This window comes from Furipterus horrens, unplaced genomic scaffold, assembly GCF_987537825.1.
Source record: "Furipterus horrens unplaced genomic scaffold, mFurHor1.1.pri manual_scaffold_3, whole genome shotgun sequence".
Classification (NCBI taxonomy): Eukaryota; Metazoa; Chordata; class Mammalia; order Chiroptera; family Furipteridae; genus Furipterus; species Furipterus horrens.
The window spans coordinates 23,393,630-23,676,235 of NW_028327173.1; the positions used below are offsets into that span (position 1 = coordinate 23,393,630).

Consider the following 282,606-nt stretch of genomic DNA (forward strand, 5'->3'; position numbering starts at 1 on the left):
GCCTGATGTGAATCTCAGGACACTTTCCATTGACAGAAGTGGAGGCTGTGTTTGTGGATCAGCCGGGTCTGGAATCCCGATCTTTCGCGGGACACTGTGTGGCAGGAGGCTCTGGGAGGATCGCAAGTAGCCCCCCAAAGTCGTATGCCCGGGATGGCTGCCCTGGGGCAGACAGGGCAGTGCGGTCGGGCGCGCGCGTACACGACACGTCCTCGGGGCACTGCCCCCTCCGGCGCGCGCCCGCCCAGCCCTATCTCCGCTCCCTGCCCCTCTCAGGGCTTGGTGGACCGGGCCTCCAGGACAGCGCACGCCCCCTTCGGGAGCCGGGACCCGGGACGCGCACACTCCTCGCCCTGTCCCCGCCCGCCGGGCGCGCGCGCTGGCTCCCGCTCCCGTTCCAGCTGGCAGCGGCGGCGGCAGCGGCAGCGGGGATTGTTTTTGTTGTCGCTGAGGCCGGAAGAGCCGCGGGAGTCGGGTCCCTGTCCCCGGGCCAGGCGCCGCCGCCGCCCCCTGCCCAGCGCCCAGGTCTCCGCGGTGCTCCCCGCCCATCGCCAATATTCCGGAGATCAAGCGTTACGCAGCAGCAGCGGCGGCGGCGGCGGCGGGGCCCGGAGCAGGAGGTGCCGGGGACCGGGGCGAGGCGGCCCCCGCCGCCGCCGCCGCCATGGAGGCGCTGGGACCAGGTGAGGAGAGCGCTCGGCTGGAATGGGGCCCCGGGATGGGTTGGTGGGCGGGCGGGACTGTCGCTCTCGGTCGCCCCCATCGGCTTGTGCGTACCCGGGTTCGGGCCGTCAGGCCCTGGGGAATGGGACCCGTGCCCCACTGCACAAGGCGGAGGGAGCTGACCCGGGCCTCCGGGGGCGGGGACCGCGCCCCAGCTTGGAGAGATGAGCCGGATCTGGAGGTCTAAGGGAGGGAGGCCCAGGAAGGTGACGTGCACCTCCAGGTAGAGGGGAGACCTGACCCAACCTAAGGGAGGTGGTTGAGATGAGGCCAATTTGGGCCTCTGAAGGGACGATCTGTGGCTGGTGTGCTGCCGAGGCCTGGCGTGGGCTGGACTGGACTGGGAAGGTCCCCACCTACTGCCAGGGGTATTCTTGGTTTTGGGCTGCAGCTCTATTTTTCTTTGCACTGGCAGACGTACAGAGCCCACAGATAAGGAATGCCCCTTGCCCTCAAGGCCAAGGGGCAAAGGTACTCACCTTTTCTTGAAGGCCCTGATGGCTTGGGGAATATGTGTCTACCTGTCAGTCTGTGTGGCAGTCCCAAAGTTGTCTGGACTTACACCCTAGTGACAGGAGAGTTAGCAGCCAGCCGGCTCCAGCACAGGCTTTAATGCCCTGAGTTCTCTTCTAACTGGGTTATGAGTGGTTGCGAGGACCAAATGAAGAAGAAAGTGCTTTGGAAACTGTAATTTACTATCATTATGAGTGGCCTCTGGTTATCTCCCCAACTCTGCCCCCTAATCAAGGGAACCATTCCAGGTTGTAACAAGTGCCCCGCGATTTGGAGCCTGGTGCTCCCACCTCCAACCCCAACAGGTTTCTAATGCTTTCGCTAAGTAGGGCAGGGTTTAGGGGCTGTGATAGCATTAACTTTACTGTCAAACCTTATCTACATAGTGGACTTAGTTGTAGAGCATTTCATTTTTTTAGTGCATAGAAAATTCGCTTTACCATTTGAATTCGGAAACTTTCCATGTTTGTTTACTTAGTACTTGTTCACAGCACAGAATGACATAATCCCACCTTAATTTCCTGATTAAACTTTTTTTTTCAAAAGGAGCTCGTAATAAAATATCATATGCCTTTTAAAAAATAAATTGCTTTTGTCATGATAATATTATTTGATAAACCTCACTGTGAGTATTATGCTGGGTTACTTCAGCTATAGCCCCCAGCTAAAGGCATGATCAAGTCTTTAGGAATGTAACAGACTTCTCTTCAAATCCAATCTAGTAATTTAATAGTTGTATAACCTTGGGCAAATTGCTTAATTCCTTTGAACTTTCATTTCCTCATCTATAAAATGAAGTAATAATAATTACTGCTGTGAGATTGTTGTGAGAATGAAATGAGATAATATAGTGAGAGGTCTTGTAGAGACCAATGCAGTAGAGATAATAACAAATGTTCCTTCCCTCCCTCCCCTGTTAGTAACTCATAATTGAAGCAACTGTTGCATTTTATGAACTGGTATTGAAAAAGACTATGTAGCTGTGTGTGCAAACTGATTTTCATGGAAAAGATCAACCTGATGGTGGTAGGAATGTCGCAGGAATTTTTTGTTGTTGTTTGATTTTAGCTTTTTCAGATTTGAGGACTTAACCAGTTCACGTAGGATTGTGGAAAATTAATTCTCACTAACCACATTTATAAGATATTAATGAATAAGCCAAAATGTCACGTAAATCTTTTTTGTTGACTGGAATATTTTCCTGTCTGCTCTCTGGCAAACTCCTCTTTTGGTGTCACAGTACCTTGGAAACCCAATTAATAACAAGAAGCTGCATGCCAAGCATAGAATCAGGGCAAAGGGAGTTGATAGCCTTGTGGGATATTTTGTCCAGATTGTTTTGGAACCTAGAGAAGCTTTCCTGCTTCTTTGTTAAAGCACACTGATGTAGAGCTTTGGGCCCTCTTCACTTGAACAATTATTGATACATTCTTAGTCTTCCTCTGCTCTTCCTCACCTCATTTCAGTTTCTGACAACAGTAACTGGGAAATATATTTAATTAGGTACCACTAATTTTGGTTATAGTAGTGTTAACTTTTATTGTTACAGAGCTTCACAGTTTGGAAAGTGACTTCGTAGCTGTTAGCTTATTTGATTCTCTGTGAGGTAGGCAAAGCAGGCATTATCTCCATTTTACAGATGAGAGAAGAGATGTAGAGAGTTTAATTAACTTGGTCAGGTCTCAAGGGTGAGTGCTAAAGTGAGAATGAGTCTGGGTCATCTGTCCTGGTCTAATGCCCTCCTTTTCATTTAAGGCTATCTTCCTCTGATTAGTGTTATTGTATTTGTTTCCTTTTTGGAAGAAGTAATTTTCTGACTTTGTCACCAAATTTTTGTGATGCCCCCAATATAAAGCCCAGGGACCTTCAAGCACTGTAATATTTTGCAAGTATAATCTACACACTAACATTTATTGAGCACTTTATTACAAGGCACTGTGTTAAGCCATTTATATACGTTATTTCATGGGATCTTCACAGTACCTTAAGAGATAGATGCTATTATTACCACATATTCCCTATTTTATAGATAAGAGAACTGAGGCACAGAGAGGCTAAAAAACTAGACCAAGGTCATGCAATTGGGGAGCGGTAAACCAGGATTGAAACCCAGGCAGTTTGGTGCCAGAGCTTTAGCCGCTGTGCTTTTTCTTCCTAAGTAGTTTGCTAAAGTCAAAGAAACCAGCCTTTGGAATGGAAAATTTTAGAATATAGTTTTCTAAATAAATCTTCTAAACTTATTAAAAGAAATGATCATTCACCTTCTGACTTTTCTTTCTTGCCAATGAAAATAAACACACTATTTGCTTTTCTCTACTGCTTAATCCCTTTTCTTTTCTTTCATTTCCTTTGCCTCTGTCCCTTTGGTATCAAGTAGTTTAGAGAGATAGAGATACCATAGGATTGTGAAGTATATTAAGGAAGAAAAATCATTGGACTGGAAGTTAGAAGACCTGAATTCTAGTCACAATTTAAAATCAAAGTCTTCAGGCTAAGCACAAAATAAGAAAAAATAAGAAAGAAAGAAAAAAGTCATATGTTCTTGAGTAGGTCATTTGACCCGAATTTATCATTCCAAATTTCTATGATCCAGCTGGATTTCATTCAACTTTATGAACAATGATTGCTTAAGTGTTATGTTGGGATATGCAGGGCTGACTTACCTGTATGATTTAATACAGTGTGCTGATCACCTCTGATATTATTTATTATTTACCTCTTACCTTGTTTGTAAATATCTTATCACACCCAAAGCAGATCCCCTTTCACACCAGAAGTGGAATTTATCTCCAAGCAATAATAATTTTTTAAAATATAATTTATAGACTTTTGCTTTAATGAAAAGTAATTGTCAATTCTTGGATTTGTAAATTAGTTTCTATTTGGAACTGCTACAAGGATTATTGGTTTTGATCAGTTGAACATTTATTGAATTTCTACAATGTACTGGTCATTGAATTGCGTCTTAAAGAAATAACAATGAACTGGAGGTCCATTTCTTCTAAGTTTGTGGTCTAGTAGAAGAAACAAAGTAATTTAACAGGTTGTTTCTTTATACTTGTACTAAGTGCTCCATTATGCAGAGGGTCTTGGGAACACAGAGGATGCATCCTCCAGTCTGGGAGATTCTGGAAAGGCTTTCCAAGGAGGTCACACCTGACCTGAGTTTTGAAGGGTGAACAGAACTTAAGGGATGAATGAACAATAAATTTAATATGTGAAAAGATTCAGTACTTAAAGAATCTGTATATGGTGATCTGTCAACACAAATTTCATTAAAGTGTTTGCTTTGATGTTCCTAAGTGATGTTGGACAAGACAGCATCTTGCATCAAAGTTTTCTTTCCTCAGTGAATTGCCTTTGTTCTTGGTGAAATGCCATTGCAGTAAAAGAACCTGTTGTAACTTTCCATTGTACTCATAGCCCGCTTTACTGAACACCTTTTCATAGCAGAAAATATGTATGTTTTTTAGGCCAGTGTCCATTTAACATTATCATCAGAAAGGAGTAAGGCTTTTTGTAGACAAATATTTTCCAGACTGTGTTTCCCCAAACCCACTACATGGCAGTAGCATCCCCAAGTGTGGCAACTAAAAATATCTCCAGACATTTGCCTGTTTCCTGGGGGACAAAATTTCCCCTGGGTCAAGAATGACTGCAAGTTCTTGAAGGCAGAAGCTATCTCTTTCCTGAGTCCATAGTTCAGATTAGACATGTAATAGGTGAATAAATGTTTGTTAAATAAATAAACCAGACATTATGATTGGGAAATATCAGATTGTCCAGATTCTAAAAATATCAGGTCATAAACAAGAAAGTTTAGCATTATTGAAATTGTTTCACTATCTAAATTAGCAAGTAAATTGATACATATAGCTGCTGTTTAACCTCCTCCTGTCTATACAAACTGTACTAATACAGGCTGCTTTGTGGAAGATTAATGGATCCTTTCCAGCCTGAACATGATGATGGCACCCAGAGTCTAGAGATTTTTATTTAAAAATACATATAATTTTGTAAGCCTATCTGTAGACATACTGATGCTCTTAAAAGTGTTTTTACAGTAGTCAACATCTGAGAGGAGTTTGTCATACTATCTAATTTTGATGTTCTTCATATTCAAAATAATAACAACATGGTAAAATATTGGAAATCTAGAGAAACTTAGTGAAAAGACACCCCAAACTCTTATTATCTTAGTATGTTTAGTGAATAATAAGATCTCAGTAATTGTAGCTATCATCATCATGACGAAGGGAATATAATCCTCATGACCAAATAGCACATCAAATGTCTTTCAATCTCTTCAGGACCTCCAACGAGCCTGTTCCAGCCACCTCGTCGTCCTGGCCTTGGAACTGTTGGAAAGCCAATTCGACTGTTAGCCAATCATTTTCAGGTTCAGATTCCTAAAATAGATGTGTATCATTATGATGTGGATATTAAACCAGAAAAACGGCCTCGTAGAGTCAACAGGTAAGGCTTATAGAAAGAGTAGACTTCTATATAAATGCATATAATTTATTATATCATACTGTTCTCTAATTTTTTGTTGTTGTTGTTCTCTAATTCTTTCAACATGTAGGCTTTGTTTTTCTCTGAGATGATAAGTTCCTTTGCTGTCTCATACTTGGTTATCCTCCACAGATTCTAGCAGAGTGCTGGATACATCATTGTTCAATCAGTAAACACTTATTGAAGGAAGAAGAAAAGTCACTCTCATTGTCCAAGGGTAGCAGAAATTTATAAAAGTAGGTGAAGACATTAGTGTCTATGGGAAATAGAACTTTCTGGAAATTCAAATTTTATTATTAAGTGTTGGTAATGGACATGAGAAAAATATAAGTGGAAAGAGAGATGGATCACCTTGGAATATTAAAGAAAGCAAGTGGAGAGAGAAGTTCTGTTTAATTCCTGCATTATCCAAGAGGGGTCTGGATGAGGTGGTTTAAACATTGTGGTCTGTATGACAGGAATTTACCAAGTGCGAAGGCTTAGCCCTATAGCAGACATTCTTACAGGGTACCAAGAACATCAACTTTCCTTTTCTTTGGTATTCAAGCAATCTTTCACATTAAGATTCTTGCCTTTCTAAGAATCCTCTTGTTATCACTAACATTGGTAAGACACAGCACCTGACTTTATTGACTGGCATTCCAAAATCTCATAGACTCCAACTTAAACTACATACTCTTGTTTTCCTGCAACTGTGTTTATTTCAGGGCCTGCATACAGTGTGATCTGGCATATATGCAAGAACACTTCAGTAAAGCTATGCATGCTTGAGAGAAAGGCTTTCATTCTAAAAAAAGAAAGAAAAAGAAAGAAAGAAACGACATTGGTAGGCTTTATGGAATGAGACTATTTCACAACGTGCTCTTCTCTACACTGCTTGGGAGCACTTTGGAATAAAACAAGGCAATATGCAGAATTATAAATAGCCAGCATTAGTCAAAGGGGTTGACTTACGCCTTTCAGCATGATGCATCTTAGATTTATTGGTCCTCAGATTTCTGAATTTCTGCCTGCTTTATCTTCCAAAATCAGTATACTTGAGTAAGGATGTATATTTGATAACAAACTTCTCATCATTCAATTAAGAGCATGCCATACTTAGATACCTAAAAGAGGTTATTATTATAAGGCTATGCTTATCATAGGAGAGGAATTTGGAAAGCAGGAGTATGAGAGGATGCCATAGATGTTATCACTCTTTCCTGTTACTCCCCCCTTTTGTTATCATCTCATAGTAGTTTTTGTTCACTTGTTACCACCTTTCTTTAGTTAACTACTTTTTAGTTACTTAAAGTAATGGTCACTTTAACTCTTACTTTTTCCAAGGACTCTGAACTGAATTTAGATGATTAAGGTCTGAGGATAGTTTCCTTACTGGTCTCCATTTTTCAAAGCTAACCTCCACTATCTCCATTACTGTTAAGGGAGGTAGTAGATACAATGGTGCGGCACTTCAAGATGCAAATTTTTGGTGATCGGCAGCCTGGCTATGACGGCAAAAGAAACATGTACACAGCACATCCACTGCCAATTGGACGGGATAGGGTAAGTGCCAACAGTAAGAAATATTTATGGGTCTAAATTGGGTCTAATTTAGTAGTAATTACATAGGACAAAAATGTTTCCTCTTCTAATAACAATTCAATTCTTAGTTTTTTCTGATAGTGATGATATGTTTTTCTGTCCATATTCTCTTGTCCCATAATTAATCGATAATTGAAGATGAGATGAACATTAGAATTTAGGTTGATTATGTCATCTTTACACATATCCAAATTTCTCACATTGTTAAAGTGCTACCCGAATCTGAACATGGAGTTTTTATAAATTATTGAATATTATATAACACTTATTTATGAAAATGTTCATAATATCACAGTAACTTTTGAAAACATTTATTTTTAAACTTAGAAAAGCAATACATAAACGTATACTCATTATAAACTTATTTAGACAATCTAGAAATGCTGTGGTTACCTGCTTCTCCACCTGTCCTCAATCCCATTTTCCTTTTCAGAGGAAACTACTCAATAGTTTGGTATGTATCCTTTCAGATGTTTTTATGTGCACTAGCTATTTCTGCATTTATTTATGTACATTTTCATTTGTTTGCATATTGTTCTGATATATTTTTTCACTTAACAATATGTCTGGGAGTTCTTTCCATTTCTGTATATTTAAATCTACCTTATTATTTTTTAAATTGATTTGAGAGAGAGGGGGAAACATCAATTTGTTGTTCCACTTATTTATGCATGCATTGATTGCTTCCTGTATGTGCCCCGACTGGGGATTGAACCCGCAACTTTGGCATATTAGGACAATGCTCTAACCAACTGAGCTACCTTGCCTATGGCCCTTATTATTTTTTTTAATTAAACAAAATTCTATTGTAGTAAAGTATACATAACATAAAACTTACTATTTTAACCATTTTTAAATGTAGAATTCTGTGGCATTAAGTATATTCACATTGTTGTGCAATCGTGACCACTATCCACCTCTAGAATTTTTTCATCATCCCTAACTGAAACTCTACCGTTCAACAATAACTCCCCATTTCTTCCTTCCCCGGTCTGTGGTAACCACTAGTCTACTCTTTGTCTGTATGAATTTGACTATTCTAAGGTATTTCATCTAAGTGGAATCATATAACATTTGTCATTTTGTGTCTGGCTTATTTCACTTGGCATAATGTTTTTAAGGTTCATAGATTTTGTAGCATCGACCTATTTTTAAACGATTACATAATATTAATATTTGACATTAAGTCATTTCCCTACTGATGGACATGTAAGTTGTTTCCAATGTTTTGCAATTACAGAACTGTCAATATCTTTATGCACATACTATACTGACTATTCTGGGAACTTTCTCTCACCCTTTGTAAATACACTGTATATGTATTTTCCTTAGGTTGATATGGAAGTGACCCTTCCAGGTGAGGGTAAAGACCAGACCTTTAAAGTGTCTGTTCAGTGGGTGTCAGTTGTGAGCCTTCAGTTGCTTTTAGAAGCTTTAGCCGGGCACTTGAATGAAGTCCCAGATGACTCAGTACAAGCACTTGATGTTATCACAAGACATCTTCCCTCCATGAGGTTAGTACCTTACTTTGAAATTTTTGCCACAGGTATCAGACCTGTTTTTTGTTTGATAGTTTGCATTGGAGCCATTGAAAGGTTTCTACCTAAGTCATAGTTTAAACTTGGTTTCAATTTACAAAGTTGAGAGTGAAATGAAAGACTTTTCAAGTTTTTACTGTAAAACATGTAAACTTTTATTTCTACAGGTACACTCCGGTGGGCCGTTCCTTTTTCTCACCTCCGGAAGGTTACTACCACCCTCTGGGAGGAGGCAGGGAGGTTTGGTTTGGCTTTCACCAGTCTGTGAGGCCTGCCATGTGGAATATGATGCTCAATATTGATGGTAGGATGGAATTCTCGTTACGCTTAAGTCTTTTGGCTGGTTTTCTCGGTCCTGTCCCTTTCCCTAAGGCTAAGTATCCTTTGTCTCTCTCTTTGTTAGTATCTGCAACTGCTTTCTACCGGGCTCAGCCTATCATTGAGTTCATGTGTGAGGTTTTAGACATTCAGAACATCAATGAACAGACCAAACCTCTAACAGACTCCCAGCGTGTCAAGTTTACCAAAGAAATCAGAGGTAGGTATTTGCATTACCCTAGTTTTGGAGGGCAGTTCAGCACGGTACAAGGAGCATGGTCTTGGAGTCAGACTGACCTGGGCTTCCATCCCATCCCAGCTAGTTCTATCAGTGGGACCTTGGGCAAGTTACTTAACCCCTGAGAGCCTTAAATGATTCATCTCTAAAGTAAAGATAACAATATGTATTTAGTAAGATTGTTGTGAGAATTGAATCCAATTAGATTGATAAGCTTAAACACAATTAGATTTATAAAGCTTGTAGCATAATACCTGGCACATATCAGGTACTTACTGTTTTAAAAACTTCTATTTTAATAAACACAAGTTTGTTTATGTTCCTTCTGGAATTTCTTTTCTTCTTTGCTTGTTATTAGTTATCTTCTCTCACTAGACTATAAGTGGCATTAGCATCCGAACATAATTGATGCTTAGTAATTATGTACTGAATGAAGTAATAAATTAAAATGGTTGCAAATCTTAAGTCATCTGGGTTCTAATATCTTCTGCTTAGCTGAGGCTTTTTGCCTATACATAATGAAATTGTTCCCATATCCTTGCAACTTATGTCCTTTACAATGGCATGTCTTTGGGAAGACATTCGAATCTGTTTTTGTCACTATGATTTTAATTAATACTGATGTTTTAACTTTTTTTTTTTTCAACTTGAGGTCTTAAAGTTGAAGTGACTCACTGTGGACAGATGAAACGAAAATATCGAGTTTGTAATGTGACTAGACGGCCAGCCAGTCATCAAACGTATGTTAACCGCATCTAAAATGATAACAATACATTTTTGCTAACAGAGGAAGCTGCTATAATCATTGAGGAGCTGGTACCTCATATTGTGATTTTTCAGAATCGCTGAGATCTTCATGTTTAAGCACCAAAGCTTTAAAAATGTTTTAAAAATTTGGATAGACATTTGTAAAACTTATTTCCTGCCTTTAATTCATTTCACCTCTTAAACAGAGGATGCTAAGCATAGATCAACTTTTATATAATGATGCAGAGTCATCATTATAATCATCATTTATTATACTGTTGTAATTCTCAGTGAGTGGCCCAAAGGGTCTATTAAGGCCTCTCAGTGATACGAGGCTGTCATGGGAAGATATATATCATGGAGCCATTGAAAGGTTTCTGCACAAGTCATCGTTGAAACTTGGTTTCAGTTTACAAACTTGTGTGGGTTTTTCTCCCTCCTTTTGTAGCTGGCTGTCACTTCTTCCAGCTGTCAGTGTGCATGGCACGCCTCCAGCAGCACACTCATTTCACTTCCCCTATCTCATTTTCCTAATTACCCAACTTCTAATCCACTGTGAACTACGCCTACTGAGAAAATATATACTGAAGTGCTTTTTAATTTACCACATATTTAAGTTTTATTCTTGTAATCTGTGTCACTAAATTCATGTCTGAGATAAACATAAATATTGTCTCTTTTAAGTAAACAGCCTAACTATACAAACTTTACATTATTTTGGTTACTCAGAAGCCTTTTAAGTATATTTATTTATTTATTGCTTATATTCTAATCTGACTTTGTTTTAGATCCATGGTTCTCGATATTTAAACTTTAGTGTATATCAAAACCACCTGGAGGCTTTTGGTGTAGACAGTTAAATTTTTGGGGTGGGTGACCTCTGGGTAAATGTGGTATATTAATTCAATCTGATTTGAATAAATTCTTCAGTATGAACTCATGTACACGTTACATGAATTTCTTAAGTGTTATAAAGTGATATTCCATGTATTCTTCATATTATATCATTGACCTCATTCTCTCAAGGGAAAAAATATTACCAAAATCTTAGGAAATACTATTGAGAATTTTAGCATTTGTTTCCAGAGTAACAGTCTCTTTTTCATTATTTAATTACAAACCCTGTAAGGTTAATTATTCTTACATATACATATTTTTAACATACCTATATAATTTTTGCATGACAATTAAAAGCACATACATTTATTTTCTTTAATTTTTTTCAAGGAAATAAACTTTTAATTTCAAGTTTATATTATCACTTGGACTTTAGAATCCGCAGAAGGCCACCAGTGTTTAGTAAAATATAATCTTACAGTATAGACCATGAACCTTTAACAGTAATTAAAATGTAGTCATTGTAGCAAGTAATATTTTCCTTCCCCATTTTCAATAGCAAATAAAATTTACCTGTAAACAATTTTAAACATGCCATTTTCCATAAGTACACTGATTTTAATCCAGAAATATAAATATCCTTGGATCGATATGGGGCTTAACAAATTACTTTCTTCTCAGACATAGGTGCCTAACTGCATTGAAGTGATCAGTGGTCAGCTTGTTTATAACTTGAAGTTCTGAATTCAGACCAGGAGTGTTACATGAATGTTACATAGATGATACTCACTACGTTGTTATTCTGTGTAGCTGTAACAATTAAGAAAGCAAGATTAAAGTTGATATTATGTCAAGTATTACAGATAATTTGCCTACTGGAAGGGTAAAATAAATAATCTCTTAAATCATGCTCCTCAATTTATACCAAATATCCTAGCATAGTCTCAATTTCATGTATTTGGTCTTGTTGCCTCCAAATCCACATATATCTGTCCTAGGTTAGGGGGTCTGAAAATGTGGGCCTGATCACTATGCTACACTCATTTTACAAAAGAAAAAAGAAAAAAAAGAATTATTTTAAGCAAACAAAATATCTACCTATAAGAAGCCAACAAGAGATTACATCTGTAGATGTTAACTAACCTCTGATGAGTCTATGTAATTTCTGATTCTGTAGCTTCTTCTTGTCTTTAGTTCTTTTTAAACTTTAATTTTTTTTCTCATTCTAGCTTTACAATACATGGAAAATTCCATCGTGATCACTGTTTGGATTAAATACCAAAATGACTTAAGTGAAAATGTACAAATAAAGACTGACCTTTGTTTTTAAGTGACTGATCATGGTAGAAAATGTTAGTAGACTTTTGTTTGTTCACTTATTTAAGAAAAAAAGAACTTGAAATCTCTAAAAAGACATTGTCTCCTATAGTTTTCCTTTACAGCTAGAAAATGGTCAAGCTATGGAATGTACTGTAGCTCAATATTTTAAGCAAAAGTATAGTCTGCAGCTGAAATATCCCCATCTTCCATGTCTCCAAGTAGGACAAGAACAAAAGCATACATACCTGCCACTTGAGGTAAGCTAAATTTTCTTTTGCCAATCGGCCAGTTTCTTGAATGAGTTTAAAAGAAAATCGTATCTAAGTGATTAATGTCTAAAATATTTGGGGCTGATAACTATGTAACATTTTCATTTGGGGTGGGGGGATGGAAGATGTAAGATATAGTTTGTCAAGGTTTAAGATGTAGGAGCCCATTACACAAATGAATTTCTCTTTACCTCTTGGCAGGTCTGTAATATAGTGGCAGGACAACGATGCATAAAGAAACTCACAGACAATCAGACTTCCACGATGATCAAAGCCACAGCAAGATCTGCTCCTGACAGACAGGAAGAAATCAGTAGACTGGTCAGTAAGGCATGGTCTTTAAGATAAGCTGGCTTTAAGATGAAAAAACAAAAGAGTAGAACACTCCTGATGGGACAGAGTTACTCTTCGGTTTTTATATATGCAGACTTTCCTGTTCTTTAGGTGAAGAGTAACAGCATGGTGGGTGGACCTGATCCATACCTTAAAGAATTTGGTATTGTTGTCCACAATGAAATGACAGAGCTCACAGGCAGGGTACTTCCAGCTCCAATGCTACAGTATGGAGGCCGGGTAAGCTTTTTATTTTATTCAGCAAGCTTCTTCCAATAACCAGTCAAAAAGAGAATGACTGAGGGCTTTTCTATAACACCACAGTGAATTTACCCATAATTATGCTTATAATTGCTCTTTGTCTTTTGGCTAATACCAAATAGAGTTCTGTTTATCCCCTCATCAATATTCAAATGGCCTTAGATTGTAATGTCTTTTCTCTTTTCTTTTGTTTCTTTTTTTGTTTTGTTTTGTTTTTAAAGAATAAAACAGTAGCCACACCCAACCAGGGTGTCTGGGACATGCGAGGAAAGCAGTTTTATGCTGGCATTGAAATTAAAGTTTGGGCAGTTGCTTGTTTTGCGCCTCAGAAACAATGTAGGGAAGATTTACTAAAGTGAGTATCTTCATATTTTCAGCTTAGTAATATCACTTCCAGATATGAAAAATACCATCTTTATGTGAATGTGCTGTGTGCACTGGCACTAAATCCCTGATGACTTCTGTAGTGACACCATCTGGCTATAGGAAAAACACCTTGTATTATAATAATTGCCAATTTGGGAATTACATTAAGAATCTGACTCAACTTCCTTACATTTAGAGCATAAATTTGTGACTAACAAGATTGAAGCATTGCCGGTTGGCAAATTCTTGGGTTCTTAGTGAAGCTTCCTTTGGTATTAATTGTATCTTTTCAGCCAAGATAAAAATGAGTTCATTTTTAACCATTCTAATTTACTAGCAAGCATGTTTTACTAAAGGGTCTAAGATCACTGGTTCATGTCTCACAGATGCAGCTACCTATATAAAGGAAGTTAGTGAGAAGAGTGAAAAATCAAGGCAGGGGAAGGGAACTGGGATGAAAGAAGGGAATCCTACAAAATATTGGCAAATACGCAAAAGAAACTATTCTGAAAGTTTTATACGTACATAGATTGAAGTAACTTCTTAAATCCAAAGTTTAACATTTCATAATGAATTTTTCTTTTTTGAAGTGATGATTTCTTTTGTCATTGTATTCATTAATGTGTGTTACTAGTTTGAATGTAATCCTAAATGCAATGATTGTCTAACAGCGTGTCCAGGTTCTCAGCTGAATACAAGCTTACAAAAGCTTATCTAACTATTCTCATAGCAGGTTTACCTAAATGCACATGACCTGAAATTTTGACTTTATGTTTTTTCAGTCCAGAATTACTAACTTGAATGTTTAAAAAAATATTTGGACAGGGATGTTAGTCTAGTCCCTGGGGCCTGACCGAAGCATAATTATTTAAAAATTCAAAATGATAAACCAATAGCATAATAATACAGATTCTTCTGCATTGCAATGGTACAAAGGCCAGTCTATTTTTCTCAACCAGTTAAAGATTTTGTTGTTGCTGTTTATTTGTTTGTGTCTAATTTTGGCTAAGAATCTGCAGAACTGAAAGAAGTATCATAGAGGGAAATAAATGCTAAATATGCACTCTGAAATGAAAGCACTGTGCCACTGGTTCTGTTTTAATAGGAGTTTCACTGACCAGCTCCGTAAAATCTCTAAGGATGCAGGAATGCCCATCCAGGGTCAGCCATGTTTCTGCAAGTATGCACAAGGTGCAGACAGCGTGGAGCCCATGTTTAAACACCTGAAAATGACATATGTGGGCCTTCAGCTAATAGTGGTGATCTTGCCCGGGAAGACACCAGTATATGGTATGGACCCCTTTAATGTTGAATGAAGGATGATTTTAATTGTACGTGTGACAGACAGAATAGACTAGATTATGCTGCAGTCACAAAAAATAAAAATAAAAAAACCCAAGTTCTCAGGGGCTCCAAGCGGCAAAGGTTTGCTTTTTGCTCCTGCTGTGTGTCCATTGCAGGTAGACTGAAGCCTGTTTCTCCATATCATCATATCGTTTTCACTCTAAAACCTGGGTTGGCAGAGCAGTCACTGTTTGGATTGTTGCAGGCTTCACAGCAGAGAGAAAAGAGAGCTCTGGAGGGTTCTTAATATCTGCAACCTCTTGGCCACAACCAGCTGTATTGGCCCATCCAACCCGTGTCGGGGAAAATGGGAATGGGGCCAGGAAATGCAGTGGAAACGAGGGCTGGGCATATAGTGAAATTCTATCATAGCCCCCAAAGCAGGGAGAACTGGAATGTTGGTTAACACTCTTAGGAATATCAGAGTGGGGAAGAGAAGGGGAACCTACTACCACTTCCAGAAAAGGAGCTGTTTCGTTTGTATCTATTAGAAGAAAAATGATGCAAAGTTCTTTTGGCTATTATCTAAGTAAAGGATTTGGAAACTATAGACCAAGCTGTTTGAACTTTGTAAAATGTCTTCAGCCCTCTCTGTATTTGCTTATTTTGTTACCTACAGTTTATTTCTAATGTTAGAGAGAGAAAAAAAAAAAAAGGGCTGGGGTGGAAAGGAGAAAAAAATTCAACAGGCTGGTGTGCCTGTAGTGAGAGGGAGGAGCTAGGGAGATTGATTCCTTTGCCAGGCCAGTCCTGTGGGAAAAGGAACCTCCAGAGACTAAGAGAGTGGTGGCAGGCAGCATAGTAGAATAAAGAAAATAGGCTAGTTTAAAAGCCTGGCTCTGGCTGGGTAGCTAGCTCAGTTGGTTAGAGCACCATCCTGATTCCCCAAAGTTGCAGGTTCAATCCCCGGTCAGGGGATCAATAAATAAAAAGTAAAAATAGTAAAAAAAAAAAAAAAAAAAAAAAGGCCTGCAGGAGGGAAGGAAAGGGGTGGGGAATGGCCTATCCAAACTGAATTTAAAAATAAAAAATTGCCTCGGGGTTTAGCAAATGAAAAACACCACACAGGAAAATCACCTAGCACTGTATACAGTATATAGTAGGCACTTTGTAAATGTCAGTGTGAATTTTTCCCCTCTACTCATAGTAATTAAGAAAATATTTAAACAATTTTTAAAATCAATTAATTAACTTATTTTTGTAGCGGAGGTGAAACGTGTTGGAGATACCCTCCTGGGTATGGCCACGCAATGTGTCCAGGTAAAAAATGTTGTGAAGACCTCACCCCAGACCCTTTCCAACCTTTGCCTGAAGATAAATGCAAAGCTTGGAGGAATTAACAATGTGCTTGTACCTCATCAAAGGTAAGATTCTGAACTCTTTTTCCAACTCTAACTTATGTAATTTACAATAAAGCACACAAACCTCAAATATGCATCGTGATTGCTTTTTCTTTCTTTTTTAAAAAGATTTTTTTTTTCTTCTTTTTAGGAAGTGGGGTAGGGAGGGAGAAAGAAAGGGAGAGAAACATCAATGTGTGAGAAATAAATTAATTGATTGCCTCTCGCATACTCCCAGCAGGACACCTGGCCCACCACCCAGGCATGTACCCTGACTGGGAATCGAACCAGTGACCTTTCATTCGGTTCACAAGCCAGTGTTCAACCCACTGAGCCACACCAGCCGGGGTCTCCCCCCCCCCTCTCTCTCTCTATATATATATATACATATATATATATACAAATTTTTTTCAATTGCAGTTGACATACAATATTATAATAGTTTCAGTAGTACTCCAGTGAGTAGACATTATGTAACTTATTAAGTGATCATCCCAAAAAATCTCCCCATCTGACACTATACATAGTATTAGAATGTTATTGACTATGTTCCCTGTACTGTACTTTACATCCCCATGACTATTCTGTAACTACGAATTTGTATTTAATTCCTTCACCTTTTTCACCTATGCCACCAACGCCTCTCTTCCTGGCCCTGGAACCCTGGGCTTGGGGGTCTGGACCTCTCACTTCCCAGGGGGTGACCTCCCCAGCCAAGATATCCCTCCTGGTTGTTATCCACTGCGTGTGGGGGTAGGACCAGACCTTTCCACTTCGCTGCCCCTCCTGCCAGTCTTGATGTGGCTCCTTCTTTATATCCTTAGTTGTAGAACTTCCGGTCAACTGTATTATAGGTGGTTCTGAATGATGCTTGTTCTCTAGTTTAGTTGTAATTTTGATGTGTTAGTGGAAGGATGTGAGTACTGCGTTTACGTACTCCACCATCTTGACCTGAAGCTTCAATTGCTTTTTCTTATTTACATATACACTCATATAACTACCACCCAGGTTAAGATATAGAACATTTCTAGCACCTCATCAGGCTTTCTTATGGCCCCTCCCAGTAGATAACCCAGACATTTGAGACAATATAGCACAGTGGGTTAGAGTACATACTCTCGTGTCAGACTTCCTGGTTGCATTCCAGCCTTACCTCTTCCTGTGTTATCTTGGGCAAGTTCATGTAAAAGGTTCAGCACAATGATTGGTACATAGTATATGTAAGCTGTTATTATGTTGAGTATATGAATATTAAGAGTATACATTTGTTGTTATCCTGTCTTGTGTCAGGACCATGTTGTTGTATGATGATATATATAGAAAAATACAGCCTGGCCAGGTAGCTCAATTGTTTAGACCATCATCTCAATGTACCAAGGTTGTGGGTTTGATCCCCTGTCAGGGCACATACAAGAAGCAACCAATGAATGCGTAAATAAATGGAACAACAAATCAATATTTTGTTCTCTCTCTCTCCCCACTCCCTTTCTCTATCACTCTAACATCAATTTTAAAAAAAGAAGAAGAAAGAAATACAATATAACCTCTGACCTCCTGGTGGTACCTATTCTCTAGTCCCTTTTACATCTTTAGTACTTTTACATGAGATCTTCTGATTTGGGATGCTTCCTAGATTATACTTTAAGAATTGATACTCAGTCCCAAATCCTATCTTTAAGAATTTACCAGAGAAGTATGCATGATATTTTTCTCCCTGATTCCCTAGATAGAAAAATCAGGGCCAAATAAATAAATTCATTCTTTTGACAAATATTTATTGAGTATCAACTGTGAGCTAGATAGTGTTCTAGGCACAAGGGATACAGCAGTGCCCTATGGCACTTACATTCATGTGTGTGTGAGTACAATAAATAAAATAAATAAGTAAAATATGTAGGGTAAGTGATAAATACTATGAATAACAATAAAATAAGGAAGTAGATAGACTTGATTCTCTTTCCTAAGTCTCACATCCTAAAAATAATTGGGGGTTTCATCTCAGTCCTGTATACATTCTGCAGTTCTGTATCCATTGTAAGATATCCCAGGATCTTGCCCTAGTTGCTGTGGTTCAGTTGGTTGGAGTATTGTCCCGTAAACCGAAAGGTCACAGGTTCGATTCCCATGCAGGGCACATACCTAGGTTGTGGATTCATTTCTCCCTTGGGGCACATATTAGAGGCAACCAATCTTTGTTTGTCTCTCACATCAATGTTTCTCTCCTTCTCTGTCTCCCTCCCTTCCCTTCTCTCTAACATCAATAAGTATATCCTTAGGTGAGGATTAAAGAAAGAAGAAAAGAAAGAAATCCCAGGATTCCAAGAAAGCCCGTTCAGAGAAAATTTTCCCTCTACACAGGAGCTTTCATTAAATTTGAGTTGGGTCCTCTTTTTTTAATTCTCCCCTTCCTATTGTTCGAGAAGAACCATGTTGATTTCTGCAGTCAATTCAGATTCACCGTACTGGGTGGCACAGAAATGTAGGGGGCCTTGGAGTCCTCTCCCAATGGGCACAAGTCTTTATTCTCTCTCATAAGATTATATCTGTGATGGTATCTGGTAAGCTTGCTAAACCCGAACATTTTCATCTGTATATCTGAGTGGCAATATCTTTTTAAATCTGAGCAGGCCATCAGTGTTCCAGCAGCCTGTCATCTTCCTGGGAGCAGATGTCACCCACCCCCCTGCAGGGGATGGAAAGAAGCCTTCCATTGCTGCTGTCGTTGGCAGTATGGATGGCCACCCCAGCCGGTACTGTGCAACTGTTCGGGTGCAGACTTCCCGCCAGGAGATTTCCCAGGAGCTCCTCTATAGTCAGGAAGTAATCCAGGACCTTACTAACATGGTTCGAGAGCTACTGATCCAGTTCTACAAATCCACACGCTTCAAACCCACACGGATCATCTATTACCGTGGAGGGGTGTCCGAGGGACAAATGAAACAGGTACTCTCGTTATCCCATAGTTGCCTTTTGGGGCTTCTAGGTGTCTGGTGAAGCCTCCTTTCATCTGCCACTCTGGGTAAATCAGATCTGAGAGATACAAGGTGAGCTCTCAATTAAATGTCATTCCATTTGTAACTCCTAGGTAGCTTGGCCAGAACTAATAGCAATTCGAAAGGCATGTATTAGCTTGGAAGAAGATTACCGGCCAGGAATAACCTACATTGTGGTACAGAAAAGACATCACACGCGACTCTTCTGTGCAGATAAAACAGAAAGGGTAAGAAAACATAAGATAAGCTTCATTATTTGATACAAGGAAATGCATTTTTGAGTGGGTATATATATAATTTTTTTTCTAAAAGCAGAAGTGCCTAATATTAATTTAATAAATATACTAACTGCAGTTAATCTTAGATGACTAATTCTAAGAGACATGGGTTTCAAGAATGAATAGTTCTCTTTTTCTAAAGTTTTTGGAAAGGAGGTCAGAAACATGCCCGGTCCACTGGGGTGGTACAGGCCAGCTTCATAAGGCAGGTTTATCAATTTGGACTTTATTGCCATTTACTACTTTTTTCTGTCAGTGCCTGAGGCACAGGTCTAGGGTACAAAGAAAAATTTATCTTCTAAATGATTTGATATTGGTACAGGGTATTCTCAGGGTATCAACTCTGAACATTTATGATGTCACACTTACTAACCATGGGCAGGTTACTTAACTTCTCTAAGCCATAATGTCCTCAACTCTAAAATGTATTAAGAACAATACCTATGTCACAGGGTTGTTGTAAGGATTAAATTAATAAATGAATGTTAATTTGAGGTATAGTTCCTAGCGCTTGATAAGAGGCATTTTGTGTAATGTATCTATTTATAATCTTATATTTATGTGTAAACTAGGTAAGCATGTGATAGTGTATGACTTTGCTTTTATGATATTTTTATGGCATTACTTCATGTTTCCAGGTCCTCCCTGATCCACCCCCAGGGAGACCAGTTCTCTCTGCTGTCTCATCATGTAATCGTGTGGGTCACTCCCACTATTTTCTAGTATGCCCTTAGTTTTTGCCTCTAATCCAAGGCAGAGCTGCTTTTGTTTCCTAAATCATTAAAGAATAGAGAACTAAGGTTTTCTCCTTGGGCTCCAGGTCCACCAATCAGCTCAGATTCCAAGTGCTTCTAAATTGCCCAAATCCTGACTCAGCAGTACTTCTTAGACCCTGCTAAAAACAAATTCTCTGAACTATTCCACAAGCTCTGGGCACAAAACATCCTGCCACTCCTCCTTAACTGCACTGTCCCCTTTCCACCATCTGTCAACTTGCTATTCATGTAGCTTTGGACCTGGATTACCTTTCTGAAACTCCAAGCTACCTCACAGGTTTGCTCCTTACTAATGCAGTGTCACTCCAAACCTTTCAAGACTGACAGTCCCAGTCCTTGGTCTGCTTGGCACCCCTGACACATCAACATCTTCAGTTCTCTGAACATGCCTCTTGCCAATCTCTAACTCTGAACCCGTCCACTTGCCCATTTCCTTTGCTTTTACTCTGAGGTGGATAGATATTGCTGAGGAAAAAAAGTCATTTGTTTAATAATGACCTGTATTACAAATTCATAATAGCACATCTCAACCAGGCCTTTGAGACTGCAATTTTTTCATTTATTTTATTCCCGATTGCATCTGTTCCAAACCTTTGTACTCTTCTCAACTCTCCAGCCCTATCCATGATGTCTTCATAGCCAACAATAGAACAACTTTCTATTTCCCTCAGAACACAGTCTAGAAAGTCATGGATTTTCTTGGCATCCGTTCTTCTACTTTCATACTTAGTTAAATCTTATGTTTCTTGTCTCCTTCTTCATGACTCAGAAACTAATCTCTCCACCTAAGCTTTTTTTCCCTACTTATGCCTTTGTGCCTATTCCTTTCTGCCTTCTCTAGAGCCTCACTTCACTAATCATCCTTTATTTTCCAAAATTTCAATCTTTCCCATTAGTTGGCCTCCTTCTCCTTGCCCACTAAGGTTTCTCAACTCTTCCTTAGTCACCCATATAAACTTCTGCTTCTCTGAGCGCCTACCTGCCACCTCATCTTCCCGTCCTTTCATGACCAAACTTCCAGGAAGAGAATGACTTGACTTCCTCTCTGTACCTTCTCACATCCTACTTTAGTTCTCTGTAGCCTGACTTCGATTTCAGTGACCCCACTAAAGTGGCTCTTAATGACTTGCTCATTTTGAATCCAGTGATATCTTTTCAGATTCGTACTGACCTCTTTGCAGCGCCAACAATGTTTGCCTTCTTTGGCCTTTGCAAAGTGATTGTCCAGGTTCGCCACCTACCCCTATAATCAGGCTTTCTTTGACTCTTCTTCCTCCTCTGTCCGTCAAACATGGATGCTTCCCACCATTTCATACTTCTTTTCAGTTGCAACTCTCTTTAGTGTCACCCACTTCTCTGGATCCACTTATTTGCTCACCATTTCCTAAAACTGTATTTCCAGCCCCAGACTTTTCTATGTAGCTCCCAACTTGCACTTCCAAGTATCTACCAGACAACTTTCCTTAGATGCTTGATAGGCATTGTATCAGTCAAGATAGGCTAGGCCATGCACAAAACTCCAAAGTCATAGTGGCTTACAAAGATTTATTTCTTGCTCACATTACACATTCATTGTGACTGTCTCTAGCAGCTGTGACCGTGCCGTCCTCCCTTTAGAACCTAGGCTGACAGAGAAACATCTATCTGGAACATCGCCAGTCATTGAAACAGAAGGGAAAAAAGATACAAGCCAAGCCATAGCCTGGCTCTTAAAGCTTCTGCCCAGAAGTAACACATTTCAGGCCACATTTTATCTGCCACAGCAAGTTACATGGCCACTTCTGAGTTAATTGGGTGGGAAAGTATAATCCTCCCCTAGGGAAGGGCACGGGAATATTTGGCACCGGTGATACAATCTGCCACAGGCATTTCAAGCAAAACACGTCTAAACTTTTTACTTATTGTGTTATCCTCATCCAAAATCTGTTCCTCCCCCACTCTTCTTCTTCTGTTAGTTGGCATTACTGTATATATTAAACCAGCCAAGCTAGAAATTGCAGAATTGGCTTTAAATTCTTCTCCTCCTTTCCTGTCTCCGCAAATCCAGTTGGTCAAAGAGTTTTCTATTCTGCCCTGAAATCTCTCATCCCAATGCTTCCTCTTGTGTGTTCCCGCCACTTGAGGCAGAACTTTTCTGTATTGCAGGAGACTCCTAGGGGCCTCCACAAATGCATCCTCTGCCTGCTCTCAAGTCTAGGTTTTTAAGATACAGATCTTATCCTGCCACTCCACTGGTGAAAAATCTTCACGTATCCCCATTGCCTACCAAATGCTTTCCTGTGCTGTTCAGTGTCGTCCCAAGTAGCCAAAACATAATATTTTAGTTTCCTCTTTCACCATGCCCTCAAGCACCTTTCATTTCCCATGTATTTTGTGCATTTTTATCCCTGGAATGACCACATCCACCCACCCCATCCCCTTTTGTTTTCCATTTTAAAAGAAAATTAAGGTATAATATAGATACAGTAAAATTTGCCCTTTTTAGTATACTGTTGTGCAAGTTTTGACAAATGCATGTAGTTATATAACCATCACCTCATTCAAGATATAGAACAAGCACACACACAAATGCCCTTTCATAGTCAATCCTTTCCCTACCTACAATCCCTGGTGATCACTGATATGTATTCTGTCCCTTGAGTTTTGTTGTTTCCTGAATGTCATATAAGTGGATTCCCATAGCTTTTGAATCTGGCTTCTTTTACTTAGCATAATGCACTTGAGATTCATCCAAGTTTTTGTGTATATGAGTAGTTTGTTCCCTTCTATTGCTGAGTAGTATTTCATGATAGGATGAACCATGGTTTATTTATCTATTCCTGTCTTAAGGGGATATTTGTAGTTTCCTGTTTCTATCCCACCCCCCACTTTCAACTGCTGCTTATAAGGCATGACGCAACTATTTCCTCCCACCAGCTTTTCCAAGTGCCTTCCAAAATGCCCTTATTACATTTCTTTGCAGTTCATTGTATATGGTTTCCATGAAAGGCAGGAAGGCATGTTCATTACTTCTCTGTGCCTCTGCCTCTCTTCCCTAACATCTGCTACAGAGCCTTGCCCATGGGTGCTCAAGCAATAATTGTTGAATTGAGCATGCCTGGATTCCCTTCTTCCCAGGGCATCAATTCTTTAGGCTTTCATTTATAGAGCCAAGAGATTTTTTTCAAAAAGAGATTCTATGGTTGAGAGAGACTCTGGATCCCTCGGAGTGGATGAAGAAACTACTCAGACATTCTCCATCTGAGGGAGGAAGGAAGGGAGGAGGTTTTCTCTAGTGGAAAATCACCCCCATTTCTTTATTAGCCAGGGTTTTTATCCACTTTCCACATTCGGAAGTACTTAAGGAAAATGTGCAGCACTTCCCCAAATGGTAGGGCGTGAAAGGGAAATGCAGATCAATACAGGGCTGACACATTCAGGTATTTCACACAAGGTCAAAAGCACTTCCTCTTACTTAATCATTCTGTTCTTCACATTTTACTGACAAGGATTTGAGGCTTTACAGAGAAAAACAGAGCAGGTTCCCTTTTCCTTAAAAGCCACTTTGTATTTCTATTCTATCTTTAAAATCCCCCAGGGGTGGGATTCAGAGCTGGCCTGGAAGACAACCTGCCGGCAGAGGGCCCAGCTGGAGGTGGCTCCGCACAGTAGTCAGAGTCTTTTAAACCAAGGCTGTCTGCTTCCCACATCTCCTCATGTTTGTCTGTCCCCCACATATGGTCCAATAAGTTTGGGAAATGCTATATACTCCATCTCCCTCTTTAAAATTTTATATTATTAAATAAAGGTTCTGAGAAGTCATATAATGGAAAAGCCTTTTAAAACATGGTTTAATTCAGTATTTCACAAATTTGTTTGACCATAAAAACACCCAAATACACCCTGTAGGGCTAATATTCCTAAAGAACACGTTTTGGGAAACAGTGCTAGAACTCCTTTAATTCAGTTACATTTCCTCTTGTTCAACGAGGAACCCAAGTTCACATCTGAATTTGATGGAATGAGACTTCTCTATACTCATAGATGTTCTTGTATGCATTGGTGCATGGTCCTCAGCTGAAGGTAACAACAGATGGAATGGAGCCAAAAAAATCCTCCATCAAATTTGTGCCTAGATGCTAAATAAAATTCCTCATATGGAATCCTGCTGTACAGCAGAAGAGGATGAAAACTGACCAAATAGCAAGATTTACCTTATTTTTCGCACCATAAGACACACATTTTTTCCTGCAAAAGTCAGGGGAAAATGTGCACCTTATGGAGCGAATATTGCGTCACAGACCATGATGTGTGTTACCTGACCTGTCCACACTGGCAACAGCTGTTAGAAGAGGAAGTGGTGGGCCCACGCAAAACCCCTGAGGACACTTAAATGTCCCCCTTTACTGCTGAATCTCAGGGCACCTGGTCAGTAGGAAGATAGCGATGAAAGTGATAGCAGTGATTGTGAGCAACTGAGCTTCATAAATTCTGACACTAGCGTTGATGAGTTCTTGGGGTCTCCAGAAAACTAGAAGAGTACTTGAACCTTAAAGTTTCTCCTCATTTGTTAATGACAGTGATGATGGTTCTTAATACCGCTGTTGACTGCTGTTCACTTTACATGATTGAATTATTATTGTTATATTTATTAAATATTTTAATACACCATTTTGTTCAGAATATTTTTTTCTTGTTTTCCTCCTCTAAACCTAGGTGTGTCTTATGACCAGGTGTATCTTATAGTGTGAAAAATATTGTAAATGCATTTCTGAAGTTCTTTCTCTGCTTTTCTTGAAGTTTGGTTTTAGAATTTTGGCCACAGAAGAACTTCAGAATTTTTTAAGTGTAAGAGATCATTGCCTAAATTTATAGTGGATTAGATTGAGGCCCAAAGATATTATGCTTTGTTCAATGTATGTAGTTGCAAGACGAGACCCAGATCTGAAACTCTGGCCTCCTGATTCCCATTTCAGTGCACTCATCCTGATAATGTATGTGCCAGTGTCTTTTTTAATTGGTCCCCTGGAAATATTAGTTTTGTTAAGCCAGTTCAAAGATTTCTTCATCTTAACTTATTTTTTTCTTCATCTTAACTTTTACTGCAAATTATAGATTTTTTAAAATTCCAAGTAAGGAATAAAAGTGATTTTTCTCAGGACGTTTACCCATCTTAAATGTCCTTTTTTTTTTCTTTCTTTCTTTCTTTCTGTGAACATACCAATGTGTAATCTGTAAATAGAGGACAAAAATTTAGCCCAAAGCCATTGGTGGAATAATTCTTTGTTTGGATTCCCTTAAAGAAACCATGTAGTATGTTTGTTTGTAAAAATACTTGAGGATGAAATGGTTAGGCTAAAGGGAAGTTATAGAAAGTTTAGCCTCTTGAATTAAACTGGCTTACAGGCGCAGCTTACTAACTTGTTACCAATTAACACAAAAGAGAAATGGCCTGAGCTCGATTTGACACAACGGTGACTACTTACACCCCTTTTTTTTTTTTTTAGGTGGGTAAAAGTGGCAATGTACCAGCAGGCACTACCGTGGATAGCACCATCACACATCCATCTGAATTTGACTTTTACCTCTGTAGTCATGCAGGAATTCAGGTAAGTTGGAAGCTGGTCCAGATCTTTGACTTGATAGGGAAATATTCGCAAATTCAGCAACTAGCTTGAATAGACTTGTTATTATACACTGCGGTGTGTCTAATTTAGTTAATGCTTGTATCCTAGAACTGTTATCTTTCGGTCTAGGTATCTGCTGGTAAGTGTGCTAAGCAGGAATACTTCTGAGTTTAAGGTGTAGATTTCAGTTCTTCTCTCAAGCAGTCAACTCATGTCAGAAATTTCTTAATCATAAAACTCTCTCTCCAGGGAACCAGCCGTCCTTCACATTACCAGGTCCTGTGGGATGACAACTGCTTCACCGCAGATGAGCTCCAGCTACTGACTTACCAGCTATGTCACACCTATGTGCGGTGTACGCGCTCAGTCTCTATTCCAGCACCTGCATATTATGCCCGGCTTGTAGCATTCAGAGCAAGGTATCATCTGGTGGATAAAGATCATGACAGGCAAGTTACTCAGGCACAAGGAAATCTCTTTCTATGTTAGTGGGATATTTAAAAAAAAAAAAAAAAATCTGCTACAGAAAACTTTTTGGAGGAGTTACTCTTCCTTTTAAGGTTTAAATTGCAAGCAGTGACTAAAATTGCATGTGCCTTTGACAGCTTATAAGGTGACTTTTGATCTGAGAAGTGCTCAGGGCTGTTTATACTTACTTGTGTGGTGTATCTAAAGTCTGCTGAAGGAAAGGAGTCTAATTTGGAGTTGCCTGTGGTTGTCCCATAGAGCCAAATACATTTTAGTTCTGCTCAGGTCCTGAGCAGCCTCAGAAGGTGGCCAGCACAGTATCCTGACTCTAGTCAGAGGAGTCACAGGCCTGTGGATTCCAGTTCATACAAGGGAAAATCTCGACCTGTTCTTTTTGCTTTCCGTGCAGTCTGGAAGAACGCGCTAGAGTGAACTGGGGTGTGTGTGTGTGTGGCAGACGAGCTGTGCCATACCATTCTCACCCCCAATTAGGGATCTCAAGAGAATCAGACTGACCTACTATTAAAGAGCTAAACAAGCTCTCTGAAGTAATTTTATTTTCCAAATGACCATCTGTGAAGTATAGCAGTTTCTGGGCTCTTCCCCAAGTCTGAATTCAGCTGCTAAATAGTAGACATTCCACTGCAAATCTATTTCTGTAAGGGTTGAAAATACGCTATTATGGAAAATGCTCAGCTGTGACTTTGTACCTTCCATTCTGTAGTATACATTCATTCATTCAACACATTTATTAGAGATTGATTTTGTGCCCAGCACTGTCCTAAGTGCTAAAAATAGTAAGATGGGGAAGACATGTTTCCTGGGATTTTGTTTCAGTATGGGAGATAACACAGGTAAAATAGAACTGACAATTAACTCAAAGCAGTATAGGTGAGTGTGCAAAGGGACATCAGAGGAAAGGCTTTTTGAGAAGATTTCATAGCTGGAAGGGTAGGATTTGGCTCTACAAAGAAAAGAAAAGGATTTTCCAGGCTGAGGGAACAATGGACACAAAGAAGAGAAAGCAAGTGATATGTTTGGACAATAGCAAGTTTTCTTTGGCTGGAACATATGAAAGGGGACCAGCAGGCATGAAGCTAGAAAAGTATGTTAGAGCAAGATCATCTTTGTTAAATGTAAAAAGCTATTCCTGGGATAAAACAGAGAGTTCTTAACAGTTAATTGGGTGTGAGTGGGTGAGAGAAGTCAGAAGAGGGATTGTGAGTTACAGTTTACCAAGCCCTTTAGAGCACATGGTACCCTTAAGAAGTTTGTTCAGAAGTTATTGTTATCCTAAAAGACCAAAGTTCAGAGGAGTTATTACTTGTCCAAGGTCATATAGCTATTGAGGGGAAGACAAGAACAAACTCGTCCCATGACAACCTTTGCTGAGTGTCTACTATGCTCCAGCGCCATGCTAGGCACATAAATCCATTCATTCATTCAACAATGGTTGTTGAGGCTACACTATGTGCCAGACAATAGAGGTTTTTATGGTGAATGAGATACACAAAGTTGCTGCTTTCTTGGAGTTTATGTCCCAGTGGGGAAATAAATAATTACCCAATTAATAATTTAACTTTAATTGTGTTTTTTTCAAGTGAAAAAAAGGTAGAGTGTTCTGTGGAAGTATGTTCCAGGTGGCTCTGGCCTGTACTTTGGAGTTAGGGAAGATTTGGGGGCGGGGGAGATGACATTTGACTCAAGCCTAAAGGCAAGCAGGTATTAACCAGACATAATGGCCAAGAGAAGTCCTTATGGAGGGACCATTAAGGACTTGGGTCTTTGCAGACATTATTTGATTATTACAACAAATAAGTTGTATTACAATTTTCAGTTAAACAAACTGATATATAGGGAGACATTACAAATATTTAAGGAACCAGCCTGAGCCTAAGGTCTTGAATCCAGTACTATTCATGCTATTTGAAACATGTGAAGTTTGACATGGTCTTTTGTTATATCTGTTTTTTTGTTTGTTTGTTTGTTTGTTTTTGTTTTGCTTTGTTCTCTTTACAGTGCAGAAGGCAGTCATGTGTCAGGACAGAGCAACGGCCGAGATCCTCAGGCCTTGGCTAAAGCTGTGCAGATCCACCATGATACCCAGCACACAATGTATTTTGCCTGAGAGTTTCAGAAGAGCTCAACCCATTTGGCACCCCACGCAGCCTCAAAATGTTTCAAATGCCTACCGCCTCTAGAGAGAGCCAAGTGGACTTCAGTTTGTCTTCTACCAGCAGCTTGGAATAGTTGCACTGAATAAATACTTTGCAGCACTGTCTGATGCATCAACAAAATTGAGCCATTTTTTTAAAGTAATAGATATTCATAGATTGTCTTTTCTGATGCACTGGACTGAATTTTTACCTCAACATGCAAAGGCTCATTGGCCTGAACTTTCTAAAGGACTTTACAAGAAAGGTTTCTATGGAATATTTTGCTAGCTGTGGTGTTCACTGCATCCCTCTAGTCTTATAAGAAAAGATTATTCCTTTTTTTCTGTATTCATTGAGCGGGATGTATGCATCAGTGGAAGAGAAAAACCAAACAATCTACTTCAGTTTAGTGTAACTATTTAATTGTGTGGGTCCATAGACTTTTTAATGGAGATTTCTGACTTTGCCACTGTAAATGCCTTTAATGAGCATTAATTTTTTGAAAGTTTTACTAGTTTTACTACTTTATCTTATTGATCTCTACAGTCTTGTGCTGGTGAAAGTACAGGCTGCCAGGCAATTGCACTATATTTGGCTCCAGATTCAAATAGGCAGTTCTCTTATTTGGTGGACTCTTGTGAATGTGTAACACAGATGTAATGCATGTCATCGTGATAAATAACACTGCCATGATAAAAAGTACTCATGTTTTCCCCCTCTCTGAAAAAAATTAGCTTTTAGGACTTTTCAGAGTTTTCAAAAGTGCCCATTTTATGCTGCTGTGTGGTTTGTCAGATCTAAATGATTTTTAAACTTTTCTCATAGAAAGTTAACTTTGGCAATAAGCATTTTTTAAGGTCCCTTCACTCCGTTTCCCCCAACCCCAACAATGAGTTTTCTAGATAAAATTTTGGTATGATTTTATCAGCTATTTCTTATAAATCATAATCTGGCAATTCCTGAAATCAGTCAGAAAAGATATATATTTCCATGCCTTTTTGAAGAATTATTTTGTATCTGTTTTATAGTCATAGTCGGTGTCCTGTCACTTTGTTTTAAAATAAGCTAGAACCAGGATGCTTCCTTACAGGATAGGCTTTGCCAATCCTTAAGGTACATTGAGTGATGCTGCAACTTGCAAAAAATGTACCAGCATTTAAAACTTTTTCCTGGGAATCAAGGTTACTTATACAATTACTTACTCACAGTGCTTCTCTTTCAACCTGAAATGTACTTGGTGAGGTTTCCTTCCTTTTAGTAAAGTAAAACTTCATAGAAAGGTTGATTTTTTTCCTTAACAGATTCTGGATTCCATTCATGGGGAGACAGGATTCATTTCTTGTCCAAACAAGGGGAGTTGATATAAAGCAAGCATCAGTTACAAGGTAGGGAAAAACTATTTTATATTTAGTGTAGATAATACTTTGTGAATGGACAACAGTTACATAGAGTCTTGCTGGTTCCAGCCAGGGTTGCCCAGATTTCACTGACCTGTAATTCTGTATCCTGGAACCTCAGGAGTGAGAGCTGGAAAAGGGGGTAAAAGGCCCAGAGCCACACTCCACGTGGATGAGGAAGGTGCTGGGAGAAGAGGTAATAGACACGATGTGGTAAACCGAATTTGCCACCTGTCTGGAGACACTGGATCTGATGGTGAAGGATGTTTGCTTGAACTCATTAGCAGGTCCAAATCTTTGAAAATAGCCTTCTCACAATCCCAGCAATATAAAGCCCTGTTTTTCTTCAGTCTTTTAAACCAGCTTGTAAATACATTGAAGTTTACATTTCTGTATGCTGTTGATCAGCAGCACCACCCGTGTTTGCTGGGACTGGTCTCTGAGAGTTTTAGTATAATGTATATTGAGTTCTGTAGCTCATTAAGATGGGTGCAGACATCCTTATGCTCTGCATATAGTGATGAAAGCAAGCAAGCTCTGTAGTTGAGGCACAACATAGTGAAGAGATGGCAGATGTTAATTTCTTAAGATTTTCCTTTTTTTCAAATACCTCACTTGGATACTACAAATCAGGAGATGTTGGTGAGGGGTTGGCTACTGCTTTTATTCGCACCTGTTCAGGGAGAGCACAGAAAATACTCTTCAGCATGGCCACCCTGGACCCAAGAAGAGGAAGAACAAGCTTTTTTAGGAGGAGGACTCACTGGAGTCCGGGATGTGAAGAACTCTTGAAGGCAGGCTAGCTGGCTGGCTGGCTGGCTGGCTGGCTGGCTGGCCAGCGGGCACCACACCTGCACTTGAGTGCCTCGGGCTTGTTTGTTAATAACGCACAGAAGAAGTGGCACTTCTCACCATCTCCAGGCAGGAATGGAGCAGGGAGCAAGACGGAGTACCTGGGAAGCCCTGATTCACTTGCCTGCAGTTGGGCTGTACGCTCGACCTTGAACTCTACAGTTTGTATGACCTCAGTCACTCCTAGTACACTGGGGCAAATAAGTGTGGTGGTGGAGGAAAAGCCGGGAGGCCTATTTTTATAGGAAAACAGTACCTTTAAGGGTGCAACACTGTCATTCTGGACAAAAGGAAAGAAATATGGAAGAACTAGGATTATTGGAAAAGAAACTTGCTGAGGGGTGAATCTTTAAGAAGTAATCACTGCAGAATCAGAGTTGCAGCAATACTATTGCAAGCAAATCTGAATGCATACTTTTAATTGGGCTTGACAATTTTGAATTTGTAACCCTCTGGACTGACTGAATTGTTATGCATGTGTCAATCAATGGGAGGTGTGCATTCTCTAGAAGTAGGTTTAGGATGCTTGGTTTTTTTAAATGCAGCCTGTTTAGGCACTGTCCTGTAGTGTGAAAGATTTAAATGTAGCAATGCTAAAGAGTAACAATTTAGGGACAAGGTACGGGGGACATTAAGAGAGTGGTTAAGATCCAAATGTTGAACCGGTTACATTTTTGTTGTTAGCTGTTGAAACCTGAGCAATTTATAAAGAGAATTAGCTGGCTTAATACAGCTAGTTGAGGCAGGCAGAACATATCCATTCTTACTGTAAATTCTATTTGCTGCTTCCAAAGGTGATGATTTACAAGCAGACATATTCTGTACGGTCTGTATTTTAGAATCTGGTGCCCAGCCTATTATCAGAGCTTAGCTCCCTGGCTCAACTACCTACCCGTCTCGTGGGAAACAGTAATTCACTGTTTGACAAGGCTCACCCTCTCCACCCTGCCCTAGCGCCCCTCTGTGGATGTGCTGTAAGATTTTCTTGCTCAATAGCAAGGTGGTAACTCTGCTTTCATTTTAAGAAAGTGGAGGCTGAGGGCATTGTATCAATACGGCTTTGACTCCAAGGATTTTTCCTTGTAAAATTAAGGGGAAGATCTTGTTATTGATTAATCATTTTCTTATCCCTTGCTATTGACACAGTCATGCTCTTTCTATGTCTAGTGACTGAAAATGTTTGCATTTGTTCATTTGACTAATGGTGTAATTTTTGTTTCTATATTGTTAGACCTGTAATGTTCTAAAATGTATTTTATTAAATTTGGACTGGATGTAAATCTCTAGCAATACGAGATACTTTCTAAACTAAGGGAGGGTGGTATCCCCATGTTGAGATAAGATGATGGTTGTTTAAATTTTGCAGGGTTTTTTTTTTGTTGTTGTTGTTCTTTTTTTTTTTTTTTTTTTTTTGGCCTGCAGGGATATTTTGTGTTCATGTGTCCAAAAAAAATAAATTGGCATTCATGTGCCAAAGGTTGTTTTTCTTGTCAATTGTCTAATAAATATGGAGTATACTGTTATGGCAGTACACATGGTTGCTTTTTAAAAACAATTTCCTCAATTTAAGAAATTTGACAAAGAGTAAGTGGGAAAACTTTGTGTTTTTAAGTCCTGGGTTTCCTTCTTTTTAGAAATTGTATTTGGGAATCTTAGAAGAGCTTGCAACATTTCATATATAAAAACTTTTACAAGATTCATCAGGGTTCTGAATACAGCTCTTAATGGAAAGATCAACTTAAGTGATATTTTGAGAAACATCTGCAGTCTCCAGAGGGCAGTATGGCCACATAACTTTATAAGACTGATTTTAGAGGCGGAGCTGACCGAATTCACCCACCCTGGGGCTATCCAATCTCATGTCATTTTTAAAAACAATTCTCACCAGCAAAGTCCTTTTGTTAAGTTATGGCAGGGATAACACAGAGATTTGCCCACTATGATCTTTATCATCTGGGAATTTATAGTTTACTAGAGGGGCAAATCCTGTGTACACTAAATTTACTACACATAATCATTTATTCCATCAGCACAGTATCCCCCCTTTCCATATTTATCCATTATCAAACATTTATCATGAACCCAATATATGCCAAGTTCTGCCTAGGTGCTAGGAACACAGATGAGTAAAAATTCTTCAAATAATTCATTCTAATATGGCATGGGTTGGGGAGGAATCAGCAACACTAACATTTTCTGAGTGCCTAGTATACACCAGTCACTTTATATTGACATCTTTAATCCCAGCAACACTCTTTTGAGGTTGATAGTCATGTATCCATTTTAAAGATGAGTCAGCTTCAAAGAGGTTAAATCACACACAGTTATAGAGTGGTAAAGGTAGACCTTGAATCCAGACCTGTCTAACTTCATTACACCTGCCACTGAGCACAAAATTACAGGAAATTAAAAAGGGAAACAACAACTTTCATCATGGGGAGTCAGAAAGACTACAGTGGTGGTGAATTTTAGGATAGATCATGAAGCAAGAGTTGCCTGAAGGATAAAGGGATAGTAGACACAATGTTCCCTTGCAGTAGGTGATAGTAGCTATAATTTTTGTCTATCTAAATGTTTTCCCTTACTCCTTCCTTCAGTGATAGAATTTCTTTCTTATGGGAACACCATTATTTTATGTGTTTCAGATGAGTCCATCTGGCCTTTCTCCTACTTCATTTTCCTGCCATCTGTGTCATGTTCATGTCCATCCTTGAATCAGTCACTGGTGATGTGTTATACTAGCCAAAATGGCTCATGTGCCTTCTCCTGGTGTGTGTGAGGGGGTGACCAGCAAGTAGGGAAGTCAGACTGATGAGCACCATTACAAGGCATGTGCCTCCTCCTTTTTTCTTTATCTCTTGACTCTGTTTTCTTCAATGTTGAGTTCATTCTCCAGAAGCTAGTGGCACATCTTTAAGGAGAAGAGGGACAAAATCAGACAGAAAAACTAACAACTGTATTACAAATTGTTTGTACAAGTTTAACAAACATTTCTGGAGCCCTATTTTGTGCTAGGAAATGTGAAGATGAAACACTCAAGTTCTGGCCATTGAAAGATTTACTTGTAAACTCAGTGGCAACACATATAATAAGGTAGCTTTTGAGTGTATATATTCACATGTATACATGAATGTACACTGGCCCTGACTGGAGTGGTTCAGTGGGTTGGGCATCGTTCAACAAACTGAAAGGTAGCAGGTTTGATTCCCAGTTGCAGTGCAAACAAGAGGCAACCTATTGGTGTTCCTCTCTCACATCGATGTTTCTCTTCTTCTTGTTCTCCCTCTCTCCCCTCCCTCTAAAAATAATTAATTAATTTTAATAAAGAATGTATACACGGAAATATGTGACCACTTAGGTTCCTACCCTAGCTTAGGTGATCAGAAAAGGCTACTTAGAGGAAGTGATGACTCATAAAGAATAAACAAGAGTTTTATAGATTAGAAAGAAGGTATTCCGTGTTTTCTCATCATGGGCAAAGGCACAGAAAGAAATGAAAACCCCCAAACATGACTTGTTTGGGTGAATTACAAGTAATTCCAGTTATCTTAAATTTTAAGGGATGAGAGTGGCAGTAAAGGTACTAAGGTTGGACTACAGAGGCAAACACCAGCTCCTGACAGGAAAGGACTTGAATGGCATTCCAAGCAGTTTAGTGTTTATCCCGCAGGTACAGGGGAATAGCAGAGTCTGATCTGTGTTAGTAGTGCTGGTACTAGTGTGACGGGTAGGTTGAAGCTGATGTTCAGCTGAAGGGAAAAGAGAGTTTTATTACAATAGTCCAAGCAAAAGACAATGAGACTTGAACTTCAGTAGTGATAGTGCAGTTGGAGAGAAGGAACAAGCATAAGAGATATTCAGAAAGCAGAAAAAGCAGAACTTGGTGAAAGTGGATATGGAGAGTGATGGGAATGAGGTAGACTTATTAGGAGGGCTCTCAGGTTTCTGAGTTGGGTAGCTGGGTAAATAATAGTGCCACCGAGCCAATGAACACAGAAGAAGAAGCAGATTCATGATTTGTGGAAAGGAGGAAGGTGACAAACGATTTGACAGTGGTGCATGTGGACCGTAGAGAGATTGGAAGCCATCAATATATAGCTAGTGATTAAAACCATTCCAATATGTAGTCAGCTATTGTGAATAATGGTGCTATGAACACAAATGTGAAAGTATCTCTGAGACCCTGCTTTCCATTCTTTTGGCTATAAAAGAAGTGGAATTGCTGGATCATATGATAATTCTGTGTTTAATTTTTTGAGGAACCACTATAATGTTTTCCATAGTGGTTGCACTATTTTACATTCCCAGCAATAAGTGGGATTCCAGTTTCTCAATATCCTCACTGGGGACACTTGCTGATTTCTGTTTTTGAATAATAGCCATCCTGATGAGTATGAAGTGGTATCTTATTGTGATTTTAGCTTGCATTTTACTAATGATTAGTTATGTTGACCCTCTTTGGTCATTTGTAGATCTTCTTTGGAGAAATACCTATTCTAGTCCTTTGCCCATTTTTGAAATGGTTCCTTTAATTTTTAAAGAACAATTTTGACAGTTAATGTAATTTGCTGTTTCTGTTGGTTTTTTGTTTGTTTTTTAAAGATTTTATCTATTTATTTTTAGAGAGAGGGGAAGGGAAGGAAAAAGAAAGGGAGAGAAACACCAATGTGTGTTTGCCTTTCACATATCCCCAACTGGGGACCTGGCCCACAACCCTGGTATGTGCCCTGACTGGAAATCGAACTGGCAACCCTTTGGTTCACAGGCCGGCACTCAGTCCTCTGAGCCACACTAGCCAGGGCTGTTTTTTATTTATTTTTCTTTCAGCTGTGAAGATGTTAATCTGTTGTCTTTTAGCTTCCACTGTTGGGAATTCAGCTATCAATTCCTTTGAAGAAGTGATGGTTAATTTTATGTCAACTTGATTGAATAGATCACTGATAAAACATTATTTCTGGATGTGTCTTGAAGGTGTTTCTGGAAGAGATTAGCATTTGAGTCAGTAAACTGAGTAAAGAGATCTACCCTCACCAATGTGGGCAGGCATCATCCAATCCATGGAAGGTCCAGATAGAACAATAAGGCAATTGAAGGGCAAATTTTCTCTCTTCTTGAGCTGGGACATCCTTCAGACATCAGAGCTACTGATTTTCAGAACTTCAGATTCCAGGATTTAACATTAGCAGCCTCCTGGTTCTTAGGACTTTGGATTCAGACTCGTTCTCTTGCTTACTGATGGCATATTGAATGACTTTTTGGCTTCCATAAGTGCATGAGCCCAATCCTATAATAAATCTCCTCCTAGCTCTCCCTCTCTGTATATCCCATTGGTTCTGTTTCTCTGGCAAACCCTTCACTAACCCTTTTTCTTTTGCCTGATTTTAGTATCTTCTCTGTTTTTCAACACTTTTGCTGTAATAAGCCTAGGTATCTTTGTATTTATCCTGCTTAGGCCTGAAACCAGAAAAGTCAGTGTTCATGCTGCCTGTCACTACAAGAATCAATAACTAAAGATAAGGATTGGATTTTTCTTTTTTTAAGATTTTATTTATTTATTTTTAGAGAGATGGAAAGGGAGGAAGAAAGAGAGGGAGAGGAATATCAATGTGTGAGAGATACATTGACCAGCTGCCTCTCACACACTCCTAACTGGGGACCTGGCCCGCAACTCAGGCATGTGCTCTGACCAGGAATTGAACCAGTGACCTTCTGGTTTGCATGCCAGTGTTCAAAGAACTAGGCCAGATTGGATCTTTATAGGAGCTTTATTCAGATGCTGACAATCTGAGAAGACAGGGTGTTATGTACCCTAAAAACCATTTTAACATCTTATCTCAAGCCAACCTTTTTATAAGAAGAAAAGGGTAGGCAAATGGTTTGGAAAAGGTTAATTAGAAAAGAGTTGCAGTCCAGCTGCAGTTTTCCTAGTATTTCTTTTATCTACTGATCAACATTTCTTTATCTGCGTCATAGACGTTCCCTCCCTGGAATACAATGGCTCAGATAGCATTGCTTGCAGACCCCTGGGGCACAAAGATTGAATTGCACGTCAGCCTCCTGGAGTCCTATAGGTCATGTATTCCAGTTCCTGGAACAACAGCTTTTCACATGCATTAACCACTTACGCCTCTCAACCGTAATCAGGATTTTGTCTTATTTATCTTTGTAAAACCAGCACATAATGTCTGGCAGGAAGTAGGTGCTCTTTATTGTGTGTTAAACAAATGAAATCTATAGGCTCCCACATATATTTAAGGAAGCAATGCTTGAATTCCCCTCCACCCTGCACTTTGTTCTTCCAGTGATCCTGTTCTAAATTCTAGTCTCTTTGATCTCTTTCCTTGACCCTGTTACTGACCCCTGAACTTCGTTGGCATTTGGACATGGTTTTTCTCATGTTTAAGCCTGCTTTCTCCACATGCCTTTACTTGGCTGCCCTCAGAGTCTCAGTGTCTCATGTAACATTAATCCCCTATCCCCAATCCAGTGTTCATGGGTGAGGGGGCCAAGTCAGACATTAGAAATAATGAAAAAGAGTTTAAGGGGACTAAACTGTATGGAAAAAAAAACACATTAAAGTTTAGATTAAAAAAAAAAATACCAAACACAATGGCAATTTATATTACATATAACTTTTCAATGTATACACATTTTATATTGTTATAACCTTAATATTTTCTGTTATTTCATTAACTATTAACTTCAGTCTTTTTTAAGACTGAAGTCATGCCATTTTGCCATCATCATAATTCATTTGGCAAGCATTTAATGAATACCTACTGCCTACCTGACATTGTGTTAGGCACCAGGGCTACAAAGGTAAATTATGGGTTTTGTTTGTTTGTTTTAGTTTTTTATTGTTTTGTGTTGTGTTTGGATTCCTATTTTATACCAATGATCAATATTTTCCCCTTTACCTATTGATTTAAGTGGTCTTACAGTATGTTTTGATATTTCTCTTTTTAAATTGATTTTATTATTTTATTTAAAAAATTTTTTTTAAATTTATTTTTAGAGAGAGGGGATTGGAGGGAGAGAGAGGGGGAGAGAAATATCAACATGTGGCTGCCTCCCGTGCTCCCCCAACTAGGGACCCAGCCCACAACCAAGGCATGTGCCCTGACCAGGAATCGAACCAGCAACCAACCCATTGGCTCGCAGGCCAGCACTCAATCCACTGAGCCACACCAGCAAGGTCTTACATTGATTTTAGAAAAGAGAGAGGAAGGGAGGAAGAGAGGTAGAAAGAGAGACAGACAGAGACAGACAGACAGAGGGAGAGACAGAGAAACATCAATTTGTTGTTCCACTTATATATGCATTCATTGGGTGAGTCTTGTATGTGCCCTGACTGGGGATCAAACACTTAGCCTTGGTAGATGCGGACAACACTCTAACCAACTCAGCTACCTGGCCAGGGTAATATGTTCTGATATTTGGTAAGGCAAAAAAGTATTTTTTTTTTCATGCTTTTGACACCTTTACATGTTTAAAGAGAGGAGAAGGGGGATGGGGAAAGCTATATTGACAAAGGAGAACAGCTAAGTGTTGCCACATGCACCACAGGAAGTGCAAGCAGGGACACATGAGAAGGAATGTCAGGAAATTGTCATGAAGGCAGGAAGCCTTGAGCTGAGTTTTGAAATATGAGTAGGTTTCACCAGTCAGATGAAGATGTTGAGGTTTTAGGGGGTTAATAAATCATACCCTCTTGGGGCATGCAGCCAAGATGGAGGTGTAGGTGGACACACTTCACATCCTTGCACAACCATTAAGGATTACGACTACCTCAAAACAAAGAAAACAACCAGAACTGCCAGAAATTGAACTGTATGGAAGTCCAACAACCGAAGATTTAAAGGGGACATGTTCATCCAGACAGGTAGGAAGGGTGGACCCAGGGAGCTGGCGCAGAGAGGACATGTGTAATGGCAGCGGCAGGGCAGTGTGGATGATGGTGGTAAAGCAGTGGCTGCAGCAAACCAGCTGAACTAGCTGTCCCACATTATAAAAGCCAGGAGGGACACCTTGGGAGTGATCCCAGCCTCAGACTAGACCACACATCTCACAGTTCCAGCACCGAAAAAATAAAGCCTCATCGCTTCTAGCTGTAGAAACCAAGGGGTTGGGGCAGCCGAAGAAACTGTCTATCTCTCAGGAGAGTCTGTTAAGATAGTCAACATGGTCCTAATGTAAGAGAGTGGACAGAAGCTGCAGAATTTGGGGGGTGGGACTCAGTGGAGCACAGCCATTTTCTTGAGAGATGCCTCTGCATATCTATGGCTGGTAGCTAGTTTCTTAGTTATGCAAATGGTTATGGCTGCTCCACAGCGCCACGGAGGGACTTTGACCATAGAATGGTGATGAAAAAGCTTATGGGGCCTGTGCGAAATGCTGTGAGTGGCCAGGACCGGTCACCACACTGTGTCACAGGCCATGGTCAGAGTTTAAAAATAAGGCAGCAGCCAGTTGGGGAGAGCCATGCGGTTTTGAAAGGATGTAGAGGGACTGCCATGAGGTCTGGGGTGTAGGGAGAGAGCAATGATGTAGCAGCTAGGCAGCTTTGTAGTGAAGCTGGTCATGGTGAGAAGGAAGAAGCAACTACACAGTTTGGAGTCAGGATTCAGCCATGTGGTCTGAGCTAGTAAGAAAGCAGGTATACTACTGTTTTGATCGTTCCTGCTCCAGCTGACTCTGAAGCCACTAAGGACACCACCTTGCAGACCCAGACTCTATCTGGACTGTTGGAACTCGGGACATGCGGAGAGGACACTCTCTTAGGACTTGAGCCTTTCCTGGATTTTACCATAATCCAGTGTAACACAGCACATGCTTTTCTGGACTATTATACAGAGGCTGATGATATCATATCCAAATCCTGAAGGAGAGGGCTGACAGATAAGGAATGGGGAACTACTGGGTCTGTTTTTGGTTTATAGCCTTTTGGGGAGCAAGGGAAGTGCTGGGTCTTGTAGGAGAACAGGACTCTGAGCAGAAATGCTCTCAGCATCCCCTCTCCCAGGTGGGAATACTGTAAATAAAGATCTGTTTTTCTCAACACTAACTGTTGGATCTTACACCAAGACACCATGAGAACAAGCCCCTCTTTGCTTGGTAACACTAGAACATATGCAAACCCACCCATTCTGGGAATCATCACCAGGACAACAGCTAAAGGGGGCCCAATCACATATAAGAAGCAGGTAAAGTGATTGGATTGGGAACAGGGTGAGCGCTTAGCAAGTGGCATTGTTCCCTCTTTTACCCATCCCCCATATACAGCCCCACAAAGCGATGAACCTGGTCTCTCAGCACGGATGAATACCTAAGGCTCTGCCCCTTACAACATAACAGGTGTGGCAGCTCTACTTTAAATATGCAGAGGCAAACACAGGAGGCTGTTAAGTTGAGACAGGGAAGTGTGGCCCAATTGAAAGAACAGATCAAATCTCCAGAAAAAGAACTAAGTGAAAAAGAGAGAGCCAACCTGTCAGTTGTAGAGTTCAAAACACTGGTAATAAGGATGCTCAGAGAAGTGATTGAGTACAGCCACAAAATAAAGGAGGAAGTGAAGGTTATACAAAGTGCAATAACAATATACAGGGGATCAATAGTGATGGGAGTGATGGGAAAGAAGCTGGGATTCAAATCAATGATTCGGAACATAAATAAGAAATAAACATTCAACCAGAACAAAATGAAGAAACAAGAATTCAAGAAAATGAGGAGATTTTAAGAAGACTCTGGGACACCTCCAAAAGTGCCAACATCTGAATCATAGGGATGCCAGAAGGAGAAGAAGAGCAAGAAATTGAAAACTTATCCCTAATTTGACTAAGGAAATAGACATACAAGTCCAGGAAGCACAGAGAGTCCCAAACAAGTTGGACCCAAAGAGAACCACACCAAAACACATCAGAATTAAAATGCCAAAGGTTCAAGATAAAGAGAGAATCTTAAAGGAAGCGAGAGAAAAGAAGAGTTACCTACAAAGGGGTTCCCATAGACTATCAGCTGATTTCTCAAAAGAAACTGCAGGCAAGAAGGGACTGGCAAGAAGTATTCAAAGTGATGAAAAGCAAGGACCTACAACAAAGATTACTCTATCCAGCAAAGCTGTCATTCAGAATGGAAGGGCAGATAAAGTGCTTCCCAGACAAGATAAAGCTAAATAAAGGAGTTCATCATCACCAAGCCATTATTATATGAAATGTTAAAGGGACTTATTTAAGAAAAAGAAGAAGATCAAAACTATGAACATTAAAATGACAACAAACTCACAACTACCAACAACTGAATATAAAGAACAAAAACAAACTAAGCAAACAACTAGAACAGGAACAGAATCATAGATATGGAGATCATTTAGAGGGTTACCAGTGGAAAGGGAGAAGGGGGAGGATGGGGGAAGAGGTATAGGGATTAAGAAGCATAATTGGTAGGTACAAAAATAGACAGGGGGTTGTTAAAAATAGCATAGGAAAGGTTAAACCAAAAAACTTACATGCATGACCCATGGGCATGAACTAAGGGTGGGATTGCTGGAGGAAGTGGGATACTGGGCAGAGGGGAGCAAAGGGAAAAAATTGGGACAACTGTAACAGCATAATCAATAAAATATACTTAAAAAAACATAGTTGGAGAACTTATACTACCTGTAGAGGACAGATTCTAAGATGGCACCATTATTCCCACTTCCTGGTGTTCAGGCCTTTGTATAATCCCCTCCCCTTGTGTGGACAGGACCAGTGACTTTTTTCTAACTAATAAAATATGCAAAAGGTGATGGGATGTGATTTTGTGATTACATTAAGTTATATAAGACTGTCTTGCCAGCAGACTCACTCTAAAGTAATTTCTGTATGTCTCTCTCACTTTCTCACTCTCCTTTATGGTCGTGTTGGGGATGCCCAGGTAGGAGGCAAGGAATTGTAAGGGGTCCATAGTATAAGAGCTGAGAGCAGCAAACAAAAAGCAGAAGCCAACAAAAACAAAAACTCTTGGTTATACAGCTTCAGTGAAGTGAATGTTGCTAACAAACACACCAACTGGAGCACTGACTGGTGTGGCTCAGTTGGTTGGGCATGTAGGAGAGGTCCCTGGTTGGAGCACAACCAATCAATGTTTCTCTCTCACATAGCTGCATCGTTGTTTTTCTCCCTCCCTATCCCTCTCTCTCTCAAATCAATAAGCATGTTTTTGGGTGACAATAAAAAATAATTGTGTGTTATGGGCATAAAGATAGAGACAGACAGATATATGGAACAAAATAGAGTCCAGAAATAGACCCATACAAATATGGCTAACTGATTTTCAAAACAAGTGCCAAGGCAATTTGGGGAAGGGGGGCAATCTTTTCAACAACTGGATAGCCTTGTGTAAAAAATAAAATAAAATAACCTTCTCACCATATACAAAAAATAGCTCAAAATGAATCATAGACATAAATGTACAAGCAAAAACTATAAAACTTCTAGAAGAAAACATGGAAGAAAATCTTAGTAACCTTGAGTTTGGTAAATCTTTAAAAAATATAACACAAAAAGCATTTACAATAAAAGAAAAAATTAATAAACAGGACTTCATGAAAATCCTTTTTTTTTTCTCTCTCTCTCTTCAAAAGATACTGCTATGAAAATGAAGAGGCTAGCCATACCTGAAAGAAAATAATTGCAAAACATATATCTGATAAAGGACTAGTATCCAGAATATATGAAGAATTCTTACAATTTAATAAGACAATTTAAAAGTGGTTAAACATTTGAACAAACACTTCACCTAAGAAAATACACAAATGCCAGAGAAGCACTTGAAAAGATGTCAAACAGCCCTGACTGGATCAGATGGTTGGGTTGTATCCCACAAACTGAAAGGTGCCAGTTCAATTCCCAGTCAGGGCACATGCCTGGGTTATGGTTTTGGTTCCTGGTCCCCTCTCTCTAAAAGTAAGTAAATTAAATATTTTTTAAAAGGTTTAAAAAGAGAGAAAGAGAAAGAAAGAGAGAGAGAGAGAAAGAAAGAGAGAGAAAGGAATAGAGAAAGAAAGAAAGAAAGAAAGAAAGAAAGAAAGAAAGAAAGAAAGAAAGAAAGAAAGAAAGAAAAAAAGAAAGAAAGAAAGAAAAGAAAAGAAAGAGAAAAATAAAAAGAAAGAAAGAAAGAGAAAAAAGATGCTGAACATAATTTGTCATTTGGAAAGTGTAAATTGAAACCACAATGAGATACCATCACACCCCCACTAGAAGACTGAAAAACTGAGCATACGAAGTGTTTGGGAAGATGTGAAGCAACTGTAATTCTCATACACTTCTGTGAGAATGTAAGCTTATGCAGTCACTTTGAAAAACAGTTCAGCTGCTTCTTTAAATGTTCTTTAAATTCTTTAAAAGTTATGCAATTACCATAAGACCCAGTCATTCCACTCCTAGATGTTTAACCCAAGCAAATGTCCAAATGTTCATAGCAGTTTTATTTGTAATGTCCTCACACTGAAAACAGCCCAGATGCCCATCGGCATGAATGAATAAACAACTGATTACATATCTATGTAATGGAATGTTATTCAGCATTAAAAAGCAATGAACTATTGATACAACATGGGTGAATCTCAAAATAATGAAGCAGAAAAAAGAATTTATTTCGGTCATATAAAATATTAGAAATTGAAATCTAATCTATGGTGACAGAAAGCAGATCAGTGGTTATAGTGAGGGCAGTCAAAGGGACAAGAAGCAGGACTATAAAGAGGAGGAAACTTGAGGTTGATGGGTATGTTCATTATCTTGATTGTGGTGATGGGTTCATGGGTGTATACTAACATCAGAACTCTTCAGATGGCACATTTCAAATATGTGAAATTTATTGAATACGAATTAAACCTCCACTGAATTGGAGGAAGGGTTTGGAGAAAGTACCAACGCAAGCTTTCTGTGGGTCTGAGAATGTGAAAATAGAGTTGGAGGGAGGGACCAGGTCGCGCACGCTCAGTTCTTTCTCATGGCGTGGCTGCGGCCAAGTGTAGACTTGAGTGAGAGGGCTGCCCACGAAGCGCGTTCCTACGGGTCTCTCACAGAACTCAATGGCCACTTATCCTGAGGGCACAAAGGCAGCACTGAATGACTCCATAAAGAAGCAAATAGGGTGAACCGATATTCACTTTGAAACAATATCTTGAAGTTGTCGGGAGAACAGGCTCGCAGGGGTGGGGAACGGCCCATCTGAAGGTTGTGGTAATTTTTTTTTTCTTGCCCATGTCCCCATTCAGTCATGAACTCAGGAGGGAAAGGACAATTTGGACTTTTCGCTGAAGTGCCCCTTCCCTGCAAGCACCCCTGCCTCAAGGCTGGTTGGTGGTCAGTAAATTTTTGTTAAAGGGGTTGAGTGGTCTCAGGTCACACCACTTGTTAGGCGGATGAGGATTCAAATCTAGGACTTTGCAATTTCAAACCTTGAAGACTTTATTTGAAAGCATAATGAAAATCTAAAAAAAAAAAAAGTTTATTTTCGGATTCATCAATCTAATCGATGCAGTGACTGTCAGCCCTAAAATGCCCACGATAAATAATGAGGGATTTCCGAGGATGTATAATATAAGGAGGGATTTGTATATTTTCAAAAATTATATAATATTGGTTCAATAAACACGATGTACCTACCCTTTTCCAGGCACTGCGTTAGGCGCTAGGTATCCGTGAGGAGGGTGGGCATTGCCCCTGCCCTCACATAAAACAGGCAAGAGAATCAATAACAGAAAGCTTTGCTAAATGTTCTATTGGAAGCTTGTAAGACCTCTTTTTTCCACTGAAAATTTGAAACTTTACCATGAAGTGCTCTTATATGAGTTTTCTTTTTCTTTTTTTCTTCTTCTCAGTGTGCTTAGTCCCTTTCTGGGAACTAAAATCCTTTAGTTCTGAGAAAGTTTTTCTGTATTAGATCTTTGATAATTTCTTTTCCATTTTTTTTTTTTTTTCTCTTCTTGAGTTGGATCTTCTGTTTCTCTGATGTGGGACCTAATGAATGGCTCCTTTAATTTTCTTTTATTTTCCCTTTTATTTTTCAGTTCTTTTTTTGTTCTGCTTTCTAGAATAATTTTGTCAACTGTATCTTCCATGTATGAATTTAATATTTTTGCTATTTTAATACTTTAGTTTAAATTTTCCCTATTATTATGTCGGCAGCCGTCCGTCTCGAGAGACGATGGTGTAGCTTCTTAAGAGTCTATCTGCACCGCCGAGAATGGTTGTGCAGTCCGACTCGGGAGTGACACGGTATCTGTCTCCTCCCGTGTTGAGTCGACATCTTGCGATGACGCTGGAGTGTCCTCTCCAGTGAAGCTGAAGCTACAGAGCCTGGGCAGGGTGATATGGAGGGTCTGCTGTTGCCCATGCAGCAGACCCCCCCTCTCTTCGCAGCTGAAGGGTCCAAGGGAAAGACGGAGTCAATACAGCTTGGCTTCAGGTGCGCCGCAGGAGTTGCCGGTGTTGACTACAACGTCAAACCGCCTTAGGGACTCCGGCTCCAGATTTTCTGTCGGGGTTTACTCCCTTAGCCCTTCCCCTGAAGAGGTATGCCGCAAGGCAGCGGAGGTTTTTTGAAGTCAGAGTTTTCCTTCTCTGATGTGCCCTGACTGGAAGATCGAACCAGCGACACTTAGCTCGCAGGCCGACGCTCAATCCACTGAGCCAAACCAGCCAGAGTTCCTATTATTATAATCTCTTGTTTAATGGGTGCAGTATCTTTTTTCATTTTTCTGAGACTATAAAATACAGTTTTGTGGAGGAAGTTTTCTTGTGTTCCCTTTGCTTGGTCTCTATTTCCTCTGAGTTATGTTTACTGTTTGTTTTGTCCTCTGACTTCCATGTTGGGGAATGTCCTAACATAATATTATCTAATATTTATTGAGCACTTACAGTGTTAAATGGGTAAAGTTCTAAGCTCTTTCAAATACTTATTTAATCCTCAAAAATTAATTAAGTAAATGCTACTACCTTTGATTTATAAATGCTGAAAGGAAGAATATGAGAGCCTGAGTAGTTTAACAAATGGCATACAACTTGAAAGTGGCAGAACCAAGGCAGTCTAGGGCATGTGTTCCTAACCACTATTCTATACTGCCTCACGGTTAAGAGTGAGACCTGGTGAATTACTCACCTCATTTACCAACACTAACCCCGCAGAAACAATAATAAATGGATTTGGTTTTTTTTTTTAAGTGCAAACCCATAAGGACATAGAGCAAAGAGAGGAGAAAAAGGAAATGAATTTTTGAAAGTTAAAAATTTTATGGACCAGTGGTAACTGACTTTGCATATCCCAGAAAACTAAGTCCTAAAGTGGCGCAGGGGAAGGCTAAAGGCAAACCAATTTTCTCTGCAAACCATTCTTTATCTCTCTCAAGCTCTTCCTCACAAACACAGACACAGGCACACACAGGTTAGGAATTGGAGACACCAGGACTTCTGGATATGATTAAGGTGGGGCTGAAAACAGGAAAATAGGTTGAAAGAATGATAAAAAATCTGTCAGACTCCCAGATTCTCTCCAACTTCACAACTCTTCATCCCTGCTACATCCAACCTGATGGAAGATTGAAAGTTTATTCTCTGGACAGGATAAAACAGAGTCTTCTTCTGGGAGATGTTAAGTATAATGGAGGTAAGGAGTGCTGTGCAGAAAACAGGCAGTAAGTGAATGTTCACACATTAAGTTAAGGCATTGTTGTAAGCACTTTATATATAATTTAATTCTCCCAACGGATGGGTATTATTTTTCCTGATTTACAGATAGGAAAACTGAGGTACAGTGAGACCAAATTAGTTGCCTAAAATCACATAATTACAAAAGAGTATTTATAAATATAAAGAAGAATGCTATAGCAAACACCCATTACTCACCATCAGTCTATTACCTACCCCCTACCCCCCAAAAAAAGAGAAAAAGAGGACATTACTTTTACCTTTTTTTTAAACTTTACCTTTTGGGTATTCTGTGTATTTCTTCAAAATTCAGTCCTTTTCTCTCTCAGATGTAACTGCCATCTTGAAGTTTTGCTTTATCATTCTCTTACTTTTCTATATTGTTCAATTCATATATTTGTATCCTTAAACCATATAACTTACTTTTGCCTATTTTTGAATTTTATGTTATCAGAATCATGCTTTATGCATTCTTCTGCAACTTGTGTTGTCACTCAATATCATGTTTCTGATATTTATTTACATATATACCACAATTTATTATGAATTGAATTAGTGTTGTTTTCAATATTTTCCTATTATAGTCTTACTGAGAACACTCTTATGCATATCTTCTCTTGGCAAAAGCAGAAGTTTCTCTGACCAAAATTGCTGGGTCATAGGGTATGCACATTTTCAACTTTATTAAAAGGTGTGTTGGTTATACCAATTACACTTTCACCAAACAGTATCTAAGAGTTCTCTTTATTCTAGGGGCCTGGCTACCTCTGTCAGTAGAGCTTGAGACTCTTTAAGAGTTCTCTTTATTTCACATTCTTAACTTTTACCCAGTCTAGTGGATGAATTTGATGTCTCATTGTGATCTTACTTTGTATTTTCCTAATAAGCAATGAGATTGAACTTTTTAAAAACTTATTGATTTTTTTTTAGAAGAAGAGAGAGAGAGAGAAACATCGATTTGTTGTTCCATCTATTTATGCATTCATTGATTGTTTCTTGTGTGTGCCCTGACCAGAGATTGAACCCACAACCTTGGTGTATTGGGTCAATGCTCTAACCAAATGAGCTACCCCTCTAGGGCTGAGATTGAACTTTTTTATATGGTATTTCGTTCTTCATGTTTCCTCTTCTGTAAAACTGCTATTCATGACTTTTGCTTTTTTTAAAAAATCCATAATTATTAGGTTGTTACAGTAGTGCCATTTTTATTCCCTTTGCTTCCCTTTGCCCAGTACCCCCATTTCCTCAAGCAATCCCACTCCCCCTTTGTTAATGTCCATGGGTCATGAATATAAGTTCTTTGGCTTCACCCTTTCCTGTATTATTCTTAACTTCCCCCTGTCTATTTTGTACCAACCAATTATGCTTCATAATCCCTGCACCATTTCCCCATTTCTCCTCCTCCCCCTCCCCGCTGATAAACCTCTAAATGATCCTCGTACCTATGATTCTGTCCCTATTCTGGTTTGCTTAGTTAGATTTTGCTTTCATTTTTTAGATTCAGTTGTTGATAGTTGTGAGTTTGTTGTTATTTTAATGTTCATAGTTTTGATCTTCTTTTTCTTAAATAAGTTCCTTTAACATTTCATATAATAATGGCTTGGTGATGATAAACTCCTTTAGCTTTACCTTGTCTGGGAAGCACTTTATCTGCTCTTCCATTCTAAATGATAGCTTTGCTGGATAGAGTAGTCTTGGTTGTAGGTCCTTGCTTTTCATCACATTGAATACTTCTTGCCAGTACCTTCTTTTCTGCAAAGTTTCTTTTGAGAAATCAGCTGATAGTCTTATAGGCACCACTTTGTAGGTAACTCTCTGCTTTTCTCTCGCTTCTTTTAAGATTCTCTTTTTATCTTGAACCTTTGGCATTTTCATTATGATGTGTCTTGGTGTGGTCCTCCTTGGGTCTAGCTTGTTTGGAACTCTCTGTGTTTCCTGGACCTGTATGTCTATTTCCTTCACCAAATTTGAGAAGTTTTCCTTCATTATTATTTCACATAAGTTTTCAATTTCTTGCTCCTTCTGGCACCCCTATGATTCAGATGTTAGCATATTTAAAATCATCCCAGAGGCTCCTAAGCCTCCGCTCATTTTTTTCAATTCTTGTTTCCTCATTCTGTACTGGTTGACTGTTTTTTTCTTCTGTATGTTTCAAATCATTGATTGAACCCTGGTTTCCTTCCCGTCACCATTGGTTTTGTGTGGATTTTCCTTTGTTTCATTTAGCATAGCCTTCGCTTTTTCCCTTATGCATTTGCCATACTTAAGCATATCTGTCAAGCCTGTGAGCATCTTTATCACCAATGTTTTGAACTCTACATCTCTTAGGTTGGCTGTCTCCTCATTGCTTAGTTCTCCTACTGGAACCTTGATCTGTTTCCTCTTTTGGGCCGTACTTCTCTCTCTCTCCATTTTGACAGATTCCTGTGTTCGTTTGTCCCTGTGCGTTAGGTAGAGCTGTCACACCTGTTATGCTGTAAGGGGCAGAGTCTTAGGTATTTGTCTGTAAGGGTGACCCATTTCACCACGTTGTGGTGCTGTGTGTGGGAGAGGGGTCTGAGAGGGAACAATGACACTTGCTCAGCACTTGCCCCTTTTCCAGGCACTTCTCCCACTTCCCATATGGGACTGGAGCCTCTCTAGATGTTGCTCTGGCCATGGTTCCCAGAGTGGGTGGGTCTGCAGATGTTCTAGGACCATGGGGACCCTTTAAACAAACAGACTCTACTAAGAGACCAGCAGTTTCTGCCTCCACCCCAACCCCCACTGGTTTGCACAGTCAGAAGCAATGAGGCTTTATTTTCCCTGGCGCTGGAACCATGAGCTGTATGGTCTGGTCTGGTGCTGGGAGCGCTCTCCAGGTGTCCCTCCCGACTTTTTAAAACATGTGACTGCGCTTTCTGCCAGCCTGCCGCTGCCGCCGCCGCTGCTGCTACCACCACACCGCGTCCTCTCCGCCCCTCCTATCTGTCTGGATGAGTATTTCTTCTTCATATCTTTGTTTGTTGGACTTCCATGCAGTTCGATTTTCTGGAACTTCTGATTGTCTTTAGTTTTGAGGTAGTTGTATTCCTTTGTAGTTGTGGAGGGAGAGGCAGTGTGTCTGTCTAGGCCTCTATCTTTGCTGGAAGTCTAATTATCTGGTTTTCCTAACTTATTTGTAGATGTTCTTAATCAATATTGGATACTTATAATTTGATATACGTGCATTGTAAATATTGGTTTTTGCCTTGTCTTCACTTTCTTTGCAATGCTTTTTTGATGAATTTAAATTCTTAATTTTAATCTAGTTGAATTCATGCTTTTAAAAAAATGCTTAGTATGTTCTTAGTATGTTACGTTAAGAAATTCTTTCCCATCTTTAGTTGCTTATATTTTTTCCTTAATATTTTTAAAGACTTGCCTTTCGCCAGAGTTGACTTTTGTGTATGAGGTGAGGTAGGACTCAGATTTTACATTTTTCCATATAGATAATCAGTTTTCCTGGTTTTATTATTGATTAGTTTGTCTTTTGCCTAGCACTCTGCACAGCCACCTTTGTCATACTGGTATTGTTTCCAGACTATATTCTACTTTACTAACCAGTTTATCTAACCCTAGGCCACTTACCTCACTGTCTTAACTACCATAGTTTGTAATAAGACTTAACTTCTGGTATGACAAATTCCTTCACCTTATTATTTTTCTTCATAAGTGTCTTTATGATTTGGGGGGTGCCTCTATTGTCTATATAAATTTTAAAATAAGCTTACCAAGTTGTATACACAAAACTGATGTAACTTTTTATTATAATTGCACTGAATCTGTAGATATATTTGAGAATGCAGTAATGAGACTTCCAATCTAGGAGCGGAGTTTTCTTTCTATTTATTTAGGTCTTTTAAAATGTTTTTCCTCCTCCCTCTCCTTGTTCAAGTCTGCCACAGACCGGAAGCACATATTGGGGAAGGGATGTACACTCTCTGTCTGCACTCAAAAAAAAAAAAAAAAAAAGCTTTTCAATAATATTTTAGTTTTGTTTTTTTTTTTCCATACAGGTCTTGCACAGCTTTTATTAAATTTATTCCTCAGTACCTTCTTATTCCTGTTGCTATTATAAATTATCTTTTTAATGCAATGGATTTCTAAGAATATTTATCTCATAATTATTCAGTCTTGACAAACTCTCTTATTTCATAAATAACAATTTGTCTATAGGTTATTTTGGGTTTTCTTTGTAGACAATCATATCATGTGTGAATAATAACAGTTTAATTTTTTCCTATGTAATCTTTGAACTTTTTTTTCTTTTGGCTCCACTGGCTGGCTGGACCTCCAGTACAATGCTTAAAAAAGTAAAGGCCTGTTTGTCTTGTTCCCAGTTTTAAAGAGAATATGTCTTATATGTTTTGCTATTAAGGATAAAGTTTGTATTTTGTAATTGCTATATCTGGATAATGGGTATATGATGGGTGCATAGGAGTTAATGTATATTTGAACATTTTAATCATATAATATTAATTTAAACAGTGTTTACTATAGGGTTTTGGTAGATACCCTTTAACAGTTTAAGCAACTTTCTTTTTCTTAGTTTGATAAGAGGTTTTTTAAAAATTGGGACTAGGCCCTGGCCATGTTGGCTCAGTTCGTTGGAACATTGTCCTGTAAGCTGAAAGGCTGTAGGTTCAGTTCCCCATCAGGTCACATGCCTGGGCTGTAGATTCAGTCCCCAGTCAGGGCCCATATGGGAGGCAACGATTTGATGTTTCTCTCATGTTGATGTCTCTCTCTCTCGAATAAAAAATAAAATCATGAATAGGTGTCATATTGTTTTTCAATTTAAGCTGACATTTTTAGACTTTCTAATGTTAAACCACCTTGCATTATTTGGATAAGTACAATCTGGTCATGAGATATACATTTAATATGTTTAATACATCACTAGATCTGTTTTCCTATTACTTTGTTTAGGATTTTTACATCTTTGCTTATGAGTAAGACTAGTCTGTAATATTCCTTTTTTGTACAGTCCTTGTTGGTTTTGGTATCAAGATTATACTGATTTGGGGAGTATTCCATCTTCTCTTCTCTGGAAAAGTTGTGTAAGATTGGAATGATCTGTTATTCCTTGAATGTTTGGTAGAACTTAACTGTAATACCATTTAGCATATTTTTCTCTTGTGGGAAGATTTTTGACTACTGACTCATTTTTAAAAATCATTCTAGAGGTATTTAGCGAAAAGTTTGAAAGTTCTAGTCCTATTTTTTTTATTCAACTCCTGTTCTTTAATAGCCTTATTGAAGTTTTATCATGTTTGCTTACCAAGGTCTAAATGAATCAATACCTTTATTCTTGTCTTAAACAGTACAAGGACCTTTAAGACACTTTAAGTCTGATCACCCCACCGCCCAACTTACATGCTGATAATCAGTCTTTTAGTCCTCTCCTGTTAAAGAAATATGTCCATCTTTTTTTTTTTTTTCTTTAACTCATGAGACACTTATTAAAATAGCATTTAGGGGGAAAATAATACACTGTATATATCATTACTGAAAATTATATACCATTATACAAAAAAGAATTCTATTGGGAAATCGATTTCTAATTTACGGCATGTTGTACTTTCAAAAATGAAATCACAAAGCAACACAATCTAATTCAATTGTAAAGGCTGGCATGCTGAGCAAGGAATGTTCTTATCCTTTGCAGAAGCTCCTTCTTTACACTGTCAGATACCAGGGTTCTGCCTTTTGGTGTGATTTCAGCCACCAAGTCATCAACAGTAATGTATTCTAGTCCTTTCTCTTTAATTACCTCTTTGCAGTGTGCCTTCTATTGAGCCTTCCAGCCACATTCAATTTACTTAGCTCTCAGCAACTCTTTGAGGCATTCTCTTTCTGCAGTTTCTATTAACTTTTGGTTAATTGCTGCTCTCACTTGCATATCTTTGTTCATCTTGCTAATCACCATCATCGCTGGTGAAGGCTGTCCCTTCCCAGTGACAAAATGACCCTCACGCTGAAGGCTGTTACCTACCACAGTCATCTGCTCGGATTTTACCTTCATGTTTCTTGACCACTGATACTGTCCCCATCTCCAATTATTGTCTTATTCTGTCTTACAACAACGTGTTCTTTTTTCAAAATATACATAGTTTTTATTTGTTTATTGTCTGTCACTGTAATCTTTGTGAGGATAAGGAACATACATATCTGCTTTGTTCACTAACTGGTAGGCATTGAGTAAATGTTTGTTGAATGAATAAACATATATTTGTATTTCAGAAAGATCACCCGGAATGCAATTAGAAAATGGACCTGAGGGTGCAAGACTAGAGGTAGGGAGTTAGGAAGCTGTTGCACTTATCCAGGCAATATTTAGTGGTAACCCGGACTTGGGTGATAGCAGTAGGGATACAGAAAAGTAGAAACTATTAAAATACATTAGAAAGTAGAATCCACAGGGTTTTATTACCAGTTTGATATGAGGACATGAGTTAAGTGGTATTTTTCAGAGTTTTGTCTTTGTTCTATTCTCTCTTCATGCAACACACCCTCTTTGAGAGTTGTCGTTGACGTTCATGGCTTCAGTTGCTATCTGCATGCCTTTAACTTTTTAAATATAAATATTTTATTGAAATGTTTTTTTCTGGGTTCCACATCATATATTCAGCCATGTATGAGATAACTGTACTGGGATATCTTGCAGGTTCCCCAGGCTCAATATGTCAAGAACCACACTCATTATATCTTGCCAAACCTGCTCCTCTAGTGTTTACAGTCTCAGGATATGGTACCACCAACATCCTACTTGCTCAAGCCAGACACCTATGAGAAGATGGCTATTGGACCCCAACTTAGGAGGATGTAGGGATGTAAGTATATTTCCTTTAAAGGATGTGACTGACTTGCTCTCCTCTTCATTTTCTATTTTTATTTACTATTAAAGGAAAGTAAAACCATGAGAATGATTGAAATGATGTAGAAAGAAAACAAGGACCTGTTTCAGGAGCATTATCAGAGGACCATGGGAATTATGCAATCAACACCTATAAGTTCTAAGTACTGTGCTTGGCCTCTGCCATTTACTAATTAATTTAATCATCTCATAACTCTATAAGATTTTTGTGGATGAAGAAATCACAATTCATGATGGGACTATGGCTTACTCAAGGTTACATATCCACATGTGATAGACCTGAGATTTGACCCAGGTTTGTCTGAGTCCAAGTGCTTCAGTATGTCACTAGGTGGAATTATAAGACAAAGAGCAGAAACACACCATTATGGCTGTTCATAAATATTACCAAGTTGCTTTCCAAAGGATAATACTGGTATAAAATGCTACTGTACAGTTCCATCACACTATCTTGATCATTGAGTATACAAAATTTTTTTAAGTAATGGGTATTGAATTATTATTTTGTATTGACTTACTCAAGAATAATGATAATTTTATAGTACTAGTTGTGAAGACTGTTGTTTTTCTTGGCCCATTGATATACTGAGGCTATATTTACTGTAAATATTTTTTTCATTGAGCCCCATTATAGAGTAATGGAGGTTGAGGAAGATAATAGGAGTTAATTCTGGGTTGAAAGTTGAGTTGTTAGTTTACATTTTCTAAGGAGTCAAGAAGGGATCCTACAGGTTAAATATCATCTTTGAGGTTCACTTGCTATAGTAGATCTACATCTACTTTTACTTCAAAGATGATACCTTTCCTGGCCATGCCTGACCCTAAATTTCAGTATCCTAGGGTTCTCTTCTTAGACTTGGATGTTTCTAAGATTCTTTAACCACACAGGAGCAGCCTATCCAAAGGCTTCTCCTGTTCTGTGAGGCCGAGTTTAGGGTTTTGGACCCCCCATGTGTGCTGCAGAAGACCTGGGGAAATAGGCTTGATCGAAGTCAGCTGAGTTCCAGCCTGGACGGGACTACACTGTAAATCTGCCTTGGGTGTCAGAACCAAGGACAGCTCCTCCTGTTCCGCGGCCCCCCCCCCCCCCCCCCTGCTGACCCTTCCCTGGTTTGGGCTGTGGAGAGAAAGGGCAGATTTGGGCATGGTGTCTTTCTCTAGCATCTTCTCACTGTTCCTTGCTTCCTTCTTTATGATAGAACACCACTACTGATAGTTCCTGGCATGTATGTGCTGTTTCTTCATGCTCTCTGCTAATGCTGCTTAGAAGGTCTCATCCTTTGCCTAGCTAATTCCTGCTTATCCACCCAGGCCTGTTTAAGTAGGTATCTCTTCTAGGAAACCTACTATGATTACTCCAGACTGGGTTAGAGCCTCCTTTTAGTTCCCACGGCACCCATGCTTGCCTCTATCATTATACTCAAAATTACATTGATATCAGCATCTGTGCTAATCAATGCAGTAGCCACTTGATTGTGGCTAGTCTGAATTGAGATGTACAATAAGTGTAAAATACACACCAGAATTCAAAGGCTATATGAAAAAAATGTAAAATATTAATAATTTTTATATTGACGACATGTTGAAATGATGATATTTTGGGGTTAAGTAAAATATATTATTAAAATTAATTTCCTGTTTCTTTTTTACTTTTTATAATGTGGCTACTAGAAAATCTAAAATTACATATGTATCCCATGTGATATTTCTATTGGATAGGACTGATCTATATATTTGTCTCTCCTTAGGGGTAGAGACTGACTCAAATCCATCCTTGTCTCTTTGTATTTCTTGAGCATATTACGTGAGAGGGGTGAGAATAGTTGATGCTAGTCCTCAGAACTTGGGGCTGGAGTATCAAGGGTTCAACAGACATTATTACATTATTTGTGTTTTCCAGCTGGGAACTTGGCCTCTCTCTTTACTTAATCGGGCTTTTTTAATGTCTTACTGATTCAATAACAGTACCTCCCTGTTCTGGTTATTTACCTATTGCTTCTCAGCTGAAGCTCACATATCTGTTCTATGATGATCCAGGATTTTTGTGAGGGTTGAGTTAGCATATGTAAAGTTTTAGAACAGTGCTTTGCACTTAATATTGAGTAAACACTTAATGTTAGCTATTATAATTATCATAATTTAATTTATCTGTTATAGAATTTTGTGTGCTAGAATTGGACTTGTGATATTTGCATCCATATTCCTGAGATTACTTTTTGTAATACCATCATCTAATAAAAGATGAAGCTCTTTATCTGTTATTATGAGCAAATTATAAAAATTCTCCTTTTCCCATATTCTATTCATTAATTGTTTTTAGAGGAAGAGAGTAAAGGAGAGATGGAGAGAGAGGGAAACATTGATTTGTTGTCCTGTTTAGTTATGCATTTATTAGTTGATTCTTTTTTTTTAATCCTCACCTGAGGACATTCCTTCGTTGTTTCCAAAGAGAGAGGAAGGGAGAGAGAAAGAGAAAAAACATCTATGTGAGAGAGAAATATTGAATGGTTGCTTACCATAGGTGCCCCAACTGGGTTAGGGACAACTGGTTAGGGGACAACACTCCAGCCAACTGAGCCACACAAGCCAGGACTTGTTGGTTGAGTCTTGTATGTGCCCTGACTGGGGATCAAACATGCAATCTTGGCCTATGCAGAATGGCACTGTAACCAACTGAGGTACTCAGCCAGGTCCTTTCCCATACTCTAAAACCATTCATATAACATGGACAAGAATTATCTCTCAGGAATGGTTGGAAATATTAAACAGTGAACCTTCTAGGCCAGGTATTCTTTGGTCTTTTTTTTTTTTTTCTTTGGTCATTTTTGATGACTTTCACAGTGTCCTCCTTAATTGTTGTCAATCCTTGTTTTGCATTTTTTAAAGAAAAGTAAATATATATAATTTAAAATTTTATGCAAGGTTTCAAATTCATTATAATTATATAAAACTCTTATATTTCTTAAATCTCTATAATGAGTTTCAAAATTGGGAAAGATAGATATGTTCACTGTCTTGTGATATTTCACAAGTTCATATATATACTAGAATTGATTATATTGTACACTTTCATGTATGTGTGATTTATTATGTCAATTATACTTCAATTTAAAAAATATAATTTTGAAAGTCTACCAATTTCATAAATCTTTTCAAACTACTAGCTGATATTTATTAATTGTTGTTCATGATTTCTTTATTTTCTGATTTTTATTGTTGACTCTATTACAGATGTCCCCTATTTTCCTCCCTTTGCCCCATTCATGATTTCTGATTTTTAAAATTATCTTCTGAAATATGTAAGAAATATATTTTATTATAGATAAAAAGGAGTGATGCGTGCAAGAGCTGTTGGTGATTCATTTCCTGATAGTTGGAGTACATAATTTGTATCATGTTGTTTATACTACCTTGATTTTATTGTTCCCAGGCTGTTTTTTAAATATTAAGAAAAGGAAAATATAATCAAGATGCAATTTATTTTTCAGGCCTTTCTCGTTTTGGGGCCAGGAAGCTCTGGATGTAGAGAAGGTGTAAAAGAGGAAAGATCTGGGCTCTGACCCACACAACAGAAGCCCTTGGGTGTGAGATGCCAGGATTGAACTGGAAACACAAGGAACAAATAGCTTTCTCAGAAGGTACATCAAGAGTTACTGGAAGGCCCTGGCTGGGTGGCTTTGTTGGTTGGAGCACCATCCTATGCACCAAAAGGTTGCAGGTTCAATTTCCAGTCAGGGCACATACCTAGGTTGCGGGTTTGATCCCTTGTCAGGGAGTGTATGGAAAGCAACAGATTAATGTTTCTCTCACACACTGTTGCTCTCTCTCCCTCTCTCTCTAAAATCAATAAATATATCCTCGGGTGAGGATTTAAAAAGTAAAAAAAGTTACTGGAAGAAGTTTGTCAGCATAAAAAAGCAAAATGCTATCTGGATTTCCCTTCTACTCTGCCACCTTGCCTAGCCAAGGGTGGAATCCTTGATGTTGGAGACACCCTGCAGAAGGACACTGAGCGGCCTGGGCAAGCTTGAACCTGCTATCCACTTTGGAGATGAGTCAGAATAGTGACCATTGCCTTTCCACAAAGTTAAATGTGAGGCTTGGTATTTAGAACACGAGACTCAAATTCTTATGGCATCCTGAGCTTCCAGCTTAGTTATACCAAGGTAGAAAGGTCTTGCTATTTTTTTCTTATGAGTAAGAATATTACTGCATTTATTTTCTTTTTCCTTTTGTTTGTCTATTTCCTTTTTTAAAAGATTTTATTTATTTTTTAGCAAAAGGGAAAGAGAGAGAGAAAAAGAGGGAGAAAAACATCAGTGTGTGAGAGATACATCAGTCAGTTGCCTCTTACATGCCCACAACCTGCGACATGGCCCACAACCCAGGCATGTGCCCTGACTGAGAATCAAACCAGCAACCACTCAGTTTGCAGGCCAGTGCTCAACCCACTGAACCACACCAGCCAGGGCTACATGTAATGTATTTTTATACAGATAGTTTTTCTACACTTCAACATTTTCCTCTCAGAAAATAAAAGAACAAAAGAATCCCAAAGCTTAGAACTGGATCACTTGGCCTTTCTCTTCTTATCTCCTCTCTGCAAAATGCTCGCATCTCTCTCTTTTTTTTTAACTTAAATATTTTACTTCTCTCTGCAATTTTATATCATGTTTACTGTAGTCCTTATACATATTCAATTAAATTCAAGCTTGCATCTCTTAATGGGAAGCATCCTCTTGGATTTGCAGTTGGGCTCAACACATTCAAGCCTTAACATAATCTTCTTTGTGGTTTTAGCCTTCTTTCAGAAAATCGGCTTTGTCTGCCTGCCATAGACTGTTTTCGATCACAGCGCCTTTCTCTCTGGATGTACAGGGTATCCTTGTCCTTCTTATACTAGGTCAGTTTGTTAGGTGGATGCTTTCCACACTTCTCATAGAAAGTACTTTGGGTTTTAGGCACATTGACCATCTTTGCGGTAAAGCTGTTGGGAAACTCCGCATCCCCACTCCTCACCATGTTCTACTGGTGCTTAACAGGAAAACTGCCATTTTTAAAAAAGGTTTTATTATTTATTTTTAGAGAAGGAAAGGGAGGGAGAAAAAAAGGGAGAGAAACATTGACGTGAGAGAGAAAAACATCTATCTGTTGCTTCTCAGATGTGCTCTTACCGGGACCAAACCTGCAACCCAGGCATGTGCCCTGACCAGGAATTGAACCTAACCTAGGACCTTCCCTTTGTGGAATGATGCCCAAATAACTGAACCACACCGGTCTAGGTGGTCTTGCTATTTTTGAGGATATTTTTATGCCATCTGTTTGATTCAGATCAACCCAGATTTAGGCATAACTTTGTGCCAGGCACTAAAGGGGGACAGAAATGCATCTGATATGGGCCCTATTCTTTTTTTTTAAGATTTTATTTATTTATTTAGAGAGAGGAAGAGTGGGTGAGAAACATCAATGTGAGAGAGAAACATTGATTGGCTGCCTATGGCATGACGTGGAATCAGGGACTGAACCTCCAACCCAGGCATGTGCCCTGACCAGGAATCCAACTGGTAACCTTTTGCTTTTCACTGTACAGGATGATGTCCAACGAACTAAGCCACACTAGTCAGGGAGGGCCCTATTCTTAAAGAATTTAGAATATAGGGTAAGAGACAGATAATTACAATAGCAGCAAACACTTTGCCTGCATTCTTGGAGGCCCTATTCTAAGGTCTTTACATGTACCAGCAGCCCAATGAGGTGGGTACTATTTTTTACCTCTTAAAATGGGGTGGGGTGGGGATTGAGACACAGAAAAGTTAAATAATTTGCCTAGTGTTACACAGCTAGTAAATGATAGCACCAGGACTGAAACCAAAACAGTGTGGCTCTGGACTCCTTTTTCTTAACTTTATTCTGGAGCAGTAGTTCTCAAAGTGTGGTCCTCAGATCAGCAGCATCAACCTCACTGGAATCTTATTAGAAATGCACACTCTTGGGTCCCACCTAAGACCAACTGAATCACAAACTTCTGGTGGTGGGGCTCAGCAATCAGTGGTTTTCTTTTTTGAGAGAGAGAGAGAGAACAACAGGAAGAAAGGGAGGAAGGAAGGAAGGAAGGAAAAGAAAGAAAAAGAACACATCAATTTGTTGTTCTACTCATCCATGCATTCACTGGTTGAATCCTGTATAGACCCTGTGCCCTGACTGGGGACCGAACCCTCAACCCTGGCATATTGGGACGACACTTAAACCAACTCATCTACCTGGGCAGGGCTGCAATCAGTGTTTCAACAAGCTCTCCAGGTTATTCTGATGCCTGCTACTTGAGAACCTATGCTAGAGAGAAGTGAAGCAAACTGTAACAAGGGTCAGAAATTGATCTCGCTATGGTCAGGGACTGAGTATGGTCTGCCTCTTAAGTTCCTAGCCTTCTACAGAGCATCTAGTGTAAAGCAGGCACTGAGAAATACATATGGGCGAATACATTTGAATGAATACAACGGAAAGTAATGTTTGAGCTGGGTTTATTGTCACCTATCAACTATAGCAGACCAAATGGGAGGAATCTTCCCAGAAACCATGAGGCTAGCAAGGAAGTGGTATACTTTGGGCAATGTATACTACCTTGTGGTAGTCATCAGAATGGCAGGGGGTTCATGTGAGTAGTTAAAGAGGTAAATATGTCAGGACTTGGTGAACAGCTGAATGGGGGGGCAGAGGCAAGGAAGAGAGAGAAATTTCATTTCTGAGATGAAAATGCCATTTGCAGAGACAAAAGGCATAGGACAAGAACATCTGTCGGATAAAGATGAAGAGTTTGGTTTTAGGCTCTCTAAATTGGAAGCGCTGGTAGGATATCCAGGTGGAGCTGTCCAGCAGACACTTAGAATATGAGGCTGAGACTTATCTGGAAATAGATTTGGAAAGACGGTTGGATGAAACCTTCAAGGGGAAAGTCGAGAGCTGAATTAGAAAAGAGTTGGGTTTGAAACCATGGTGAACCCTGTCAACGGGGCAAAAGCAAAAGGGGACCCTTAAAGAAAAATGAAATGGACTTAAGCAGTAGGAGATCTCAGAAAATGCTAAAGCCAAGGAGAAGGCTCAAAAAGGAAGGAGAGTCATAGTGTCAGAGAAATAAGAATTGAAAATTATCCTTTGAATTTAAACACAAGTCTTAAGCGAAGTGGTGAGGATAGAAGCAGATTGACTTGAGTTCAGGCATGGGCAGATGATAAAGTGGAGACAGCTGCTTCCCAGATCCCACACATAGAGGTCTGTAGCCGCACTTAAGTTGAGACTGACATCTTCCAGGGTAGGCAGGGTCTCTTTCCTATCTGTGGTCTCAGCGCCCAGCACGCAGCCTGGAAAAAGAGGTTGGGGACAGAGAGTTCAGTGACTAGGGACGGAGAAAGGCTTCGCAGAGGCAGCCGCTTTGCAGCCAAAGCGTGAAGGATGAGAGAGATTGGGAGGGAAGGTGGGAGGCAGGGCCCCTGGGTGATGGGGCGCTCGGAGTGTTGAGGGGGACGTGGCAATGAGGTGGTGTTCTGTAAAGTGCTCGGGGCTCTGTGCGAAGCTGGTAGGCTATGTGTAGGCTTGGAGGGACCTGTTTGGGGAAAAGACTCAGGGCCAGAGGCTGCTGCGGATGGGTGGCCCCCCGCCCCGCCCCACTTACGCCACTGCGCTGTTCCGCTGCGCCTCTACCGAAGCCCTCCTGCCGGGCTGCATGGTGACGGGTGACCGCCAGGGGCCGCTGCCTCTGGTGCCCGGTACCCCCGCCCCTCTCCATTGGCCTTTGTTGCCGTCGGAGCGCCCCGCTTGACTCGTTCCCGTCCGCCCCCTGGGCCTGGCGGTCGCGCCTGCGCACTAGCAGTTGGCCGGGTGCTCGCAGGGGGAGCTGCTGCAGGCTCCGCGGCGGCGGCGGCAACGGAGGCTGCGGGGGTAGCAGCGCGAGCGGCCGGGCTTGGGGCGGGAGCCGAGCCCGGCCCGGGAGCCCTAGCAGCTAGAGTGCGGGGTACCTAGGCCCCTCACGCTGGACTCCACAGTCTCCAGGCCACCTGACCTCGTCACGGGTATATGGGATGGAAGCGGGACCCTCGGGAGCAGGTAAGGACCCCCGGGAGGGCGGTGAGACGGTGCGTGCTCCAGTGGACGAGGGAACTCCCGCGTGAAGAGCAGGATTTCCCAGTGAGGGAAGGTTTCTTCAGTGAGGAGACGGGCTCTTATGGGATGGGCGGCCCAGTTTAAAGGGGGCTTTGCAGTTCCGGGGGAAACCTTGTGAATGGAGCTCTGAGATGGGGGCCTTTTATCAAAGGAAGCTCTATACACTTCTAGAGATGGGAAGTAATCTGGGAGAAGGGCCTGAACACACGTAAGTACTCCCGGAGGTTCCGGGAGGCCTAGGGAGAGTCCCGGCAGGTGGCAGGGGGCGGGCTCCAGGTATCCTGGAGAGAAGGGGGTCGACACATATGGGCCATAACTGCAGTGTGCCAGGGGCGGGGGCTCAGTCGGTCTGGGTTGGCTAATGTCTCTTGGGAGAAGGCGGCAGGGCTGGACTGTGAGCTCCGCCCAGCCGGGCCTGACGCGGGGGCGAGGGTCAGGGGGCGGTGGGTGGGGATCCAGCCCCAGAATTTCCCCCAGTGAGTCGCGGGAGCTGGAGCAGAGGCGCTGAGCATGCGCGGAGGTCGCCAGTGGAAGGGGCTGCCTTATGTGGTGGGGGCGTGGCTGCCCGAATTCCCCCCACTTTCCATCCCGCGTGGTTTGGCTTGGAAAAAGGAGCGCGATGGTGGGGTACATTCTCTTTAAGATTATGCTGGCAGAGCGCAAATGGAAATGGCCCCCTTCCCCATCTTGGGAGTTCTTACACTGGCTCTGAAAACGCTCAGTCACAATTTGCCAAGTGCCTTACTCTGCCCCTGGGATGAGGAGAGACTGGGACGGACGCAGTGTTCTTGGGGTGGGTCCTCCCTAAAGATAGGCCTTAGAAAAGGTGTTGGTTACTGATGGATCAAGGCCAGGACCAGGTTTACCTGGAAGAGGTTGTCAGCCTGGTTTGCACGTTTCTGGTCCAATACTGAGTAGAGATGGGAATCTTTTGATCAAAGGATAATGACATTTGCATTGAAATGGCTCCCAAGGTGACAGGTTAATCTCTTTCTATACCTTGATATTGTTATGGTTCCACTTTCCCACTTGGCATCTTTTCTTTTTCCTCTCTAATCCCCAGAAACTGTCAGGCCATGTCATTAGACCCAAGGTTGCCAAGCTAGCCTTTTATCACAATTAAGTTGTTTGGGGGAGGAAGGGGTTTATATCCTTTACCATGGTAAGTCTATTTGTTCATGGGCATAATAACTGGAGAAATTGAGGCTGGGCTAACCCAAGAAGACTGGAGTCCCCAGGGCGGGCTGAGGGGTGGTGGCACCTCTTGTGTCCTAGATACTTTGATGGGTGGAGCAGCCCGGACCTAGGAATCTTTTTTTTTTTTTTTCCTTTTTAAAGATTTTATTTTTAGAGAGGAGAAGGGAGGGAGAAAGGGAGAGAAACATCGATCGGTTGCCTCTTTTAGGCACCTGACCAGGTACTGAACTAAGGTTGACTGCAACCCAGCCATATGCCCTGACTAAGAAACCTAATGGCGACCTTTCACTTTGTGGGACAACGCCCAACCAACTGAGCCACACCGGTCAGAGTTGGACCTGGGAGTGAGTCCTTTAGGTCATTTCTCACACCACCTCCTTCCTTTTGATCTGGGAGTAGGAGTAGGATTTCTATTTGGGACATGAATTTCATTTCTAGTGGAAGAATCTTTTGTCTTTTATACCAGATCTAATCTACTCAAGGAAATGCTCCTACCAACTGGTTCAAGTTACTCATTCAGTGATCTATAAGTACTTTTCCTCAAGCAAAAACAACCTTATAGGTCTTAAGATACAGTGCAGGGAGCAACTGACTTCAGAGAACTACTTCCTCCTTCTCTCAGGCCTATCTCTCCATTCCAGGAACTCTTCGTTTTCTATGCTGAAGACTATTTGCAGTAACCTGTGGACTAGAGTAGGAGTAGGGCACAGAGGTTCCAATCGATTGCCAGGTGCTGACATCCATACCAGATTACTAATGATTTTATTCTGATGAATTCCTGATGGACGCTGGAGTGATTAAAAGAAAAACAACTGAGCTCGACGGGTGTGGCTTAGTGAGTTGGATATTGTGCTGCAAACCAAAAGGTTGCTGGTTTGATTCCCAGTCAGGGCACAGGCCTGGGTTGTGGACCAGGGCTCCAGTTGGGATGTGCAGGAGGCAGCCAGCCAATCGAGGTTCCCTTCACATCGATGTTTCTCTCCCTCTTTCTCCGTCTCTCTTCTCCGTAAAAATAAATAAATAAGTTTTAAAAGTTTGTTTTTTTTTAACTGACTTGTTAAACAATCTTCTAAGGAAGGGACTAGAGCCTGGTATCTGGAGTTGGCTGTAGCCTAGTGGGACAGGCTTTAACTCACTAAAGGATGTAATTGAAATTCATTCTGGAAGCTGTGAATGAAGGTACCCTATAACTATCTCCTTGCTAGGCCCAGACTATTCTCTTGGAAGTTGGAGGACAGAGTACACAAAATTGAGGTATTGTTGCTGGCTTCACTGGACTTATGTCCAAGTGTGCCTTCTGTGCTCAGGTGTGTTGCAAGCACATATACTGGACTGGGAGCTCCCAAGGGGTACAGGTAGTGTTTGATTTATCTGTGGAACCAGCACGTGTTTAGGCCCTGACATAACGTAGATGTTTATTGATTAAATTGAATCACATTCCAGTGTGACACATTATTAATAACATATTTGGATATTTAATACTTTGTATATACTTACGGGTAGAGAAGTTCTTTTTGGAGAGATGAGCCTGTTACCCAGTCGGGTTCCTTGGGAGGTTGTGGGTCTCTGAACTGCAGGGAAGGAATCCCTGAGCCAGGCCTTTCAGCTCTGTTACTTTTCCTTCACACGGCTGGTTGGGGATGGGGGAGGGGGAGTGTCCTTTTCACAGTCCCTCCCTCCTTGCTTTTGTCTGCAAGGAAGGACCCCGCCCCTTTCCCCCAAGGCCCAAGCTTTGTCCTCTATGCTGGGGCCCTCATCTGCATCACAAAGTGGCCGTCTGTCCCTGTCTGGGTTTGAGGGGAAGTGTCTCCCTTTCTCAGACTAAAAGCTGGGGGCAGGGTGAGGTAAGGGCGGGGGGCTTTCTACAGCTGTGAGGCTTGTAGGGGGATGGGATAGGACAGAACTTACTCCTTCCCCTTGCCTTCCCTATTTTGGGGATGAAGGAGAGCATTGGGGTTTTCCTGTTTTCCTAAAGTCTCCTTGGAGTGGAGGGTGCCTGGTGCCTAAGGCTGTCTGGCCCGTAGTCCTCTCTCTGGAGAAGAGAAGGCTTTGAGGCTTAAGTGTCTGTCCCATCCCCCATCAGTTCTACCCTGTCCCTGGCTCTAGGGATGTCTTTCTCCTAGGCTCCAACTGATTATTCAGCCTGGGGAGGCTAAGGAGGTTAATGGAATGTAAGAACTTGGGGAGGTGAAGGGTGTCTTTTACCAGCTACATCTACCAGGGCGCGCGTTTGTCCTGTGCATAGTTTATAATTGTTTCTGAGCAGTTTGCAGGTGTTCGTGTGTTTGTGTGTTGTGTCTGTTCTTTGTGGTGTGTCTATGGATCTGTTTGTTCATTTAATATCTGTATATTGAACATTTCCTGTGTGCCAGGCATTCACACAGGAGAGTCAGGAGAGTCAGCAGTGACTCAAGCAGATAGTCCCTGCCTTTGAAGGATTTATAATCTAGGTTGGTAAGGGGATTTGTATAAAGGTTTTGTCTAGGTCTGAGTGAGTGCATATGTGGCCGGAATTTGTCACGTTATCCATGTGTCTGTCTGTGCCTTCTGCACAATTTTTGTCCATCTCTTTTTTGGGGTAGGTGGCCAGATACTCATAGTTAAGCTTTCACTTCCCCAGGTAGCTGAGTCCTGAAGGCCTTTTTCCCCTAGGCTGGGCCTGCATTTCCCCTTCTGCATTGTGGGGTTGGGCTTGACAGGTGGTTAGGAGACTGCAGCTTAGCTCTGGGAAGCAGGCCCCTCCCTTGAATGGTTCTGACCTCTTCCTGACCCCCCCCCCCCAGCTGAGGATGTGCCCCATCCCCCCCAGCCTGGCAGACTGTGAAAACAGAGCTCTGGTGATGGGAGGTTCTGGGCTGGCTTATTCATCTCACCTCCCACCTGAGCTGGTTCCTCTCCTGGCAAGGACAACGGTAGCTCTGGACAAAGGCTTCACCTAAGCTGTTTCCCTTTTCCCTCCTTTCCCCCCTCAAGCTAGAAAATAAAATTAGGGGCAGTAATCACACTGGCAGCCAGAGAGGTGAAAGTAGTGGGAGCTGGCCTTGCCCTAGCTCTGTCCCCAGGGCCCCATCTGTCTTGCAATTGATTCCCTTCTGCTGCTGTCTGGGCTCTCTGTGTGTAAGGAGTTGTGGGTCGTGGAGACAGTCTTGTATTCTTCCCAGAGCCAGTATCTCTCCCTTCAGCATTCTAATGGCTGCCTCTTCTTCACAAGTCCTCTACTCTAGCCTCCTCTTGCCTCAGTCTCCTATATTCAGCGTGTCTTCATTCCCTAGCTGCTGCTTCTTAGGAACTTCATTGTTTCCCCAGTTGCAGCCTTGCTTCTTGCCCAAGCTCCCAACTCTAACCTGTCTTTCCCTAGCTCCTGACTCCAACCTTCAGTCTTTCCCTGGCTCTCAATTCAAGCCTTTTGTTTGTTTGTTTGTTTTGTTACAAGCTCTAGTCTGGCTTCTTCATCAGCTCCCCATTTCAGCTTCTCTGCTTTTCTTAGTTTCCAAACTATCCTTTTTTCGCCTTTTCCCCTTTTCTGTCTCCAGTCCAGCCTCAGCCATTTGGTTGCCTTAATCCTTTCTCAAACAAACACTGCCCCACTCCCCAGTGTGGCCTGTTTTGAATTTTCCTTCTGCCTACAGAGGAGCATTGAGGTGATGCTATTTTGTGTTCAGGGTGTGATAAATGAAAGTAAGCATGTGGCTGTTAGATACTTGGTGGAGGCATGTGTCTCACTCTAGTAGAAGGAAGGGTTTTGTTACTGGGAGCCAGACTTAGCCCCTCTACCTAACATGTAATAGGAACTTATTACATATTCACTTGGTGAAGTTTAGGTAGACAAGGGTAATTTTCCTAAGTGGAGAGAGCTTTGAAAAAAATGAGACTGGGATGTCTGCTTGGGTGGGCAGGAAAGAGGCTCCCCTTGCACTCTCCTACTCCTCTTCTGAGGAGCCTTGAGCCTTCTCTGTAAGGGTGTAAGGAGATTGCCGGACTTTACCCTCATCAGCCTCTTTGTCTTATAGCTGCGGGCACATACCTGCCCCCTCTGCAGCAGGTGTTCCAGGCACCTCGCAGGCCTGGCATTGGCACGGTGGGGAAACCAATCAAGCTCCTGGCCAATTACTTTGAGGTGGACATCCCTAAGATTGACGTCTACCACTACGAGGTGGATATCAAGCCGGATAAGTGTCCTCGCAGAGTCAACCGGTAAGTGATGCACATCTAAGACACCAAATACAGGAGTCTTTACTTTTCGGAGTCTCAGAACCTTGAAAGAAGATCCAGAGAGTTAAAAAAAAAAAAAAAAAGGATCTGGTAGAGGGTGGTATCACCAAATTCAAGATAGTTTTTAGGAGGAGATTCCAAGTAGGGAAAATTCTGAAAAATATCATTAGATTTGGCTATTAGGACATAATTGGTAGCTTTTATCGGAGCAGTTTTATTGGAGTTGTTGGGCTAGTAATCTACTACAGTGAGTTAAGGATTAAGTGGAAGGTAATGTGGTAGGGATAGTGAGACCAGATAGCTTGGCAATGAAATGTGGAGAGAGATGGAACATGTTGGCTAGAGAGGATTATATAGGGGTCAAGTATAGTGCCTAGCCTAGCATATTTCAATATTTGTTGAAATGAATGAAAGGAAAGTTTTTAAGAATGAGACATTGATATATTTATAAACTGAGGAGAAGGAGCTAGTAGAGAAGAGTTTAAAGGTACATGACAGAGAGGGGAGGAATGAGTGGGATGTCCTTGCTGAGGCAAGAGGACTTTATAGGATACACAGTTGGATGGATTAGCCTTAAAGAGAAGCAGCAATAATTCTTTTTCAGTTATATTTTATTATTATTTGAAAATTATATACACACAATGTAAAGAAATTTAAAACATTACAAAAAGAGCAGCACTGAAAAATGTCTCCTGTTACCCTTGTTTCCAATGTCCTAGCCCTTTACTCTAGAGGCATTTATTGTTACCATTTTTGAGTATGATTATTACCATTCTGGAGTATGCTTCCAGCTTTTGTTTTGTTTTTTTCTTTGCATATGCAAGGATATATGTATATAGAACATTTTTTAAGTTGTACAGAATATAGAATCCTGTATACCTTATTCTGCACCTTGTCTTTTTTCTAGTGAACAATATATTTTGGAAAATAATACATATCAGTGCATACATATCTACCTCATTCTTTTTCATAATTCCATAGGTATTCCATTGAATGTGATATTATAACTTATTTAATAACTATTGAGGAACATTTAGGGTGAGTCTAAACTTGTTAGAAAAATGAAAGTATTGAATATTATTAAATAAAGATAGATTTTTGCAATCAGGTATGAATATAGCTGTAGGATAAATTCCTAGGAGTGGATTTGCTGGCACAGTAAATTTAAAATTTTTGAGATATTGCTAGTTTTTGTAAGGTAAGCTGTACCAATTTATGCTCCCATTAGCAAGTTATTAAGAGTGCTTCTTCCCTATATCTGAACCAACCCAGTATATTGTATTTTTCAATTTTTGACATTTTGATGTGTAGAAAATTTATTTGAATTTAATTTTTTAATTACTTTTTCTGTCTTTTATTATAAAATTTTAATTAATTTGAAAAATATTTATCATCTCATAAGTTAACTCATGGTTTGGCTTCTTTTTTTATTGAAATAACATTGGTTAATAATAACATAAATTTCAGATATACAGCATTATAATTTGATGTCTGTATACTCTATTATGTGCTCACCACCAAAGGCTAGTTTCCATCCATTACCATATATTTGATCCCCTTTATTTTGCCCTCCCCTGACCCCTCTTCTTTCTGGTAACCACAATATGTTATCTGTATCCATGAATTTGTTTTTGATTCGTTTTGTTTGTTGTTTTCTTAGTTTTTTGCTTATATTCCATGTATGAGTGAAATCATACAGTTTTTGTCCATTTTGTTCTGACTTATTTCACTTAGCGTAATACTCGCAAGATCCCTCCATGTCGTCACAGATGGCAATATTTCATCATTTTTATGGTTAAGTAGTATTCCATTTATATATATAAAATCACATCTTTATCCATTCATTGGTTGATAGACACTAATGGTTGTTTCAAAATATTGGCTATTATAAATAATGTTGCAGTGAACATAAGGGTACATATACCTTTTTGAATTAGTGTTTTCATATTCTTTGGATAAATACCCAGAAGAGGAATTACTGGATCATATGATAGCTCTCATTTTTTTGAGGACCTCCATACTGTTTTCTATAGTGGTTGTACCAGTTTACAATTCCACCAACAGCATATGAAGGTTCCCTTTTCTTTACATCTTGCCAGCACTTGTTATTTTCTCTTTTTGATAATAGCTAGTCTAATAGGTGTGAAGTGATTGATGTTTCATGGTTGTTGTTGTTGTTTTAAATAATTAATTTGTTTGCTTATTTATTTATTTTTAGAAAGAGGGGAAAGGAGAAAGAGATGGATAGAAACATCACTGTGTGGTTGCCTCTCACTCGCGCCCCCAACTGGGGACCTGACGTGCAACCTAGTCATGTGCCCTGACTGGGAATCGAACCAGCGACACTTGGCTCGCAGGTTGACGCTCAATCCACTGAGCCACAGCAGCCAGGGCTTGTTTCATGGTTTTGATTTCCTTTCCCCTAATAATTAGTGATATTGAACAAGTTCCATGTGCCTGTTGGCCATCTTATGTGTCTTCCTTTGAAGAATATCTGATCAGCTCCTCTGTCCATTTTTTTTATTCAGTTTCTTTTTAATTTATTTTTTTGTATTTTTCCCCATTACCATTTATCCCCCATATACTCCCTTCTCTTCAGTTGTTTGTCTTTTTATTATTGAATTATATGAGTTCTTTATATTTTGGATGTTGGTCTCATATTAGAAACATCATTTGCAGATATTTACTCCCATTCAGTTGGTTTGCCACTTTGCTGATGGTTTCCTTTGCTGTGCTTAAGCTTTTTAGTTTGATGTAGTTCCATTTGTTTATTTTTGTTTTTGTTTCTCTTGCTTTTAGAGTCCAAGTCACAAAAACAACACTAATACTGATGTCCAGAAGCTTATGTATTTTATTGTTTCAGCTCTTACATTCAAGTCTTTAATCCATTTTGAGTTAATTTTTGTGTATAGTTTAAGATAGTTGTCTAGTTTCATTCTCTTGCATACGGCTGTCCAGTTTTCTCAGTGCTGTTTATTGAGGAGACTTTCTCCATTGTGTATTCTCGGCTCCTTTGTTGTAAATTAGTCATTCATATATGTGTGGGTTTCTGGGCTCTCAGTTCTGTTCCAGTGGTCTGTGTGTCTGTTTTTCTGTATTTTGATCTAATTTTAAATTATATTTCTCTAATGAGTGAAATTGAACATATTTTTTAGGTGTTTAAAAATCATATATCAGGGAGGGGGAGTATAAGGGGACTAAATGGTAATGGAAAAAATACAATAAAGATTAAATTTAAAAAATCATATGGAAGGACATTTCAAGTGTAAGAGGAAAGAAAATGAAGACGCTTACATATATATAGTTGTATGTCTGGGAAACTGAGTATGGCTTTTCTTGCTATGGTTTACTCTGTTTAAAGTTTTAGAGTTGCTTTTTGATAGGAGATAGAAATGGGTTCTGGATTTAGAAAGTAATAGAGAAGTTTGACATAGTCGGTGAGGGATGGAAGTGATCAGGGACCTGAAAAAGATTGTTGGGTAGCACTGAAACCTAATTGGGATTGAAACCATGTGTTTACAGTTGCTTCCAGTATACAGTTCGAGTCTTTTTCATCCAGTAGTAGTTAAAAGCTTTGGTTTAGAAAGTGAAGATAAGCTGGGGTTTTGAAGGATAGATGGATACTTTGGTATCTGAGTGGCAGAGGACAGGAAGTGAAATTTAGAAAGAGATGACAATGGATAGAAAACAGGGTGATGGGATCAAAGGGCTTCAGAGAGAAGGGAGATGAGGTTCTTCTTCCACAGTTTATTCCTATTCCAACTTAGATCTCTTCTCCACCTATATTTTTTGCTTATCAGCTTGGGAATTGGAGGAGCCTCAGTTCTGTTCCTGATTCTGGATAGACCCTAAGATGAAGCCCTTCTCCCCTCAGCCTCCCTCTCTGCTCAGAAGGCACTTACTCTTTCAGGTCCTTTAGAGCATTAATGATGTGAAGGCCAGAAGTATCACCTGGGAACACGTTAGAAATGTAGAATTTCAGGCTTTGCTCTAGACCTACTTTACTGAGTCAGAATCTGCATTTTAATAAGGTAGCCAGGTGATTCATATGAACATTGAAGTTTGAGAAGGACAGCAATAGAGTAGATGAGATTAAAAGTAGCTGCTAGGAGAGAATGTAGTAGATGGGACATTGCCTGAACTTCGAATTACTTCCAAAAGCTTGAAGTGGTAGTCCTAGCTTTTACAGGCTGTTCCTCTCCCCCACAGGGAAGTGGTGGAATACATGGTCCAGCATTTCAAGCCTCAGATCTTCGGTGATCGAAAGCCCGTGTATGATGGAAAGAAGAACATTTACACTGTCACAGCACTACCCATTGGCAATGAACGGGTAAGGTGGGAGTCAGGCTAGACCTGTGTCAGGGGTCTGGGGTGGGACAGAGCTCATGTAAGCCTGTTTTGAGTCTGGCAGTCCAGATTCCATTTTATCTTTTGTGCTGAGAAAGTGTGTTTTAAGATGAGGGATGGATAGGTGCTGATGTTTATTTAGCCTATTGTATGTCTATCCCTGTTTTAGACAGATTGAGAGTAGACTTAAAATAGACCTAGACCTTAAGGACTTCTGCTCGGTGTGGTCGAGAGAGACAGAAGCACTAAGCCAAGGTGGCTGGAGTCTAAGGGGCTGCATTTACTCTGAAGTCTTCCTTGTGAGCCTCTATCAGCTTAAGGGGCAGAGTTTTAGCAAATCCACAGGTAGGGGACAGTTGAGACAGGGCAGAGAATGTTAGCCTGTGGGAAAGCATTGGCAATCCTTCTCCCCTTTCTCTCTTCTGAAGGTTGACTTTGAGGTGACAATCCCTGGGGAAGGGAAGGATCGAATATTCAAGGTCTCCATCAAGTGGCTAGCTATTGTGAGCTGGCGCATGCTGCATGAGGCCCTGGTCAGTGGCCAGATCCCTGTTCCCCTGGAGTCTGTGCAAGCCCTGGATGTGGCCATGCGGCACCTGGCATCCATGAGGTACTGGGTATAGTTAATATCTGGGCTACTGCTGGTGTCAGAACTGCTATGGGGGGAGGAGGGGAATGAGCTCATATTAAGGTTCTGCAGTGTGCCTTTCAAACAAAATATTCTTTGAAGCCCTACCATATGCCAAGCAAGCGTGTATATACATTTAGATAGTTTAAGCTGTTGGCCCTGTCCCTTTTAGATATCGTTGGGCCGCATCCCATCTGTCCCTTCAGGGCAGAGAAAGCGTAGAGACTTTCACAAGGTCAGTTACACAACTAGTAAAGGATCAGAGCTGGAATTAAAGCCCTGGTGTCCTGCCTTCCAGGCCAGGGCTCCTCCGTGCCCAGGATGCCTCACAGGGTGGGGGCCTGTGCCCGAGGGACCAGTTCTCTGCCTGTCCCTGCCAGGTACACCCCTGTGGGCCGCTCCTTCTTCTCACCGCCTGAGGGCTACTACCACCCGCTGGGGGGTGGGCGCGAGGTCTGGTTCGGCTTTCACCAGTCTGTGCGCCCTGCCATGTGGAAGATGATGCTCAACATTGATGGTGAGTGGGGAGAGCTATGGAGCCAGGGGCACCCTGAGTCCAGTGGCCACACTCCCAGCCTCATCCCTCCTAGCTCTGCAACCATATTCCTAGTCTAATCCCTACAGTCCTGGGACCCCACCCCCATCCCAATATCCTATAAGAAAGAGGGTGTAAAGAGCAGTACCTCCATTTATTCTGGAAGAGAGAACCTCAGCTGAGCTAGACCTACTCTGTCCCCACAGTCTCAGCCACTGCCTTCTACAAGGCGCAGCCGGTGATTGAGTTCATGTGTGAGGTGCTGGACATCAGGAACATAGATGAGCAGCCCAAGCCACTCACGGACTCTCAGCGTGTGCGGTTTACCAAGGAAATCAAGGGTAAGGACCCAACCAGGCAGGGCAGGGAAATAGCCTTACTTTTTCTGTAGCCCTGAGAGGAAATTTCCTTGGGATATATATGTTCAGGGGAGAAGCCAAGCCTGTGACCATGAGCAACCTATCTCAGCCCTGACAAGCAGTGTGTGTATTCTAGGCCTGAAGGTGGAAGTGACCCACTGTGGACAGATGAAGAGGAAATACCGCGTGTGTAATGTTACCCGCCGCCCTGCCAGCCATCAGACGTAAGTTGACAGGGCTGCTAAGCCATACCATTGGTGGAAGAGGGCTAATATTTCAACATACTCCTTTCACTCCCTCCTGTCCCACTGACGCTGAGAATGAGTCTTGGACTGGCCCTGTTTTTGAATAAGCCGAGGAAATTTGGCATCCCTCTCCCAGCCTTATGAGATCCATTGATACTTTACCTACCATTTTTACCTTCTTGATCTCCACCTTTCCTCTGTGGGCCTTTACCATAGATCAGCTGTTTTCCCTTGACCCCTATATCAATTCTGTAGATATTTGAATCTTTCAACTTATTTTTCTTCCTAAAAAGGAAAGCTCCTGGGCTAGACCTTGGGGAAAGCTAGACCTTGGGGAAGCTCCCACTGATTTCATCTACCTTCTTGACCTCAGCCTATACTGGACTCTGAGTGCCTACTGTGTGTTAAGCTTTATGCTCAACACTAGAAATACAGATGTGTCAGGTGTGGTCCTGGTGGTTGTGGAGCTTGTTTCTCTTCTGAAGCCCTGGATTGCCTGCTTTCCCAAGACTGGAGTACTCTAAACAGGCTGGATAGGGATAAAGCCAAGTCTGAGGCTTCCCATGGTTGTAGGTCTAGAGAGTTAGGATTCAATCCTGGGCTATGATACCTCCTTCCTTTCCTCCAAACAGGTTTCCCTTGCAGTTGGAGAGTGGACAGACAGTGGAGTGCACAGTGGCACAGTATTTCAAGCAGAAATATAACCTTCAGCTCAAGTATCCCCACCTGCCCTGCCTGCAAGTTGGCCAGGAACAAAAGCATACCTACCTGCCCTTAGAGGTGAGGCTGCCAAGTAATGGTTGGGCTGGGGAACAAGCATTGTATCTGCATACTGATCAGTGGAGGTCTGTTCTTCCATTTGTAATCTCTCATCTTCATTTTGAAGTTTGGAAAATTGACATTTTAAGAGGTATGAGGTCATTCCGTGAAATGTAGGCTTCATTCTTACCTGCTAAATTTTTTTCATATTTCCAATCCTGCTCTCATGTTTTTTCAGGGCTGCCAGGAAGAGGTGAAGGCTGTAGTTACTATTTAATAAGTACTTTGTTTAGGACCAACATTTCAGATACCCCACATTCCTGTCCTTTTAATTTCTCTTTCTCTGTCTTGTGAAACTGGGGGTCTTAGATAATCTAGAAATACAAGTGTACCTTATTTTACAGAAAATGGAGGTGAATGTTACCTATAATATGAATCCTGCTTTCCTAATGATCAACGTGTTCTTTTGAAAAAGTTTTAGCCCCAAGATTTTTTATATTATGCTTCAACAGATGTTTGAAGTCTGCAATTAAAGAAAGACTAGTGATACTTTTTAAGTTATAGCATACAAATATAGAACCATTTGGTTAGTTATACACTGGCCAAAATGCCATAATGAGAAACTATTGCTGATTGCTTCACTATCTGGTTTATTGCTATTGAAAGTGTGATCAGTGCAGATTCTCAGGTTCTACCAGACCTACTGAATTAGAACATCTTTTAACAGAATTTATAGAGGATTCATAGAACATTAAATTTGGAGAATCACTAGTTTAGACTATTGTATTACTTTGTTCCAGCAGCAAGAGTCAAATAGGACCAGAGCTCAAGTCTTCTGTGAGCTTCTGGGATTTTAAAACTAAGTAGAGGGAATTGGGCTGAAGGGAGAAGGGAGAAGAGATCCCAAAACCCAAAAACTTTGATTTAGTTCATAGGTGCTGATGCACAGAAAATGGGATAAAGGCAATATTTTCTCTGTGATGTAAAGAAAAATCTTTAGGGATGATCTCAGCTAAGTAGATAGGCTTTAGGTAGTATCTTCTACCAGTTGAGACTTGTTAGCAAAGTAACATTACTTCTGCTTAAACAATAGTTTCCATAGTGAATAATTTATATAATGACTTATATTTTGATTTTTACTATTGTTTCTTTAACATATATTTATTGAGCTCCTACTATGTGTCATATACTTTTTTAGGTGCCGAGAATGTAGAGATTAACAAGACAATGTCCCTGCTGTCATGGAGCTTACATTCTAGAAGGGGGAGATAGACAATAAATTGATAAATAAGATAGTTTCAGATGGTGGTAAGTGCTATAAGAATAATAAAACAGGTTAAGGGATAGAAGTAAGGGTGGAGGGGGTTGGAGAGCCACTTTAGTTGTTGTGGTCAGGGAAGGCCTCTTTTAGGAGACATTTGAGCTGAATCCCAAATTATGAGATAGATTGAACCTTGCAACAACAACCTGAGGGAAGAGACTTCCCAGGCATGAGGTAAATAGAAAGAACAAAAGCTCTAAAGCAGCTGGAAGCTTAGATCTTCTCCAGGGATAAGCAGAGGCTATAGTGGCTGGCTGGCATGCAGTGTATGTGAGGAAAAGTAGTAGATGCTTTTTGGGGAGAGGTTCAGAGTTAAATGTAGGCTATTATAGCCTGGTGGGATTTTTTTTTTTTTTTTTAGAATAGCTTTATCAAGATATAATTCACATACTACAAAATTCACTCTCTTTAAATGCATAAGGCAGTGGTTTTTTAGTATTTTCACAGAGTTATATAAGCATAACTAACTGACACTAAAATATTTTCATCACCCCCAGAAGAAAGTCCATACCCATTATAAGTCACTTACTATTCCTTCGCCCCACTGCCACCCTCCAGCCCCTGTCTCTGGATTTGTCTGTTCTGGACATTGCATATGAATCAAATTATATATGTGGCCTGTTTGACTTAGCATAATGTCTTCAAGGTTCATTTATGTTGTAGCATATGCCAGAATTTACTTTCTTTTTAAGGCTAAATAATTTGTTGTATGTATATACTACATTTTGTTTATCTGTTCATTCATTGACAGACACTTGGGTTGCTTCCGCCTTTTAGCTATGAATAGTGCTGCCATAAATATATGTGTACAAATATTCGTCGTAGTCCATGCTTTCACTTCTTTTGAGTATATGGCAAGAGGTAGAATTATTAGATCATACGGTAATTCTATGTTTAATTTTTTGAAGAGTCACCATACTGTTTTCCATAGTGGCTATACCATTTTACATTCCATCAGCAAGGGTTTCAATTTCTCCATATCCCTTCTTTAATCTTTTCTTAGTGTAGCTAAGATTCTGTAGCTGAAATCATCTGTAGAGTATGCTACAACTTTAAGATGCCTTCAAGAGAGTAACCTCACAAATTTTAATTCTGGGTTTTCATTAAGTAAAGTTACTAATTTGTGTATTGCTTGGAATACAAAGTTTAATGGTAGGTGACCTTGTCCTGGTTTTCTCTACCATTGTTCATCATGAACTCTGCTGCAGAGCCAGTACTTTCATAGTGTTGGCCCTGTGGAAGCAAGTTATATATTTCATTTCTTCTAAATCCTCAAAACTTCATGAGACAATTAGTGTTTTTTTCCCGTGACTGAAAATAAAGAAGCAGTTAAGTGACCTAGACCTGCCAAAGGTAACATCACCTAGATGTGGCAAAGCTGGGCTTCAAACTCAAGTCTTCTAAACCTTCTTGCTTTCTCTACTCTGCCAAAAGGCTTTCTGTTCATGGCATCTTGATAGTATATTGAGGAATGGAAGTCTTGTCTATCACTAGAAAGTCTTTTCTGATCTCCACTATTGTTTTGGGCCCAAAATAGAGGGACGGAATCATAGGATATTTCTCACACCAACAGAAGACACTGGCAGTCAACAGAGACAGTGATTTCTATAGTGACGGTCCGTAGACCAGGGCTCAAGAGTTAATGCCATCCCTTTTTCTTTTGGTGGGTTTTCAGGATGGAGCAACAGACTCCCTGCCACCATTGGAGAACTGCTTACTACTTTAGGAATCCAGTTTGTGTATATTGAGTTTTTTAGTATTCAGAAGAGCTCTGTACTGGGACCTTTGGTAAATAATAAGTTATCCTGCAATTTATTGAGTATATACGTGTTTCAGAACTGTACTCGGTCCTTTAAGTGCTTTATTTTATATAGTTTCTGAACAACCCTATGAATTGTTACTGTTCCCCCCATTTAACATGTGGGACCTGAGCCCAGATCTGGTGCTGGATCCCTAGCTCGTAATCACAGAGTGGCTCTGTTGTCTTTGGTATTGCACATGGATATTTTCTAACTTACCTGTATGCCCAAGGGATTTCTCAGTCCCCTTCCCAGGGCTGACAGGCAAGCTCTCTTCCCTTACTGTGGGGCTCTGAGTATAGGGTGGACTGAGCTCCAGCCAGAGCTACTTATTCTTCTTTTTTTCTCAGGTCTGCAACATTGTGGCTGGGCAGCGGTGCATTAAGAAGCTGACTGACAACCAGACTTCAACCATGATAAAGGCTACGGCTAGGTCGGCCCCAGACAGACAGGAGGAGATCAGCCGCCTGGTTAGTGGGGCGTTGGAGAAATGTGTGCTCGGTTACTCAGTCCCTGGGGCCCTGGTAGCATAGAGGCTTTTCTGCCTTGACAGGACTCTTAGGAGGACACAAGTCTAGATTTCTTGCCTGGGACCCTGTAGGACTTCTCTTGCTTCTTGACCCTGTAGCTACTTTGCTTCCTATTTTTTTCCCTTTTATATTTCTTCCCTATGTTATCCACTCCCACTTACATCATCTTCCACTTGCCCTCCTTTTTTAGGGCTATTTCTCATCACTCAAAGCTGCCTGGGACATTCTGCTTGGGACCCAGAGAGTGAGTAGTATTGCCAAACTGCTACTCTTCTGAGACCCCCCCCCTTTTTTTTTTAATCTTGCAGATGAAGAATGCCAGCTACAACCTAGATCCCTACATCCAGGAATTTGGGATCAAAGTGAAAGATGACATGACGGAGGTGACAGGACGAGTGCTGCCGGCTCCCATCTTGCAGTATGGCGGCCGGGTGAGCAGGGTCAGGGCCAGACAACATCTCTGGGGCATTTTGGGGGGAGGTGGGGATGTATTGCCCGGGGCTTTTGCTTCCCTATCCGTGAGGCTCACCTGGACGCCCCCTTTGCCTATCCTCAGAACCGGGCCATTGCCACACCGAATCAGGGTGTCTGGGACATGCGGGGGAAACAGTTCTACAATGGGATTGAGATCAAAGTCTGGGCCATCGCCTGCTTCGCACCCCAAAAACAGTGTCGAGAAGAAGTGCTTAAGTAAGGAGGGCTGGGTGTGTGGATGGAAGGGTGGGAAAAGGATCCTAGGTGCCTACTTTCCCTTACCCCCAAGAGGCCAACAAGTGTGCTCTTGTTGATTCTTGACTCTGTCTCCTCGTCCTATCTGGCTCAAACTTCTGCCTGTTCCTTTTCTGCCAGTCTGTGGTCCAGAGTCCTGATACAGAGCCATCTCTGTTCAGAGATGATGATTTCAGGGCATGAATCTCCTAAAGGAGTCCTGAATTATTTTAATGTTATAATTATTAACATGATAAGAAGCAATAGTAATGATTATAACATTTACATTTATGCCAACATTGCTCCTAATTTTATGTTCTTATTATTTCACCTTCACAGTGAGTAGGTGGTAGTATTTCCATTTTCAGGAGACTGGGGCTCAAAGAGGTTAAGTAACTTGTACAAAGTTTGCATATCAAGAAAGTTTTAGAGTTGGGATCAAATAAGATCTGAAGCTTCAAGCTTATATTCCTAATTGAAAACAAAAAAGAGCAACTTATTCATCTGGTCCTCTGAGCTGTCCTCTCCTTGCACTAAATTAGTTCAGTCGGGTCCAAGTAACCTGAATCAGATGACCACGAGTTGTAAAGGCCTCTGAGCTGCCTCCACCTGTGGCCGAGGGGCTAGGGTAGGTGGCAACGAAGGAAGTGATACAGCCAAATGGTTTAAAGGAACAGGGTGAGGCAGTGATGGTCTTGAATTAAGTGGAAGGAGTCACTGGCTCTCTTCCCCTGCAGTCTTTTTTTTTTTTTTTTTTTTTTTAAGATTTTACTTTTATTTTTAGTGAGAGGGGAAGGGAAAGAGAAACATCAATGTGTGGTTGCCTCTCAGGTCCCACAACTAGGGACCTGGCCCGCAACACAGGCATGTGCCCTGACTGGCGACCCTTGGTACATAGGCTAGTGCTCAGTCCACTGAGCCACACCAGCCAGGACTGCAGTCTTTTTATTTTTTCATGACAGATTTATTGAGATATATTTCAAATACCACAAAATTCACTCATTCGAAGAGAACAGTTTGGTAGTTCCTGCAATCTGTTGAAGTGGTGCTTTCTTCTTTCTCTAGACCTGGGGTAGGGTCAGTTTACTGTGAGGCTGAGGAAGAGTTGGTGGAGCTGACCACTTTGCACAATTCATTTAAGTCAGACTCCTTCTAGGCTTGGCCTAGCATTGGAGGGCTGGCTGGTCCTTAGCAGTATTGGAAATGCTCCCAGCTCTCTAACTTTATGCCTTTGTGTCACCTTGTTGGTAGCTCTGTTCTCTATGTGCTTCTCCCTTATTCTCATGTCTTTCCCTTGTTTCATGGGTGAGGCAGTACTAGGGTCAACCCTCAGATATTTTTTTGTTTGTTTTGTTTTGTTAAAGAGGCCCCTATACTTCAGCTATATGTCATTTTTAGTGTAGAATCTCAAGACCTTTCTCATTTTAGACTTCATTCAACACTCACTGGACACAATATCCCAAATGATCTGGAAGTAGAGAGAAAATTGGGATTTCCAGTTTCCTTGAAGTAGAGACACACTATTAGTGAAATCTAGTAACACGTTGGTTTTCTTAGTGGCTACATTGCAGTTGTATATAATGGAAGGGAAATGGAAAATAAATACTATTAATAGTCTTTCAGAGACATGGCTCTTATTTACATGAAATAATGGTTAGGTTGTATTTCTTTATTCTAAGATTTATTTTGAAAAATTAGAATAATATGGCAAATACCCATGTATCCATTATCCTGAGTTATGTCATATTTGTTTTACTATTTTTTTAAGTAGATAAAATATTATAGATAAATCAAACATTTCCTTTATATCCCCCATCCTGGTCCATTTCTCCCTTCTGATCCAGCTACTCTCATGAATTGCTATAACCTTCCTATCCAATTTATACATTTTATATACCTATATGTATATAAATGATAGTAAATTTTACATAGCAATGTCTTTCTTATGGTTTTTAACTAAGTATGTGAAAAATATTTACTTCTTCACTACATAGGGTTTACAATCATATTGATATGTATATACTATGTAATAGCATCCTCTAAACAATTTACACTTTATTGGTACGTTATTGCCTTTTTTTTTTTTTTAGAGACAGAGGGTGGGGGAAGGAGGGAGAAAGGGAGAAAAACATAGATGCGTGAGAGAAATATCAATCAGCTTCCTCTTGCAAACCCCCAGCTAAGGATCTGGCCCACAACCCAGGCATGTGCCCTGACTGGAAATTGAACCGCCAACCTTTGGGTTTGCAGGCTGAGCCGCACCAGTCAGGGCTCTTTTCTTTTATCTTTTTTTCTTTCTTTCTTTCTTTTTTTTTTTTAAATCTCACCTAAGGTTGTGTTTATTGATTTGAGAAAGAAACATCAATTGGTTGCCTCCCATACATGCCCTGTCCAGGGATTGCACCCGCAACCTTTTGGTGTATGGGATGATGCTCCAGCCATTGCTTTTAATCTAAATGCAGGATTTTCACAGATTTTCTACTGTTCATTTCAGTCTGTCATTACATTTATGTAGCTTAATTTTTTAAATTTATTGCGTGTGTACCCTCTTTTCCAACTTTATCTCCCTTTCCTAGGGTATAGCCCTAAAGTAAAGGAAAGGGCCTTGTTTAATTACTCTTTCTTATTCTTAGCCTCAAAGAAATAGTAGGGGAGGAGGGAGTTCATTTTTACTGAGCATCTCCTGTGTTCCAGTCGCCGTTGGAACCTTATTTTAATTTGAGCAAAGAGGACATCGGCCTATTGCTGTGCACTTGTAACAACACAGGAATAGCTGCTTTGAATGGGAGATGGTGAGGACCCTGAGAGTTCCTCAGGTCCCTTCTCTGAGCCACCTCAGCTCTCTGCTTCTACCATTGAACACTTAGCAAGCTCTATCTTGTCCTCCTCAACTATAAATGTTTTTGGCAATAGTTATGATCATGTCTCATTCATCTCAGTACCTGTCATAGTGCTAGGAACCTAAGATGGAGGCATTTGATCAGAAGTATTTAAGTGGGACTTACTGCCGCCTGTTATGACCATACTTGTGCTGCAGGAACTTCACAGACCAGCTGCGGAAGATTTCCAAGGATGCAGGGATGCCCATCCAGGGCCAGCCTTGCTTCTGCAAATATGCGCAGGGGGCAGACAGCGTGGAGCCCATGTTCCGGCATCTCAAGAACACCTACTCAGGGCTGCAGCTCATTATCGTCATCCTGCCAGGGAAGACGCCAGTGTATGGTACAGTTCTCTTGGGACAGTGATAACAGTGATAGGACTCTTCTCGGGGTAGTTTCCTGGAGGCTCCAAGGCAAGACTTAGTGTGGATTCTTGGCTCTAGCCAGAGTTGAGCTGTTCCTTAATGTCAATGCTCCTCTTATAGGAGAAATATTAGCCCTTATGAGCCACTGAGTGTGAGCAGGTCCTGCTTATGTGCTCACACTCCCTTCCAGTAACATTTACTAGAGTCCTCTGTGTGCTGGTCTTTATGCCAGGCTAAGCTGAGCCAGATACAGAGATGGGTTAGTCCAGATTCTTATTCTTAGAAGAGTTGTCTATCAGGACATAGGGCAGCATACCCAAGCAGAATGTGTGGTGGTTCTGTTATTGCCTGGGATTGACTTGGACTTTCTGGGAAGTGTTCTCTTTTCTTTTTTTCCCCTCTCTTATAAGAATAGGAATGACCATACATACACATCTTTGGCTCAGTACTTTCCTCTTACTCCATTTTCTCTTTCCACCTCTTCTGGAAGAGGTGTCCCTCTTCTAACATTACTCAACCTGGGTGTGCTTTTAGTCCCATCCCATCCTGCCACCTTTGGGAGCTCTACCCTTTAACCCTCAAGCATCTTCAGATCTCCCATCTTGGATCACATTACACAATCTGCCATCTCCTTTAGTTTTGTCTTCCTATTTTCTTGTGTTTCTTAATCGAACTTTTTGAATGAGTACCCCCACTTCCTCACCAGCCGCTAATCCTTCACCTCTTTCATCTATTTTATTTACCTTTACCTTTCTCTGAAACCATCTCTGCACTGGGTCACCAGTAACCTTTCTCAGTTCTCTTCTTAATATTTTCTCCTGTCTCTCCTTATTTATTTTTGTCATTAGAAGGAATGCCTGGTATTCTCCAGATTTCTGTACTCTCCCTCTCTTTCTTTATACTCAAGTGAAATTCTCATGCATTCAGTTGCTTCAGTCATCACCTATTATTATTATATGTTATAATGTATTATTAATATCTGGATTCAACCCTGGATCTCTCTGAGGCTCTCATCTGTCTCTTTGACCTCTCTCTCCTGTACTTTATCAAGAGTTTATTGATGACCTGCTATGTGTGAAACACTGCTAGATCCTGAATGCATTCATGACAAAAGCAGATGTAGTTTCTGCTCTTATATTTTGGTGGACCATCTCTTTAGTAGCTTGTCGTTTCTGTCTCTACCGGTAAGCCTTTTTCTTGACTTTTCTGTGTTTGGCATCACCATTGCTTCTTGGTGCCCTCATCCAAACTTTGGAGGCAGGCTGTCTTCTCTTTGCTTCAGCTTCTATGTTATTTTTTATAGTTTTAAGATATATTTCTTATTCTCCATCCACACTTCTCAACTTAGTTCTTACATTTCTTCTTAAATCTTTCTGATTTGTTATTGGATGAAACATTTTGTAGCCATACTCCCCAAAAAACCTTCATTAATCCCCATTCACAAAATAAAAGGTTTTAAGAGCCCTGATTTTAGTTTAGTCTTTTTGGCTTTATCTTGCACCTTTTCCGTTGCCACACATATAGGAAAGATCACATGTTCTAGAACTAGATAGAACTGGATTTTAATCCTAGCTATGCCAATTTATTGGCTTAGGCAAAGTACCTAACCTAACCTTTCCGAACCTCATGAATTAATTGTATAAAAAGTAGCATCTAATAGGCACGTAGTAGATACTCTAAATGCTCATTCCTTGTTTGTGCTTTCTAATCTCTGGTTTTGCTCACATCATTTGCCTTGCCTAGGATATCTAAGTGCTTTACTTCTTATTCTCCACCTTGCCCTTAAAATTCTCTTCATCCTACAAGTCCCAGTTTAAATGTACTTATTCCTCGAAGCCTTCTCTTGCCATTCTATCTAGAGAATGAACTGGTCTCTCTGGATTCTTCTAGAAATTTTATCAGGTTGCTGATCAAGTACTGTCGTGCTTGATATTATTTTGAACGTGGAATAGATCTGAATCTGCTCTGAAACCTTTCCTCTGAATATGTGTACCTAAGGTAGAGCCTTCCACTGACATAATACTCACTAATTATTTATGGAGGGAAGTTGGTTGACCTCTGATCCATGTCCCTCTTGGGCCTTAAATTGATGGTCCTTAGATAGAAAATAAAAATGGTTTTTTGCAGAACTGCCTTGAGTTAAGTATCCATGTTTCTGATTCCCTCCATTAAAGGGAGAATCTAATGTTTTGGCTTGCCTGGGGTGTATATAATGCAGGATGCTTGGGGAAGGCAATGCTTACTCAGAGAATTTTCCGTTCCCTGCAGTCAGTAATGTTATATCTCTACGGTCCTAATACGTGTATTAGGACCTGGATTTCTAACACTTACTTGCTGTTCCTCGATTATACCACTTGGACAATGGGGCTTTCTGCCTAGGAATTAAACCAGCAGATAAGAGGAGCAGTTACATTCTTCTAAAGACCCTTGATCTTTTCTCCTGGGAGGCCAAGTGAATGGAATTCTCTCTGTGATGGTCACACTAAGTCCAGTTGCACGGTAGTTGCCCTGAGAGTGTAGAAGGACAGTATGACATTTGCCCAGTTTTGATCTACCATACCTTGTCCTGTCCTTAGTATTTTTAACTTCTTTCTCTCCACTAAATTAATATTATTGTCATTTTTTAAAATGTAAGCATTTTATAATTTATATTTTTTAATCCTCACCCGAGGATATGTTTCTTATTGATTTTATTTGTTTATTTTTAAATTTTATTTATTTATAGAGAGGGAGGGAGGGAAAGAAACATATGTTGGTTGCCTCTCACACACCCTCAACTAGGGACCCTATCTACAACCCAAGCTTGTGCCCCGACCCAGGAATTGAACCAGTGATCTTTCTGTTCATAGGCTGGGACTTAATCTACTGAGCCACAAAGCCAGGGTTGTGTTTTATTGATTTTTAGATAGAAAGGAAAGTGGGAAACATCTAGGTAGAGAGGAAGCGGTAGAGAGAGAAGCATCGATCGGTTGCCTCCTGTACATGTCCTGACTGGGGATCGAACCCTCAACCTTTTGGTGTACAAGACGATGCTCCAACCAACTGAGCCACCCAGCCAGAGCTTTAATATAAACTTTTCATTGAAGTATAATATACATATAGAAATATTATGTATTCAGTTCAGTGATTTCTCAAAGTTCACAGTGGTATAAATGGGACCCATTTCTGTCTGGCAGCAGAACATTACCACAACCCCAAGCTCCTAGTCACTACAACTCCCCATCAGTGGTAATCACTGTTATTCTGGCTTCCAGTACGATAGATTAGTTTTGCCTGTCTTTGAGCTTTGTAAAAGTGGAATCATATGTATTTTATTTGTGTCTGGCTTCTTTCATTCAACATTATGTTTGTGAGATTCATCCGCGTTTGTGTACTTGTAGTTTGTTAGTATTTTCCATCATGCTGAATATATCACCATGTACATGTATTTACTGTTAATGGACATATTTGGGTTGTTTCCAGTTTTTACTGTTACAGATAATGCTTCAGCGAGCATTCTTATACATGTCCTTTGGACACATATACCATTTCTATTGAGTGTATATCTAGGAGGGATTTTAAGTGCACAAATTTACACTTCCATCAGGAGTGTATGAGAGTTCTAGATACTTCTTTATCAAACTTGGTGTTTTGTCTCTTTCTTCTTTTGTTTTTAAGATTTTATTTATTTTTAAATTTTTATTTTGTTTTGATTTGACAGAGAGGGGAAGGGAGGGATAAAAAGAGGAAAAGAAACATCAGTATGAGAGAGAAACATCGACTGGTTACTCATCCCATAAGCCCTGACCAGGGCTGAACCCACAACCCAGGCAGGCACCCCGACCAGGAATCGAAGTGGCAACCTTTCGTTTTGCGAGAGGACACCCAACCAGCTGAGCCACACTGGTCAGGGCTGTCTCTTTCTTTTTAGCTATTCTTATGGGTGTTTAGTGATAATGCATTGTGCTTTTAATTTGATTTTTCTGATGATTGGTATGGTTGAGATTCTTTTTATATGTCTACTGGCTATTTCACTAGTGTCTTTTGTAAAGCACCTGCTTGAATCTTCTCCTTTTTTTTTTTTTTTTTTACTTGACTAAACTATCATTTTCTTATTGATAAGTGTTCTTTATAATTTCTTTACTGAATGTGTATGTGTATTACATATCTCTGCTCTGTGGCTTGCCTTTTTACTTTTTAAAGGTGTCTTTTGAACAGAAATTTAAAATTTTAAGGTAGTCCAATTTAACATTGTTTTTCCTTTATGGCTAGTATTTTCTGTGTCCTATTTAGAAATGCCAAGGTTGTGACGATACTAATCTGTGTTTTCTTTGAAAAAAATTTTTTAAGCCTTTCATATTTAGAACTGATTATCTCTGCCAGAATCTGTTCTTTCTCTGTCTCCTGTCAGTGGTTCCTCTGCTGGTGCACAGCCTAGAATCTCAACTTCCTGCCCGCAGCAAATGTACCCAGGATTAAGCAATGCAGAAGATAGCTACCCTCCGTGAGATTCCCTCTTTGGAGTTTTCACCCCTCTCTGCTGCCCTCAAGAAGATGGTTTCTGTATTGTATCTGGCTTTTCTGAATGCTTTTTGTAGAAGTACTGGTTTACTACTAACTACTCAATCTCTCTTGGAAGTGGAAATGATCCCTTTAGCTTTTGAAACATGCTCAAGTCTCTCCCATTGAAAATATACCTAATCCTTCGTTGACCCTACTCTTTCATTGATCCTGCATCTCCTTCTTAGTACTTTATATCACCAAAAGAGTTCTTGCTAATTTTTTGCCTTGATAACACTAAATACAAAGGACATTTCTGGTCCTCATTTTACCTGATTTCTTAGCAGCATTTGACTCTGTCGAACACTTGTTTCTGCTTGAAACACCCCTTGATATTCATGATACAACTGTCTCGTTCTTCCTTGTAGTTCTCTTTTTCTCCTTTGCAGACTCATCTGTCTCCTGTTCTGCAAATATTGAGAGTTCCTGAAGATTCAGGTCTAAGCTCTCTTTTCTTTTTATTCTGCTCTCTTCCTTGATAATCTCATCAAGACCATGCCTTCACTTACCTGTACCTAAGTATCTCACAAATTTTCATCTCTGTTTGACTACTCTTCAGTTTCTAACTACTATACCCAGGTGTCTAGTTGATATTCTCACTGGGATGATCAAAAAGCACTTTAAACTCAAAATGTCTCAAAAAGAGTTTAAGATCTATCTATTCTACTACAAAAGCAAGAAATCATAGAAGTTATCCATAAAAAATATTTTTCCTTACGTATGTAGTCTGAGTTTTTAAAATATCTCTTGAATCTTCATTTCTCTCTATCTCAACAACTGCCTCGTTAATACAAGCTGCCCTCATATCTTCCCTATGTCAGTTCCTTTGCTCTCCTTTGTAGTTACTTTGACCTTTTAGTTTCTCAGACGTTAAATGCCATCTCCTATCAGAGTGCATTTTTGCACACTGTTCCCTCTGCCTGCATTGCTCTCTCCCAAACTCCTCCTCTCTTCTAGGTCCTTTAGTACCTTTAGATTTCAGTTTAATCAGTACTTCGTTCTTTCCTGGCTAGGTTATTTTCCCTTATTACATGCTGTCATAGCTCCATGAAGTTTTACATTATACTATTTATCATTGCTGTAATTTCATGATTTTTAAAATTAGTCACTAGATGGTAAGCACTATAAGAGTAGGGACCCTATGTGTTTCTGGTCACCATTGTGGTTCCTAGCACCTCATATACTTCCTGGATCTTATAGGCATTCGTTAAGTATTTGTGAATGCACTAATCACTTCTCTCCCTACTCATAGCTGAGGTGAAACGTGTTGGAGATACACTCTTGGGAATGGCTACACAGTGTGTGCAAGTGAAGAACGTTGTCAAGACCTCACCTCAGACTCTGTCCAACCTCTGCCTGAAGATCAATGTCAAACTTGGTGGCATAAACAACATCCTAGTCCCACACCAGCGGTATGAACTCTATTGTCTACTTGCCCTTTTCAAACCGGGTACCATTCTGGGGATTAATGAAAAGATAGGACCCTGGCCAGGCAGAGTGAGTGAGGCACAAGGGAGAGAGGACCAAAGTGGGTGCTAGATGGTACCAGGAAGAGAAGACCCATCTCCTCACCATTTGTTTTCTCTTCCTTGTTCAGCTCTGCAGTCTTTCAACAGCCAGTGATATTCCTTGGAGCAGATGTTACACACCCCCCAGCAGGGGATGGGAAAAAACCTTCTATCACAGCAGTAAGTTATACTCCCCAACTTCCTCATATGGTTCTCTTAGCTCTGAGCTCCCAAGATTACACATTCCCCCAGCTCTGGCTCTTGACCCTTCGTAAGAACTTTTCTTTTTCTTTTTCTTTTTTTTTTTTAATTAAAAAAAATTGTTTATTTATTTTATTTTTAGAGAGAGGGGAAAGGAGAAAGCGGGAGAGAAACATCACTGCGTGGTTGCTTCTCACTTGCGCCCCCAAGTGGGGACCTGATACGCAACCTAGTCATGTGCCCTGACTGGGAATCGAACCAGCGACACTTGACTCGCAGGCCGACGCTCAATCCACTGAGTCATCATGAGAACTTTTCCTTCCAGCTGATCATCCCCATTAACCCCTACCTTGGTAGCTCTAAACTTAACTGTATACTCTTTTTTTTTTTTTTTTTTTCCAGTGAGAGCAATGGGAGTGTGGGCTGTGGCCAGAGACTTGGCCCAGTCTCCGTCACTCCTGCTCTGTATTTGAGCTCATCTGTTTCTCTCCATGCCCACTTTGGGGTATGGTAGTGACCATGCCTCCTTCCTGAAACCCCTTTTAAGGGAGTTACATAGTAATTGAGACTCCTTTTCTCTTTCTCATTCTTACTCCCTCTCCTGACGTCTCTGGTCCCTGTCCCCTAGGGGCTTCTGAATTTCCAGAGGGATCTGGCCTTCCTTCGCACTTCTATTTCCTCAACCCTCATGTTTTTCTAGGCAGACTGGGATGTAAGGAACACCTATACAATGCATATCCCTATTTTCCTTGTGGCCACTGTCCCCTCTGAAAATAATATTACTCTCACCACCTGCAGGAACACTTTTTACTGTGGCTCCTAGATAGATTAGCACTTGAATGAAAAAAGGACAGACTTGTGGCTAGGTAAGATTATTCTTTAAGCTAGTAATGCCAAACCTTCACATTCCCCTTGGCAAGGGTAGAGAAATAAAACTTATCAAGTATCTACTTTGGGGTAGACCCTGTGCAAGGTGCTTTATATGTACTATAACAGCAGTGCAAGCAGGTGGTGTTCTTATTCTTATCTCCATTTGAGAGGATGAAAAAGATCAGATGGATTAAGTAACTTCTGCATGGGTGGTAGAACAGAGATTGCAACCAGGACTCATTGAATCCAAAACCCTACTCATTGGATGACATAGTTTTCCTGCTGAGAAGCCTTTGCCCAAACCCACAGCCTGATAGTGTTGGGTGGGTGAAGGTTCTAGGGGCTTATCCTGCTTCTTTGATTGTCAGGTGGTAGGCAGTATGGATGCCCACCCCAGCCGTTACTGTGCTACTGTGCGGGTGCAGAGACCTCGGCAGGAGATCATTGAAGACCTATCTTACATGGTGCGTGAGCTGCTCATCCAGTTCTACAAGTCCACCCGCTTCAAACCTACCCGTATCATCTTCTACCGAGATGGGGTTCCTGAAGGCCAGCTCCCTCAGGTAGGTGGAAAAAGCTTTCATATTGAGGCCAGAGGGTCTAATGATAGCAGAGAGTACTAGCTTTTCTAAGCTATTAGCACTTGGAACTTGGCTAAATGGAAGAGGCTTGGGAGCAGAGATCACAGCTGAGAGGTGGTATGTTCTTTCTTCTGGTAACAGAAGACCCTCAGTGCCTGTTAGTTGGTTCATGTTGAAGACTGATTCTTTAGACCAGTGGTTCTCAAACTTCAGTGTGCATCAGAATTGTCAGGAGGCCTTGTTAAAACATTTTGCAGGGTTTGCCCTTAGAATTTCTGATTTTGTGAATCTTGAATGAGGCACTAGAATTTGTAGTTCTGACAAGTTCCTTGGTGATGCTGCTTGTTTGGAGGCCACTGCTGTTGACCTTTCTTCATAATGTTCCTTCTAATCCTTCTGCTGCCAAGCCTTCATATTTTGTTGTTTAAACTTATAAACTTAACTAGTGCCCTTGGCTACCATTTAATAATAATGTAACTACCATTTATTGGGTACGTTTTATGTGATAAACTGTGCTAAGCACTTGATATGTGTTCTATTTAATGCTTACAATGGCCCAATGAAAAAATAATGATTCCATTTGACAAATGAGAAAACTGGGGCTTGGAAATGATTTCTTCAGTGTCACCCAAGCTGTAAGTGGTGGAACTGGGATTTATTTAGACAAATTGGTCTGGCTCCAAAGTCCATGCTATTAACCATTATGCTCAATTTCCTCCAAGGCATCCAGTGTTTCCTAAAATACCAGATAAATTTATCATTTCACTTCTCTGTTCAGAAATATCTAGTTCACATAGTCTTGGGTTAAAATTCAAACTGCTTAGCAAAGCAGTCAGCAATTATTAAGCCCCTGCTAAGTTTTCTATGCTGTACTTAATTATCTGTTATAGTCTTCACAACAGCTTTGTGAGGCTGGTCTTATTAGTAACTTTAGTAACTGTGGAGAAAATGAGACTTTACAGGGGTTAAATGACTTGCTCAAGGAACTACAACTAGATAGAACTTGGGTTTGAACCTAGTTTTAATTGATTGTAAATTCTATCCGCTTCTGCCGTACAGTTTTGACTCCCTATATCTGACACCCAATGCCACAAGGCAACTATTGCCTATGGTTATTTACCTGTAGCTGCTTCTTTAGCTAGTCCATTTTCTTACAATCCTGCTGCTTTGTAGGACAGAATTTATCTACTCCCTCTGCACCTGTTTCTGAACTATGTATCTGTGCTTCTCTGGTGGTACCAAACTTGTCTGCTTTTGGAAGTCACAGGGGAACTCTAATTATTCTCCTGATACTGAAGGTGACCTTACCTTGGCCATGGTGATTTTAGTGATTTTTTTTGTGAACCTTGGTTCTGTGTCTTGATTTAGGTCTCTCTATACATAAAAACCAGGTAAGTGTTCTCTGCTGATACTAAGACTCCTAGCCATGGTTTTATAGGAACATATTAGGTGAACTGCATATAAGGCTGATTTTGGCGGGAAGGACCCTTCAGCTCTAATGGTTGTGTGTCAGCTTATAAAGGGAGACTGAGCAAAAAGCCATAGTATGTGTCAACTCCTTAGTTCAGAAAGATGTGTGAACTCAAGAGGAGCTGTATGTCCTTTGTCTTCCTCCTCACCCTATGCCTAGATCCTCCACTATGAGCTGCTGGCCATTCGTGATGCGTGCATCAAACTGGAAAAGGACTACCAGCCTGGGATCACTTATATTGTGGTGCAGAAACGCCATCACACCCGCCTTTTTTGTGCTGACAAGAATGAGCGAGTGAGTGAGGGATTGAGGAAGCCACGCATACCCTCATCTATCCCGTCACCCTTCTTTTAATATGGAAGAAGCCCTTGAAATAAAAATCTGGGGATTTAGTCTTTGGCCTCTTCATCCTCTCTGGCCCCTTACCTCTCGCTCTTGTGGTCCTTCCTCTACCACCTCCTTCCCTTTGTTCTCCTCTTCTCCCCTCCTTCCCTTATACTTCCTCTCCCTCCTCCTAGCTCCTTGGCCTATAGACCCCATATATAGACCAGCTCCCAGAGAAGGGAAAGGGAACTACCATTTATTGAACTTCTCCTATGTGCCAGACATTGTACAAGGCGTCTTCCTCACAGCAGCCCTGTGAGGTAGGTACTATTATTATCTCCAGTTTAACCTCAGAAAGGTTAAATGACTTACTAAGATCACACAGCTAATAAATGGTGAAACTAGCACTTAAGCAGTCCTGTGTGATTTTAGAGATCCATTATTTCAACACCCAATGCCCTCTGGGGTCTGGTGGAACAGTTATCCTCTGGGATTCTGGTGGAGTCAGAGTAGAATTGAGTTGTGGCCCTAGTTAGGGCCAGGCAGGTCTTGGGATCTTGGTTGTCTTTGTCTCTATACAGATTGGGAAGAGTGGTAACATCCCAGCTGGGACCACTGTGGACACCAACATCACCCACCCATTTGAGTTTGACTTCTATCTCTGCAGCCACGCAGGCATCCAGGTAGCTGGGCTATGTCCTGGGGTTTCCATTGGGTTGAAAATTAGTTGATTATTACCACTGCTTCTAGAATGTTTTTGTCATCACTGAGTGGCATTCAAATCAGGATTGTTCTCTTAATAAGCCCTTTAGTATACTTGAATAGAAGTACATTTTTAATATCTTAGGCAAATTGCCCATAAGAGGGGTTCTTTATGTCATAAATGACTGTGTGTGCCTGTTCATGGGTGGGTCTTCCATCCTAGCCATAATCTTAAACAGTGATCCTGTTCCTTATTATCAGCCATCCCCTCTGCCCAGTCTGGGGCCCCTCACCTTCCTATCTTCCCAGGGCACCAGCCGACCATCCCATTACTATGTCCTTTGGGATGACAACCGTTTCACAGCGGATGAGCTCCAGATCTTGACGTACCAACTATGCCACACTTATGTACGATGCACACGCTCCGTCTCTATCCCAGCTCCTGCCTACTATGCCCGCCTGGTGGCTTTCCGGGCACGATATCACCTAGTGGACAAGGAGCATGACAGGTGAGGCCTGGGATCAGGCTGGCTTCCTTTTTGCTTCAGCCTCTGGTACCAGACCCTCCCAACTTTCCTTGGGTAGAAGGAAAATGGGTAATGTTCAGTTTGGTATCTGGGTTCATCTGCCAAATCTGGGTTGGATTTTTTTTTTCCTTAAGGTGGTATGGGAATTGGCACCCTAGGGATGGGGGAAGGGATTAGCAGCAGCTCTGTTCACCAGGAAGGACTTCTTTCATTTTTCCTTTTCAGTGGAGAGGGGAGCCACATATCGGGGCAGAGCAATGGGCGGGACCCTCAGGCCCTGGCCAAAGCCGTGCAGGTTCACCAGGATACTCTGCGCACCATGTACTTCGCTTGAAGGCAGAACGCTGTTACCTCACTGGATAGAAGAAAGTTTTCCAAGCCCCAAGAGCTGTGCCGCCCAAATCCAGAGGAAGCAGGGAGGAGGGAGGTGGAGTAGGGAGGAGTGCAGAAGGCCTTGTTTCCTTCTACAGATGGGGCAGAAGGGTGGGGAACAGGGCCAGTAAGCCAGACCACCAGCCAGAAATTTCTGATATTCACCTCATAGCCCTCACCCCATCTTGTCACATCTGGCCCTGACCACTGGACCAAGAGGGGCAGCACAGGTGCCCACCATACACACAGGTGTCTCATGTGACTCACAGTGCTAAAGACTCTTGCCTGATGGCTTGGTAAGGCTCTGCAGTCCTTCGGACAAAAGCTGGTAGGTTTGGGTTTGATACTTTAGATGGGAAAGTGAGGTGCTTGAGAAAGTGGGTGGGAGGAGGGAAGGATTTTTTAGGCGCCTTAATCAGAAAAGGTCTAGATTTGTTTAAGAAGAAAAATGAAAACAGAACCAGATCAATATTTTAGGATACAAGATGTTTTAAAGGGTTAAGTATCCACTTTGTAGGAAGGTTTTTTAATGCTAATGGTTGGCTGCTCCCACCCTCCCTTTCCCTTATTCGTATCTCTCCACCTTTTCCTGCCCTACCTTATATCTCCTTCCCGATAAGACATCCAGCCCCTAGTATGACTTAAGGCACTATGGCACTTAGCTCTGAAGTGACACGACCCTGTCTTCCTTCCGCCTGCTGGTGGGTAACCAGTGCCTTCCCTGTAACGGTAATGCTGCAGAACTGCAACCTTTTGTACCTTTCTTCGGGGGGATGGGGTGGGGGTGGGAGAGGAGGTAGGTAGGTGGGGAAGAAATACCCCTAACCCAACAAGCCTCCAGCCAGAGCGCCAGCTATTTTGCATTTAAAGGAATTTACTTTCATATTCATTGAGCTTTTTAAAAGGTTACAACCTCAAGATGGTTAAAATCCATTGACATTTGCACTTTCAGACCTGACAAGTCTCTGGAGCTGCTGAGATGACTGGCTATACCTCCTTTTCTCCCTGTCCTGTCCCCACCCTCCTGCCTGCCTGGGCCTGGAGTTACTTTCATAGCTTTTCTCACTCTTGGCTTATTTCTCCTCAATGGTCAAGTCTCGTATGTTTCAACATTTCTTAACTGGGGTGTCTTAAAACAAATGATCCTTAGGTCTAAAATAAGAAAAAAGAGCGAAAACTAAATGTTATTTTTATACCATAACTTGAGTCTATTGCCAAAATCTGGATATCCCTCCAATGCCCAATGAGTTTACATCCCAGAAACATTGAGCCATTAGAAGGAACTATGTACCTGACTTGTTCTTTGGCCTGGCTAGGTAAGGGGCTGTTATCTCCCCAATGTGGGGCTCAGGCTCCATCTTTCCTCTGTGCAGAAAATACCTTGTTCTTGCTACAGGCTCCCTCCTCTGCACTGCCCTGCACTCTTTCCTGCAAGTGCATCTTCCCCTTCCTCTGGACTGTCCTTTGACACTTTGGCTCATCCCAGATTCCAGCGTGTCCTGTGAATAGGCTGGAGGATTTTGCTGCTCCCTATTGCTTCTGTTTACACAATTGAATTTTTCCTGTTTCCCACTAGGGCATGTGAATGAATGGCATGGGCTTTTTTCACGTGTTTGTCTGTTTCCCTGGATAGAAATGGGGTTTGGCTGTCTTGTAGAACTGGAAATGTAGGGGGTTCTAGCTTGGTGACCGCTGGCCTTAAGGCAAGGCCCCCTCTTTCCTTGACTGTTCATTTTCTCCTTTCCCACTGCTTGGGATGAGAACTTACAGCTTCAGTGTGGAAATTCCTCTTTTTGAGTAGCCGGGACTTGGGTTTGCCCCAGGCTGGTGATAAAGCCATGACGCTTTAGACCTAGTTCAGGCTTGGAAGTCAGCCAGAGAAAGGCCAGTCTGAATCTGGCCCTGTGCAGTTAGAGCTACCATTTTCCCTCCCAGCAGCCCTTGTACAGATCCAGATTCGCTATGCAAAACAGTCACTCCCAGGTTCTGTTCTGGTTGGCTACTTTGTTCAGTGACTTCACAAAACATAGCACAAACATTGATTATGGAGGAAGGTATCAGGGCTGTTGAGTAACTCCTCCTTTACTTCTTTCCTACTGGCTACAGCATTGGTTGCCCCATGGGCACAGCCCAGCTGAAGAACAGAATGGAGGGCTCTGCGAGGAGTTAGCTCACTGGAGAGCCTACATTCCTTACACAAGTGCCTAAAGAGAGTGATGCCAACACTCCATCTGCCCTGTCCATCGCCTTCATATACTGTCTACTTCATGTTCAGTCACCCTTAGGAGAGGGGAGCTCTCTTGGGACAGTGGGCTCTGCATGTTCTCTCCTTGGGTGCATTTTGGGGCTAGTATCAGGGCATTATTCCTGGAGGGTCCAGTCATTCACCAGCATTTGCAAATATCCATGGGAAGCTAGTGGTAGCCACCTACTCTCAGCGACAAGTTTGTGTTCTTTCCTTTTTCTCTTTGTCTCACTCTCTCCAGTTGAGTTTGGAGCTGGGACTTGAAATGTGTTTTTTAGCCCTTTGGCATTGCACATGCCATTCAGTAAATAAAAGCAAGAGAAGCAGCTTGAGCAATGGCAAGAAAATGACTTCTTGCTCTGATATTATATTTTAAAATCTTTGAGACTTGAAAAATAACCCTTGACCTTGAGGATTATTCTTGTTTGAAAGGAATTGTGTTGTCAACAAGCTTTGGCTTTCTTGGATATGGTTTAGGTGGTGCTACTCACTTAAGCTCTGAGGAAGCGCTGGATGACCCCAGCCTCATCCTTTTAGACTAGTCTCTTGCTCCTTTGTTCTACTCTTTGCCTTGCTTTTCCTCTTCTCTCTTTCCCTGGCTTCCTTTTCTTTTCTTTTTTCCATTCACTCCGCTTGCTTGCTGATCTGCCTGCCTGATGATGAATTCTCTATATGGCTACAATGATCCCACTGTTAACTGGCAAGGTCAGGCTTAGCTTCTTGGCTGCAGAAGACCAAGAATCTGTTCCCTAAGCCCAGTGATGTTCTCTTTGGGCTGGACTGCCCTCAAGCATACAAAAAGGCTAAGCAGCTGGCCTGCCCAAATGACATGAAATCAGGGGCTTCTGGTTACTTTCACAACTGTCCACTCCTTGGAGTTGGTTTCTCTCATTGCTTTCTCTAGATCTGGTTCCATTTTTATCTACCTGGGGCTTCCCTATCCTGAGAATCTGTTAGGATTGAGCTATTTGGGTATCCAGGGTTGAGGGTTAGGGGATGGACATGGGGGAAGAAGAGAGTGATGGGAAGAGCATGGAGAGAATTTGGATAAAAATTGCGAAAGGAGAGCACTGCTCATTGATCATTTTTCCAGTCCAGCCTGGCCCCTTGGGGGTTGAGGTGCTATTGCTGGCCTCTGGGCATATGCCTGGGCTCCTGTTGCAGGGAACTTAGGCTTAGAATAATGCTAAAGAAGAAGGTTCCTAAAGGCGTAAAACCTCACTAAAAAGCTCCTGATTCTCACCTAGTAGATAGCTCCTCTTTGGCTAAGCAACAGTGTTCTTGGAGTTTCCTTTTTCTTGTCCAGAATTCTGTAAATGAGACTTAGCACTCAAGATGGGCAGCCAAAGAGACACTTCTTAGCTGGCTCATGAAATATCTGCAAGGCAGGTAAGGCAATGTTTTAGACCTGGTGTCATGTGTAACAAAGAAAAATGGAAGTTTTTTCCTCTTCAAGGTAGAAAGTCATCTCAAATTAGCCAAAATGCAGCTTCGGAAACTACATCAGGGGAAGCTATTTTTATTTATATTTATTGGGCTTAGGCCAATCCAGGATGGTAGCTGGGATGCCTTCCTTTTTAAAGTCTGATCATGGCAGGGATGTGCGGGGCACTCTTCTATTTGGCCTTTAAGCAGATTGGGGAGGAAGGATGCTCCGGTTTTCTCTTTTCCCCATTTATTAGGACTTGTCTTCTCCCTGAGCAGGGAGAAGCTAGGTTGGTGCTCTCCTCTTACTCTACTCCTATTGACTTTGAACCTCTGGCTGCTGTTTGGGAGCCCAAGAAAGGGAGTGGAGGGAATGGCTCAAAACAACAACAAATCAGAATAAGGTGGGGAAGGCATATTTCCTTTTTTAAAAAGGAAAATAAACTCCAAGGATTGTGCAAATAAAGACAATGTAGCGAATGCACAGTGTCCCCTGGTATAGTAGCAATAAGGAAAAATGAAATGACTTAACTGTGCACACAGTCCAACCTGAATGGTGTGATGTTGGCACTTAGCAGCCATCTGGTGGGCATGTGTGACTACTCTGGGTTTTTCTTTAGTTTCTGAACTTTTTATCCTTCTCAAGTCCAGCATGGATAGGGAAATGTCCCTGGAGCCCCACAGCTGTGTACTTGTTTGCATTTGTTTCCCTTTGAGAATTGTGTGTGTCCTGCTTTGAGCTGTACCTTGTCCAGTCTATTATTGTAAAATTATCCCAGCAGCTATAATGTACAGTTCCTTCTAAAGCAAGCAACAGCAGCAGCACAATTCTGTGTTTTTATAAAGACATCAGTGGCTTCTGTTTCTAAAGTATGGTCTCTCTCTTTTTTTCCTATTAGCAAAGCAAACTGTTGGGATTAATTATATCTCTGATAGATTTTAAGTTAGAATAATTGATTGTTACAAGAGCAGAACCATCACTTCTAAAGGAGGAGAGTGGATAAAACAAATTCCAGAGTGCTGAAACTGCAGATTGTATATAATCACATATTTCACAGGGCCTGCATTTATTCTTCAACAAACATGCATAGTACTGTGTCCAGTAATATTGTTGGGAGAAAGGCAGGCACAATTCAGAAATGAGGAAAACTGTCTCCTTAAGGAGCTTAAAGTTTGGTTGAGGTAATCACTAGCCAAGTGGTCCCGTGGTATACGAAAGATGATGAGGGACAGAAACAAGGCTATAGCAATGAAGACAGGAAAGGCAGATTTAAGAAACACTCAGGAGAGAGAATAAATGGGCAATGAAAGGGGAAGAGAGTAGAGGCTAATGACCACATTTCCACTTGAGCAAGTGAGTATACAGGGACAGTCTTCTAACCAAGATGGGAAGAGGAAAGACTAGAAGGAAACTGGTGAATTTTGTGAAGAGAGACAATTAGCCTTGTATAGACTGAGTTTTGAGGTTCCCATGGGGCAATGAGGTTAAGGTTTTCAGTAAACAACTTATGTTTTGGTGCTCAGGGAAGACTACAAAACTGCAATTATAGATATGGGATTCATACTCATAGATGATAGTTAAAGCCATAGGAATGAAAAAGATGGTTTAGATAAAAGAGTAGAGTAAGAGAAACTCTAGGAAACACAATTTAAGGGATGAAGAGAGGAAGCAGAGCCTAAGATGACTGTCAAATCACTAGTAGATATTTTGTATATTTTTTGACTTAATGAGGTGGGAGAAAAGTCAAGAGAGTGGAATAGAATCCAAGAAGGGTGTGATTAACAACATGAACAGCTGCAGTGGCAAATGGGTATTTTTTTCTACTCATTTTACCATCCACCCCATCTTCGTTGGGATTTTAGAACCTTATGGTTATTGTCCACTATTTCTTGGAAAGGAGCATCAGAAAAACCTAATTTAAATAAGGCTAAAATGAGGTCTTCCAAGTTCTTCACCACAACCGCCACCACCACCTCCAGCTTCCTCCTGTTTTCAGGAGATACTTGTAAAAGAATAAAATAAACAAACCTAATTTTGTTCCTAACCAGTGTCATAGATGGTGTTCAGTGTATATCTGTAGCACTTAGCAGCTTGCTCTATTTTCATGATTTGTTTCCCTTGGAGCCTGTGAACTCCTAGAAGCATAAACTACATTCTGTTCACTTCTGTCATCTTAGGGCCATAGCATATATTAAAAGGTTAATATTTGTGAATAGAATTGAAGTGAGCTAGAAATCTGTGGTTTATGAATACAAGGGGTGTGGTCGTGGGGAACCAAGGTGTACAGGATGGACTCAGCATTTCTAAGTCTTCAGGTAAGCAGAAACCTAACCAGATAATCATCTTTTCTCACTCTCATCCCAACTTGGAGGTTCTATGGTTTTGTATTGTACCTTCAGCTGATGGCACAAATGTTAATTAAGCATGTAAGCACTGGCATTTCTCCTTGGTACTGGTAAAGCATTGTTACTCTATGGGGAGATTGCTCAGAGAAGGATTCTGGCACAGAGCTCCGAGAAATTTTCAGTGGCAGCTAGTATGTACATGAGCCGGCCTAGCATTCCTCTGAAGGCCACATGTTGTCGCTTTTCAAATTGCAGAAGTAACCTGTGGACACCACCTGCCTGATGCCAGATTCCCTTGGGAGCAGGTCAGCCAGACCCAGGCTCCTTTCCAGCAGCATGCTTTAGTTAGGTTGGTTGAACTTGAGCAGATTGGAACACAGAGATGTTCCCCAATTGAAATAAGGCTTAATTTTATGACCCTTAATGAAACAGAAGTGAAGTATTTAGCAGAGCAAGTGGGAGGATGATAATTATGGCTTTTTTATTTTTTTATTTTTTGCCATAAATTTCAGTTTTTAGAAACGATTTATGTTTAAAAAAAAAAAAAAAAAAAGGTTTCAGGATTAAATGGCTGTTGATTGCTACTAAAGAGAAAAATATGGTGGGAGCCCAGGCCTGATTTGTCTGGTTCTGGAGCTCAAGATTTTTAGTTAAGGCTTGCCCTAGCACCCCCACACATCCCTATTCAGTATTGGTTGAGCAGCCTTCCCTCAGCCCTGTTAATTGGCAACATATATTTGTAGCAACTACTTAACTAGGTGTTTTGTACAGTGTCTGTTTACCTTATTTGCATCTTCATAGTATTCATGTGAAGTAGTTTGGCTCAGTGGATTGAGCGTCGGCCTGCGAGCTAAGGGTCGCTGGTTCGATCTTCCAGTCGGGGCACATCAGAGAAGGAAAACTCTGATTCCAAAAAACCTCCGCTGCCTTGCGGCATACCTCTTCAGGGGAAAGGCTAAGGGAGTAAACCCCGACAGAAAATCCGGAGCCGGAGTCCCTAAGGCGGTTCGACGTTGTAGTCAACACCGGCAACTCCTGCGACGCACCTGAAGCCAAGCTGTATTGACTCCGTCTTTCCCTTGGACCCTTCAGCTGCGAAGAGAGGGGGGGTCTGCTGCATGGGCAACAGCAGACCCTCCATATCACCCTGCCCAGGCTCTGTAGCTTCAGCTCCACTGGAGAGGACACTCCAGCGTCATCGCAAGATGTTGATTCAACACGGGAGGAGACAGATACCGTGTCACTCCCGAGTCGGACTGCACAGCCATTCTCGGCAGTGCAGATAGACTCTTAAGAAGCTACACCATCGTCTCTCGAGACGGACGGCTGCCTTCCTAGTTTGTCAAATCCAGTTGCATATAACAAAAATCCAATTAAATTGACTTAAATAAGGAAACATTCACATTACAAGAAGTCCTGATTTAATATGGCTCTGAGGTTGGTTACTTCAACAGCTTGATGATAATGCCAACAAACCAGGTTCTTGCAGTCTTTTTGCTCTGCTATCCTGTGTTGGCTTATGCTCATGCTGGTTCACCTCAGGGTCTCAAAATGACTGTTGTAATTCCAAGAAGGAAATGCTGACAAAACAATGTCTTGCAGAAGAGGGACTAATTTTTTCCAATGTTTCATTTAAAGTGAGAAAATCCCTGGAAACCCCAGCAGATCTGGCCTCATGTTTCATTTGCTAGAAATGGGTCATCTTCCCACTCCTGTCATTGGCAAAACTAATGAGATCATCCATCCTGCGTGGCTGAGATTAATTTAAGAGTTACCCTCTAAATCAGTGGATTAGAAAGACAAGTCATGTCTGTTAGGCAAGAAAGAAGGGGATAAGGGCTTGGGTAGATATCCAGCAGTGTCTGCTCTACGTAGGTCCTTCGGTTTTTACCGAACAGGAGTGTGAGGCTAAGAGAATGACTTTTCTAGGATCACAGATAGTAGCCGAGGGCCTTCAGTCTCAGCTCTGACTGTCCGTCCCTAAAGCCAGGATGTTTTATATTGTGTCCCGCTGCAGTACAAAGTACAGTTGACCCTTGAATAATAATGCAGGCTTAAACTGTACAGGTTCCCTAATATATGGATTTTTTTTCAATAAATATACAGTATTCCCTCACTGCAGGTATTACATTTCACACACCCCAGTGAAGTAGGAACCTTACATTTATTCTACAGTTTTACCTATGTAACTTTAACAACATACGTGTACAGTACTGCAAAATCCCGCGATATGGCAAAAAATCCGCAATAAATAATACAATATTTTTTAAAATCCTGCGATACAGTGAGGCCGCAATAAGTGAACCATGATATGGCAGGGGACTATTTACAGTCAGCCCTGTGTAGTCCCAGGTTTTGCATCTGTAGATTCAACCAACTGCAGATAAAAACAGTACTGTATTTTCAGTCCCCCATTGAGATTCTGTAGATGTGGAAGGCCAACTGTACATGATGTTTTACACATTTTGGTATCCAGAGGGGTCCTGGAAACAGTCCTTAAAGGACAAGATAGTTAAGTTTGAGCAAGTCAAAACTTAATACCCAGGTTTTTAACTGCCTGGTGGTTGGCACTCATACACCCCTTGTTATTAAATGGTCAACTGTAGCTTGCTTTCTGTTGTTTAAAACTTTCTGGTCTAGGGGAAGAGATTTGAACTCATGGCAACTAAGTGCAGCCTATGTGAGAGGAAAGAATTCAGTTTTTCTCAACCAGTGGTTATCTAGCACAGGAAGCCTAGGAATGTAACATTCAGCGGCATTGATTTCCTTGCTCCTGAGATTTCTGTGCTATTTTATGCTCCTTTCTGAGAGCAACCAGTGCCATAAGGGATAAGGACAGTTTTAGCCTACTTCCTGAGCCCCATTCTTGAAGCCTACTCATCCACCTATCCCACAACTATTTATGGAATGCTGCTATGTGCCAGGCATTGGCACTGTTCTAGGCACTAGGGCTGTGACTTAACAAGATGCACAAAGACCCTCTGTTTGCCCTTAAGAGCAGACTCATTTAGAAATGAGGTTATCCAAAACTAGGGTGTGGATTTGGTCAGGGACAAGCCTCATACAACTATTGCTTCTGGCAGAATCATTCATACTTTTTTGCCTTCCCACTTCCTGATATTACAGTTCATGAACATTTTACATGGGCTCACTGTAAAGAGGTTAATGTCATAGCAGAAGTAGATGGGAAGACATCATTGACATTTGTTAATTTGGATCTAATTAGAAGGTCCAAATCCTGCTTCATCAGTGTCAACAAGAGACACTGACACTGGCCCACTTCTAGGGTTCATCACCATCAGCATGTCTACTTTGGGAGACACAGGAGGAGCCTGCAATCGTTTAGGGAACAGTTCCAGAATTAGAGGTTGAAGGTGTGACAGACCCTTGCACAACAGTTGGTATTTACCCTGTTAGATGCTCCTGTAGACAAGCATTGAAAATAATTTTGAAGATAGCGTGTTTTACCTGATGACGTTTAATTTGATATTTTTATATTGGAGAGTGCATTTTCACTAAACGGTGTAAGAATGGGAAGGAAGAAATGAGAAAGAATTGGCATCAGATATGGTTTTGAATCGAGTTTATTAAGTGTACAGGTAGGTGCATCTAAAAAGTGCTTTAAAACGGTAACATAATAGCAACCTTCTTAGTAAATAATATAATAGTAAACAAAATAACTACTTTTTAAATGCACTAACATTTAGGGAGGGTTTTCTTTGTGCTTTATGTACATTCCTTAACTGCACAACTGTAAGGTACATGCTCTTTACGTTTTTTTAGATGAGAATGAAGCCCAGAGGCTCAAGTGACCAAAGTCCCACAGTGATTGGGGGTGGGGGTGGGGGGTAAGGGGACACACTTAAGAGGGGGTACTTTTTCTCCTTTTCTTCTCTGTCCCAAACTTTAAAAAAAAAAGGATATATTTTGATTTTTAAAAGCCTAACCATTATTAATGCTTAGGGACAGGAAAAAGTCACGAATCATTCCTTAGCCTTAATAAAACAGTATCACCAGTAAAGTCAACAAATAAGGACCTACTGCTTGCCAGTTAATGTGTGGTCCTGGTATTCTTACAAAGTTTACATTGGAGTGAGAGAAAGTGGACATAATAAACTAGTAAATAATTACTGATTGGAACAGATTAGGGGAAAATACTCTAATAGAAAAACAGGTGTCCATCATACCGAAAAAGCACTCTCTGCGGTAAGTCTTGAGGTATAAAAAGGCGAGAATGGAGAGGAATGGAGAGAAAAGGATTCCTGGCCAAGGGAACCAAGAGCAGAGAGGCTCCAAGCCGGGAAGAAGCGCTTTGCCGGTTGGAGTGAGAAGCGGACCTGTGCTGTAGCGGTGACGGAGTCTTCCCGTTACGTCGAGCGTTTTCGCCCTGTAAAGGCGTTTTCGCCCAGTAGGACGAAGCCCTATTAAAGAATTTTAAACGTGGGAAATACTTGATCTTTTTCCAAGTTAAATCGTACATATCCTCCCCGCCCCCAACCACGAAATTGTCGAAGCAACCCTATGGAGCTCGTTAGCAGTGGAGGTTACTTGACCTCCGGTTGAGGAGGCGCGTGGGGCCGCCCAAACTGGGCGTGGAGGGAAGGGCTCGCGAATGAGGGCGGCCCTCGGCTGCAGGTCGGGGCGGGTCCCGCACCTCGAAGCTCCAGGTAGGCTCTTCCCCAGATAAGCCACCCCGCCCTCCGCGACGTCACCTCGTGCCTGCCCGACCCAGCGGAGGACTGTAGGAGGGCCGGCTCCGCCCGCATCCTCCCTCACGAGCTCAGGCTCCGCCCAGGTTCGGCGCCCGCTTCCCGACACTCCTGCGTCGTTCGCACTAACGTCGGTCAAGCCGGGGCAACGGAACTGACGCCAGTGAGCTTCCGGGGGCGGCCCCCAGGGAGGTTGGCGGTGGAGCTGCAGCCCTGGAGTGGCAGTGGTAGCGTGAGCGCCGGCGGGCGACGCAAGTTCCGCCCCGAACTCACCGCGTTCACTCACGCTTCTTCCTTTCGCCTAGTCGCGTACCACCGGCGGCTCCTGACGAAAGCTTTCGGAGCGCGGGTGCCGAAAAGAAGCTGTCGCCACCCCGCCTCGAGGCCAAGTGAGAGTGCCTGTCGCGCGGCACCGCGCCGCCCTCTGCGCCGCCCCCTTGCCCCCAGTGGCGGGCGCCCTTCTCGCTCGAAGCACGCCCCGCAGCTCCATGAATGGAAATCGGCTCCGCAGGTGAGTGTGTCAGAGCTGTTGGCCGGGTCAGTGGGGGTGTCTCCAGAGCATCGTCGCCCCCTCAGCCCGGCGCCCGTGTGCGAGGTAAGCGCGGTCCGGGCAGCTCTCCTCGGCCGGCCCCTCCTCCGCCTCCGCGCAGCTCCGCCGCAGTCCCCCGGAGCCACTGAGTAGGTGAAACTGCGGGGAGGGGACCCTGCTTAAAGAATTGAAGTTCGGGTCTCTAAGCGGTAACACACTTCCTGGAGCCGCTGCTTTTGTGATTTTGGTTGGAGATGTAACGGTGTGCGTATCCTTTAACTGGGTTGTGTGTCCCGGAGAGGCGTTTGGCGGCCACCCCTCTCCATTCCTTACCTCTTAAGGTAGTTCTGAAGATAGAGTGAGATAACAGATGAGGATTAAGCTTGGTTTTAGTGCAACGTCATCCCGGACTTCTCTCCTGACGTTTGTGGCAGCACTGGACCTACAGGGTGTGGCAAAAGTAGGATGACAGCTGTTGGTATGGAAAATAATACAATAATTAATACAGAATACAAGGGTAAACTCTTTCGCGTACTCACCACTGTAAACCTACTTTTGCTCCGTCATGTAGTGCCTGAAGCTCTTGGAAATGTCCTTACTATCAGGCTGGGTCACTGCTGTGTGAGGAGGTGGGTCTTAAAATTGCTGGCAGTATTTTATTTTTCATTCTCTGATCCCTAGAGAAGCATTATCCTATTCCTAGAAATTTGGAATTTAAGAAAACTGCTTTCTCTTCTTAATTAAAAATGGTCATCTTGAGAAAAAGAGTAGTCTTGAAAAAATTGCAACTTGGGCAGTATTTAAAAGAAAAAAGCACTCTTTGTGGTTCTAAAGTAATTAATTGAGGGACATAAAGTAGGTGTTACATAACTGCTTTTCAAAGGATCACTCACACTTTGTATGTTAAATTTGAAAGTTTGCTTCATCCAGACTATCACAAACTTAAAGTTTTCAAAATATTGGGGAGAGGGTATTGTTACTAATGGTATCATAAGTCCTGAATTTCACATTTCATTCTGCCAGTTTGGGAAGTACCTGAATATGAGATAAGAAAAACTTATATAATAAAAGAAATCAGTGACATAATGATAATAAAGAATGTGTTGATTAGGTTAAGGAGTATAATTGTCAAATGCATACGTGCAAAACATTCGAATTGCAGAGGTGGGATGGGGAGTTGTATTATAAGTTTTAATATATGAAATTGTCTCTAATCAGTTTGTACCATTTCTCTTTTGTATGCTCCATTTTTTTTCTTACTATCCTCTTAAAAAGGGAAAGTTTATCTAGATTGTGAAAAGTATTAGACTGTCATTTGTTTATCATTGATTTGTTTTTTTCCAATACTGTGTCCTACCCTTTTTTTTTTTTTTTTTTTTTTTTTTTTAACTTTCTAGTATACTGTTTAGGGAACAAGATGATTTGTGGCTATAGGTGATTTTTACATAACTATACTCTTGTTAAGCCTGGAAAACAAAACATGAAAGTTAAACTTTGTGAATCATCCTAAAACTTTTAAAGATACTTTGATTTTTCTTTCAGATATATTATTTTTCTTTTGGTTTTTTAAAATATGAAATTATGCTCAGTATATGGACAATATCTTAGAAAAATTTTCTGAAGTCAAACCACCTAGTCAGCTGTTAAAACTAGCCAAGTATGATTCAGTAAATGCTGCTGTGAATTCGTGAGCTAAGAATTGGACATCTTGAATCACAAAGTTTTTTCTTCAGTGCAGTTTATACATGATTGACTATAATCTCTAATGAAGATAAGGCATAATTTGTCTCAAGGTTGTCGTTATTGAAAACAAAATTTTCATTTTTCCTGAAACTTATATGCAGTTGTTTTGCTGCACATGAAATTGAAACTGTGCATTGAGCTCTGGCTGGTGTGGCTCAGTGGATTGAGCACTGGCCTGTGAACTAAAAGGTCACGAATTCGATCGTAAGTCAGGGCACCTGCCTGGGTTGCAGGCCTTGTTCCCATCTGGGGGCGTTCGAAACGCAACCACACATTGATGTTTCTCTCCCTCCCTTCTCCCTCTAAAAGATAAATATATAAAATCTTTAGCCCTGGCTGGTGTGACTCAGTGGATTGAGTGCCATCCTGTCCTGTGAACTGAAAGGTTATTGCTTTGATCCCTGGTCAGGGCACATGCCTGGGTTGCAGGCCGGGACCCCAGTTCAGGGCGCAGAAGAGGCAACCACACATTGACGATTCTCTCCCTTTCTCCCTCCCTTCCCTTCTCTAAATATAAATAAATAAAATCTTAAAAACAAAACAAAACTATGCATTGGTGGGAAATGTGCAACAAGTTTTAAATCAAGAATTTGCCAAAAATAAAAAAGAATTTGCCAGATACATTTTTGGTTTAAAAAATTTTAGTTGTGAATGTTCTCTAATTGTCTATGGAATCAGTATTGGATCTTGGCTCTCCAGTTCTTTTCTAAATTTTTGTTATGTATGGAGATTCTCAGGAATCCTCTTAAATTTATTTACATTAAAGACTTTGAATACAAATACTATATAATTGTTTCTTGATGAATCATTCCTCAGAAGTAATATTTGTCTATTCTTCCCTTTTGCATGAAACCTTTTAAGTGATTTTTAAGGGTGTCCTATACAAACTACTGACCTAGTACTGTGTGAACTTTGATCTAACCAAAACTGGCACAATTGTGTGTGTGTGTGTGTGTGTGTGTGTGTGTGTGTGTGTGTTTTAGGATTTTATTTTCAGAGAAAAGGGGAGGGAGAGGGAGAGAAACATTGATCAGTTGCCTCTCGCACACACCCTGACCAGGACTGAACCCGCAACCCAGGCACATGCCCTGACTAGGAATCGAACCGGCAACCTTTTGCTTTGTGAGATGACACCCAACCTACTGAGCCACACTGGTCAAGGTACAATTGGTTTTTAAATAATAATAGTCAATAGTTAGCATCCATGTCTATGACTCCTCAGTTAGGAGAACTTCTCTTGAAAACCTATTTTTTATGGTTTAATTACTTCTGTAAGAGTATATGTTATGTTTTAGCTCCAAATAAAGTGAGGATTTGGGAAACAAATGTTCATTGAGATTTAACTTCTCCTGAGCAGCTATTTTTTAGGACTGTACTATTCTAGTCTGTATTTTTTAAGGAAAGTTGGACTATTGGGAGTTTTACTTACCTACCAATGGAAGAAAAACATTTACCTTAAGTTAATGCTATGCAAATTGATTTGACAAGTTTGGTAGTTGTCTTATAGAGTCTTGCAAAAGTGGATAGACTGTGTTTCTTTCTTAATTGTATTCTTTTTTTTTTAATCCTCATCTGAGGATACATTCATTGATTTTAGAGACAGAGGAAGGGAAGGTGGGTATGGGATAGAAACAAATAGATTGTCTCCTGTAAGGGCCCCATTTGGGGACTTAATTCACCACCCAGGTATGTGCCCTGACTGGGAATCGAGCTCAGGACCTTTCAGTGCATGGAGACAAGGCTCCAACCGCTGAGCCACACTGGCCAAGGCTCTTAGTTGTACTTTAAAATTTATATTTCAATAGTTGTTTTAGTGCTCTGCATTCTTTAATAATAAAAATTGAGAAAAGTCATTTGAGAACAAGTTCTGAAGAGATACAAATTTTATGTGTGGAAGCTAGATTTGAATGAGGTTGATAAAAGTGGGTTCAAAATACTAAAAATATAATGTCATTAGGTTCTCAGTTGAGTATTTAAATCTTCAATCACTTTTGGAAGTGTTTTTATTGTTAGATAAATTTTATATAAACTTTCTCACTTTTTGTCCTGAAAAAAATGTCAAAATATTGCTTTGTGAGGGCATGAATTTTGAACATAACAAACTTTGTTCTTTGTTTGTTTTTTACTTGTCACTTAAATTTTAGCTTGTGATGCTCTGGAATGGCCATTAAAACTTTTTCTCACCCTGACTAGTGTGGCTCAGTGAGATGGGCATCACCCAGCAAAGCGAAAGGTCACTGGTGGGCTGATACCCCATTGGGGCCCAGACGAGAGGCAACCAATTGATGTTTCCCTCACACATTGATATTTCTCTCCTTCTTATCTCCTCCCCTTCCCCCTCTCTAAAAATAAATAAATAAATAAAATATTAAAGGAAAAAACTTTCCCTAATATTTGCTGTTCGTTATTGGCAGTGAAACTTATAAAAATGTAGAAGATTATTTTGATTTTTGTTTTTTTTACAATTTCTCTGACAGTGATGGAACACCATGGGGGAAAACCAAAAAGAAGACAAGAAATCTTTTTTCTTCTAAACAAAGACTTCAGAGGAAAAAGAACATATATCTAACCCTCAAATATAATTCATTTAACATGATAAAGACACATGATTCAATCCCCTGATATAACCATTCTTTAAATTTTTTAACCATACTAGCTCTATTAGTTTAAAGAAATCAAGTAATTTAGGGAAATGGTTAGAATGAATGAAATTATTTCTATATACTACTTCCTTTTGCTCTTTAGGAAATTTTTATGTAATAAATTAGTGATTTAGAGTTTATATTTATTTTTTCCATTGGGAGCACTGCATTCATTTGATTCTATAAGTGTGGCCTGATAGTATATGAGGAAGCCTAGGGCCCTGTGAAGGGGACATTTCCTGGAAGAATTCTCTGTTGCACATGGAAAAACCCTACTTCAGAGTAGAATTTTGCTAAATTGTCATAAGCTGTTAAATTCTAGTTGACTACTGTCTTGCTGTATATCACAACCATCTTTTTTCACATTGGTTTCCATAGTCTTAAAATATTCGAGGGTCTACCTGAAGGATGAATTAAAATTTTTTAAGTATATTTTATTGATTTTGTTGTTACAGTAGTTCCAATTTATTTTCCCCTTTGCTCCCGTCTGCCCAGTACCCACCTTGCCTCTAGCAATCCCACCCTCCCTTAGTTCATGTTCATGGGTCATGCATATAAGTTCTTTGGCTTCACCCTTTCCTATATTATTCTTAACTTCCCCCTGTCTATTTTGTACCAACCAATTATGCTTCTTAATCCCTGCACCATTTCCCCATTTCTCCCCCTTCACCCTCCCAACTGATAACCCTCCAAATGATCCCCATACCTATGATTTTGTTCCTATTCTTGTTTGCTTAGTTGGATTTTGTTCTTATTTTTTAGGCTCAGTTGTTGGTAGTTGTGAGTTTGTTGTCATTTTAGTGTTCATAGTTTTGATCTTCTTTTTCTTAAGTAAGTCCCTTTAACATGTCATATAATAATGGCTTGGTGATGATGAACTCCTTTAGCTTTACCTTGTCTGGGAAGCACTTCATCTGCCCTTCCATTCTAAATGATAGCTTTGCTGGATAGAGTAATCCTGTTTGCAGGTTTTGCCTTTCATCACACTGAATACTGCTTGCCAGCCCCTGCCTGCCTGCAAAGTGTCCTCTGAGAAATCAGCTGATAGTCCTATAGGCACCCCTCTGTAGGCAACTCGCCGCCTATCTCTTGCTGGCCCCAGGACTCTTGTCTTTATCTTTCATCTTTGGCATCTCAGTCATGATGCATCCTGGTGTGGTCCCCTCTGGGTCCAGCTAACCCAGGACCCTCTGTGCTTCCCGGACCTCTATGTCCAACTCCTTCGCAAAATTTGGGACGTTTTCCTCATTTTTTTCAATTCTTGCTTCTTTATTCTGCACTGGTTGACTGTTTTTTTCTTATGTTCCAAATCTTGATTTGAACCCCTGTTTCCTTCCCTTCACCATTGGTTTTGTGTGGATTTTCCTTCGTTTTGCTTAGCATAGCCTTCACTTCTCTTATGTGTTTGCTGTACTCAAGCCTATCTGTCAAGCCTGTGAGCATCTTTATCACCAATGTTTTGAATTCTGCATCTGTGAAGTTGTCTGTCTCCTCATCTGTGAGGTTGGCTATCTCCTCATCGTTTACTTCCCCCACTGGAACCTTGATCCATTCCCCCTTTTGGGCCATACTTTTCTGTCTCCTCATTCTGACAGGCTCCTGTGTGTGTTTGCCTCTGCATCCCAGGTAAAGCTGTCGCTCCTATTATGTTGTAAGGGGCGGAGCCTTAGGGATTCTTCAGTGCAGGGCGACCTGTTTCACCACGTTGTGGCGCTGTATGTGGGGGAGGGGTCCGAGAGGGAACAATGCCACCTGCCCAGCACTCATCCCTTTTCCAGGTACCTCTCCCACTTCTGCACTAGACTGGCGCCCCTCTAGCTGCTGTCCTGGCCATCATTCTCAGAGTGAGTGGGTCTGCGGACATTCTAGGACCGTGGAGGCCCTTTAAACAGGCGGACTCTGAGAGATCAGCAGTGTCTGCCTCCGCCCCAACCCGCACTGGTCTGCACAGTCAGAAGCAATGGGCTTGATTTTTCCTGGAGCTCAGACCATGAGCTGCGAGGTCCGGTGAGGAGCTGGCAACACTCCCCAGGTGTCCCTCCTGACTTTTTGAAACATGTGACTGCGCTTTCTGCCTGCCTGCCACTGCTGCTGCTGCGGCTGCCACCACACCACATCTTCTCCACCCCGGCTACATCCCTCCTACCTATCTGGATGAGTATTTCTTTTTTATATCTTTGTTGGACTTCCATGCAGTTTGATTTCCTGGAACTTCTGGTTGTTTCTAATTTTGAGGTAGTTGTATTCCTTCTTAGTTGTGGAGGGAGACGCAACGTGTTTGTCTGCGCCTCCATCTTGGCTGGAAGTCTAAATGTTTTGTTAATCTTTCAAAACATTTTCTTACAATACCTAAGACTAGGATCTTAAGTAACTTATGATTTTTGGTTTTTTTTAAAGATTTTATTTACTTTTTTGGAGAGACAGGAAGGGAGGGAGAAAGAGAGGGAGAGAAACATCAATGTGTGGTTGCCTCTACCATGCCCCCAACTGGGGACCTGGCCCACAACCCTGGCATGTTCCCTGACTGGGAGTCAAACCGGTGAATCTTCGTTCACAAAGCGGCACTCAATCCACTGAGGCACACCAGCCAGTGCTTTTTGTTCTTTTTTTGGTTGGTTGGTTTTCAGTGGATAAGGAGAAAAAAAGTCACGTGATAGCTATGTTTTTGTGGAGGTAAAACTAAAAAGGTAATTTATTTAAGAGTAATATCCTTTTTAAACCTGTTTAGTCTCAGCCTTCAACAGGGATTACTACTTCTATTTCAGTTGTCTGGGATACTTATAGACCCTCATTCTTGGCTCATTAACAAAACATGTGAGAAAGAATATTGTGTGGTTTTTCAACCATAATGGTTATGCTGTTAGGATACATGAACAGCCTTTCTGTATTAGAGTTTCTATAGTTTTCTTTCATTGTCTGTTAATATTAATGCTTTTCTTTGGCTACCCATTGCTTAAAAAAATACTTGAAATTTAGCAAATCTTTGTTACACAACCAGTGCTTTCTCTTATATTTTAAGTGTAGGCTTTTGTGGGTTTGATTGCAATAAAAATTATGTGTATTATTCTGGAAGGTCAATTTAATGAAATAATCTGGAAAAAGTCTGTTTTATATCAGGCAGTTGTTTCTACATTGTTTCTAAATTGCTAAATTCTTGGGAAATCAGAAGATAGCTATAGAATATAGAGAGGGATATATTTATAATTTCCATTTGTGGAAGAATTTTCAAGAAAACGTTCTCAATTGTAGTCTTACATAATACTATTTTTGAGTTATTACCAATACTTGGTATTTTAAATGACTTCTAATCTAAAGACAGAATTTCGCTAGCGTATCTCTGAATTTTAAAATGTTAAAGAATAGATTGCATAGTGGGTTTATGCATTAGCAGTGAAGGGGTTTGTTTGTTTTTAAAGAAACTTCTGGCTTCTAAATTAGGACTTGCTCTCTATCTGTACGTTTAAAATAAAAGTGGCATTACTCTAAAATTATGAAAAGTTTTTCTAAAATTTTTGCTTGGGTACTCAGGGTTTTTTAAAAGCTGCCTAGCAAATAACTAAAATTTTGTTAATTACGAAATAAATCTCAAGACATTACCATAGGCCACGGGCTACTTGGATACTGTCCCTTCTTGTTTTCAAGGGGGAAAATGCCTTTTAAAGATTGTTCCCCAGGCTGTGATCTGAGAAATTTAACCATCAACAGGCTGAATGTTCTCTTAAGTGATTATTTAGCTGTAGTGATTATAGTATATATAATCTGATAAGTGCATTCTGTTTGTACAGGTTTATTGAATGAATAAGTAGAATTATTAGGTAGGTAATTACTAAAATCTTATGCTTATATTTACTAGTAGTTTTGTGAGTTTAGTAAACAGAAGCATTTTATTATGTCACATTTGGAGATCAATACAATGTATGTGTTTATTTTTCAAAACAAAAATAGAATATTTTTATGATAATAAAAATGCATGTTTATAATTTTAAAAAACAAACACTGTAGGAAAGTGTAAGATAGAACGTAAAAACATGATCCCATCCTCCAGCTAAAACTGTTGTTTTTTATTGTATTATCTTCCTAAACAAACATTTGTCTATCCATCATATTGTTTTCTAGTATATCTTATTATGTTATTACAGCAGTTCCAATTTTTTTCCCCTTTGCTCCCCTGTGCCCAGTACCCCCTTCCTTCCAGCAGTCCCACCCTTATTAGTTCATGTCCATGGGTCATGCATAAAAGTTCTTTGGCTTCACCCTTTCCTATATTATTCTTAATTTCTCCCTGTCTATTTTGTACCAACTGATTATGTTTCTTAATCCCCACACCATTTCCCCATTTCTCCTCCATCCCCCTCCCAACTGATAACCCTCCATTGGTCCCCGTACCTATGATTCTGTTCCTATTCTGGTTTGCTTAGTTGGATTTTGTTTTTATTTTTTAGATTCAGTTGTTGATAGTTGTGAGTTTGTTGTTATTTTAGTGTTCATAGTTTTGGTCTTCTTTTTCTTAAGTAAGTCACTTTCACATTTCATATATTAATGGCTTGGTGATGATGAACTCCTTTAGCTTTACCTTGTCTGGGAAGCACTTCATCTGCCCTTCCATTCTAAATGATAGCATTGCTGGATAGAGTAGTCTTGCATGTAGGTCCTTTCTTTTCATCACATTGAATACTGCTTGCCAGTCCCTTCTTGCCTGCAAAATGTCTTGAGAAACCAGCTGATAGTCTTATAGGCACCTATTTGTAGGTAATTCTGCTCTTCTCTTACTGCTTTTAGGATTCTCTCTTTATCTTTCACCTTTGGCATTTTAATCTTAATGTGTCTTGGTGTGGTCCCCTCTCAGTCCAGCTCGTCCAGGACTCTCCATGCTTCCTGGACTTGTATGTCTATTTCCTTTGCAAAATTTGGGATGTTTTCCTCCCTTATTTTTTCACATAAGTTTTCGATTTCTTGCTCCTCCTCTTCTCCTTCCGGCACCCCCATGATTCAGATGTTGGCATGTTTAAAGTTGTCCCAGATGTTCCCAAGCCTCTCCTCATATTTTTCAATTCTTGTTTCCTCATTCTGTATTAGTCGACTTTTTTTCTTCCTTATGTCCCAAGTCATTGATTTGAACCCCGGTTTTCTTACCTTCACCATTGGTTTTGTGTGGATTTTCCTTCATTTCGCTTAGCATAGCCTTCACTTCTTTTCTTATGTGTTTGCCATACTCAAGCATATCTGTCAAGCCTGTGAGCATCTTTATCACCACTGTTTTGAACTCTGTGTCTGTTAGGTTGGATGTCTCCTCATCTGTTAGGTTATCTATCTCTTCATCACTTAGGTATCCCACTGGAGCCTTGATCCATTCCCCCTTTTGGGCCATACTTCTCTGTCTCCCCAATTCTGACAGGCCTCTGTGTTTGTTTGCCTCCGAGTCCCAGGTAGAGCTGTCGCTCTTTTTACGTTGTAAGGGACGGAGCCTTAGGGATTCGTCAGTACAGGGCGACCTGTTTCACCACGTTGTGGCGCTCGCTGTGTGTGGGGGAGGGGTCTGAGAGAGAACAGTGCCGGTTGCTCAGCACTCGCTCCCTTTCCAGGCACTTCCACTTCCGTATGGGACCGGTGCCTCTCTAGTTGTTGCCCTGGCTGTCATTCCCAGAGTGGTTGGGTCTGTGGACGTTCTAGGACCGTGGGGGCCCTTTAAACAAGCGGACTCTGCTCAGGGACTGGCAGTTTCTGCCTCCGCCCCACCCCCACTGGTCTGCACAGTCAGAAGCAATGAGGCTTGATTTTCTCTGGCGCTCGGACCATGAGCTGCGGGGTCCGGTGAGGAGCTGGGCATGCTCCCCAGGTGTCCCTCCTGACTTTTTAAAACATGTAATTGTGCTTTCTACCTACCTGCTGCTGCTGCCGCCTCTGCTGCCACCACCACACTGCGTCCTCTCTGCCCCAGCTCTGCCCCTCCTACCTATCTGGATGAGTATTTCTTCTTTAAATCTTTGTTTGTTGGACTTCCATGCAGTTTGATTTTCTGAAGCTTCTGGTTGTTTCTAGTTTTGAGGTAGTTGTATTCCTTCTTAGTTGTGGAGGGAGACGCAGCGTGTCTGTCTACGCCTCCATCTTGGCCAGAAGTCCACCCATCATATTGTTTTAACCTACTTTTCTACTCAGTAATGTATCATGGACATTTTTTCCATGTTAATACTTACCCCTATATAGCAATAATTTTTAGCAAATACATAGCATTTAATTTTATGTATTATTTAATCAATCTCATTGATGGTGGTTTAGATTTTTACAGTTTTTAAAATTATGAATAAAACTTTGGTAAGTACCCTAGTATATACATCTTTGTATAGTGGTCCAGCAAATCCTGTAAGGTGAATTACTAGAAATAGAATTGTTGAAACACAGAATTCCATGAATATTGAAGCAAAATTTCCTAGTAAAAACCTGTGATTTGGTAATAGGCTGTAGTAATGCTATAGTAGATTTTTATTTATTTACTGCTTATTTTTCATTAGTTATATTTGCTTCAGGTTTTTATTTATCTTTGGACTCAACAACGAGTACCTGTTAGGTTGTTAGGTCAGTGAGCAACATACACACACATATACCTTGAAAATATATGGTTTTATGTTTGAAGTTTAATATGGCTAATTGATATTAGCCAGCACTTATTATAGCTATCGGAAAAAAAAAGTTTGAGGTAGATAGATATTTCATATAGGAAGGCAGCCGTCCGTCTCGAGAGACGATGGTGTAGCTTCTTAAGAGTCTATCTGCACCGCCGAGAATGGCTGTGCAGTCCGACTCGGGAGTGACACGGTATCTGTCTCCTCCCGTGTTGAATCAACATCTTGCGATGACGCTGGAGTGTCCTCTCCAGTGGAGCTGAAGCTACAGAGCCTGGGCAGGGTGATATGGAGGGTCTGCTGTTGCCCATGCAGCAGACCCCCCCCTCTCTTCGCAGCTGAAGGATCCAAGGGAAAGACGGAGTCAATACAGCTTGGCTTCAGCTGCGCCGCAGGAGTTGCCGGTGTTGACTACAACGTCGAACCGCCTTAGGGACTCCGGCTCCGGATTTTCTGTCGGGGTTTACTCCCTTAGCCTTTCCCCTGAAGAGGTATGCCGCAAGGCAGCGGAGGTTTTTTGGAATCAGAGTTTTCTCTGATGTGCCCTGACTGGAAGATCGAACCAGCGACACTTAGCTCGCAGGCCGATGCTCAATCCACTGAGCCAAACCAGCCAGGGTAAAGTCTAAATAGGGCTCGTCCCGGACGAGCCCTATTTAGATATTTCATATAGTGCTTTGTATTTCTGTTTGATTACATTTTCAACTATAGTGGGCGATATGTGTATTTGTTAAATAAGTATTCCTCACCAGGAGTGTAATTTATTGTATTGACAGTGTTTATTTCATTAATTTACATTACAATATTTTTGGATACTTATTCCTTATTATTTTTTATAGCTAATAACGGTGGAGTTCTATTACATTGCTTATTCATGAAACAGAATTTTGATTTTTGCCAGTTTGTATAAAAAGCACCAGGCAAAATAATGATAATGAAGAAAAATGGCAATGTGATATAGTGTAAAAAGCATGGGTTTGAGAGACAAAACCTGACTCAACTTACCTGTGACTTTATAATAATGTGTCATTTTAGGTTCATCTGTTATAACAAATGTACCACTCTGGTGCTAGGATGTTGATAGTGGGGAAAGCTGTGCTTATGTGGGGGCAGGAGGCATATAGGCAGTCTCTACCTTCTGCCCAATTTTGATGTGAACCCAAAACTGCTCCAAAAAGTAGTCTATTAAAATAAAGTAACTGGTTTTGAGCAGTGCATTTTATCTTCCTTAGCCTGAATTTCCTTATCTCTATAATGGGATGGTAAAGAGAGATTAAGTATACAAAGGAAATGGCACTTCTTCTCTTCCTGTTTTTTAAACAATTTGTTTATTATAGAGAATTGAGAATGTATAATAAATTCCCATGTACCTATTACTTAAACCCAACAATTACCAACCCATGTCCAATTGTGCCCCTTCTACTTTCCCCACCAATTTTTGAAACATATTTTAGACATAATACTATTTCACTCATAATATACTAAGTATATCTATAAAAGGTATAGCTTCTTTAAATAAGCCACAGTACCATTATATCAACATAATAATAATGTTTTATATCAAATATCAAGTCAATGTTCAAATATCTACTTGTCTCAGGTATTGTATTTGTTTTAACAGTTTCCCATTTATTTCATTTTTGAATCAGAATCCAAATAAGTTCCGTACATTGCGACTAACTGGTATGTCTTTTTTTATATAAGATTTTATTTATTTATTTTTAGAGCATGGAGAAGGGAAGGAGAAAGAGAGGGAGAGAAACATCAATGTGCACACGAAACATCTATCAGTTGGCTCTAGCACACCGCCAGCTGGCAACCTGGCCTGCAATTCAGGCAGCATGTGCCCTGACTGAGTTGATACAGCAACCTTTTTGTTTGCATGATGATGTTCAATCCGCTGAGCAACATCAGTCAGGGCTGATGTGTCTTTTTTAAGTATCTTTTTTTAAAAATATTATTTATTTATTTATTTTTAGAGAGAGGGAAAGAGAGAGGGAGAGAAACATCAGTGTGTGGTTGCCTCACACTTGCCCCCAACTGGGGACCTGGCCCGCAACCCAGCCATGTTCCCTGACTGGGAATCAAACCGGTGACCCCCTGGGTCACAGGCCAGCACTCAATCCACTGAGCCACACGAGCCAGGGCATTTTTTAAGTATCTTAATCTCTAAGTTTTTTATTCTATTTTTACCCTCCAGTGCATGGACCATTTGTCCTTTCAGTGTTTCTCAGTCTGGATTTTGCTGGTTCCATCTTCATGTTGTAATTTAACAGTCCTCTGAATTTCCATAAACCTCAAGGATCTAAAGCAGTGGTTCTCAACCTTCCTAATTCCACGGCCCTTTAATACAGTTCCTCATGTTGTGGTGACCCCCAACCATAAAATTATTTTTGTGGCTACTTCATAACTAATTTTGCTAACTGTTAGGAATCGTAATGTAAATATCTGACATGCAGGATGTATTTTCATTGTTACAAATAGAAAATAAGCATAGTGATTAATCACAAAAACAATATGTAATTATATATGTGTTTTCCGATGGTCTTAGGCGACCCCCTGTGAAAGGGTCGTTCGACTCCCAAAGGGGTCACGACCCACAGGTTGAGAACCGCTGATCTAAAGGCTTGATCAGATTTAGGGCATTCTTTTTGAACTATTCCCGTCATGTTTTTGTCCCCACTATCTCACTGAAATTGCAAAACTCAGTAGTTAATTTCCAAATCTTTATTTGACTTTTCAATTGCATTCGTTTACGTTTCTTTTTTCTTTCAACACTCTTTCCACTTGGCTTCGTGGATACCACTCATCCAGGTCCCCCAACAACCTTATTAGCTATAACATTTTCTCTTCCTTTGCTGTTTCCTCTTTATCTCACCAATCTCTAAATATTGAAAGTGTCCCAGGGTTAGTATTCTTCTGTATCCTACCACATTCTGGGTGATCTCTTCTCCTGTGATTTCAAATACCACTAATATGTTAAGGATACTCATGTTTACAGCTCCAGCCTGGATCTCCCCACACCCATCAAACTGCCTACTAGATACCTACTTCTATAGAGACTTCAAACTTAAAAAGTCCTAAAAATCCTCTTGATTTTCTCTAAACTCTCTTCTCTCACTGAGTCTTTCCTATCTCAGTAAATGCCACTTCATTCTTTCAGTTGCTTAGACCAAAATACCTTGAGTGCTCTTTTTTCTCATACCCCACACCTAAGTTATTAGCAGTTCCTGTCAGGTCGACCTTCTAAATGTTTTCCACATCAACAACATTCCCCTGCTTGCTACCACCCCTACTCTAGTCAACGTTGTCCTTTGCCTGGACAGTCAATTAGCCTACTAACTGGTTTCTTTGCTTGAACCCCACATATAATTTTTCATACTGAGGTGATCAATTTAAAATAAAATTTTTTTAAGTATATATTATCCATTATATTGTTAAAATAGTTCCAGTTTTTTCCCCTTTGCTCCCCTCTGCCCAGCACTCCCCCTCCCCTAGCAATCCCACCCCCCCAGTTCATGCCCGTGGATCATGCATACAAGTTCTCTGGCTTCACCCTTTCCTATATACCTTTTTTAAATAAATAATTAATTTTTATAAAAATGAAAAATAACAATCCCCCCCCTCCCCAGACTAAAGACCCTCTATAATCTTACAAAGGACAATGGGCGAAGGTCTCATGCTCCTCTGGCCGCTTCAAGCTGGACATGGTCGTCCTACCTACCTTTGGGTCCAGAAATCCCTAATAAGAGTGGGGGTGTGGAGGGGAGGGTGGCCTTCTCACATGGGGAAGGATCTTGCAGACTCCAGGTCAGTTGGCTGTCTCCGGACCATGGCATGCTTGGTTTAACAGGCTGGCATCCTTGTCTGAGGGCAACAGACTTGGCAACAGGGTTAAAAGGCATCATTCAATCCATAACCACTATATGGCAAAAGGCAGGGATTAATTTTTCAATGTCCCGCATTAGGGAAGAAAAGGTCTTTGGAGGAAGGTGTGCCAGGCACGTCACACTTGTCCAAAACCCTTTTGCCCACTATACTTACTTAGGGCTGAGGGGAATATTTTGGGTTTCCCCCTCTCAGACCTCTGGGCCCTTTCTGTCCAAGCCATTAGGATAGAAAAGAGAAACCAGTATTAAAGTGAAGCCCACAGACCACCCCATTCTTCACCAATCCAGCCACTTAGTTCAGTTTTTAATATTTTAAGTCAGATCATAATGCTTCTTGACTCAGAACCTTTTGTTGGTTTCTCATGTCTCAGAATAAAACCCAAAGACCTCATCATGGCTTACAAATATTACATGCTCTGATATCCGCTTGTTTCTGTGATGTCACATCCTGTTTCTCTCTCTCTTGCTCACTGTACTCTCTTTGCTATTCATCAAACACCAAGCAAGCTTATGCTTTTTCCTTTTTACTTGATTTTTCCTCTGCCTGGAATGCTTTTCCAGATAAATATCTACATGACTTGCTTTCTCACTTCCTTCTGTTTTCTACCTACTTGTTACCCTTTCAAAGAGGCCTTCTTTGACAAATCTTATCTAAATGGCTACCTAGTCTATTCCTCTCCACCCCTGCCCCTACACACATATTCTATCCCCTTAACCTATTTTCTTTTTCTTCATTGAACTTATTACAACCTGATGGGCAAAAAAGAAATACAATATAATATTTCTCCCACTCCTCTCATAAAACCTTCAGGTCTTTTTAATTTTTTTTTATTTTTTTATTTTTTTATTATTAAAAGTATTCCTCACCTGATGCTGGACTGCCAACAAAGAGGTCTCTGGTTTGATTCCCTTTTGATTCCCAGTCAGGGCACATCCCTCAATACATTATGAATTAAGCAAACTAATTTTGAATTATTAATTTATGTATCTGTAAAAACTTGAACATAAGAATTGTTCAGTAAATAGAGTAGAGAAATGAGTTTTTATGTTTTTGGTTTTTTAAAAATTATCTATGGGGGCAATGAGTTTCATAAGAGAATAGGGAATATGAAACAATAAAATACTGTTTTTAAGCCAGTTGTGTCAGTACTCAACATGTAAATAAAACAGTTATTTTTTAACACATAAATGGTTTTTTAAAATTCTAATACTAGAGAGGATAAGGGAGGCAAGTCTGGTAATAGTAATGTGTTCACATGCCAGTTTGGCAATAAATAGCATGAGTCAGAAACATGTTTGTGTTCCTACCTTTTGACCTGGTAGGTCTACTTCTGAAATTTATCTGAAGGAAAAAATTCTGTATGCCAGTTTCCCTCTCCACCTCTCCCAAATAGGTGCTTGATGCAAGGAAATGCACTAAGTATATTGTGTGACATATTGTAGATGCTTACTAATATTTGTTGAAGAAATTTTTGTATGACTTACATGCCAAGGATCTCTATAATGTATAAGTAGTTTTATCTTTTAAAATAGGTGATTAATGTACCTCAAAATAATAAAGGCTATATATGAAAATCCCACAGTTAATAACGTTGTACTAATCTAAGATAAGGAATGAGACAAGGATTCCCACTCTCACCACTTTTATTCAACCTGGTACTGTAAGTTCTAGCCAGAACAATTAGGCAAGAAAAATAAATAAAAGGCACCCAAATTGGAAGGGAAGAATTGAAATTGTCTCTCACTGCAGCTGATATAATATCAGAAATTCTAAAGACTTCACCAAAAAGCTATCAGAATAAATGAATTCTGTAAAGTTGCAAGATACAAAATTAATATACAAAAATCTATTGGGTTTCTATACACTAACAGCAAACTATTAAGGAAGCAGTTGTATTTATGATAGCATCAAAAACAATAAAGTATTTAGGAATAAACTTAATATGTAAAAGATCTACACATTAAAAGCTATAAAATACTGACGAAGAAGACACAAATAAATGGAAAGATATTGTTAAAATATCTGCTACCCAAAATAGTCTACATATTCAGTGAAGTTCATATCAAAATTCCATTGGCATTTTCCACAGAAACAGAAAAAAGTAATAAAAGAAAAGGCTATCCAAAAAATTTATATGGAACTACTGAAGACCCCACATAGTCAAAGAAATCTTGAGAAAGAAGAACTAAGTTGGAGCCATCAAAGTCCCTTATTTCAAACTATGTTACAAAGTTATATCAAAAGAGTATGCTACTAGCATAAAAATAGACATACCGATTAATTAATGGTGTTGGGAAAACTGGATAGCCACATACAAAAGAATGAAACTGGGCCCCTACCTTATACCATACACAAAAATTAACAAAACAGATTGAGAACTTGAACTTATGACCTATAACCATAAAATTCCGTGATGAAAACATAGGGTATAAGCTCCTTGATGTTGTGATTTTGACACCAAAAGCAAAGACAAAAGCAAAAATAAACAAGTGGGACTACATCAAACAAAAAAGCATCTGCTCAGCATAGGAAAAACCATCAGCAAAATGTAAAGGTAACCTATAGCATGGGAGAAAATATTTGCAAACCATATATTCAGTAAGGGCTTAATATCCAAACTACATAAAGAACTCATACAACTTATAGAAAAAAAAGGAAGGGGAAAAAAAACCTGATTTAAAAATGAGCAAAGATCCTGAATAGACTTTTCTATAAAGAAGACATACAAATGTCTTCTAATCATCAGGGAAATTCAAAATCAAAGGAGGTGTCACGTCACACCTGTTATCATCAAAAAGACAGGAAATAGCAAGTGTTGGTGAGGCTATGGAGAAAAGAGTACTCTTATATACTGCTGGTGGGAATGTAAACTGGTACAGCCACTATGGAAAACAGTATGGAGGTTCCTTAAGAAATTAAAAATAGAACTACCATATAATCCAGCAGTTCCATTTCTGGGTGTATATCCAAAGGAAATGAAACCATTATCTTGAAGAGATATCTGTACTCCATGTTCATTGCAGCATTTATAGTAGCCAAGATATGGAAACAGTCTTCATGTGTCCATCATTGGGTGAATGAATCAAGAAAATGTGATGTAGATATAGATATATGTAAAACTTATTCAACCTTAAAAAGAAAGGGTGGGGAATCCTGTTGTTTGTAACAACATGGATGAAACTGAGGGCATTATGCTTAGTGAAATAAGACAAAGGCTAATACTACATGATATCACTTAATATGTTGGGGGAAAATGTCACACATAGAAACAGTAGAAAAATAGTTGCTGGGAGTAGGAGAAATAGGGGGCTGTTGGTAAAAAGGCACAGACTTTAAACTGTAGGTGAGTAAAGTCTGAGTATCTAATGAATAATATGGTGTCTGTTTGATAACACTATTCTGTCATTGAAAATTGCTAAGAGAGTAGAACTTAAATGTTCTTCCTTCTTCTGCCCCCCAGAAGGTAATCATCTGAGGTGATAGATGTGCTAATTAACTTGATGGGGAGAATACTTTCAGTGTACATTTATATCAACTTATCATTATCACATTGTACACTTTAAATATCTTTTAAAAAGTAATAAGGCAACTGACTCTTCAAGGTTGTGACTTTGCGATGGTCATTAGATCTGGAATTTGAACTCAGGTCTGAGACCATACTTGGTTGAATTGATTAATATAGTTACTCTTTTTATCAGTTAAGACTTAGCTGCCAATGACAGAAATTCAGCTGAAACTAATTTAAGCAAAAAGGTAGCTATATTGGCTTATGGACTCCAAGGAAGATTGAATAGCAGCAGGAAGAACAGGTTTGCAGGTAAGCTTGCATCTGAGCACTTGTAACTAGGAACTTGTGACTTCAAACTACTCCATCTCTTATTTTGACTTCCCTCTATGTGTATCTTCCATTTTCTTTGAGTGTTGATTGGCTTTTTCTACACATTGGGACACCTGTTCTCCAACTGCTATTACATCTCACAGCTTGAATCACTAGGGAGGAAATGCCTGATAGTTGTTTAGGTTACAAGTTAAACAAAAAAAGTTCCAGGGTAAGGACTTACTACTCGGTCTTGGATCTGGTCTCCATTTTTGGACCATTCAACTGTGATGGATCAAATTCATGTACCTGTGAGAGTGTACAATTTTCAAGACAATAGACAATAGATGGGGTTAAAGGTTGAAGGTGTATTTGGCATACAATCCTAGGAATATCTACTGTAACTACTTATGTTTCACTAAATATGATAGTGAAAAATTGGAAGCAAGCTAACCATCCTCCAGTAGAGCTGGACCAATTATAGTTCATTGACCTAATGGATTATATAACCATTAAAATTGTTTTGAAGACCTTAGAAACATAGATATGCTTATGATGCTAAATGGGAACAGAATATAATCTATATAAAATGAGTTTGCTTCTGTGACTATTGAAAATGCAGTAGAAGTGATTCAGATTACTCAGACAGAAGTTTATGAGACAGGATGAGACAGGGTCACGGTGGTTCACAGTCTGGTCCCTAGCTTTGCAGATCCTCATGCTTCGTTTTGTCAGAGCATCCAGAGATGATCATTATCATGAGGCACTGATTGATGCTAAATGAATTCACAAAAGACTGATATCTAAATCATAATGCCAGTTTAATAATTAACAAAGAAAATATTTCAGAAGCATCAAGAAGATTCATATTGACTAATCAGCAACTTATCTTCCCCAGGAATTCTGTCTGGGTAATCAGAACATTGCACTGTGATCATGGAATCAGAACAAGGGACTTTATATATGATGCACTCTTAAGCATCAGGGATAGAAATATGAATCACAATTCCTGTCCTCAAATCACTCATAGTTTATATGAAAACACAGGCAGTTAAATAACTAGAATTTTCTCTGTGAACAGCAAGCAAGCTATTTTATTAGGCTCATAACTCCCACTGAAGAAAACTAAAAATATATATGGATAAAATAGAACAAGATGCTTTCTTAAAAGCTAGAAAGAATTGATTAAGAACAGGTAGTAGGACTCTGGCCAAGATGGAGGCACAGGTAGACATGCTGCGTCTCCCTCCACAACTGAAAAGGAATACAACTACCTCAAAACTGGAGACAGCCGGAAGTCCCGAAAAATTGAGTTGCATGGAAGTCCAACAAACAAAGATATAAAGAAGAAATATTCATTCAGACAGGTAGGAGGGGTGGACCCAGGACGGAGAGGACGTGGTGTGGCAGCACTGGTGTCGACAGTGGCTGTGGCTGGCTGGTGGAAAGTGCAGTCACACATTAAAAAAAGTAGAAAGGGACACCTGGAGAGCACTCACAGCACTACACCAGACTGTGCAGCTCACGGTTCCAGTGCCCAGGAAAATAAAACCACATTGCTTCTGACTGTGAAAACCAGTGGGGGTTAGAGTAGAAGAACAAACTGCCGGTCTCTCAGAGTCGGCTTGTTTAGAGGAGCCCCCACGGTCCTAGAACATTCCCAGACCCACCCACTCTGGGAACCATGACCAGAGCAACGGCTAGAGGGGCACCAGTTCCATACAGGAAGCAGGAGAAGTGCCTGGTGAAGGAGCAAGTGCTGAGCAAGTGGCATTGATCCGTCTCAGACCCCTCTCCCACATACAGTGCCATAACATGGTGAAATGGATTGCTGTGTACTGACGAATCCCTAAAGCTCCGCCCTTTACAACATAACAGGTGTGACAGCTCTACCTAAGACAAGAGGCAAACACAGGAGTCTGTCAAGCTGAGACAGAGAAGTATGGCCCAAAAGAGGAAATGGATCAAGTTTCTCGTGGGAGAACTAAGTGACAAGGAGATAGCCAACCTAACAGGCGCAGATTTCAAAATACTGGTGATAAAGGTGCTCACAGGCTTGACAGATATGCTTAAGTATGGGAAACACATAAGGGAGAAATGAAGACTAAGCTAAATGAAACAAAGGAAAAGCCACAGGAAACCAATGGTGAAGGGAAGGAAACCAGGGTTCAAATCAATGATTTGGAACATAAGGAAGGGAAAAACAGTCAACCAGTACAGAATGAGAAAACAAGAATTGAAAAAAACGAGGAGAGGCTTAGGAACCTCTCGGACAACTTTAAATGTGCCAATATCTGAATCATAGGGTTGCCAGAAGGAAAAGAGGAAGAACAAGAAATTGAAAACTTATGCGCAATAATAATGAAGGAAAACTTACCAAATTTGGTGAAGGGAATAAACATACAAGTTCAGGAAGCACAGAGAGTCCCAAACAAGCTAGACTTAAAGAGGACTGCACCAAGACACATCACAATTAAAATGCCAAAGTTTCAGGATAAAGAGAGAATCTTAAAAGCAGCAAGAGAAGAGAGTTACCTACAAAGGGGTTTCTATAAGACTCAGCAGATTTCTCCAAAGAAACTTTGCAGGCAAGATGGGACTGGCAAGAAGTATTCGAAGTAATGAAAAGCAAGGACCTACAACCAAGATTACTCTATCCAGCAAAGCTATCATTTAGAATGAAAGAGCAGATAAGGTGCTTCCCAAACAAGGTAAAGATAAAGGAGTTCATCATCACTAAGCCATTATTATATGAAATGTTAAAAGGGACTTATTTAAGAAAAATCAAAACTATGAACATTAAAATGACAACAAACTCACAACTATCAACAACAGAATCTAAAAAACAAAAACAGACTAAGCAAACAACCAGAATAGGAACAGAATCATAGGATGGGGATCATTTGGAGGGTTATCAGCTGGGAGGGGGAAAGGAGAGAAATGGTGCAGAGATTACAAAGCATAATTGGTACGTACAGAATAGACAGGGAAGTTAAGAATAATATAGGAAAAGGCGAAGCCAAAGAACTTAAATGCATGACCCATGAACATGAACTAAGGGGGTGGGATTGCTGGAGGGAAGAGGGGTAATGGGTGGAGGGGAGCAAAGGGAAAAGAAATTGAGACTGCTGTAACAGCATAATCAATAAAATAAACTTTAAAAATAAAGTAGTGATCTTTCTGAAAATCAGACATTCTCCATCACAACAATTAATTGGGAGGCTATTTTCCATGTTTTAAGTGGGAAAGATACTATATTAGATATCAACCTAACTTTAACTAATTTCTAAAAATGTAATTAAAACAATAAAATATCACAGTATCATGTTAGGATTAAAATGCTTAAAACATCCTTTCTGATCACCAAATAGTTAATATGGTTGGTTATAGTCGTTTGCTTTGCGAGTAGTACATGATTAGTACATGATTATTTTTTATTTTATTGTATTTCTTTAAATTGAGGTGTAATTGACACATTAATTTCAGGTGTACAGCATAATAATAATTCAATAGTCATAAATATTGCAAAATGATTACCACTTAAGTCTAGTTAATATCCATCACCATACATAGGACTTTTTTTTTCTTGTGATAAGAACTTAAGATCTCTCTTAGCAACTTCCAGTTATAAAATACAGTATTGTTAACTGTAGTCACCACACTAAGCAGTACATTCCTATGACTTAATTATTTTAGAATTGGAAGTTTAGACTTATTTTACCTCATTCACCGTTTTCATACTCCCCTCTTCCCCACCTCTGGCAACTACCAATCTGTTCTGTATCTCTGAGTTTGGGATTTTTTTGTTTGTTTTGTTTTAGATTACACTTAGAGGTGAGATTATGAAATCATGTGGTATTCGACTTTTTCTGTCTGACATATTTCACTTAAAAGTGATGCCTCATGTTTTATCCACATTGTTGCAAAGGCAAGTTTCCTTTTTTGTGGCTGGATAATATTCCATTGTGTATATATAGCACATTTGCTTTATCCTTTCATCCACTGATAGACACTTAGGTTGTTTCCATATTTTGGCTATTGTAAATAATGCTGCAATGAACATGGGGTACATATATCTTTCCAAGTTAGTGTTTTTATTTTTTTGTAAATCCTCACTGGAGGCTATGTACAACTTTTTTTTTTTTTTTTTTTTTTTTTTTTTAGAAAGAGGAAAGGGGGGTGGAGAACGAATCAACAATGTGAGAGAGAAACATCAATTGGTTGCCTCTGGTATGTGCCCCCGCCAGGGATTGAACCCAAAACTTAGGTATGTGCTCTGACCAGGAACCAAACCTGCATCCTTTTAGTATACTAGACAACACTCCAACCAACTGAGCCACCGGGCCTGGGCAGTGTTTTCACTTTTTTCAGACAAATACCCAGAAGTAGAATTGCTGGATCATATGGTAGTTCTGTTTTTAATGTTTGAGAACCTCCATACTGTTTTCCATAGTTGCTGCACCAATTTACATTCCCACCAAGAGTATACAAGCGTTCCCTTTTCTTCATATCCTTGCCAACACTTGTTATTTCCTTCTTTTTAAAAAATAATAGCCATTCTAACAGACATAAGGTGATATCTCATTGTGGTTTTTTATTTGCATTCCCCTGATCATTAGTGATGTTAGCACCTTTTCATGTATTGGGTTGGCCAAAAAGTCTTTTTAGTTTTCTCTATAAAGTAAAAGACACATTTTTCATTTTCACCAATAACTTTATTGATTTGGATATTTTGAGTATGTTGGCTTCTCCCACTATTGGCTTCTAGTGGATATAGGCCAGGGGTGCTGCTAAACATCTTCCAATGTGTAAGACAGCCCCACAGCAAAGAATTAATTGGCCAAAATGTCAATAGTACCAAGAAACTTCACAAACCACTTTTGACACATTTGATCAGTCACAGCGCCTTTTCTGAATACTGCACAGATCTTTTTTTGTGTTTTGGTTGCATTTTTACCTTCCTTGAAATAATTAAGCATAATATGCTGAAAATGTTGCATATTTTCTTCCATCTTCAATATTAAAATGGCTGCATAAAAATTCACCAGTTTTAATAAGTTCCTTTTTTTTTTTTTACTGCATGCTGATAGGACAACTATCAAAATCTAACAAAATTGTTTTGAATGAAGTTAAAGACAACTAAGCACTACTACAACCATCATATGGAAAAAAACTAAACTTTTTGGCCAACCCAATACCTCCTGGCAATTTTTATGGGGTTTTTTTTGGAAAATGTTCAGACCCTTTGCCCATTTTTAAACAACTGATTTTTTTCTGTTGAGTTGTATGAGTTCTTTATATATTTTGGATATTAATCCCTTATTAGATATGTGTTTTGCAAATATTTTCTCTCAGTCTGGTTTGTTAGTTCACTTTCACAGAACAGAAGTTTTTGGGTTTGTTTTTTTTAAGATTTTATTCATTTTTAGAGAGAGGGGAAGGAAGGGAGGAAGAGGAGGAGAGAAGCACCAATTTGAGAGAGAAATATCCATCAGTTGCTTTTCCCAGCACCCCAACCAGGGACCAAACTTGCAACCCAGGCGTGTGCGCTGACCAGGAATCAAATTGGAGACCGTTGGCTTCACAGAACAACACCCAACCAAGCCACATCGGTCAAAGGGAGAAGTTTTTAATTTTAATGAAAACTTACAATTTTTTATTTTATGGATTGTGATTTTTGGTGTCCTATCTAAGAAGTCATCACCAAACCCAGGGTCACCTAAGTTTTTGTCTATGTTATATTCTAGTAGGAGTTTCATAGTTCTGCACTTTACATTTAGGTCTATCAGTCAGTTTGAGTTAATTTTTGAAAAAAAATATAAGATCTGTATCTAGATTCCTTTTCTGCACATGGATATCCTCTTGTTTGGAACCATCTGTTGAAAAGATTATTTTTTCCCATTTAATTGCCTTTGCTCCTTTGTCAAAGATCAGTTGACTGTGTGGGTCGATGTTTGTGGTATCTTTTTACCGTTGATTTATTTTTCTCTGACCAATACCACACTGACTTGGTTATTGTAGCCTTATAGTAAGTCTTGAATTATAGACCAGCAATGAACAATTAGAATTTGAACTGTAAAGCACAATACCCTTTGCATTAGCACACACACACAAAGAAATACTTAGGTACAAATCTAACAAAATAGGTACAAGATCTGCATGAGGAAAACTGCAAAACTGATCAAAGAAATCAAAGAAAATCTAAATAGAGATATTCCACGTACATGGATAGCAAGTTCTTTCCAACTTGATTTATGTATTTAGCACAACCCCAATCAAAATCCCAGCAAGTTATTTTGTGAGTATCAATAAACTGATTTTGCCCTGGCTTGTGTGGCTTAGTGGATTGAGTGCCAGCCTGTGACCCAAAGGTTCGCTGGTTCGATTCCCAGTCAGGGCACATGGCTGGGTTGCGGGCCAGGGCCCCAGTTGAAGGCGCACGAGAGACAACCACACATTGATGTTTCTCTCCCTCTCTTTCCCTTCCCCTCTCTCTGAAAATAAATAAAATTGTTCAGGCCCTGGGGTTTCCTGGGTGGTGCAAGCCAAGGTCAGGCCCCACTTATGTTTTGCCTGGGGCACCCTGCCTGAGCTATAAAACAATCTGGGATGACTGCTACTTGTGCTGGGCTTGGAGGTTCCCAGGCAAAGCCAAGCTGTGCATCTAAGCTGGCTGCTCCTAGTGCAGGACCTGGAGCTCACTGAGGCCAGCTGTGGCTTGTTCGATAGCATTTAGGAAGCTGTGAAGCATGAGCCAAGACCAGCCATTCATGTGGAAAAGCAGCTTGGGTGGGCCCGTAAGTTGGGTGGGGAGGAGTCTCTGGAAATCTCTAAGGCGGGTCAAACAGTGTTAGCCAGGTTGATGGGGTCTCAGATATGGCACCAACTTGCCAGCTCTGTCTTGATGGATGTGGTTTCTTAAATTTTGTAGTTGTCAGGCTTCCATTCAACTTGATTTTTGACAGTTCTGGCTGATGGTGGTTTTATATGTTAGTTGTAATTTTGATATGGTTGTATGAAGAGGTGAGCCATGTCTTCCTCTGCCACCCTCTTGACCGGATCCCTATTTATCTTTTCAAATAATTGATTTTGTGCTTTGTTTACTCTTTATATTGTATATTGTTTCTATTTTCGTCATTTGCTCTAATCCTTCTAGTCTCTTGAGTTTTCTTTGCTGTCTTATACTCTCTGTGTATGATTTTTGTTTGTACATGCTCTCCTGACTTTGTGTGATTATTCTCCCTTTTTTCTACCATTCCAGAACAGTTTTCAAGAAGAACCTAGGGTTTTATTTGTTTGTTTGTATGTTTTAATAAGGAGAATAAATTGAGAGGAAAGAAGTAGAGATGTTAAAAATTGTCATTTTTGGTCACTAGGCTTCAACCCCATTATCAGATATACATAAAATTTCTAACATACTCTGATTGACAAGATTATCAAACACAGTTTGTAACATTACTTTTTTTCCCTCCCTCTCAGGACCCGTTGGGGCCCAGCCCCTACTCATGGTGCCCAGAAGACCTGGCTATGGCACCATGGGCAAACCCATTAAATTGCTGGCTAACTGTTTTCAAGTTGAAATCCCAAAGATTGATGTCTACCTCTATGAGGTAGATATTAAACCAGACAAGTGTCCTAGGAGAGTAAACAGGTAAGAATCATGAAGTCATGGAGATTTTTTTACTGTTGGCATTTTTCTTTACCATAGTAACTGTTTATCTTTTATATCTGAGTAACAGTGATAATGTCTAATGTTTGACCAAGAACACGTGGTAATTTGTTTCAAAATTTATTGTACTTCAGAGGTGTGATGGTAGGTAAAATCTCCAAACAGCCTTGAAATTTTTCCATTATAACATGAACTCATATGTTTTCTCTCTGATGATAGAAAAGGTCCAAGTCATTTTTAGATGCTTTTGAAATCAGACTGAGCATCTTTTCCATTGCTATTAGGTAATAATATCTTTTATCTCCCCACCCCCCTTTATTTACCCCCTTTAAAAAAAAAACTATTTATTTTTTAGAGACAGGGAAAGGGAGGGAGAGAGGCATCAATGTACAAGAGAAACATCAACCAGCTGCCTCTCACACACCCTCAACTGGGGACCTGCCCTGCAATCCAAGCATGTGCCCTGACTGGAAATCAAACCAGCAACCCTTCAGGCTGCAGGCCGGTGCTCAATCCACTGAACTACACCAGCCAGGGCTATCCCTTTTTTAATGTTCCCTTTAAGATGATGGTGGTAGTAGAGTTGGTGATGGTTGTCATGATTTCATGCTTTCTATTCTGATCTTCAACTGCTAACTATTCCTTACTCTTATATAGGAACAAGTACATAATGGTATATAAAGGTTTTTCAGTAAGCTTCTTCTCTGACATTTCCCATATACTCTATATGTGTGTATGTGTGTGTGCCTGGGTTTAGATAATACAGGGAATGTGAAAAGAAATTATGATGTAGTGTAACACCATGAAGGAGGTTTTTTGAAAAAGACTATGGAAAAAAGATTTAGAAAACAATGATACTCAACATTTTGGTTTGTAGTCTCAAATATCCTAGGGTTTTCTTATTCAATAGGTATTATTAAGAGCCTTCATTTAAGACGTAGATGAGTACACCTGAAACTTATCTAATGTTATGTCAGTGTTACCTCAATGAAAAGAAAACATAAATAGTTCTTTCTGTCAAGAAATTTGTAATTTAATGGAGGAGATAAGACATAATATACATGAAGTGAATGAACACTGAGAAACTGAAAACATGTAAAAAATCATGTGAATGTTATAATTAACATGTAATGCCAAATTCTTTCAGAGATCAGGAAGGGAATTGTGGAATATTACATGTGGAAAGAATCTAAGACATCAGCTGATACCTTTTTATATAGGTGAAATCCAGAAAGGTTAAGAGACTTATTCAAGAACACACATTTCCAGTCAGTGCAGATGACTAGGTTGCACGTAAGGTCCCCAGTTGGGGGCACGAGTGAGAGGCAACCACACAGTGATATTTTCTCCCTCTCTCTCCTTTCCCCTTTCTCTAAAAAATAAACAAACAAATTTTTTAAAAAAACACATTTCTAGTAGCAAAGGTGAGACCAGAACTCCAGAATCCTGACTTGATAGTCATTAGGAAATATTTGTAAAGCAAGAGGAAAAGGAATTGTGTTAATCTAAAACAATTGGTAGAATTGTGGATAGGTGTAGTAAAAAGAACACTTTTTAATGATGAAGAAACAATATTGATGGATGAATGGATAAAAAAGAAACTTGTTTGGCTACAATACATCATTCTGCTATTATGATTAATGCCATAGTGCAAAATATTTGTGCATGTGGCATATAGACATGTAGATTTGTCTTGTCAGTTGATGGATAGGTATTGATTTAAATACTGCTGTATTTTGACCTGTAAATAAATATGTAATGGAATACGACTCAGCCATAAAAAAATAATAAAAATCTTGCCATTTGTGACAACTTGAATGGACCTTGAGGTAATTTTGCTAAATGAAATAAGTCAGACATGGAAAAACAAATACCAAATGATTTTACTTACATGAGAATCTAAAAATAGAATAAATGAACTTTATACTTTGTTAATAATATTGACTTTTTTTTTTAAATTTATTTTTAGAGGGTAAGGGAGGGAGAAAGAGATGGAGAGAAACATCAATGTGTGGTTGTTTTTCACACACCCACAACCAGGGACCTGGGTCACAACCCATGTGCCCTGACTGGGAATTGAACCGATGACTCTGGTTTGCAGGCCAGTGCTCAATCCACTGAGCCACACCAGCCAGGGCTGATTTTATATTAACATCTGCAAAACTTATTTCCTTTATTTTCTTCAAAAGACTAGATTTTGTCTTAACTTTTTGCAATGTTACTATCTAACTAGTCAGTTAAAGTTGTTGGTGGACTTTTGAAATTAGTTTAGTTACTACACTTCAACAACTGGAATTCTGGAAGTCAGAAGAAACTACACAGAACTTTACAATTCCTTTTCAATATTGTCTAAACAATTACAGGCCAAAATGCAGTAGTACTTAAATCAACACATAGGAGGTTTCTCTTGTCCATCTGCCACATGCTCAAATAGTTGGCACAGTGACATTAATCATAACGGCAGCATAATGATGTGATGTAGCCAAACAAGTTTCCACTTTAGTCAGAGTTTTCTTGGACAAAATATCCAAGGAACGCTTGTGAATCTTTTTGTGAGTCAACTTCTCTACTTTAGACTTCTGTCCATTGGTTTTTCTTTTCCTTTCCTCACCCCTTTGGTGTGATGTGTTTTTATTTAATGGTTTTGATTGAAAATGATTATTTGGTATAGGAGCATGTTTGTTAAGCAGATTTTAAATGTTTGGGTTTTTTTTTTGTTTGGTTTTTTTTTTTAGAAGTGAATGGTATCAATAACTAGAAAGCAAATATTTTTAAAAATATTACAACCTAGCATATAAGTTCTGTAACTTGAGATTTTATGAGATTTTATGTTAGTTTGTCCAGCAACTAAATACTTGTATATATCAGGATAAACCCTGGGTTAAGTTCTTATTCAAAATCATTGAATAATGAAATATATGGGGAAAATTATATATACAGTATAAATACGACAAATCTATTTGAAAGAATCTTAAAATAGTTGATAGTAAATGTATGATTTTTTTGTTCAGTTTTCTTTTATAATTTAAACATTATAGTCATTTTGCTGTTATAAGTATTATATTTTTTAAAATTGAGCTTTAGAGAAATGGAGAAGGGGGTGGGAAGAAAGAGAGAGAGAGAAATCTGTTGTCCCACTGATTTATGCATTCATGGTCTCCTTCTTGTATGCACTCACCTGTGATTGAACCCACAACCTTGGTGAAGCAGGACAACACTAACCAACTCTGCTACCCGGCCAGGGCACTGTAACTATTATGTTATGATTGATGACATAGGGCCAAATATTTGTGCATATTTGTATAGGGATGTAAGGCGATTCTGATGATTGAATTTTAGAAGGAAAAAATAAATATATTGATACCTTTTTAGGTTTTAAATGGAAATCTCAGATTAGAGTGTTTGAAGGAATTCCTTTTCTGCTGTTATTTAGAAATATCATTTGCATAGTGTTATAATTGGGTAGTATGCCAAGAGAGGGCTGTACTTTTTTAAAATAACAACTTTATTGATGTAAAATTCACATACCATATAATTCACTCAGAGGTAATGCACAAACATCACCATCTAATTTTAGAACATTTCGTTCTCCCCAAAAGAAATCCCATACTCGCCCTTTTTTCGCCATCTTGGCGCCTGTGGAGCTTGCCGGGAACAGGACTTCTACAGCGACAAATATGTCTGGGAGGCTGTGGTCCAAAGCCATTTTTGCTGGCTATAAACGGGGTCTCCGGAACCAGAGGGAGCACACAGCTCTTCTTAAAATTGAAGGTGTTTATGCTCGAGATGAAACTGAATTCTATCTAGGCAAGAGATGTGCTTATGTGTACAAAGCAAAGAACAACACAGTGACTCCTGGTGGTAAACCAAACAAAACCAGAGTCATCTGGGGAAAGGTAACTCGTGCTCATGGAAACAGTGGCATGGTTCGTGCTAAATTCCGAAGCAATCTTCCTGCTAAGGCCATTGGACACAGAATCCGTGTAATGCTGTACCCCTCAAGGATTTAAACTTACTGAAAAGTAAATAAACAGCCCTGACTGGTGTGGCTCAGTTGGTTGGGGGAGTCCTCTGGCAAAGCAAAGGATTCCTGGTTGGGGCACATACATGGGTTGTAGGGTCTGTCCCTGGTCAAAATGCAAAGGGGAGCCAACAGGTGGATGTTTCTCTCACACATCAGTGGTTCTCTTCCTCTTTCTCCCTTCCTTAAAATGAGTAAATAAAGTCATTTTTAAAAAGTGAAAAAAAAAAAAAAAAAAAAAAGAAATCCCATACTCATTAGCAGTCACTACCCATTGCTTCCCTCCCCACAGCCCATGCTAAACACTAATCTACTTTCTGTCTCTGTAGATTTGCCTTTTTTGGACATTTCATATAAATGGAATTACACAATATGTGGCTTTCTATGTGATCTCTTTCAATACACATGTTTTCAGGGTTCATCCAAGTTATAACATGTGCTACTACTTCATTTTTCATTACTAAATAATATTCCACTGTATAGATATTTTATAGATTTATCATTTGATGGATATGTGAGTTGTTTGTTAATTGGTTCTTACGAATAATGCTGCTATGAACATTTATGTACAGGATTTTGTGTGGACGTGGGTATTACTCTTTTGAGGAACTGCCAAACTTTTTCAAAGTAGCTGCATCATTTTAAATTCCCACTAGCAGTGTGTGGTGATTCCAATTTCTTCACATCCTCACCAACATTTGTTATCTGTCTTATTTGTTACAGCCATCTTAATGGCTGTTAAGTAGTATCTCATTGTTATTTTGATTTTTTATTTCCCTGATGGCTAATGATATTGAGCATCTTGTCATGTACTATTGGCCATTTGTATTTTTGGAGAAATATCTAGTTAAATCCTTTGCCCATTTTTAAATGGGATATTTTGTCTTTCCATTAAGTTGTTGGATTTCTTTTTTTTTTTTTTTTTTAAGATTTTATTTATTTATTTTTAGAGAGAGGAAGGGAGGGAGAAGCAGGAGAGAAACATCAGTATGTGAGAGATACATCAATTGGTTGATTCTTGCATGCTCCCAACTGGGGATCTGGCCTGCAACCCAGGCATGTACTGTGACTGGGAATCGAACCAGCAACCTCTCGATTCACAGGCTGGCACTCAGTCCACTGAGCTACAGCGTCAGGGCCGGATTTCTTTATACCTTCTAGTTAAAAGTCTCTTATTTAACCTTTTGATTGATAATGATTTGCAAAAACTTTTTCTCTCTCTGCATGCAGCCTTTTCACTTTCTTGGTGATATCTTTTGAAACACAAACATTTTTAATTTCAATAAAGTTCAAATAATTTTTCTTTTGTCAGTTCTTTTGGTGTGATACCTAGAGAACCATATTTCTGATTGTCATTTTAGAGGACTTACCATAGAAAACACTGCTGATAAAAAATAAAACAGTATGATGTTTAGTTATCTTGGAGAAATTGAACCATACAAAAATGTCAATTAATAATAATATGTCAGTTTATTTTCCTTGTTAGTTACCGGTAATCACGTAGAAGAAAAGAAAGCTAACAGATAGTGATTATTTCAAATCTCAAAATTCTTTTTTAAAATTAATTAATTTATTTTTATTGTATTTTTTCCATTACCATTTAGGCCCCTTTTACTCTCCTCCCACGCCACCCCACAATCACCACACTGTTAAAGTAGCACCTAAATTACTTAATATGATAGTAATTATAGCCTTTTGGTTTATAGTGCAATGTATTTGGAATTCAAAGATACTTTTATAAATAAATATATGTCTGAACATCAGGGACTAGGGGGAAGGGTTTATTCCTAACATCTATCCATTTGTGATTTTTTTTTTAAGCATATTTTATTGATTATATTGTTACAGTAGTTCCAATTTATTTTTCCCCTTTGCTCCCCTCTGCCCAGTACCCACCTTCCCTTCAGCAATCCCACTCCCCTTAGTTCACGTCCATGGGTTATGCATATAAGTTCTTTGGGTTCACCCTTTCCTATATTATTCTTAACGTCCCCCTATTTTGTACCAACTGATTATGCTTCTTAATCCATGCACCATACCCCCATTTCTCTCCCTCCCAGCTGATAACCCTCCAAATGATCCCCATATCTATGATTCTGTTCCTATTCTGGTTTGCTTAGCTGGATTTTGTTTTGATTTTTTAGATTCAGTTGTTGATAGTTGTGAGTTTGTTGTCATTTTAGTGTTCATAGTTTTGATCTTCTTTTTCTTAAGTAAGTCACTTTAACATTTCATATAATAATGGCTTGGTGATGATGAGCTCCTTTAGCTTTACCTTGTCTGGGAAGCACTTCATCTGCCCTTCCATTCTAAATGATAGCTTTGCTGGATAGAGTAATCCTGTTTGAAGCTTACCTTTCATCACATTGAATACTGCTTGCCAGTCCCTTCCTGCCTGCAAAGTGTCCTCTGATAAATCAGCTGTTAGTCCTATAGGCACACCCCTGTAGGCAACTCTCTGCCTCTCTCTGGCTGCCCCCCAGGACTCTCTATCTTTCACCTTTGGCATCTCAATCATGATGCGTCCTGGTGTGGTCCCCTCTGAGTCCAGCTGGCTCGGGACCCTCCATGCTTCCCGGACCTGTATGTCCATCTCCTTCACAAAATTTGGGACGTTTTCCTCATTTTTTTCAATTCTTGCTTCCTCATTCTGCACTGGTTGACTGTTTTTCTCTTCCTTATGTTCCAAATCATTGATTTGAACCCCGATTTCCTTCCCTTCACCATTGGTTTTGTGTGGTTTTTTTCTTCATTTCACTTAGCATAGTCTTCACTTCTTTCCTTATGCGTCTGCCATACTCAAGCATATCTGTCAGGCCTGTGAGCATTTTATCACCAGTGTTTTGAATTGTGCATCTGTTAGGTTGGCTATCTCCTTGTCACTTACTTCTCCCACTGGAAGACCTTTGGGCCATACTTCTCTGTCTCCTCATTCTGACAGGCTCCTGTGTTTGTTTGCATCTGTGTTCCAGGTAGAGCTGTCGTTCCTGTTACGTTGTCAGGGGCGGACCCTTAGGGATTCATCAGTACAGGGCAACCTGTTTCACTATGTTGTGGCGCTGTATGTGGGGGAGGAGTCCGAGAGGGAACAATACCACCTGCCCAGCACTTACCCCTTTTCCTGGCACCTCTCCCACTTCTGCACCATACTGGCACCCGTCTGGCTGCTTCCCTGGTCGTCGTTTCCAGAGTGGTTGGGTCTGTGGACGTTCTATGACCGTAGGGGCACTTTAAACAAGCAGACTCTGCTGAGAGACCTGCAGCTTCTGCCTCTGCCCCAACCCCCACTGGTCTGCACAGTCAGAAGCAATGAGGCTTGATTTTCCCCGGAGCTGGGACCATGAGCTGCGAGGTTTGGTGAGGAGCTGGGAATGCTCCCCAGGTGTCCCTCCTGACTTTAAAATCTGTGACTGCACTTTCTGCCGACCTGCTGCTGCTGCTGCTGCTGCTGCTGCTGCTGCTGCCCCCACCACACCACATCCTCTCCGCCCCTCCTACCTGTCTGGATGAGTATTTCTGCTTTATATCTTTGTTTGCTGGACTTCCATGCAGTTTGATTTTCTGGAACTTCTGGTTGTTTCTAGTTTTGAGGTAGTTGTATTCTTTCTTAGTTGTGGAGGGAGATGCAGCGTGTCTTCTACGCCTCCATCTTGGCCGCAAGTCTTCCAGTTGTGTAGATTTAAATTATAACAGCTATATAATATTCCATTGTATGGATGCACCTTAATTTGTTTACTTTAGGTCAGCTTCAGTTTTTTTCCTTAGACTAAGTTAAATCCATTTAAACCAGCGGTTCTTAACCTTGGTTCGCAACCCCTTTGAGGGTCGAACGACCCTTTCACAGGGGTTGCCTATGACCATCGGAAAACACATGTAATTACATATTGTTTTTGCGATTAATCACAAAACTTTAATTATGTTCAATTTGTAACAATGAAAATATATCCTGCATATCAGATATTTACATTATGATTCATAACAGTAGCAAAATTACAGTTATGAAGTAGCAACAAAAATAATCTTGTGGTTGGGGGTCAACACAACATGAGGAACTGTATTAAAGGGTTGCGGCATTAGGAAGGTTGAGAACCACTGATTTAAACCAATTATCTCAATTTGCCATATGGTTGTACCAAAATAGAATGCTGTTGGTACTAGATTTAAAGATATATGGACCTTAACTGGAATTACGATTATAAATCCTGCAGTGACTTTAAAACTTAAAAGATTATTTTTTGGATAGTCCTTGTTTTCACTTAACTATTTAATTTATTGTGCTTCTGTTTTTTTGTCAGGCACTGTGCTATGTTCTGGAGGTCATAAGATAAATAAGACATAATCCTTGATAAGGATTTCATAGTCTATATGGAGTGACAAGTTCTGTGAGATGTGCATTATGTTCTGTGATAAAAGGATAATGGTAATTTTATTAACAAATGTCACCCCAATAAGTTCAATAAAAAATTTTTTAATTAATGGTTTCTGCTTTTGGTTAGGGAGGAAGATGGGGTACATGACATGGTATGTGAGCTGAATAGTTGTCCAGTGGGCCAGGGGAAAGAATAATCCATATAGAGAGAGCATGAGCAAAGGTAAGACATGTTTTTGTATCAAAAGTAGGCCAGTATAAATAGAGTAGCTGGGGTCTGAAAAGTTAGCTAGAGGTTATATCATTATGCTAAGGCCTGTGAATTCAGAAACAGTTGAGAGCCGTTGGAGGCTTTTGAGCAAATGAGGAACATCTATATTTAAGAGCATAACTAATGGCAGTGTGGAGAATGAGTGAGAGAAGAGAAAGACCAGTCCTGGAGAACATTTTGAAGGCTGTTGCAGTATTCTAGATCAGTGGTCTTTTAAACTTTTGATCATTAGTTAAAATATGTTTGACCATGCACTTTATAGATCAATATGTACACATACATGCTTTAAAAAATTTTTAATTTATAAAGATGTAGCACTATTCTAACATATTGCATAACTATAGGAAAATTAAAGGTGGGAAACAATATTTTGAAATAAACTATTTAAGATTATATTTAATAATTTGAAATGTTTAGATTAATGTACCAAAAGTTGCAACATGCTGAAAGATGCATGAATGAGTGAGCATTCACCATTAACTCTTACATGTTGCAGAGCTCCCATTCTGTTAGGATTCCTAGTCGACCGTATGTTACACCTAACCATCTGACATGGACTTAATTTCAAATTGTTAGATGAAAATTAAATATAAAATCTTTTTTCCCCTCATACTTCAGCATACTGTTGCTGTAGCATTTCTGGTACCTACTTTTCTAGATTAGAGGTAGTGTGTTCTAAGACTTAACTAACAGCAGTGGTGAAGAGAGGGCGTAGATGATTTAAAAGAATGAATAATTTAGGTGTATATGGAAAAAGAGGAGATAAGAATGGCTTCATAGTCCCTAGCTTATGTAATGGTGATGACTTTAACAGAAATACAGATGGTGAAAGGATTGAGTTTTTAATTTTCTCATTTGGATATTTGAAGGTTGGAATGTGTAAGGAGCATCAAAATGGAGTTCAATAGATTGGAAATAAGTGCCTAAAGCTCAGGAAGTAAGTCAAGATGGAGATTGAGATTTGAGACATGTCAGCATATAGGTGATAGTTAATAGGAAAAGTAAGTAGAGTCAAGATAAGAGGACTGAGAATAGATCCCTGGGGATACTATTGTTTCAGGTTTGCCAGTGAAGGCACTTAACAGACTAGAAAGGTGGGAGACCAGGACAAGGTAGAAGGTGTTTTAGAGAAGGTATCATCCCATGCAAGATAGATACTCTATTCAGTTTTTCACATGACAGCCCATCGAAATAACCAAAGACTTCTATAATTTCTTTTGAGTCTTTTCTAAACTAAAAGTTCTTAGTTTGATTATTTTTACTCATATTACATAAGTTTCTATCAAGAATACTTTCTGATTGTGTTTCAATTTTTTAGGGCTTTAAATTTTTCCAGCTCAAACAAAGTACTCCGAAATGTGAAATGATCTATATAATATATGATGGGATGGTTACCCACCTTATGCTGGATACTTAAATATTTGCAACATGAACTCTTTAATTTTGAGGAAGCTACAGCACACCATTAGCTCTTTCTGGACTTAGTGTCACCCAAAGCCTCTTTCCATAAAAGTAGTGTGAGTTCAGATTGGTGCTCTAATTTGTTCTTAATTGAAGTTGAACTTTTCAAACAGAAGTGTTTAGACTCCATAATTGCCCTTATTACACTTTATCTTCATTGAAGTCAGTGTTATAGTTTGTCAGTAGCTTTTAACACACTTATTTGTTTTTAGCATTCTAGTCATGTCTCCCAAGTATGTATCATTTGGGGGTTTCTTAACCAATAGATATTTTTGATTATTTACTAAACATAGGACACTGGATATGTTTCTTTTGTTTATGGTATTGATAGGGTTTTTTATGTGGAGGGGACTTTAGAAGTTTATTCTGAGTAAAAGTTTCCATGAATGTCTAAGTTAACTTAGAAAAAGAAAAGGAACTTGCCCTGCTCCACATTATAACATAATAAAACACTCTAGTAATCATGAAAGCGTATGATACTGTTCCAATAACAGACAAATAGACCATTGGGACAAGATAGAGAACTAAGAGCTAGGTTCGTTTATATGTGAGAACTTAAGATAAAAATAACACCAATCAAGATGAAGGAAGGAATAAGTAAACACAGCTTGCCTCTTTGCACAACCACAGCAAAAATTAGAACTAAACTACAAAACAAGTGTCACCCAGAATCATCAGAAAATTGAGCTATATGGAAGTTCGATGACCAAAGAATTAAGGAAGTCACATTCATCCAGATGGGTAAAGGGGTGGAACGGGCAGTCCCACACCCATGTATGATGGATAAAAATTGGGAGGTATACCTCAAGAGCAAGGGATCCCAGCTCCAGAGTTCCAGCGCTAGGAAGATAAGTCCCCATGACTTCTAGCTGTAAAAACCTTTGGGGGTTGGGGCAGCAGCAGAAACTAGGATTCTCAGGAATCTCCTCTTAAAGGGCCGGCTGTGGTCTTAGGACTTATGCAGATTCACTCCCTCTGGGCTCCAGGACCACGGCAGCAGCTAGAAGGGCACCAGTGGCATATGAGGAGAAATGTCAGGGCAAGTGCTGGGAGACAGCTTCCTCTTGGACAAAACCTGAGGCCAGGCAGTGGCTATTGTCCCTTTTCTGAGCACTTCCCAATACAGAGCCACAGAGCGGCAACACCACATCTGAGACTCCATCCACCTGGTTCACATAGATTGCCCCATGCTGGCGATTACCTAAGTCTGCACCCCATCCAATTTATGGGTGCGCTACTAAGACAGGGAGTCAAAGCAGCTCTATCTAATACAGAGAAACAGACACAGGGAGGCTGCCAAAATGAGGAGACAAAGAAATATGGCCCAAATGAAAGAACAGAGCAAAATTTCAGAAAAAGAATTTAACAAAATGGAGATAAACAGTCTATCAGATGCAGAGTTGAAAACTCAAGTTATTAGAATGCTCAAGGAACTCATCAGGAACTTAAGCAGCATAAAAAAGACCTAGGCAGAAATGAAGGTTGCATTAAGGGTAATAAAAAAAAAATTTACAGGGAACCAGCAGTGGAAGGGATGATGCTGAGAATCAAATCAATGATTTGGAACATGAGTAATGAAAAAGCATTTAATCAGAACAGCAGGAAGAAAAAATTCAAAAAAATGAGGATAGGCTTAAGAAGCTCTGGGACATCTTTAAACATACCAACATCCAAATTATAGGAGTACCAGAAGGAAAAGAGGAAGAGCAAGAAATTGAAAATTTACTTGAAAAAACAATGAAATAAAACTCCCCTAACTTGGCAAAGGAAATAGATATACAAGTCCAGGAAGCACAGAGTCCCAAACAAAATGGACCCAAAGAGGACCACAGTGAGACACATCATGATTAAAATGCTAAAACTTAAAGAGAGAATCTTAAAAGCAACAAGAGAAAAGAAAGAGAGTTACCTACAAAGGAGTTCCCATAAGACTCTCAGCTGATTTCTCAAAAGAAACTCTGTAGGCTAGAAGGGATTGGCAAGAAGTATTCAAAGTGATGAAAAGCAAGAACCTACAACCAAGATTACTCTATCCAGCAAAGCTATCATTTAGAATAGAAGGGCTGATAAAGTGCTTCCGAGACAAGGTAAAGCTAAAGGAGTTCATCATCACCAAGCCATTATTATATGAAATGCTAAAGGGAATTATATAAGAAAAAGGAGATCAAAATGATGAATATTAAAATGGCAATAAATTCACAACTATCAATAATTGACTCCAAATAACAAACTTATCAAACAAGCAGAACAGTAACTGAATCATAGATATGGACATCATTTAGAGGGTTATTAGCTGGGAGGGGGAAGGGGAAAATGGGGGAAAAGATGCAGGGATTAAGAAGTACAAATTGGTAAGTACAGAATAGACAGGGGGATGGTAAAAACAGTATAGGAAATGGAGTAGCAAAGAACTTATATGCATGACCCATGAACATGAACTAAGGGGGTGATTGCCATAGAAAATGAGGGGCAAAGGGGGAAAAATTGGTACAACTGAAGAGCATAATGAATATATTTTTTAAGAAGATAAAAAGTTATAAATTGATTGGTTAAGTATAATAGACTTTAGTATTTCGTATGTGAAAACTGGCTCACAATATGGGGAAAATAAAATTCAGTTCTATGTAACACAGTTTATAAAGAAGGCCCTCAGATGGATTATTGACCAAAATAATGTAGGTAAAACCATAAAGTTAATAAAACATAATGTAGCTTTGTGACTTAGTGTTAGGAAAGTATTTCTTAAACCCTCAAAACCATGAAACCAAAGGTGAAAATAATTATTAATTTGATGGTACAACAGTAAGAAGTTCATTTCAACGTTGTTTACAAGCAGGTAACATTTGGGGGAAGATATTTGCAATAACTAAACCTGTTACTAAATTAGTATCAAGAATATCAAAGAAACTCCTTTAATTCAACAAGAAGACTGGGACCCAAACAAAAAGGAAACAAATAGGAAATTCACAAAAGGAGAAACAGACCCATGAAGGGTTGTTCAAGTTCATTTTAGTAAAAAATGTCTGAATTAAAACAAGGCTTTAGTTTTACCCACTAGGCTAGCAAAAATTAGAAAGCAGAGCTGGAAAGTGCCAAATCTTATCTGGGATGTAGCAAAATAGGAATCTCCAGGAATGTAGATTAGTGCAGCCATTCTGGTGAGCAGTTTGGCAGTTCTTCATCATCTAGTTGATAAAATTCACTTGAATCTAATAGTTGTGTTTCTGGGAATATAACGAGAGATTAATTCTCAACACAGGTTCACAGAGGGCCATAGAAGGAAGTACTGCATTGTAGCATTGTTTTTAGTGGCTGACAATTGAAGATAACCTGAGTTCTGTATTGCTGCAGGAGTTAATAGACAACATGTGGAGTACTTTGCATCAATCAAAAACAACAAATTAAATATCCCACAGCAACATAAATTGATTTCAGAAACCTACTGCAGGGGGTAAATATAGGAATATATACAGACAGAAGGATATTCATAAAATACATTAGAAGAAATGACTTATTGAGAAGGAGTTTGAGGATAAGAAATGAATATGGAAGGAAAGAAATCAGTTATAAGAAGGATCTTATACAGGTGAATGATGATTATGTGCCATGAACTGAGGAGTATGATTAACTTAACCTTTTGTACCTGGGGAAGACAAATGGAGTTTGAGGACTCATTTGGCAGTGGTATGTAAGTTGGGTCAGAGAAGAAAAAATTAAATGCATAAAAAGCAAGAAAAAAATTATTCGGCTGTCAATACTAGGACATGAGGTTTTAATTTAAGATAGTGGTAATAGGGAATGGAAAGTAAAGGACTGATGTAAGAAATACTGCAGAGAGGTGGAGTCAGCAACTTATTGGATGAAGAGTTGAGCCAGGTTTTGAATCTGGATAAGTGGAAAGACAGGCACCAAGAATTAAAAAGGAGTAGTAAATAGGAGGATAACCAAATTTGATGTGGGGAATAAATATTGAGTTCAGATTTAGATATATTACATTGGTGGTTCTAGCAGTTCATCGAGGTACGTTATCCACTGTTAGAACATTGATTAAGAATATATTATATGCTAGGCATCAAAGCAGAATATTTTTTATCTCTAATATGTTTTTGGCCCTGCTATTTTATTTTAATCTCATCCACCATTTTGATCCTTAGAGCGCTTTGCCAGGATATGGTTAGATTAAAACTACACCAATTTACTGTTAAGTAAAAAGTGACAAAATAATCAAAGCATCCTGACAATTTAGATCTGTAAAATTTCACCTGAGAAACTAGAATTGATGGTAACAGCCACAAAAGTAAACTTAAAATGTCAAAAAAATCTTTGAAATTTGTTTTGTGCCTAAAAACTGATCAGTGAATCAAATCTTCATTATAAAATTTAGTCTAGAAAAGACTTGACCTTGATTTATTATTTTTTTTACACTAAAACTAACCAGTTGCTTTTATTTTTTTTAATGTTTTTTATTGATTATATTGTTACAACAGTTCCAATTTTCTCCCCTTTGCTCCCCTCCACCCAGCATCTCCCTCCCCCAGCAATACCCCCCCAAGTCCATACCCCTGGTTCGTAAAAAATAACTATCCACCCCCTCTCAAATATTAGGACCCTTTGTAATCTTGTAAAGTACAATGGGCAAAGGTCTCAAGCTCCTCTATCTGCTTCAAGCTGGACATGGTCGTCGTCCTACCTACCCTTGGGTCCAGAAATCCCTAATAATAGTAGGGGTGTGGAGGGGAGGGTGGCCTTCCCACATGGGGAAGGATCGTGCAGACTCCAGGTCAGTTGGCTGTCTCCTGTCAACGGCGTGCTTGGTTTAACAGGCTGGCATCCTTGTTGTGTTTCTCTGGGTACCAAGTCAGCTTAATTATTTTGTTTCAGAAAATGCTTTTTATTTTCTAGACATCTCCCTTCCCTCTCACCTACTCACTTGGCTGGGCTAGAATTGAATATTTTCTTAAAATTCTTTCAAATGTATTATAAATTATATCAGTACTATATAAGTATACTCTTGTAATATATTTAGATTTGTATAAACAAAATAAAAAATCTTTCTCTCCACTTCTCTCCAGAGGTAGCTGTTGTGTGTATTTTGGTGTCTGTCCTTCTAGATATCTTTCCACTGCTTTTCAAAGAATATGTGTACAAAAATAAATATTGACTTTTGAATATTTGGTATTATTCTTATTCTCTCTGTGGTCTGTACTTTTTTTTTAATGTATGTCTTGAATATCTTTCCATGTATGCATATTGGAAAAAAATGTTTGCTGGGTAAAAACAAAGGTTTCAGAATATCCTTACTGGCTAGATACTATGGTAAAGGTAGGGGTGGTAAAAGGATTGGGGTAGTAAGAGGTACAGGTGTGTTTATTATTGTCACTCTCACAATCTAGTAAAAGTAGAATATATAATAACTATAGTACATTGGAATAAATGTTCCAATAAATGTATGTACCAGTTGCTATTTGAGCACAGGGGAAGGAGCATCAAACTCTTTGACAAAGAGAGGTGAATGTGTCAGGTAGTGCTTAGTGGTGGTCAATGGGATTTTTGATCAGTTTCTGAGGTTAATATTTCCCAGGTCAGCTGTGGCCCAGAATGATTAAGTAAGTCACTGAATTCATTCTTCGTTGTTTTTGTGAAATTCAGATCATCCCTTTCTGATATCCCAGTCCATGTTCCTGAAAGCAAAACTTTTATCATGTATGATTGTCTTTTAGAATTATAATAGCTTTAAATAATGTAAGAATTGCTTTAGTTAAATTTTTTAAAATATCATATAGAAGATTATGTGAATATATTTTTTTCTTCTAGGGAGGTGGTTGACTCAATGGTTCAACATTTTAAAGTAACTATATTTGGGGACCGTAGACCAGTTTATGATGGAAAAAGAAGCCTATACACAGCCAATCCACTTCCTGTGGCAACTACTGGGGTAAGAAATGTGTTCCTTTTTTTAAAAGCTATACTTTTGCAATGTCTCCTTTTAAATGCACTTATTATCATCTTATTTTATTACAGCCCATGTATCTTTTTTTTAACTTTTATTTTGAATTAATTTCAAATTTATGGAAAAGTTGTAAGAATTATGTAGAGAACTCATGTGTACCCTTTACCAAGACTCATTAGTGTTCTTAATATTTACCACATTTTTTAAAAAGATTTTATCCATTTATTTTTAGAGACGGGAAGGGAGGGAGAAAGAGGAGAGAAACATTAATGTGTGGCTGCCTCTCACACTCCCCCAACTGGGGACCTGGCTCACAACCCAGGCATGTGCCCTCACTGGGAATCAAACTGGTGAACCTTTGGTTCGCAGGCGGGCACTCAATCCAGTGAGCCACACCAGCCAGGGCTGATGAACAGAAGTCTTTAATTTAGATATGGGTGACACTTTTAAGAATCCTGTTTCTTATTAGACTTTTTAAATAATTGAAGATTCTTGCTTGGGAGAATTATTACTACATAGTAATGCTGATTTCCTAATTCTCTCATTCTTTCTACATTTATTAGGTATTCTACAGTAAGGAAGAAATTTTTCTTCTCCCTATTTATTTATTGTTTATTTGACTGCCCAAATTGGTTCCTATGTCCTTTTGATATGATACACATCTTTTTTTTTCTTTGAGTACTTCCTTACTTTGTGGCAATAAGATGTTCCAGGTTCATCTTATTTTTTTTCCTGCATTAAGTCTTGCAACTAGCCATTTGTCAAAGAAACACTGGTTTCTTTTAGCTGGGGAATGCAGTTTAGAAACAAAAATCAGGGTACTGAGTGTGCTCATTGCTACTGGGGTATATGTGCTTCCAAGCCCTTTTCAGTGGACAGAGTGTAGGGAATAGAAATACATATATACATACATACTTACATACAACTAACAGACAATAAATAATAAATAAAAAATAAAACTACATGTCATATAGTAAACCTAACTTAGGTATCCTGCAAGTACCACTTATTGTATATAATATACAGTCTGTATATTGAAAATCATGACTTCAAACTGATTCTTCCAGTTCCGGTCTATCCTCACAGGATTCTTCCTTTACTCTTCACATTGAATATTTGAATCATCTTTAAACCCCTGGCTCCCTAAAACATCACCACTTTTACTTATGTGTTCAATCCTGTAGCACACATAAAATAGTATCTGAATTATTACACCATACCACTACAGAAAACAAACCTAGTAATAAGAGTTTAAGTTTTTATTTTTTGTATGCTGTTCTTTCCTACTCACCCTCCTCCACACCCCCAACTGAGAGTATAGTCAGTATGCTGTGTTCAAGAGTTAATTGGATTAGTGTTTCCTTTCTTGCTTTTTCTTCTTTTGGTGTGGTTATATTATTCATTTGAAATGCATTTGGTTTCACTTTATTTTGTTTATATTCAGTTTTAGTTTTTTTCTCCAGCCTTGTTGATTATACTTTTAATTTTTAATATATAGAACAATATTTAACATGCTTTCAAAAGTCAAAACTATACTGAAAAATATGCTCTGAATTGTTAATCCCTCTTTTATTTCTTGCATTTGCTTCTTCCCATTCTTTCAGAGTTTGTTTCTGATTTATGCATCCTGTTTCTTTTTGCACAAATAAGCAGATACGTAAAGATTTTTCTATCTTCTTTCTCACATGAAGACATACTATTTGTAATCTTCTGTACTTTGCTTTTTTTAACAACAGTATAGCTTGGAAATCATTCCATAACATTCCCAAGACATTTTCCTCATCATTTTTTATAGCTACCTAAATGTTTGAGCAGTTAGGCAGTTTCCACTATATTTCAGTGACAAAAAATGCTGGTATAAATAACTCGTTTAAATTTCAGTGTATTGATTTAACATTCATTTTGGGTTTTTAAATTATATTTGCCTTGCTTTCTCTTAAATATTTTATAAGTTAAACTTAAAAATAATTGTACTTATCTTTTTCAACTTCTACTAGATGACTCTTTTCCCATCAACAGGTAGATTTAGATGTAACTTTACCTGGGGAAGGTGGAAAAGATCGACCTTTCAAGGTGTCAATCAAGTTTGTCTCTCGGGTGAGTTGGCACCTATTACATGAAGTACTGACAGGACGGACCTTGCCTGAGCCACTGGAATTAGACAAGCCAATCAGCACTAATCCTGTCCATGCCGTTGATGTGGTGCTACGACATCTGCCCTCCATGAAGTGGGTCCTTTGGCTTTTTTTTTTTTTTTTTTTAATCTTTAGATTTTTAAATGTGAAGGTTTTCCTCCCAAGAGCTACTATGAAGGCCTTCTTTGGTTAACCTTCAGATGTTGCATATTTTGATTATTTCAGTTGAAGAATAGCACACATACAAGTTCATTGACAGATATAAGTTACAGAAAATTCTGACTTTTGACAGTAAATACACCTTATTAGTTTAGGTGTTTGATGGATATTGTTTAAAGAAATGTCTGACTCTTTCTCCTAGGAGCTATAAATCTTGAGTAACTGATATATTTTCAGATATATTCCTATAGTTAAATCACCTTGTTTTAAATGTAATTTCATTATTAATACAATAATGTCAAATTGTGTTGAAATTGCTGTTGTTTTAATCACACTAGCACCTCACATGTGTCTGTGCTTATGTATACAGGATCAGATACATTGTGTCTTTTTAAAGAAAAATATATGTCTTACAAACACATTTATAGAAATAGCTTTTTGATCAATAATTATTTACTATAACATTTTCTAAGATTGAAACTTAACTTTTTAAATCTGTTTTTAAGAAAGTATTTTAAATAAAATTCATTCTTATTCAAACTAACATTAGTTCCAACAATAGAGAATTTCAGTGAAGGATGCTGCTTTTGCTTTTATAAATTGGAAAATGTTTAGTTTCATATATTCATATTGATAAGCATCATTATGATAAAATAAGTTATGTGCTCTTAAGTCACCTGTTCTGCAGAGTTAAATACTTATATAGGAAGGAAGGATTAAACTTGCTGTTTTGATTTTTGTAGATATACACCTGTGGGGCGTTCCTTTTTCTCGGCTCCAGAAGGCTATGACCACCCTCTGGGAGGGGGCAGGGAAGTATGGTTTGGATTCCATCAATCTGTTCGGCCTGCCATGTGGAAAATGATGCTTAATATTGATGGTAAGGGAATAAAGCCATATTCTATATTAGGTTGTTGATTTCCGTATGGCCTGTTTTTGTGTGATATGTATATGTGAATTTTATGTATAATTATATGTACTGGTGTCTTGAAGTAATATTTGGATATATATTAAGGTAAACTGGAAAATCTTTATAATACATTTCATTTAGAAAATTTTTACATAGAACGTGGCCTGGTTTGCTACTAAAGCAATTGTAAAAGCTTTGACATGATTATTGGAGCCATCTTCTATTATAACTCACTTTTACCCTTTTAACCTTGTTAGTATTTCATTATGAAATACATGTTTTATAGGAAGAAAAGTGTTTTGGTCATGGTGACCCCTAGCATTAAGTAGAGAGAATAGTATGATAAATTGCACCTACATAGCCATTATCCAATTGTCAGTATTTTTTTCTATCTTTACTTAAATTGTCTCCATTTTTTCCTGTACTGTAGTATTTTTAAGGCAAATCCCAGAATGTTATCTTGTCCCTACTAATTCAGTATGTACCTCTACAAATATGGATGTTTTCTTACACAGTCACAATGCCATTATCATATATAAGAAAATTGAAAATAATCATTTATTTGTAGCCTCTACTACCCTGTCTATAATCAGATTTCCCTGATTATTTCAACTATCTTTTTATAGTTAGTTGGTTCTAATCAAGATCTAGACAAGATTCACACATGTAGTAATCTCATTTCCCATTTCCTTCCCTTTTTTTTTATTTTGTTTGGTTTTTCCTTTTTTTTTTTTTTTTTTTAATGCCATTGGCTTGTTGTGAGTTGTCCTAAAGAATATCCACAAACCTGGGTTACTTTTTTCTTTTCTGGTGGTGTCATTACTTTATTCCTCTATTCCCTGTATTTCCTGAAAATGAAATGAAAGTTGGCCCTGGAGGCTCGATTGAATTCTAGTTTAAAGTACTTTATATGTATTTCATGTTGTATCATATTAGGCACACAGTATTTAGTAGTGGTCCCATTTTTTAAGATTGATTAGTAGGTTCAGAGATCAATAGGCCTAATCTCTCCATTAAAATTTCCCAATCAGGCTTTCAATTTCTAATATTTCATTCATTGATCATTGTTACCTGAGCCATTTATTTCACTAGGGATTATCAACTGATATTTTTTCTAATTCCATTATCCCTTTTGCATTAGATGGAATTCTTCTGTGGAAAATCACAATGTCCTATTGATAATTCATTAGTCTTTGATAGCTTTCTTGCTTTCTGGCACAGCAGGATATTCTAGGCCCATCTTTTCTTACCCTGTACCTGGAATCAGCCATTACTCCAAGGATCCCTGGATCATTCTAGATCAGTACATAGTTTCCTCATTATTTTCAGCTGCATCTGCCATTGTGGAGATATGTCTTTGAGGGGATATATTTCAAAAGTCCCCTTTAGATGTGCGAGGGCTGTTTTTAATTGTATCCCATTTCAGAACATCATTTCATATATATATATATATAGATGTTTCTTTAAGGTAGATTCCAGGGATGACATTGATGGGTCAAGGGCAAATGGATTTGTAATTTTGACTTTTATTGCCAGGTTGCCCTCCACCAAGACTGTAAATATTTATTTTGCATCAATGATTGAGACTACCTATTTTCCTTATGCCTTTGCCTCTATAGGTGTCAACCTATATTTTTGTCAGTTGTATTTGCAAGAAATAGTTTGAATATGTACTTTTGTTTTACATTTGACCATCTTTTCAAATATGTAAGGGCCACCTTTCTTTTCTGTTAATTGTTTATATCCTTTGCCCTTTTTTTTTTTTTCTGTTGGATGTTTGGTCTTCTCATTTACTGAGAGAGCTTTCTAAATTGAGATTAGCCCTTTTTCTGTGATGTGAATTACATATAATATCCCTTGTTATTTGTCTTTTTTGAAAGCCTTTGGAATGGTTTTTTTGTTTTTGCTTTTTGCCATGTAGAAATTTATCCTTGTGTGTATGTGTGTGTGTGAACACACACAAACACTTAGAAGTATTGATCATTAATTTCTTTTATGATTTTTAATATCTAATAGAACTAGTTTCATTTTTTGTTTCAGGTTTTTCTTGGCCATTCTTATTTATTTTACCATATAAGCTTTAGAAACACCTTGTTTAGATCTGGTGGGTATAGGCGAATAAGCTGTTATTTTTATTGAGATCTGATATTAATAAATTAAATTAGGACAAACTGGCATCTTAAAATATTGAATCTTTCTGTCAAAGAAAATACTACACCATTTCATGTATTCAAGATTACTTTTGTTTCCTTAGGAGTGTTTTAAAGTTTTCTTCACATAAAATTTGTATACTTCTGGATATTTTCTCCCTTATTTTTGCTATTAAATGTATTTATAGATTCTGACTGATTATTGTGTATATATACGTGAAGGCTTTTGATTTCTATATACTAACATTTTTCTCTGCCCTGTTGAATTCCATTATTGTTTGTGGTAGTCTTTTAAGTTATTTTCTTGGAGAGTCTGGATTATAATCATTTCATCTACAGATAGTGATAGATTTACCTCTTCCTTTGGATTTTTATACCTCTTAACAGGTTATATTGACTAATTAGAACAATGTTAAATATTAGTAATTAGTAGGCATCCTCTTTTTATTTCTAACTTTAGAAAGAATGCTTCCAGTATTTCTGCATTAAGTATAATGCATATACATATGTATGCATAAGAGCATCTGTTGCTTCCTATTAAGTACTTCTAATCAGGAATGGATGTTGAATTTTCTTCAAAAATTAACATTTATGGAGCTAATAATATGATATTTCTCTTTTTAAACAAACATTGAACTAATGTTTCTGAAGTTTTTTAATGTGTTGCTGGATTCTATTTGTTAGTAATATATTCTTTTAATTAAAATGCAAAAGTAACATGGATCTGATCTGCAGTCTCCTCTTTTTGTGCAGTCTTTTTCAAGTTTTGGTATTAATGTTATATTTTATAAAGAATTTAAAAGTTTACTATTTGTTAAAATGTACAACAGTCTTTAAATAGTATTGAAATTATCAGCTCTTTTAAGATTGGGTATAATTGCCCTGTAAACTATTGTGGCCTATATGTTTTGCTTGGTAGGTAGGTATCTCTTTTAAAACCTCATCCATTTATTTTGTTTAGGCTCTCCGGGTTCAGTTTTGGTAGGTTATATCTTATCAGAAATTTATTTTATCTATATTTATTTATATAGAGTCTTATAAAGTCTTTTTAAATGTTGTCTTTTTCTGTGGTTTACCCTCATTTCTTTCTTTGTATGTTTTGCTTTGTCCTTTTATTTTTGTCCCTGATTAGGAGAGGTAGTAGTTGAATCAACAGACTTACCCCCTCTCCCCAGCAAAAGAGCTCTTGAAATTGTTTTTTCAGTTCTCTGGCTTTCTGTTTTTAATTTATTAATTTCTGCTTTTAGCTTTCTGGTTTTTTTCTTCTACTTTTCTTTAGTTAATTGAGTTGTTTTTCTGACTTTTGGAGCTACATTAGTAACTCATTTACTTTCATTTTTTCTTATTGATAAAAGTATTTAAAACAATGAATTTTCATTTCCTCTGAGATCACTCTTTTAGCTATATTCCAAAGCTTCTAATATGTAGTATTTTTATTATATTTTCTAGAAACAGCACAAATTTTATTTGTATTTCCCCTGTTACCCAGTGTTGTTTGAGAGATTTTTAAATTTTCAGATTGGAGAGCTCTTTTTTTCTGATTTCGTTATAAATTTCTCATTCTATTGTGTTATTTAAGCAGAGAATGTGTTTTGTATTTCTACATTTAGAATTTGTTGAGATATTTTTGTAGCCTAATATTTGGTCAGTTTTTACAAAAGTTTGATCATCCTTAAAAATATGGTAAATTCAGTTATTTGGTAGTTAAATGAATGTGCATCAGCACTACCATTTTGATTATGTTGTTTAGATCATTTCTTTATTTATTTTTGTTTACTTATTTTCTCAGACTGGTAGAAACAAATTTAAATTTCCTATTATTCTGTTTCTGTGTATTTCTCCTTTTATCTCCTATCATTTCTCCTTTTTTAATGTTGCTGCCATATTATTGGGAACACACACATACCTGTTTTCTTCCTTGTGAATTGTATCTTTTACAATGGTAAAAGTGGCTATTTTTTATACTTTTGGGCCGAAGTCTGTTTACATTATCCAAATAAAGGATTACAATCCATCTTTTTGTGAACCTTATCCTATCCATTAATTTTTCATTTCCTTTAAATTTTCTTATGTTTCCTGAATCCTAAATACAGTATAGAATGGTTTTACTTCGTGGGTTAGTCCAAAGCTTTCTGTTAATGGATCAGTTAAGCCAGATGGATAGGAATAATATATATGTTTCATCTTACTTGTGTCAAATTATTTTTAAACTGAGTGGACTGTTTTGTGCTTTTTAATTGATAGTTTTGATATGAGGAAGGGTCCCCCCCCCCCATTAGTGGTAACCTTTATAATTACAACTTCGAATAATAGTCAACTTTCTTTTTTAAAGCAGTGTGTTTTGTTTTCCTTAACAATTTACCATTATATTAGGTTTAATATCTTCCTTTCTTTCCTTCCTCTCCTTTACTAATTATTTCAGCCATTATAACATTATTTTATTCTTTATAATTTTGCTTAAATTTTTACCACTTGACTTTCAACTCTGACTATTACTATAAGGGGCAATCAGTGAGTTGATTCTACTTTTACGTTCTCTACACCTGTCATTTCGTTTATTTGTATGTATTATGATTCCTGCATTGTTAGAGTATGTAACAGTTACATTCCCTTCTGTCACCTGTATCTTCATTTATTTTCATCTTAAATTTACAATTAAATATTGATGTTACCAGTCTTCTAACATTTTTCCTGTTATCTCTTGGTTGCAGTATGTCCTCATTATTTCTTCAAGAAAGGCTAATATGAATAAGAGCTGAGTTTTTTCTTATTGAAATCATTTGTCTCCAGCCTTATTCATGAAGGACTGCTTGGCTAGATACAAAATTATTGACTCATACTTTCTTGAGTACCTTATAGGTATTTTTCCACTATCATCTGACAGTGAATGTTCAGTAGATATGTATGATGTCAGCTTGATCTTTTTAAAAGTATTTTTCATAATTATTTTACTAGACTGTTTCTCAGTGTTGACTGTTTTGGGTCAGTTTTATTTAAAACATTGGATTTCCTTTGAAAATGTAAGTTCAACTCTATCTTTTTTTTAATCTATCATGTTCTTTTAAAAATTTTCTATCCTATTTGCTCCTTACTGTGCCTTTTATGGCATGATTTTTACCACGTGTTCATTGTATTGAGTAGTTTAGTCTTCGTTTTTTGAATTTAAAAAAAATCTTTTTCTTCCATTTCTTTAATCAGTTACGCAATGCTTATTTCACCTTCTCCTGTTGACTGGCTGTGTCTTCCCTGAGTTTTTAAATTTCTTCTCTGAGGTCTTTCATCATAACTGTATTAAGAATCTTTGAATTTATATTCAAAAGTGGTGTTACAATTTTCACCTAATTTGTGATTATATTTTCTGTTGAGTTTTCTTGTCAGAGATGTTGTGCTGTGGTTTTACACTCTTATGGTATCTTTGCATGGATATTTATCACTGTTTTTATTTGTATTTAAATCATACTAGTTTTCCCAAAACTTTTTTTGTTATCCATATTTAAATCATAGTAGTTTTTCCAAACCACCATTAGAAGAGACTGGACTGGGAGGGAGAGGTGGGACAGGACATAAGGAGCAAGATAGTTTTCCAGGTTTCCCTGCTTAAGACCTCTGTCTCATTGTTCTGATGGGTTCTTTCTTCAAAATATAACCACATCTTCTTTGCCTTTCAGTAATTTACATGTTTAGGAGGCATGAAGTACTAGCCAAAAGTTCCACCACATCCTTACTAGCTTCTGCTAATTCAGCTCCTGCCTTTTAAAGTACCTGCTCAAATATTAACAATTAGAGAATTTGTGAAAGTTTTGCAGGAGTTCTTTGTACTGTTCTTTTAACTTTTCTGTAAGTTTTAAATTACAAAGAAAAGTGCATGCCTTGCTTTTTGAAGTGTAGTCCTGAGATCTGTCACTTCTGAATCACCTCCCCTCACTCTCATGACACTTTCTACACCTCCTTTCTCTACTTCCTTCTGAGATTTCCCCATTCAATCTCAGTTCTAAACGTTGGAGTTCCAACTTAGAATAGGACCCTCTCTGGGAGTTAAATTTACTCTTCCCCTGCTAGGCTCCTTTCATACTTTGTGTCTCTTTCCCTTTCATAAGTACTCAGTACTATGTTTACTTATAATTTGGCATTTTCAGGTTTTTATTGCCATGTAGGTTCATTGAAGATAAAAGGATTTCTTCTTTTTTTCTTTTTTATTAACATTCTTTTTATAGCTATGTATTGAGAAAGTGGGAAAGTGAAATAAATTGCTGCTATTTTCCCACTGTAACTTAAAGTCCAGCTTTGGATATTATTAATAAATAATCTCAAAATAACCCATTGGTCAAAGAAAACACAATGAAAATTTTTAGTATTTTGAACTGAAGGGTAATGAAAATATACATATTGGTATGATTAGCTAAAGCAACGCTTAGAGAAAATTTAAAACCTTAAGTGCTATTAGAGAAGAAGAAAAGCACCAGTGACCCATTCATCTTAACAAGTTAGAAAAATAACAGAAAATTAAATGCAAAGAAAAATATAAGGAAATAAGGGTTAAAAACAAATTAATGAAATAGTAAACAAATTTGCCTCTAATCCGTAGGTAGGAAGACTTCAAAGGTATTTAAGAAGGATAGTGACATGATCATATTTGTTTTCCAGAAAGAGACCTCTGGCAGCAGTGTGGAGAATAGATAGAGGAGAAAAAACTAATCTGAGAAGCCAGTTAGGAGGCTTTTTCAATCACTAGTTCAGGTAAGAGATGGTGATGGTCTAATGTGGGATGGAGAGGAAGGAATATATTAACAAGGATTAAGTTTTTTTTAAAAAGATGTTTAAGAAGCATGTCCAGGAAAAAACGTTGGGTATAGTTACTAGCATATGGAACTGATTGGAATGAATATACCAGAGGGTTTATTAGGTTTTTAAAGGAATTGTTACTGGAAATAAAACTCATATCTGGTTTATTAGTTAGATTCAACCAGAGAAGCATAACCAGTAGGAGATGTTTATAGAGAGAAAGACTTAGCTGACACAGTTCTAGTGGCTGGCTGGGCAAGTCTGAAATCCTTAGGGGAGGCTGTCAGGAAGGGTAGGCTCAAACTCAGGGGCATGGGCTGAAGCTGCTGTCTGCAGGTAGAATTTCTCTCTCTCTCTCTCTCTGTCTGTCTGTCTCTCTCTCTCTCTCTCTCTTATATTACATCTATAATATATCTCCACAGCAACACCCAGATTAGTGTTTAAATAACTGGCAACTAGTAGTCTAGCCAAATTGACACATTAAAAAAAAGAAAAAAAAACCTTCCCTGCAAAATTCTGTAATTCAATCTTTGAAACAGCCTTCATGTTCACAAATCTCAGGCTCAGTACCTGTGCTATGTTATGAACTAGCTTTACAGAAGGGCATACTCAACAGCATACGTTCAGAACAGCTGACTCTTTTATACCAGGTATGAATGGTTATCGTGTCAATTGAATATGGGAAGTAGATCTGCTGTTACTGGTTAGTTGGCAGTGTACTAAAATAGACCAAATATTAATACATCTAAAGCTTGAGGATCCTTTGAAACATCTGGGTAGAGACATTTAGTAGTAGTTGGAAATGCAGTTATGGAAATCTGTAGTGGTAGGAGCTAAAAATAAAATTTTGGGACTCTTCAGTATATAAATCTAGAGTTGAACTGTAGAAATGGAAAAACTTCTTTAGAATAGTGTTTAGATTGAAAGCATGAATGAGAACAATAACGCCACAGGGAATACTAGCATTTAAGGAAGGAAGAAGGACCAGTGAGCAACTGATGATTATTACAGGCAGTATGAGAGCCAAAAAAGTGGTGTCAAGGGCGGAAACATTCAAAGAGTAGATGACATCACAGTTAAGCAGTGGGAGCTTTTCCAGCAAAATCAAGAGTAAGACAAGGATGTCATTACTATGATATTTAGTCACTATTGTGTTTGCTAACTTCTGTTCTTCTTACAGGTTTCAGTCTACATGTTACTTCCTTGAGAAGCAGTATTTGACACCCTTCACCCCCAAGTCTGAGTTAGGTATTTCTCTTATGTATTCCCATAGCACAGTGTACTTGCCCTATAATAGCATGTGCCACCTTGAATGACAAGTTTTATTGTTCTGTGTCTCCTTTTAGAATGAAAGCTTAATGAAGCTAATCTTATTCACCAGTGTATATACCCTCCATCCCTAGCACAACTCTTGGTCATATTAAGTAAAGAATAAATAAAGCCAAGAACATGGAGGAGGAGGAGCATCCAAATGAGCCTGGAAAATTAGAAAAATGTTTGTAGATATAAGTGGTGTCTTAGCTGAGCTCTAGCAAATATGATGAGATCAAGAGTGTGCATTGAAAAGGAGGTACACAGAAATAAACGATTTCTGAGAGGTCTCTAAAATGCAAAACTTTATTAAAAGACATAAGAGAAATACTAAATGAATGAAATACATTAGGCCTATTGAGACGACTCAATTTGATAAGATGTTAGTTCTCCCAAAATTAATTTGTAAATGCAGTTTTAAGTAAAATCCCAATAGGGATTTATTGATAAGTCAGTCTGAAGATTTATATGAAAAAAATTAATGACCAAGAAAAACCAGTATAATTTTTCACTTTTGTAACCAGTTTAATGTAAGGTAAACTGATCAATGTGCTAACCACTGTATCTCTATTTATCTGTCCTTGATCATATTTAAAGCATTTGTGAGAGTCTATTATATTATATTTGTGAAAAATATGATCAGGATTGTATTAAAAGCCTATATAATTTTTAAAAAGAATAAAGAGGGAGAAATTGCCCTCCTTATTTTAAAACTATAGTAATTATAACGTACTCCTTTTAAATGAAAGGGACAGACAGGTGAATAAAGCAGAATGCAGAGCCTAAAAAATAAACCACGTGTGTAATGTTAAGGTGGCATTTCAGATCGCTAACGAAGTGTAGAATATTTAATTAATGGTGTTTATATAGCTGTTAACTGTAAAAAAAATAATTAGACTCATATCACTTCATACTCCAAATTTATTTCTAGGTGGATTACAAATCCTAAATTTGAAAAGCAGAACTTTGAAATTCTTTTAGGAAAAATAAAAGTCTATCTCTAACATTGAACAAAATACAAAATTATAAATTATAAAAGAAAATACTGATAAACTTGGCTACGTTAAAATTGAAAACTTGTGTATCATAAATGATACAATAAAGTTAAAAGGCTAGGAGAATATTTTCATAAGGACAGATCAATAGATAAGCACTTTCCAAAAGACAAAACTCAAATGCTCAATAAACACATGAAAATTAAATTATCAGACTCACTAGTAATCAGGAAAATGCAAATGAAATCAATATGTTACCATTTCATATTCATCAGATTTGTAAAAATTAAAGTCTTGTCAAATGTTGGTGAGGATAATATAAAAGGAACTCTCATGTACTGTTGGTACGTGTATGATTTGATATTACTTTGGAGAATAGTTTTCAATATCCAGAAAAGATGAAGTAAAGATGAAATTACAGCCCTGACCAGTGTGGCTCAGTTGGTTTAGCATCATCCCACAAAGTGGAAAGGTCACCCGTTCAATTTCCTGGTCAAGGGACGTAGGTGCTTGGGTTGTAGTTTCAGTCCCCGGTCAGGCATATACAAGAGGCAGTCGAACAATGTTTCTCTCCTCCTTTTCCTTCCCTTCTTCTCTCTCTAAAAATAAATAAAATCTTTAAAAAAAATTATGTGTCTTAAAATCCATAATATATCATAGAGGTATCTGGCATATGTGCCTGAGGCATTATTTGTAAGAGCAGAAAATTGGAAAGATCCTCATTCCTATTAATAGCAAGCAGAATGAGAAAGCACTCTGAATAAGTACATAAATTGTTATATAATATTATATAATAATATATACTGTAACAGTTGAATTGAATGAGCCTGATTTATATGTATCAATATTGAAAACAAAGTTGGGGCAGAGCATATAGCAAAAGAATGTCATTTATGTAAATTATAAAACAGAACAGAAGTATATACTGGGTACATATAAATGCAGTAAAGTGGTCAAAATCTAAATGTGACAAATACATACCATTTTCAAGATAGTAGTTCCCTTTAGGTAGAAAAAAGGGAGAATGGAATGGATTGGTTGGGGTAGAGAGAAGAAATAGACCTGAAGACTACATATTTCAAGAAAATTTGAGAGTATGTTTATTTGTGTAAACAACAAGTATAGATAACTTACTGTGCCATTGTGAAACAAATCAGAAGATTGATAGTATTTTTAAAGATTTATATATACCTTAATGAAATGAAAATAAAGCCTAACATTTTAAGTGGATTAATTTCTTAATTATAATATGTAATGCTGCTATGAAAAATTAGTGGGAGTACTGCACTGACTACCTTACTTGCTTACATACACTTTTTTGTTTTTGTGGGAGACTGATGTTGCAACCCTTGCACTTGGTATATTGCACTGATTTTAAAATAGCCCTTATTGAACTTGAAATCTACTGGAGAAGACTGGTATTCAGTAATAAAATGAGTGCAACAAAGAAGTACTGAGTGCAATGGGAGCATATAACAGGCATCCAGTCTAGTCTCAGGAACATTTCTCTAAGTGACAGATGGGAGCTCGGTGAAACTGGTGGTGGAGATAAGCATGGAAGAGCACTCTACGAAAGGGAGCAATTTAATTCTTATTGTGTAACTTAATCATGTCTTCAAAATGATTGTTTTTATGGTACTTAATATCTTAACTCTCAACTACCTATTAAAATTAAACTTAATTTTACCAACTTAAGACTCAAAATTTTTTCACATTTCTTCATCTCTGAAATTGGGAGATGTCTTATAGTTGTTGGTTTGTCACAGTTTAATTGGCATGTTTCTTTTTTGGGTTACCTAAAGTATTGATATATCCTGCCTTCAGTGGCATCATAGATTCAATGAAATGTAGTTTATTTTTAGTTTAGCCTGCTTTTAGGCCAAATTCATTTTCAGCTTTCATTTTACTATTGTAATTAATGCATTTTAAGAGCATCACAGTGAATCTAGTGTTTATTAGTTGTATCTCCCGTAAGATATTTTTATTTACCTGTTATCATACTAGATAAAATGCTGAGGGGTTTCTACACGAATTATCTCATGTAAACTCCACCACAGTTCTGTGAGTTAGGTGATACCCCCAACCTAAGATGACATAGAATTTGTATGCGATTTAACCTGTTAAATCTGTGGATAAACATTTATATTTAAGGCTCAAGGTCATATAGTTTATAAGATAGAGGTCAGCTGTTGACTCCAAAGCTTAGGTCTAAATAGTCTCAGCTCTTTACTGTATCCCTTAAGAAGCAAGATTTCTGGCAGACAAGTCTAAATTGAGGAACGTTATTTTATTTTTGTTTACTTTTTTGTGCTTTTCAGTAAAAAGTATCTTTCTATTAACATATTCACTGTGTATTTTGCTTCTAGTAGAAAGTAGTCAAAATATAAATGGTTGTAAATTTTAGTAACATAATTCTGACTGAGTCAAAATTTCTTTATAAGGAAAAGAGATTTTTAATAAGTAATTATTAATCACAGTATTAGTGTTGCTTGCTTCATATGTTTGTCTTGAGTTCAGGTATAAGATCTCTGAAGATTAAGAAATCATTTGATTTTTATAATATTCATATTAGTCTTCTCAGAAGTAGATCAAAGCAGAACATTTCTTTAGAGTGAAATTAGAGTCTGATTTCAGGCAGGCGTGGCAGAAACTTATCAACATGAGATCAAGGAGAGCCAAGTTCAGATATCTGTGTCAGGCTTACACAGCTATGCTCACATTAGAAAACCAGTATAATGGCTGCAGGAATCTCCATGACAATTTTCATCAAATGTGTTTCTTGATTCACCCTGTTCAGTCTGGTTGAACATACACTTCATATTTGATGCCCAGCTGTCTTCTTAGGATCCCACTTTCCTATCTCCCTGGGAATTTTGTCTTGCTCCTAAATTGATCTCCTGTTTCCTGCATCCCTTTTCTCCCCATCTCCCTTTTTTTTAATGTTCAGAAGTTTCATGAGAAAAGGGTACACAGTAGGCAAGTTTCTTTTTGACAGTTCACACATTGGAAAAATGTATCAACAGACCTAGATGATACTTTAGCTGAGTATTTATGTTGGAAATAATTTTCCTTCATAAATTTGAAAGCAGTGCTCCATTTTTAAATGGCTTTAGTGAGGTTCGATTTACATATCATAAAGTTCACCCATTTTAAATGAATATACATTGTCTTATTGTTTCCCTTGTTTTGCTTTACTTCATAGAAAATGTTCACTTTTTTTCCTGCTGTTATGTTTTTAATTTCTAATAGTTTTTTTTATTTTCCGAATGTTTTATTATAGCATACTATACTTGTTTCATAAATGTTGTGTCCTCACTTAGCTCTGAGAATAATTTATTTTGGTGTTTCTTTTTCCTGGTCATGCTTATTTTTCCTCCAGATTTTTTTTTTGTTTAAATCTGTCTTCCATTTTGGAGATTTTCCTCAAATATGTAGTATCCCTGACTATTTTCTCGTGATTCAGTGGGAGTATAAATACGGACTAGAAACTTAGAATGTATTGGTGGAACCTGTTGACTTTGGGCTTCTTCATTGAGTGATTTCAAGTGGGCGGATGCTGGGGAACCTACAATGTTAGAACCCCTAGGTCTCTCCTTTTGGCTAATCAAGTTACCCAAACACAGGACTTCCAAACTCCTGCCTGAGGGTAACTGTCTGATTGCCTGCCTTCTGGAAGCCAAGTTGGAGATTCTGGCTTGGGGAATATCTGTATTTAATATTTATAGTTATTTAATCCATTGTTTTTGGTACAATCCTTTGCCTTCAGTTGTACCTGATATCCTCTCTCCAAACAGCCTTTTACTTTTTCCAGAGAATAAACCTCCAGACTTACTCAGGGATGAAGAACAGGAAGTTTTCAGTGCTGTGTAGCTAGGCAAAGGATCCAGGACTTTACCTGCTTCTCAGACAGCTTTTCCCTGTGTTTTTCTGCACACCCCATCCTTCTATCATTAGTTTCAGAAGTACCTAGTACTACCACGTCTCGTGCCTTTTGAGGATTCTAGAGTATAAATGCAGTTGTTTCTTACTTCCAACATAGCTGGCTTGGGGTTTTTCTTCCTCTCTTTTTCTTTTTCTTTCTCCTTTTTTGGGGGGGAGATCTGCTATGCCAGTTCCAACTTGTTCACTTGCTTTTCGTGTTCTAAAATGTTGATGCACTTCCTATTTTCTGTTCTTCCCTCCTCCTAAGTTTATGTCTTTTGTTTTTTTAATTCCTCACTGGAGTTTGGGGAAGGAATGAAATGTGCTCCTTCTGGTTAATCTTTTCATCTTACCCCAGGGTCTGTTCTTAAAAGGCAGAGGTTTTGTCTGGTTCCTCTCTAAATTCCAGCCCATGAAGGAGTCCCTGTCTCCGTGGTCGGCAGCCGTCCATCTCGAGAGACGATGGTGTAGCTTCTTAAGAGTCTATCTGCACCGCCGAGAATGGCTGTGCAGTCCGACTCGGGAGTGACACGGTATCTGTCTCCTCCCGTGTTGAGTCGACATCTTGCGATGACGCTGGAGTGTCCTCTCCAGTGAAGCTGAAGCTACAGAGCCCGGGCAGGGTGATATGGAGGGTCTGCTGTTGCCCATGCAGCAGACCCCCCCTCTCTTCGCAGCTGAAGGGTCCAAGGGAAAGACGGAGTCAATACAGCTTGGCTTCAGGTGCGCCGCAGGAGTTGCCGGTGTTGACTACAACGTCAAACCGCCTTAGGGACTCCGGCTCCGGATTTTCTGTCGGGGTTTACTCCCCTAGCCTTTGCCCTGAAGAGGTATGCCGCAAGGCAGCGGAGGTTTTTTGGAGTCAGTTTTCCTTCTCTGATGTGCCCTGACTGGAAGATCGAACCAGCGACACTTAGCTCGCAGGCCGACGCTCAATCCACTGAGCCAAACCAGCCAGGGGGAAAAAAAAGATTGGCATATTTTAAAATTAAACATTCTCTTGTCATATAACCCACCAGTTTTGTTCCTAGGTCTTTCCCTAAGAGAAATGAAAAATAGGTCAATACAAAGATTTATGCATGTATGTATATATGTTCATAATAACCAGAAACTGGAAACAACCCAAATGTCCAATAAAACAGGTGAACGGAGAAACAAATTTTAATGTATTTGTACAAGAAACACTACCCAGCAATTAAGAACTAACTACTGCTCTGCCGGTGTGGCTCGGTTGATTGGAGTGTTGTCCCATAGACTGAAAGGTTGCCTATTCAATTCCCAGTTGCAGTACCTATCTAGGTTGCAGGTTCAGTCCCCTATTGGAGCTCATGCAAGAAGCAACCAGTTAATGGTTTCTCTCACAAAGATGTTTCTCTCTCTGGAATTAATAAATATATATATTTTTAAAAAGAACTAATTTCTACAATGATATGGATGAATCTTTCCTAAAAAGTTCAAAAGAGGCCAGACAGAAAATGGTATATACAGTATAATGCCATTTATATGAACTTCTGGAACCAGTTACTCTGTTTTAAAGGGAATCAGATAAGTGGTTGTTTGGGGCAGCTGTAGGTAGGAGGAACTGATTACAGTGGGGCAGGAAAGTACTCTCTGGAGCGTTGTAAATGTTCTGTCTCAGTTGGGGTGGTATTAGCATGGATGTGTACATTGTCAAAATCATTGTACATTTAAGATGCATTTTATGGTAGGTAAATTATACCCCCAAATTGTTTTTTTCTTTAATGTAACATCACTACACACCCAAAAGAAATTCTAAAAGTCTGACAATACTAACAGCTATTGAAAATGTGGCACAACAGTGACTCTTACACATTGCTTGCGAGAGGGTCACTTGTCAAAACCACTTTGGAAGTGTTTGGCATCACCTAGAAAAGTTAAGTTACACAACCATTGTGGCTCAGCAATTCTCCTAGATACAGTCTTTTCTGCTAGAAAAATGTATATGTGTATGTGCATCAAAGAGACCACCTGTAAGAATGTTCATGACATTATTCTAGTAACTAAAGTACCAACACAAACATCCACCAGCATTAGAATGGATAAATTGTATATTTCTTCAACAGAGTATTAGAGCAATACAAATAAAGAAACTAGTTATCTTTAATTAATATAGATGGTTTAGAAACAATTTTTAGCAACAGTCTCAAAAAGAATACATGCTTTATGTTTCCAGTTACATAAAGTTCAAGAACTAGGAAAACTAAACTGGTATTTAGGGAACTGTAATATGTTGTAAATTTCTAAAGAGAAGGAAGTGATTACCATAAAGCCAGGATTTGGATTACTTTTAGAAGAGAGAGAAAGGATTGGGAAGGAGCCAGGGAAGAGGTTCTAGGATACTGGCAATATTTAGTTCTTGATCTGAATGCTGGTTATGTGGTACTTTTATTATTTTGTAAGTGGCACATTCATGTTTAGACACTTAAGTAAATATATATTTTATATTTTTTAAAGTTTTTAATTAAAAATTTTTTTAATTTATCAGCATCTCCTAGGCACTATGTCATTAATATTTTGCTAGGCAGTAATATAAAATGCAAAAGTGTATAATGTCACCTCAAAAGTGCTCACTAATGTTTTCCATACAAAAGCATAGTGTAGCCCTGGCTGGTGTGGCTCAGTGGATTGAGTGTCATTCTGCAAACCAAAAGGTTGCCGATTCAATTCCCAGTTAGGGCACATGCCTGGGTTGCTGGCCAGGTCCCCAGTTGGAGGCATGCGAGAAGCAACCAATCGATGTTTCTCTCCCTCTCTCCCTTCCCCTCTCTAAAAAATAAATAAAATTTTTTAAAAAATAAAATAATAAAATTGAGGCAGATAACAGCCATACCATGTAACCTCTCAGGAGTAGTACATACAGTGTTAAAGTATTATTTTTTTGCCAGGATCCAACATTATTACTGCTTTGTTTTATACTATTCATTTGGACCTAGACTCATTTTGATACATGTAGTTCTGGTTATTTTAAGTATGGCAAATATTTATTATTTTCTTTTTCATATCTGTTATTTTAGCTGTGTCCTAACAGAAACTTTTAGGTTCAACACAGTGAAAAGCAAATTTAAGAATCCTAATCTCTTTGTATAACATGCTCTCATGTAACTCCTTTAAGGAGTTTACATTGACAAAATGATTTTGCCTAGTATTGAGACCTCACTAGATCAGTAAGCAAAGGGCATGAGCAGACAATTTTTCAAAAATGAGAGTAGGAGCTCTATTGAGCCGTGATCTTCAGGGCACAGGAAAGTACGTCACATTGAATCTCCACCTTAATGCTATGAGTAGTAGGTATTTTTCTAATTTTACAGATGAACAAATAGAAAAACTAGTAAGTGCTGGCCCTAGGATTAAAATCTACTTTATTTCTAAGCCTGTCCTTTTTTTATTATCCTAACACTGCTACCAATGAAAAGAATAAACCTAGTTTGAAAAACAAACATGCAACAGTTAGTGACAAATAATTAAAGGATACATTTCCAACAGCAACAAAATTTTTACTAATCTATTTAAAGATACATGAGTGTTACAGGGTATATTATAAAATCTTAACATAGTTAAATGACCATAATAAATTCAGAAATATGCTGTGTTCACAAATTGAAACACTTCTCACTGGTATTCTAGATATCTAGTCAATTTATGTAAAAAATCTTTTCCTTAGTTTTATTCATACATGTCTAGATTCTAGCAATCTAAATAGTTGATAATAATCTTACTTCCACTGAACTCCTCTCAAGTAATATCTGTACCTTATTTCTCAGTTATATTTATCTGAAATCTAGCACCTGCCCATTAAACTTGAATTGTATGAATGAACATACTACACGTTTATTCATTCAGTTGATGGATATTTAGGTTTTCATTCTTTTTAATATTAAAAACAATGCTACAATAAGCAATCTTATTCGTATCTCCTTTTGCAGATACGGAATTTCTCTAGAATATGTATTATAGTGGAATCACTGGGTTGAAAATTATGCACTTGTTCAAATTTACTGTATATTCCTATAATCTTTATGAAAACTTCATTCTTTCATTGGCTTGTCAGTTTGTGTTACTGGTCTTGAATTTTTTTGCTCATCTTAATTGGTGTAAAATGTTATAGCTCAGTATTGTTTTTACATATATGACCTTTATTACAAATAAGAAAAATCATGAAAATTAGTTTTTGACATTTAGCTTTTTTCTTCTATGAAATGCCTGCCACTTTTACTGTTTTAACTTATAGGAACTCATTAAATATCTTAGGTACTAATCATTTATTATATCTATTACACATATCTCCTACCAATATATAGCCTGGTGGTCTGGGTTTCTTTTTTTTTTTTTAGGTTGTTTCTGATATCTTTTTTCTTATAGTTTTAATGGTTTGTAGTTTTGTGTCTTGTTTAGGAAATTCTTACCTCCAAGATTAACATGTTCTATATTTTCCTCTAAAGGTTTTCTTTTCATATTTAGTTTTCTGAATAGGAATTTGCTTTTGTATAGAGTATGCTGTAGGCTTTCAAGTCTATTCTGCTGGTCTGTGTGTGTGTCCCCACAGTCTCTTGACTTGAATAGGATTTTAAAAATCATGATGAAAGATAGGACATTATTCTTAAAAATTGTCTTGACTATCATGTTACATTGCTTTTTCATATTAATTTTAGTATCAGCTTCTTAAGTTCCAGAGGTCGTGGGGGTTATATCCTGTTGGTAGTTTGAAATCGCAGATTAACTTGGGGGTAATTTACGTGAATTGGGTATAGTACTTTATATTTTTAGACCTTCTGTAATATCTTTCAATAGTAAAGATATCTGTTACTCCTATAGGTCTTATGCATATTTTGTTAGGATTTCATTCCAAGTACCTTATGTTTTTTGTTGTGATTTGAAGTGTTTTTTATTGTATTTTAAGTTGGTTGTTAATGTATAAGAATATAATTTATTTTCATATGTTGATCTTAAATCTAGCAACCTTTCTGAACTCTCATTCTGTGATTTATCTGTACATTATTGGGTTTTCTGTGTAGACAGTCATATTGCAAGGAATAATTCGTTTCTCCCTTTCCATTCTCTTTACCTTTTCTTTTAATTTGAATTATTGTGCTAGCTAGGACTTCCTATTAACTGAAGTTGAATTTGCCATAGATATTTGGTAGATAACTTTTATCAAATTAAGAAATTTCCCTTTTAACCCTAGTACAGTGAGAATATTAAGTATGGTACTGAATTTTATCTAATGCTTTTTGGGAGGGAGCATCATCTGTGGTATGCTTATTTCCTTTAACACATTAATGTGATATATTTTTGTTAACAGATTTTTTAATGTTTAACAAATATTCTTCAATTAAAATTAGCTAATTTATGAAAGGGGGAGGAATAAAATGCATATATAGAGAGGTTTATAAAATGTTAAGGATTTAACCAAGGGATAGAGAAGCAGACCTTTGCTCATTGAATCTCATACCTAATTCTACTGTACTCAACCCATATTTTGTAAGAGCTTTTCCCCAAAAAATTTTGAAATATTTATTTATAAAGTAACTACTGTCTTTGAAATTAGTTCACAAAGCATTCCCATACACATTCACACTTAATCACTACTGTAAAAAAGATATTCATAATTTCTCGTTTAGATCTGAACATCTAATTTGTTCTAGATGTGGGTTCTAGTACAGATTTTCTAATTCACTGGCCACAGACAAGCCATTGTAGATCTCTGCCTTTACCCACATCTAACAGGGATAATAAATAATACCTTTTAACCCTACATTATAGGCAAGTAGGCCTAGGATTTATGTGAAAATGGTATGCTAAAGTTGCTAAATAAACATAAGGTAAAATAATGTAACACTTAGTTTTTTAATATTTGATTTTATATTTTAACTAAATAAAGATTGCATACTTTTGAACTACAAAATTCAGTAATTATACAAGGTGAATTAAAGTGCTAAAGCTGCTCATAATAGTAAACCTATTCTTCCATGCTCTCAATTACATTAATAAATGATAATTGTATAAAATAGATTAAATTTTGTGAAAATATTCACATTTATTCTGTTGTAGGAGTTCTTGCCCATTTCAGGGAATTGTCTGGCATTGGCTGTAGCATCGGGCACTTGAACAGTCATTTTGTCCATAGACTTTGTCAGTCAGATTGGCAGCCCAACCGGGATCTGTTAGCCCGCACACCAGACCAAGCATGTCATTCTCATCAGAGATTGCTTCTAACTTTTCATATACGGGCTTTTAAAAAATGAGGTGACAGGCAGAGCAAGCCAGGGTTCCCCCACATGCGTCTAAGCCATCAATATCTAGGTTATTTTCAACCACAACATCTAGCAGAGAGTCACCGACTTTTCCTTCGGTTGGAAATGTTTGACCATCGCGGTTTCACGCCCATGCCGACCCGCTCAGTGTACAAATCACTGCCGCCCTGACCCAGCTCGGTGCTTTCTGGCCCGGCTCCCGCGTAACCTCTGGTGAGGAGCGGCCGCCCACGGGCCACGGAGGAGGCGTGCAGAAGCCAGGTGCCCCCCTCCCCACGTGGCAGCTGTAGCTGGGTCCAGTAACTACCGGGTGCGACGCAGGCTGCACAATAGCTGCCGGGAGAAGCTCCCTGATCGGAGGCGGGCGGGCGGACAGCCTGACGTCCGGAGCCCCTCCATGAGGGTCCCGCAGGCTGGCGTGCCAGAGAGGTCCTGCTGCGTGCCGCGCGCCGCGCGCCGACGGACGTAAGAGCTTTTATTCAGAGTTTGGCACTTCAAATGCACACATTTTTTCTAGAGAAGATGGTAAACAGTAAAATGATTAGAAAGTATAGTGGGATACATAGTAAGGAAAAATAATAGAAGAATGTTAAATATGATAAATATGATAAATAATGTTTGTTTAGTAGTTTCAGCTCTGATGTGAGGACACATTGTGAAAGCTAGTATTACAGTAGTCCTGTTAAGAAAATTTACCTGTAGGATTAAAGAAAAGGCAAAATAAACATGTTACTTATCATATGTTTACTTTCCTTTAATTACTTTAAAAAAATTAACCTAGAAACAATATGTGCTTATTTCATATGTATCCTGCCAGCCTTTTTTTAATGCACATTTTCCCCTCTTTTTATTTTATTAAATGTATTGGGGTGACATTGATTAGTAGGGTCATATAGGTTTCAAGTGTACATTACTGTGATACATGATCTGTATATTGCATTGTGTGCCCACCACCTATAGTCAAATCATCTTCTATCTTCATATATTTGGCCTCCTTTCCCCTCTGCTACCCTCCACGTTCTTTTCTCTGGTAACCACAATACAACATTTTCAATAGAATATAATTATACATTTTTTAAAAATCGTCATCCGAGAATGTTTATTGATTTTAGAGAGAGATAGAGAAGCATTGATATGAGAGAGAAACATCAATTGGTTACCTCCTATGGCCTCTTCAATGGAGGATCAAACCCTCGGCCTTTTGGGGCAGGGAAGACGCTCCAGCCAACCGAGCCATCCAGCCAAGGCAATGTATATATTTTTAAAACTACTTTGGATTTGAATAAAATATCCAGAATGCTAATCCAGGCTCATCAATATTTCCTTTTTTTAGTGTTTGAAATTGTGGAGGTGTTTCTAAAGTTTATTTGGATGGAGGTTTAGCACTGAATATTGATTCCTCCTAAATATTCCTAGAGAAGTGCTCATGGATGTACATGTACACACAGGCCATCCATTGGAATATTTTTTGTGCTAGTGAAAAAACAAAACCTACATAACTACTCATTATATTAGGAACTTGAATTATATTCTGCAGCTGTGACAAAGGATGATACAGTTCCTTATTAGTACATATAAATCTATCTCTAAGTTATGAGGAAAAAGAAATCAAAGCCCAGAATAGTGTTTCTGATGTTTTACCATTTGTGTTCTTTTTCATTAGGAGGGAAAGGATCTATATTTTACTTAATTATTATACACCAATACTGTAGAATAAATTGAATCCATTAACAAGAAAGTCATGACATGGAAAGATCTCTAAGACATATTGTTAATTTAAAAAATAATAAACAAGTCATAGAACATTTATCTGATCTATAAAAAAATGTTATATGTACATTTTATCTGTAAGTGCATATCAAAAGATATATCCATACATACTTACCTACCAACAATGGTTACTTGAAGACTGGAGGAAGTCTTTATTCTGTATATATTATTTGAATTTAGAAAATGAAGATTAAAGATAAAATTAAAAAGGAAAAAGTAAAAAGTATCTACCGTAGCCTCACCACCCACACATTTCCTTAGATAACTAGTGTTAAAGCCTTGATAAGTGTTCTTGTAGAGGGAAGGTATATTTTGTGGAGGACATATAATCCTAAACTAAGGAGAGGGAGAGAGCACCACATAAAAAATTTTACACTTAGCAGACAGTGGGCATGATTTTTAAGTAGAAAAATAATATAGCATACAGCTTATTGTCTCTTTGGTTTTACTTTTCATTGTCTCCTTACTGTCTTTATAGCACATAATAGCAATCAGTAAGTATGCATATAAGAAATCTGTAAAAGTGATCTACTAACCACTGGTGAACTTCTGCTAGTTCCATAACCAAAGACTAAGAAATCATGCTGGTTGACTATTGGAAAACCTCAACTGTAGCTAGATAACATTGGGAGGTACTCCTTACTTTATTACTACCTGTAGCTTGCATTAAATAACATTTAATACTTCTGTTGTCTCAAATCTATACAACACAGGGAAGGCTCTCACTAGAATAGATAAACACTCTGGAGTGGCATAGAAAGCTTTGTTTAAGAAATAATGCCAAACCTTTTCACTTGCTAAGGAGCTCAGGCTTTCTTTGTCCCTTTACACCCTTGTTTCACACCCAGAACTCTTCTCTGTACATATAATAGAGAATGCAATGATTCAGTTACCATGGTGAAAGAGATGGATTGTAAGAACTGTAGTGTTTAGCTTTTCTGTTCTTGTTCTTGTCTTTCAGTCAAACATAGATCAGATTGAAACTGTTTAACTTTGAAATTATATGTAAGTATACATAAAGGATAATTTTAACTCTATAATTAGTTCATTATCATGGAGCCTGAGATCATTTCTGAATTTTTTAAGGAAACATTAATTTGTACTATTTGTGTTTTTCTTCTTAGTTTCTGCCACTGCCTTCTACAAAGCACAACCTGTAATTCAGTTCATGTGTGAAGTTCTTGACATTCATAATATTGATGAGCAACCAAGACCTCTTACTGATTCTCATCGGGTAAAATTCACCAAAGAGATAAAAGGTGAATTAATTAGCATTTGGAACAGCTTAATTATAAAATTCATGGGTATAACAAACTTTTATTGAAAAAACTTTTAATTAAAATCTAGTCATGTAACATTACCAATAAAATAAAGATCAATTATAAAATGTTGCGTTTAAGTGCATTACCATAATAGGTAGTATTTCAATGAAAAAAAAACAAGTAATGGAATTAATATTAATACCAGATAATTTTTTGTTAATACTCTCCCTTACTACCTGAAGGTATAAGAGCATCTCATAGGGAAATTCTTCTATAATACCATTAAATGTATAAAGTTGATTTCAAAAACATTGTTACTTCGAAACTAGAATCATTCTTTGAACATATTCTAATATAATGAATTTTTTCTGAAATGACAGCAAAATATTTTCTTTGAAAATTTATGGATATGGGGCTAGCCTGTTTCAGGTGTTGTTCTAGAGTTGGAACTTAGTTATTTCATATATATTATACAACTTATCATTGTATCTTGCCTTTTTTAGTTAGTAGCTAAAATGTGTACAGTGGTGTTGCATCGTGTGTATGTTTTACTAATATAAATTCACCTCTCTATACAGTCTTCCAAAAAAAAAAAAAGGACATAATTTTAATACTGTTCTAAAATGCATATTTTGTATATATTTACTCTGTGTACATTTCTATATACATTTAAATATACATATACACTTTTATATGCAAGCTCATATACATTGAATTTATCAGTAATTAAAAGGACTTTTCAGGAGCAATTTTGACTCAGAATAGCTGAGTACATCCTGCTTGCTCCAGTAATCAGTTATTCTTTGACATTTAAGAACCAGGAAAGAGATAATCATTGTAATAAAACATTGCGAGGAAAATCCTTACAACTTTGAAAATAAGCATCCATTTATCTCAAGTAATCGAAATACCAAAATAAGGAAATGTTATATATTACTCTATTGCAATCATACCATTATCCTTTCATAATCTATACTAACTGTGCAGTTATCATTTTGGGAGGTAGTGCATTACGCACCATTAATATGTGATTATTCAAATGCCATGGTTTCCAGTGGAGTTACTGCTTAGTTACCACCTCTGTTACCATGAAATAACTTAATTATCTTACAGTAACTATGCAATCAACTCATATCACCACTTTATCACAGAAAATACAAGATGTATAGAGCAAGGATTCAACTGTAGCCTGAAGAGCATGGACTCGATCTTAATTTCAGCTGCTCAGGGGCTTAAAGAAATTACTGAAAAAATGACTACAAAACATTATAAAATTGATGTTATAGTGAAGGTAAAGCCAAGTTTATAGGTTAAATATTTTGATTTATTAAAGCCTTTTTTTTTTTTTTCGGTTGGATGGAGGGTTTGGGGAGGAACCTGGGCAGAGAATTATTTAGTCCATTTTTTAAAACTTCAGCTTTTTGCTACCCCTGGATTTGGGTCTAATCGTTAGGAACCCATGACTTTAGATTTGGGGTAGAAAAATCTGAGTTGGATCTAATTAACAAATTAATGATTTTTTTCTCCAACATCAAGATTTTTTTTTTTTAAGGAGGGCTCTTTAAAAATATATCATGTATTCCTACCACAGTAAATGAAAACTGTATGTTCTTTGCTATATATTTGGGTTTAATTTTTAGCTGGCATGAGGAATTCAATGAAAACTTAAATTGAAATTCAAAGTGTGCTATACAAAGTGTGACTACATTTCCTTAGTATATTCACTTGGTTCCATTTTAAATTTCTTCTAAATATTAGGGTGGTTTCTTCATGCGGTAACTCATCATGGTCAAACAGCAGGAATATTGGAGGAAGGGTATGGTAAAAGTACCATATGTATATAAGAATACCAGTTCTTTTTTTGTAAAAACTTACAGCAAGCTTGTAGAACCTTACTAATAAATTGTTTAATTTAAGGGAAAGACTTCAAAACAAATTGCTAAGTGGTATAAGATAACAGAAATTTGGTACAAATTTTCTTTGTTTTTTCCCTAAACATAATATTTTTACAAATCTTATATACTTCAGATTATTGGTAATTTCCTTCTTTTAAGGCCTTCCCTTGATAATGTTTTATTTTCCAGTTTTATTAATATAGAGATATAGATCTGAAATTTTAGTTTTATAAAGGTAATTATTTAAAAATTATTTCTCAGTGATTCAATAGAGTACTCAAGAAGAACCCGTACCAATCTGGTACAGTGACACTGTGTTCATTTAACATCTTAAATTTTGCTGATAGAGCAGAAGAAATACTATGAGTAAACTTTATATTGGTTCTATAGTTAGTAATTAGATAGGAGAATAAGTTATACTGTAGCAGGGTTTCTCAACCTTGGCACTGTTTATATTTGAGCTGGATAATTTTTTATCGTAGTCAGAGGTGGGAGTTATTGCTGCCCTGTGCATTGTAGAATATTTAGCAGCATCTCTGGATCTAAGTATTCCTAAATCTAGCATCCAGTAGATGCCAATAGCACCCCCAGTTATGACAATCAAAAATGTCTGTAGTACAACATAGAAAATAGAGTTGATACTATTGTAATAATTATGTATGGTGCCAGGTGGGCACTTGAAATATCAGGGGTGATCACTTTGTAAAGTAATATGACTGGCTAACCACTATGCCATGCTATACACCTGAAACTAAAACAAAATAATATTGAATGTAAACTAATTGAAAAAATAAAAATTTTTTTAAAGTCTCAAATAAATATTACCAAATGTTCCCTGAAGAGCAAAATCACCTCTGTTTAAGAACCACGTCACTATAGGACTCATAGATATAATAAGGAAATAATACAAAAGTAACTGTAAATACTAGCAGTGAACTGAAAGTTACCCTCCATCTACCCCTTTTTAGATTTTTCACCTTCAGAGTGTAGGCCATACAAGTGGAATTGCTTATCTGTGAGCAATAGCCACTCTATCTGTTTAACTTCTCTAGGTAGCTCCGAAACCACTGGCCTATACAGTAACCACTGGCCACATGCAGCTATTTTAAGCTAGTTAGAATTAAATTTTGAATTTTGAATTGAATGTTCAGTTTCTCAGTCACACACACTGCTAGTGATTACCATATTAGGACAGAAGTAGAAAACTGTTGGACAGCACTGCTTAAGAAAATTCATCCCAAAGAATTCCAGCCACTTATTTAAAAGTCCATTGCTTCACTTTTTAAAACAGGCCTGGGATCCTCAAACCCCTAGAGTAGTGATTTTCAACCAATATGCTGCAAGAATTTTTAAGACATGCAATACCTGACTATTTAGTCAAGAGCATTGACCTATTTTCGCTTAGTTTGTCAATAAAAAATTATGACAGCCAACACAATAATAGTTATCTGGTATGAATACCCTGTCTTGAACCATAAGGATATAGGTCATGTAATAATAGAGTTGCATCTTACTGGTCACATCGCATAATAAGGTTGCATCTGATTGGTTAATTCTTAGTATCAGAAATCCTTATATACAAGTATATAAGTATATGGGTTTTTTTAGTCACTTTTGAGCAAAAAGGGTATGTAATTACTACTTTTTTAAAAAAACATTTTTGTCAGATCAGCAAACAGATAGATTTTTTGGTGTGCCACAGAATTTTAGTCATTAGCTTATGTGTGCCTCAAGATGAAAATGGTTGAAAATTGCTACCCTAGAGTCCACAGATGGGCTACCAGGATCTAGGAACATATAAAATCATATGTTAAATTATGTGCATTTACCCGAGTTTATTGCTTTCATCAAATTCTCAAAGGGGTCAGTGATTCCATAGGTAGGGATCGCCTCATCTAGGAATTATTTTGGTTGCATTTGATTTCTAATAGTAGTAAAAGCTGTGTCACTATATTATACTTCAACAAAATTGTCACTCCACTTAAGTTAAAAAGGCCAGGAATTTTTTTTTCTTCCCTGATTTAAAAAGCTGTGCAGGACTTCCTTCTTGAACTTTATGAAATTCTGATCTTCATTCAGTTTGTGATGACTGGGCTATTCAGACATCACGTACTTTGAAGATTATAGAATATCCTGAAAATTATTGCAGCTTTCATTATTCCTTCTCTTTCCCAGCATAAATACTGGAATTTATTATAAACAGGGTTTTTTATTAATGGAGAACTTTATCCCTTCATCTACAAGCTTTGCAAATTTTATAGTACGATTTTTTTAATGTGTAGTGTTTGACATGATAGAGAAAATGTTTGTAGTTAGGTCTATTGTGATTGTAACCATTATTTGCAATGTTATATATAAAATCCTTTGTTAATATCACATTGCCTATATCACAGGTTTTTCGTTTAGAATTTGAGTTTTTATAGTAGTGAATAGGCTTTATAGATATAAATACCTTACATGTGACAGTTCTGTAACCTCTCTTTTTCTTGTTGGGAACAGGTCTGAAGGTTGAAGTGACTCATTGTGGAACAATGAGACGGAAATACCGTGTTTGTAATGTAACAAGAAGGCCTGCCAGTCATCAAACGTAAGAAAAACTGGTGTTTGTCAGCAGAGATGAAGTGAGGCAGCTTGCTCTAGTCAGTGGATTGGGAGTTTTGCTGGCGAATAGTGAGATGAGTTATTAATGTGTACTTTTTTTTTCAGCTTCCCTTTACAGTTAGAAAATGGCCAAACTGTGGAGAGAACAGTAGCACAGTATTTCAGAGAAAAGTATACTCTTCAGCTGAAGTACCCACACCTTCCCTGTCTGCAAGTGGGGCAGGAACAGAAACATACATATCTGCCACTAGAAGTAATGTGTTTGGGCTTCTTATTAACATTCTCTTATTCATCTTTGTGTTATGCTCTTTTATGGCCTATAAATTTATATTCACATTTATTTTGGAGATTTTTTTTTAAGTTTTATTTCTAAGTTTTTGGTAATAAAATAACACGGAAAAAATTTATCCACAATCCTACCACTCTAAATGTAACCACTCTTAGCATTTTGGTACACTTCTTTTCAGCCTTTATTCAAGTGTACATCTTACCTATTATCATACTGTAAAGCAGTATTTATTATTGACTCTTTTTTTGTTCAGTGAAGTAGATTTTAAATTTTATTTCCATGTGTAATTAGTACTGAGTTTTAAAAAAGATATCTACATCAATTTTTTTTTTTATTTATAGGTCTGTAATATTGTGGCAGGGCAACGATGTATCAAGAAGCTAACGGACAATCAGACTTCCACTATGATCAAAGCAACAGCAAGATCTGCACCAGATAGACAAGATGAAATTAGCAGATTGGTTAGTACTTAACCCTAGACATGGGAATTAGAAATATATTAGGGTGGCCCTGACTTGTGTGGCTCAGTTGGTTGGGCATCACCCCACAAAGCGAAAAGTCACCAACTAGTTCTGTCTGGTCAAGACACATGCCTAGGTTGTGGGTTTAGTCCCCTGGTCAGGGCGTGTACAAGAGGCAACCGATCAATGTTTCTCTCTCACATCAGTGTTTCTCTCCCTCTCTTTCTCCCTCCTCTCCCCTCTCTCTAAAATAAATAAATAAAGTAACACACACACACACACACACACACACAGTACTTATCAGCTTCAGAATTCGTCAAACCTGGTACTCATCACATTTTGACGAGAAAAAATGTTTCGGCACTGGGCGCTCAAGTGTTGCAGTTGCTAGAACTTGTATGAGTCACAACACCACCCTGAAAGAGAAAATGCTTCATCAGTACTTGCTTGCTCACGCACCACTCATCAAAAGGAATTAATGACAAGTACCAAAGTGCCACTGTGTGCGTGGGGCTCAGAAGTGGGGGTGAGCTACTGAAGAACCATATCCTTATCAACTTATAACTTATTACCATTTCATAAACTATCAGAATTAAAAGGAATCATAGAAGTAAGTAATGTAGTGGTTTTCTGGGAGTAAACATTAGTGGGTTCTATGAGAAAGGTTAGATCCTTCTAATTTAATCCCAAACTTTAATTAGATACAGAACAGATTCTCTCAGAAATAATGTTTCAGTTTGGTGAACTGAAACTTTATTGCCTCCCACCTAAAAGAATAAGGAAAAAGGAAGAAAAGTAAAGATACCATGACTAGTGATAGTGAAAATTTTAACACTCAGCATAGAAATGCTTCGCCCCTAATCTCAGGCTGGCAGCTACAAGATAAATATAAAACTGCTCTAACCATGTAGGGGAGCCATTTTCACCTGGGGTGCCGTGGCTTGCACACTGGTGTGCCCCAAGAATTTTTAAAACATGCAATACCTGACTAGTCAAGGGCACTGACCTCTTTTCTCTTAGACTGTCAAAAAAAAAAATGACAACAGGCAATACAACAATAATTGTCCAGTGTGAATGAGTCGAAAGTATACCTATTTTTTTGTCACAGCATTTTTTAGTGTGCCCCAGAATTTTAGTAATTAGTTTATGTGTGCAATTAAGATGAAAAAGGTTGAAAATCACTGGTACAGAGTTTCTAAGCTCTCTCATTGTTCTAAATGGGGAGAAGGAGGAGTTATCAACACCACTTTATAAAACTCACATGATAAGACAAAATGAAAAGTAAAAGGCACCTTGATTTTATGTTCTTTAATATCATTTAAATTGCCCAAGTGAAGAGAAAAAAGTCTGGAAATATGAATATTACCTAAAACAATTTAAAAACACTTTCAGAAGAAATCTTAAAGATTGTTGAAAAAGGGTTACAGGGCTCTTTCATTTTGTAAGCCAATTACAGAAGAAAGACCTTTTTTTTCCTTATAGTTTTTTTTTTTTTTTAAGATTTTAAAAAATTTAATTTTAGAGAGAGGGGAAGGGAGGGAGAAAGAGAGGAAGAGAAATATCAATGTGTGGTTGCCTCTCGCATGCCCGCAACTGGGGACCTGGCCTGCAACGCAGGCATGTGTCTTGACTGGGAATCGAACTGGCGACCCTTTGGTTTGAATGCTGGAGCTCAATCCACTGAGCCACACCAGCCAGGGCTTTCCTTATAGTTTTATAAGGAGTGAATAAAAGTTGTTACATGATATTTAATTAGGAATATATAGGGTGGTTCTTATGGATTTTTCTCTGATCTACTCTGATAAGATTTTTAAAACTTTAAAGAGACTAGAACCTCTCACTATTTCTAAAATCTCTTCACTACTTCCAACATATTTATGACAGCTTTTCTGTTCATGGAGACAATGTTGTACAGTGGTTAAAAAGTGCTGGCTTTGGAATCTTTAACAGCTCTGTGTTCAAACTCTATAGATTCTCACTATTAGTATTACTGTATTATAAGTATAGTATCTGGAAGGCTAGTACAGTGATTGAGAGTAGGAAATCTAGAATCAGAACATACATGGTTTCAGATTCTATGTCACTTGCTTAAACTATATGGTTTTAGGCCAGTCATTTCATTTTACTAAGCTTTAGTTTCAGCCTGTGTAAAGTAAAGATTATAAAGGACCTACTTTTGTAGACACGCGACTAGTGTGGAAATTAATTAAACATCACGCAACAAGTCTTGGTAAATAGAAGTTGTTATTCTATGTAAAATTACTACAGAAACTACTAAAACACACTAGTATCACTACTAAAACACAAGAAATGAATGGAGTTTAAGCATGAGGAAAAGATACACCAGTGACTGGCTTATGAACAAAATAAGGAACAAAATAGAAACAGAGGCATTAGATACATGTAACAGACTGACAGCTGTCAGAGGGAAAGGGAGAGGGGGACTGGAAGAAAGAAGGTAAAGGGATTAGCTAGAGACCATATATGCATGACCCATGGGCCTGAGGGAGAGGGGAGCGGGAGCTGGGTAGAAGTGGGAAAAGGGGGAAAGTAGGAGCACTGTAAGAGCATAAAGAGTAAAAAAATAAAGAAGAAAAGATGCATCAGTGCCTAATTTAGAAAACAACTTTTCTGCTTATTGTGGGGAAATTCTTCTTATATACTTAGATCATAATTTTTGTAATGGATTGTTACCGAAAGACTTGAACGTTGCTTTTTCTTAGTGACCTTATTTGCCCTCTACTCTGAGACCAAATAAATGCGTTTTGAAAAATTATTTCTATATAGCATACTGTAAACATGAATTAAGCTTCAAGAGCCAAGTCTACATTGAATTATAATAAATTCTTTATATGTATGAATATATTATGTAAAAATTGTAATCTTTATTTCATACTGGCTTTCTTACCTGTCTCAAGTGTATCCCATTAAGTAAATTTTGCAACATGGAACTTTTTATCTGAAAATACTGCAGTGAATTTTATATAAATTGTAAATCAAGTGATTGTGGGGGGGAGCCATAGTAATTAGGGAAAAAATAATTATCAATAGTTGCTATTAAACTATATAATTTTAATAGTATATATCTGGGTCTTCTAATTAGAGGTTCATAACCTTATTTAGGCTAGGTATTTCTCTGGTAATCTCTAGACCACCTTCCCAAAAATATATTAGTTTTAATCATATAAAATTACCATCTTCATGAGCTGTAAATACTTGAAATTTCTATTATTCAACCTAATACATTTAATTTTCCTCTTAAGTTACCATGAGGTTCACAGAATTCCTGCAATCTGATAATAATCTGTTGTCCAGCTTAAGATTCTCTTCTCTGTAGTTTAGGACACTGTTAACTAGACCTATTATAAAACAGTATTGACACAGTGAAGGAAAAAAATAGAGTTCTAATAAGTAAAGCAGGATATTTGGGGGAATTTTGAAGTAACCACTAACTTTCTGTTGTTAGGTAAGAAGTGCAAATTATGAAACAGATCCATTTGTTCAGGAGTTTCAATTTAAAGTTCGAGATGAAATGGCTCATGTAACCGGACGCGTACTTCCAGCTCCTATGCTCCAGTATGGAGGACGGGTAAAATCTCTTGATATTTTAAAATTATAAACATACAGTTTCTGTGTATGGAGAGAAAGGCATTCCTGGCTAAGTCTGAAATTTAGAAAATGTTTTATTGTCCCAATAATATTTTTTTGTTTCAAGATGTCTTTGCTTGAGTTTAGTAGAATGTTTATTTTCTATGATAAAAATATAACTAATATTGATTTAGAATAAGCTATATATCTGCTTATTGAAATAAATTGTGTTGTTTGTTCTTTTTTGCCATATTTCTCTTTCTTCTTTTTCTGCAGAATCGGACAGTAGCAACGCCAAGCCATGGAGTATGGGACATGCGAGGGAAACAGTTCCACACAGGCGTTGAAATCAAAATGTGGGCTATTGCATGTTTTGCCACACAGAGGCAGTGCAGAGAAGAAATACTGAAGTAAGTCTTGTCATTAGTTTGGCTTTGGAACCTTTTTGTGTTTAAATTTCGTATTTTAGTTTTAAATTATTGAGCTGTTGCCTCAGTATGAAGTATGCTTAAACACTGAACCTTTAAAAATGCTTCCTCTCAATATTTTGGTGAAGATTCCTAAATTTGTTAATCATAGTAAAGTCACTGATTCATTCTTCTAGGCATCTGTGGTGTAGCAGGAGCATCATTGACTTCTGGTAGCAAAAAAAAAAAATTGCCACTCCCTAGCTTTTTTACCATGGATAATTTTTTAATCTCATTATGCTTCAGTTTTTCACCTTTTTAGAGTAAAGATAACAGTACCTATCTGCTGGGTGAAGATCAAATGAGATTCTTGTTTTTCATTTGAGTTCCTTGAAAGAGTGATTTAACTCATTTATACTTCCTTACTTTCCAAGATTTGGCCTCCATCTCCACCGTTTTCCTTCTTCCCCATATTTTTTTCCCTCAACAATCTTCTGTTTAAATGTAAAACAAACAGCCATGGCTGGTGTGGCTCAGTGGATTGAGTGCTGGCCTATGAACCAAAGGGTCATAGGTTTGATTCCCAGTCAGGGCACAGGCCTGGGTTGCGGCCCAGGTCCGCAATAGGGGGCGTGTGAGAGGCAACCACACATGGATGTTTTTCTCCCTCCCTTCCCCTCTCTAAAAATAAATAAATCTTTTTAAAAAACAAATAAATTTAAAACCAAAAAAAAAATCTTCAGTTTTCAGATACCTTATTTTTCTCAGGCTTCCAAATCTTAGTGCTCTGCTGAAACTGGTTTCTGGAAGATCTCCAGTATCTTGTCAATTCTAATGGTCTTAGCCATTATTTTTCTCAAAATTTGTGCAGTATTAGGTGCAGTTGACTATCTTCTTGATATTCTCTCCATTCTTACCTTTCTGGTTCCTTTTTATCATGTTGGCTTCTTTTCTTCTCTATCTCCTCTCCTTTGGGACTCTTAAAAGATGTTGGGCCTTTGGCCATCTCAGGGGCTTCTGCTGTCACTCTTGTTTGAGGAGACGTGCTATTGTGAAAGAGTGCCAGTTCCTCTTGTGACTACGCACGCCCACTCCAAAACTTTTAGGCTTCTCTTTGACAAAGGATAACATTAAAAATCAATATGACATTTAAAATAGTTTACCAGTCTCATAAGTCATTTCTTCATTTTCACATATTTTAGACAGAAAACTGAAGCACTATATTCCCTATATCTCCCTGGCATTTTTTTTCCATTTCCACACATGCTTTTCTTTATTATATCTGCTCATCTAAATACTACTCAATCTTCTGTGATTTGTGATGCTGGAAGTAATCTTGCTTAACTCTAAACATACTAATTTATTAATATCCTCTCTATTTGCACTTGTCACTTTCTGTGTAAAATAGAATTGTATTATAATTATTTGTGTAAATTTCTTATCTCCCCTCTAGAATCTAATTTTATTTAAAAAATGATTATAGTCTAATTTAAATCTCTACTAATAGATCCTATAAAATATGCCCATAATGAATAGTTAAGTGATTTAGAGACTAATTTATACAAGTCATCTCAGAAAGTACCTTGTTTTCTTACGTGAGAAATAAAAGTATTTTTCTATTTAATTCTGTTTACTCCTTTTTATTAGCTCCAAATTTCTAAATGTATGCTTTAAGATTCACTTACTATTTTTTTTCTCTAAAGTTTTTATCCTCCTGCTTTCAAGTGAAATGTCATAAGGACAGTTTAACTACAATACTACCATTTCTGACTTGACCTCTAGAGACCAAAGAAAAATTCTCCAATTATTTTTCAAGCTTAGAGTTATTCTTTTCATTTTACATTTATTATTCATGGCTTGATAGAAGTCTCGTGTTTGTGTGATGTTTGTTCTTATTTATTTGTTACTCTTAGAAAACCACATTTTTGACTGGACTCAGACTTAGAGATAGAAGCTCACAGAGAGGACAGCCTGTGTCTCTTGGCAATCTGTTCCAGGCGTTTTTCTTTGGCCACCTTCATCCTCTTAGCCAGAAGTTTAGCATATTCTGCAACCTCTTCCTTATTTTTCTAAGTATGTTGTTTCTTCAGAGCAATGTGTCAGCGTTTGTGTTACAGGACACGTGGAGTAATGAAATGCTGAATCTTGAGTGCTTTGGCCCTAGGTTTCTTGCCTTCTTTGTTTAGGGGCTTTCTCACAATGTAATGGCGGTCATCATCTTCTTTAGAGAGGTTAAAAAGTTTGCGGATTCTGCTAGCTCTTTTCGGCCCCGGGCAACAAAGCACAGTAGTATCAGTGAGACCAGGAATATCTTTCTCCCATTGTTTTACAATGGCCAAGCTGAGAACGCTGAGATTGGCATAGGCAATGCAACCCCAAACAGATTTGTGCTTTCACTCTCTGGTCCACCTGGGTCTGTAACAGGAGTGACCCTTGGTCAGCAGCAAGCAGACTCAGCCATGGGCCAAGAACCCCTGTTTCATGGAGAAATCTTGTTTGTCGTTCCCACCACTGATTAGAACCACATAACCCTTTCATTCTTCACCCAGAACATCAGCAACAACCTCTTGCCATACACTTCTCATAAAAGGTTCAAAGTTTGCGTTCATCGTCCACTTCAATGAGTTTCTGGCAGCTTGTGGCTGGGAAAGAGATGCTCAGCTTCATCCTGAAGCAGCCAACCGTCTCTGAGGTGCCATGAAGAGTTTGATAGCAGTCTCATAATCATTGGGTGTATGCCTCTTGTTCAGGCTGACTGAAAATATTCACCTTTATACTTCTTGAATTAAACACAAATAAGAAAAAGGAGAAGGGAATTTGTACACACTTTATCTCTGTCCTAAGGGAATTAGAGTGTTTTTTATCAAAGATAACTCAGATCCTTGACTTTTAGGACCTTATTTTTGTTTTTGTTTCGTTTTTCAATGGATTAATTTCTTTTTTTTTATTGTATTTTTTTCCATTATCATTTATCCCCACTATACCCTCTTCCACCTCCACCCATCCCCTCCCCTCAGGACCTTATTTGTTTTAAAAACAAGTAAAATTATTGTTAAACCTTGACATTGCTCAATTATTAGTCTTTTTTTTTTTTCAGTATGGATAAAAGTACATTTATTTATTTTTCTAAAGATTTTATTTGTTTCTAGAGGGAGGGGAAAGGAGAAAGAGAGGTTGAGGGAGAGAAACATCCATGTGTGGTTGCCTCTCATGCACCCCCAACTGTGGGGACCTGGTGGTGCAACTGTGGCATGTGCCCTGACTGGGAATCGAACCAGCGACGCTTGGTTTGCAGGCCAACACTCAATCCACTGAGCCACAGCAGCCAGGGCTAAAAGTACATTTAAAATGCTGTCTGCCTAATTTGTTTTTAAATGTTGGTTTCATTTTTTTTTTTTTTTTTTTTTTGTAATCTTTTCTGAGGGCACAATCTTTCCTGATACCTTAGTTTGAGAAAAGTCATACTGTGGAAGGAAATTCTGGAGTAGGTCAGAGTTCTGATTCTACCATTTTACCTTGGCCAAATAATGTCTCTGAAACTGTTGCCTGATCTATAAAACGGAAATAATACCCGACCTACCACTTTCCTATGATTCTTGTCAGGATCAAATTAGAAAATGTACAATAGCTTAAATTTATCAAGTGCTTACCATGTCTTGGGCACTGTGCTCAGCACTTTGCATGTATTACTACATTTAATCTGCACACCATCTCTGTCCTGAAAGTAATCATTTTACAGATGAGAGAAACTAGAAAAAAATGCCTAAAATTTCATAGCTAGTAGGTAACTGGAACTAGAACCTCTCATGCAACCTTTGGATCCAAGCTCTTAACCAGCACTGTCTATTACTAATGCCCTTTGTAAACTACCAAAATGCTACATAACTGGGTAGTAGTGTTAGTGTTAATTTGCAAAATAGATTACTGACCCACATTGTCCTTAATATCAGTGGCTTGGTGACCCTTTCATCTAAGGAGCACATTAATCTTTGCTTTATTCTCCCTTCCCTTCCCAAACTTGCTATTACTACTTTATAGATGTCGATGACTGGACAAAAATTTTATTTTTAGTGATTTCTCTTTCTAGGGGTTTCACAGACCAGCTGCGTAAGATTTCTAAAGATGCAGGGATGCCCATCCAGGGCCAGCCTTGCTTCTGCAAGTATGCGCAGGGGGCAGACAGCGTGGAGCCCATGTTCCGGCATCTCAAGAACACCTACTCAGGGCTGCAGCTCATTATCGTCATCCTGCCAGGGAAGACGCCAGTGTATGGTAAGGATATCTTAAGATTGCATTTCTCCTCAAGTATATGATATCCCAAATTTTTCAAAAATTAAAACATTTTATAGTTTATAGTATTTAAAACCATGTATTGTTACTCTAAAAGGACAAATCATTAGGGCAAAAGAATTTCAGCCCCGGCTGGTTGTGGTTCAGTGGATTGAGTGCTGGCCTGCGAACCGAAAGGTCACCGGTTCGATTCAGGGTCAGGGCACATGCCTGGGTTGCGGGCCAGGTCCTCAGGGGTGTGTGACAGGCAGCCAATCAGTGTATCGCTCACACATCAATGTTTCTCTCCCTCTCTTCCCCTTTCTCTAAAAATAAATAAATAAATAAAATCCTGTTTTAAAAAAAAGAATTTCATGCCCTGGCTGGCATGGCTCAGTGGATTGAGTGCTGGCCTGCAAACCAAAGGGTCACTGGTTCAATTCCCAGTCAGGGCATATGCTCAGGTTGCGGACCAGGTCCCCAGTTGGGGGCGTGTGAGAGGCAACCACACGTTGATGTTTTTCTCCCTATCTTTCTCCCTCCCTTCCCCTCTCTCTAAAAATAAATAAAATATTTAAAAATAATAAAAATAATAAAAGGATTTCAGTAATTAAAGTAGGCATTATATCTGTGAGCAAAGACAGTTTTATTTCTTTCTTCCCAGCCTGTGTACTTTTATATTCTTTTCCTTGCATTAGCTAGGACTTCCAGTATGATGTTGAATAGGCGTAGTGAGAGGAGACATTCTTGCATTGTTCCTGATCTTAGGTGGAAAGCATCTAGTTTCTCAGTGTAAGCATGATTTTAGCTATAAGTTTTCTGTAGTTGTTTTTTTCAAGTTGATAAAGATCACCTCAATTCTAGTTTGCTGAGTTTTTGTCATAAATGTATGATGGAGTTTGCCACATCCTTTTTCTGTATCTATTGATATGATGCTATGATTTTTCATTTTAGTCTCTTAATGGAATTGATTACTTTTAATTGATTTTCAAATGTTGAGCCCAGCCTTACATACCTGGGATAAATCCCACTTCATTGTGGTATAAAATTTTAATGTAATTTTGGATTTAATTTGCTAATATTTTGTTGAGGATTTTTGTATCTATGTTCATGAGAGATATTGATCTATAGTCGTTCTTTCTTGCAAAGTTTTTATCTGGTTTTGGTATTAGGGTAATGTTGGCCTCAGAATAAGTTAAAAAATATTTCCTCTGCTTCTATTTTCTAGATGCAATTGTAGAGAAGTGGTATCATTTCTTCTTTAAATGTTTCATAGAATTCACCAGAGAAACCATCTGGACCAGGTACCTTCTCTTTTGGAAGGTTATTAATTTTTTAAAAGATTTTTTAAATTTATTTTTAGAGAGGGGGAAAGGGAGGGAGAAAGACAGGGAAAAAAAACATCAATGTTGTGGGCCAGGTCCTCAGTTGGGGGCATGTGAGAAGCAATCACACATTGATGTTTATCTCCCTTTTTTTTCTCCCTTCCTTCCCCTCTCTCTGGAAATAAATAAAAAAAAATCTTAAAAAGAAACCGACTTAAATGTAAGGACTCAAAGCCCTGGCCAAGTGGCTCAACTGGTTGGAGCATCATCTCGTACACCAAAAGGTTGTGGGCTTGATCTCCAGTCAAGGGTGTGCAAGAGGCAACCAACATTGATTCTTTATGCAGAAAATCCCAAAGAATTGCCAAAAAGCCTCCTGGAACTAATTAAGTGATTATAGCAAGGTTGCTGGATACAAAGTAAATATGCTAAAGTCAACTGCTTTCCTAAATACCAAAAATAAACTGGAATTTAAAATTAAAAACACAGTACCATTTACATTAGCACGATAAGATATCTTTTGGTTTGCAGGCTGGCACTCAATCCACTGAGCCACACTAGCCAGAGCTTAAGTTGGTTTCTTGAAGACAATATGCAGTTGGTTCTTAATTTTATCTTCCCCTTTTTCTGCTTTTTCTGTTTTAATTGAGCATTTTTTAATTATTTCATTTTCTCTCCTCTCTTAGCATATCAGTTATGCTTGTTTTATTTTATTTATTTTTATTGCTTTGAGAGAGAGATCATTTGTTGCTCCACCTATTTATGCATTCATTGGTTGATTCTTGTATGGGCCATGACCAGGGACTGAACTTGCAACCTTGATGTATCAGGACAACATTCCAACCAGCTGAGCCAGCTGTCCAGGGCCAATTAGTTGCTTGAAAAAAAAAATTTAATGATTGTCCTGGAGTTTGCAGTATACACTTACAACTAATCTAAGTCCTCTTTCAAATAATTCTATACCGCTTCACAAATAATTCTATACCTTATAACAAAGTATTCCTGGTTTCTCCCTCCTGTCCATTAAAACATTGCTGTTATTTATTTCATCTGTCCATAAACTATAATCACCCAATACATTGTTAGTATTATTATTTCAAATAGTTACTTACTCAATTAAGAATAAGAAGTAAGAGTTTATTTTAATTTTACTTCTTCCTCTCTGACCTAAATAATTTTCCTTCCCTCTGAAAAACTCATTTTATCATTTCCTGTAAGGCAAATCTGCTGTCAATAAATTCCCTTAGTTTTTATTTGTCTGAGAAAGTATTTCTCCTTCATTTTAAAAAAAGTCATGTAATTGTTTAATGTGTACTTATAAATCAAATTACCACTCATATAGTTTCAAGTGTTAAAGCTTCCTGGAATTCTTATTTTAAAAAACAGCCCCTTTATAGCCTTTATCCCACTTGTTTTTTTCATAGAAAAATTCATCATTTGTCACTTCTTTCTTACTTAATTTTTTGTTTACTGAGTGCTGCTACGTACTGAGTGCTGCTACCTGTATTTCAACTGCTTCTGTGCGTAGTCTTGCCCTCTTTTGCCTGAGCCCTAGGATCACTGCTTTTGTCTCATGTTAGTGGAGGTGATGGCTTCTTCCTTAAATCAGTCATTTGGTGTCAGGCTTTGATCGTGCTTTTCATTCTTTCTGATGTGCTATTTTCATGAGAGTATTCCTGGGTTAACTTTTTTAATCAAGTCTTTGCATGCTTGTGTGGGAAAATATACATAACATAAAATTTACCATTTAACCGTTTATAACTGCACAATTCAGTGGCTTTAAGTATATTTACATTGTTGTGAATCACCACTTATTCATTATCCATTTCCATCACTACTATTCATTTCCAGAACTCTTTTATAATCCTAAACAAAAACTCTGTACCCATTAAACAATAACTTCCCATTCCCCCTCCCATCAACTCCTGGTAGCCTCTGTCTCTACTTTCTGTCTCCATGAATTTACCTATTCTAGGTAACTCATATAATACAGTCATACAACATTTATCCTTTTGTTTCTAGCTTATTTCATTTAGCATAACGTCATCAAGGTTTATCCATGTTGTAACATGTGTCAGAAGTTTCTTCTCTGTGTGGCAAAATATATATAACATAAAATTTAACATTTTAACAAGTGTCCAGCTTAGCAGCATTATTAAGTATATTCACATTCCTGTACAACCATCAGCACCATATACCTCCAGAATTTTTCATCATTTCTAACTGAAACTCTGTATCTATTAAACAGTAACTTCCCATTCCTCTCTTATCTTAGATAACTACCATTCTTTCCATCTCTCTGAATTTGACTTTCCTAGTTTCCTCTTATAAATGAATCATACAATATTTGTGACTGGTTTATTTCATTTAGCATAATGTCATCAAGGTTTATCCATATTGTAGTATGTGTAATAATTTGTTTTCTTTTTAAAGCTGTACAATATTACATCGCATGTGTATACCACATTTTGTTTATGTATTCATCCATCAATGGACACTTGGATTACTTCCACCTTTGGGCTATTGTGAATAATAACTGCTTAGAACATGGATATGCAGCTATTTGTTCCAGTCCTTTTACGTCTTTTGGGTGTAGTCCCAGGATTGAAATTTCTGGATCATATGGTAACTCTGTGTTTAATGTTTTTAGCAATTCCCATACTGGTTTTCACAGCAGCTGTATCGTTTTGCATTCCTGCCAGCAATGCACAAAGGTTCTAATATCTCCACATCCTCGCCAACACTTATTTTCCTTTTTTTTTTTATAAGTCATCCTAATGGGCGTGAAGCAGAATCTCATTGGTTTTCATTTGCATTTCCCTAATGATTAGCGATGTGGAGCATCTTTTCATGTGCTTGTTGGCCATTTGTATACCTTCTTCAGAGAAATGCCTATTCAAGTTGTTTGGCCACTTTTTAATTGAATTACTTGTTTTGTTCTTGTTGAGTTATGGGAGTTACTGTTTGTTTCTACCAGTTACTGGCTTCATCAGCTTCTGCTTGTAATAAGCTGGTCTTGGCTGTGATTCTCTGTATTCAGCTGTTTGGGGGTGGCAGTTTTTTCTGTGACCTCAGTTCTCTGACAGATCTAAGAAAAGTCATTGATTTTCAGTTTGTGTAGCTTCTTCCTTGTGAGGACAGGAGTGATAACTTGCAAGCCTTTCTACGTATTGGAGCTATAATCAGCGTCAAGGGTGGTCTTTTTAAAATATAAATCTGATTTTATCTCCCTTCCTATCACCCCCACTTTAATCATTTTTCATTATGCAATTGATCAAATTAATATTTGTGTATCTTCCAAGGATTTGCATGTTCAACTTCTTCAAGATTAATCTCACCTTATGTTCTTTTTTCCCCACAAAAATTCTTTGTTCATCCTCTTCCTTCTACCTGTATTGCTTCTCATAACCACTTTCCGCCCTTCACCAAGCAGATGCATACTCTTGTGAATTTAGCTGAAGTATCCCTTCCTTGGGAAAATCTTTGCCTGACCTCCTTGACAAGATCTAACTGTTACTTTTATTGTCTTACAGTGCTTTCTACCTCTCTTCTATGTTGCTTTCACAGTTGTAATGTTAAATTTGAGTTGTTATTTAATTAATTCCTATTTCTCTTGACTCCACTATAAGCTTTGCAAAGACAGCAGCAGTGTCTCTGTTGACTCACTATTGCATATCCAGAACCTTGCATAGTACTACCATATATTAGGTGAACATTAACTGTTTCTTAAATGAATGAATAAATCTTAAAGGGGGACAATTTGTCAGTATCTATAAAAATGTTAAATATATACATATACTTTTGACTCCTCAATTCTACTTGTAGAAATTTATTCTGAAGCTATAGTTATACAACCAAACAATAGTAAATATACAAGGGTATTATTCATAGCATCACTTTAAATAATGAGAACTGGAACAAGCTAAAAAGATATCAGTGTATGACTGGTTAGATACCTTATGGTATTTAAAAACAGGATAACTATAAGAACATACTATATTATTAAGTGAAAATGACACAAGTTGCAAAAATAGAATGTATAGTATGTTCTCAATTTTTATTTTAAAATGTCTTCTATGTGTTTTATATCTAGAATATATATACCACTGAACTCTTCATGGTTGTTGTAATGGCAGAGAAGGAGAAATAAACAAGGGCCTTTTATTCTTTCCACTGTAATACTTCTGTATTTTTAAATTAAAGGTTGGCGAATAGGATTATAACTGCATTATAATCATATAAATGAGAAAATTACTGGAAGAGATTATAATAAAAGGCTAACAAGGTATTAGGTATGAATTTTTTTATGCCTTTTTAGTTATTATGGTTATAGTTTATTTTTAAGATTTTATTTTTTAGAAAGAGGAGAAGGGAGGGAGAAAGAGGGAGAGAAACATTGATGTGTGAAGCATAGATTGGTCACCTCTCGCATGTCCCCAACTGAGGACCTTTCCCTTAACTCAGGCATGTACCCTGATAAGGAATTGAACTGGCGACCTTTTGGTTCATAGGCAGGCACTCAGTCCACTGAGGCACACCTGTCAGGGCTATAGTTTTTCTATGCTGGTAAAAATAAACTCTCTTATACAAAAAAGAAAACAATTGGAAAAGTTATCAGTAAATACTTAAGCTGATCTTCAAAGCAGTATATATTAACTTTTAACAGCACTGTTTTAGTATTGGTGTAATTTTTTAGTGCCCTGAAATACAGTGATGTATTTCAAAGTGATGTATTACAGTAGCTTAATTTTCAGTACAGTTTCACCTTTTTTCTAACTAGAGATATCTGCATTTGTTCCATAGCGGAGGTGAAACGTGTAGGAGATACACTTTTGGGTATGGCTACACAGTGTGTTCAAGTCAAGAATGTAATAAAAACGTCCCCTCAAACTCTGTCAAACCTGTGCCTAAAGATAAATGTTAAACTTGGAGGGATCAATAATATTCTTGTACCTCATCAAAGGTAAGTTAAGTTATTTACTTAATAAAATATTCATTATTTTTAAAATATTTTAATTTCCCTATATTGCCTTATCTAAGATCTGTTTGAGAAACCACATAGATGATTCCTGCCATAGGAGATAAGTAGAAATTTTGGCAAAAAATTAGGAGTTTGGACTGGCAAGATTAAGAGATTTTTTTTTTTTTTAATCCCCGTCCACCTCCATTTTCATTTAGTGTGCAAAATAACTCTTATCAGCTAGAAAGTACTGAGAGCTTTATTTATTTCTTAATGGAGAGCCCAGCTTGAATTTTTTCATTATTTGATAGTCATCTTCAACCTAATGTCATGTGGCTATTTACCTAGAAAGTGAGGAAAGCGTGGAGGGCCTAGGTAGGTGGAGAATACATGTCAATTCAGTAGATCAGTTAAGTAAACCATATCCTTGCTGCACTTAGTGGGACAGCAGATGTTACTGTTGGATCGCCGTCACATCTAAGAGCTCTTAGGAAGTATAAGACATAATGAGCTAGAAACAGGAGCTGGGGCAGAGGCTGTTATTTGGAGAATTGAACAGCATGTTTTCTTCTAATAAATGAAGCAACTAGGGCTTTAAAAAGTTAAATATCTTGACCATTATCCACGCAAATAAGTATTTGACATAAAAGCTCTTTTTTTCCTGTTTGTCCATGCTGCCTCTACTTCCTATCCCTATTAAATATGAGATTCATAAATAGAATGAATATAGAATTTTATCAGCAATCCCAAGAACTAAGAAATAATCATTTAAATCTTAAAAGATATAGTTTCAGAAATAAAATGAATTACTTTAGGACAGTAACTATATGTTACTCAAATTTATACTTCTGGCCGTGGGAGGGGGAGTAGTAATCCCTTCCAGTATATAGTTTAATGATTCTTTTTCTCCTTAAGAGATTAAATAAGTTTAAAATGCAAGTAGATTAAATAAATATTAATACAATATTAATGCAAATATTAATACAAATATTACTGGTGAATTAATATGAGGAAGTTTAGCATTTTATGCCTATTATGAAGAACACTGGCAGCAGTTGCCCTTTGCAACCACCATCACCACTGCTTAAGGCAGAAAACTGCTCTGAATAAGACATTGGATAGACCCACTGTGACGGTTTTACTTCTCTGACTAGGAGCTATTGATGAATTAAGAAAATAAAGCTGGCAGTATTTCAGACCTATAAAGCTCTCTGTATCATAGAACCTCCTCTGTTCTGTGTCTCCAGCTTGCAGTTGTGTTACAGTAGTATGAAACATAAATGGATAATGAAAAATTGATTAACTAACTTTTTAAAAATGTGTTTAAGACCTTCTGTGTTCCAGCAACCAGTAATATTTTTGGGAGCAGATGTCACTCATCCACCAGCTGGTGATGGGAAGAAGCCTTCTATTGCTGCCGTGAGTGTCATTAGGCAGATTTATCTTATCTAAAATTTAGAAGATCAACATTTTGGTTTCAGCTTTTGAATTTTAATGATGTTTTCTTTGAAAACAACTTTTATAAATATAGACAGAGAGAGTCAACTTTCATACGTTCTTTAGTTTTTTGAAAAGAATGATTCTGCTCTGTTTTGGGGGCTACAGGTTCCATATATAGCTATTAAATCAAGTTTGTTAATTCTGTTACTCAAATCTTCTGTTTCCAACTTTAATTTGTTTATTTGACCTCTCCACGACTGTATATTTTCAGTTACTTTTTGTAATTCACAGTTTATGTATTTATTTCAGTGGTGTCTTTGATACAGAAAGATGCATTACATATAAGATTGGTGGATTGAATTTTTTCAGTGTAAAATATCTTCCACCTTTGTTCATTTTAATACTTTGCACCTAAATTGTTTGTTTTAATACTGCCAGTCCTACTTTTAACATCTGTCTGCTGTAACTTTGCCCACTTCTATGCCTGTAACCATTCTGTGTCAGTTCTTTTAAGTGTATTTTTTATAAGCTACAGAAAGCCAGATAATATTTTTACCCAACTTGAAAATTGCTTCATTTTAACAACTGCCGACAATATCAAATGTCAACATATTTTAGGAATACTTAGTAAAGTTTAAAAATTAAGCTGTAAGATTTTTGTATATTTTTATTATCCATTATAATAATCTTTACATACATTTTAAGTTTTAACAAGCTGATAAACCTTACTTATCTTTGAAAACAATAGTAACATTAAAGTTTTTACATATTCAAAAGCTATTTTCATTAGTAAAGAAAATTGACTTTTATCTTTTAATAAATTATGTTGCTTTGTATTCTTATAGGTATGCATGAACAGTTTAATTTAAAGTGTTCTAGAGATGGTAGTGATCCATCTGATAGTCATAAAAATGTTCTTATAAAAGATAAGATGATTTTAAAAAGAAAAAAAATTCAAAAGAACTTACTTTGGATTTACTATTCTGAGGTTATTTTCAAAGAAAGTTTAAGCACATTGAACATCTGGGTAGGCACTCTCCTTTTATACTAAACCTGATTCTACCAAATATCCACTTTTATGATTATCAGAGATCTTGGAAATAGATTTTATTAACTGATTCTTTTTGCTATATGGCTTCTTTTCCCAAGAACTTAAAGACTAGTATGAGAAACAAATATAAGTAATAAATGCCACATAGTATAATAGATATTACCTTGATTGTGATATAAATTAAAATTTAGATTGCCAAAACCTGGTGTGTTCGAAGAATGTTGAGAAATGCAAGAAATTGAAATGGAGTATAGCAGCCTGTGAGGTTAATAAGCTTTTGTGAAGCTTTCTGTGCCATCAGAAGGAGTATAGATTTATTTTTTAGTAGTGAGATACTTTGCAGGGGGAAGATAATCAGAGTCCTTTTTTTTTTTTTTTCCATATAGAACATGAAGAAAAACTAGATACAAGCTCATGTACATAAATAAGTAGGCAAGTTCTAGCTCATTTTTGTAAAAACTCTTTGATTATTTTCTAATCTAAGACAAAAGAAAAATGTAAGGATTTTCCATAATTTGGTTTCAAATTAGTAAGACTTATCTAACAGGAAGTTAGCTTCCCTAAGGACCAGATAAAAAAAAACACAAATCTTCACAATAAAACATGACTGTGGATTCAGGCCTTCTGATCTAGGACACTGCAGTAAGAGAGGTAAAACTATTTAAAATTTTATGAAACATAGAAGTTGTAAGGTGATGCCAAAGTCTTCAATATGGCTTCTGGTGTGGTTTGCTAAAGTGTTAAAGATATAAAAAGAAATCAAGGGTTTGAATGGGTCCTCTTTTTTACTTACCTCCTTTCTCTTACTCTCTTTATGCATATCTTTTTGTCTCTTTTTGCCCCTTACTGATCATTGGGTCAACTAGCAACATCCAAAAATTAGAATCTAATTGTTAAATGTAAAGTGCAGTCTTCATACAGGAAAGTAATTTCTTACCTTGTACTGGGCCTTTTATTTTGTTCTTCACTGGGAATGATCTATTTTTTAATACTCTCCAGATGAACAATGGTAAATAGTAAGGTTATAATAAAATGCAAACTTCAATGAAATCCATGTACTTTTAATTTTCTTATTGCAGTATTTTCATATTCATGTGGTTTTGATTATCTTAATCTCTCTTTTTCTTTACTTTTCCAACTTAGGTTGTAGGGAGTATGGATGCCCACCCAAGCAGATACTGTGCTACAGTGAGAGTTCAGAGACCCCGACAGGAGATCATCCAGGACTTGGCCTCCATGGTCCGAGAACTCCTCATTCAGTTTTATAAGTCAACTCGGTTCAAACCTACTCGTATCATCTTTTATCGGGACGGTGTTTCAGAGGGGCAGTTTAGGCAGGTTGGTTGCCTGGGATCTCATCATACTGTGGTTAAATCAGATACTGTGTTTATAATATAGTGTCTAGTTCTGAAGTTAGAAGTCTTAATTAAGTTGAGAGTTCCTAAAGTCAAAATGTATTACTTCCTTAGATTTCCCTTTTAAAATGTTTACTATGGATGTGTAAGCCTTGGTTGGTAATACCATCTTTGATTGCTAAGACCATGCTCTGATAATAGTTAAGATGAAATAGATGAGATTAAGAAATAGTGAGACTGCCCTGACTGATGCGGCTCAGTAGGTCGGGTGTCATACCGCAAACCGAAAGGTCGCCAGTTCAATTCCCAGTCAGAGCACGTGCCTGGGTTGCAGGTCAGGTCCCCTTTGAGGGTATAAGAGAGAAAGCCTATCAATATTTCTCTTCTTCTCTTCCCCATTCCCCTCTCTCTAAAAATAAATGAATAATTTTTAAAAAGGAAATACTGAAACTAAATAATTATATTACTTTGAAGTATGTGTAAGGAACAGCTGACTATGTCAAATCTTTCCATTTCATCTTCTCTAGGTATTATATTATGAACTACTAGCAATTCGAGAAGCCTGCATCAGTTTGGAAAAAGACTATCAACCTGGAATAACCTACATTGTAGTTCAGAAGAGACATCACACTCGATTATTTTGTGCTGATAGGACAGAAAGGGTAATCTTACATCTATTGTAATACTACCGTAAGCCAAGCTATCTAACATAGTTCATAGAGCACTTAAATAAAGGCTCTGTGCCAACAGCAGAGTTTCTACTATATAGTAGCAGATTTCAACAAAGCAGATTATGAGTATAGAAGCATCAAAATAGGTTGATATTTAAATTTTTTAACTTTCTGGAATTTCTAATAACATTCCAAGTGTTCAAAATCTTATTCATGCTTTTTTGTTGTTGTGAAGAAACTCAGTTTTAAATTTTTTCTTTCTATTCATAATTTCCTAAATGTTAAAAGAAAAAAGGTACATTCTCTTTTTTAAATATCTTATAAAAATTAGTTTTTTTAAAAGCTAGGGACTTTTCTAGAGTGAGTAGTGGAAATTCTTGCAAACTAACTTTTAAACAATGCTTTCTTTAAAATTCACAGAATTATTTTCTTTATTTCATAATGTGAATGTGTATTTTTATAATTAGGAAAGGGATGAAGGTATCTGAGGTCTGTCCAGAAAGTATCCAGCCATGTGCTATGAAAAATACAGACACTTATTGAAGAACACACAAGAAACACTGTACATAGGACAGTGACGCCTCAGTCCCCTTCAAAGTAGGCACCTTGGAACTTCACACAGTTCTCCCAGTCACCATCAGCTGCCCTGTCAGATTTTCCTGAATCTCATTGATGGTCTGAAATCTCTTCCCTTTCAAAGGTGATTTTAGTTTTGGGAAAAGCCAGAAGTCACAAGGTGCCAAATCTGGGCTGTAGAGGGGCTGGTTCACCTGGGTGATATGATGTTTTGCCAAAAAAACTGCACTAGACATGAGATGAGATGCATGAGCAGGTGCATTTTTGTGATGAAGCTGCCAATCACCAGTTACCCATAGCTGTGGCCTTCTGAATCCTAATAGTTTCGACAGAGGAATGTTCAAGCTTAACACAAAATTTGATGCAAATTTGTTGCTCTACTCACTCAGTCATTTTGAATGTGATGGCCACATGCTAACTCAGCAGCATCTACTGCCCCCACTGACTAGTACAGTGAAGTCATCATTGTTCACGCACACACATTCCAGTCCAGTCTCCTTGGCTTCCAGGTTACATCGATGTTGCACAAACCGTTCTCATTATATTAACAATGGCTGGACTTTTCCAGACAGACTTCATATGTATTTTTAAAGTGTTTTATTAGGAGCCTTTCATTATTTTGAACCATTTCATTCACATATCTACTCAGAGAAAATCATGGTGTCTGTTTTCTACAAGATATTGAAACTGCTAGTATAAAATAAAAGGAACAGGGCCTTTGCAGTCATTACAAAGTTTGATTCCCAGCTCTGCCCTTTATTGTATGCTAGTGGGCAATTTATTTTATATTCCCTACCCTTTGTTTCCCCAAACAGATGGTAGTAATACCTAACTTGCAAGACTATCAAGATTAGAAATAATGTATGTAAGGTACCTGACAAATAAAAATGGTTAACAAATGGTGACTATTGTTGATGTTTTGTCAACATTCTTTCTCTAAAAATATAATGTTCTGCAAGGAAAATACTAATTTTCATAAATTACATATTCAAAAGTACCTGCTATGCACAAATACCATAAATTAGAGCACTTAAAGTAAGTTGAAATAAAAATTTTTGAAGTCTTCTACCCATACTGGGACCAACTACCAGCTAAGCATATAGTAGAAACCAATAACTCTTTGTGGTTCATCATCTCTCACTTTCAGCAACATTTAAGAATAGTAACCAGGATTAGAATAAGGTCTGTTCTTCCTGCCTTCTTAAATAATATTTCATGCTGAAAGTAGTGAATTGTGGGATCAGCCTATATACTTATACATTTTTAAAAGTGCTTTCAGACACATTTTTTACATTTGTCTTGTTTAACCAAACCAATCCAGGTTGGAAGAAGTGGCAATATCCCAGCAGGAACAACAGTTGATACAGACATTACACACCCATACGAGTTTGATTTTTACCTCTGTAGCCATGCTGGAATACAGGTAAGCCAACACTGGGGGTAAAATGTTTTAATTCAAAAACTTCCATTAATAATTTCAGAAAAAGGAGAAAGAAATTCCCTTCTCTGCACTCCAAATTGTTTCCGCGTGAAATTAGATGAAACTTTCAATAAATAAATTTCTTCCCCTTTCTTCCTTTGAGAGGGGCTTATTTCTCTTTAATTCAGTGCTTCTTAAACTTCCCAGCAGCAGAGAATGAATCTGTACTGTATTCCTAGGATGTCTGGGAGAATGGAGCCCAAAACTGCCATTGGTTAAAATAGAAATTTCAGGAAGCTGTACTATACTGTATGTTTCACATACACTAACCCCAGTTTTACTCTTACAGCTTTAAAGTTATTGTCCCACTCATTTATCTGCATTCTTATATCCGATCCTCTTTCCAATCAATGTACATTTTCATGGAGGGTAGTTAAAAATAAAGTTAAAAGGACCTTCTAGAGATAAAATATGTATTACTGAAGTACATATTTAAGCTTAATGTTTCCCTCCATGTATCCCAAGGAACACTACTGCTGTGACTTTTTAATAAATACCACAGAGGAAAAGATTCTCTGTTCAAATCAATTTTGAAGCCCTGGCTGGTGTGGCTCAGTGGATTGAGTGACTACCTGTGAACCGAAGGTCGCTGGTTCGATTCCCAGTCAGGGCACATTCTTGAGTTGTGGACCAGGTCCCCAGTTGGGGTTGCACAAGAGGCAACCACACATCGGTGTTTCTCTCCCTCTCTTTCTCCTTCTCTATAAATAAATAAAGTAGTTAAAAAAAAGAAAAGAGGAAGAAATTTTGAAAATGCTGGTTAAACAAGATTATTTTTACTTTGGAGTTTCTGGATACCACTGATAGTGCAAATGCACAAGACAGGATTATTTCCCAAAAACTTTAGTTCTCTCTCTCTCTCTTTTTTTTTTTTTTTTTTGTTTAAATATGTTTTATTGATTATGCTGTTACAGTTGTCCCAATTTCTTTTCCCTCAGCTCCCCTCCACCCAGTGACCCCCCCTCCCTCCTATTGCTCCCCTCCCTTAGTCCATGCCCATTGGTTGTGCATATAGTTCTTCTCAACATCTTCCTGTCTACTCCACTCCCTCCTGCTGTGCTTCTTAATTCCTGCATCATCTCCCTCCCTCTCCTTCCTTCCCCCTCCCCGCTGACCTCCCCGCAATATGTTCCCTATACCTATAATTCTCTTTCCGTTCTCCTTGCTTACTTAGTTTGCCTTTATTTTGATTCCCTAGCTTCTGCTGTTGGTTGTTGTGATACAGTTTTCATTTTAATGTTCATAGTTTTGATCCTCCTTCTTCTATACAAGTCCCTTTAACATTTCATATAACAGTGGTTTGGATCTGATGAACTCCTTCAGTTTTACTTTGTCCTGGACGCACTTTCTCTGCCCTTCTATTCTGAATGACAGCTTCGCTGGATAGAGTAATCTTGGTTGTAGGTTTTTTATTTTCATTACTTTGAATATTTCTTGCCAGTCCCTTCTTGCCTGCAGAGTCTCCTTTGAGAAATCAGCTGATGGTCTAATTGGGACCCCTTTGTACACAATTCTCTTCTTTCTTGCTGCTTTTAAGATTCTCTCTTTATCCTTAATTTTTGACATTTTGATTATAATGTGTCTTGGTGTGGTCTCCCTGAGTCCAGTTTATTTGGAACTGTCTGTGCTTCCTGGACCTATAAGTCTATTTCCTTCCCCAAGTTAGGGAAGTTCTGCTTCATTATTTTTTCACATAATTTTTCAATTTCTAGTTCTTTTTCTTCACCTTCTGGCAACCCTGTAATTCGGATGTTCACTCACTCGTAGTTGTCCCAGAGGTTTCTGAGCTTTTCCTCATTTTCCTCACCTTTTTGTTTCCTCTTTCTGCACTGGTTGACTGTTTGTTCCTTCCCTATGTTCCACTTTGTTGGTTTTCCTTCCCTCGCCACTTGTTTCATATGTGTTTTCATTCATTTCAGCAGGACTAGTCTTCATTCCTTCCCTGTCTTAAGTCTGGCTGTTATTTCTGTAAGCTGTCTTATAACTATAGCTCTGAACTGAGCCTCAGAAAGGTTATCTATCTGTTCATCTGTTAATTCATGTATTTGCTTTCTGGTCAGCTGTGTGATTGGAATCTCTATCATTATCCCTGCCATCCTGGCAGTTTTTTGCTTCCTGGGCGGGGCTGTCACACATACGCTATAGGGAGCAGAGCCCCATGCACTCATCACTACCAGGCCACCCTTCTCACCGCTCTGTGGTGCTTTGTGTGGGGGTGGGGGTCCAAGATGGATTCCTGCCATTTACTCTCCCCTGAGAGACCGGGAGCCTCCCACTCTATCCCCACGCCCTCTGGGCCTCACAGTCCGAAGCAATGGGGGTCTGCCTTCCCCGGCATTGGAATCATGAGCTGACGGGTTTGGTCTGCAGGTAGGGGTGCTCCCCAGGTGCTTCTTGCCTCCCCTTAAATACAGGTGTCTGGGCTTACCACAGTCCCATCATTGGTCACCGCTGCCAGCACAGCTTGACCTCTCCGCCCCGGCTTCGCCCCTCCTACCCGTCCGGACAAGCAGCACTTGTTTATAACTTCATACGTTGGAATTCCATGTAGCTTTATTGTCTGGAACTTCTGGTTATTTCTGGTTTTGCGGTAGTTGTATTCCTTCTTAGTTGTGGAGGGAGACAGAGCGTGTCAGTCTAGGTCTCCATCTTGGCCGGAAAAACTTTAGTTCTCTTTATACCCTAATTTCTGATAGTTTTATTTATATATTATCTGTCTCATCTCTGGAATGTGTCTCTTATTAATTCTGTGTGGCTCTCACCTGATACAGGATATGGCGTATAGTGAGTGTTTAATAAATATTGAATGTGTGTGAATGGACAATATACTATATAGGCATTATAAACATAAGTTGGGGAGGTAGATTTGACAGTAATTTGAATTTTATCCCCAAAATCTTACAGTGTTTCACAAATAAATATTTGTTAAAGTAATATTTCTCCTTTACTCCTTTACCACTGCCATTTCCTTAGTTCATACTTTCATTATCTCACACCAGAATTAATGCAACAGCCTCCTAACTGCTGCCTTTGCTTTCAGTCTCTTCCTATTTCTGATCCATCCTCCATGTTATTACTGACGTTAATTTTATAAAACCCCAATCTCACCACACCTAACTAATAATTCTCCTGTTAAAAAAAAAACAAACTGCAGTGCTTTTTCTGCCATCTACAGGTGAAAATCCAAATTCCTAAACATGCCATTCATTCAGTCTGATTCCAAATTTTCTTTTCAGTGTCATCTTTTTCCCCTCATGTACCATACTTTGTTCACACAGGTCTATTAGCCATCCCCCAAATACGCCATGAAACGTTATGCCCCATGCTTTTGTTAAGGTGGTTCCTTCTCTAGTGTCTCCTCACCCTAACCTTCCCCAAAAAGCCAAACCTCACTCATTCCCCACTTGGTGAAGAACCAAGGCTTACTTCCGCAATTACTTCCCTTGGTATTCTCTTACAGGACTAAGTGCCAGCACTATTATAGCCGCTTATTAGTTGTTTTGTAATTGTAGATGTTCTGTCTCCTCTAGTCCTCTATAAATTTTGTTTAAATAAAAAACAAACATACAGGAAATCTTTGACTTTGTTTTTCTTTGAGTCCCTATTATCTAACATAGTAACTAATACATAGGAGCTCAAGTAAATGTTGGTGTTTTTATTATGGTAAAATATACATAACATGCAACTTATTATTTTAACCGTTTTTAAATGTACATTAAGTACATTCACATTGTTATGCAGCCATATCGTCATCTAGCTTAAGAATGTTTTCATCCTCCCCAACACTCTGTCCCCATTAAACACTAACTCCCCAAACCCTCCTTCCCCAGCCCCACCATTCCACTTTTCTATCTCTATGAATTTGACTACTCCAGGTACCTTATATCAATGAATCATATATTTGTCTTTCTGTAACTGGTTTATTTCATTTACCATAATGTCATCAAGGTTCATCCATCTTGTAGTATTTATCACACTTTTCTTCCTGAGTAATATTCCATTGTATGTATATACCGCATATTGTTTATCCATTCATTAATCAATGGATACTTGGGTTACTTCCACTTATTGGCTATTGTGAGTAATGCTGCTTTGAACATAGGTGTGCAAATATCTGTTCAAGTCCCTGCTTTCACTTTTTTTGGATGTATACCCAGAATCAAACTAATTTTTTTAAGCAATTATTAAATTAGAATGTTTTGCTAATGTAAAAAAACTGCCTTTTTATATAACTTAGTCTGTACTGCATATTTATTTTGAAGTTTAGAAATCAGCAGAATATGTCATTGCCTTTTCTATAGGGTACCAGCCGTCCTTCACACTATCATGTTTTATGGGATGATAACTGCTTTACTGCAGATGAACTTCAGCTCCTAACTTACCAGCTCTGCCACACTTATGTGCGCTGTACACGTTCTGTTTCTATACCTGCACCAGCATACTATGCTCACCTGGTGGCGTTCAGAGCCAGATATCATCTCGTAGACAAGGAACATGACAGGTAATATAAAAGTATAGCAAAACAGATTTTTACCTGAATTCACGTGTGGCCTGCATGTTAGGACTTTCTTGGGGAATTTCTTTGTTTCCATGTAAGTATGTGCCTTTCTGTTTACCATAAAGAACTGCCATTTAGAATTAAAGTTGCATGACCTATTAGAGGAGTCAGCAATCCATGTGAAAAACAATGACAGAACTGACTGCTTGAAATTGGGGTTCCCATTAAAACATGCAATCTAGGCTTATTAGTAATAGAATGACATAGTAATTTACTTGCTCTGCCAAATTAACTCAAGGGAGAAATTATTGATAATATAAGTGATATATACCAACAGAATTATAGGATATCTTGAATTTGCTTCAGGTGAGAGAAGTAAAGTTGGCCTTGAGTTAATTATTGAAGCTGGGTGTTAGACATGTAGATCATTATACCTGCCTCTGTTTTTTAAAATAATTTTGAAATTTTCTACAGCAAATAATATTTTTCAGAATTACTACATCAGAATAGTTTGTTTGTGTGTTCATTGCCAATTCTCTTACAGTGCTGAAGGAAGTCACGTTTCAGGACAGAGCAATGGGCGAGATCCACAAGCTCTTGCCAAGGCTGTACAGATTCACCAAGATACCTTACGCACAATGTACTTTGCTTAAAAAATCCGAGAATATTCTCTGAGAGGAAGAACTGAAAGATGAATTGACATACAACGTATGTTTCCAGTGGAGTCTGTTGAGTGGGGATGCCTCCAGCCATACAGAAACCAACACTGTGGGGACCAGGGTCTGATTTTTATGTTGATACAAGGAAGATTGTTTACTTCATCAAGGAACACAGCACCATTATGCAATATGAAACCAGCCAACTGCTTTTTTGTGCGGTCTCCTGCAGGAAGTATCGCCATTGTTTTGTTTTCACTTTCTTGTAGTCTAACCCTTCTAATGCCTTTACCTCAAGTTGCTTGGCAGCACAACTATCTTTGCAAAAAAAGTAAAGAAAAGGTAAATGATGATTTAAAGAAAACACACCTACACGAATAATCACTGATTGTTCATAATTATGTGTGCAAAAAAATTAATGTGCATTTGTGTATTCTTGTAAAAAGTATCTGTATACTTTTAAGTACATACATGTATACTTCATATTCATATATATCTAGAGCTACATTGATAATAGATATATATGTTCTTTGTATATATTTTACAGTTCATTCCATTGGGAAATTTCTTTCCTTTTATTATCCTCTCACCACCACTTTTATTTCTCACTCTACCTCCCCTGCCTCATCACTTACATTTATTTTTCCTTAATGCTACCGGTGACTTTCAAATGTTCATGTATCTGATTCATTTGAATATGAAGCATGGCAAAGTAGACTTATTTTTATTTTGCACACCCACTCCTGTCTCTTGTCTGATACACAATACTGAGTCCTCAACTCTTGATATTGCTTTCTTAAAAAGCAAAAATATTTTGTGTGTGTGTGTGTTTGTGTGTGTGTATGTATGTTTTCGTGAGAGTCTTGTGTCTGCCCCCTCCTCTGAATTTACATTTGCCATTTGTGCAATGTAAGCCGTAGCAACCTATTCATTTTTCCTTTAGTGAGTTTGTTAGAGCTTCTGTAAATATAAAACCTTGTCAGAAGTTACAGCTCTTTCTCTCTAAAATTGATATTTATTCTAAAGCTTACTGTTTATATGGGATATACATGGAAATCCCTTAAAGGATTTTTTAAAGGGTAACTATTTTAAATGATTAGAACTCTGTAGGGTTGAGACCTCTGAAATTGGAGAGAGAGAAGAGAGAAAGAAGGAGTTGAGGTTTTTTTGTTTGTTTGTTTTTGCTAGTTTACTTGCTCTCTCATACCTTAATGTGATTTTCATATATATATTTTTATATATGTGTGTGTGTATATAAACATATATGTATGTATTTTGAAGTATAGCTTCCTTTTCTTTTATATTTATTAGAATAGTGATTTAATGATTATAGAACTGTATTGACAACATCTTTTATAGAAATATAATCATGTTTATTTTAAGAACTGATGACCTGTTTTTGCTCTTTCCGTGCAATAAGCAGTTTTAAAGGAAAGCTGTGTCTGTTTGATATCTCTACCACAGATGGTGTTGGAAACGGGCACTTCCATGATTTTAAAAGAGCAAAGTGATACAGCCTTAATTTCAGAAGGAAAGTTTTTTTAATTTTCAAGCCTAAAGCATGTCTGACCTTGAATATTAAAAATAAAGTTGAACTTTGACTTAAGAAATGACCATGAATAGAGTAAAATTTAGAAGTTATTTAAATTCTTTGAAAATAAATCATGTTTATTGAAGAATCATACTGGTTAGGTGCCCATTTTCATTTACTAAAATGAATCAGGAAAACGTGATATTTTTAAAAATATTTTTGCTGATTTGTCACCAGTGTAACTTTCCTTTTAAAATTAGTGTTATGGTGACAAAGGAAGTTAAGACTTTGATTATTTTAAATGAGTTAAATCACTGAAATGTGGGGAAAAGTTTTGCAAAATCGTGTTTTATTGATTTCACTTTAATATATTAAAGAATACTATAAAGCTGTCAAACCAAGTTCACCAGTAACATTGAATTCAGGGGAGCTTTGCACTTTGTAACTCATGAAAATTGCATTTTAATATTCTTTTGCACTGGTTCAGAGTATAGCTATTAAGATTGTTTCCAGTGGGCATTGTTGTTAACCTTTCAAAATTTCATCTGTTCATGAAAACGAATGGATTAACTCTGTAGTTTCTCTCTTACCTGTAATCCACTCTTACTGCCAGTTTACTGTATTTTGAGCCTAAAATCTGAGCCCATGTCCTCCAACAGTTATGAAATCTTTTGTCCCTCTGTCAGAAAACTAAGAAAGTACTGTATTTTGTATGTTTATTATATTGAAGTGTCTGAAATGCAATTTACAATACTGTTTCAAAGCTCTTTACATGAGGTAATATTTGTATAGTACAGTATATACATTTTTTTTCTTCCAACCCTACCCCTTTCTCCTCCAAAAAAATCCTGTAAAGCATGTATTTTTTTACACTGAAATTTCACTGAATATAGTAGTCAGGAACATGGGCGAGAGAAGAAAATTGTGTATTCTAGATGGTAAAAACCTGTTTGCTGTGTGCTGCTCAGTATGAGTACAACATCTTCCTCTATCAGTGGGAGTTACACAGATCCATGTGGGAAACTTTAGGGCCCAGGGAAGAACTGTAGATACCCTTTCCCTGTTTACTGTTTTCCCTAATTTTCTTTCTGTTGCTTCGTTTCACATGCACTAGAGTGAAGCCCATAATTTAAATCTATTTGGAAGGACTTTTACAAAAGAAAAAAAATATTTTTAAAATATAAAGCTTTACCTTTGAAGTGAGTTCTTTTTTAGGGTTTCTTACAGTTTTAACATTATTAGTTTAAGGTTGGTTAACTTGAAAGAGTATGTATAGTATACTTCTATTTTGCTTACTAACAAATTAGTATGTCACACTTACAAGAAACGCTGTACTTAGAGTTTTAAGATAAAAGACTTAAGAGGCAAATACTTCTTGAATTTTGTTTTATTATTGCACTTCTGGTGTAGAATTCATGATCTTTTTTATTTTTTAAAAAAGGTTGTTCTGAATGTAATGGCCATGAAACTCAACAGTGACCTTTCTGTTCCTGCCCTTGCTCACTAACTATATAATGAATGCTAAATTTTGGTCTGCTGTTTTCTGTGATGTACAATATAAGAGTGACTTTAAAATGTCAGTCTCAGCAACTGGTAAAATTGATTTCAAGAGAGAAATTAGTGTTGAAAGTATCAACACTAACAGATTGGATGTATTTTACTGTATTTGCATAATTTTCATGCAAAGAAGAGTTGGGAGTTCAGTGTATATCCTGGATAGCAAATGAGTCTGTGTAAAGTGCTGATATATGTTATTATATTATAGTCTCAAGTTACTGGCATTGAGGACCATACATTTATAATACTATAGCTGCTATATTTATTTAAGTAGAGTCTGACAGTTACTACACCAAACAATAAGGAGATCAGCAGGATTCAAGGCTAGTGTTAGAACCCCCTCTTTTTTCCCTAAATGATATTAAGAACATGAAATATCAAGGTAACAAAGGGTGCTTCCATTTAGTTTCAATTTAATATGGGGATACTCTTTATTTGTTTTATAAATATGGGTTTTTACTTTTAGCAGTTTTGAAAAGGGGTACCTCAGCCTCCTCAGAACTGGTTTTGGTATATTTTCACAGAAGTAAAGATGCCCTTTATTTCTTAATATTTTACCTCTTGCCCTGGCCAGGTAACTCAGTTGGTTGGATGCACCAGGGTTGCAACTTCAATCCCTAGTGGGTGCATGTTCAGGAATCAACCAGCGAATGCATGAATGAGTGGAACAGCCAATCTCTCTCTCTCTCTCTCTCTCTCTCTCTCCCCCTCCCTCTCTCTCTGTCTCTGTCTCTGTCTCTCTCGCTCTCGCTCTCTCTCTCTCTCTCTCTCCCTCTCTCCCTCTCTCCCTCCCACACACACACCCCAAAAATCAATAAATAAAATTTAAAAATATATATATTTTATCTTTTAACAAGTTTCTCAGAAAAAAAAAATATTCTTCTATGGAAATCTTTCTGTTTGTAACCTGTTAATTTATTTCTCTTCCTAGAAGAGAGTCTAGAAGGATTCTAGTAGGAATGTATTGGGTGTTTTGGAAGGCACATGGTAAAGATTCATCTCTGCTGTCTAGCATAGGGACTCCTGGCCTTCTAACTTACTATACTAGTTTTCCAAACAAGGTTCTCTGATGGCCCACCACTGCCTAACGTTTACTTACATATTTATATTAAAATGGGTATTAGTGTGATAGACCTTGTGACAGACTTAGTGATGACAGACTTGAGGTGTATCTAGAGAAATAAAAGCTGGGTTGCCATTCAGTAGAAATGGCTTTCAGAGGATCTCTGTGTTTTAAGTAAAAGGTGAACACTCAGAGTGCCAGTAATATACATCGGAAGTAATTAGATAGATTATAGGGCAGGAATTGTTTGAGGAATTTGGTGGGTGTTTTCAGAGGTTAACAGGAATTTACCAGGGCTGGTGGTTTTTATGAAATCGATGAAGCCAGCCACTTGGTTTTAGCTAGGATATTTTGTAGTCTTACTCTTTCAAATTCAATAGTAATCTTTTGCCAACAAGCTCAGCTGACAGTTCAGCATAATTTTTATTCAATATCGTAAAACCTGACTTAAGTATTTGCTTAACTCATCATCTTAGATGTTCTGTTGAATACTTTTAAAGATAGGTTGCCCCAAACAGTAACTTGCTACTTAAATTACCTTTTATGTCTCTCTTTACTTTCCTCTGTTCCTCATTCAGTATGTTTCTTGTTTTATAAAAGACTTTTGCCTTTAAACAAATGATCTTTTATGAGTTATCGGTCAGGCTTCATTGGCTTGACATCTTTTTTTTGGCTTTTTTATCCCTATGAAGTTTCAATCCTTTTCATTCTTTTTGAGAATTCATGGATGATTTAAAGCTACAATCATGATAGTTGGGAGACTTTATATCGAGGCTGGCGGTGTAACTGACTCGAGTCAGTCTTTGTTTTCTTGTTTCTGTCCCATTCGATCATATGAAGCACTTTTGTGATTCTGTAGGAGTCAAAAAATAAGCAAAGGAAAATGGGTAAAATCAGTACTATAGAAATGTGAAAGTGAGAATTTTCTCCAAAAAATCTTGTTTTTAAAAAAGTTCCTGTTTATACTAAGCACATTCTTGATCAGCAGCATATTAAAAATGATAGAGTGATTAATGAAACCTGAGCTGACTCCCAGAAGAAATAAAATCTCTCCCTTCTCCTCCTCCTTTTCTTCTCTTCCCTGCTGTTTTTCCTTCCCTTCCCTTGTTTTCCCTTCTCTCTCTTTCTCACTCTCTCCCTCTCCTTCTCTCCCTCCATATATATATAGTCACAAAAGGAAAATATTTTTACTTTTTCCTACTTTTAAAAATGGTACATTTCAGCTTATAATTTTCCATGTCAGTCACAATAGTTTATTTTAAGATACAGTGGTCAAGGCTTATACTACTAATTGAATTTTATTTCTTTACCCATCAAAGATAGTGCTCTAGGTTTTTACATTGTTGATTAAGCCTCAAGAATCTTGCTCTTACAGTGTGGAAGTTCAAAGTTCTAATTAAGATTAAAGGTAGATAATAAATTTAATATGAATGCTTGCGATTTATCAATGAGGAATCTGTTGAAGCATCAGGTAACAAGTAGTGTTGCAAAATGAAGACTGTCCAATCATACATCCAGACATTGGCCTCGTTTCTTTTTGGAATCAATGTCTGAGATAACCAAAATCAAATGTATCTAGGGTCTCAGTAAAGCAGATATTCTTGGGGTGGATGCAGAATTAATTTTTTTAATCATTTTTTTAAAGCAAGGAGGTTCTTAGAAAGTGCCTTTTCAGAAGATGGTGCTATAGATTTTTATTTTTCAAATAGCATGAGGCTAAAACTTTAAAAAATAAAGTTATTCTAGAACTCCAAGAGTATGACAGTTACATATAAATAATGTTATTTGTTGTCCTGAATCTGGTCCAAGGGGGTGAAGTAAAGGTTTTATTCAGTAAAGTAACTAGGTGAATGCTCACCAAATATATTTTGTAAGTTTGAATACAAAAATTTTAATGCTTTCAGTTCTCAGCTGTGTTGAAGGTAATCTAAAAGGCACATAGAACAGCAAATTTGCTTTAACTTTTTAACAAGAGTATGGGTAAAGGAGCAAGTACTCAGAGGGAAAAGAATTATATGTCATAGGAGGCTACCTGTTTTTTTTTGTCTCCCAGCATAGACTGACCCTTTTATAAATTAAATAATTTTTGTTAAAAAAGACTGCTTATAAAGGGAGAGCCAAGTCATCATGGAAATCAACTTAAGAGAATGATTATGTCTCTATTTAGGGAAGTTTCTTTCTTAGCAAGAAATATTTTAAATTATTCTTTTTTTCTAGCATGGGGAAACTATGAAAAATGATGACAGCGCATCTGAAAGAGTATGATCAGCTCATTAGATATAGAACATGCAAAATTGAGCAAAAGTAAGGATAATAGCAGGACCATTCATACTTATTAGAAATTTAGTTTTCTACCAGAAAGCAGTTTTTCCCCGGACGAGGAAACAGTAAATAGCAGCAAGTGATCCCTAACCAGTTCTTGCTTGTGAATTTGGCGAGCATTCTTCAAAAAAAGAGTAGACTAAAAAAATAAAATAAAATAAAAAAACAGCACACCTCAGTAACCTTGTATGCTGCGTTATGTAATAATGATAGTAAAATTATATTGTTTGTTTGGAGTGTACTATGTCTGTCTGCAAATATAAATGCACATTAAACTTTTTCATTTTTATAATGTCTTAATAGCAATTATGAGTTTATTTTTTTAATATTAATTTTTCTATTGTGATGTTTATATTTATTGGCAATTTGTGTGAAACTTTTATATTTTGCTTAGATGTTGATTTTAAGGTATTTTATTTTTATAGATATTTCTAGCTTTTCCTCCTTTGTAATATTAGCAAAGATTAAGGTGGGATGTTAATATACCAACCAAAACTACTAATTCTATAAAGTCTAGAGTTTGGATTTTTACCAATAAACCATTAACACTATTTTCTAACTTAGAATATTCAATGGTGTTTATATAGTGGGCATTAAAAACAGTCTTTAGGCAGGTTTCTAAATGTGGAGGATAGGTGGGGCTTTTCTATAAGTTAGATTTCTTTCCCTTAAGTAGCAAACCAACACTAATGGATTGGATTTATTGTACCTGATCTGCAGTTTTGGGACAACTTGTCAGATAAATGAGTATTACATTTCTTTTTTTAACTTCAGCTGCATCGAAACCGCTTAAATGATTATATCTTCCAGCATTAGAATTATGATACCATTTTTACGGGCCTGGAAAACAAATAGCAAATGATCCAAGTCCTTGATAATTGACTTTGAAATGGGGTTTTTTCCCCATAATTATATTACATGGAAGATTTGCTACCCTGATCTTTTCCCTAGCATGTTTTAAAGTTGATTCAATCCTAAGGATCAATGAAGAAACAGAGTTTTAAGTGACTAGGGGAAGCTAAGGATAAAGACTAATTAATTTAGCATTTCAGTTAATTAAAAATTTAATGAAGTAATAATTTATTAATGTGAATTAATTGAAAAGCAGTGACGAACTTTATTATAGAATATTAATTTCAAGCATATATAGTCACTCCACTTTCATAGTGAACAGATCAAGCTTATTTTTGTTGCCAACTTAACTTTTTATAAAGGTACATGAAAAAAGGTGAATTATTTTAAGCAGGTAAAATACTTCCATTGTGTTTTTACACTGTGAATTTGCTTGGTAAGCCTTTTTTTTTTTTTTTTTTTTCTGTACAAGATTAGAAGATAAATATTACCCCATCCTCAGAGTTTTAAATTCTAAATCATTAGGGCTCAGTGTATGGCATTTGCTGTATTGTAATCTATTCTTCCACTGAGAAGGGGGTAAATAAAGTATCAAGTAATTGGGAAAATGTTATTTTTATATTATGTAAAATTTTGCAATTTAAAGTGGGTCAGCATGAGATTTCATATACACATTAGCCATATTGTTTTTCTTTGCATTTTTGCCAGTTAGAGTAGTTTTTATATACTAATCAAAGCTACTTCCTTCACCCCTGTCCCCAGAGATGAAGTTTGGTACTCTGATTATAGCAATTTGTTGCTACTAAGTAAAAGCTAAATATGTTTCAAGTAGCCAGATATGGTTTTGTTACAAGTTATGCTCCCTCTTAAGGATATTTACTGTGTTTATAACTTTAATAGTTTTATTCATTATGTTTCAGCATTGTCCTAGCATGACAAGGCATCTAACTGTAGACCAACATTTTTAAGGCAATCTTGAGTAGAAATAGTCCTTTATTTATTTATTTATTTTTCCTTCTGAAAGCTTATAAGAACCTGACACATAGAGCTTATTTTGCTCTTTTAGCTTTTTGGTTCCATAAATCAAGGCACCTGGCATCAGTACTGAGTTACTTCAATGAACGACTGTGTGACTTGTTCATGCTTATAGTCCACTTCTTCAGAAAGAAATGGTTGTGCATTAAGTAATAGTTCACCCCCAGGAAGAAACATCATGAACAGTCTTATATGAGCAGAAAACAGATGGGAGTGTTGGTCATTAGACCTTTGCTTTTGTTTCATTATTTCCAAAAATTGACTGTATGCACACCTGTAATTTTATGTTTTGAATTTAAGAGGCCACACCAGAGAGGGAGATCACTCTGGTATTTAATGCCTAAATCTTTCTATCTTACTTCGTGGATTTAGTTGGAAGGACAAACAAACAAACCCCTTAATCTGGCCCTTTAATAATATTTTCAGCACAAAAGAAGGAAAGACTCTTTCTACAAAGATGTTGCGTATGTGACTATATTTTAAGAACCTATGAAAACAGGATGTCTTTGTAAAGAAATGAACGAGTGAGATTGTGAGAGTATGTAGCGAGGAGGGAAACGAGGAAAAGGTTTCTTGGTTAGGATCCTTGAATAGAAACCTTACAATTGTTTAATATTCATCAAGTTCTCACAACCACATTGTGAAAGTTATTTGAACGTGCAGAAGAGACCTAAGAAGACTGCCTCTGTGACCCAGTTTTACTTCATGTTGTCCCAGGTGTAAAGCTGCATCTATTCTCATTAAATTTGAGACATCTTGGAAGTTGCTTCTGAATTGTAATACAGAAATTAAATGAAGTATTTATCCTTAAACAGGCATTGCCATCAACATGGCTTCTTCAGCTTTCCCCTTTACATAGAATACACCAAGCAGGGCATTTCTAGACAACGTAGTTTTTCCTGTAACAAAAATGTTTTTAGTGAAAGGTATTGGAAAAGCACTGATAGGCTGTAACGAAGGAAGGATTTTGCCTTGCATAGACCGTCCAACCACGTAAATGGATTCAGTTTGGTCCCAGGGAGTTTAACAAGAATCTTTGTTTTTGTTGTGGCTTTTTTTTTTTTTTTTTTTTTGTCATAGCTATAGACTTGGCTTTCCAGTGGTAATTAGTTGCAAGTATCTCCCTATTTCACAGAAAGTGATTGATCTCTGAGTATTTATGATAACCCCGCAAATGTGCATGAGCTCTTTCTAATTCAAAAGCCAGGAATGGCAAGCACTAACTGAAATCTTTCATAGTTTATTCTTATAAGATTCTTTTAAAAGTTTTACAGGAGCTTTCTTATTTCTTAACCCAGGGTACAACACTTTTCTCTTTAAAGAAAAGAAAAGAAAAATGGGATTTAGAAACAGTGTATATAGAATTCTCCTGTGAGTACATAATGAAGTCTTAATACTTGAGGAAAGAGGATAATGTGCCACAAGTTACAGCTTGAGAGACTGAGCACTTTCTTATGTTCAGGTTCTCAAGTTTTTCCTTTGCCATACCATTCTTTTATTTACTTGCAGGCCATCCTATTTCTATTTACTTGCGGGCCATCCTATTTCATAAAGTAATCTGTTTATGCCATTTATGAATGTGCTGGTCTCACCACCACACACACACTTAAAAATAAAGGGGGAGAGATCAAAGAAAAGGTATAATGAGAATCATTAGAATGTAACTTTAATTAATACAAATGAAAAGAAACCCTAATTTGGTTAAGTGGGAATTAAGATTGAAGTGTTAATGCTGCAGGTATGGCCATGTATGATCTCTAGCCATCGAATTTTTTGCTAGCTTTAGAGTGATAGTGTTGACAGAAAATATATCTGAAATAGGATGTTATAGCAAAGTGATAAAAGAAAGTTATTATTGGAAGTAATATTTCAGTCTGCAACAGAAATCCCCATATTCTTAAGGAAAATTAATATAGCTTCTGGTTTTAATGAATCAAACTTTAAATGACTTAAACTTTAAAAGGTTTGTGACTTTTGCTCTGACACCTTTTCTTAAATATGTAAAAATTATATTGAATGGGCACTTAGACTATTCTTCCCTCTTAATTTACATATTGATTTATTCAGACTTCAGTCAAATAGATGTATCTCTCAGATATCCCTCTTGGTGTGTGCAAAATTCCATATTAAATTTTTTTTGCCCTGGCTTGTGTGGCTCAGTGGATTAAGTGCTGTACTGTGAACCAATGGGTCACCAGTTCAATTCCCAGTCAGGGCACATGCCTGGGTTGGGGGCATGCAAGAGGCAACCACACATTGATGTTTCTCTCCCTCTATTTCTTCCTCCGTTACCCTCCCTCTAAAAAATATAAAATCTTCAAAAAAGTGTTTTAAACTCATTTCCTAGTCAAACTTGAGCTGTAAAGGACAAGGCACTTTGAAGTATTTTCAAATTGCAGGGACTTAAAAGATCACAACTGGAAAAAAAGACTTAAGAACTTGTTTCATTTGGGGATTTAGAAGGGGCTTTAAAACTTGAGCTAGAGACTTGGAGTTTAGTCTGAGCTCCAAGCCCCGCCACTAATTTGCTCTATGTCTTTCGGCAATTTCCTTAATCTCTCTGTGCCTAGTTTCTCCTTGTAAAATGGTAACGACAATACCTGCCCTCACCTACCTCGTAAAGTTGCTGTAAGAATAGGAAGTTTGTGACCGTGCTTGAATTCTCCAAAAGAAAAGCTATTCAGAAGTTTCAAGATAATACTGTATGATCTTGTATGAAGGGTTCATTCACAGTTTGCCTCTATGAAAGTACCTTTAATTGCCACAGGTCATTTTATCAAACAGGCGTAAGAGAAGCTCAGGCCTTCTGGTGGTATGGTGTTCACTGACAAACATACCCTGTTTTGGTTTCTCCCCTGCCAGATATTTAACACACGGGCTGAGTTTTCCTTGTAATAATCCTTGGCAAAAGAGTAACTTCAAAAACCAAACTCCATTTAGTGGTGCTATGGCAGCTATAATTGTATTTTGAAGTAGAGTAATATGGTGAAACCATTAGGTAATTAGAAATTAATTTTGTCTTTTCCTTTCAGGTATTTTTGCTGCATATTGGTACAACCACATAGTTATCTCTTTGTGTCTAGGCAGATTTTTTGGTACCCTTTTTTGGAGTAGAGGATTAGGTTTTAAGAAGGAAAGTGTGCTTAGTTCTCTCATCAGTTTGCAGATTTGAACCTTGCTTTCCAGTCACCATGTATCTGTAAAAGTTAAATTATAGTAAAAGGGTTTTTTTTTCCTTCATTTTAATTCAGTTTTCAATATCTGCCCGTGATGTCAGGCAGTCTGTGTCTGACCCAGTTATCTTTATGGATCGAGGCAAAACCTTACATTTTGATAGACTTACCCATTTCCCAGCTGGGGGCCGGAGGGGGAGGGGTCTCATTTCTAGGAAATAACAAAAGGTACCTCACCCCAGGTTGTGTAAGCAATTTAATTCCTTGTGGCAAGGAACAAGTTTTTGGTTTGGGTTTTAAGAAAAAAGAATACATCTTAGGTACACAGGGTATGGATACATTCAACATTTATTTTTTATCTTATAGATGCTGGCCTCCCCTTGTTGCAGGCAGTTGGGCTTTTCCAGCTCATCACTAACGTAGATGGTATCTGTCATAGTTTTATAGGATAATGAGAATTGTGAGTACTGGCAGAAAAAAGTTGAGAAGATTCATGTTTGGAAAATAAAGAAGTCCACTTAGCTGAGTGAGACAGCTAAGAACATTGATATATCAGGAATACTCTTAAACAATTTTTGCTGCAATCGGTAGCTTTAATGTTTCTCTTCAGCTATAGATAGACCCATAAAAGTATTACTATACCATTCTTGTCAACTAGTACATGGATGCATTCACAGGCTGTGGGAAGCAGTGGCATGTGTGTGTGTGTAAATATTCTATGTTTATAACTGTATATTCTATAAGTTAATATAGAGAAAAACTAACATGTTTCTTTAGTGTTTGGGGGACTAAAATTGTAATATAACCATTCCAGTGTAATCTGACCCCTCAATCTAGAGAACACTGATATGACACACAAATGCACACCCCTAATGCATTGCTAACTGCTCCGTCTTGTGATAAGTGCTGCTTTTCTTTTTAACCCTAAGTGATGGAGGACATAGCACTCTTTTTAAAGGGGCTCTTCTGAAAAGTAAACTATAAATATAGGGCATGTGGGGAGGGTGGGGCCACCTGCAGACATCCTGCAGATGGACAAAGAGCCTTTTAAATTTTACTTTTTCACCATCTTGACCGTGTGTGCCTATTTGTATTGCAGATGTGAACTATTTTGGGGGGTCAATATCATTATGTTTTGAAACTGAATTATTGCATAAAATCAGAGTAACTTCTTTTTCCATCTTCCTTTCCCATACTTACTGTTCTTGCCAAATATTTCTACTGATAGCGAGTTCCAGCGTGGTGAAATGCTGGGCCTCTCCAACCTCCTTCATCTTCCCTCTGCTGTCTTACACCTGGCCTTATGTTTTTTTTCTGCTTCCCATAAGTAAGAACCGTTTCCTGTAGTAATTCAAGGACTGCAGAATTTCAAAATGTTTATCTGTAAGCCTTCCTTTGTTAATGTTTGGTTAGGCAGTAACATCAGTAAAAACAAGGAGTGAGTCTGTAATGTGCTACAGGACCAGATAAGATCATGAATTATACTAAACTTGACCGGCACATTTTATTAAGAGGAAATGTGGGGGTGGGAGAAGTCTGTGATATCTTTGTAATCGCTGTATAATTAGAAACACCAGATGCTAAATCCTATCACTGTGTACTCGGGAGCCAGGCTTTGGATTTGATTGTCATTTTAATCCCTCGAATACTCTATGTAATTATGATGAGCAGAAGGAAAATAAAGTTTTTAAACAAAATACTTTCTTTTGGTATTTAAAGTTTAGTAGTAAATTTTATACTTTCAGTTAATTTATCTTCCCCAAAAATTACTACAAAAACCATAAGGTTGAGATTGAGAAGCTTGAAGAAGCTGCTTTTTAGGCAGTTAAGTTACAATATTTTGTTAAAGAAATTATCATAATTCTTCCTGAGCCAAACTGTCACTGTAATGTCCTGTGACAGAACCATTCTGCATATTGGAAAGGTTCTATGTTGTATTTGTTTTTGATCCTTGATTTTAAAAAATTAATGGTTTTAATATTGCTTAGCTTCAGTTTGAAGTGTAACTTTCACTAATAACTGCAATAAAAAGAAAAGCTTTGCTCCAGACTTTCTACTGTGTGGCCATCATTCCAGCTCTTAGGGAAAGGGAACCAGTGTGATAGAGTGGAAAGAATTCAGGTTTCAAGAGGCATGAAGTTTTGGACTCAAACCTGGATTGTAAGACACTCTGGACAAGTTCCTTGATGCTTCTGAATCTCAGGTTCCTCTACTATAAGACGATAACAGTAGGGCTATTGGGACATTAAATGAGATAATATATAGAAAGTACCTAATAGTGCTGGGCATGTGGACAGAGCTCCATTTTTCTTAAATACAAGACATTGGATGGAGTGGAAAGAAGGGGAGGCAAGAAGTGAAGCCATAAAGGAATTTAAGAACAATTAAGAAAAAAACTGAAATGACCTGGGGACTCTTCCCAGGCCCAGAAGTGGATAGACAGCCCGGGTATCATAAGCAAGAAAACACTGGACTAAAACTTTGGGAACCAGCACTCAACTCTCATCCCTGTGTATCTAGGTATATCATTCCATTGTATAATTGAAGTTATTGGACTAAAGTCAGAGGTCTCAAACAATTTTTGGTGTTTAAAAATTTTTTATTGGTAACTACTATTTTAAAAAGCAGAAGATCTCATGAAAATCCACTTTGTCTTCCCTTCAGCAACTTCACGTTATTCTTCGTGGCTGCTGTCAGGGGGAGCCCAGTAGGGGTTGCCCCTTCGGATGGGGCAGGCCATCTCCACAGCCCCCTGCACACTCTCTGCCTCGTCTGCACTGGCATTTTTCTTGCATTCACTGGACTCAAAGTGCAAGGTGAGGCCTCACAGGAATGCCTTTGAGGATGTGCTCCTTACCTGGGGGTAACTAACTACTTTGAAGAAGTCCAGCCTAAGTTATTAAAAACTGTTCCTTCATATTTTCCATTTACCCTATTTATGTTCTCAAGAACATTAGAGAATTAAGTCTAATCCCTTCTGGCTATTACATATTCCCCCTTCTAGTCTTCTCCCAACCGCATGTCCCCAGACTCTGTACAACCCTAACGACACAGTTTGTGTTCTTGAAGAATCTTGGGACTAATGCTAAAGAAGTACTAGTTAGCTTACTAACAAATACTGATGGGTTGTTTGTGTGTGTGTGTGTGTGTTTATCTGGTGATAAGTTTGACAAATTGAAGAGTATCACTCTAATGCCAGTCTGCCCAGTAACGACACTGGTAGAGAAAATTTCAAAGAAGTCAGTAACTATGCCCAAATTCATAAGAGTTAAATGAAAGAAAGATGTGTTACAGGAACACGAAGGCCAAGCTCTGGAAAATGTAATACCAGCAAGTGTGGTACCAGAAATTATAACCACAATTATCTAGGCAGACTGTGATCAGCCTATTACTTTGATTAAGAGGTGCTAAACTAGACAGAACAAATCACCAATTATATTAGAGCTCACTCAACTGCTTGAAAGTTCTCTTCAGAAAAGGGTGCTCAGGGGGGGCAAAAAAAAAAAAAAAGGGTGCTCAGAGCACCACACTTAAACATACAGAAATGAGATGGCAGACTAACATGAAGTTTTAAGGTGGGCTTTGGGGTCAGCTGGTCGGTTGGTTGGTTGGTTGGTTTTGGAAGAGTGGCCATCTCGAACTGTAAGGTTTCATGGTCTTCATGTTTCAGCTGTCTTATCATTTGACAAATTCCTCTTGGTTGTGAGACTTGCACACCTTGCAGATGCTCTGAGGAAATTAATTAGGTTAATTTGTCAATGCCAGGAACGGATGTGATCATTTTTGTAGTATTTGATACAATGCTTTTATCCTAAAGCGGCCTGAAATCTTTAGATTTATCTGCAGAAGATTATTGTTTTCCTATGTCCTGTTAATTCTACAATTTCCACAGGCTATAAAGATTTCTGCAATACCTTTACAGAGCAGCACTTTTCTCTATGAAATGTTTTTCTTTAAGAATAATGCTTAGGCCCCGGCCAGAGTAGCTCAGTTGGTTGGAGCGTTGTCCCGTAACCAAAAGGTGACTGGTTTGATTCCCTGCCAAGGCACGTGCCCCAATTTGGGGCTCAATCTCGGGTTGGGGCACATGCAGGAGGCAGCCAATTGGTGTTTCTCTCACATGGATGCTTCTGCCTCTCTCTCGAATGAGAATAAAATAAACCTTTAAAAAATAATAATGCTTGGGTTCAAATTTTTATAATTGTAGACAAAACAGACACCTTAGTGATTTAGGATTATGAAGTCTAATGTGATGTCTGATTTTCAGCTGAAACAGAACATTAATAATAGACTTTTTGCTAAGTGAATTTAGGAATAGCCCAATTCAAAAGTACTTGAAACTGCTAAATGTGCAAAATTACTCTTTCATTGCTATAATATACCTTGCTGAGTGGAAAAACTAAAACCAAAACCAAACACAGGAATAGTTTTGATGCTGCACCAGACAGGATTTCAGTCACACCATCATTCAGATGGTTTTTCACTTGTATTTTATACAAATGTAAAATTAAGGTTATTTAAATATATATAACATATGTATATACATGAGTTTAATTTTTCTAATTTATTTTTGTACTTTTATAAAGATTTTAGATTTTAAAAGTTTACCATCTGTGGTATCCCTTTGAGTAGTAGTTTTAAAAATATATTAAGAAGTGCTAGCTAAACCTTGAATGGAAAAGTGTCACTGTTGTCCACATTAAGGCCCTTTAAATATTAATTTAAAATCTGCACAAAATTATAGCACTTTACTTTGAATTTAACAAAGCTACTTTCCATTTACTTTAACTGAGAGATTTTTCTTTCTTATGCAAGAAGAGTGGGCTTTGAAGATGGGCAAACCAAGTGAAGGAAAGGGGTTTCCACACCCCCGCAGCTGTGTAGCTGAAGCAGCAGTTACTTCTCTCTCACCGATGTGCCACACAAAACTACTTAGCCTCGCCTAAGTCTCAACCCTGAGGATCTCAATGTGAATTTACTTTGCCTGAGGCAAGTGCAAGATCAGCAGAAAAGCTGGAAAAAAGGCCAGAGTCTAGCAATTTCCTCTGGAGTGATGTACAAACAAAAATGTCTAAATTAAAGTGAGAGAGGCCAACTCCTCCCACCCACTCCATGTTTTAAAAAATGCAATTTATTCTGGGACAATTACACCCAACTCGCTTGGCAAACAACTCATATAAAACCTAAAGATCTTCCACTATAACTTGGAGGTTACTTGATTGTTAAATAGCCAAAGCCAGTCCCAGTTTAAAGCAGAAACCTTCTAATGTGACACTAAATTGTTGTTGCTTCAAAAACATTTTCACAGTCACAGTTCTCACATTTCTAAAGCAGCAATTTCCAGAGGAAAGGCCAAAATTTGATTTAATAGTAAACCACAACTTAAACCTTTGCTGTCATTTGCCAAACATGTTAGTAAGCTGTTTAGGACTTAACTTCAATTATCTGCATAGGACAGAAAGAAGATAAAAGAGAAAAAAAAGGTCTTCAAATTTATATTTTGTTTTTCCACTTAAGAGGGAAGAAAGTCTGGAACAAAACAAGCTTTTAAGCTTCAGTTTTGCATTTCTGCATATTGGAAATAATATTTTTACATGGTCCTAAAGGAAAAAGCTTGAATAAAATGATTATTCATCCTCTGAATTGTCTTCATATCTATTTTATCTTAGATTTAAATCAACACCAAAATAGGAATTACTATTTTGCTAGAGACTGGCAACTTAAAGACAACTTATCTGAAATGAATTCAGGTAAAAGGTAGTTAACAATCATGGAGAAATCATAATCTGGTATTCAGTTAGTTTATAATATCTATAATGATCATAGATAGCAAATTTTAGTAGGAAAAGGCTTGGGAGATGGAGTATGAAGTACTGTATTTGCCTCTAGACATTAGATTTGCAGCCTAAAGATACTTAAGACTTCAGAAGACCACACACACAATAGGCTGTGCAAATATGCACCTCCAGGAAAGGTTATCTTCAGTAGCTAGATGTGGGGATACCTTATCAAGATACTATTTTTCACATTAGAATAAGATCATATGACCAGGTTTTAACTAAAGTACTTCTAAACATTGTTCTAATTTGATAAAAGTTGTACTCTTGACAGTTCTATCACGAGTTTGCTAAATGAGGTAACCTATGACATTTACTGGGAGGAGAACATTGAGAACAGAAAAGATACATATTCTAAGACTTCACAGATTTGGAGAGAAAATGGCTTTCTACGGACATTTCATGCCGCCTTTGGCTAAATCTCAATCACTTAAAAATATGTTTGCATTTTTCTATTCCACATTTTTTTTACATTTAAGTTTTTCTTGCTTCATTGTCTATATACTAGGATCCATGTTAATGCATGAGAATACTGAATGGATACCCAGGTTCTTTAAATCTGAAGAGAGAGTAGCCAGCTAAAGGATATTACAACTATAAAGATACATACCAGTCATGCACATATCTTGCTGATGTTCATACAAGATGTGGCTGTTTTATCCAAGAGAAACCATTCCTAGGGTACTGCATATATTAAACAGAGAAATGATGTTTATTTCTGCTATAAACAGAGTAACTCAGTCCTTGGATATAATGTATATGTCCTGTGTGTGGATTCCTTTGAGCATATGGGGTGCTTTTTATGAGTCCACATTTGACCAAGTATCATCATGATCACAAAACACAGAGCTAAAACTGCCCACAACTTGTTAAAAATGAATTTCCTATTTCATTTCAATAAATACACAAGTCCACCAATAAGAACTAAAAGTATCCCCAACTTAAAGGGATTGTGATCATTTGTAGGCTGTCTGTTCTGATATTGACCTTCCTTCTCTTAGTTCTCAGCTATCCATTTGGCCATTTGCTCAGCTATCTAACCCTTTTCTTCCAAATGATAAATGTCATCTGATCCAAATTACCTTTTTGTAGCCCTGGCTGGTGTGGCTCAGCAGATTGAGCATTGGGCTATGAACCAAAGGGTCACTGGTTCAATTCCCAGTCAGGGCACATGCCTGGGTTGCCTGGCCAGTCCTCAGTCAGAAGCCTGCAGGAGTCAACCAGTCAATGTTTCTTTCACATATCAATGTTTCTCTCCCTCTCTTTCTTCCTCCCTCCCCTTTCTCTAAAAATAAATAAAATCTTTAAATGGGAAAAAGTTGATTTTAATAAGTGTCCTTTTAGTAGAAAATTGAGAAAACTTGAAACTGACATCAACTGTTGTGTTTGAGAGGCCTCAGGGTTTTCATCATAATCCACTATCGTAAAAAATACCTTCCTGGTGAATGCACTCAAGTGTTGCCAGGTATTTGCCAAGATCTGAAATTCTTCAGCATATTTGCATATTACAGATGATCTAAACTTCTGGACAGCAGTAAACAATACAATAGTAGTTTCTAGTACAAAATAATAGAACACAGCATTACTCACTCTTATCACTCTGTTTTTCTTGGGCCAATTTATCAGCCACCTGACCTCTTCGGCTAATATCTTCTTCCCTTGACCAGGATGTGTGGAGCCTCATGAGTCATGAACACCAAGCCACCAGCACAGTCAGAGATATACACCAAAGCCACCACCGTTCTGCCATATTTGTTTACTTCTTTCTGTTATAAAATGTTTCAAAACATGTAAGCCAAAATTTGATTTCTTCCAGCAAGTAATTTGTCCAAGATAGGGTATTTTTGTCTTCTTTAATCCTAGTTAAAGAGCTATTTCACAAATTCCCATGTATGTCTGGTTTATGAGCCATATATTAGAATTTAGAAAGTAGTCTATGGAAAAATATTCTGTGGTCAAAGAGGTTTGGAAAATGTTCTAGCCTCAGTCTTTCTGCAGAGCACCAGACTCGCACTTCTCGCATTCCTGGACAGCACCTGGATCCACCACAAGCACCGCAAACTTCTCAAAACCCAACTTTATCCTCCTCTTGTTTACTTGGTTTTCTGCCTCGCCTTCCTTTTAGAACTTCCTACCTGAACTTGGCCTCTGAGGCAGACTGCCTGCGTTAGATCCAGGCTCTCTTACTTAGTTACGTGACCCTGGGCACGTTCCTCACTTCTCTGCGCCTCAATTTTCCTGCCTGTAAGACGAACATGGTAATAGCACAGTCTACATAAGAGAACCCCTAAGGTCCTTCTGCACTGTCTGTGTAAGAGGACTAGACCCTGTGTTGGAAATCGTATCCCTGCCTTCCTCTCGATTTCCCACGCCACCACTAGAGGCAGTGTGGAGTCATAACGCACAGAGGACGTGCACCTGTTTTTAGAAACCTACAGAAAGGGAGATAATGCTTACCTCACGTAGTAGTTATGAACATTAAATGTTAATGCTTGCCAATGCCTAGAACAGTAGCGGCATGGTCGAAATTCTTTTTCCGTCTCTTTAAATGGTTGGATTTTGAGCTTTGCTTCTAATATTGCAATTACCTCTCCCAGGGATGTGTCCTCTCCAAATACGATTATCATTCCTCCTCTGCCGTCAAGCAGACGGATGAAATTGTTGGACAAGACAGCACCAGAAGAATGCGTGGAAATAATGCCAAATATATTCACATTTCTGGAAGAATACCTGCTGGGGAATGTGTGAGCGGGAGATTACTTTTTCTAGGTACGTATGTTTTATCATGTCGCATAACATTGATCAAAATTGTTTAACTTGTAAATGAAGTGAATGCCACATCCTACTGGCTGCCGCCTCCTCGTGCCCCTCTGTTGCCAAGGTAAACACGCGGGCGGTGATGACCCGAGCAAACGGGCGGGTGCCTAGCAACCGGGGCGCTTAACAGAGGAGCTGGCAAGGGGAGGCGGAAGGCCGAGCTGGGAAGGAGGTGAGAGGCGAAGGGAGCAAGGGAAGCGGGGGCTCTGGGGAGGACTCCCACCCAGACCCTCTCTCCCTCCTTCTCTCCCTCCCCCTCTCCCTCTCCTTCTCCCTCGCCCCTTCTCTGCGCCAGCGCCGGGGTCTTAATTTAAACCAAAGACGGTTATCCTGGGGAAGGGAGTGGTAGGTTTCGCCTGGGACCTAGACGGACCCCAGCGGCTCCTCCAACAGGGGCAGAGGGAGGGAGTGCGACAACCAGATGGGGTAGGAGGGGCCAGCGCACCGCCCCCCCCCAAAAAAAGAAAACTCCCCTATGCCAACCTATATCCTGGGCAAAACTGGCACGTCCTCTCGGGATGGAGAAAAAGGCTCATCTCTTAAGAACCCGCGCAGGTCCTGACCAAAGCTGGGATGGAGAATTAAAAGAAAGCTCCACGGAGACTTTGTTTCTGAAAGTAGGGGTGGAAACTGGATTAAGGCCTGTTTTTCCTGTTAAACTCCACCCACCCACCAGCCCCACTAAGCTCTTGGCACAACACACACAGCCCCTGTTCCAGGACCTGCAGGGTCCAGGAGTTTGGGTCTGTGGACAGATGGGTGGGAAGAAACTTAGTTAAGGCCTAAAACAAAACTGAACCAATAAAGAACTGTTCCCAAGCATGCGTCCTGCAGCAAAGGGCTTGGAGCAAAATGGACAGGAGCAGGTCCTTTGGAAGGAGCTTTTGATCTAGGAGAGAATCTCCTGGACAGTCTCCTGCAGCCTTGTTTTCCCTCTCCAGCAGAGGTGGGTGTCTTGGAACAGGCCTAGGCGCCCAGCACCATGGCCACGCTAAGCGTCAAGCCCAGTCAACGCTTCCAGTTGCCGGACTGGCACACCAACACACAACTGTTGTCCACCAACGCTGAGCAGCAGCGAGATGTGTCACACCAGATCCGCCAGGAGGCCCGGGTCCTCCGTAATGAAACCAACAATCAGGTTGAGAGCGGGAGCTCAGGTGGGCAAAGGGATAGTGCCTAACCCCAGACACCCTCTTTATCTGGCTCTGTCTCTTTCAGACCATTTGGGATGAACATGACAATAGGACTCGCCTGGCAGAGAGGGTTGATACAGTCAACCGATGGAAGGAGATGCTGGACAAGTGTCTGACGGATTTAGATGCAGAGATTGACGCCCTGACACAGGCAGGGAGCTAGGGCAGGGTACCAGGAGACCCTGCTGCAAGGACTGCCCCCCTCCCCACTTCAAGGTCTGGGAATCCTTGATGGGATATTTGGTAGCATGTCCATCTGAGTCACTCACTGGGCCCTCTGTTAAAGTGGGAATGAGAGCTGCTCCCCATTGAATAACCCACCAGCCTCCTATGCCTTCACTTTTCTAGATGAAAGAGTCTGCAGAGCAAAACCTGCAGGCCAAGAACCTGCCACTGGATGTGGCAATTGAGTGTCTGACCCTGCGGGACAGTCGGCGTGACATTGATGTGGTGAAGGACCCTGTGGAGGAAGAGCTGCACAAAGAGGTGGAGGTCATTGATGCCACCAAGAAGGCCTTGCAACAGAAAATTAGCCAGACTTTTGAGAGGCTCTGGTAAGGGAGAGATGGATCATTCTCATGTTCACCTGCGCTTGAAGGCCGTGTGTCTTAAATGTGTAATGTTTGTACTGTGGATGACAAGCAGCTGGCTCTCAGGCTGCCTTCTGTCCCTGCTGTGGCCATCGCAGAAACCACTAACTGATTGTGACACTTTTTCCACTGCCTAGACATAGTCTCAGAATACTTCTCACAGCCCTGCTCACAGCCCTGTCCATTGACTGGAAACATGAGAGATGAAGCCCATTGACCACCACCTCTGACTGAATACCCTGTTGTGAGTGTGTCTGTGTGAGCCTTTGTGAGTGTAACTAATACACATGCCTCTGTGGTTGTGTGCAAGCACATGGGTGTCATAATTTTGTCTGTGAGAAGCTCCTCCAGCTATGCTGATCTTTGTCCCAGCTGCAGCAGCAGCTCCATTGTCACTCCAGCCTCCCCATCCCTCAATGGCCCTGCAGCAATGACAGATGAGTCCTGGGGCCTTGGAGGGATGGATCGTGAGCTAGTCTGTTCCTTCCCCAGCCTCCTGCAGGAAGTCCGACAGCAGCTCAACTCTGACCATCGGGGCAAAATGGAAACATTGGACATTGACCGAGGCTGCCTCTCTCTCAACCTCAAGTCCCCAAACATCTCTCTGAAGATTAATCCCACACATGTCCCTGATGGGTAAGAAGTGTTTCAATCAGTCTCTCCTGCCACCCCCACAGTGGCCATACTCTTATGACCTCAGTATTTCCTGCCACCTGCAGCTCCTTCACGCTTCAACAGTGGGATGACTTTAGTCGGTTCAACAAGAACCGCGCTGAGGCTGAGATGAAAGAAGCCAGAGAGCTGAGGGAGGCCATCGCCCTCACTATTGCTGAGGTGATTGACCACTCCCCTGACCCTGCTCCTCCATGATTAATGGATGGCCTGAGTGTGCACCCATGACACTCTCTCTCTCTCTCTCTCTCTCTCTCTCTCTCTCTCTCTCTCTCTCTCTCTCTCTCTCTCTCTCTCTCTCTCTCGCCTGGCTCACTTTCTGTCCTTCAGACCAACAATGAACTTGAAGCCCAGAGGGCTGCAACAGAATTCGCATTCAGGAAGCGGCTGCGGGAGATGGAGAAAGCATACAGTGAACTCAAGTGGCAAGAGAAGAATGTGAGCCTTCTCTGTTTGGTCCCCTGGGGCTTGGACCTCCTCCTGTGGGATCAAGAGCCCAATTCCCAGCCAGGAAGCCCTGGGTGCACCATGGGTTCAGCCAGTGGGCACCAGTCATTCTGTCCCCTGCAGACCTTGGAGGAGATTGCTGAACTACAGGAGGACATCCGGCGCCTGGAGGAGGATCTGCGCAGAAAGTTACTGAACCTGAAGCTGTGCCACACCCGGCTAGAGTCCAGAACCTACCGGCCCAATGTGGAACTCTGCCGGGACCAGGTGCGAGGGTACCCCAGTCGAGCACTGCCCACCTGCTAATGTTCCTCAGGATTGCTCACTCCCCAGCACATATTCCTGGTGGAGCGAGGATGCTGACATAGGGCAGCACCCAAGCCCTTGGGCTAAAGGATAGAATGGATGACTTGGGACTCCCAAACCTCATCTTTGCCTCTAGGCACAGTACGGCCTCACTGATGAGGTTCACCAGTTAGAGGCGACCATCACTGCCCTAAAGCAGAAGCTGGCACAAGCACAGTAGGTTTGAGGGAGAGGGCAGGAGGGGCAGGGAGACACCTTCCACCCAAGGGGCCTCTTGCTGCCTGGTGGCTTTCCTGCTGCCTTCCTTTACCTGCCAGGCTCATGCAGGGGTGGTGGGTTGTTAATTCCTCCTCCCCAGGGACACTCTGGATGCCCTATACAAGCACCTGGCATGGCTGCAGGCTGACATCGCCTGCAAGGCCAACTCCATGCTGTTGGACACCAAGTGCATGGACATTCGGCGGAAGCTGACTGTGCCTGCTGAGAAGTTTGTGCCTGGAGTGGACACCTTCACTCGCACCACAAACCGTACCCTGAGTCCACTCAAAAGCTGCCAGCTAGAGCGGGCCTAGCCTTGGGGGGCTGAGGAGGGAGAGGAAGGTTAGGTGGGAAGATATGGAAAAGAAAGGGGATTGGAGAGAATGAATCTAATAAATGTCAGTTTTCTCCGTCTAGAAGGTTTTCTGCTACCCTTGAATGTAGTCAGCAGAGAGTAAATGGCCCTCCTGTGAATGGAGGCACAAAAATGGTGACCATCATCCCCCAAGCTCCAAGTTCCAAATCCGATTCCTTCTTCCTCTTTAGGGAGCATCCCTCTGGTCTAGGCCAGCACTCGCTGGGCCCTAGCGGGATAATTTCTAACCAGCTCTGACCCAGCTGAACCCTTGCCTGACCTTTTAAGGCCTGAGGACGGCCCAGAGAAGGCTAGAATCACAGTGGGAGGGTTTGGGATACAGGCCCAAACCTGCGTGGGGGCCAAGGACTGGGGCTGCCCTGGGAAGGCTGCGGTGCCAGGGCAAAGAGTGAGGCTTCATAAAGGCAGAACCCGGAGGATCGTGGCCTGAATGGGCAGGCCACCGCGGTCCGATAGTCCCCTCCGGCACCCTTTAGTGGCCGCCCTGCCAGGTGTAACACCGGCTACAGATGGGGGAAATGGGGCCTAAAAGCAAAGGCCTGGCGGAATCCATCCGGCGGTGTAGTACCGGCTCTGGTCCCACGCACGCGGAGCTGCGCCTCCGGGCCGCTGGGTTGCGCTGTGGGACTGGGGAGCGAGGGGTGGGGGGAAAGCGGCGTTCGGGCACGTGCCAGCGCACCGGAAGTGGTGACGGGTCCGCGCTGATGGCAGTGGCGATGACCACGGCGGCTGGCTGCGGAGGGGCTGGGGCGGCCCGCTCCCTCTCTCGCTTCAGAGGCTGTCTGGCTGGTGCACTGCTCGGGGACTGCGTAGGCTCCTTCTACGAGGCACACGACACCGTCGACCTGACGTCAGTTCTGCGTCATGTCCAGAGCCTGGAGCCGGACCCGGGCTCGCCTGGGAGCCCGCGGACAGGTGGGCGGGACCGGGCGCACGAGCAGGCGTGGGGGCGCAGGGTGCTCCCGCGGGGGACTCAGCGCCGTGTGTGAGCGCAGAGGGGAGAGCGTATTGGGAGATGAGGCTCCGTAGGGCGGTGGGGCTACACCTGGAATCTAGACGGCCCGCAGGGCACCTTGGGCAAAGCGTGGCTAAATCCGAGCTCCGTCTTCACCTGTCTTGCCCCGGACATTTCCCAGCTCCGGGCGTGGCAACACCATCCTCCCTGCTATGCAAGCCAGAAACCTGGGCGTCATTCTCCTAAATTGCACCTAGCCCAGTATATACGTCCTGCCGATTTTACCACTCTTAACCCAGTTGTCTGGAATCGGTGCGCCCCAAGTCCATTCTCCATACAGCAGGAAGTGCTCTTCTCAAAACCGGTCTTACCGCGGCCTCCCCCGCATGAAAGCCTGCAGCGATTTTCCACTATCCTTAGGATACAGCCAAATTCCTTTGCGCGTCCTACCAGGCCGGCCCTCCCTCCGTGGCCGGTCTCATCTTACACCGACCTGTACTTGCTTTCTGCACCTCAATTCCTCTCACTTGATGCTTCCTCTACCCCAGGCCTGCCCTGTACTTGTGTTGTCCCTCGCCTATAAAGCCCCGCCCTCTGCTTCTCCCGCCTTGGGCAGTCAACTCACTCGTCACCCAGATCTCAGCTTAGTATCACGTCTGAGGGCAAGCAGTGCACGGTTCTTCTTGGAGAGCATGTACTATAGCAAGGAATAGGGGCTGAACTCTGGAGGGGGGACAGGAGGTAGAGAAGAAAACAGTTTGACAAGAGGAGACGCAGGGGGCGCGTCTGTCCACAAAACGCGATAGCATTTCAAGACACTGGTGACTGGTGTGCTACAGAGAGGTTAAGAAGAGGGAAGTCTAGACTTAGAAATGCGTTTTCAGAAGAAGATTGAAGCCTGGAAGTCAGATTTCAGTGGGTTTAGGAGGAAATGGAAAATGAGAAAATAGAGTATGGTTTGGTATGAAGGGAAAGAGAGGGATAAGCCAGGGTTGAAGTGAAAACAAGATGTAGGGAGAGTTTTAAATTTCATTTTGGTTTGATGTTAAGATGAGGGTAAAACAAGTTTTAGGTTAAGAGGTGTTTTAGGACCCTTTGGATGCAAGTGGCAGAAAACCCAACTCAAAATGGCCTAAGCAGAAAGAATACATTGATTGACATAACTGAAAAGTTGAGAGGTAGGTCTGGCTTCAAGTGGGCCTGAATTCAGGCTCTCAAGCTGCCCTCCCCAAACCTAGTTCAGATCTGTGTTCTTCTTAATGGGCTGCACTCCCTTTGGCTGACCCTTCTGCTGTGGGCCCAGCAGCTCCCAGCTCAGCAGCTCCCACAGAGGAAGTTTCTCTTTGCAGCAGTCCCCGCAAAAAGTCCCAGGGGTCTTACTGTCCTGGCTGAGGTCATCTATCCATTCCTGAACAAGGGAATGGGGTGTACTCTGATGAGGCTAGAGAGGTGGCTTTAGCTCCAACCCCTGAGCATGTGGACTGAGAATGGGAGAGAATTGATTCTTTGAGGAAAAGCAGGGTGCAGCAGGGACTGAGCAAAAGGAGAGTGGGTGTGCCCCACCACAGAGGGACCTACTGAGGACACAGGAGAGGGGACGAAGGAGGAACAAGCTCCCGAGGAATCGGGGGTGTAGGGTGGGTGGGGGAGGTTGTGGACCAGAGGAGAGACTTCCTGCCTCTAGGGGAGACTGGAGAGCACAGTGGTAGATAAGAGGCCTGTCAGCCTCTCGTGATAGTGCAGTACGTGGTGGGCGTCCTGACCGTAAAGGGGGAGAAGGAAGTGGGGTTGGGATACACAGAGAGAGGTGGCATCCGGTGTGAGGAACAGGAAATGGGGCTTGCTAGAGACTACACCTCATTCCCTGTAACTGGCTCTTCATAGAAAGCCAAGTCCCTGTCCCTAGCCCTTTTAGGGCCTGTTTGCAAAGTCACCACCGCATAAGCAGTGGTGCTGTGTTGGAGATGGAAAAAGCAGTCCTCCTGGGTACCCAGAGGAAGGGTTTGGGATGGGAGGAGGTAGGGGAGTGGCGCCGGTGGGGAAGGACTTGACCCAGGCTCCAGGACTGGCCCTGGGGAGCTGCGGGATATAAAGTGAGTGAAGAGGGGAGAGCTCTGAACATCAAGGCAGTGAATTTGGGCCTCATCTTGAAGGCAACAGAGAGCTGTTTTGAGCAGGAGAGTGAGATAAGGAAAGTGATAGTTACTCTTAGGAAGAACCTTCTGGCTGTGCATATAGGCTAGGTTGGAGGGTAGCGAACGAGCAGGAGGTTTGAGAGGCCCAAAGCAGGTCGTGTTAAGACTAGAGCTGCAGTGGTGGCAGCCAGAAGGGGGTGGAAGGTTTCCCTTCGGAAATCAGCGGTTCATGGTCACTGACTCAGAACAAAGATTTGCTGGAAATCCCAAGGCCCGGAGCCCGGGAAGTTGGCTGGGAGTGAGCAGCTGACCTGAGGCGTTCTCGGAGTGGTGAATGGAAAGGAGTGAGCGGGAGGCCGGCGCTGCCACCCTTGAGCCCTGCAACTCCTCTCCTCCCCCCGCCCCGCCCTGTCCCTGCAGAAGCTCTGTACTACACAGATGACACAGCCATGTCCAGGGCCCTGGTGCAGTCCCTGCTGTCCAAGGAGGCTTTCGACGAGGTGGACATGGCTCACAGGTGAGGGGGATGGTCCCGGGGTGATACAGACCAGGCGGACAGAATTACTGCACCCTGTGACCTGATCAGTGATGTGGTACATGCTGGCACCCCCGCCCTCAGCAGGAAACTTGTTTCTGGGGCCACTGCAGCTTCCCAAGCTGTAAATGATAGCACTGCTGGTACAGGTTCCTTGGGTCCTCAGAGCTTCCTCGTTTCCCAAACCAGCCAGCGCTCTTCCTGCCCTGGGAGGCATCTTTGAAACCCTCATCCTGTCTGCCTTCCATCCTCTAGATTTGCTCAGGAGTACAAAAAAGACCCTGTCAGAGGTTACGGTGCTGGAGTAGTCACCGTCTTCAAGAAGCTCCTGAGCCCCAAGTGCCGAGACGTCTATGAGCCTGCTCGGGCCCAGTTTAACGGGAAAGGCTCCTATGGCAATGGGGGTGCCATGCGGGTTGCTGGCATCTCCCTGGCCTATAGCAGCATCCAGGATGTACAGAAGGTACTCTGGGCAGGCTGGCTTCTGGGCTGTCCCCTCCTTGCCCCCCTCTTCTCTGGGTTCTGTGACAGCAGGTCTTAGTCTCCACTGCCTTTGCCCTAGTTTGCCCGGCTCTCGGCTCAGCTGACACACGCCTCCTCCCTGGGTTACAACGGTGCCATCCTGCAGGCCCTGGCTGTGCACCTGGCTTTGCAGGGGGAGTCGTCCAGTGAGCACTTCCTCAAGCAACTCCTGGGCCACATGGAAGAACTGGAGAGTGACGCCCAGTCCGTCTCAGATGCCAAGGAGTGAGTACGTGGGATGGAGGCGGCTGGAGGTGTGTTTGTGAGTGCGCATGCGTGTGGGGTGGAATCCTCTGGCATTGTCACAAGCTGAGACCTTCCTCCTTTAACTGCAGGCCCTAGGGAGGGGTTAGGAGAGTCCCTTTGCCTTGGCTGTGTGTCAAGAAGGTTTGGGGTCCCAGAGAATGAAAGGAGCAGCTCACAGCCAGCCCTCTCCCACTTCTTGCTAGGGCACCTGGGCCTGGGTGTCCGCCTGACCACATCCCCACCTCGCCCTCCCACACGACCCTCCCTGGCCTGCCTTCAACCTCCCTGTAATCTTGTCCCCGACCCACAGGTTGGGCATGGAGGAGCGTCCGTACTCCAGCCGCCTCAAGAAGATTGGAGACCTTCTAGAGCAGGACTCGGTGACCAGAGAGGAGGTGGTGTCTGAGCTAGGTGGGCAGTCCCCTCACACCTGTCATCTTTCAGGGTCAGGCTTGGGCTCAGGGATGGCAGCAGAGCAAGGAATCACACCTGCCATCACATTTTTACCCAGGGCTGCTGTGACAGTAGAGTCAGCCGTGTAGGGTCCTTGACAGGTTCTGAGTGAACGTAGCGCCTTCTTGCTCTGGGACTATAGCACCTTGGGCCTCACAGATAAATATCCCCAGAAATGGCAGCTGGCCACCCGTTCTCACAGCTGATGGTGATAACCAATGTCTGTGTAGCACTTTTACTTTATTCTGGGCACTATATAGAATGCTTTGTATCTGTTCAGAGTCATTTCACCCTCACAGCAGCCCTGTGAGAGTGCCTATCCTGATTCACTCTATACAAGGAGTCAAACCCCAGATACAGGAATCTTGGTCATTAGGGAACTTTCCCAGTCACCCAGCCAATAGGTGGGAGAGCCAGGATTTCAACCCCAGTAGTCTGACTGTCGAGCCTGTGATCTCAGTCACAGCTTACCTTGAAGCTGAGAGTATTGACTTGTGGCAAGTGGCAGGAAGCCTAGGGACATGTGGGGGAGTAGGGTTGAGTTCCCATAATCTGGTGTCTCCACAGGGAATGGCATTGCTGCCTTTGAATCTGTGCCCACCGCCATCTACTGCTTCCTGCACTGCATGGAGCCCGACCCCGAGATCCCCTCTGCCTTCAACAGCCTCCAGAGAACTCTCATCTATTCCATCTCTCTTGGCGGGGACACAGACACCATTGCCACCATGGCTGGGGCCATTGCTGGCGCCTACTACGGGATAGAACAGGTGCCAGAGAGCTGGCAGCAAAGCTGTGAGGGCTATGAGGAGACAGACATCCTGGCCCAGAGCCTGCACCGAGTCTTCCAGAAGAGTCCATGAGGGTCCCGGTTGCTGGCACTCTGCCACGTCCGGTGGGACCAATGACAGCTCAGGTTGGAAACCCTGAGCTCCCTCGGGCTCAGCTCCCCGCCTCAGTCTTCCAGCCACGCGGGCGGAGTGCACCACTGGGGCTGGGGTCTCTTTGGGGGAGGTCATTGGAACAGTGAGGAACGGACTGGCACCTCCCTGGTGCTGGGCTTCTGGCTTGCTGCAGGGCCTTGGGCACCCCTGGCTCTTCAGTCAGGTGTAAGGACCCAGGGCAGGTTTTATTTGTGGGTTACTTGTGGCATTTTCCTTCATTTCCTTCATTATCTAGGACATGAAATAGGGAAGGTGGAGATGATCTGCAGTAGCATCACTTCTCATTGGGATTTAGCCAATTTGCCAGAAAGCCTGTCTTTGACTGGGCAGGGCCTCAGCAGCAGGTTTCTCTGGATCAAAGAGACAGGCACTTGAATTTAGCTGATCTCAATGTGCATCTCACCCTTGGCTGTCACAGGGCTTAACGCCTTCCAGCAGAAGTCACAGAGCAATAAACGGTTTTTGGTGAATCCTACCACGCTTCCCTCTGTTTCTCCTCTGCCCTGAGTGGGTTCTCCCCCCTTGACCTTTTGTGCCTAGTACCTCTCTGTCTGGACTGCACTCTCCTGGGAGCTAGGATCCCAAGGCAATGAGCCACTGGGATTTTGAGGCAAATTCCTCCAGTTTTCTGAGCTGGCTGTGCTGTTCAGCAGGGAAGGGCAGAGTAGGCATGGTCTGGTGCTTTTTCTGGTGGAGATCACTCAAAGTGACCCAGGCCAGGGGCAGGGAACAAGACTAGATTTTCACGCTCAGACCTTGATTTCGTATGTTGCTCCCCAGGTAGGGCCCAGGCCCAGGCAGGCACGAAACAGGAACCCTGTAGGAAGAAGCAGAGGGCACATTCTGTCACCAGACTGCCAGCCTTTGGGTGGGGAGAGTACATCATCCTGGGTGCTCTGGGCGGACTGAAAGCTGTGCTTCATTCTTGGGCCCTAGGCAGAGGCCTCAGCCTATTAGGATGTTCTGCCCACCATCCATTTCAAAGAAAGGAAAAATGAAAAGGAGGAGACACCTCCATCAAATGGACATTCTCTGAGCGTCCTTCCAGCCCTAGGGAAGAAGCATGCCCTCTGCAGCTAGCCCGAGGTGTCAGGACTGCTGGGTAGGTCTGCTTTCAGCTAAGACATGGTTCTGCCAGGCTGGGGCAAACCACAGGACTTTGAGGGCATGGGTTGGTCTCAGATATGTCACCCCGACTGCCACAGCTGGGGACAGGTCCCTAGCTGCTGAGCATGGCAAGCTGTGGGGCAGGTGCTTTCTGCCCAGGACAGCTCTACCAGCCCTGCCCTAAGCACTGGGCCTGGCACAAGCCCCGCCCACAAGAGCAAAGATCCATGATTTCATTCATAATTTGTATCAGATGTTGAAACTTGGCCCTTGGGGTCCTGAGCCAGCTGTCATGCTCCACTACCCCTGAGAGCTTGCAGGAATGTTCCAGGGAAGCTTGATCCATCTCCCCCAGCTCCAGCCACTGCTCACTTTGGTTTCTTTAAATTCTTCATGGCATTTGCTTGGTGCAGAGCCTCAGCAGCTTAGGAGCACTGAGCGTTTCTGATGTAGTGGTGACAGAACCCATGACTGTGCAGCTCCCTGACACAGCAAGAGCCCCAGCAGGCTCCCTGGATGCCTTATGAAATCCAGAGTCTTGAGGCCCCTCTGCGTCGATGCCAGTCTCAGCACTGGGTTGTTTTATACAACAGGTTTTATTGAGGCTGTGTCAGTACAGTCAATACCGTTTTTCTTTGCAAAAAGAAGTCCCGTTTTCTTTGATTCCCAAGTGCATTTTCCCCAAATCTTCTGTGACACAGGGCACATACTAGGTATGTAGAGAAGTTTCTTATACCAGGTTAGAAATAAAATTATAATGAAAAACATTTAAACCTTCATCTTAAAAAACTGAGGAATCGGAGTATAAAAATGGGCAAGGTAATGTAGTTTTCATTGCTAAAACCTCACATCATTTATCAAAGCTGGTCAATTAAGTAGACAGCACCTGGAACAAAACATTTCAGAAGCACCAACCACTCCTATCAAAAGCTTCAGGAGTGACTTTTAGCAGAAACTCAGTTTTGTGAAACAGCTTTTTTGGTTCTTCTATACCCTCCTTAGTCCCCTAGGTTCCCACTGGGAGCTGATGAACTTCTGCCCATCAGAACCCCTCCCTAACAGGGTAGATGGTGGTGGCTTTGACCCAGGAAGGAGGCTGAGCAAAGGGCCCACCAGGTATGGTTTGAGATGCTCTTTTGGGTGTTGGGGAGTAAGAAATCTGCCGTGAACCCCAACCAAAACCTATTCTTAAAGTGTCACCTGGGCAGATTTGGGTTTTCATTTCTCCTCTTGAAAGTTAGCATGAGTAGTCCAACAGCCTGCTCTGCTGGGAGAAGTTGGTGGGGAGGACTGGCAAGGGGCCCATGGGAACCGCGCTCAGCGAGTCCAAAGTCAGCACTCGCCCCCCATTTTCAGCACGGCTGGTCTGGCGGGGCCAGAACTGGAGCAGCGCCATAGGTCACGTTGTCTGACCCAGACTCGACCTTGGTCCCGCGGGGGTGGGCTGGCTTGGGGAGGGCTGGAGGAGAGGCCCAAGCCGCTGGAGAGTGGCTGTCCTTGCACAGGCAGGAGTGTCCACCACCCCTGCCCCAGCACTAATCTCAGCTCTGGCCACTCAGCTTGAACTAGGGGAGGGGATCCTGCCTGTTTCTTGCAGGGGAGCTCTGATTGGGGAAAATGGCAGAAACACCCAGAGCCAACTCATTCCAAAGGGGCCTGTTGGCACCCTTTTTCCCAGAGCCTCAACCTCCTGGGCCCTAATCCTGCTTAGAACAGGAAATTGGAACCAGAGGTGGGAGGAGAGGAAGCCCCTCCAGATTAACCCCTTTAGTAGACATGCACACATGGTTCTTGTTAAGGAAAAGCAGGCGGAGCCTTTATCCCCACGCTTGTGTGCACCTTATCCTGAGGGCCAAACGAAAGGCTGTGTCTCGGGGTCGCTTGTGTTGGGGGTGACAAGGACCCCTTACCATTCTGTATGAGAAAATCAGCCCTCCTCCCAGGAGGTAAAAGGAGGTAAAGGGAGGAATACACCCCTCGCTGACAGTGGACCCTGCCTGGTGCCTGCCCGTGCCCCTCCCTAGGGGCCTGAGCAGCTGCCCTCTTCATGAACAGCCAGAGCTGGTGGGGGCAGCCTAGAAGATGGAGATGCATGTGAAGACCCATCCTGCCCCAGCCTCATGCCCTTTCCCCTCACAAACCACCGTTCCCCACGGCTGTGGCTGGAGCCATGAAAGGGGGACGGCCCTTCCCACAAGCCTGCAGAAGAGGCCACGCGCAGGTACATGCCTGATGCCACAGCATCACCCCTGGGGTTGCCGTCATGGTAGGGTGTCCACACTGGCCCCTCCTCTCCCTTTCCCTGGAGGGAAACAAACTCTTCAGGGGACCCACCACCGTATGCTGGAAGTTTCAGGGGAGCTGGAAGAGCCCCAGCCAAGAACTGAGGGAGGCTCTGCCCCATTCCTTAAGCAGGTGCCATCTGGGGCCAGGAGGAAGGGCAGGGTTTGCAAACATGTACTCCCCCACCCGAGGGGATGGATGGGGTAGCTCAGTCCTCTCAACTCTGACTCACAGAGAAGCAGCGTCTTTCACCACCTAGCAGAGCCCAGGACACTCAGGGGTCTCCGACAGCTGGCCCAAGTGCCCTGGGGCCCTGCCTGCAGGCCTGGCCTGGCAGAAATGGGGTCACAACCCCGACACTGCACAGACACTTAGGGGAGAGGAGGAACTCAGGCCAGCCTCTTCCAGAAACAACCTCAGCCTGCATGGAGGGAGAAACCAAGTCAGTCTCTTCGGGCCATGGCCCCTCTGTTCCCACCTCTGTTCAGCCTTTGGGTTTTTCTTTAAATGCAGGTTCTTTGTAACTGAGTTCTCTCTACCACTAAAGAGGAGGAGGCCAGGGCAGCAGTGCCCCACGGGTTATGTGGGGCACAGCAAGAACCCTGAAAAGGAGGAGTGGATGTACTCGGTAGAGTAGAGGCCATTGGCCTGGTCTGAGGGCATCTGCACCCAGACCTGGTCGTTGGGCCGCAGTTGGAGCACAGCCCCGCCAGATGCCTGGTCCAGGTAACCTTTTTTGTACTCGTCATAGGTGTAGGTGGCCGGCACGTTGTTCTTGTACAGGGCCACCCACACATTGGTGCCCTTGACATGCACGTGGTAAGCAAAGTAGTAGACCCCGCCCACAGGGCAGGTGAAGATGCCCGTGGCAGGGTTGTAGCCACTGTGGCCATTGTAGAGAGTCCGGTCAAACTTAACAGGCATGCCCGAGGCTGGAAAGGGCGAGGTGAGCACAGCGGTGAAGGCAGGAGTGGCGTGGGCCGAAAGCTCCCCCAGCCCGAACTGCGGCTTGCCGCCCTTGCCCAGCACAGCGCCTTCTACTCCGCCGCTGGGCAAGTGCAGGCCGGCGATGCCAGTCTCATCGAAGGCCCCAGGGGCGCCAGGGGGGCCAGGAGGCCCTGGGGGCCCAGGAGGGCCTGTGAGTCCTGGGGAACCGGGAACTCCAGGGGGCCCTGTAGGCCCAGCCATGCCAGGTTCCCCCACTTTCCCCTCTCCAGGGGCCCCTGGTAGGCCTGGTTCCCCCTTCAGGCCTGGTAGACCCTGTGGCCCGATAGGGCCAGCTGGGCCCTGGAGTCCTGGGATTCCTGAGGGACCCCTCAGGCCGGGCTGCCCAGGGAGCCCCAAGTCCCCTTTCTGTCCCAGGGCTCCTGCCACCCCTGGTCCCCCAGGGCGGCCTGTGAAACCCTGCTCGCCTTTGGGCCCAGTTGGTCCAGGGGGTCCATGGGCCCCTGGAAGCCCCCTCTCTCCAGGGAGTCCAGGTTTCCCAGTCAGGCCACTAGGCCCCTGGTCACCCCGAATTCCAGGCACTCCTGGGGGTCCTCCAGGCCCTACCTCCCCCTTAGGCCCAGGGAGCCCACGTCTTCCAGGGAGCCCTGCTGACCCTGGAAGTCCAGGAGGGCCCCCAAGGCCCTGTGGGCCCTGCTCTCCTGGCTCCCCATCCTCACCTGGCTCGCCTCTGTCCCCTAAGAGCCCTGGGACCCCAGCTTGGCCCTTGTCCCCCTTAGGGCCTGGCAGTCCTGGCATCCCATAGCCAGTGGGGCCTATCAGGCCAGGGGGCCCCCGGGTCCCTGGTTCTCCTTTGGTCCCTGCTGGGCCCTGTGGCCCTGGCACCCCTGCTGACCCTGGAATACCCACACCATCCACCCCAGGGGGCCCTTTTGGGCCCATTGCCCCTGGCTCCCCCCTGGGTCCTGGCACCCCAGGAGGGCCAGACTCACCCTTATCTCCAGGGGCCCCAGGAAGCCCATCCAAACCTGGTTTGCCCAAGCCAGCTGGACCAGGCAGGCCAGGGGGTCCAGGGGCACCCCCTTGCCCTGGGGCCCCAGGCAGCCCCGGCTGACCCACCCCATTATCCCCCTTGAGGCCTCTATCACCTGGGGGCCCAGGTTCCCCCTGGGGCCCTGGCTCCCCCCCAAATCCTGGCGGCCCTGGAACCCCCTGAGGGCCTGGTTTCCCAGGGACAGCAATGCCTGAGGGCCCAGGGAGTCCAGGGGGCCCTGGGGGACCCCGGAGGCCCTGGTCCCCTCGTATCCCTGGCTCCCCACGAAGCCCTGGTTGTCCTGGTGGCCCAACCTTGCCCGGGAGGCCTGGGGGACCAGCCTTGCCCATTCGGGAGAAGCCAGGGGGGCCAGCAGGGCCAGGCTGCCCATGTAATCCTGGCTTTCCAGTGCCTGGTTTTCCTGGGAAACCAGGAGGGCCAGGGGGCCCCCGAGGACCAGGTTTTCCAGGGGGGCCAGGCTCTCCTTTCAGATCCATCGGCAGCAGCGGTAGAGGCATTTCTAAGGGAAAGAGATAGAAGGGGCAGTCAGGGGCCAGGTCAGTGAGGAGAGAGAACCCACTTACCCACTCACTCACACCAGCATGGGATGCATTGGGAGAAGACAAGGCTCTGTATCTGTTCATGAAGACCACGCCCTGCTCCCCCCTCCCTGCTCTCACGGAAGATGGAGTTTAGGGGGCTCCATTGGCAATCTTGGAGGCTTCAGGGTGTCCTCACCCAGGGCTTCTAGCGTCCAACCTACCTTGGCTGGGCCGGTCCCAAGAGCTTAGGGAGCCTCTCATCCCAGCATGACCTGGGGTGGAATGGCCACCAGGTGGCGTCAGCCGCCCTTCAAGAAGCAGTCGGAGCAGACCACCGCCTCTCAACTTTCCCAAGCACCTCCCCTCCCATCCTCCACCCCACTGAAGACCTCCTCTGCCTCCCGGCAGATTCTGGCCCTCCGGTGGTGGGAGGCCCCGGACCAGCATCAGAAAGAAAGTAGGGATGGGATCTTTGGTGGGGACTGAGGGTCTGTGACCTGGCGGGAGAGAGGGAGGAGGTGCTCACCCAGGTACTGGCCCTTGCCCTCGCGGAAGGGTGGCCCCACTGGTCCTTTGTGCATGGGTTGCACGTACTTCACCGGTGCGTAGCCCGCTGCCCCGCCGGCCCCGCCACCGGTGGCCACCCTTGGCCCGCACCCCAGCACCAGCAGCAGCAGCGGCAGCGGCAGCGGCAGCAGAGGTGGCGGCGCAGACAGGGGCGTCAGAGCCCACCGCATGGCGTCCGCGAGCGTGCTGCAGGGAGGAACCGAGAGGGGCCATCAAGCCCAGCCCCTGGGTGGTTTGGCACCAGGCCCGGGGACGCACACACACACACACAAAAAAAACAGAATTTAGATATTATTCATAAGTAATTCCCAAAGTCTTGGAGTCTGCAGAAGTTATCTCCTAAACTCCTCCCAAGCCTGCCCATGGCTCTGCATCCCCACTACTGTCTCAGCCCCCTCCCCTGGACAACAGCTTCCCCCAGACCAGTCCCTCTGCAGCCAGATCTGACTTGGCAGCCCCTGCTCAACACCCTTTGATGATATAACACCCACTACCATTTGCTGGACTGGTACTCTGCCAGGCACAGGGATGAGCTCTCCAGAGATAGGAACTCAATCCCCCCAACGCTTTAAACAAGGTATTATTCTTGTCATCGACATTTTCCACATGACAAAACTAAAGCGAAGGTTTCTTGGAAGCAGAACTGGGATTTGTCTTAGATATGTCTGATTTTACATTATGTTGTCACATCTGGGGCTCCCACTGCCTTCAGGGTCAAATCATGTGCTTAGCATGGTATTCAAAGCCTTTTTCTTTTCAAGATGGGAGTTTTACCTTTTGTTGATAAACCATGATTTTCTATTGAATACATACATAATATAGTACAATTATCAATAACATAACATTCTAACATTAAAATTTTTAACTTTCAGAATTACCTTGATCAGTATACAGAGCTTCTAGTATCTAGGAAAATAAGGTTTTATTTCAACAGAATTCTTATTGCAAAACAGCTTCTCAAAATAGGGGATTTGGGAATAAAATTTTATAAAGCTTCCTGTGTGCAAAAGAAATTGACTACCACGTCAACTGCACCCTACTAAAAATATAAAACATAAAGGTTGGAAGGACCTGAATAGAGCCACATCATACTGAAGCTATCAAATATCTACAACTGGAACAGGAAACTACCCTCTACCACTCTCTCAGTACACTAGGCAGAAAAGTGTAAATCCTGGCCTCCTAACAACACGAGATGGACTTATTCTTAAATAGGTAGCAACACATATATCAATGTCATCCCTCCTACAGAGACACACAGAGAAACTCAGATATCATCTAGGAAATGTCTGTTTTCCTGTGTTACAATAATTGAAGTGAAAATGACCATATTTTATGGGATGCTGCAATGTGGTACTGTCTTCCAATGAGGCACATGAAAATATAACTCATTGGCTAGAGATCATTTTTAAATAAACTTACTCTCGCTGACATATACTTAATTAAAAATGTGTATTTATGGCTTAGTTTCCTGAAGACAGTAGGATACAAAGGCCTTTCAAATCTTACCTGTGCCTGTATCTCCAACCATATCACCTACTGTGCCTTTCTCTGCTTCTCCCCTCCCCCACACCTCTGCCCCCAAAACAAGAACTCCTAGCCCTGGCTGGTGTGACTCAGTGGATTAAGTGCCAGCCTGCGAAGAAAAGCATCACCGGTTCAATTCCCAGTCAGGCACTGGGCTGCAGGCCAGGTCCCTAGTTGCGGATGCACGAGAGGCAACCATGCATTGATGTTTCTCTTCCTTTCTCCCTCCTTTCCTCTCCTCTCTAAATAAATAAATAAATAAATAAAATCCTAAAAAAAAAAAAAAAACTCCTTATGGCTCCCAGACACCAGGCAGCCTCACAACTGTAGGCCTTTGCACCTGCTGTTTCTCCACCTGCAATGTTCTGCCCCTCTCCTACCTATCCTTCAAGTCCCAGGGAAGCTGTCACTCCTTCCTCCATAAAGTTAACCCTTCACTCCTTTTTGTCCCAACCTAGCTCTGTCACAGCATGTAGCTCAGCTCCTGCGTGGGGAGAAGAACAGGCTCTAGATTGGGACAGCCAGCCTGAGTCCTCCACTCACAGGCTGGGGCAATTTAGGCAAGAGGTTTCCACTCTATGAACCCATTTTCTTAATTGAAAATGGGGTAATGTATCCAAAATGTTGTATATGAATGTTCAAAGCAACATTATTTATAACAGCCACAGAGCTCTGACTGGTGTTGTTCAGCAGGCTGGGTGTCATCCCACACACCGAAAGGTCATTGGTTTGTTTCCTAGTCAGGACACATGCCTGGACTTCGGGTCAGGTCCCTGGTTGAGGGCAGGGAAGAGGCAACCGATGGATGTTTCTCTCACATCAATTTTCTCTCCTTTTCTTTCTTCCTCCCTTTCCCTCTCTCTAAAAATAAATAAATGATATCTTTTTTTAAAAAACAGCCATAAAGTAGAAATCACACATATGTGCATCAACTGATGAATGGACAAAGTGTGGTTGGTATATCCATACAATGGAATAGTATGCAGCAATGAAAACAACTGAACTACTGATAACATACTACAATACAGATAATCTTGAAAACATGCTAAGTGAAAACCAGTCATAAAATCATATCATATGATTTCATTTATATGAAGTGTCTAGAATAGTTAAATCAATAGAGATCAAAAGATTAGTGGTTGCCTAGGGTGAGGGGTAGGGAGATATGGGGAGCGACTACTAATGGATATGGGGTTTCTATTAGGAGCAATGAAAATGTTCTAGAATTGATTGTGGTGAAGGTTGCACAACTCTGTGAATATTTTTTTTAAACCATTAAGTTGTACACATTAATAGGCCAATTACATAATATGTGAATCATATCTCAATTAAAATGTCTTTTTAAAAAAAAAACTGGGCTAACAACCTGCTTCCAGGGCTGCTGTGATTAGGGATGTTGTGTCTGCCTGCCCAGAGGCGCCCAACAATATCTGCATGGGGGACTAGACAGCATTTTGGACACCCAAGGCAAGTCCCATTTGCCCTTAGATTTCTGCTCTGGGCTCCCCTCACCCCACCCAGGGGCCCCTCGGCACCAGTGCCTGGCCTCTGGAGGGCTTGGGGGAGGGCTGTGCACACTGGGGATGCATGTGGGGGGCAGAGCCCTCCCTAGTAACTGAGGTGCATCTGGAGTTGCGGTTCAATGTTCCTCTAAACTCAGGATCATGCAGAGCTCTGCAGGAATGTGTGCAGGGCTCCGGAGAAGGTCTGTGCAGCTGGAATCCCAGCTCTGGGTTCAAATCCCAGCTCTGCCATCAACCTGTTCTGTAACCTTGGGCAGCTCACACAAGCTCCCTGAGCCTCAGCCTCACGCACCAGACCCAAGCTCAGGGCCTAGTGGGCTTCCTTTCACAGAATCCTCTGGATGAGCCCCCGCCTCCCCAAGGCTCATGCATTTACGTTCTCATTTTATAGAGCCTGAAACAGAAGCTTAGAGTGTGAGAGTCTTGCCCAGGACACAGGACTGGGAAGTATGAGATGGGAGGCCTCACCCAGAGCCTGTCCTCAGCACTGGCCCCTGCTCTAACTGCCACATGATTGACATCAGGGCTCATCAAGCCTGGCCTTCAGGTGCTGCTGATGGAGGCTCCGGCCAGGTGTGGCGCTAACATTTTACATCCTGTGAAGCACGCTAGCCTCGCTTTAGAGATGAGGAAAACAGGGTGCAATCTGACCCTAGAGCCCAGCCCCTAACCACCTCACTACCCCACCTCTCCTGAGCAAGAAAAGGGCCCTCCTACACTGGCAGCTGAGTGGGGGTCCCACAGAGGTGAAGGGGAAGCAGTGCTCACACACTTCCAGGGCCAGAATGTTCTGCTTGGTGCATGGCAGGGGGGTGGGACAAGGTGGAGGGGGCAGAGCATGCAGCAGGAAGCAGGGGGACGGGAGTGAGCCATTCTGGCCTGAGTGGGCCAGAGGCCAAGGTCATGGCACCACCATAGGAGGACTCGGGACAGCCCTGGCTCTGGAGACCTGAGCCAAGGCCTCACTGGGAGTAGGGGGTGACGGAGGGGACAGGCAGCTTCAAGCTCAGCTGGGAGGACTGCGGAGGAGCACAGAACAGCAGGTGCCAAAGAAAGAGCCCTATATCTAGGTAGAAATCAGGGCCCCACGAGCTCCCCACCCTTCATTCCTCCTTGGCAATGCAGGTGTCCAGGGAGCGTCCCTGAGGCTCCCTGAATTTGCCCCATCCTAGCACCTGCTAGGGTGGGGCAGGTCTGGAGGGGCTTCCTCTGGAGTGAGAGTGTCTGTGGGAAGCTGACAGCCCCCACTGAGCACACACCCACCTAGGTACTTTATGCTCAATACGTGACAATTCCCACCAGGTCCCCGGGAGAGCGGAGCTGTGAGGGATCCTCATGGTGTAGACAAGGAGCCTGAGGCCAGGGGAAATACAGTGATGTCTAGGGTGGGAGCCAGGATTTGAACAGAGGGTTGTAAGGAACCTGAGCTCTTAACCACTGTGACATCCTGCCATGGGGGAGGGCGGGAGGAGAGAACAGCCAGGGAGCAAAAGCCAGACAGAGAGAGAAGCAAACCGAGAAAAAGTCTTTCGTGCAGCTCCAAGCCGCCTGTGGGTTTGACAGGGGGGAAAGTTTACCCCAGCTCTTAGAGGAGAGGCTGGCATGTGCCAGTCGGGTGGGGGCTGGGGGATGGCAGCAAGCACATGGTCAAGAGAAGAGGTGCTGAGCCTGCTCCAGGGCTGCAAAGAGAAATGATGCCCTGGAGTGGTACAGTCTGCCAGGTGGGACAGACTGCCCCCAACCCAGCCATCGTCAGAGCCAGGGTGCCTCTGCCCCTCTGAGCCCCCAGCCTCCTTCTCATGGTCACCCCTGCCCCCAACCACCCAGGCTCCCTGAGGGTCTCTGGCCCCTCCACATTCAGTTCCCTTCACTGCGTCTCTACTGCCTACCTCTTACCTACTCCTGGGTGTCTGAAAACCTGTTGGGCGCCTCCCGGACAGGTCCCCATTTCAGCTCTTACTTCTCTCTGGCTCCTTTCCTCTCTCTACCTGCCACATTCTGTGCCCAGGGCTTGGCTGGCAAACAGTGACGCGCAGTAAATGTTTGATGAGCTCATTTCACCATCAGATTTAAAGATCACGCCAATAACTCACTCAGTTCTTTCCTCAGACTTTGCACAGACACATGTCACACAACCCTGAGAGCGCCCCGCCCCTTCCCTCACCCCAGGCCAGAGGGGAAGAGGTGGGGACATTCCCATGGCCTCAGTCAAAGAACTTCAGCTAAGAACAGCCTGCCTGGGGAACAGAGGTGCAAAGGAAAAACGATTCATTCCCTTGCTCCTTGTTCTTTCTGCAAGGAGTAGTGGCCAAGCGGGGGTGACAGGGGTCGGAGAAGGGCCCTGAGGCTCAAGCCCGGCTCTGCTGTGTGACCTTGGGCAAGCCATCACCCTCTCTGGTAACCTCTTAGGAAGGAATTCAGGAGCCAGGGCAGTAGGGAAAGGACTGGGCTGGCAAGGGCACGAGGTGGGGTGCACAAGGAGACGCTGATTCAGGGGATTGAGCGGTGGCGGCAGCGGGGTGGACGCAGTGTTTGGACAGCTGCAAGTCCTTAACAGGGATTTCCCCCCTTTTCAACAAATCCCCGTAAAACAGCGTTTTGTCCAAGTCAGCGTTTTGTGGCAGCCGGGGCCTCCTCCCGGGGTGGCCAAGGAGGCTGGCTGGGAGCGGGTAGTGCTCCAGGGTCTTTCAGACCAAGGGTGGGGGGCGGTGAATAGGCCCCAACAGGGAGAAGTGTTATGAATGCAGACTCGCACACGCAAACACAGGGCTGCAGGAGGGGAAGGGGCATCAGCTAACTGTGACCCCTCTCCTCCTATCTCCTCTCTCAAAGCGTCCTGTCCCAGGGGTGACCAGCAGAGGGGGTCAGGGAACCCTATGGAATTTAAAGCCCTGCCCACTCCCCACCCCATTTCACAGATGAGCTATCAGAGGTCCGGACAATAAAAGAAGCCTGAGGGAGGGGCTCCCAGTGGACCATGCAGGGGTGCGGCTAGTGGGGCCTGGCAGCCCCCCTTCCGGGTAGGTGGATGGACCCCAGCCCTGCGCAGACTCATTCGGCTCCAAGCCCCCTACCCCAGACAGGCGGGCGGCTGCAGCTGAGGGAGCAGTGGGGAGCGCTCAGGCAGCCCCAGGGCCTGGCCAAACCACAGGTATGTTATGAGACGCTTCCTGTTGTGGAGACATTTCTGCGGGATCGACTGCCCCACTTGCTCCCTCTCCCTCCGTGCCTCCTGGCTCCCCACTCTCCCAGCTGCGCGCTCTGCTCTCTGCTCTCCCCCTGGGTCTCTGACCTAACTCATTCCTTTCTGTGTGTGTCTCTCTCTCCAGTCCTGTTCCTGCCACCTCAATAGGTGAGCAGCATTTCTTGCTCAGTCTCTCCCTACCAGGGGTCCAGCCTGGGGGTCTCTAAGGCCCTCCTAGGTCCCCCCAGTCCCTGGACTCCCATTCCAGCACAGATACTTACCAGTTGGATGATCTTGGGCAAATAAATTAACCTCTCTGAACCTCAGTGGTCTCATAACAGAAATGATCTGAGCTATTAGCACCCCCGGGTGTGCTGCCCTGTCCTGCTATCCTAGGATGTTCTATCACCAGTCTAACCTCAGTTCCTCCCGTTGCAAAGCAGCATCTCCTCCAACCCTTACAAAACTCAGGTGACTAGCTGCCAAAGGCCAGGACCTTGTGAGATTTCCCTAAAGTCAATTTTAGGGCTGTTTTCTGACTATTCCTGAGATGACACTGATCAGGGGTCACATAGCCTGCTCAGGATCTTGAAGAGGAACAGAGACACTGCCCTCCTTACCACTGAGCATGGTGTTCATTCCCAAAGGCCCAACCAGGCAGCTCCAGACTTCCCAGGATTCCTGAGTCCCTAATCCCCCTAACTCTCCCCCAGCTTGTGAAATTGGAGAGCCTTTTCCCAGCCTCCTTTCCTAAGTCTAATATGAATCGGGTCCTGTCTCCCACTCAAGGCCCAGGCTCCTCCACACCTCTTCCCCAGGGGCCTCTCTCACCGTCTACAGATGCCTCCCTCACCTCCCCAGGCTCAGCCTCTCCATCCCATGTCCACACAGGCCTAACTCCTACCCCACCCCAGCCCCAGTCCCCCTCATCTCTCCCTAGCCCTTCTCAGCCACGCTTCTTGAAAGAGTTGTCCTTACCCTTCACCCCTACTCGCTGCTCACACCGTGTCCTCTGACCTGTGTGCTTCGTTTTCTCCAGCACGGAATTCGCCCTGTGACCCTGCTCTCCTCCTTCTTGGAATGGTTCCTCCTCAGGTTCTTCTCGGCTCACTTTGAAGACCTAGGCTTGCCCCCCGGAGCTGCTCAGGCATCATCTCTTCTATCTGAATGCTCCTCCTCCCCTGAGCCCCAGACTTCTGTGCTCAATTAGGAGCTGAGCATGTTCACCTGGCTGGCCCTCCAATACCTCCACCCATGTTGCTGTCATTACCTACTCCCATGACTTGCTTCTCCCCTACTCCCAAGTGCCCAAGACAGAAACGCAGGTATCACTTCTGAATCGTCTAGCCTATATAATGCCTTAGACAGAGGTTCTCAACCTGTGAGTCACGACCCTTTTGGGAGTCGAACAACCCTTTCACAGGGGTCGTCTAAGACCATCGGAAAACACATATATAATTACATATTGTTTTTGCGATTAATCACTATGCTTTAGTTATGGTTGGGGGTCACCACAACATGAGGAACTGTATTAAAGGGTCGCGACATTAGGAAGGTTGAGAACCACTGCCTTAGCACAATTAGAAAAGGCTCCTTCCAGCGGGCTCAGGCCCTGCCCACTGCCCTTCCTGAGTGTCCCTGAACAGCAGTAGCCAGCGCACACAGCTGTACATGCCTGCCCCACTCCTCTACCCTCACACCCCATTCAGTCTGTGGGCTCGGTCTCCTCTACTGCTCTCACTCCTGTTCCTTCTCCTCCTTCCCTATGGGCTCTGTCCTCATATAGGCCTGGCACTCTCCCAACACGCAGCCCAGAGCGGGCACATCCCAGACACTCAATAAAGGTTTGTTAATTTAAATGACTAAACCCTTTTAATTTAACATGATTATAATAGCCTCTCTCCCACCCCTCACCATCAGCTCCTCTGTTTTCCTCGATACACCCCATAGATAGTGCCACAGTGCTTCTCAAATGTCAGTATGCATCAGACAGTTTTACTGAAGCACCCCCAAGGGGTCCCGATTCAGTAGGGGTAGGGTAGGGCCCAACATCTGCATCTCTAACAAGCTCTGCCTCCTGTCTGTGGACCACACTTTGGCACAGCTCTGCCCGTGGCCCTCCCCTGCTCTGGATTCTCCAGTGGCTCCCTAATACCAACATGATAAATTCCATGTAATTCTCCTGTGGCTTCCTGGAGGAGGTGTATTTTAAATCAGTAAGAGGTAAATCATTTAAGGTGGGAGGGAGCTAAAAAGGGTGGACAGACTGATGGCGAGCCCTGCAAAGCCCTGAGATCATGACTGGGGGGTGGGGGGGTCACACTCCAAGAGTTGTGTGTCAGGGAGCCATTCAGGTGGGTGCCATGACCATCTATGTCCCTTCCTTCGTGTCCCTCTGTCACTAAACCAGATCCTCACCTGCCTGTGTATCTCAGGCATTTCTTGGTGTGTCTTTCCTCCTATCTCTGTGCACCATTCCATTTGTCTGCCCATCTCTGTGACTCTGCTTGTCCTTATTTTTTTATTGCTTTATTAATTGATTTTAGAGAGAGTGGGGAAAGGGGAGAGAGAGAGATAGGGAAATTGATTTGTTGTTCCATTTATTCATTCATTCATTAGTTGATTCTTGTATATGCCCTGATCGGGAATCGAACTTGCAACCTTGGTCCCCATTTGTCTTTCTCTGTCCTCTCCTATGTGTTGGCACTTAGATTCCTATCTGATTTCCAGGCTCTGTAAATCTCAAACTGTTGGTCTCTTGATGGGACCCCCCAAAAGACCAGCATTTATAGCCCTGATGCTCATTCTAACTTCAGGTCTTCGCTGACCTCCCTGGGAAGTTCCTGAGCAGCCCCACAAGGTCTGCATGGGGGCCTGTGGGGTCCGGTGCCCATGAGCAGAACTCTCTGTCTTGAGGGATCAGTATGAGACTCTGACCTCCTCAATTTTAAATGTGCAGGTGTGAGGACTGCCCCAAAACCAAAGCGCTGTCTGGAATCTGGGAGTTGCAGGGAGGGGATGACAGGCCGGGGCCACCTCAGCGTCCAGGCAGATGGCAGGACAGGAGTGCTGCCCCTGGCCACCATGCGTGCCCCACCAGGCTCCAGTTCCACCAAGAGTCCTAACCTCCTTGCCTTTGCAGGTGAGGCTCCCAGACCCCAGGGGACCTCAATATCTGAAGCTGCATTGGAAGGAGGCTTGAAGAGACAAGTTAGAGTTCAACGGGCCCTGAGGGGCATGTGACTGTGGACCATTAGAAACTGAGAGCAGAGAAAACAGCAGGGCAAGGAAGATGGGGGGGGGCAAGAGGGCATTTCTCAGGTGGGTATACAACAGGCAGAGTACCTATGGATCTGGAACCCCAGAGAGGCATAGGCTGAAGACATAAAAAATATATAGGGCTACAGCCCTGACCGGCGTGGCTCAGTTGGTTGAGCATCATCCCACAAAGCAATAGGTCACCAGTTCGATTCCCAGTCAAGGCACATACCTGGGTTTCAGGCCAGGTCTCAGTTGGGGTGCGTGTAAGAGGCAACTGACCCGTGTTTCTCTCTCACAGCAACATTTCTCTCTTTCTCCTTCCCTTCCCCTCTCTCTAATAAATAAATAAATAAAAATTTTTTTTTAAATACGGCTACACTGACAGGGTTCCTGCAGCCTGGATGAGGGCCATGGACTCACCCCTGGGGAAAACACCCACATTTAGGGGCCATGAGGAGCCCACGGCAGCCCTGCACCCCGGCACCCTGATATCCAGACACTCCGAACTTCTCAGTGTTTCCTCTGCTGGGATTGACCTTTCCATCTCTCTCCTCCAGGCAAACATTTTATTCCTCATTTAAGACCCAGCTCAAATGCCTCCTCCTCCAAGCAGCCTTTCTGGCCTCCCTGAGGTAGAACCTCCTCCTCCTAGACACCTCTGCCCACACCCCCACCTCACCCCTGACTGGGGCTTGGCACATAGTAAGTGCTCAATACAGTCTGTAGCCCAGGTGCTCTGGCTCCAGACCTCTGACCACCCATCCCCCACTTCCAGCCAAGCCTATAGGGTGGCCGCTCATAGGATCGCTTTTTCTTTAAGGTTCTTCCAGAGTCCTTCTCAGCTCTGAGCTGGAGGGGGCTAGAGGTGGACCACCCTCCCCACCTAGGCTCCCAGCCTCTGCCCATCTCTGAGACTAGACACCCTACGACTCCCCTGGGGAGGAGTATCTTGAGGCAACTACGTGTCCAGGGATCTGGAATAACCAGATGGGGGCAGATGACCAAGAAGAGGCCCAGCAGCAGGCAGGACCCACGGCAACAGTGGACCCTCAGGCAGGTGGCCAGGGGCCCCAGGGCTCAGGCCTCTGCCAGTGCCATCACCCTCACTTCCCAGCAGAGGCCCGGAGTCTCTGACAAGGACTGGACATTGGAGCCTCCTCCCACACCCAGCACCAGCCACCCCCAGGCCCCAGGCCAGGCCGGGCCAGGCCTCCTTGCTGCCAATCCCTCGCCTTCTGGTTCACATTTGCAGCCTTTTCCGGAGCGCCACCCACCGCCCGCTGCCTCCCCATGCCTGCCAAAATTCCTGGGCCTCCGTGGCTTCCCCACGCGGTGGTGGCGGCAGCAGCGGCAGCGGCGGCAGCAGCAGGAGGGGCTGGGCAGGGAGGGGGCCCGGCAGGAGCACAGCCAGGCCACTGCACCCGGGCAGGCCAAGCAAACACAGGCCTATGCCAAGGAGCCAGGGAGAAATAGTTCATAAATGAGAAAAAGCTGCTTCCGAGTTGGGCCGGGATTTTAAAGCCCAGGCTGCAGGGAGCTGAGGTCACCTGCAAGAGGGGCTGCTTGCTGGACATCCTGGGGCTGGGAGGGGCTTCCGCTGCAGCAGGAGGGAGCAAGGTTAGACAGCAGCCAGCAATGGCCTCACCCAGTGACGGATGTCCCTGGTCAGATGCCCCAAATCTAGCTTACCTTTCAGGTTGGAGGAGCCTCTAAAGGTCCCAGCAGAGGCGAGGCCTGAGGATGAAAGAGAAAAACAGTGAGGAAGATTCCAGGAGCCTGGGGAGTCCTCCTGCCCTAATTCACAACTACCCACCCCAGTGTCTGCCGCAAGCTTCTTACCAAGAGCCCCTCCTGGAACATTGGCCCCAACCTCAGTCTCTCTCCTGAGGAAGCCAGGACATGACTCCCTTCATTCATTTCATGCATACTTAGCAGTGTCCACAGGGTGCCTGGCCCTGACTTGATGGAGTTCTTTCTGTCCTAGGGCCAAGGCTGAGGAAGCCCCTTCTGGGCATCCGCGTTCATACTAGAGAAATCCCTACCATATATCAGGCCCTGGCTGGTGTGGCCCCTGCTATAGGCTAGGATTCCTGCCTGGAGAAGCACCTACTGTGTGGAGACCATAGGCTGGGACACAGAAATAGCCCAGCCCCATGCCCTGCCCTGCCCTGAATTAGCTGGCAGCATCAGACAAGTGGCCACCACACAATGGGCTAAGATCTCTGGGCTATGGGAACATAGATCAGGGAACACTGCCTCCCCCTTGGGCTTCCCCAGAAGGGTTCATGTAGGAAGGGACATTGGAACTGGGTCCTGAAGGGTGAGGAGGAGTCTGAAAGGCAGACAAAGTAAGAAAAGAAATTTATAGCAGAAGGAAGCTGCTTGGCAGCTTCAGGGAAGATCTGGGGCTGTGGGGTTGAGAGGACAAGCAGGAGCTGAGAAAGCTGAGGCAGCCTAGTGAGGAGCCTTGAATGCCATGCTTGCATTGCTCTGGAAGGCAGTGGGGAGCCATGGAAGGTTGTGGAGTCGGGGGAGGTGATATAGTCAGGACGCTGAATGGCCAGGTCCCCATTTCTGCCCAATCAACCATGATGCCAGGTTGTTGCAAGCCCCAATCCAGGTCACATAGCTGTCCACAGGGGAGCTGGGGCTATTGTCCAGTGCCAGGAGTGCCTTTTGGGTGGATGGGGAAGAGTCACCCAGCCAGCCCACCTGGCAGGGAGACCTACCAGCCTCATCACTCTCTCCCACAGCTGCTTGTTCGCCTCTGCCCGCTCCCATGGAAACTCTGACAGGCATCCCAGCCCTGCCTCTCACTGCACAAGCAGCCAGATGCCGAAGCCAACAGCTCCTGGGCCTTCTGTCCAGCTAAGCTGAGCCCTACCTCCATGCCCACCACTCTGAAGACCATGACCCCACAGGTGGGTCTGAGGGCCCAGCCTGGCTGATGGAGCTAGGTGGGGAAGGCCTCACTGCCCACCTCAGCCCCAGCTTCTCTGGCCCCAGCCCTCACCCCAGCCATCAGGCTTGGGGAGGGGAAGTGACTTATACTGAATCTGGGTTTTGAAGAATGTGCATGGATTTAACTGGGAGATCAGGGGGAGAAGCAATCCGTCCAGGCTGAGGAACCAGCATGTGTGAGGGTACGGTGAGGCAAAAGCTCGGGATGGAAAAAAAAAAAAAAAAGAACTAACTAAACATAGCTAACAATTTTTTAAAGATTTTATTTTTATTCATTTTTAGAGAGAAGGGAAGGGAGGGAGAAAGAAAGGGAGAAAACATCAGTTAGCTGCTTCTAGCACGCCCCCAACTGGGGACCTGGCTCCAGGCCAGGCACGTGCCCTGAGCAAGAATTGAACCAGCAACCCTTCAATTTGCAAACTGGTGCTCAATCCACTGAGCCACAGCAGCCAGGGAAAACATAGCTAACATTTATTGTGCATCTACTACACGCCTGGCACTGTTCTGAGATCTTTCATGGATTATCTAATTTAATCCTTGCAACAATCCAGTGGAGTAGGTACTTTGTCTTCCCTTTATACAGACGGGAAACCAAAGGACAAAAAGGTTAAGTAACTGACCCAACCAAGGTCACACAGCTCCTAAGTGTAGAACCTGATGTTGAACTTAGGCTGTTGACTCCAGAGCTTGGGCTCTTCACCTCTCCATTATACAGGTGATCTGAGATGAGAAGGTCTGGCTGGGACAGCACGAGAAATGCCTTGAATATCAGGATGAGAGACCCCAGGCCCAGCTTAAAGCTGGCTCCCCATCCCCTCCACCCACGTTAGTGCTTTAAATCCCAAGTACATTTTATGCACGAGACAGCACTGGGCATGCTCCCGGCATTATTTTATCAATCTCTCCCATAGCCATGTAAGGCAGGAACTGCTGTCCTATTTTTCTGAGTAGGAACCCTGAGATGACACCCATTCTCCAAGATCATGTGGCTAGGAAGCACGGGGACCAGGCTCAGAAACTTGGAGCTTGCCTAGCTCCTCAAAATGGCCAAATCTGTATACTTGGGCTTCCTGGAGACTTCACTACAGGTCCTTCTCCCCCCTTCTCCTCCTCTACCTGGGCCACCTCAACCCAGAAGGCAACATGGACCCACAAGGCTAGGCACAGAGTGGACAGCTCCTGTCAAGGGCTCCAGAGGCCCCTCCATCTGACCAACGCTCCTTCCGTCCTACAAAATAGGAAGCTGGGGCAGGTTGGTGTCCCAGGGCAGTGCCTGAGCCAACTTCAATGGGACTCTGTTCTTAACCTCCACCCCCAGCTGCCTTCCCTAATCTCCTCCTTGAGCCCCTCCCCTGGCGATATCTCCTCCTTGCACAGAGCCTGCCGCCAGCTAAATCCCAGGCCAGATATGGGTGGGATAGTAGGCACCCCCAACCTCCATCAGCTTCCAAGAGCTGCCAGGCTCCCAAGAAGGCTGGCCAGGACCCCAGACCCACTTCCTCAGCCCAACTTTCCAAACTAAGGTGCTGATAACCATGAGGTGAATAGCCAGCCTCTCCCAGAGATGGGCGCATGGCAGAAGTCCCTACTCTCTGAGCCTCTACCACAGGCAGGCCCTGGGCTGAGTCTTATTTAAAAAATCATGATGGCTTAAGAGCCCAGCTTCATGTCTTCTCCCAGCCCTATGTCTTTTTTTGTTTGTTTGTTTTTTTGTTTTTTAAAGAGGGGGAGAAACATGCGAGAGCTACACGGATCAGTTGCCTCTCATATGCCCCCTACAATAGGAGACCTGGCCTGCAACCCAGGCATGTGCCCTGACTGGGAATGAAACCAGCGACCCTTCTAGTTGCAGGTTGGCACCCAATCCACTGAGCCACACCAACCAGAGCCCAGCCCTACATCTTACTAGCATGTGACCTCACTCGTCTGTGGCTCAGCTTCTGCTTCAAAAAATGGGAACAATTCCCACTTCATAGAGTGTTTGTGAGGTTTAAGCGAGTTCATTTCATATAGCAGACTTCAAGCAGGGCTTGGCATAAAGGAACATTTAATAAATGTTCACCATTATTATAGTATTGTAATCGTCATTGCCATGACATCTCCCAAAAGCCCTGTGGGGTTAGATTATAAACCCTGTTTTACAGGTGAAGAAACCAAGGCTCAGAGAGAAGTCACTTGTCCAAGTTTGCCCAGCTGGCCAGTGGTGGACGACCCAGAGTTTGGATCCAAGCTGTGAGTCCACAGATGATGAGGGTAGGCTGACAGTGACCTGGAGCTGAGGAGAGTGTGTTGGGGGATGGAGGTGGGGGTCCTCTGCCCCCCCAATCCCTCCTGCCTCACCCCCAAGGGCTCCCCCAACCAAGCCCCTGCTGCCGCTGCAGGAGGGACTCTGCATTCCTGGCTAAGCAGCGGGATTTGCTGTGCTCCAGGAACTATGAGAAGAATGTTTGCCATGAGCTGAGCCGCGGTCGCCTGTCGGAGGAGCATGGCCTGAAGGGCTCACGCAGAGCTGTGCATCCGCCCGCAGCTGCCGCAGTGGGAGGAAGGAACGGAAAACTTCTAGGTATTGAGGGCTGTCGATGTTAGATGTGGGTAGACCTCCTGAGACCTTGCAGGAGAGAAGAAATGACCCTCCACCCCACAATCCACACTGCTCCTCACCACAGGCTCTCAGGAGAGCCAGGATGGCATTACAGGCCCATTGCACAGGTGGGGTTATGGAGACCCAGAGGAGAGCTCACCTGAGGTCACACAGCAGCAGCCAGTGGCAGAACGGAGACCAGAGACCAGGACCCCTTCCTCTCAGAGGCTGCCCTCCCTCACAGGGCCCATGGGGACAGCGTATTTTATATACTAGAAAACCACATCCTAGCCCTCACTGTTCTGGGCTCTCTCTGGGCCTCACCTTCTCATGCCTGCTATTCCCCCATGTTCCTCACTCCACAAAAAGCACCTTGTGCTATGAAAACGCACCGTGCACTGTGCATGCTCAACGAGTTTCCTTTCCTCTCCCCACCAAACCAAGCAGAGAGCAGCGGCCAGGGATCAGGGGGAAGAATGTGAGCTGTATGTCCCCACAGACCTGGGAGTGAATCCCAGCACAGCGCTCAGCAAGGGGACATTTGGCCAGGTTAGCAACCTCTTGGAGCCTCCACTTCCCTCTCTGTTAATTGGGCCACCAAACCCTGGAGCATTGTTACAAGGACTAAACAAGACACACTTTATTGGTCCCCTTCCCCAATGGGACAGAAAGAAGAACTGAAATTAGAGAACTTCAAATGACAAGGTGCCCTCTACCCCAGGTACCAGGGGTGGGGACAGCCTCTGGGCAGAAGGGAGCCCTGAGCCCAGGGGCCTGGCCTCTGGTCTCAGACCTGCCACTGGCTGCTGAGTGACCTCAGGCAAGGTCCCCTCTCAGTCTCCATAAGCACATCCATGGGATGAGCCCATAATGCCAGCATGGTTCTCCCCGTGAGGCACCAACCCTCTGCCACCCTCTTCTCCTGCCTTCCAAGATCCAAGAATCTTAGCCCATCCAGGTTACTTGAAAAGAGTCACCTTCCAATTCAAAACTTTCTAAGACTCTGAATGGAAGCAGAGCCCGGATGAGCTAATCAGACAGGTGTAACACTGATCAGAAGTCTGGGTGCAGCACCCTGCTCACTTGCGTGAGCTGGGACACTCCTTACCCCTCTGCAGGCAGAATGACCCTGGAGACAAGTATTAGCATTCCCATTTGATAGATGGGGAAACAGAGGCACAGAGATGGGAAGTGCCTTACCCATGGTCACAAGGCAAGTAACCCTGACCTGTCTGATGCCCAAGGCCGTCTCTTCCCCTCACTGCATGCACTGCCTTACTCAAGATCCACTGCAGACAGAGCGAGTGTGGAAATCCCTACCTGGGAGTGTGACCTCCCTGGATGATGTTTGGGCTCTCATGTATACACGTGACCTCACACACCCACCAGGCCTCCTCGACACTACTCCCCCTGACCCAATGCATGGCCACACTCAACACCCAGACCTCTGCCAGCCCGGTGTACCAGACCCTGGGGTGCAAACCCATGTCCTCCCTTTACCTGCCTCCTCTGGGGACAGGCCACAGTCACCCAGTGCAAAGCTCCTGGCCTGCCCTAGGATCATCCCCCCAAGGGGGCCTGTCCAGTCTTGCCTTTCACTCTTCTCCATCTACTTCTTCCTCTCATCCCCATGGCAAACACCCACCTCAGCTCCCAGCACCTTCCTCCTTGACTATAAGATCCCCCTTCGTCTCTGACACCCAGAGACACCAGAGTGACAGCCAGACTGCACCACTCTGAGCTCCCACCCTTTCTCTGGACAAGGCCTTTGGAAATGTGACCTCGAAGTTGTTGTCAGTCCCTCTCCTCACTTCTCCACTACAAGAGCCAACAACTGCTTACGCACTGTCCCCTGCACCCCCGAGAGAACTCTGCAGCTTCCCACCTCCACGCCTTTGCGCAGGCTGCTGCTCCCTCTGACTGGAAGGCCCTCCTGTTCACCCTTTCCCCGCCTGCACCTGTCAAAGTTCCCATCCTTGAGTGCCCTAGCCAGTTGCTACCTCCCTGGCCACCCCACCCTCACACACTTTGGGTTGCATGGTGTACCTCAACGGACACCCGAGGCACGGCTGCACCCCATGTGAGAGGTCACTATGCCTCTCTGGTTCTTCCACCCCAACTCTGCAAGTGCTTCAGGCCACAAATAGGACCAGTTCATCTATGGCCCCACTTTCCTACCAGAGGAGCCCCAGGCCTGCCACTGGTGGGGGTATCTGGAGTGGGAGGGCAGCAGGGCAGGGAAGCTGAGGCTCTGCCAGCCTCCGGTCTGACTTGGGCCTGGGGCAGGGGTGGTAGTGGGGGTGCTCAGGCTGACAGCCCTGTTCAGTGTCTCCCCCCCCTTTTTTTTTTATAAACTTGATTTTAGAAAGAGAGGAGAGAGGAGGAAAGAGAGAGAGAGGGAGAGAGATCAATTTGTTGTTCCACTTACTTATGTGTTCATTGGCTGATTCTTGTATGTGCCGTGACCAGGGATCAAACCTGCAACCCTGGTGTACCAGAACGATGCTCTAACCAACTGAGCCACCCAGCCAGTCTTTTCCCTTCTCTCTTGCTAGCAGACATATTCACTTCCATTCTTTCTTTCCCCTTCCTCTGAGCCAAAGAGTGGAAACATTCATTTTTCTCTGTGGTGGACAATGTGAAACCGGAAAGAGAGAGACCCTGGTGAGTGTGTCCGAGTGTGAGGGTACGTGCACGTGTGGCCCTTTCTGAGCATGTCTGGCTGGGCCATGCAGGGCTGCCGTGTGCCTATAGGAGTTTGGTTGTGTGCACGTGTGTGCACGGGCCCTGTCTGTCTTTGTTTCAGCGTCTTCATTGGTGTATGTTTCAGTAGAGCGTGTGCACATATGTGATGGTGTGTGACTGTCAGTGGGAGGCAGTGCAGCTGTGTGTGACTGTGCGAGTATGTCTGTGCTGTGTCCTCATTGTCGTTTGGGAGTGATTGTGTTCCAGGGTTTGTCAGTGTTCACCAGCCCAGTAGGAGGCAGTGGGGGCACCTACGCCCTAACAGAGACTCCCCGTGGTGCCTCTTCAGAACCACCACCTCCCCTGGGCCCTAGAATGGGCTCCCTGAGGGCTCCATCTGCTCAGGGCAGTAGGGATCAGTGCCCAGAGAGGGACCCCAGCTGCCTGCCCCTCCAGCCATCTCAGCCCCACAGCCCCCAGACCTTCCAAATGTTCCTGGCAGCTCCTGGTGGGATACCTTTACTAAGGGCACTCCGAGAAGGGGCTGGACCCTTGCCACCAAACAGGGCACAGGCCTTAGCAAGAGGCACTAAAACAGGCAAGAGGAAGGACATGTGGGTTGCCAGGGTCCCCCTGAGAGAGGTCAGTGGCATTTCTGTGTCAGGAATCTAGCACATTTTCACACACACAGAGGGTCTCACACTTACTGACACACACATTAAAACATACTGGCAGACACTCGCCGTCCCCCTCACACCCCACAAGTGCACACACAGACCGGCTCGCACACGGAAACACGCACACAGTGAGGAAGATTGAGGGCCTGCCTTTCCTGGGCTCCTCTGTCCGAACAGCATTTCTCTGTCCAGGGACTCCTGCCGCGTGTCTCCAGCCCCCAGCCCCTCCCGGCCAGGCACCAGCCCCCTCACCCCTGCAAGGTCTCAGTCTGGAGCTGGGGGGCGGGGGTGGTGCTGAGCCTCCTGCAGGGACATTCCACAAAACTTCAGTCTCCAGGGTTTTTTTAGGGGTGGGGGAGGCTGCTGCCAGGACACTTAGAATAGGAGGGATGTGGGGACAGAGGCAGAAAAACGGAGAAACTGGAAAGTGGCCAGCAAACCAGCCATGGCAGAGAGAGGGAGGGAGGGCGGGAGCTGAGGGGCTTCCCTGCCTGGGGCTGGAGGGCGACTGAAGGCCCCCGCACGCCTCCTCTCCTCCCCCACCCTGCCGAGGAAGCTTTATTCCCATTTCACAGGTGGGAAGGAAGACTCCTGGAGGTGAAGTGACATGCTCAGAGCCACCTCGTCCGGGAGCCCCGCTCTGGGAGAGGGAGGGCGGAGGGGGCTCTATGGGGGATTCTGCCTGGGCAACTCGTGGGGAGGGGGGACGGGCGCAGGGAAGTGAATGGGCTCCCCCATCATACCGCTAACCCTACGCCCCAGTCCCCTTCCAGTCCCCACCCAGAGTCCGAGGAGGTGCTGGGCCCGCAGTCCCTGACAGTCTAGGTGAAGCATGGGCCGGGTCCCGTCCTCGGAGCACCCCCAAACCCGGCATCCTCACCAGCCTCCCCACCTTTACCTGCAGGGCAGCCGCCGGGCGCTGCTGCCGCCCCTCGAGGGCGACCCAGGGCGCGCGGTCTCCGCGGAGGGGGCGTCGTCGGGGTCCGCGCCGGCGGGGCTCCGCGTCGCTCTGCCGGCCGTCCCCGCTGCTGCCGGAGTGGGCGGGCAGGGAGGGGGGGCCCGGGGCGGCGGGAGGGGCACGGCGGGGCGGGGCCTCCACCCTCCTCTTTCCACAGCCACGGCCAAGGCCTGCGCCCCGCCTGGCCCGCGCGCCCAGCTCGGCCTCGACGTCCGCCACCCTCGCTCCACGAGACCCGTTCTGAGACATCCCACGGCCGCACACATCCCGAGCAGCGTGGCCCCGGTCACACTCACACACCCCGTGCGCGCAGACCCCGCCGCTGAGCAGCAGGGCACGGGTTTCAGTGCGGGGCAGGGCAGCACAGGGGCCGTGGGGCACCAGTGATCAGTCCCAGACGGCTGCCTGCAAATGGGGACCTAGGCTGAGGGAGGAGGGGTGGTCGTGACTGGCGCGTGCGCGCGGGTGGCGGGAGGTGAGCCCGTGCGTGCAGAGGCAGGCAGGGGCTGGATGCTGCGAGATCTCGTAGGCCACCTGAAGCTGCTTGGACTTCACCTTCAGGAAAACGGGAACCACAGAAATCTGTGTAGCAGTGCAGTGACGTGCTCAGGGCTGTGCTTTAGAAAGAGCCCTCTGACTTCTGTATGCGGGATGACAGCCAGGAACACCGGTGATGATGATGCTGGAAAAACCCTAGCTGGTCCGGTGAGGTGGACAGTGGGGGGCCAGAGGGAAAGGTCAAGTGTGACAGGAGTTAAGGAGGTGAAATAGGCAGGATGTGGATGTGGTGGTGAGGGACCTAGTGAAAGAGACATATCCAGGACCGTGCCCAGGTTTCTGCTCAGGCCATGGGGAAGGGGCTGTCCAGGAGAAGCGGGGTGGTAGGATGCATTGAGCTGGACGCCCCTGTGGGACTTCATGTATCCATTAGGGAAGTGAGAGCTCTGGGCTAGAGAAGGTGACTGATGCTGCGGGGGCAGTGCCTGGGGAAGGAGTGCAGGGAGAAGAGGAAGCCCAGGCCCGTGTGAGGGCGTGATCAATGTCTGAAGGGGGTGCAGAGGAAGGGGGGCAGCCGAGGAGACCATGAAGGTGCTGCTGGGGAGTGGAGAACAGTGACTCAGAAGACAAAGGCAGAGTGTTTCTCAAAGGCAAGGGAGGCCTCCAGGATCAGGTGTCACAGAGGAGCACCCTTTGGGACTGGAATTAGGGGCTGGTGGTTGAGGTGGGAGGCAGGGGCCGGAGCCAGGATCCAAGAGCCGAAGGACCAGCCACAGGGGTGGACATGGAGGCAGGGGGTGCAGTGGGGGGAATCTAGAGGAACTGAGGCCAAGAGAAGGGTAGTTGGGAGGTGTGTATGTGCATATATGTGTGTGCGCATGCACACATGCGTGTGCATGTTCAACAGGTCCAGAAAAGAAGCAGGGAAGGCCCAAGGCTGCCTGTCTCTGGGACTGGGCCTACCTCCATCGCCCCTCCCCCTCCTCCCGCCTGCCCTCTGAGGGCCTCCCACTTTGCTGTCCCCCTGCCAAGGTACACACCAGTCCCGCCACTCTTCAGTCGGGCCTCTCACCCTTGCCCACCTCCAGAGCCTAGGCCTGCTCCTGTCCTACCACTCAAATTGGGGGTATTGGAAAGGGTCTTTGGGTATGGCCTCTTGGCCTAAGCCAGCCCAGAAGGACTACAGAGAGCCAGGCTGAGGCTCTGCCTGAGGAAGAGGAGGGGACCTGGTTGGCAAGTGCCTAAAAGGTCACTGACTTGGTGGAGAGCTGGGGCCCTACCCTAGAACTGGTGTGAAAACCAGACCCTTGATGGGGACCAGAGTAGGGTAGAATGTTCAGGAGGGAATGGGAACTAAGCAGCAGAGACTGAAGGTTGATAGTATGGACCCTTGCCTGGGCTCGAGTCCAAGAGCTCACCAGCGGTGTGCCTAACCTCTGCAGCCTCAGTTTCCTCATCTGCAAAGCTCTCACAGGCTTGTGAGGATTAAATCCATGAATCCACACAGAGCCTTTAGCTCTGAGTGTGAGGAGGGGAGCTCAGCGAAGGGGAGATGGTGAAGCAAGCAGGCAAGTGGGGGCGGTGCACTGTGCTGAGGAAGGGGCTCTCATGGGCTCCAAACACACACAGACACTCACACATACTCAGCCAGTCCCCCATGATCTCACCCCTGACTCTCCTGACTCACTTCATAAACTTTGCTGCAGCCCTCTGGCCTGATTCTACGTGGCACACACTCTCCCCTGCCCGCTCCCTTGTTTTATCCCTGCCGAATTCTCTGCAGGGACAGAGGGCTCCAGGTCCTTCTCCTTTCAACCAGCCCTGGGAGGCGGGACCTATTGTCCTGTGGCCTCAGTGGTCATCGGACCCTTCAGATGGGCCTCAGCTGCCCATCCTCCAACAGAGACTGAGACAGCCATGCCATGTCCCTGCCACAGCTGCCTCTTTGCGTAGCAAACCTCAGGGCAGGAAATGAGTGTCCTTGGAGCCAGAAGTCTGTAGACTCTTTCACCAAGGCTTACTGCTGGGCTAGGCCAGCCCAGACTCCCAGCCAGGCTCACCATCCCACCTGCCAGGGGCTTCCACCTTTGGTCTGTCTCTGGTAGTGCCTGGATTTCAGTGTCAGCTTTGTCTGTTGTGACCTGCTGTGTGGCCTTGGACAAGTTGCTGTGTCTCTCTGGGCTTTAGATCCCTCAGCCATAGGAATCAAAGACTGGCCGGAAAGGATTCAAGGACTGTTCTAGGCCTGAACAGAGGTATCAAATGGGGTGGGTAGTTAAACTGAATCAGATGAGGCATGTGACCTGCTTAGCACAGCCCCTGGTTGGGTGCTGGCACTTGCCTGGCAGTTTCAAGCACGAGCTGGGGAGGTGAGCAGACCTGGGTGTGGATCCCAGTTCTGCCTCTCTGTGACTGTGGGCAAGTGACTTAATTTCTCCAAACCTCAAATTCTTCCTCTTTCAAAGGGGGATAATGATAGCCCTTAATGGCAACAGCTAAACCTCGAAGGGCTCTTACTCAGGCACTAGTCTGAGCACTTGACATAGATTAACGCATTTAACACTCACGGCAACCCTTTGAGGTGGGTATTATTACTGTCCTCACTTTGCAGATGGGAAAACTGCAGCACAGGTTAACTGACTCACCCACATTCACACACCTAGGAAGCAGGTGAGCTGTGAGTCCAGGCAGCTGGCTTCCTAGTTTTCCCCTTTCCCACCATGCTCTAGAGCCTCTTAGAAGAGATTGTTAATAGAAAGGGCTTTGCACAAGCCTAGCACATAGTGTCAGCTAAATAAATGTAACTGTTATCACTGTTACCACGGTCCTCCCATTCCTTCTTAATGTCTAACTTGATCTATAGCAAAAAGAAAACTCTCTGGCTCCAACCACCCCACCCTTCCATCTGTCTGGCGGGGAGAGGGGAGGGAGGGATGTTTGCACAGATGTGCAGCTATGGGTGTGCAAATAGCTTGGGTCAGGGGTGTAGTGCTGGTAAATTTCTGTTCCACCAGCATCTTGGTGATTCTGCACCGTCCATCCCTGCCCCTGACTTTTCACATCTGATAGACGACCGATCTCCTGGTTCTACAATTCCTGGGAAGTCCTTCCCTCTGTCTAGCCCTCCTTCCTTCTTTTCAGTCACCAGAGGCCTTGCCCACAGGACTAGAAAAATGAAGACCACCTCCTGCAGCCCTAACATTCTCCTCGCTTCCACCCGAGCAGATCTCTCTGCCCCGATCCTCAAAAATGCCAGTAATGCAATGGAAATTAAAGTTACCTTAAATATTCTAATCTTGTAACAGTTTTGTTTCTTCAATCAACATCTAAATGTGACCACATGTGCCCAGACCACCCAGTGGCCTGGTCGGTGGTACAGGACTCTCTGGGGGAGAAATCTACAGGTCACTGGGTTCCTCTGTGTCCCCCTGGCCTGCAGCCCTTCCCCTTCCTCACCTCTCCTCAGGCAGCTCAGGAAGCTTGGCAGGCCCTGGGTGGAGCCTCCTTACCTTCCCTCCTAAACAGCTGGGCTGGCGGCTGGTGATGCTCCACAGGCCAGGCAATGCCAGGGCCAGCTTCACGGGTGGGTAGCCTGCATGGTCACACAAAGCTCCACACTCAGAAGGCATTGGTTTAAGTGTTCTGCTGGGTCATTTTGAAATTCATAATAATTTTTTTTCATAATAATTTTTGAACAAGGGGCTCTGCACTTTCATTTTGCCCCCAGCCCCATCACTCATATAGCTGGTCCTGGTGGAGGCTTACACTGCCCACACCCTTGTCTCTCTGGGCCCCCTCGCTCCATCCTCTCACTCAGTCAACACCCAGGCAATCAGGCAATAAAAACTTACTGAGCACCGACTCCGTGCTGAGTAGTGCTAGGTGCTTGGGGATACAGTGATGAACAAAGACATGGCCCTGGATTCACAGAAGTACCACCTGCACACACTCAGATACTCATCTGTCCACACAGAGTTTGACAAGACAGCTCCCCTAATAAGTCATGTTCACCATAACTGCCCATCAGGAACATGCAGCCTGCGCCAGGAAATTTAAACCCTTCATCTTGTTTCATCCTCAAAACAGACAGCAAGGTAGGCACTGTGATCCCCATTTTCCGGATGAAGGAACTGAGGCTCTGAGTTCAAATCCTTTGTCTAGTGTCACATAAGCAGGATGTAGCAGAGCCAGGACTTGCCCTGGCCTCTCATCGTCAACCTCTCCTCTCCTCCCCCCCCACTCCCTGTGGACTGAAGCTCCCAGCACCTCCATGTCCCTGCCCCCTGCACAGGGCTACATTTTTATCGAATGAAAGAGTTCACATATGACATACTATACACACTATATATATGTAACTGGGTTCCAGTACACATAATGTACTGGGTTCCAGTTCTGACTCTGCTACATACTTGGAGGTGTATCTGTTTCCTCATTGGCAGAATGGGAATAGTGACGGGGTTGTCGTGAATACTATGAGAGATGCACGTGAAGTGCTTAGCCTAGCATCGGCACACTATGAATAACATTGGTGTGCACTCACGCACACTCTCCTGCCCATCACACCGCCTTCCCAGCCCTCCTTTAGCCTTGTGCTTGGTCCTAGACGCCCTCATGGCTGACCATCCAGGCCCTGAGCCAGGAGGGAAGAGCAGCTGCTTCTTTCAGCATCCTCCATCCTCCTCCCCACCCTCCTCAGGGGCTATACCTGAGCAGACTCATGTTGGGGGCAGGGTGGGTGCTGCTCCCCCAGCTCTGGATCTATCAGAGAAGGCTTCCTGGAGGAGGTCTCCACCCAAGCCGGTTGAGCCAGGTTTAGGCATAGGCAGGAGAGTGCTGCCTCCTGCCTTGGCTCCCACCCTTGCTCCTCACAACACCCACCCCCAAACTCTGCTGCAGCGCCCTCTCTCCACCTCCTTCCCCACAGTAGAAACTTTCCTCTCCTCCTGCCAGAAGCGTAAATTGCCCCCAGGAATGCACTGCATCCCACAGCTCCCCTGGCAGTGGCCGGCAGCAGTCCTGGGGTCAGGCCTGGCCCTACATCAAAGGCTGGGGATCCGTAACAGCAACAGTGAGGCTCCTCGCCTGCTGCCACCCCCACTCCTACCGGCCCTCTGGCTTCCAGGGAACAGCACATGGTAGCACTTAAGCTCTGGGAGACCGGGAGGATGCTTTTCCTGCACCCCCCCCCCCCCCAACCATCCACAATGAACTACTTGTTAGGAGACTATTTTAATTTTACTTAATGCAATTTCTGCTTCTGGGCCTATGTTACCACTTCTTTCTCAGACCTGGATGCCCAGTACAAATGAAAAGAGGCCAATCCGACAGGGAAAGGTGTAACCTGAATATGCAAATGTCACTGGTGGGAGTCTGGAGCAGGAATAGGACTCCCTTACGTCAGGGGAACCAAGCTGATGCCCTGGTCTCTGCTCAGGAGGTAAGGGGTTGGTTAGGGGAGGGCTCGGAGGGAGCCTGTGTAACTCAGCAGGTCAGCATAACAGTTCGGGGTGTGGGGGGGCCACAGGTTTCTTGGCCATCGTGCTCTTTCCAGCGCCCTGGGTTTAGGAGGCAAGCCCACAGCTGGGCAACCATCTGAGCTTTGCATTCAGGTCCCGAGGTCATGACAGGAGGAAGGGGGCACTTCCTGGCTCTGAGCAGCCTCTGATTTGCTCCATCAGGTGCATCTTTCTAGCAAATTCTGAAATGGTCACTCTGGGACAGTACAGTGGTGATCTGGAGACCCCTGGTGGCCAAAGGTTGCAGAACAAGGGTTTCTTAGAACTCTGCCCAGCCAGCATGAAGCCAAAGGCCAGCAGCATGGACACCCGCCCACCCCCGCCACGGACCCACCACCCTGCCCCAGTCTCTTTGGGAACCCTCCTTAGTCAGCCCCTCCCGTATAGCCAGGCACACCTGCCCATCCGGTCGGAACGGTGTGCCAGTACATCAAGGAGAGTGGGGACTAGCCCAGCCTGAGGCCCGGGCACGGTTCCAACCTCGCAGTCCCAGTAAAGCGGAGGAATATGTAATCTACAAAAATTAATTCTGGGGTGGGTGCACCAGCAGGCATGTTGCTGGGACTTCTATGGTTGGCTCACTTGGTAAAGGTGACTAGGGGATGTTCCAAATGGCTCTGTAGTCCTCAGCCTTTTCCTTTCCCTCAGCCCCCGGGTGCACATCACACAACTGTGGGGCTGTAACTGGGAAAAGTCACTGAGGGGCTTTGTTTCCACAGCTTGCCGCCCCTGTAACGTTGCCCAGGATTAACTCTGGGAAAGGAAATATCCAAACCTCAGGCCCTACAAACGGCTGCTGGGAAGTGGGCTGCGGTGCTTGGAGAAGAGGAAGGGTGAGGCCCCCCGAGAAGGGAAGGGCGGTGCAGCTCCCTTTCCTTGGCAGGATCCACGCGCCACAGCACCTCCGCATCCCTGGGCCCCAGCACTCGTTCCCTTCCTCTCTCCTGCGTTCACTCAAAATCTAGGGCAACTGGACCCAGCCCTATCCTGGATTCTAAGAATACAGTTGACCAAAATGGGGTACCTGCCCTGGGGCCCCAAATTGTACCTGGCAGGGGAAGCAGAAGCTCAGAGAAGGATGGGATCCCAGAGAAAGCATGAGCCTCCCTATACTTGGAGACACAAAAGTGACCTCACCTCCTCCTCAGCAGCCTAACTGAGCTGGGGGAGGGAGGTCACGTGCAAACTGCCTCTTACTGGTGTCCCAGAACCCTGGTCCTAACCTGCACAACCAAGACACTCTTCAAGCACGATGCACCATTACTGCTCCTCATCTCAGGCCTGCCTACTAACCTTGCGCAAGGCCTGGGGCCCCACTCCCCACCCAACAACCCGAGTATCTGGACCTCAAGGCCCTAGATATCCCCAAAGGTGCTACCGAACAAGGCCTGACAACCTCTGACCCCTCCAAACCCTTTAAAAGCTACCCTAAGCTCTGTTAAACTAAGAGAGGAAGCCACAGGCCTGCTCCCTACAGTATTAACCAGGCATCATCGTCAAGAACAGGGGCTTTGGCCCTGACCGGTGTGGCTCCGTGGGTTGTGTGTTGCCCCACAAAACAAAAGGTCATCGGTTTGATTCTCAGTCAGGGCACGTGCCTGGGTTGAGGGCCAGGTCCCAGGTTGGGGGCGTATGGGAGGCAACAGATACTGATGTTTCTCTCCCTCGTTCTCCCTCCCTTCCCCTCTAAGAATAAATAGAACTGTTTTTATTTAAAAGTTTTGTTTTTTTTAAAAAGAAGAACATGAGCTTTGTAGTCTGGCTGGGGCTTTAAACCCTAGCTTCTCCACTTACTAGCTGTCTGACCTTGGGCAACTTGTGACCTGCCCTCTAAAAATGGCGTTATTGTGAGCTAGATAATCCACACCAAGTTCAGCAGTCTGACACATGGTAAGCATGCAATAAATGGTACCCAACACCAGGGTTTACATGGTCTTTCTAAGCCAAATCCCCCAATTTGGTGGCTTAGGTAAGTCTAGGATAATGGTCTGATTCTAGATCTTACTAGAGAGTAGACCCAATAATGATTCTGAAGAAGCCTGATTTGCTCCCAGGTTTCCCAGGCTCTCTGGTCTGTGGGGAGAAGCCATTCCTAGTCCTGGTGAAAGCAAGGAAGGGCCCAGGGACTTAGCTGGTCTCCTTGCCCCACTGTAAAAAAATTCCTAGGGCTGAGCAGAAAGCAAACAGGACAGGATTTGGACTTCACTCAAGAATGTGTCTTTATTGAAGAATTTGTAAGAAAAAAGGATGAACCCTCTGTAAAAAGAGGAGATGTTGCCTCCGAACAGCAGGGAGGAATGAGAGACCTGGGTGGCTTCCCAGAAGCCAGTGTTTCCAGCACGACTGGCTCCCCTTTCCTGGCGAGCACTAGAGTGCCACACTACTGCTAGGCACTCCGACCCAGCCCTCCCCGCCTCTCCTCCCTGTCCCACAACCCTGGGTCCCCTGCAGCCATGTGCCAATGGCTTTCTGAAGGCCCAGGAACAGATGTGCTAGGCTTGCCTCTTAATGGGGTCAAAGTGGGTTTTGCTTTGGAAAAATCAAACAGGAATGTAAAATGGTTGAGCTCTTTCTAGTCCAACCAAAGATGACTACATCTATCCCCTTAGAAGGGAAAGGGAGCAAAGGATTTCCCTCCTGAATGTACACATTTAGGGGGTAAATGGACTATATTACAGTCTGCTCTTACTAGCATGGAAAATAGAGACAAGATTAGAAGAATATATAACATCCGTGTTCAAGAGTCACTCAGTTCTAGAGGGCAGAGGGAGCACAAAGGCTTTCTGATTCCACCAGCGCTCCTGATGTCCTGGAGACGGTCATTCCTCTCCAGCAGGGAGGTTGTCCTCAATCCGCCTGATGAACCTCATCCGGATTTCCGTCACACCGTCCCCTTTCAGAGTGTCCTGGACAAACTTGGCCTCCACAGCCATCTGGACCTGGGGGACAGTGGGATAATAAAGGAGTGGCTACAGAGTCACAGCCTCTGGGGAACCATTGGGGATAGGGATATAATTGGCTCATCCACAGCAGCCAAAAGAGGCAGCTGGTTTTCCACATGACAAGATTGTCAATTCCAACGTTCCCTTATAGAAGGCAGTGGCCCTGACCCATAAGGAAAGATTTGGCAAAGAACACACCCGAATGAGACTGTCACCAAATTAAGTCAATCTGGCAATGAATGTCCCAGGCTTTGGGTGCTGGCAGCACCATCTCTGAATCTAGCAGGGCGGCTCATCGCCATGTAGACGTCTAGCTTGCATCCTACGCTCAGGAGCAGCAACACCACCTCAGGCAGCCAAGTGCTAGGTGAGCCAAAGGCCTTTCTTCTCTCTTTCTCCCTCTTATTGACATTTATCAAGCCACTACTACATTTCAGGTGTCCCAGAAGGTAAAGAGCTGCACTCACCATCTCCAAGGCTCCCCGCAACACCCCACACAGGAGATTGGAATAAATAAGGGATGAGTGGTTATCAGGAAGTTCCACAAAGTCCACCAAGGGGTTATTTTCCAAAATGAGGGAGAATTCGTCACCAGCTGGGCTCCAATTGGTGATGCTTGGCGTGATGCCCAAGTACATCTTGAACGCCACCTGTCAGAGGACACACAAAAGCATTATAGGAAGAGCAACAGCGGCTGTACAATAGGGAAGGTGATGGGGTAGCAAAGGGGAACTAAGTAGCTCAGGAATAGAACTCTGACCCCTGCAAGACACTGAAACTTTGGGTATTCAAGGGAAAAAAGGCATCTGTGCACAAGCCCACACCCCTCTCTTGCATACAATTAGGCAGCAATTTACTGTCCACCTGCACTTAACGGAGAGCACTGATCTTTTGAGTGGGGTGCTCTCTAAGCCTTTCTTCTTCTTCTTTTTAAATTTATTTATTTATTTTTTGAGAAAAGGGCAGGGAGAGAGAAAGAGAGGGAGAGAAACATCAATGTGTGATTGCCTCCCACGCGACCTCAACTGGGGACCTGGGCTGCAACCCAGGTATGTGCCCTGACTGGGAATCGAAGCAGCTACCTTTTGGTTCACAGAGGGGAACTCAATCCACTGAGCCACGCCAGCTGAGGCTCTAAGCCCTTCTTCTTGGATGGGAATACAGGTCCTGGGGCAGAATTACTCTGAAAATATCCTTCTCTCTATCCACTCTCATAATTCCAAACCCTCACAAAACTCTCCACTGTCAGCCCTCTCTTGGATTTGGGCAAGGCCAACATGCTGTACATCAGAAAAAACCAACCTTTAGGTAACTAATACTACAAAGCTACAGGTATTTTATCATTTATTATTACTCCTATATTATGTAACACTAATATTAATAGCAAACATTTACTATATGGATACTACATTAAGTGCATTCATTTTACCTGAATGCTCACATTCATTTTTCATTTACTTTTTACAACAACCCTGTGAGGAAGCTCTTATTTTCTTCATTTTAAAGATGAGGTAACTGGACCCTGCCCAGGTGGCTCAGTTCATTGAAGAGTCATCCTGTGCAACAAAAGGCTGTGACCTGGATTCCTGGTCACAGCTCAAACCTGGGTTGCAGGTTTGATTCCCGGTCAGGGTGGGTACAGGAGGCAACCAATTGATGTTTCTCTCTCATATCGATGTTCTCTCCCTCGCTCTCTTTCTCCCTTCATCTTTCTCTCTCAAATCAGTAAATATATCCTCAGGTGAGGATTCTAAATAAGTAAACAAACAAACAAACGGAAACTGGTAATTAAAAGGGTAAAAAGTAAATTACCTAAGAACTAGTAAGTATTGGAACCAGAATCTGAAGCCAGGTGTGTCTGCATTCTTAACCGCACACTGCTCTGCTACATCTTCACAGCTGAGGTCTGGCTTTGATTTCAGCGGGGCTTGAATCCACAGGGATGATCCCAACCACTCTTCCCTTTTTTCATAATTGGTACTATTCCCAAACCACCAGGAAGGCTTCTTTGGCCCAAACAGCTGCCTAACTAGTCTTTTGAAACACTACAGGCCTCTCCAAAGGAGAGAGAGTGGTAAGCTGTGCCTCCCAAAGACAATCCTTCAGCATGGCCAATTGGCCCAGGATAATGACCTTGGCAATGACATCTGCAGTTTCCCGAAAGTCATGGCACCTCCCCACATTTGACCGTGCCAAGAAATCTTCAATCAGTCGAACTCCAATGTTATAGCCCCTGGGAAGGAAATGAGAGAACAGACTATATTACAGGGTGTGAATGTCTTATATCTGCACATAAGGCTGTCAGTGGTAAAAGGAAAACAGAGGTAATTCCAAAACCCCAATAAAGGAGCTCGTGGAAACCAGAATGTTGGTTATGAGCGACAGGACCCTGTTCTGAACTCCAAAGGACCAGGTGGATTCATGTACTAGCGAGCCCCATCCTTGCTGCTCCTGCAGAGGAGCTCACTCACATTTTGTCCAGCTGTTTATTCACATCTTCATCATTTTCATAGTCCTTGCATAGTTGGGTGACCAGAGCCCCATAGGTCAGGGTGAAGAGCTCAGAGCTCTAAAAAAGATACAAAAGGCAGTCAGGACCAAGATGCACAAGAAAGTTTGGTGAGAGTCTGGACTGGCCTCAGTGCAACTGTCAGGATTCAAAGGAAGGTCACCTGTGTCTAGAAGGAGAGAACATCATCCACTATGGCGTGGCCAAGGACTTTCGCTCCTCAGGGTCAACATGGCAGGGCTACAGCCAGACCCAAGGCAAAACAGGCTGTAAAAGGCACTGAGCAGTCACTCTTCCAACACACCAAGGTGGACTTCTGCCAACCCTGAACCCCCCTACAGCTACCAAGCGTAAGCTCCAGGCACCAGAATCTAGTGTGGGAGCAGAAGTTGTTCACTAAATCCTGTGAGAGACAGTCCCAAAGCAAACCTTTACAAATGAGTCTCTGTGGGTTAGCAGGTGGGCCCAATAGCCTCCCCACACCCTAGCACACCGGGAGTGTCTGGCCAAGAGTTAAACTGCACTCCAAGGCCCCACCCAGGAGCAGCACCCCCCCACAGTGAAGCAAGGAAGTCCTAGATGAAGTCCACTGCACAAACGACACCCTCTCTTCTAAGTCATCAGCATGGGAAAAAATAATGTTCCTTTTGACACACAACTAGAATGTTCCCAGGAAAGGGGGTAACTCTGAAAGGAATACAATTTTTTGTGTATTTGGAACACGATATTGACCTAGACTGGTTTCTATTATAATCACAGTTAAAAAATCACAAAAACTCTTTCTCAGATAAACAAACTGAGAAACAGAGAGATGTGGGAGGTAAAAAGAATGACAAAAACCAAGATAAATGAAAGACAGAATCAAAGCAGCAGGTTGGGGAAAAGGCACCATCAGAGTTAAACAGAGGGAGAAATGTGTTAACAGTATATTTGGACCAATGGATTCACAGATACAAGGCTTAAAAAATCAAGACTGCCACTCAATCACTCCCTTCTGAAGCTTGTCAAACTCTGAGCAGAGCTAAGTGTTCTGGGGAACAGATTTCAAGTAATGTAAACACCCAGGGTCTCAGGACCCAATGCTTCTCACCTCATTCCTACAGCCTGGTGGTGAGGTCACTGCAAGAACAATAATGTGAATGCCTTTTGCTTACACACTGCATTTTATTTTTCATCTCATTTTCCACCCCACAATAACTCTGTAAAGCAGAAAGGGCAGGAATTAATCTCATTTTAAAGATGAGGAAACTGAGACTCAGAATGGTTAAGTAATTTGCCCAAGGACAAACAGCTAATTATTTTTTAATGATTTTATTTATTTATTTTTAGAGAGAGGGGAAGGGAGAGAGAAAGAGTGGGAGAGAAACATCAATGTGTGAGAGAAACATTGTTGGTGGCCTCTCACATGCTCCCAACCGGAGACCTGGCCTGCAACCCAGGCATGTGCTCTGACCGGGAATTGAACCAGTGACCTTTGGGTTTGCAGGCCAGCGCTCAATCCACTGAGCCACTACACCAACCAAGGCCAAACAGCTAATTACTGACAAAAGTAATTCTGGGGGACAAAAACCAAGAGTTTCTAAGCCAATGTTCATTCTATACACTATTCCCCACAATTGCAATATTAATAAGCCCCCTAAAACAAAACAAAACCTTTACCTGTACTAGGAAGTCAAAGAAAATCAGTTCCAGAATCAGGAAGTTCTTTAAACTCAACTAAAACAGTCAGATAGGGTATCTCCAAGAGACCATTTACCAAATATGGCAATTAAGGAGAGGCTATTAAGGAGAAGAATGGTTTTTTTAGTAAAGTTAAGGTTTGGCACTAGAATGGCTTGGGCATGAATGTATGGAAACAATCCAGCAGTAACCAGTCCATAGACTTGGCATCACTGCATTAAGTCAGGAAAGCTTTCCTTCCATTATTAATGAGCCCTTGGACAGAAACTCCAAGAGCCTCAGCCCTCCATGATGCCAAGTATCAAGCATATCATGACGTTATCAAGTTCCTTATAAATGCAGCAGCCCCCAATTTACTGATAAGAAAAATCAAGGTCCTAGACAGATCAGTCCATGGTCACAGAATCAATATGCCTGGGATTTGGGAACGGGATCCCTAACCCAGGCTCTCCATCTAATTTGCAAGTCTGCCTCCATCTCTCCATCTTCAATTATAAACCAAGCCTATTTGGAAGCATGTGCAAGATAAATATATAACTTAAACATCTTCATACTTTAAAAATAGTAATGGGGCTGTCGTATAGAAATAAATCATTCAATGTTTACTATGTACCAGGTACTATATAATTGGAGGAAGACAGATAATAAACCAAACAAATATAATTTATGGTTTGGTCCTGGCTGGTGTGGCTCAGTGGATTGAGCACTGGCCTGCAAACCAAAGGGTCACGGGTTTGATTCCGGGTCAGGCCACATGCCTGGGTTGCAGGCCAGGTCCCCAAATGGGGGCATGTGAGAGACAACCAATACATCAATGTTTCTCTCCCTCGCTTTCTCCCTCCCTTCCCCTCTCTAAAAATAAATAAATAACTTTTAAAAATTCATTACTTAGTTTGTCATCTACACTCTTTGTGCACTACATATAAAATATATATATATGGTTTGCCAGACAATGATAAGTGCTGTGGAGGAAACTAAGCACGAAAGGAGACTAGGGGGTATTTATGTTTGTGCGCGTGTGTGTCGGTTTTAAATAGAGTTGTCAGAGAAAGAAAGCCTCATTAAAGTGATATCTGTAGAAAAACTGAAGGACGTAAGGATAAGCCATGAAGGTAGTATCTGGGTGAAAAAATTCTAGGCAGCAAGTGTAAATTCTATTCCCTGAGGTGGGAGTAGGCTTGCCATGTCTGAGAAACAGCTAGGAGACTAGTATGATTAGAGGAGTGAACAAAAGAGAAATGAAGAGGAAGGCAGAGAAGTAAAGAGGAGGTTGCAGAATCTGAAGACCTGGGTTTTCAGTCCTGTGACCCTTTAAAGGTTCCATGGGACCTTAAAGGTCAGCGATTTCAACCAGTCCAATTTCTTCAGCGAATATAAATACCACATTTTCCCTCCCAACAAAAACATGAATCTCTTGTGCGATGTTTCTATTTTCTGATTGCTTTATGTTTGATAATAATGATCATCAATTTTTATAAAACTTTCAGAATGTTTCCACAGTTTCTCACTGTTCCTCATAACAATCATGAGAGGTTTGCAGAACATCATTTATCCCCATTTTACAGGTGACAGTTTAAGTTACTGAGACTCAGTCTTCCTAGAGTTCAGCACTGTCTGCAAAAAGCGATGTGACCCTAATCCATCGCTTAATCTCTCTGAATTTCAGTTTTTCCCATCTGTACAATGGCAACAATACTGTCTACCCTTCAGGGTTACTGTGGGGTTCCAAGATGTTTGTAGAGCGCCCAGGGCATGGTACGAGCTCAAGTAGATATTTTCATTTTTAAACTGGTTCTCTGTGGTGTAGTGCCAGAGAGCACCCTGAACTAGGTTCAAAGAGGGAGATTTTCAATCAGTATGAAGAACTTTGTAACAACCAAGGCATCTAGGAAGAATATCTGGCTTGCAGTCAGAAGGCCTACTTCAGAGTCTGAACTTGCCACTTGCTAGATGCTAGACCCCAGGTCACTTCACTTTCCTAACCCTCCATCTCCTCACACAGAAACAGCAACAGCAGGATCTGTCATGCCAATAATTGGGAGGATCTAATGAGATGATGGACTTCAAGTTGCCTGGCAGACCAAGACACCATAGCAGTGGTTTCACACTGACATAGCCAACGTGATTTCCAAGTACTTGAGGCACAACCTGGGCAGAGTAAGCTAAGCCAAGCCCTGCACTCAGGTGAACTACCACTGCACTTGATGGTTTTCAGAAGGCTTTTTAGTTAGCACCCAAAACAAAACATCAGACACTCCTTCGGGGGGCTGATTTTTGGAGCTAATGCTCCAAGAGTCAAGCTTATATTTTTGTCAACACGAGTGACCTCGTGCGAGTGCCCCCAGCAGCTGGGGAAGGAAGGTCAGTCACAGGACTGAGTCCATGCCTCCTGTCATGGAGGCTCTGAGGGCCGCTATTAAGTGGTAATTTATCTGAGCTCTGGGGAATAGAGCAGCTGGCGTTGGGTTACTAGTAACACAACAGAAAAGAAGGGCAGGCCTGACTGCCCATCAGATTCAAGAACCAAACACTCTACAGACACACGAAGACTAATATCTTTGCTAATAAGAATGCTAGCTGACATTGACTGACTTCCAACTGTGTTCACACTGCTCGCTTTGCATGCGTTATGTACCTCAATTAATCCTCAGAACAGCCCTATGATATAGATACTATTATTACCTTTATACGTTTTTTGAAAGCTAGTGAAACTGGTGCTTAGGACTGTGATTAAACTTGTCCGAGGTCACACTGAAAGCAAGTAGGGAAGTCAGGACTCAGTCCCGGACAGCACCGCGCCCATGTTGGCACTTTTCTGAATTTCACAGAGCGTGTGCTTCTCAGGTTAGGGACTAGGACTTCATCTCTGCCTTTCCCACACCACCTAGCACAGAGCTTTGCATATGGTTGGGACTCAAGAGAAGTTTGCTACACAAATAAGCTGTTTTTACTTGGGAACATCAACCCTTTAAGTCTTGGAAGGCTTAAGTGGAAACGCAGCAATCAGAAGACTGCGGACTACAGAAGACTGCGCTGACTGGGAAGAGGGCTATGAAAGGTGGGGTCTCCCCAAGCAGAGAGGAGAGGAGCATGTGAGAACCAGGTGGCTAAAAAGAGGAGCATGTGCAAGCCCCAAGTAGATACCAGTAGGAACTGAAAGAGAGGACACAGCAAACCTTCACGGCATTTGTTCAATAAACGGACTGCCTAGAGCCAGGCATTAACCTAGGTGCCGAGAATGGCGCAATGAATCACATTCTCATGGGGGAGAGTGAAAATAAACGATATATAATTTATAATGAAACATTTTAAATGAAATCGTGCTGTGAAGAAAAACAGAGTAGAGAAACAGAATAGAAAACTAATCATGTGATCAGGGAAGGCTCTCTGAGGAGGTGACATTTGAGTAATTGTGCATGAAGTGACTATCTGGAGAAAGGGAGTTCCAGGCAGCAAGAGCAGCTGCAAAAGTTCAGAGGCAGGAGTGTGTGTGCTGCTGCCCCTCCATAACTCCCTCACTTCAACACAGCTGAATGAATACTGGCGTTGGGAGGGCAGGCTGCAGGTCCCTACTAAAGTAGTATTAAAGATGGCAATATTGACTTCAGGTTGAAAGAAAAAAAATAAAGTACAAAATAAGAGCAAGTTACGAAAACTAAGCAGGAAGACTGCTCCTTCTGCTCATATCTTGAGAAAAGGAGGTGGCGGCCCCGGTCAGGTAGCTCACTTATAGCCTTGTCCTGAGGCACCAGGGTTGTAGGTTCAATCCCTGGTCAGGGCACATACAAGAATCAACCAATGAATGCATAAGTGGAACAACAAATCAATCTCTCTCTCTCTCTCTCTAAAAGCAATGAATTTTTAAAAAATGAAAAAAGAAAATAAAGAAAAGGTTGTAGAAACATTTGCTATGCCCCATGCATGTTATACTGAAATTTCATTTAATCCAAGGTGGGCATTACTGCCCCATTTTATAGATAAGGAAACTGAGGAACAGCTGAAAAAGACAGAATTCCAACCTATGCCCATGCCTTTCCCCTATATGACGGTTTCCTAGCAAAACATTCTCTTTTCCTTTCCTGTTTAAACTCTTGGTATTTCCTCCAAAACAGGAATTCTTAACCTGTAATCTGTGGAAGGGGCCCACAAACCCCCCCCCCCAATCTAAGTAAATGTCCATGCATATGTTTTTCTATTTAACATTTCTGGGGAGAAGATCCATGATAGGTACCTCAGCTTCTCAAAAGGGGTCTGAGGAAAAGTTAAGGTACTACTCAGGAGCAACGGGGACTCCTGCAGCACATTTTGGGTGGCTGTTCCTCGTGTAAGAGGCAAACGTGTGACAGAAGTTGAATGATCCCCTCTAGGGCTAAGTGTCAGCAAAAGACCCCTGATCTAGATGCCCAGCATGCAATCTTGGATATTCAGTGTTTAAACTGGAAAACAAAGACAAACATCATGAGAAATTCTGGAGGAAGAAAGAATATGCCAAAGAAAAGGAACACTTGCCAAGAAGTCCACTTAGTTTGGAGGAAAATGTCATCTACCTTAGTTTCCAGGCCCATCCCCTATCCACCGCCAAACCGGATGGGACTACACAGTGCCCCAACACTCCCAGGACAAGAAGGGGGCCTCCCCTTACCAGAGGGGCACCACTTATTGCCTGCGCTGGCCCACCGGACAGAAAGTTCCTTTCTGGCAAGACCAGTATCTGAGCTTCTCTTACAAGGCCAAGGCAAGTGTGAGAGACGGTATGGCCTGCGAGGCTGAAGTATTACCTTTGGAGTTAAGAGAGACAACGGTTCAAATCCTAAGTCCTCCTACCTGTAAATCTGGGCAAGTTATGTAACTTCTCGGAGCTGTAAAATGGCGATACTGTCCTTCGTCTGAGAGGACTACTTTGCGAATTAAATGAGATAATACACGGAAAGTGCTTGGCCCTGTGCCTCACACCAAGTGAGAGCAATGGGCGGTTATTCCTGTTACCACCATCGTTGCTGCTGGCCTAGCACACAGGGGCACTGCTGCACTCAGGCCCGGGACGCCCCCGGGATGGCTTTCACCTCTCAAGCCCCCAAGCAGCCGCCTCCTTCCTCCGGGAGAACCCCCATCCCACCCCTCCCAGAGCTCAGAGGACGGCCCGCTCCAACTGCGCCCTGCGCCGGGCTCCTTCCCCAGAATGCCTCTATTCTGCCCCACCCGTCGAAGTCACACGCTCAGAGTTACCATTTTCTTGCTCTCGGTGCCACGGTTCGCCTGCCTCGACATGATGCCGGCCACCCACCCCGCCTCGCCACAGGCCCACTCAGCGACCTCGTCTGAAACGGTTCAACTCAACCGTGGCCCCTCAGCCTTCCGTACTGACCGGCACCGGCTCACCGCGCCTGCGCGGCCTGCTGCCGGGCACTATGGGATTCGTAGTTCGGCCAAAGAAGATAACTCCCTCCCGCCCCTTCCAGATAAACGTCAGATTACCCGACCCAACTGCTCCGCTTACAGCACCGCCCCTTAGCGCAGCTAGACTACAACTTCCAGAGTGCTCCGCGCGCGGCTAATTTGCAGAGCCTGTCTTCCCCTAGGTTGCATTCTGACCACTGGGTGGCGTCCGCACCTTACTAGTAATCCTGTATCATCCACAAACTTCCCTTCCCTCCCTTCTCCCCACCCTCAGCCCCCACTCGGATATGCTCGGCAAATTCCTCTCTTCGGGTTTGGTCTCGGAAAGTCCCTCTTCCAACTAGCTTCTTATGCTGTTGCTGCAATTGAAAACTAGAAGATCACAGGATGTCCAAAAAAACTAGCAATGGTTCACATGCAAATCTGGCTTCTTCGTTACAAAAATATTTACTGACCACCTACTATGTGTCAATCATTTTGCTAGTGACTTTCTCTTCAAACTACCATCTGTCCCCAAACCCCAAATGCAGCCAGTATCTGCAACCTACCACCTGTGACCTTCTGATGGAATATCCAGGGTATTAGGTAAAAGTGCCGGTCACTTTCTCCCTGCTCCCTCCACTAGAACAAGTGCATTGCCTGGCTTCCAGAAAAGCTCCCTAGTGTTGGTGGTAGTCAGTCCTGGGTTATAATCCCAGTTTTGCCATTTCAGGCAAGTTGCAGGTTCTCTCTCAGTTGTTATGAAGACTGGTGAGCCATGTATGCAGAGTACTTGGGTGCAAAGTAAATGTGTATTCCCTTTCTTCTAGCCACTCTCTAAAAACAGCCCAAAAAACAGGCCCCAGAAACACCAGGGTTATGTGCTGGCCACACCCTCTCCCATGACCAAGGGGAAGTCCTACATTCCCTGACCAGAGCCTATGATTTCAGCTCCAGCAATTGCTCTCTGGCTGGTCAATTCTGAGGGGCAGGGCTGGAGTAGCAGAACACCCTCTCCTCACTGAGGCCTGGTTGCCTGATTCTGCAGCAGCTGCATTCTAGCCCCTAGCTTTCACCATGACAACCAGCCTGTCCAGACTTGAGCCAACCAGGCTGCAGAAGTCTGGGGGGCTCAGGCTGCTCAGGCTGAAAACCAGTGCCCAGATTCCCCTGGTCTCTCCCTCAGGGGGCAGGACAAACCATTACTATACCCTGCTCCCTGTGGCACAGACATTCTCGGGCCTCTCTAGAGGCAGAGTGCCCCTTGACTCTCCCTCCTGGGTTATTGCCTAGGGGAGAGGGCCAAGGGCCAAGGGTTCTGGGAAGGAACAGAGGGGGTGGGGCAGGGAAAGCAGGGGTCAGCTAGCCCCCAGAGGCGAGCACAGCCAGAGAAGAGCATCTTGCATTCCCAAGAGAGAGGACAGCTGAGGTGAAAGCTGCAGTTGGCTGGCCTGTCAGTCTGGGCTCCTCCCTGCCGGCTGCCTTTGGCTGCCCACAGAAACCTGAGTCACAGTCACGGCCAGCCACCCGACCCCACCCAGCCTGCTGTCAAGCAGAGAGGTTCTGAGGAGACTGGAAGCGGAGCCTCTCCTTGCCTGTCTTCCAGCCTCTGATATTCTTCCTCTCTGCTTGTGATTCTTCCTCTTGGCATCTTTTCCTTTGGGACTCCACAAAGTGTCATCGTTCCTGAATTAAGGGTGTGAGGTGCAGTTCATCTCAGGCTGAACTATAGGCTCTCCTGGTTTAGATGGGAATTTAAAGGCTCCTTAGGCAGCTACTCCAAGTGCTTTTAGCAAAGCTCCCATCATCTTCCCAAATCCCAATTCCTCTCTACCACCCTTCAAGGCCAGGACGTTTAGAAACACTAGGCATCCTCTCCCCAACTTCATCTCCTTCTCCCAGAACACAGCAAGGACAGTTTCCCATCCCTAGCAAGGGCTTTAGACAAGGACCTCTTCCCAGGAACCCAAAGGATTGAATTTACTTAGCCTTGGATCTGAGTTTCTCCCCCTCCAGTCCCTCTCTGTTTGTCAGGCTCCCCTAGAGCTGGAGGAAGGGAGACCTTATTGCAGCTGGTGTCACCAACCCCCTTGAGGACATTCTCCACCCTCAGCACCAGGGAGCGGGCCCTAAGGGCTACGGCTCCCCAGGAATGCAGTCTGTGCTCGAGACCCCTTCCAGCAGCAGTACCTTGGGGGTGGGGTAGGAGAATCTGGTGTTGGTTCTTCCCAGCTGTCTCCACCCCACCAAGAGGCCCCTCCCACTTCCTACTTCATGGGTAAGAAGACAGCCCGCAGGGCCTTGGTCCTGATTCCTGTCCTCTTGTCAAATCTCCTAGTGATTTCCTTCAGCCCTCCATCAGGTTCATCCTGGACCCCGCCTCACCAGACCTAGGAAGTTGTATAAACTCCTGCCTCTCTGTTAAAGCATCAGAAAGGGGACATATTTCTGATCCCCATTCAGTGACCTGCCCCCAGTCCTGCCTGTGATGAGACTAACAGCTCATTTATTCCTGTTTCTCTAGAGGGGGAAGGGACAGCCCTGGGCATTAGGGGAGGCAAGGGAGAGTCGACAGTTCCCAGCTCATCTAAGAAGTTTGGCGGTCCTGTTGGAGCTTTAGCTCAGGATGTTGCAAGTGCCCCACTTGCTTCTTCTCTAGAATTTTTTATGTTTTCCTGGGGGGCATGTGGGGTCCTTCAGGTACTGTCACTCACTCAGTCCCAAACTCAGAGAGACACCCCACCCACTCTAAACCCTCTCAATGGCCAAGGCCAGGGATCAGCCAAGGATCCTGGTCAGTCAGGGGGAGAATAGAGAGAAGTCCACTCCATCTGTCTCTTCTGACTGCGGCAACCACAGGACACTGGTGCTCTCCAGGCTCCATCCTCCCAGTACTGGCTGTGGACCCCTCAGCATGCAGGAAGCCTTCTGAGGCTGGAGGGGAAAACTGTGTCAGGTTGCCTAACTCCCCATGCCCTGCTGGTGCACACCACTAGCATCTTGTGAGGGCATGCAGGTGGCCCCAACCTCAATCTAGAGAAGGGCTTCTCAACCTTCGCACCATTCATGTTTTAGGACCTGATGATTCTTTGTTCTAGAGGCAGTCCTATGCATTGTAGGATGTTAAACAGCATCACTAGCATCTAAGCACTGGATTTTAGTAACAGCCCCAGTTGTAACAACCAAAAGTGCCTCTAAACATTGCCAAATGTCCTGTGGAGAGCTAAACTGCCTCTGGTTGAATATCACTGATGGAGGCTAATACCAAACACGGTCTCTTTGCAGTGAGCTCTGCAAAGTCAATCTCAGATCCTTGGACACAACAGAGGATTTCCAGTTCTATAGTATTACTCACCCTTCTCCTTCTAAAGAATCTTCAACTGTACTCCATGATCTGCACCATGGAGATCATGGTGTCAACTGGCATTTAAATCCATTCCTGGCCTATCTTTTCATTTTTAGCTACCATATCCCCCTCTACTATTCCTGAGCTCTAGTCAATGAAGGTATCTCACTACTCCCACCTACATGTCTTTGTCCCTGAGGTCAGCTCAAGGTCAGAGGTGGGAGGTAGAGGAAGATCCATCTCAGATGGCTCTCCCACTGTGGGGTTCTGTTCATGAATTCTCCTGAGTCTACTCACTGCCTGGCTCAGGGTGGGCCTGTTCAGTTCTGGAAGATGCAAGCCTTGAGGCCTCTCTGACCTCAAAAAGGACAGTCCTGGCCATCATCATCCACATGATCCCTTCACACTCATCCTGCGTATGGGATGACTGACAACAAAGACAGGGGATCCGCTCCTCCTCATAATATGCTTTCACCTTTGAAGCCCCATCATCATCATCATGCCTGCTTATTAAGCATTTCCTATATGCCAGGCTCTATGCTAAGCACTTCTTTTGTGTTACAGTATTTAACCTTTTACAACCCCATGCTAGATAGCTCTTGATACCATTATTTTCCTGACTTTATAGGTGAGCAAACTGGCCTTCAGAAAAGTTAAAAGATACTAGCTTAGGGTTACCAGCTCCACCTGCATGCCTTCTATCATCCTCTTCTAATGCTTTTGGGGTGGAGGGGGAACTATTCCTTCCACATTCCCTCCCCCAGAGAGCTCAGGCCCCCAACTACTCACTCCTCCTTAAACCCAGACCCCTTTGTCCTCCACCCTCCTCCTTGAAATGGCTGCTCTCTGGAGCTGCTCAAAGGAAGGAAACACTGGCGGGAAAGGGGGACAGGCAGACGACATCTCACTGGGCCTAATCTCTGGACAATGGGGACCTGGAGAACTGACCTTCTAGAGGTCAGGACAAAGGGCAGGGCTGGGGTGGGCAGGCCCAGTTGCACCTCCTCCTTGCTCTGTTGATTGCTGCAGCACCACCATCATCGATCCACCTTCCCAGCAGGCTCCCCTCTCTCTGCCCAGGCTTTGCCTGACTTGGCTGGAGGCCCCACCTCGGCTGGCACTAACAGGGGACTTGGGGGATCCACTCCGGAGGGCTGGGAAGTGGGGTCCCTTGGAGAAGGAGAATCAGAAGGCCTCAGTCCCTCCATCAACAGGCCACAGGGGAGAACATTCTCCCTAGGAAATTGATGGAATCGTCTGATGGGTGGGGGTGGGGGTGTTCTGGACCAGGACCACCCAGTTTGGAGCTGGGAGGGACCCAGCAGATTAGAGACCTGGGTAAAGCAGTGGTGCAGGCCTGTAATTACCCCAGAGAGCAGGGAAGACAACAACCATAGGATGCTGGAAAGAGACAACCTAGCCCATTTAGGGGTCTCCCTGTGACCCTCATTCAGGTCTTTCAATGTTCCCCAGGTGGATTTTATTTGAGGTGGGTCTGGGAGAGTTTAGACTTGAAACTACCGCCAAGGCCCTAGAGCCTGAGCTCCCAGGCTCTAAGGTGGGACTGGGGGCTCCCGGCCCCGCTCTGCACCCCACTCCCCCCAGTCCTAGCGGCGGGTGAGTCACCAAAGCGCTCCCTACATAGTCCTCTCCCGCGGCGGCGCGTACCAACGCGCGGCCGCAGGGGGAGGCAG

The 282,606-nt window shown here is 41.4% G+C and overlaps 8 protein-coding genes and 1 pseudogene across 15 annotated transcripts; 6 read left to right on the forward strand and 3 right to left on the reverse strand.

Annotated features, from left to right (window-relative positions):
* The first annotated feature begins 299 nt into the window (after nucleotides 1-299).
* On the forward strand, nucleotides 300-32,252 carry AGO4 (argonaute RISC component 4). 2 transcript variants are annotated; one of them, XM_090269098.1, is made up of 18 exons: nucleotides 300-683; nucleotides 5,547-5,712; nucleotides 7,176-7,296; nucleotides 8,668-8,849; nucleotides 9,041-9,177; nucleotides 9,277-9,411; nucleotides 10,082-10,169; nucleotides 12,443-12,590; nucleotides 12,804-12,923; nucleotides 13,047-13,175; nucleotides 13,418-13,551; nucleotides 14,668-14,852; nucleotides 16,111-16,270; nucleotides 18,874-19,189; nucleotides 19,332-19,466; nucleotides 25,780-25,881; nucleotides 26,149-26,348; nucleotides 28,387-32,252. In XM_090269098.1, exons 1-18 carry the CDS (start codon nucleotides 665-667, stop codon nucleotides 28,493-28,495), a joined length of 2,586 nt encoding a protein of 861 aa, XP_090125224.1. In that variant the 5' UTR covers nucleotides 300-664; the 3' UTR covers nucleotides 28,496-32,252. The 2 variants fall into 2 exon arrangements, with proteins under 2 accessions (XP_090125224.1, XP_090125225.1); XM_090269099.1 differs by lacking the exons at nucleotides 300-683; nucleotides 5,547-5,712 and adding an exon at nucleotides 5,926-5,987.
* Nucleotides 32,253-52,102: 19,850 nt separating this feature from the next.
* LOC150014595 (transcription and mRNA export factor ENY2 pseudogene) lies at nucleotides 52,103-52,414 on the reverse strand (annotated as a pseudogene).
* An 8,779-nt stretch (nucleotides 52,415-61,193) lies between these two features.
* Nucleotides 61,194-93,263, forward strand: LOC150014596 (protein argonaute-1). 3 transcript variants are annotated; one of them, XM_090269100.1, is made up of 19 exons: nucleotides 61,195-61,462; nucleotides 66,727-66,910; nucleotides 71,138-71,258; nucleotides 71,704-71,885; nucleotides 72,284-72,420; nucleotides 72,645-72,779; nucleotides 72,934-73,021; nucleotides 73,675-73,822; nucleotides 77,272-77,391; nucleotides 77,760-77,891; nucleotides 78,008-78,141; nucleotides 81,197-81,381; nucleotides 87,195-87,354; nucleotides 87,540-87,630; nucleotides 88,890-89,084; nucleotides 90,733-90,867; nucleotides 91,479-91,580; nucleotides 91,909-92,108; nucleotides 92,352-93,263. In XM_090269100.1, the coding sequence occupies exons 1-19, from the start codon at nucleotides 61,438-61,440 to the stop codon at nucleotides 92,458-92,460; spliced, it is 2,583 nt and encodes an 860-aa protein (XP_090125226.1). In that variant the 5' UTR covers nucleotides 61,195-61,437; the 3' UTR covers nucleotides 92,461-93,263. The 3 variants fall into 3 exon arrangements, with proteins under 3 accessions (XP_090125228.1, XP_090125226.1, XP_090125227.1); XM_090269101.1 differs by having other exon boundaries at nucleotides 77,760-77,882; XM_090269102.1 differs by lacking the exons at nucleotides 91,479-91,580; nucleotides 91,909-92,108; nucleotides 92,352-93,263 and having other exon boundaries at nucleotides 61,194-61,462; nucleotides 90,733-90,965.
* Nucleotides 93,264-103,638: 10,375 nt separating this feature from the next.
* On the forward strand, nucleotides 103,639-205,023 carry AGO3 (argonaute RISC catalytic component 3). The gene is made up of 20 exons (XM_090269103.1): nucleotides 103,639-103,734; nucleotides 129,945-130,116; nucleotides 146,071-146,191; nucleotides 148,226-148,434; nucleotides 149,244-149,380; nucleotides 171,736-171,870; nucleotides 176,268-176,355; nucleotides 176,475-176,622; nucleotides 177,000-177,119; nucleotides 180,586-180,708; nucleotides 180,984-181,117; nucleotides 185,202-185,386; nucleotides 191,512-191,671; nucleotides 192,997-193,087; nucleotides 195,303-195,497; nucleotides 196,042-196,176; nucleotides 198,083-198,184; nucleotides 202,543-202,742; nucleotides 203,284-203,737; nucleotides 204,860-205,023. Exons 1-19 carry the CDS (start codon nucleotides 103,716-103,718, stop codon nucleotides 203,390-203,392), a joined length of 2,583 nt encoding a protein of 860 aa, XP_090125229.1. The 5' UTR covers nucleotides 103,639-103,715; the 3' UTR covers nucleotides 203,393-203,737; nucleotides 204,860-205,023.
* On the forward strand, nucleotides 133,754-134,169 carry LOC150014598 (large ribosomal subunit protein eL33). Its single transcript, XM_090271550.1, has one exon. The coding sequence runs from the start codon at nucleotides 133,812-133,814 to the stop codon at nucleotides 134,142-134,144; it is 333 nt and encodes a 110-aa protein (XP_090127676.1). The 5' UTR covers nucleotides 133,754-133,811; the 3' UTR covers nucleotides 134,145-134,169.
* An 18,003-nt stretch (nucleotides 205,024-223,026) lies between the features above and the next one.
* On the forward strand, nucleotides 223,027-228,002 carry TEKT2 (tektin 2). Of its 5 annotated transcripts, XM_090269107.1 has the most exons (10): nucleotides 223,688-223,754; nucleotides 224,524-224,720; nucleotides 224,801-224,926; nucleotides 225,124-225,329; nucleotides 225,858-226,001; nucleotides 226,085-226,199; nucleotides 226,368-226,475; nucleotides 226,608-226,751; nucleotides 226,927-227,006; nucleotides 227,149-228,002. In XM_090269107.1, exons 2-10 carry the CDS (start codon nucleotides 224,565-224,567, stop codon nucleotides 227,360-227,362), a joined length of 1,293 nt encoding a protein of 430 aa, XP_090125233.1. In that variant the 5' UTR covers nucleotides 223,688-223,754; nucleotides 224,524-224,564; the 3' UTR covers nucleotides 227,363-228,002. The 5 variants fall into 5 exon arrangements, with proteins under 5 accessions (XP_090125231.1, XP_090125232.1, XP_090125230.1 ...); XM_090269105.1 differs by lacking the exon at nucleotides 223,688-223,754 and adding an exon at nucleotides 223,027-223,534 and having other exon boundaries at nucleotides 224,527-224,720; nucleotides 226,368-226,751; XM_090269106.1 differs by having other exon boundaries at nucleotides 223,684-223,754; nucleotides 224,527-224,720; nucleotides 226,368-226,751.
* Nucleotides 228,003-228,082: 80 nt separating this feature from the next.
* On the forward strand, nucleotides 228,083-233,686 carry ADPRS (ADP-ribosylserine hydrolase). Its single transcript, XM_090269109.1, has 6 exons — nucleotides 228,083-228,339; nucleotides 230,935-231,031; nucleotides 231,305-231,512; nucleotides 231,612-231,796; nucleotides 232,128-232,228; nucleotides 232,838-233,686. The coding sequence occupies exons 1-6, from the start codon at nucleotides 228,129-228,131 to the stop codon at nucleotides 233,128-233,130; spliced, it is 1,095 nt and encodes a 364-aa protein (XP_090125235.1). The 5' UTR covers nucleotides 228,083-228,128; the 3' UTR covers nucleotides 233,131-233,686.
* A 1,228-nt stretch (nucleotides 233,687-234,914) lies between these two features.
* COL8A2 (collagen type VIII alpha 2 chain) lies at nucleotides 234,915-239,858 on the reverse strand. The gene is made up of 2 exons (XM_090271551.1): nucleotides 239,648-239,858; nucleotides 234,915-239,099 (listed from the first exon to the last, which is right to left on the reverse strand). Exons 1-2 carry the CDS (start codon nucleotides 239,856-239,858, stop codon nucleotides 237,181-237,183), a joined length of 2,130 nt encoding a protein of 709 aa, XP_090127677.1. The 3' UTR covers nucleotides 234,915-237,180.
* Nucleotides 239,859-267,253: 27,395 nt separating this feature from the next.
* Nucleotides 267,254-277,586, reverse strand: TRAPPC3 (trafficking protein particle complex subunit 3). Its single transcript, XM_090269110.1, has 5 exons — nucleotides 277,417-277,586; nucleotides 270,473-270,570; nucleotides 270,135-270,234; nucleotides 268,469-268,651; nucleotides 267,254-267,998 (listed from the first exon to the last, which is right to left on the reverse strand). The coding sequence occupies exons 1-5, from the start codon at nucleotides 277,456-277,458 to the stop codon at nucleotides 267,879-267,881; spliced, it is 543 nt and encodes a 180-aa protein (XP_090125236.1). The 5' UTR covers nucleotides 277,459-277,586; the 3' UTR covers nucleotides 267,254-267,878.
* Between the last annotated feature and the right edge of the window lie 5,020 nt (nucleotides 277,587-282,606).

Coding starts and splice junctions, on each gene's coding strand:
- AGO3 (XM_090269103.1), top strand. Junction 130,117..146,070: donor TGTCCTAGGAGAGTAAACAG/GTAAGAATCATG, acceptor TTTTTCTTCTAG/GGAGGTGGTTGACTCAATGG. Junction 176,356..176,474: donor AGGCCTGCCAGTCATCAAAC/GTAAGAAAAACT, acceptor TTTTTTTTTCAG/CTTCCCTTTACAGTTAGAAA.
- TEKT2 (XM_090269105.1), top strand. CDS start 224,565: ATGGCCACGCTAAGCGTCAAGCCCAGTCAACGCTTCCAGTTGCCGGAC. Junction 225,330..225,857: donor CAGACTTTTGAGAGGCTCTG/GTAAGGGAGAGA, acceptor TTCCTTCCCCAG/CCTCCTGCAGGAAGTCCGAC. Junction 226,752..226,926: donor TGGAACTCTGCCGGGACCAG/GTGCGAGGGTAC, acceptor CTTTGCCTCTAG/GCACAGTACGGCCTCACTGA.
- TRAPPC3 (XM_090269110.1), bottom strand. CDS start 277,458: ATGTCGAGGCAGGCGAACCGTGGCACCGAGAGCAAGAAAATG. Junction 270,235..270,472: donor AATAAACAGCTGGACAAAAT/GTGAGTGAGCTC, acceptor TTTCCTTCCCAG/GGGCTATAACATTGGAGTTC. Junction 268,652..270,134: donor CTGCAGATGTCATTGCCAAG/GTCATTATCCTG, acceptor GTCCTCTGACAG/GTGGCGTTCAAGATGTACTT.
- AGO4 (XM_090269098.1), top strand. Junction 13,176..13,417: donor TGCTACAGTATGGAGGCCGG/GTAAGCTTTTTA, acceptor TTGTTTTTAAAG/AATAAAACAGTAGCCACACC. Junction 19,190..19,331: donor CCGAGGGACAAATGAAACAG/GTACTCTCGTTA, acceptor TGTAACTCCTAG/GTAGCTTGGCCAGAACTAAT.
- COL8A2 (XM_090271551.1), bottom strand. CDS start 239,858: ATGCGGTGGGCTCTGACGCCCCTGTCTGCGCCGCCACCTCTGCTGCCG. Junction 239,100..239,647: donor GGGCAAGGGCCAGTACCTGG/GTGAGCACCTCC, acceptor TCTTTCCCTTAG/AAATGCCTCTACCGCTGCTG.
- LOC150014598 (XM_090271550.1), top strand. CDS start 133,812: ATGTCTGGGAGGCTGTGGTCCAAAGCCATTTTTGCTGGCTATAAACGG.
- ADPRS (XM_090269109.1), top strand. CDS start 228,129: ATGGCAGTGGCGATGACCACGGCGGCTGGCTGCGGAGGGGCTGGGGCG. Junction 228,340..230,934: donor GCCTGGGAGCCCGCGGACAG/GTGGGCGGGACC, acceptor CTGTCCCTGCAG/AAGCTCTGTACTACACAGAT. Junction 231,797..232,127: donor TCCGTCTCAGATGCCAAGGA/GTGAGTACGTGG, acceptor CCCGACCCACAG/GTTGGGCATGGAGGAGCGTC.
- LOC150014596 (XM_090269100.1), top strand. CDS start 61,438: ATGGAAGCGGGACCCTCGGGAGCAG. Junction 73,823..77,271: donor ATACCTACCTGCCCTTAGAG/GTGAGGCTGCCA, acceptor TTTTTTTCTCAG/GTCTGCAACATTGTGGCTGG. Junction 81,382..87,194: donor AGGGAAGACGCCAGTGTATG/GTACAGTTCTCT, acceptor CCCTACTCATAG/CTGAGGTGAAACGTGTTGGA.